This window comes from Eupeodes corollae, chromosome 2 (genome assembly GCF_945859685.1).
Source record: "Eupeodes corollae chromosome 2, idEupCoro1.1, whole genome shotgun sequence".
Taxonomy (NCBI): domain Eukaryota; kingdom Metazoa; phylum Arthropoda; class Insecta; order Diptera; family Syrphidae; genus Eupeodes; species Eupeodes corollae.
This window is the reverse complement of record NC_079148.1, coordinates 119,433,408-119,721,765: the sequence shown is the minus strand read 5'-3', so window position 1 is coordinate 119,721,765 and position 288,358 is coordinate 119,433,408. Positions and strand designations below refer to the sequence as shown.

The window sequence follows — 288,358 nt, the reverse complement described above, 5'->3', positions numbered from 1 at the left end:
ACAAAAGATTTTTGATAGGTCCGTGCTACGCTAACAATGGAATTTTCAATTTGTGTATAGGTAGATTGTATAGGTATGCATTGTCCTTTTTAATTAAGAGTTTCTACAAATGGTTCTTGATGACTATACCTAAGTATACACTACCAACAAAGTCTATAGAAGTATGATGATGACGACAACGTCTACGACTACGACTACAACTACAACGACGACGATGACCATTGTTTGAAGTTTTTATTTTAAAGAATGTAGAATCATCCCTACCTATATGCATATATATACTCGTACCCTACACTACACCGTCAAGATCATTTATTTGGTCAGAGAAGAGTTTCTTTTGAACATACCTACCTATTTTTCTTAAGAGGGAGGATTGAGGTCTGAGTCGGAATAAAAATGAATATGAATAGCTTTGCAATTGAAGCCAACCATGAATAAGACCTTAGGAAGTTACCTACCTCTAAACTTAAAAAAAAAAAACAACACAACACGATGAAATAATGACTCAACAGCAGAGGGAAGACTTGATTTTTGTGTGGGAGGGTGAGTGTTTTTTTTTATATGCGAATTGGTTTTTGTTGTTGTTCAGGGCAGCGTTAAGGAATTTCCGGTTTTCCTTGCTAAAGCTGAATGCTTCCTCTAACGGAGGACGATTCTACAAATTTTCCTTAGTCCTTCCTTGGTCGACTTTTGTTCTTCACACTCGCAGAGTCTAACATTGAAGGTGGTTGGGAAGATGTGCAGGTAGGTTAAGCAAGTAGTCTTGTTGGACAAAATCTGCCAAAGGAAGGTTTGTATATTTATATATCGTTACCAGAGCACACTACACATAGCTCGAGGGAATAATTCGTGGATAACTTTCATCTGCAGTGCTCAGAAATTCGATGCATTTGTGTTTTGTTGTTGTGCGATGTGGGTTGTGGGTGTTCATTTCGTCCTGGAATTGTGTATAGGTTGAAGGTATACCTCTTAAAATATAGATTAACGAAACCTTATTCATACATAGTATATCTATCTATATAAAAGTTTTCCAAAAAACGAAACGAAACAATGGACGAAGAGAATGAAAATCTTATATATTTTAAAACAAGGACCTTATGCTTGCTATAGGTAAATGTAAGGATAAATCTATATGAATGAAGAAAAGAAGACGAAACCAAACCATCTTCCGGTTTGGATGGTTGAGTGGGTGCAAAAAAAAAAAAATGTTGGTTCCCTAAGGTGTCTTGTCTTGTGGACTGATGTTTTAAAGCAAATTAAGTGCTAGAGATTATTTAAGAATATTAAATGAGCACATTGTGCATATCCGAAAGGTTAGGTTAAAATTAATAGTTTGAGAAAAAAAATTAACTTTGTCACAACAGAGAAGAAGCTGGAAAATAGCTCAAAGCCGGTACGGCTGTAAAGTGTTAGATACAAAAATATTATTTATCAGAACCAAATTTTCATCTTAAGACCTTGTAAATGTACGCACGCACATGAGGGTGGTCCTCGTTACCTACTTACTTACTTAAGGTCCTGTGTGAACTCACCCAACAAACTTCTCTATCTAGCTCGGTCCCTAGCTAGATGTCTCTAGTTTCGCGCCGGAGCATTGGTTTGCATGCGCTCTAAGTGACCCAGCCATCTTAGTCGTTGGACTTTTACCCTTCTGGCTAAGTCTACGTCACTTTACAGCCCGTACAGCTCGTCGTTCCATCTTCCCCCCACTCCCCTTCGATGCATACGGGACCGTAGATCACACGAATAACTTTTCTCTCGAAACGACCCAAGGTGCTTTCATCCGCTTTTGTCATAGTCCATGCTTCTGCACCGTATAGCAGGACGGGGATGATAAGGGTCTTATATAGCAACACTTTGGTACATCGAGAGAGGGCTTTGTACTCAATTATACTCAAAATTTTAGCCCAAAGAAACAGCGGTTAGCAAGAGTTGTTCTTCATTTGATCTCAGCGATGGTGCTGTTTTCTGCGTTTACAGCGCAGCCTAGGTAGACTAAGTCCTTGAGTAGCTCAAAGTTACGTCTGTCGATGGTGACGTTTTGACCAAGACGTCGGTGTTGTATGTCCTTTCTTGACGACAGCATGTACTTTGTTTTGCCCTCATTAGCCGTTAAACCGATTTTTGCCGCCTCTGCCTCAATAATCACAAAAGCCCCATTGACATCTCGCTGAGTTCTTCCGATTATGTCAATGTCATCAGCATATGCTAGTAATTGGACAGACTTTTGAAAGATAGTGCCTCTAGTGTTGACGTGTGAGCTCTGCACCATTCTTTCAAGTACGATGTTAAAAAAGTCTGATGACAGCGCATTACGTTGTATAAAACCTTTTTTGACATCGAAAGGTTCTGTTAAGTTGTTTCCAAACTTTATGGAGGAATTCTCTACGGTCTTCCGGACGAGTTTGAGTCACATGCGGCCTTGAAATCGATGAAAAGATGGTGGCTGTCGATTTGATGTTCTTGGGTTATTTTCAGGATCTGCCGTGATGTAAATATTTGATCGACTGTGGACTTTTCTGGTCTAAAACCACACTGATAAGGACCTATCAGGTTGTTGACGATGGGCTTTAGACGTTTGCATATTACGGCAGAGAAGATTTCTTAGCCGATGTTAAGTGGACTGATTCCTCTATAGTTGGTGCAGTTTTGAGGGTCTAATTTTTTCAGGATCGGGAAAACATTACTTAGGTTCTATTCATCGGGCATGCTTTCTTCCGACCATATATTATAGATAAGTTGGTGCATGCTCCTAACCAACATATCTCCAGCTGCTTTGAAGAGCTTGGCATTCAAGCCATCTGCTCCAGCCTTATTAGACTTCAGCTTAGAAATGACAATCTTTACTTTGTCTAAGTCGGGAAGACGGGATTGTTGGCTTTCATCGTCTATGTTAAAAGGATCATCCTGCCTAACAGAGGAATTCGGTTCGTCGTCGCCGTTATACAGTCTGTAAAAGTGGTCCTTCCATATCCTCAGCATTGAATGCGGTTCCACTATGATGTTTCCACTTTCGTGTTTGCAGCCTTCGGTTCTAGGTTTATGAACCTGTGAATTTCGTTTCACCTGTTCATAAAAATTTCGAACTTCATTGCTGCTTTTAAACCTCTCAAAATCTTCGACCGCACGCTTGTCATGCCCTCTCTTTTTTCTTTTGGAGAAGTCGGTGTTGCGCTCGCCTCTTCTGCTCATAGAGCTCATGAGCTTCCTTGTCCTTTTATGTAGAGCCGCATTGCGTGCCTGTTCATCCGAGGCGGCTTCTCAGATTGGCAATGTTGTCACTGGTTTTCGATACATCGTGTTGGCAGCAGAGAATTTCGAGAGAGGCTACTTATAACTTAGAGGTTACTTGTAAAAGGATTTAGCGATCTCCGTTTTAAGTTGTACCTTCTACCAGCATCTCCCTGTTTTGCCTTGGTCCTTGATACGTGCGTTGGGAAATGTTAAAATTTTCAATTTGACAAATCGGACTGATTGCAAAATTACCTTTAAAAAATAATTAATGGTGTAGTTATGATTTCTTACATGACCATTTATGTAAGTGACAGCTGTCATAGATTGATTAAATCACAAAAGGTTTTCCTTTTATCTCTGTATAATTCTTTGTTAAAATTAACAGTTTTTAACTCTGATTTCAAGCGTTCAAAGAAATTGTTAAACTATTTCAAAAATTTCATGTAGGTATATATTCAACCACTGGATTAAATAACCCGTTTTCTGAAATCAAGCAGCTAAAAAAATAAACTTTAGATGTATGTATTCATGAAGCTATATGTACTTCTCAGCTTTGTTCAATTCAATATAAAATAAATCGTATGCACATTTAAGACCCCAGTTTATAGCTGTCCCCCCAAATGACCACAAATTTGTCAACAATAATACTTGTTTTTTCTCTGAAAATATATATACCTACTTAGCTATACATCATGTCTTCCACACATACATACATTGTAGGTAGAGAAATTGGATGTGGAATTTCATACAATTGCCTATATCCCATTCCAATTCAATTTTCTGCCAATGTCACACAATCTGACTCTAAATAACACATACACGAAAAAAACACCATCCTTATTCAATGAAAGGACCACCAACAAAACACAAAAATCACTTTTATACTATACAAAAACAACCAAACTGAATGTCCGGAAATAATTTATGCAATTACCTCTGACAATCGTTACCGACAACATCCGAATTCCACATCATCACGACGAAGGAACCGCTTGGGTCCTTCTATGCTTGATCCTCGAACGTACGTCTACATTCTCCTCTTGTATTATTTGAAATAAAAAGTCTCTTGACTCTCGGCAACCGATAAACTTTCAAACCGCACATACATTTCGATTTGAGATAAATTGTTATTGCCCAGGACATTTGGTTCTATTGCTGAAATCCTTTTATTTATCGTGCGGCAGTAAAACACTTTGGTAAAAATACAAAAACAACACAACCAAAAAAAAAACTCTCCAAAAAGAGAATTATTGGCATAAATTACATGCCTCACCAATAGATTATGTAGAGAGGTACCTACCTTACCTATACCTTCGAAAAAGGGTGCAGAAGACTTATGTTCCAAACTTAATCAGAAGTTAGGTATTATATACCCAGTTCTATACCAACCACTTCTGAAATGGAAAGGTCATTGTGATAGCCGCAATAGTGTAGTCAATGTTCTGTCCATATCTACTAACTAAATTACAAACCTACTTTCACATATAAATACGGAAAAGGGAAACAAAGAGTTTCTTTTATTTTGGGGAAAATGTATTGGAAATCAATGAATCGTCCAAATTATCTGAGAAAGTGTTAATGGTGTAATTAAGTGCAGAAAAGAGGTGGCATTGGTAGAGTAATTAATTCTGATGCGAACAGCTCTAAGTGGTAGTTAGCGATACACAAAAGGAAGTCATTTGCAGTAAATATACGAAATATACTCGTATCTTGGTACTTTTGTCCTTTATCTTTTCACAATGGCATAATCCTGAATACAGATAATATGTTTCTGATATTTCCGCTATTATGAGCAACGAAGTTTTGAATTGACTTAGCTTTATCCAATCTGGAACATTTTAGCTTTTCCTTAAGGTTTATATACAGAATTTGCATTTTGACAATTCTTTGACTTTGATTTAGATTTGGGAATTATAGTTTTTCGTGGTCAATCGAATAAATGTGCGACTGTCAATTATTTTTTATGAATTATTCTATGGTTTTAGGAATGGAAGCAAACTGTTTCTAGAATTAAATTTCACATTTTTAACTTCCCATAGGAAGTTGTTGCGATGGTTCCGATTTGTCAAAAAGAAAATGTTGATATTTCTCGACGTTTCAAGGTCCCTAGAGTCGAAATAAAAGATTTTTAGAAAGATGTCTGTGCGTGCGTGTGTACGTACGTTCGTACAGATAATAACGCAGAAAGATACAGAAGGGGTTTCATGAAAATTGCTTCGGTAATTTTGTTCAACGAAAAACAACATTTTTAACATCTCAACAATTTTGAGAAAAATCGAATTCACAGTTTTTTTTACAAAAAATAAAAATCTAAACAAAAATATTAACACAAATTGGCAAAAATTGATTTTGGACTCAAATATCTTTTCAAAACTTAGAGTTTTTAGCTTGAAACTACTTTTATCTTTTAAAAAATATTGTTAGTACTTAGTAAAATTCTGAGAAAAATCTAATTGACAGTTTTTTTACAAAAAAATAAAAACCTAAGAAAAACAATACTAAAACTTGGTAAAAATTTACTTTCGACTCAAATAGCTTTTCAAAATTAGAGAGAAAATTTTGTATTAAGAATATTAATTTTGTTGTCTATTTTTCAAACGTTGTATGCCTCTTTGTGGAAGGCTTGGGATGAGAAATGCCAGGGGAGCTTGAGCATTATTTGTAAAATTTTGTTTTGAAGAATTTGCAATTTTTTAATATGCATTATAGCACAATTACCCCATGCGGGCGATCCATATAAGAGTATTGCTTGAAAAACGACTTTAAAAATAATAAGTTTATTGTGTTTGCTAAGTAATGACCTTCGGTTAATAAGCGGATATAACATTTTTATACCGACATTTATTTTATTTGCTGTCATTTGTGTGTGTTCCTTAAAGGTCAACATCTTATATAAGTAAATACATAAATACTTGACAGAGTTGACCCAAGGTATACCACAGTTATTAAAGTTAATATTACGTCTGGGTAAAAAACAATCCTTTCTTTTTCTGGTGAAAAAGATAGCTTGACTTTTACAGCATTAATTTTAATTTTCCAGTGTTTATAATACTCGAAAATAATTTTTAAGTCAGTTTTAATATTATTTATAATATTGTCAGGATCTTCATAGGATGAGAATATCGCAATGTCATCTGCATACATGCCAAATTCACAATTTTGCAAGACTGGAAAATAGGAGACAAAAATATTGAACAAAGTTGGAGATAACACTGATCCTTGAGTTTTTTCTATTAAGTGAAACTGTAAATTTTCTATCACTTAAGAAACTTTGAATAAGTTTTATTAAAAAGGTTGGACATGCATTTATAATAAGTTTGTGTATGAGTGCATTATGCTATGCCAAACAGTGTCAAAAACTGTTTTCAGCATCTAGTAAAACTAATCCTGTTGATTTTTTTTTATCTAAATTTGTCTTTTATGTGTCTACAGATTCTTAAAACCTGGAATGATATTTTTTTGTTTCAAAAAAGATTCTAGTTTGCAGCGAATTAATTTTTAAAAAATCTTACTTATACTACTCAATAGGCTTATTGGATTATAACTTAGTGGATTATTTCGGGGTTTTCCAGATTTCAGTATCGGAACTACTTTTGCCATCTTCCATTTTAGAGGAAAATATTGGCTTTTAAATCAGGCATTTATTAGAGAAGTTAAAAAAACAAATCCAATCATGGGAAGTTCTTTAAGGAATTGGTTTTGAATACCATCCATTCCAGGAGTATTCAATGTCTTCAACAGAAATTAGTTCTTCTGCAGATAAGCTTATTGAGGTTCTATTAATTTCATTGACAGACGTATCTACAATGTTCTTTAAAAGAGGATTGTTATAAAGGTTAATAGTCATATCATGATTGTTCGCAAAAGTATTTGCAAGCGTATTTGCTTTATCTTCGTTAGAAGTTGTATGGTCCACTTCAGAAAAAATAAACAAATACTTACTCCGAAAAAAACATAGAATGAAAATGATTACAGGCCTTTACTAAGTATTTCTTATTTGCGATGTTCGAAATTTCGAAAACACCCTTCTTTCGACCGATCGCAATCCCAACTTTCCTTTTTCCGGCTAATCTTTCTTTTTTATCCAACCATCGTGAAGATCAGATCACTCACTCAAGACCGCAAGATATAGTGTAGAGAAAAGTGTTTAAAACATTGATCTAAGATTAAACTAAGAAAAAAAAAAAAGAAAACTATACTAAAAGGCAGAGTTGTATTTAATCATTCAAGCTGCAAGCCAATTTTAAAAGGTAAAGACAAGAAAGTCATAAAAAGTGATATTTCCTAAATTAATGTAACTTTAATTTCTAAAACTAGTTTTTTTTTAATTTTTAATAGGCTGTGTAGTGTGTAATACACATTTACAATATATATTTAATATATGTTTTACAATACATAAAAGTACTTCTTGGCAAAGAAATTTGCAAAGCTGGTTCAATCAGTACCGGGAAAAAGTGATTAGCGATCTCTGCGTGACTGTACCTACTTGGTGTTCTGTATAGCTTTTGATACCATCGAGCTAGAGCCAAGGTGTGCAGAGATCGTGGCAACTCCATCGGGGGCTCGCACGTGCTCAGGCGATAACTCCCACGATCCTCGCCAACATCACTCAACATACCAATTAATAAATTGATTAAGCTATCTGCATATAAACACACATATATTATATTTATCGTCGTTGATCGAACACCATCCATACAATCATCATCATCATCATCCTAAAATATTCATCATATCATCATAAATCTAAATATCGCTTTACAAAAAAAAAAAAGAAAAACTTAAACGTCTATTGTTCGAGCTGACAAATTTCTATTAGTTTATGCATAACTCATCTTACATATATGTAAATAGATCACATCGGACATCAAAGCTGCTGTGCACATCAACTTTGGAGAGCCGGTAAGTTGTACTTCTTATTAAATTATTTGTGTTAACTATGTTGAAATTTGATCAGTGAACAAAAAAAGTAAAATTCAAAATAAAAGATAATAAGATATAAGATCTTATAGTTAAAATGAGAAATTCATTTTTAGAATTCTCTTAAAGAAAAACCTTGTATAAAGTTTTAAAAGCAATTTGTTTTTGATTGAGAGTGAGAGTGAGAGACAACAAACAATCAATTTAATTTTTTTTATGAAGAGAGTTTTAATTCATTCCTTTCACTCAATATAAAAAAAATGAGAGACTTAATACGAGAAAGTTTAGTGTTCTCACTCAATCTCCACAAATTATTTGTTTAATTTTTTTATAGTTATTGCCTGCAATTATCTGAATTTTTTTTTATGAGTCATATTTTTTTTAATTTGAATTTATTATATTTTTAAAATTTTGGATTTTCGTTATTTAATAAAAACTATTTAAAATGAATTATTTTATGATTATTCGTTGATCTAATTCTTGTGATGGAATGATTTTCTATTTAGTGCGAAGTGAAGTGAATTAGGGATGTTTCATTCTGACGATGTGAAGGTGATTAGGATTAGTTCTTAGGGAACTTCTTAAGCTCAAATTAGGGGTTATCGAGTAGATAATAGTGAGTGGCTCAATAACCATGGCGTTTCTTTTAGTAGAAATTGAGGGCGGGTTACACTCCGGAACCCAAATTACACCTAGGGTTACACAGAAATAAAAAAAATAAAAATTTGTTCAAATAGATTGCTTAAAAATATATCTGGTATAATCGGCATGATAGATACTGTACGGTAGTCCAGCGGCAAGTACAAGTACCCACCCCACCGACGAGCTGGTCAATGGTGAAAGCAAGCATGCCGAGTCGTACATTGTTGCCTGGACAATTTATTTAAAGTCTCTTGTTTCGCTTAGGGAATCCTGTGGTCCTGAGGAAGTCATGAGAAACGCAGGACATCGCGAATTTTTAAATAAAGACAACAAATCCGTTACACAGGTGGCGCCCAACGTGGGGCTTCGAATACTCTTTTTAAAATATGGTTTTAATTTAATTTAGTACAACAACAATTTTTATTGTGATTCAACCTTAACAATTATATTAGTTTTACATTTTCCTTTTACAAATATTAACGCTTTAGTCAGTGACCCAAGACACGGTCCGTTGATCAAGCTTTGAGAAGCAATGACTTGTGTTAAAAATTGTTTATGTATGAGTTTGTTTAGTTAGGTCAATGACCGGGAGATTTTATGTACCTGCTACAACCACTCCGTCCGTTGCATTGATCTTATTTAAATAAAGTGTTGTTTTGGTTAATGTTATTTTAGTGAATGAATTTCATGGATGACCGGGAGGTATTAGCTCTGAGAAATCATACTCCGCCAGCGGCGTTCATGTTAATTCTTACGAACATCCTAAATTATTGTTGCGAAAAAAAAAAAATAATAATAATATTCGAATCTCACTTATAATATTTTTTTTGACATTTATACTATTTATATGCTTATTTAAAACGACCTAATTAAGTATTTAAGATACATGTTTATCATATATTTAGCTGCGTTACAAACAGTTTAGAAAAACAAGTTTTTATTTTTTCAATCACATCGTCGTCGATATGAACATCACCTGTATCCTTCATAAGCACACATGATTTATTTTTACTACTCAATTTTTTTATAAACATTTGATATTTTTTTTGTTTTTGCTTACGGCAAAATATTTTGAAACATTTATTCTATTTTGTTTTCTTTTGCTGCGACTGCATTTTTTTTTATTAATAATTTGATTTTTGCGATTGCATAGCGATCACTTCAAGTATAAGTTATTACTTCGAATACTTTTCATAGACATACATTTTTTTCAATTTATTGCTATAAAAGCAACTCTTGAGCTGAGTTTCAGTAAACTTACCAAATGGCTCCACCAAGAGATAAATCAAAAGACAAATCCAAAGACAAATCTAAAGAGAAATCTTCAAAAGTTCCAACTCGTAGTTCACGACCACGACCTACAGACGCTAGTGGTTCGAATATGGCTTCTTCAACTAACAACGAAGCCGAAGATGAAGTTCAATCTGTTCAGGAGCAAGTACTTCATTTGGATGGTCAAGTTATTGATCCTCAAGATGAAGTTCCTCCAAATGTTTCCTTTAACGAAAGTTTACAACGATATATAACAAATATCGTAAATGCTACAATCGGTTTGAGTAGAGCAGAGGACTTACGTTCTAGAAAAGCTGAGTATGAGGAAGAAAGAGTCAAAATTAGAGAGGAAATTATTACTACTATTCGGGATACTTTAAGAGTACCCACTCCAGCAGTTGAGATAGGATCCCTTCATGGTATAGCACCTCCTGAAGAGAATAGTACTGTCAACCCCAACGCAAGGCCAGTTGAACCTCCTATACCATACCACCCGAGTGAAAACGCTCAAAACTTTTTGAGTCAAATGAATGCACTTGACTTAAATGCTCCCAGTCCCAACTTAAGTCGAAATGTGTCACAAGCTAGCTCTAGTAGAGCCCTGGAATTTCACAAGTGGAGTTTAAAGTTCGACAACATCAGAATGACTGTTGATGATTTTCTCACTCGTTTAAAACGACTCAAGGCAAGCTACAACGCATCTTGGGAAGATTTGTTTCTTCACTTTCATTTATTTGTCACAGGAACTGTCGAAAGTTGGTTCTGGACATTTCTTAAGACAAATCCAAACGCAAATTGGCAAACCTTAGAGTTTGCACTAATAGAACAATATAGAAGCATCGAAACCGACTCAGAACTTTCTCGTAAGATGTTCGATCGTCGGCAGGGAGTAAATGAAAGCTTCGATGATTTTTACAATGCTATTTTGGTAATGAATGCTCGTCTGCGAAACCCAAAATCGCGACGAGAACTCATTGATTTAATTAAACAGAACGTTAAGAGAAGAACTGGCGAGCTTCTCATAACATTTAATACGCAGAGCTTGGCTGAAATGGTTTATGTTTGTCGGTCCATTGAAAAACATGCCCAACAGAATGAAGCTTTAAGAACAAAACCATTCCAACAAAATAGTTTCAAAAAGCAAGTAAGTGAACTCGATAATTCATTTCAAGATGAAGATCCTTTTGATCTAAATTCATTAAATGTTTCACAAAACCAGTCAAAGTATATTTGCTGGAATTGTAAAACAAAAGGACACTCGTTTGTTCAATGTCCAAATCCTCAACGGAATTTATTCTGTTACAAATGTGGTTTGGATAATACAACCACACCAAATTGTTCAAAATGCTCGGGAAACCAAAAGCGTGGCAATCCTACGACCGGGGAGGTTTGTCATCCGAGAGAGAACCCGGAACAAAAATAAATAAAAATAAATTAAATTTTATTCAACCAGACTTTACTTCTGTATTTGAGCCTGTAAAAACACCTGAATTTGACAAAAAACCTGACTTACCTAAAACACCTGATGCGTCCCACAAACAAAATTTTCAAAACACTCCTAAGATACTTGACGAAACTTCTCAAATAAAAATCCTGCAAAGAGATAACTCCGACAGGAACAAACCTCTTTTATCTTCGAGTAAGCCAGTATCACTTCACGATCGCTTACAAAATTATTATGAAGTTCGCAACAAAATATTTGGTCAGATTCCACAACACATCCAAAAACTTAGAAATCGTTTTAAAGAAAAGAAAAAGATACATCGTGAAATAAGTTCAACAACGCTCTGTAACACAGACGATCCAAGACCCTATGCTAGCGTTTCCATTTTTGGAAAGACAATGCTTGGCTTGTTAGACAGTGGTGCAAGCATTAGTTGTCTAGGATTTGGTTGCATGCAGTTGTTACAAGACTTAGGATTATCTTATAAAAGTTTCAATTCTAAAGTGCGTACAGCTAGTGGTCAACCCCAGCAAATCGTTGGTGAAATATCTGCCAAGCTAACTTACAAAAACATTACAAAAGAAATTAAATTGTATTTAGTTCCATCTCTGGAACAATCGTTATACCTCGGTATAAACTTTTGGAAAGTTTTCCAGATAGCACCGCAAATCATCTCCGAAATTTGCCCAATTTCTCTTAGAAAAGGTGATTCAAATGCTCATGAATTGTCAGCTGAGCAAGATTTTGAAATTGAAAAGGTAATACGTTTATTTCCATCCTATGCCAAAGAAGGGCTTGGGCGGACAGTTTTAGAAGAACACACGATTAACACTGGCGATACTGAGCCCATAAAACAGCGAAGTTATCCAGTGTCACCAGTTATTCAAAAGATGATGTATGAAGAGTTAGACAGAATGCTAGCTATGGATGTCATTGAGGAGAGTGAAAGTTCCTGGAGTTCTCCGGTAGTTCTGGTGCGCAAGCCAGGAAAAAACCGCTTGTGTCTGGACTCCAGGAAACTAAATAAAGTAACCAAGAATGATGCATATCCCTTCCCCCATATAGAGAATCTATTAAGTCGCCAGTCAGAAACGCACTTCATTAGCAGTGTCGATCTGAAAGACGCGTTCTGGCAGATTCCGCTAGCAGAATCGGCAAGGGAAAAGACAGCATTCAGCGTTCCCGGTAGACCATTGTATCACTTTAAAGTCATGCCATTCGGACTCTGCAATGCAGCCCAACGTTTATGTAGACTTATGGATAAAGTTATACCAAATGAATTGAAACAAAACATTTTTGTCTACCTGGACGATCTGCTGATTGTTTCAGGAACTTTTGAGGAACATACACAGATACTTCGAACTTTAGCTTCTCTTTTGCGCAAAGCAGGCTTGACAATAAACCTTGAAAAATCAAGATTTTGTTTTAAAGAATTGAAATATTTAGGTTACATTGTTGGAGGAGGTTGTGTTAAGACAGATCCCGACAAAGTTGCTGCCATACGAGACTTTCCAACGCCAAAAACTCCTCGACAAGTTCGAAGATTTTTGGGTTTATCCGGTTGGTACAGGCGTTTTGTGCCAAACTATTCCTCTCTAGCTACACCAATTACAAATACTTTAAAGAAGAGCAAGACTTTCGTCTTTACTCCGGAAGCTCTGCAAGCTTTCGATCAGTTAAAGTTGGCTCTTACAACTGCTCCGGTTTTAATTAATCCGAATTTCGAAAAACCTTTTGTTATCTCATGCGACGCTTCTTCAACAGGAGTAGGATGTGTTCTTAGTCAGCTTGATGAAGAAGGTAGAGAAAAACCAATCTACTATTACTCATATAAATTGAACCAAGCTCAACGTAACTACAGTGTTACAGAACTAGAATGCTTAGCTGCAGTGTTAGGTGTAGAAAAGTTCCGTCCTTACGTTGAAGGTCATGAGTTTACCATAGTGACCGATCATTCGAGTCTTAAGTGGCTCATGAGCCAAAAAGACCTGAATGGGAGATTAGCTCGGTGGAGTTTAAGACTACAAAAGTATTCTTTTGTTATAGAACACCGAAAGGGTTCTCAAAATGTGGCACCCGATGCGCTATCTCGAGTGTATGCTGCAGATGAAATTGCATCCATCTGTGCATTAACCTCCTCCGAAGTTCTACAGGTTGACCTTGATGACCCGGCTTTTAAGTCGGATGAATACTTGCAATTAATAAAAACTATAGAGAACAATAAATCCCAGCTACCAGACCTACAAATTTCAGACAATTTTGTCTACAAGAAAGTCCGTCATTGTACAGGAGACCCTATAGAAGATGATTGCGTATGGAAGCTGTGGATACCTTCGGCACTGACTCAAAATCTTATACGATTGGCGCATGACCCCCCTCGAGCTTCGCATGGTGGGATCACCAAAACCTTATACCGTCTTCGAGAGAGATTTTATTGGCCCAATATGGCGGCTGAAGTAAAATCATTCATAGAAGAATGCATAATTTGTAAGTGTTCCAAAGCTCCAAATACAATTTTAAGACCTCCAATGGGACAATCATTTGTCGTTGAAAGGCCATTTCAACATGTTTTTGTTGATTTCCTGGGACCGTATCCGAGATCCAAAAAGGGAAATTCATATATTATCGTTTGTCTTGACCAATTAACTAAATTTATTCTTGCAAAAGCAATACGAAAAGCGACAGCGGAAGCTGCGATTCAATTTTTAGAAGAAGATGTGTTTTCACTTTTTGGAGTACCAGAATCTCTGCTATCAGATACTGGGAAACAATTTATAGGAAAAAGCGTTCTCAAAATTTCTTGTTTCTTATGGAACAAAACATATAAGGACAGCTTCATATGCACCACAAGCTAACGCTAGTGAACGTGCCAATCGCTCAATCTTGGCCGCTATAAGATCCTACATCGTCTTAGATCAATCGAATTGGGATAGACATTTAGTATCTATCCTTAGTGCACTAAGATCAAGCGTTCACTCAGCCATACAAATGTCACCACACGAAGCACTTTTTGGACAATGTAAGTTAGAACATGGTTCAGACTATAAGCTTCTTAAAAATCTCAATGGATTAAATAACTCGGATTTCAAAATTTTACCGAAAGCCTGTAAGATGAATATTATTCATAATCGCGTCAAAGAATCTTTGGCTAAAGCACATAAGACTTATGAAAAGACATATAATACTCGTAGCAAAACTTGCAAATTCAGAGAAGGGCAAGTTGTCTTGAAACGCAACTTTATATTAAGTGACAAGTCCAAAAAACGAAATGCTAAGTTATGCCCAAAATTCATCCAAGCAAAAATAAAGAAGATTGTTAGCAATAATCTTTATGAGTTGGAAGACCTCAATGGTAAACCTTTAGGAATTATTCACGCTAAAGACTTGCGAACATGATTACATCTCATTAAAATGAATTTTAGATCAGGTGTGTCCTTTTCCACTTTTATTTCGTGTCTTCATAGACAAGAAATTAAAATGTTGTGTATGGTCCACTTCAGAAAAAATAAACAAATACTTACTCCGAAAAAAACATAGAATGAAAATGATTACAGGCCTTTACTAAGTATTTCTTATTTGCGATGTTCGAAATTTCGAAAACACCCTTCTTTCGACCGATCGCAATCCCAACTTTCCTTTTTCCGGCTAATCTTTCTTTTTTATCCAACCATCGTGAAGATCAGATCACTCACTCAAGACCGCAAGATATAGTGTAGAGAAAAGTGTTTAAAACATTGATCTAAGATTAAACTAAGAAAAAAAAAAAAGAAAACTATACTAAAAGGCAGAGTTGTATTTAATCATTCAAGCTGCAAGCCAATTTTAAAAGGTAAAGACAAGAAAGTCATAAAAAGTGATATTTCCTAAATTAATGTAACTTTAATTTCTAAAACTAGTTTTTTTTTAATTTTTAATAGGCTGTGTAGTGTGTAATACACATTTACAATATATATTTAATATATGTTTTACAATACATAAAAGTACTTCTTGGCAAAGAAATTTGCAAAGCTGGTTCAATCAGTACCGGGAAAAAGTGATTAGCGATCTCTGCGTGACTGTACCTACTTGGTGTTCTGTATAGCTTTTGATACCATCGAGCTAGAGCCAAGGTGTGCAGAGATCGTGGCAACTCCATCGGGGGCTCGCACGTGCTCAGGCGATAACTCCCACGATCCTCGCCAACATCACTCAACATACCAATTAATAAATTGATTAAGCTATCTGCATATAAACACACATATATTATATTTATCGTCGTTGATCGAACACCATCCATACAATCATCATCATCATCATCCTAAAATATTCATCATATCATCATAAATCTAAATATCGCTTTACAAAAAAAAAAAAGAAAAACTTAAACGTCTATTGTTCGAGCTGACAAATTTCTATTAGTTTATGCATAACTCATCTTACATATATGTAAATAGATCACATCGGACATCAAAGCTGCTGTGCACATCAACTTTGGAGAGCCGGTAAGTTGTACTTCTTATTAAATTATTTGTGTTAACTATGTTGAAATTTGATCAGTGAACAAAAAAAGTAAAATTCAAAATAAAAGATAATAAGATATAAGATCTTATAGTTAAAATGAGAAATTCATTTTTAGAATTCTCTTAAAGAAAAACCTTGTATAAAGTTTTAAAAGCAATTTGTTTTTGATTGAGAGTGAGAGTGAGAGACAACAAACAATCAATTTAATTTTTTTTATGAAGAGAGTTTTAATTCATTCCTTTCACTCAATATAAAAAAAATGAGAGACTTAATACGAGAAAGTTTAGTGTTCTCACTCAATCTCCACAAATTATTTGTTTAATTTTTTTATAGTTATTGCCTGCAATTATCTGAATTTTTTTTTATGAGTCATATTTTTTTTAATTTGAATTTATTATATTTTTAAAATTTTGGATTTTCGTTATTTAATAAAAACTATTTAAAATGAATTATTTTATGATTATTCGTTGATCTAATTCTTGTGATGGAATGATTTTCTATTTAGTGCGAAGTGAAGTGAATTAGGGATGTTTCATTCTGACGATGTGAAGGTGATTAGGATTAGTTCTTAGGGAACTTCTTAAGCTCAAATTAGGGGTTATCGAGTAGATAATAGTGAGTGGCTCAATAACCATGGCGTTTCTTTTAGTAGAAATTGAGGGCGGGTTACACTCCGGAACCCAAATTACACCTAGGGTTACACAGAAATAAAAAAAATAAAAATTTGTTCAAATAGATTGCTTAAAAATATATCTGGTATAATCGGCATGATAGATACTGTACGGTAGTCCAGCGGCAAGTACAAGTACCCACCCCACCGACGAGCTGGTCAATGGTGAAAGCAAGCATGCCGAGTCGTACATTGTTGCCTGGACAATTTATTTAAAGTCTCTTGTTTCGCTTAGGGAATCCTGTGGTCCTGAGGAAGTCATGAGAAACGCAGGACATCGCGAATTTTTAAATAAAGACAACAAATCCGTTACAAAGTATGTACTGTCCCGAATGATTCAAGTGGTGGTATTTGAGTATTTTTCTTTTTAATCATTTTATGTATGTTCCAAAATGGTTTAGAACTAGGATGTAAGGAACTAAGTTTTTTGTTCCATTCTATGTTCCTGAATTTTGATATCGATTCTGTTATCAGTTTGTTTAGATGATTCATTTGTTGAAAATCGTGTTGTTGTTGATATCTCTGCCAATTCCGTCTAAACATATTTCTTGTTAACTTCCCATAGGAAGTTATTGTAATGGGTCCGATTTGTCAAATTGAAAATTTTGACATTTCTCGACGTTTCAAGGTCCCTAGAGTCGAAATAAAAGATTTTTAGAAAGATGTCTGTGCGTGCGTGTGTACGTACGTTCGTACGTCCGTACGTTCGCGACGTTTTTTTCGTCGTCCATAGCTCAAGAACCAGAAGAGATATCGACTTCAAATAAATTTTGTTATACAGATAATAAGGCAGAAAGATGCAGAAAGGGCTCTCAAGAAAATTGCGTGGGTGGTTTTTTTACCATATCAGTTTAAAAAAAAGGTGAACATTTTGGTTAACCCTTAATATCTTACGAACCAAAAACGCTAGAGACTTGAATTAAATTTTATATAATATATTGTAACGTGATACCAAACACATATATTTTTTGAAAAAAATCTATCTAACGGTTTTATTTCTAAATCAAAAAAACTGAAAAAAAAATGTATCACCTCCTAAATTTAACGACTAACATATGACTTCATCTCCAAAACAATTTTGAGCAACGGAGAATAATGTTTTAAAAATGTGATAGAATTTTGAGAAAAATCGAATTGACAGTTTTTTTTATAAAAAATAAAAATCTAAAAAAAACATTACTCAAAGTTCGTAAAAATTAAATATCGATTCAAATATCTTTTCAAAAACTTGAAATTTAGGCTTCAAGCTTATTTTATCTTATAAGAAATATTGTTTTCAACATTCAACAAAATTTTGAGAAAAATCGAATTGACAGTTTTTTTACAAAAAATAAAAACCTAAAAAAAAAATTAATAAAAGTTGGTAAAAATTGATTTTCGACTCAAATATCTTTTCAAAACTTTGAGATATTGGCTTTAATTTACTTTTATCTTTCAAAAAATATTGTTGTCAACATTCAGTAAAATTTTGAACAAAATCGAATTGATAGTTTTTTTTATAAAAAATTAAAAACCGAACAAAAATTAACAAAAGTTGGTAAAAATTGAATATGGATTCAAATATCTTTTCAAAAACTTGAAAGTTAGACTTTAAACTTATTTTATCTTATAAGAAATATAGTTTTAAGCATTCTGAAAGATGTTGAGAAAAATCGAATTGACAGTTTTTTTACAAAAAATAAAAACCTTAAAACAAAATTTATAAAAGTTGGTAAAAATTGATTTTCGACTCAAATATCTTTTCAAAAATTGTAGATATTGGCTTTTAACTACTTTTATCTTTCAAAAAATATTGTTGTTAACATTTAGTAAAATTTTGAAAAAAATCGAATTGATAGTTTTTGTACAAAAAATTAAATACCTAAAAAAAAAATTAACAAAAGTTGGTAAAAATTGATTTTCGACTCAAATATCTTTTCAAATCTATAAAATATTGGCTTCAAACTAATTTTATCTTACAGAAAATATTGTTTTCAACATTCGATAGAATTTTGAAGAAAATCGAATTGACGGTTTTTTTTACAAAAAAATAAAACTCTAAAAAAAACAATACTAAAACTTGGTAAACATTTACTTTCGACTCAAATAGCTTTTCAAAAATTCAAAATATTGGCTTCAAACTTATTTTATTTTACAGAAAATATTGTTTTCAATATTCAGTGATTTTTATATAAAAACCCAACAGTCCGTTTTTTTCATAAAATATAAAATCTATAAAAAATAGTACTCAAATTTGGTAAAATCGATACTAGTACATATAGACAAACTTTTAAGCAAGACAAATCGACAGACGGGATGGGAAGTTATCAGTGTGGGTCGCATCCCAGCCTCTTTTTTTAATTAGATCCAAAATGGTACGAGGAAGAATAGCAGCTCGTTTATTAATGGTTTTTTTTTTAGGAACTGATACCTTAATACTATCTACAATACTAAACTTACAAATTAAACTGTTTCTTTATTTGAATTTTGTTGGTTATTTTTAAGTTTGAAAGAATAATTTAACTTGCAACTTTTTTAACCCAACACGAAAACCAACAAGCTTTTAAGTAAGACAAATCGACAGAGTGGATGCGAAGTTATCAATGTAGGTCGCATTCATTTTTAACTTCCCATAGGAAGTTATTGTAATGGGTCCGATTTGTCAAATTGAAAGTTTTGACATTTCTCGACGTTTCAAGGTCCCTAGAGTCGAAATAAAAGATTTTTAGAAAGATGTCTGTGCGTGCCTGTGTACGTACGTTTGTACGTCCGTACGTCCGTACGTTCGCGACGTTTTTTCGTCGTCCATAGCTCAAGAACCAGAAGAGATATCGACTTCAAATAAATTTTGTTATACAGATAATAAGGCAGAAAGATGCAGAAAGGGCTCTCAAGAAAATTGCGTGTGTGGTTTTTTTACCATAGCAGTTTGAAAAAAAGGTGGAAATTTTGGTTAACCTTAAATATCTTACGAACCAAAAACGCTAGAGACTTGAATTAAATTTTATATAATATATTGTAACGTGATACAAAACAGGTATATTTTTTGAAAAAAATCAATATAACGGTTTCTTTATAAATCAATAAAACTGAAAAAAAAATTTGTCACCTCCAAAATTTTACGACTGAAATATGATTTCATCTCTAAAACAATTTTGTGCAACAAAGAATAATGTTTTTGACATCTGATAAAATGTTGAGAAAAATCTAATTGACAGTTTTTTTTTACAAAAAATAAAAACCTGAAAAAAAAATGTATAAAAGTTGGTAAAAATTGATTTTCGACTCAAATATCTTTTCAAAACTTTGAGGTATTGGCTTTAATTTACTTTTATCTTTCAAAACATCTTGTTGTCAACATTCAGTTAAAGTTTAAAAAAAACCGATTTGACAGTTTTTGTACAAAAAATTAAAAACCGAAAAAAAAATTATCAAAAGTTTGTAAAAAATGATTTTCGACTCAAATATCTTTTAAAAACTTTGAGATAATACTTTCTTACTAATTTTTTCTTATAAGAAATATTGTTTTCAACATTATTACAAATTTTGAGAAAAATCGAATTGACAGTTTTTTTTACAAAAAATAAAAACCTGAAAAAAATGTATAAAAGTTGGTAAAAATTGATTTTCGACTCAAATATCTCTTCAAAAATTTTAAATATTGGCTTCAAACTAATTTTATCTTATATGAAATATTGTTTTCAACATTTGGTAAAATTTTTAAAAAATTCGAATTGACAGTTTTTTTACAAAAAATAAAACTCTAAAAAAAAAACAATACCTACTAAAACTTGGTAAACATTTACTTTCGGCTCAAATAGCTTTTCAAAAATTAAAAATATTGACTTCAAACTTATTTTATTTCAGAGAAAATATTGTTTTCAATATTCAGTAATTTTTATATAAAAATCCAACAGTCCGTTTTTTTCATAAAAAATAAAATCTACAAAAAATAGTGCGCAAATTTGGTAAAAATACATATAAACAAACTTTTAAGCAAGACAAATCGACAGACGGGATGGGAAGTTATCAGTGTGGGTCGCATCCCAGCCTCTTTTTAAATATTATATTGGACTTTTTACCAAACATGTAAATGTTTCTAGTTGTTATTATCTGAACAAAATTTGTTTGAGTCCTATATCCGTTTTATCTTGAAATAAAGAGAACGGAAAAAGGTATCTTTAGACTATTGGAATTCTGGATTACAAGCAGCACTGACACCCTAAAAATAATTTAGCACAGTAAATATAAATAAAAAGCGCAGTAGTTTGCAGTTTACATCTAAATACTTTAGCAGATGTAGTTTTTTGTCATTGAAATTAAATTGTTTTTTACTTTGGTTGCATAGTTCCGAACCATAATAAATTATTCTTAAAATCGACTAAATTGTCTTCAACAAAATCATTTAAATTATGATTAATATGCTGTTAAATCTGAATGCCAAAGTTCATATCGGAAAGTTGCATATATAGGCCAGAATTTTCAAAACAACATCTACGGTTATCATATCAAGTCTTATAAAATGTTTGATGATTTTTGGAATTTTCATAATTTTAAATTATTCAGTGAATGCATTTAGAGTGAGTGAACGTGGTTGAGTATTTCAAATTTTGAATGGATAAGCTTACACCTTACTTTGGTTAGGTACTATTAAAATTTAAAAAAGGCGAAGATCCATTTTACTTCGCAGTAGATTTTTATTTATGCCAAAACGCTAAAGGAGTAAAGTGGCAGCCTTGATTACAACTACTTCCATCTGATCGAGTATCTAAATTTTCGAGCATAAGAATTTAAACCCCAATTCGGGGCGTATACTCACTTTTTATTAAATGTTAATAAAACTGCCAACATTATTGCAATTTCTTCGATAAAAAAAAACATACAAATAGTACCCCCTTTAAATTATATCGTCTTGCACATAAACTTTTGTATTAGATTTTGACGATTTCAACTCTTTTATAGCATAAGCTAACCACTAACTGAAATGTTCCTTTATTTATTGAACTGAATGTACAAATTGTTAAGATATCTGATATAAGAAAAAGAATTTAAATGTCATTCATAGTAATAAAATGGTTTTGTTATTAATTAGATGTTAATTTCTTTGAAATACCCATTTATATATTATTTACTATCTGCTGACTATTCACAATAAAGAAGTGTGTAAGGCTTTAAATGAGTTCTATAGTAAAAATAAAAGCATAAATATAGAAGATATATAGTTCTGTTTGTAAATATAACTATACCCATAAATTCAGTTTGGTCAAAACAAATATTATATAGAAATTTACTCATTGTCAATAAATTGAATTTCACTCTAAACATTGATAGGTACCCTATAAAGCCTACTCACATTACATTCCAATATTACGCCCTCCTATAAACATCCTTCCATTGTTTTAGTAACACAACAAAAAGAAGAAGAAAAAAAGACGACGAGAAAAATGATTGTTTTGCTTTAGCAATTAGTGGCATTATTGCCATCCGCTCTATCGCTTTCCATCGACGCCATTAAAATAAACGACCTCCTTGTTCCTCTTTGTATTCCCACAAAACAATTAAATCTGATGATAGTATCTTTTGAAATTCCTCTCTTCGACCTTTCTTCAACATAAGACTAGGCAAACGATAGACGAGACTTTAGTAAAGATGACTATATAGACGCGAGATGACTATGACAACAAACCAACGAAATGATGGCGGGCGCTTAGTGAGGGTTCACAAGTTAATTTGATTTTTATACGTTTGTTTTCGCTGGGTTCCGGTATCTTCGTTTTCTTCTTCTCCTTCTATATCCATCTATATATTCCAATCCCTGAGGGCAATTTAATATCTTAAATAAAAATCAAGACCCACATCCTACGATATAAATATAGTATAAAGCTGGATATCGTGCGATTGGGCTTTATTGCTGTTGCGTGTTCTTGGCGGTAGAGGGCCTGAGTATAAGTTAAGGCAAGGGCCGCCATGTATCCGGCAATCACAAGAATTGTGTCAATATCAATAAAATTCGATTACAATCGATGTCGAAGTACACCGCCACGTCGATAAATCCATTTTACCATTTCACCATTCCCGGTCCCGGTCCTGGTCTCAGTCTTATACTTCCCAACACCGGATAAAAGATTCTCTCAAATTCGAGTGGGTATATGTATATCCTTATACCAAGGACGCACCAGTTCTTTTGTCTACATCTTCAACGCGTTCGAGTCCTCGTTCTACCAATTCTTTGTTCTCTTCCTCTAACTAAAATCCACCATCACCATCTTCATCGTCATCGTCATAGTCACGGACTATTACTTTGTTGAATTTTCGTTCTTCTTCTTTTCATGGTTCATCTTTGCCAGTTTTATGGCAAAACCATTTCCTTTCTATTCATTGGCTTTTAAAGTACAGGAGCTGGCCCAAATGATGAGTCCTTGATTTTGTGTGTGCTTTTTTCAGTTCAAATAAAAAAAGGGATAGAATACGACAAAGCCCGATAGAAAGGTTTTTTGTTTTCCGGTGGGTGGTGAAGTGGGCGTATTACATGTATACGCCTTTACGTTGTTCTTTTCTATGCCATATCATCCTCATACTCGTTCTTTTATGTTGAAATCTTCAAGGCAAGGCAAGGCTGAGCTGAGAATGAACATCAATTGGATTGATGGCACCATTGTCAGGCTTTTTTGCTTGAAATCCAAACCAAAGAATAGAATATAAATAACAAAGAGCAAAAGAAGAAAAAAGAAAAAGACGTATAGAACACAATAACGGAGTCGAAGCTGTGCGTGAGATTTGCCATGAATTGAATTAGGGCAATCCTTACTAATTCACAGCTAATTTCTGTAATGGAAAAGTTTATTTACATTTACAGCTGATTGATGTTGGGTTGAAAGAAAGCCGTGGAAGGCTATTATAGGACTGAACTGAAGACCAAACGAGCTGTTTTCGGATGAATTGAGTTTCCTTACAAAAGTTAAGAGTATGATTTTCTTTTTTAATTTCCAATCGTTTTACAATGAATTTTCAATACTTATTTTGACGAGGGATAAAGTCGGTATGTTCATGTGAAAAAAATTCTAAAAATACATTATTAATAATTTTGAGAAAGTTGTTGCAGACGAATTGCTTAAATTAGATCTAGCTTTTTGAAATGGGTCAATGACAGTAGAACTGGTTCAAATACTTTTTAATTGTATTAAAAAACCGAAAAACAGTAGTCCAAGAAAATTAGATACAAAATGGCATTACTTCAAAAAATATCCCACATTTTGTACAAACTACTAACTAACTTCCAATGGAAAGTTATGGTAATCGGTCCGATTTGTCTAATTGAAAATTTTGATCTAGAGTTAAAATACAAGATTTTTATAGTGAAAATAATTGTATCTCCAAAAAAGAGGCTGGGATGCGACCTACACTGATAACTTTCCATCCCGTCTATCGATTTGTCTTGCTTTAAAGTTTGTAAGTTTTCGCATTGGGTTAAAAAAGTTGTCAGTTGAATTATTCTTAAAAAGTTTAAAATACTGTTGGTATTTTATTTTTATATAGAGAAATAGTTAAGTTTATTTTTAAATCTTGGTTTGTTAAATAGAAATTGGATGAATGAAGTTAATTTGAGAGATATCAAGATCTTGTAGATTTTATTTTTTATGAAAAAACGGACTGTTGGTTTCTTATAAAAAAAACTACTGAATATCGAAAACAATATTTTCTGTGAATTGTACTGCCTGTTGAAGATAATATTTCTTTTAAGTAAAAATTAGTTGGAAGCCATAATCTCAAATTTTGAAAAGATATTTGAGTCGAGATTCAATTTTTACCAATTTTAAGTAATATTTTTTTTAGGTTTGTATTTAAAAAAAACTGTCAATTCGATTTTCTCAAAATTTTACCAGATGTCAAAAACGTTATTCTTCGTTGCACAAAATTTTTTTAGAGATGAAATCATATTACACTCGTAAAATTTTCGAGGTGACAAATTTGTTTTTTAGTTTTTTCATTTATAAAAAAACCGTTTATTCGATTTTTTTTTTCAAAAACTATACTTGCTTGTTACAATATATTATATAAAATTTATTTCAAGTCTTGACATTTCTCGACGTTTCAAGGTCCCTAGAGTCGAAGTAAAAGATTTTTAGAAATATGTCTGTGCGTGCGTGTGTACAATCGTTCGTACGTTCGCGACGTTTTTTTCGTCGTCCATAGCTCAAGAACCAGAAGAGATATCGACTTCAAATAAATTTTGTTATACAGATAATAAGGCAGAAAGATGCAGAAAGGGCTCTCAAGAAAATTGCGTGGGTGTTTTTTTTACCATAGCAGTTTGAAATCGATCACGATCATTCGTAGTAGAAAATCTACTACGAATTTCGAAGTTCCTGAAATTTGGTATCACTCAATCCGAATGAAACGGAAATTTTCCCTCTTCTTCTACGACTAGTAATTTGTGTCGGAATCGTTGGGAAACAGTTGTGTTGTAAGTATTAACCAATTTGTTTTTCTTTTAATAATATTTGTTGCTTTAAAAGGACAAAAACAAATTATTAAATGAAAAAACGGACATATCTCAAGGATATACTAAGGCTCCAAAAGAAGATGTGACGCTTTTCTGGGACAAAGTTAAATCCTAACTGAATGCTCTTGGCCACCTTCAAAAGAAGCTTCTGTTTGGAGAAAAGTACGTGAAAGATTTTGCTATAAAAAAATATTTCTAAATCCTTATTAAAACTCTTAGGTTTGGTTAGATTGGAAATCTTACATAAAAAAGAAACTTGTCGACAACAAAAAAGAGATAAATGCAACTGGTGGCGGAGAGTGCCGGCAACATTCCTTCTCAAAGCTGGAGGAAGGAGTCATTCAGCTGGCAGTGCTATAAACTTCCACGACAGGAATAAAAAACGTGAATTCATTTGGGTTTGGAAGCTCTGCTGAGCATGGGGGGGTTTCAAAACACTCCGGAACAGAATATGTGGCTCCTGAGCTTGATGACCCACCTGTAGATGTGCTCATGTCATCCGATCGTGACACATATCGGATACTGATATCGGATAATGATACTGCGAATCTCTTAAGGAAGCAAATTGAATTGCAAAACAATTTTTATTCAAAAACATAGAAGTATTACGAGGAACAAATAAAACTAACGGAAGATATTGCTGCAAACATAAAGAGAATATACAGATTAATAGACAGATTACAATTTGAAGAAACACGAAGACACAACAAAATACAAGAAGAGCTTCTGCAAAAAAAAGTTGAATAAAACTTAAAATGCTGCAAATGGAAGAAGAGAAGCTAAATCGCGACAACCTGAATTAGTTTATGGTTTTAAAAAACGAATTTGATCCATTTTATAAAAGTTTCTATTGCCATGCTGTGAAAGCTTTAAATTAAGATTAGGTTTAAGATTCTGTGGACTGTGAAAGTAATTTTTTATTTTCAATAAATTTTCTTTTTTTAAACAAATGTGTTCCGAATGTTATTCCTCATAGCGTTTGCAACATTTTGGTAACTACTCGAATCATCAATGCCGATATTTTCCTGTGATCCTTCTTGGTCCTCAATATCAAAGTGAGGAATATTCGTGTTGTCCAAGACACGATAATGTATACAGATATTATGCAATGCACAAGCCACATTGATAATCTGTGCTGCTTTTTGTGGACTGTAATGTAGTTGACGTGCACCCAGTATGCACCGAAATCTGTTCTTCAAAACTCCTATAGTTCTTTCCACAACATTCCGTGTTTTGCTGTGTCTACTATTGTATGTGCTCTTTGCACTTCCAGCTTCAGCACAACGATATGGAGTCATTATCCATGGTTCCAATGGATAACCAGCATCACCTTAGTAGGTAATTCATAAATTAAATTTAAGCCAGATAACAAATATTTCTACCACTCTTGTACAAACCTAGAATCCAAGTATTCCTATCACCTTTCTGATATTTGGATTGGAAGTATCGTCTTGCGTTGCTTAGGTTCCATATGTGAGAATCATGGCTCGCACCAGGATAGCGGGTATCAACGCATCTTATGTGTGTTAGATCGACACACATAATGACGCCTGGGACGACTTCGAATAGAAGTCTCTTTTCGCATTCATTTTTTCCGACTCGGGATTTGTATCCCTATCCACACAGGACAGAGTCTTCTTTCCATCACATTCAACACAGTTTTGAGTGTTGAAGGAAATGTGGACTGTGCCATGCCAACCTCATATTCGTTGCTAACACCAAGTTGGTATCCACCTCCTGTCAAGAATCTTATGACAGCCACGAGCCGGCTAATGGAAGTTATTGCGCATGAAAACACTCCTAAATTAAGCTCATGTTCCAGCTCATCCAATACATATTTGAATGCTGGTTTGTTTAGTCGGAAATTTCTTTGAAATCTGTAAGATTTTGTTTTTAAAACATAAACACAATTAAATTCAATGTCACTATACATACGTTATGTAATCTAAGTCGAGTGGATTACAAGCGTCTCAAAGTAGTTTCCTCTGAATTTTCAGGTTTCTCTTTCGCATGAAGGACTCTATTCGACCAGCAATTATAGAAAAAACCACTGAATCCAGTTTTAAAGACTTTGGCGCAAAATTTTAAACAACCTATTATTAAGGCCTTAGCACGATACTAGTTAACAATTTACTATATACATAGTAATCTACTAACTTTTCACTAATTTTAAACACTTTTTATTGTTTTGCTAACTAGTATCATGCTAAAACCATTTTATTAAAAAAAAAACATGAACACATCTAAATAATGACAGATTGTGGAGCAAACAAAACAAACATACCTTAATATTTTTGCAAATGTCAAAGTGACAACATTGAATTTTTATTTTCTTTTTTCATTTTGTTTTCATAGCTCACCGTGGTTTATTTATTTATTTATATTTTTTCGTTTTTCGGAATTAACTTGCAATTTATAAAAGATTGAAATAAAATAACAAGATGTTGCGATTGGCATTAACTGTGCCTTTGAGGCTTAGACAACAAATTAAATCCAAACTTCAAAACAATGCTGGCTTTGTGAAGAAACAATTTGTCCGTGAATTCTCTCGGGATTTAAGGCGACAATTGTTCCAAATGTTGGAGTCATGAAGAGACCCACGAGATCTTGCAACGATATCTATAATTCTGCATTTATGATACGTTACAATTTGGACATTTAATGAATAATAACCTTTAAGAAATTAATAGTGTTTTGTACATGGACCAAATGATTGTTTGACTATCGATTTTTTTTAGTTAGGAATGTAATATCTACCTTTTCTATTTATGTAGTGGCCAGCCATAATAGGTCCCACAATCCTAACTGGTCGCTTGATTTGCACATGAGTGCAATCGATTGCACCTATGACTTTTGGGAACCTGGCGATATTGTAAAATCCGGATTTGATGTCATTCAACTCCGCAGGGGAAGATGGGAACTGTAAGTGTGGAAGTAGTGAAGCAATTCTTTTTGCGATGTTTTTAATTATTTTTCCCACTGTGGACTGCACCATTCCATGTAATGCTCCTAAAGTATTCGAAAAGTTGTGCATGTTTACACGTTTGTTGACTAGTAATAGAAAAGTTTATTTACCAACATCAGATTGATGGACATTTCTTCCAAAAAAGTGTAACGTAACTAGAACTTGCAAATCTGGAGAAATAGGCCCACGGTTTGTAATAGGGTCTTGGATGTCAAGATTTTCAACCAAGAACCGAACAGTTGTTTTATAAAATCTATACCTGGAGTAAAATTCACCATCGTCCAGCTCTTCAAGAGGATTTGCTCGAGTTTTAAAACTTTTAACTTTCCTACACAACACTGAATCCTTAAACATTTCAAAATCTTCTTCTTCCGAAAACATTTTAAATTAATTTACTTTTTATGATATGTATAAATAAATTTTATTTCACAATTTATCAATTTTAAAACACTGTCACATTTGAGAAAAATGACAAGAAAAATCTGTATGACATAGATTTAATACGATACTAAAAAGATAAAGTAGCCATTTGGTGATTTTAACTTTAGTAAAATGTTAAGAAGATAGTACGATACTAAACTCGTTTAAAATTATAAAAATCCTTTTTTTAACCTAGTATCATACTAAAAATGTTTTAACATCGTACTAAATCGTCTAAAATTTTGCGCATTTATATTTAATTTGTTTACACTTTAAAAAAACGTATTTAAAAAAATGGAAATTAATTCAAATTTATTTGGGTAATCTTCACAATGTTTGACACGAAACAGCTGATTTCGAAAATGAAAATGAAAGCGGCAAATGAGGCAATGCCTTTTTAAATTTCATTCGGATTTTGTGATGTACATTTTTCGTAATTCGTAGGGTAGATTTTGTTCGGAGATTTTTTGTGATAGGGCTGATTAAATTTTCTTGAACTTAAAGATTTCTAAAAATGTATAAATAAGTAGCCGCGAACTCATCGCTTGGTATTTGTAGTTCCAATAAAATGAGTTTTCCAACTTCCCAACTATTCAAAATCCCGCAATTAGGGATCAGCCTACACCTTTGGTAGCCATGTTCCTTATTTGTCCTCATTTTTTTGTAACATGTTTGGTTTGAAAATTAAGTTGAACTATAATGTCACCTATTTTTGTGTACATAATATTATAAACCTTTACAAACTAGGAAACAGGAAGTTTTTACTTTTATGCCTCACAGAGTTTCACTGTAGTCTATTCACGTATATACTTTAATAAACTTTCATTTCCCATTGATAGTATGTATGTATGTTCATAGTTTGTCTGTCGATAGAATATGTCCCTACCAAATCTAGTGATGCAACTATATAGAACTTCAATCCTGTTCTTCTTTTATTTTGGTGGTTGTTTCCCATCATAGATTTTTATAACTTAGAAGACATGCACCAACAAAAAAAACACTAAACAAAATTAAGAGGACAGAAACATGTCAGGACGACAAGGATATGAGAGTACCTAACCCTGTATCTCTATATGTAAATTTATAGTAAGTTCGGTTCGAAAAAATAGTTTTAAGTTTTTATTTTCTTATGACTGAAGGAAAAAAAATGGCGGACAAAGTTGGACGCATAACTGTCTGATGGTTCCTGAGTTTGGTATAGTTGAATAAAATTTAAACTTGTTTATGACTGTAGTTTTACTGCCAATGCTGCCACTATAGGTAGGTACTTTACCACCCTAGAAAGATTCAATGCACTTAAACACATCACTATATACATATACGAGTACTTTCCGCCATCATGCCACCCTGACCAGACCATATTACATTCCGTGCACATGCACTTTTATCAACTTTCTGTGGCAATTGCATCCGGCAACGGCACCATAAACTGGGATGGGATAGGGTCCTTGAACCATCTGGTTCTTTTCTCTACGGCAGCGGTGGCGAGTGAGAGACATCTTTTTTTTTGTTTTGTTTTATTTGAAAGTTTTTTCGTTGTTGCAATTTTTGACCTTTTTATTGTACCTACAAGTCTCAAGGACCAACGTCTGCCATGATGATGGGATTTTCGTTGTCTGGAATGGAATTTCGTCTATTCTTTCGACATTATCCTATTTGATCTAGAATGCAGAGGCAGACAATATTTTTTTTGTTTGGCTCATCCTTCAGGAAGTTTTGGGATGTTTTTGTGGTGTGAATATACTGAATATTTGAAAGCCAATGAAACGGATGTGGATATACGAGTAGTTTTATAGTCTTAAAGTTCGATATTTGTTTTGGAACTTAATCTAAAATTCAACAAGTTGCATATTGTCAAACAGCAGTGGTGTCAGATTGGCAAAAAGTGTATTTATATGTCTCCATATATTTTACAGCACATTGAAGTCTTTTAGACTTTTGTCAAGATTACAAACGACCTTTTAAAAGTCGACTTCATAAAATTCACAAGCTATAACTTCTTTAAGTTCTTGACAAACATAAGTTATTTACACAATATTGATAAAAATCCAATCCAATCCCGACGGTTTTTTGTGTTTGAAAAATAAAAAAAGCTAACAATATTGACCTAGTTTCAAGAAATACAAATATAGAATCCTTAGATTCATACCAGAGATAAGATGAACCAGTTCTAATGACCATTAACTGCGTAGTTTTCCAGATTTCAAATAAAGACTCTTAGACCACACCTAACACCATTCATCTAGATATTACCGGATGGATAGAGATTAGCTGTCCACTTCAACAAACTGATCCGTAGAATTTGCCAAGTATCAGTCATCATCATTATCGATAAGAATGATATCAGTTTCCAAACTATTGTATCGTATATAAAAGCTGGAGATTCATAACCAGCGTTAATCAGTCAATATGGCGTCTTTACTTAGTTTGGCAGCATTTTTCAAAGTGTTCAGTTTGATTTCTGCTGCACCGTTTGATGGAGAAGGTAGGATAATTGGTGGATTACTAGCTCCAGAGCATAGTTTTCCATATCTGGTGGGTTTGAGTATTACAAAATCGACTCGTAGTGAGGGAATTTATTGGTGTGGTGGTTCTCTGATTTCACCAAACTTCATTCTGACAGCTGCTCATTGTGTTTTTGGGTAAGAAAGAACGACATTCTTTTAACTGTCACAAAATACTTAACATTTTTTTTTTTACAGTGACATCTATGAAGTTCAAGTGAAGTTAGGAGTTCACAAGCGAAATAGCCTTAAACCTCATGGCAATATAATTAATATTCAACCCAAAGATATCATAATTCATGAGCATTTCAATAAAACTATAACCCAGAATGACATTGCACTCATTCGTTTACCTGTTAATGTCACTCTGACAGATGACATACAACTGATACATTTAGCTTCATCTTACATGGATCAGGAGTTTCTACAAGGTCAAGAAGTCATAGCAGCTGGTTGGGGTAAAATTGTAGATAACATGACAGGTATTTCGGAAGTCTTGCGTTATGTAGATGTCAAAATCATGAATCAAGACACTTGTGACAAGGCCTATGATGAGGGTTTGGTTACATCTACAAATATTTGCATTGATGGAAGTGAAATGAAGGGAACCTGTAAAGGAGATTCAGGTGGACCATTAGTGTACCAGGCAGCAGATGATAGTCGGTATTTGGTGGGAGTGACGTCTTTTGGTAGTGAACATGGTTGTACTAAGGGATTTCCAACTGTATTTACAAGGATAACAGCATATTTGGATTGGATAGTTGAATATACCAACATAAATATTGACAGTTAAAAAATAATTTTCGAAAGAGGTTGAATATTTTTGTGTATAAATTAAATTTAAATTTAAAAGAATTAGAAATTAATATTTTGTGGTTTTGGTCTATTAAACATGCAATTTTTCAGGTCGTAAATTATACAAAGTGGAAGCTTTAAATTCGTAAAGATATTGGGCGGTGTGAATAAAAACGAGTATGACGAGTATTTACTTACAAGTAAAGTGTAACGAGTATTTAAACTCCAAGTAAACCGATGTGAATAAAGCGTCGAGTTTACTTGTGACCGTGTACTCGTCAACCCCAGGGTTTACTAGCAAGTATTTACTCGCGAGACAACTGAATTCACAAAAAAGGCAAGTAAATACTTGTAGCGCCACACAGACTACGCATCATTTACTGTTGTGACTTGTTCTGTTTTCGCCTAACGTTCTGTTTTCGCCTAAACTGAGCCATCTTTCGTGTACAAGTACGACTGCAAGTCTGGGGTCGGGTTGACTTGCGAGTAGACGAATATTTACTTGCTACAGAAGTATTTACTTGCGTTTATTCACACCAAAATTGGCATTTTTCCGGGTTTTACTAGCCTCTCAAGTATTTACTCGCGAGTAAGAGTAAATACTTGTTTTATTCACTTCAATTTTGGCGTTTACTTGTAATTTTGATATGTTCAAGTATTTACTTGTCCTACTCGTTTTTATTCACACCGCCCATTGACTCGGATGTTTTAAATAAACATAAAATTGGTGTAGAGGGTAAAATGATAGGTTTGTAACAAGGAAAATGTCCTTGAATACGTAAGTAGGCACACCGATACCATTAGAACAACTTTTCCTAAATTTCTGTTTTGACTTAAGTATAATTTTTCTCCTGTGACTACTTTTATAAAAAAAACACTTTGACTCTTTAGAAAGTCCCTTTTAGAACGCTGTAGATGATAAACTTTCGCTGCATGTTGTATTCGTGATATTTTGTTCTTCATATTGTCTGCATTTATAAACCAAACATCAAAGCAGCTTCTTCAAAAAGTTTAACATTTCGCTTTCGTATGTTAAGTTTACATAAATCCTCTTAAATATTTCATTATACATTTCAATCCTTAAATAAAACACTTCCTTATGAAATGGTTTATGCACTCCCAGTTATTCATATCAATACTATGCGCATAATACTCTAGGAATATCCCTTGTCCTTATATCCTTGTATAGTGTTAGTTAGAAACACGATACGAATATCTGGATGTCAATAATTCCCGTTTTCTTCTTGTCATGGAGAACACGTTTTTGATGCAAATGTGCGTGACCCCGCAATATATTACATTACAAAATACCAAAGTTTGTCTTTTATTTTTTGTCGTTTTCTAAGCTCCATAGATGCTTTATGTAATGCGCTTGTTTGAAAAAGAAGGAATTTCTTATATATGTAAAATTCTAGGTATCAACATACATACATATATAACAGGAAGGAGCGACGACTACGACGACGATGTAGACGACAACGACAAAGTGGTGCGGCATTATTGAATAGTTAACATATTTTTGTCATCCTTCTCTTTTAACCCGCATCATATGATATAATATGCATATGGGGCTAAAAGGATCCTGTCAGCTGTAAAACAGCATACTTTGTATGCAAGGAATGCGATTATAAAACATAAAGGGAATCTGAGAGTTATCGATAAATGGAATTCGAACATGCCAAACCAAACCTAACCATGAAACCACACCATCCTTTTTTTTCACTCCTTTCATTCGACAAAAAGACAAAAAAAGAGAAATAAATAATCTTCATAGATATTTCTTTTCATGGAAAAAGGGACACCAGATAATAATTTATAAAAAAAAATATTCTTTATCAGGATAGGGTAGGTACCGAAGGAAAAAGAAAATCTACTTTAATTTAATTTGAAAGGATATTTTTATATGTTCCTGTCAATCGTTAGCCAAATCCTGACCTAGTTTTCAAAACCATCACATTTGTATTTACTTTTCCTCCCAGGAAGATATCAATTTACCTACAACCCATCCCCAAGAAAAAACGAACTATAGAATTCCCTAGAATGTAGGTTAGCTTGTATGCATGTCCTTCAATCTTCAACATCAGAACATGAAAACGAGAAACGTAATATGTCTGACTGTGTCTGTGTGGTGGTTGTAAGTTTCGCCTTTTTCACTTTTCACTATTCACTATATGCAGGATATATCTACTGATATTGAGTGATATCTCACAACATTCCACAGGAAGCCCATTTCTCGTTTTAGAAAATGATGTAAACACCATCAAGTAACTCCACACTCTATACACTTCTTCAGTCCACTTCACAGCACACAAACGCCACCAAGCGGTGAAGTGTTTTACTTTGTATTATTTAAGGAAAGGTACCAACCATCACATACAGAGAATTTTCGCATCCTATAGTAGTTCTAGCCTAGGTTCCTATATACTTATACATACGAGTAGGTACCATCTATCTCTAGCACTCAAGTTTCGTGCCATTCACTTCTAGTTTAGCGTGTGTAATTGTAACCAGCGGCAAAACTAGAGATGTCTTCACTGCTACTCCATTGCCATTCCTCACATTTCACATATCTATCTATCTACTGCATTAAGCACAACATAACGTGCTGCAGCAGACAGGGCAAGACAGTCGGAGACAGGAGCGGGCGCTCACTATAAACCAAATGGGGTGTTCATTGTTCAAGAGTGGAAAAAATAGATGGGGGCGTTCCATAATTATTATCTTGAGAATTATTATAGCTTACTGAAGGAGGTTTGCTAAGACGTTTTTTTTAAGAACAAAATTCAATCAAAATTATGAATTATGATCCTTTTGTTGAAGAAACTTATCGTAAAAGAGTTTGTTTGCAAATTTTCAATTATTTAGGTTAAAAATGTTATAAATTCATGAAAGATTGACATGAGTAAGGCAGGCATTCTACTCCACCTATAGCCACGGCCTATTAAAGTTTTCCAAAAATTAATGAAATTTTAAAGCTTTTTAAAACGATTGTTAATTCATTAGTTATCAATCTTAATTTTTTTTTCTATAAATGTTCAATATTGGGTGGGTATAACGCCCTGAATGAAAATATTATACATGATTATTAGTTTTCCAGCTAAACATAACATGATACAACAGTGGTAGATATATTTTTGATTATTATAAAGTTTGCACATGGCCACCTGGCCAAAGTCAGACTTCTGTTCAACTTCTCAGTTAGTTTTTAACTATTATTTCGGAGATTTATGTGTTTAGTCGTGATGTTCCAATACAAGCAGCAAATGTTTTTAACGGAGCAAGCTTGCATTTACATAAGTAAAGGTCAACTCTCTAATTTCTTCAGAATGTAAAATTTGTAATGTTCGGAAATCAACTTCGTTTGAATCATCACCACTTACCAAAACTTTTAAATTTCATTACACATTAAAAAGATTGCTCGACAATGTTTCGTTACTAGCAATAAAATGGCCTTTATATAAATCTGACTTCAAAAAATAATGTATCGCGAGAGAGTTGACTTTTTAAAATTCGAAAAACCACACATATAAGGTATTTAGGTATTTTAAGGCTACCTAAGTTTATGAAGTAGCTTTTTTAATATGAACCATATTTCAAGTAAATTGTATGCGTACAAAATTCGAACCCGAGAATTTAATCAAAAATGATATTACGATGGAAATATCAGTCGAAATAAGTGTCCCCTCGATTCCATCCGTCTGACCTCACCAATACAGCCAAAAACATTATGTTGATTGACTTAAAGTTTGGAAATTAAAGTTTTAAACCGATCCACGTTAGGTGTTTTTTTCTTCATTTTTTAATACTTAAAATAACACTTTTTTTTGTCAAAAATCGAAAATTTTAATTTTCTCAAAAACGAACCGATAGACTTTGTTGGAATTTTCCTTAACCACTTACTGCATAAGTACTGCTGTAGTACCAGTAGCATGATGGTAAGTGCATTGGACTAACATGCCAGAGGTCTTGGGATCTGCCATTTAAAGTCATTCACGGGTACTTCCTTTTTCAAAGAATTGACAAATTCTCCAAGAGTAACTCTTGTCATGAAAAAGTGCTTTCTCTAATTAGCCGTTCGGATTCAGCATACTAGTATAAACTGTAGGCACATTGAGCAGAAAAGTAACACAAAACATTTCAAGAAATGAAATCAACTATCTGTTCAAAAAATTATGTTGCATGGAATATAGTGAAACAGTTTCTCTTCTCATGCAAGCAAAGATTTACTTTGCATTGTCGACACTCCACATAAGATGGCATGGCAGTCTGGAACCTTAGACCGCTGTCTTGTGGTCCAAACAGGAAGAAGATCTAATTGATCTTAAATTAAATTAAATTGGGTGGCGAAACAGTCCGTTTGAGAACTAAGGCCTAGTGACTGACAACTCTCAACCATTCCTGTGTGCGAGTACTGTTGTCAGGAATGGAAGGGACCTACAGTTTTAAGCCGAATCCGAACGGCAAATTTGAGAAAGCACTTTTCATGACAAGAATAACTCTTGGAGAATTTGTCAATTCTTCGCAAGAGGCAGAACGCGTGAATAAAACTTTAGATGGCACAGGCAGGGATCGAACCCAAGACCTATCACATGGCGGTCCATCGCACTAACCATTATGCCATGGATACTACTAATCTAATTGATCTAATCCTTGCAATTTCTTCAAATTTAGATTATTCTCCATGACATAAGAGCGTCGTTCACGTTTGTTAGTTGTACTTAGTTTGCTGGCATGGCATAGATCTCGATAGATCACGCCTCAGAACCATCAAGCGTTCGTCTGTACAATAGCCACGCATTTACGGCGTGTGGAAGATGGCTGGGTCACGTAGAGCGCATGGAAACCAATGCTCCCGCTCGGGAAGTCTTCGAATCCACACCCACAGGACAGCGCAGTAGAGGAAGAGCACGGATCAGGTGGCGCGCACAAGTGGAAAGTGATCTCACTCAAATTGGAGCGCGAAACTGGAGACATCTAGCTAGGGACCGAGCTAGATGGAGAAGTTTGTTGGGTGAGGCCCTGTTCACACAGGACTGTAGTGCCTCCTTAAGTAAGTAAGTATAAGTATCCAAGAAGAGCATCCAACAGATCAACTTCACCCCTATGCCGATTATATGTCATGACTGCCTTTGGACATGATACAGTTTGGTAGCTCTTTTCTTTTTGTTGAAGCGTTGGATTTCAGAAGACGGTTTGCTGTCGACATATATGGAAGCAAGGTTTACCTACAATTCTTTTATCAAACCATGAATATCCAGGTTATCAATTGTCGCTAGTTTTTCCACAGTTGCAACTCTTCCTTTTTTTCTCAATTCTTTTTCGGTAGGAACTTTATAACCCGGAATCCTATTGAATTTTATCGTTCTTAGCGGTAAAATCACTTTCTTTGCCAGATAAGTCAGCGGTAAGGACGTGTACCAGTTGCCAAAGAATAATTAGTTGATTCCGTCGGAAATAGTTCTCGCCAGTCTACAACAACATCACTGGATGTACTAATTTTTGGCAAATCGGTTAGCAACTGGACATGTCCTTGGACTCCAGTATAAAGTTCAAAGTCGAAGCTGAACCCAGAGCTAAGACTGATAACAAAATTTGTATATACTCGTTTGTGTGGTTTTTTGGGTTGTATTGCCGCATGATGATCTACTTTTGGGTGGTATAATTTGTTCATCTACTGCCATATATTATTATCTAGGGACAGTAAGGAGTCTCTGTCTTCTTTGGGCCAAAAATGGTTTTATTTAATGAAGGGGATCACGTCCTGGTTGTGATTTGGGTACTGGCGTCGAGTTGGTGTTAAAATTTATGAACCTTTTTATTTCTTCAAACAGGTTACATCCCATTACAGAGTTAATTTTTAGGTAACCTAGGCTTTCATTCCAATAAAACCTAGTTGATGGTAACTGTACGATGGACATGTAAAGGCATATTCCAACAAACTAATCAAGTTCCATTGCTGTTATATGTGATCAATTTTTTCGGGACGTTTTTCACAGGAGTATCTGATTGTTTTGTGTTCTATATATTTCAACATTTCGTCTGTAAACAACTACTTGTAAAATTTTATTGCCGTATCCAAGCTCCTTATTTTCTCAGGTAATTTTGTACCACCTTTGAATTCGGTTTCATTATCGTTTCTTATTAAAATCCCATCCCACCCCATCGGTGTTTTTCAGCTCTCCCACTTCTATTTGATGGAGGACCATCTGGGAAAGAGGAATGTTATCTTCTAATTCCTAATTGGTCTCTGGAATATGTAGAGGCGGAAGATTTTTGCATCTGTTCATCTCGTGCTCATCATCTGAAAGATCTCGTCACTGCTGTTGTCGGGAAAATTTCTTATAGTAGTATGGATACCTCCGTAAATATAAATTTTTAATTTTAATTTTTAAACCGATGATGTGGGTCCATATCTGAATTCTGTAATGTTCGTATAAATAACTACGAAATCGATATTTGAAGATTTTTTTAACTCTTTACCTTACTTTTACTCAAAAAACTGCAATTTTATAAAAAATAAAAGAAAATCACTTTTATAGTCACCCATTCCTCGAAACTCGTTCTTAGATGGCGTTTATCAATAAAATTGAGAGCGTTTATATTACCTACTTATTTTACACTTTACGCAAAAACAACAGAATTTGTTGAAGACTGGAAAATATCGACAAAAATACGGTTTGGCTCATATATAAGCCACCATGCAGTAAAGGGTTAAATTGGTTGTTCTTAGTTTGGCTTCTTATAATAGAAAACAAAAATGTGTTGTATTGCTCCAGAAGGATACCCTTTATAGAACCGTTTTTTTGTGTTTAAGTTTTCTCATTTTTATTTTTCACTATAAAGTAAATACCCTTTCCGTGATTTTGTATGGGTAAAGCTGTCGTACTAGAGGTTTGGGTTTAATTTCTGATGAAAGTGTCACCTTAAAGATTTTTTTCACTGGCTATTGCAAGGAATTAAAAGATCCTTCATGAGTAATTTTCGTCGTGATAAGAGCTTTCTCAAATTAATCTTTTAGATTTTTCATAGAACTATGGGTGCCTTCCAACGCTGACATTACTCGGTCACAAAAAAGGTTAAGAGTTGTAACTTATAAGGATACACAATTCTCCACAGTACGCTATGCAATTGTCTCTTTTTTTTTAATATCCCTATTTCTATAGAAAAAATGGAGAGTTATAAAGCTCAGCATCTTTTGAGTGTTAAATATTTTTTAAAAATGTCTTACTCATTTTGTTTTTCAGGAGAAAAACCTACAAAACTCCTCTAATATGCCCTTTTACAACGCTCCTGGATAAAACGATAAAAACAGATAGTCGTTGAAGAATTATAACGGTTGTTTGGTTTATATGCGGTACTGGTGGATGGAGTATATAATTGCATGATGGAAGACACTTAACGAGAATCCTTTTAGCCCGGTTTTTGATTGAGGACCCCATATTACGTACATACTCGTATAATATAAGAGACGTCATCTGCCAACAGCAATTATACTGCTTGCAACGTTCTTCCTTTCATTTAAAGGATATATACATAAGGATGACATATGTGAAATAGATGCTGTCTCTGACTAACTGACTGAAGGACGTCTATCATATACTTTGGCAAACATAAATGTAGCTTTACGTGTGGTGTAACGCGTGTCGTTTACGTTAACGTTTTTTTTATGTATCCTGAGCAGCCGCCACACTCAATTATTTTACGAGAGCCAATAGAAAGGATACAGCTACTTCGTTAGCTTTGTTCTCATCTGCACCAAAAGAAATTATTTATCTGCCAACTAAATAGTTTAATCTCTCACACAATGATGGTGGATTTGATGCCCGAGGCACATAGATACGAACAAACGTGAGCTTTTAATTATAATTATATTCCAAGTATTTGTGTAAATGATACCTAACAACCAGAACTAGAACTATAGCACTTCCATCACTCTCAAGGACTCAGAGGACTATATTGACTACACAAACAAGAAGTCTTTTATTGTTTTCTGTTTTTCTGTTCTAAATCAATGGCTAATTAATTAATATTATTCCAATCCAATAATTAACTTGATTGGTTACGCTACTGGCTGATGGGTTGCTTACTTTTCGATTTCAACTGACTTTTCTAAGTTACAGTTACAGACTTGTGTCAGCAAAATAGTTTTTTTTCCTCCTCCGTTGAGGTTGTTATGTATAACTAAATGGAGTAGGAAAAAGGAAGAAAAGAAGAAAATTGTGCAGGAAGAGGGAAATTATTAATGAGGATTACTAATGGTTGTTATTGGATTTTGCTCATTAAATTATATTTTTATTGCTGAGGTTGAATGAATTACATAATTCTGTTGTAAGTTCTGGTGATTGAGTTTTTTTGTTTCCTTCTTTCTCTCTCTCTTTGTCGATAAAGTAGATATGAAGGAGATCCAATAAAGGATTTATTTGCTTCATTAAGATGTATAAGCTTAAGAATTAGAGAAAGAAATGAATAATTATTTCGATTCGATATGGGAATTGATATACATAAGTAAATAAGCTGATTTGGTAAATTGATACCAATTTAGAATTCAAGAAGAGGGAAAAAAGAATATTAAAAGAAGCCAAAAGTGGTTAGGGAAAATAAAGGATTTTTTTGTTAAATTAGGGATGCATTTATTTTTAAAGAGGTCATAAGGTACTGGAAAAACATACATACATATGTGTAGATACATATATAAGCATATTAAAATTCTCAAAAAGTCACCAAAAAGGGATCATTTTTGTTTCCCCGAATGGCTTATGGTTGCATTACGCAAACCTTAATTCACGCCATTTTATTCAAACCTTATCTAGACGTTTTCACTCTTGCTTTTGTGACTGAAGTATAGGTACCTATAAAATCAACTCATTATAAACGCCACCTGACCACATGCAATTTTGAATTTATTTATAAACACTATTAAGTTTAACGAGACAATTTTGTTTTTTTCTAAAGTAAAACCCGCTTATGAGATACGGATAAATTTATTAAATGCAGTCTTGCGATAAAACCAATCCCCGTAAAGTATAAAACTACGAAATTGGAGTCCATAGGATAAGTAAACAAAAAGAGGCTTGGATGCGACATAAACTGATAACTTCCAGACGTGATGTCTGGCAATTTTTCTTGCTTAAGAGTTTGTAGGTTTTCGTGTTGGATTAAAAAAGGTGTCAGTTAACTTATTCTTAACAATTTTTAAATTACCAACAATATTTTTCATATCAAAAAATATTTTAGTTTGAAAATCTAGTTTTGTTAAATAGATTTTTAGTCGAAGACAAATGTTTATCAATTCTAGTAGCATTTTTTAAATTTCTATAAATTGGATGAATGAAATTAATTTAAGAGATATCAAGAACGGAACAACAATTTTTACCAAATTTGCATAGGTACTATTTTTTGTAGATTTTATTTTTGTACGAAAAAACGGATTGTTAAAAAAACACTACTGAATATCGAAAAAAATATTTTTTGTGAAATAAAAAAAAAGCTTGAAGACTTACTTACTTACTTAAAGTGGCGCTACAGTCCTGGTGGACCTGGGCCTCAACCAACATGCGTCTCCAGGCAGCTCGGTCCCTAGCTAGTTGTCTCCAGCTGGAGCGTTGATATCCATTCGCTCTACATAACCCAGCTATCTAAGACGTTGGACTTTAATTCTGCTAACTAGGTCAGTGTCGCTGTACAGCCCGTACAGTTTGTCGTTATATCTTCTCCTCCATTCTATGCGTACGGGACCAAAAATCACCCGAAGAATTTTTCTCTCGAAGCATTCTAAGACGCTCTCATCTTTCTTTGACAGGGTCCAGGCCTCAGCGTCATAAATAAGAATCGGGATGATAAGTGTCTTATAGATGGTGATTTTAGATGCTCGAGAGAGGACTTTACTTCTCAATTGCCTTCTTAATCCAAGAGTTATTCTTTGCTTGATTTCAGGGCTGGTGTCGTTATCTGTGTTAATAGCGGTGCCTAGGTAGACAAAGTCCTTAAATACCTCAAAGTTATAGCTGTCCATGGGTGACGTTTTGTCCAAGACATTGTTGTTCAGTGTCCTTTTTTGATGACAGCATATACTTTGTCTTGCCCTTCTTCGCTTCCGTCGCAATGCTCAAAAATTCTCCACTGACATGACGCTTTGATCTTACAATTTTGTCAATATCATCTGCGTATCCGAGTAATTGGATAGACCATTGGAAGATTTCCAGAACGATGTTGAAGAAGTCACATGACAATGCATCGCCTTGTCTAAAACGTTTTTTGACATCAAATGCATCGGTAAGATCTTTTCCGACCTTTATAGCGCAGGGTGCATTCTCCATCTTCATTCTGCACAAACGGCTAAGTTTGACATGGATGCCAAAACTTGACATAGCTCTGTAGAGCTCTTCCCTATGGATGCTGTGATACGCGGCATTAAAATCGATAAAGAGATGGTGTGTATCGATTTAAAGCTTCCAGTCTTTTTGCAAGATCTGCCGTACTGTGAAAATTTGCTTGATAGTGAACTTTGTGGAAAGTGGAAAGTTTGAAGACAGTATTTATAATTTTTGAAAAGCTATTTGAGTCAAAAGTACATTTTTACCAAGTTTCAGTTTTGTTTTTTTTTAGGTTTTTATTTTTTGCAAGAAACCTGTTTTTTTTTCAAAATTGTATTGAATGTTGAAACCAATATTTTTTAAAAGATAAAAGTAGTTTAAAGCCAAAATCTCAAAGTTTTGAAAATATATTTGAGTCGAAAATCAATGTTTACCAAATTTGTATTAATTTTTTTGTTTAATTTTTTTATTTTTTGTACGAAAAAACTATAAGTTCGATTTTTCTCAAAATTTTACCGAATGTTGAAAACAATATTTTGTTAGACAATAATTTAAGTTTGAAGACATAATCTCTAGTGTTTGAAAAGATATTTGATTCGAAATTCAATTTTTACCAACTTTGAGTAATGTTTTTTTTTTTTAAAACGTCGCTTACGTACGGACGTACAAACGTACGTACACACGCACACACAGACATCTTTCTAAAAATCTTTTACTTCGACTCTAGGGACCTTGAAACGTTGAGAAATGTCAAAATATCAATTTGACAAATCGGACCCATTGCAATAACTTTCGATGGGGAGTTAAGAATCACTCCAAAAAATGTGCATTCAGTTAAGTAAAAAAAAACTACAACAGAAAGAGTACAGTTAAATAATTTGCAGAAACTATTTTTCAGATAAAGATGAACTAAAATTGTTTGATTATAACTGAAAATTAAATGTCTTTCGTATTGAAGTTTAAAACGTTCAAATTATTTTAATGAAAAAACAAAATTTGTTAAAAAGTCCATTCCATCATAAAAACAGTTTTAGAAAAAAAGGAAATTCTAAATTAAATATTTTGCATTAAAAAATAAGAAATAAAAATGAACAATGCAGCTGTTGTTATTCTGTTTCGATAGTACCGAACTCTAACATTTGTTCTTAATTGGGTCTTACTGTACTGCAGACAGACATTTCATTTTCCTTTTATTTCAATCCGAGAAGAAATTACTGAAGAAATTAAATTGGCCCTACTTTTTTAGGAGTCATAAAATTGTGTCCAATTGTTTCTTTGTTTAGTAGATACCAATTTATCAAAGTCTTGTACCATTATCAAATTGATATAATTTAATTTTTATAACTGTCAATAAATTTGTCGCGATGTGAAAAATATAAAACATAAAGCCAAATAGTAGAAATAAGAAGGCTCTAAAAGCTGACATAAAATTAACTGTTAACTGATTGCCCACTTAAATTTCAATGAATTTCAATAAAAATCTTTAACAAAACAGCCTATAATCCCAATAAAGTCGCCTATAACCATGAAAACTGTGTTGATAAAAATAAAGCTCAATCTACTTAGCGCTGCTATATCTTCAATAAGGAACAAAATAACATCCATAAGGACTTCATTACAGAACGTGTGATGTTGTGAGCTTTACAGTGGCAATGTAATATAAAATAAAACAAAGCTAAAAACAGAAAGGACATTTTATATAAAGAAAAAAGGAAAAAAAAGAAAATAAAAAAGTAAGGACTTTGCTCAAAATGAATAAATCATAAATAGAATATTTAATACTACTTTCAATGTCCTTACTACCTCCTGCTATCCATATTGTAGAGCTAGAGCGTACTGGTGTAGCACACACAAGCACCTCTGTGTTTCGTTTCGTTGCCATATTGTCGTCATTGTATGCGCTGAATGGTGTCCTTTATGTGTGCAAAACAATAAAAAATGACAAAGCGACATCCCGCTGTCACATATTGCGTGATAAAATGCTTTGTTTGCCTTCAAAGTCGAACCGCACAGTTATACCGCATAGCGCATATAGAATGCCAGGGGGGGTCCTGCCGAAGGATACCACATTCTACTTCTGCATACCAACACCACACAACACCCAATCCCACCCACAATATACAAACGGTAAACTTTAAAATCAAAAGGAGAACAAGAACTTGAAAAAAAAAACAATCTCATGCTGGGAGATAACACGATGCTCTAAGGCTGAACATCAGGAGCAAGACCAGGACCAGGACCCACTATTCGTTTTGTTATGAGTTCGAGAGAATTCACATTCCCCTTGAAACAGAACTTAAACTGGTAACGCAATAAAAAATTGTGACTTTCTAGGAGGTATGATCGAGTATTATGGGTATACAGACCCCCTTTGTTGGAGTTAGAGAAGAAATAAAAGAAAAGGGTTAACTTTATGGGAATCCATTTTTATTAAGCATTCTACATGGAAATTTATTGAAAAACTTTTAAAGAGGATGCGACACAACATGACACAAGTCCTTGCTGCTGCTGAACCAGAATCCTACAATACAAAATCACTTTAAACTAAACTCATAACATATCCTAATCAATACAAAACGATTGTGGTGGACCAAACGAACGCCACGGTCGGGTCGGTAGGTCGGTAAAGTTGTCTCAAACCATCCTCGAACTCAAGGCAACATTTTTTAGTTTGACGTTGTTAGATACACGTGACACTACTGGCATATGCTAAAAAATCCATATACGAGTAGCATGATTTCGAAGTCACATGTCCTTGAGGGTATTTGTAGGTTTTTTTATTTGAGTGGGTTGGAATTTTTGTTTTGCATGGAAATTGGGATTCATATCGTTTTCACATAACCGCATTGTCTTTTTTTTCTACTTCACGAAACAAATGCTGAACAAAAAAAAAATAGTGAGTCCTTTTGTCCCAATGTGTTTTCGTATTTATATATATATTTATGTGTGTAGCAACATTTCGAGCTCAAGTTTTATGTTTAAAACGAGATTGGTAACAATTTAGTGAAATGTGATTCTGCTCGTATACCATATCAGTGACCGCAAGCATTGTGAAATTGGAAAAATGATAAATCGTTCAACAATCGTTTAAGAGTTTTCTACCATGCTCCGTTGTGTTTGTAGCACAACCAAAAATAAATAACTTGACTTGAAACAGATACTCATGGTTAAAGTTGATTCCAAAGAGGTCAAAGTTTATGCGATATCTAAGTAACCTTTGGGGATTGTTTTGATTTCGTATACGTTGTGGTACAGAAAAGGATAGAAAATTGTCAGAAAAGTTGCTAATCTAATTATAGTATACAAAATTGAGTTTTCCTGAAGGACGATGTAATTTAACGACTAAGTCAAACAAGAAAAATCTATTTTAAACCTAAATTATCTAAGACCCTTCTCGATTGAAAAGGATAACATAATTGTTGCACTCAAATTGTAATGTTAATTTTTGAAAAATAAAGTTCTAAAATAATTAATATTAACCTCATTTCTATTTTTTGAAGGGCTTTACACGTATGTAGATTCTTCTGCAAAATTTTCCACGTTGTGGAGTAATAGAGGCACAATTTCTGCGGGCGGTTTTGACTCGATTGCTCACTTCGCACTCTACGTTGTTTCGTATCCAACAAGGTAAATATGGTGTGAAAGTTAATCACAATAGCTTGAATAACCGTCTCAGAACTTTCTTAACGCATTTTTATAACGAAATTCAATCATTCTTCGTTTGTAAGACGATTCACGGTTAAATTATAGATCAAACTAAAGATGTGACAGAAAACACGAAACGTACGTGAGCTGTCAAAACTATTGTTGTCAAAAATAAAATGGCAACAAATAACTCATTATTTTTAATCTGTTTTTGAATTACATAAAAATGTTTAAGGTTAAATAAAAAGAATTGTTTCAGACTTAAAAAATATATTAATTTTGATTTAAAAATGTCTAAAGTTAAAAATTGAGGGATCAACAAATGTTAAGGATTTTGCAATACTTTTTCATAGCCCTAAAAGCATTTTCCAATAAAAAAAATAGTAAAAAAGGCGACAGAACACGTCATTCTGAAAAAATGCATCTCATCAAGTCTCAAAAGCAGAAACTTCTAAATCTTGTATAGTCTATATTTATCTGCAAATTAAGAGATATCAGTTTGTAAATTTATATTTTAAAATTAAAAATTGTAATGAATTTCACAATTTTTTTAAAATTTAAATATTGTATTTCTCCTAGCGAAAATCTGTTAAACAAAATTTTGTAGGGCTATATTTTATCTCAATTACAGGAGACTCTCTCTAAAGTCGAACTTTTATCTAACTCGAACACATTATCTTGATTATTAACTTCCCATAGGAAGTTATTGTAATGGGTCCGATTTGTCAAATTGAAAATTTTGACATTTCTCGACGTTTCAAGGTCCCTAGAGTCGAAATAAAAGATTTTTAGAAAGATTTCTGTGCGTGCGTGTGTACGTACGTCTGTACGTCCGTACGTTCGCGACGTTTTTTTCGTCGTCCATAGCTCAAGAACCAGAAGAGATATCGACTTCAAATAAATTTTGTTATACAGATAATAAAGCAGAAAGATGCAGAAAGGGCTCTCAAGTAAATTGCGTGGTTGGTTTTTTTACCACAGCAGTTTGAAAAAAAGGTGAAAATTTTGGTTAACCCTAAATATCTTACGAACCAAAAACGCTAGAGACTTGAATTAAATTTTATATAATATATTGTAACGTGACACAAAACAGGTATATTTTTTGAAAAAAATCAATATAACGGTTTTTTTTATAAATCAATAAAGGTAAAAAAAAAGTTTTGTCACCTCCAAAATTTTAAGACTAAAATATGATTTCATCTTTAAAACAATTTTGTGCAACGAAAAATAATGTTTTTGATATCTGATAAAATTTTGAGAAAAATCTAATTGACAGTTTTTTTTACAAAAAATAAAAACCTAAAAAAAAATGTATAAAAGTTGGTAAAAATTGATTTTCGACTCAAATATCTCTTCAAAAATTGTAAATATTGGCTTCAAACTTATTTTATTTCAGAGAAAATATTGTTTTCAATATTCAGTAATTTGTATATAAAAATCCAACAGTCGGTTTTTTTCATAAAAAATAAAATAAAATAAAATATCTTTTCAAAACTTTGAGATATTCGCTTTAATTTACTCTTATCTTTCAAAACATTTTGTTGTCAACATTCAGTTAAAGTTTGAAAAAAATCGATTTGACAGTTTTTGTACAAAAAATTAAAAACCGAAAAAAAAAAATTAACAAAAGTTCGTAAAAAATGATTTTCGACTCAAATATCTCTTAAAAACTTTGAGATAAAAGGTTCTAACTAATTTTTTTTTATAAGAAATATTGTTTTCAACATAAGGACAAATTTTGAGAAAAATCTAATTTACAGTTTTTTTTACAAAAAATAAAAACCTGAAAAAAAATGTATAAAAGTTGGTAAAAATTGATTTTCGACTCAAATATCTCTTCAAAAATTGTAAATATTGGCTTCAAACTTATTTTATTTCAGAGAAAATATTGTTTTCAATATTCAGTAATTTGTATATAAAAATCCAACAGTCGGTTTTTTTCATAAAAAATAAAATCTACAAAGAATAGTGCGCAAATTCGGTAAAAATACATATAGACAAACTTTTAAGCAAGACAAATCGACAGACGGGATGGGAAGTTATCAGTGTGGGTCGCATCCCAGCCTCTTTTATTTTTTTTCTTTCTAAGTCGATTTTTTTTTTCTTTTGCCAACATTTTTTTTTTAAATTTGGTGAAAGCGCTTCTGTTGATAAAATAGACAGGGGACGACATATGTAACGTTGATTAACCGGGATTTTTGACGGCTTATAGCAGCTTTAAAGGGGATAAAATGTTCTGGAGATAAACACAGCAAAGAAAGAATGACTTGTTTTGTGGAACTGTAATTGCTAGATTAGAAATGCTTAAGTTTAAGCATAAATCCTAGATATTTCAAAAAAATGAAAGCTTTGTTCGAGGAACATGTAAAAAAGCAATAGATTTTAGAGTTCTAAATTTGGCAAAAGATATTTTTCTCCATCGATAACTTTCTGGCTGACCCAAAACAAACGCAGGAAAATTAAAATGTATAATAGATTATTTCCCTTCAATATGACTTTCATAGTCGTAAGACTAAAAAGTACACTTTAAGCTCTTATCTCACCAAAATCTTAAGGGTTCAAAGAAACCTAAAAACAGAAAAATGTAAAATTTCATTTCGATTATGTGCGCGTAATCTCAAAGGTATGGGTACGTTAATTCAACGACAGTAAAAAATTGTTTAAAAAGACTGGATTTAAGTCTGAGACGTGGGACGACGAAGATAATATTCCGCTTAATTTTCAACGAAAACACCCAAGAAATCGAGACAGTCCGTGAAAGACTAACAGAAGCTCATCATAATATTATAGTCACTGAAATATCTGATAACGAGTCAGTTTTGAAAAAAAAGCTGCTGGAACTAATGACGGAGCTGAAGATAAAGCTTAAATAATAGACCTTGAGATATAAGAAAAAAAATGAAACTGAAAATGCAATTGGTGCATTGCGATGTTCAAATGGTAGATATTTTTTTTCTCAAAACCTACCTATGTTTATCAACTCCTACTCTCACCTCCCCGTGGTGAACATCGGGTTCCTAGTACCTCAACTGGTTGGGGGTTGTGCCATCGCGGGGTGACTTCCTGACTACGTAAAAACATTATGGTTGCGAAGAACCAACAAGCCTCGGATACGGACGGAATTACTGTAAACGCAGAAAATAACTCCATCGCTGAGATCAAACGAAGAATAACTCTTGCTAACCGCTGTTTCTTTGGACTAAGAAAGCAATTGAGTGGAAAAGTCCTCTTTCTAAGAACCAAAGTGTCGGTATTTAAGACCCTTATCACCCCCGTCCTGCTATACGATGCAGAAGCATGGAATATGTCAAAAGCGGATGAAAGCACCTTGGGTCGTTTCGAGCGAAAAGTTCTTCCTGTGATCTACAACCCCGTATGCATCGTAGGGGAGTGGAGAAGAATATGGTACGACGAGCTGTAGGGACTGTACAGCGACGTAGACTTAGCCAGAAGGGTAAAAGTCCAACAACTAAGATGGCTGGGTCACGTAGAGCACACGGAAACCAATGTTCCGGCCCGGAAAGTCTTCGAATTCACACCTACAGGACAGCGCAGTGCAGGAAGACCGCGGATCAGGTGGAAAGTGACCTCACCCAACTTGCAGCGCAAAACTCGAGACATCAGGCTAGGGATCGAGCTAGGTGGAAAAGTTTGTTTGGTGAGGCCCTAGTTCACATAGGACTGTAGTAAGTAAGTAAGTAATTGGTGCATTGCAATTTGTTGAATCAATTGAAATGAAAAGCGATGTGCCAGATAAAATTAAAAATTGCTTACTTAAAATAGTTTTTATTTTAAAACGACTAATACTGATACCACGGCCGGCATGCAACTGTCTAAAATTGAAAAAAGAGCCTGGAATGTGACCCACACTGATAACTTAACATCCCGTCTGTCGATTTGTTTTGGTTAAAAGTTTGTAGGTTTTCGTGTTTTGTTAAAAATTTGTCAGTTGAATTATTATTAAATATTTAAAAATACTAATAATGTTTTACATATAATGAAATAGTTTAATTTCAAAATCTATTTTTGCTAACGATATTTTTAGTCGAAAACCAATTTTTACAAATTTTAGTTGCATTTCTTAAAAGATTTTATTTCTTATATAAACAAAAACAAATTGGATGATCGAAATTAATTTGAAGTCAATATCTTCTATTTTTTACGAGATATCGAGAACCGAACATCAATTTTTACCAAATTTGGGTCTTATTGTTTGTAGACTTTATGTTTTATCAAAAAATTGACTATTGGATTTTTATAAACAATTTATTAAATGTCGAAAACAGGTAAAATTAGTTTAAAAACTGTGAATTCGATTTTTCGCAAAATTTTACCAAATATTCGAATAAAATTCGTTTGAAGCCATAATCTCCAATTTTTGGAAATATATTTGAGTCGAAAATCAATATTCACCAACTTTAAGTAATGTTTTTTTAGGTTTGTATTTGTTATAAAAAAAAACTGACAATTTAATTTTTCTCAAAATTTACCCGATGTTTGAAACGTTTTTTGCACAAAATTGTTTTTGGGATAAAATCATTTTTTGTTCGTAAGTTTTTTAAGGTGACAAATATTTTGTTCAATTTTTTTTTGAATATATTTGTTTGGTATCACGTTACAATATATAATTTGAAATTTTATTCAAGACTCTCGCGTCTTTGGTTCGTGTGATATTTAGGCTTAACCAAAATGTTCACCTTTCTTTTAAAACTGCTATGGTAAAAAAACCAACCACGCAATTTTCTAGAGAGCCCTTTATGTATCTTTCTGTTTTATTGTCCGTATATAACAAAATTTATTCGAAGTTTTTTTGTCTCTACTCTCTCTACTGGTTCTTGAGCTATGGACGACGAAAAAAAACGTACGAACGTACGTACACACGCTGCACAGACATCTATATAAGAATCTTTTATTTCGACTCTAGTGGCTTTGAATCGTCGAGAAATGTCAAAATTTTCAATTGCATAAATCGGACCGATTACAATAAATGAAGTGTAGGGAAGTTAAAAAAGAGGATGGGATGCAATCCATACTGATGACTGCCATCCCGTCTGTTGATTCGTCTAGCTTAAAAGTTTTCTAGATTTTCGTGTTTTGTTTAGAAAGGTGTCAGTTCAATTATTTAAAACAAAATTTTAACTACCAACAATATTTTGCATATGATGAAATAGTTTGATCTCGAATTTTTTTTAGTAAACGAGATTTTTAATCTTACAAACAATAAAAATCTAAAAACTAATTAACAAAAGCTGGTAAAAATTTATTTTCGACTCAAATATCTTTTAAAAAATGTAAAATATTGGCTTCAAATTAATTTTATCTTATAAAAATATTGTCTTTGACATTCAGTGAAATTTTGAGAAAAATTAAATTAATTGTTTTCTCTACCAAAATAAAAACCTAAACAAAACATTACTAAAAGTTGCTAAGTTCGTAAAATTTGAGGCTGAAGTACTTTTCGACTAAAACATCTTGAGATTTTGACTTCAAACTTATTTTATTTTATCAGAAATATCGTTTTCAACTTTCAGTAAAATTTTAAGAACAATGGAATTGCCATTTTTGTTTTACAAAAAATAGAAACCTAAACAAAACAATACTTAAACTTGGTTAAACTTGGTCTTTTCAAAAACTATTAAAACAATTTTTTCCTCACATAAAATATTGTTTTTGCCATTTCGTAATTTTTTAATAATAAATCCAACAGTCAATTTTTTTCACAGAAATTAAAATTTACAAAAACAAAACACAAAATTATTAAAAATTTGATATCTCGTCAATAATAGAAGATATTGACTTAAAACTAATTACATTCATCTAATATTTTATTTGTTTGTGTAAGAAATACAAACTTTTAATCATATGCAGAATATTGTTGGTAATTTAATTTTTGTTTAATAATTCAACTGACACCTAACAAAACATTAAAACCTTCATACCTACCTTTCAAGCAAGACTAATTAATAGTCGGGATGGGAAGTTATCAGTATAGGTCGGATCTCAGCATCTTTTATTTTATTTGTTATTTTACTATTTATGAAATCATTTAAAAAAACCTCTCTCTAACTCAATAGTTTCTTAATAAAAAGTTCCACATAGAGGGAATCGACTGTATTTTGTTTTTAAGTAAACATTAAAGAACAGTTTACTTTAAACAAAATGTAATCAAAGAATAAATGCTATCTTAAAATATATTGGCCCTTTTTTGATGATGTGGTTTTATGGACATTGAATTCGATTAAAGATGCTTTTCTATATTTCTATACTGTTTTATGGTTTGCTATAATTCTTGTACTGGTTTGATATCTGATTTTTTTCCTACCTCGTTTCAATTTAATTAAATTCTTTTTTTTTTGTTTTGATTAATTTTATATCGACAGTAAAAAACAATGTTGATTGCAATTCAGTCATCAGCTCCACGATAAATTCATCAGGAAAATAAAATGTATTCGTTTTGAATTGTCGTATTTAGAAAAATGGACATCATAAGATTCCCATTACTTATATAGGGATAATAAAACATGTACTTTAAAAAAGTCTCATTAAATGCTTTCCTTTTAATTTTAGGAACTCAATATAGGGGCGTCCGTCGTCATCGACAGGAGAGTGAAAGTTCGACTGGTCCGTAGATTTAAGTGGAGTTAAATTATACAACCGGCTTTTATTGTATTTCCTAAATTCTCTTCACGCAACTTGAGGACAATCAAATTTGTCATTATACGCACTTAAAAACGACAAACTCATTTGGCGCACAGTGAAGTGATTTTTGACAAAAGTGAGGACATTTTTTCATCTTTACTGTGTATACGTACGACTTTTTACATCCTTCCATATTTCTCTTATTCTACATAAATTCATTTTCTTTAAAGGGAAATTTAATTAACTTTCACATACAATTCACAGTTCGTAGATTTCCTGCTTTTCAAAACTAATTTACCCTTGTTATTTGCGTTCTATGCGGAGCTCCACCATCACTCACACTTCGTCCAATTCTTGTATTAATTGTGAATTTAATATAACAAACTGTTTGTCCTACTTTCCAGTTTAACATCAGAAAAAAAAAAACAGAATGAAAATAAAGGAAAATCGCACAACGGAACTTCATTAAAAAAATTAAAAAAACAAGAAATTTCAAAGAAAAGTCAAAACCTTGCATGGCCAAGGTTAAATCCGAAATAACAAAATTCCTCCATGGTAAATACACATCCGTACCTACTCTCTCAAATAATCAGAAAAAGAAAATCCAGCTCCCTATTTTTAAGATAATAACTTTGCTAATGGAAACACGTTCCGTTTATCCACCCGGACACTAATTTTCAACCCTCATTAAGGGGGTGGTTAACGTTCAAGCTTTATAGGTAAAGATCCTACTTCCTACATTCAATCCAGGAGTTAGGTATATAGGTGCCTAGTGCCTCCAACCTTTGGCTTCGACCGACGACGACGCCAACTATCGTAAACTTTTACTGCTTCAATTTGTAGAAAACTCTAAGGCCAACTAAAATCCACAGAGAGCTTAAGAAAAATAGAGCAAGACAACAATAAAAAATTATATACAAATATATAAACCCTATACCCCAGGACGTTAAAGAACGGAAAAATTCTACACTCTTTTACGCTAAGGATTACTTCAATTAAAAAAGATTCCTGCAGAATGTTAAAAAAAAGAAGGGATAGGGCGAACAATGATGATGGCGGAAGAGCAGACATGACATGCAGCACAGAACGCGAAAAAAAATATAGAATGTAGGCGAAGGCGAAGAGTGACGAAGACTTTTCATTTTCAGTGTTCTTTATATACTTTTCAGTCTTCGTTATTATTCGCAATGAAAATTTACTGTGATGACAATTTCGGCTCATTAAGTTGCTGGGCAATTAATTTAACGTCAGAGAGGACGTGATTGCTATAAATTCGGTTCGTGCGGTTCTCGAGGCTTGCTGGGTGGTACGGTGACGGTGACGGTGGCCAAAAGGATCGTTTACAATGGTGATACACAAAATAGGTTCATGTACAGCTGTAGGTGTAGCTCACAGAATCGTAACACAAACCCTGACACGATTGTAATTAGTTTCCACGAAAAAGGTCCACAATTTAATCGAGGCCAAATGAATAGCCAAAACAGACCTTGATGCACAACCCTCCGAACCCATCTCTATTATGTATGTCATTGGGAAAATATTGTTAATATGTTTTTGGAACATAATAACCGATCCGTTGAGAGGATATACGCACACACATAGATACCTGATATCCCGAGGTTCGTAAACCGTATAACCCACAAGCTTTTGCCATCAAACTCGAAGGCAAACAAAATTGACGAAATTGGAGCAAATCATGTGAGAAGCAAGGGTTTCATGTGGCTTGGCTATTCAATTAGTGGTCTGGTTCCAAATCGATAATCAATTTTCGATTTGAGCCAGAAGTTCAAATTAATTATTGGGAGTGTGCATCAGAGGCCAAATATATTTGTAGGTAGGAATAAGAGGTACGAGCATGTCGTCCTCATCGTGTCGTTGTTAGCATCGTCAGCTTTGCATATCGCGAGTCCTGTGCCTCTGCATGTCCCTGAAACATATGCAATTATAATCAATTATTAAACTGTTGCACACGCGGGAAGCAAACGCTCACACCCATTATGATGAGATGGCTCTGACTAAGTGTATAGCCTATCCTAGAGCAGAATATATGGAGGACAACCATGGCGATGGCGATATGTTGCGATTGTGATGATAACGACGATGACGATGTTGATGACGATGAATCTCGTTCTATATTTTGACGGAAACCACACCGAGGAATATATCCGGGAAATTAATATTGCATGAATGGTTGAGTAGGTATTTCGTCTACCGCCACTGGCTCCACGGGGCAAATCATATTAGCCGTGTTTTCTATATACGGCCACGCGAATTAGATTGTGGTGATGCAACAAAGGTAGAGATGCATGGTAGAAGCCAGAAGCAGTTTTAGTTGGTAGTTGAAGCGGAGGTTTGATGCATACCTGATGGCATTACCTCAAAAACTAAACATGCACTCAACTGAACATTAGCGTCGTCGTCGGTAATGAGATACAGTGTGTTTCGCAAAGCAATAAACGGTTGTCAATATTTACAAGAAAGAGAGATATTTTTTGAGAAATCTTGAGTAATTAAAAGAAAAAAGAGGCTGGGATGCGACCCACACTGATAACTTCCCATCCCGTTTTTTGATTTGTCTTGTTTAAAAGTGTTTCTAAGTGTACTCGTATCAATTTTTACCAAATTTTGTAGATTTTATTTTTTTTGAAAGAACGGAGTGTTGGATTTTTATATAAAAATTACTGAATATCGAAAACAATATTTTCTGTGAAATAAAATAAGTTTGAAGTCAATATTTTTAATTTTTAAAAAATGTTTTGAGTCGAAAGTAAATTTTTACCAAGTCTTAGTATTGTTTTTTTTTTTTTTAGTTTTATTTCTGTCAATTCGATTTTTTTCAAAATTTTATCAAATGTTAAAAACAATATTTCTTATAAGATAAAATTAGTTTGAAGCCAATATTTCAAACTTTAAAGAAAAAAAAGGAAAGCTGTTTGAGTCGAAAATCAATTTTTACCAACTTTTGTAAACTTTTTTTAGGTTTTCAATTTTTTGTACAAAAACTGTAAATTCGATTTTTGACAAAATTTTACTGAATGTAAACAACAATATTTTTTAAAAGATAAAAGTAGTTTAAACCAATATCTTTAAGTTTTGAAAAGATACTTACTTAGTTACTTAAGGTGGCGCTACAGTCCGGGGCGGACCTGCGACTCAACCAACATGCGTCTCCAGCCAGCTCGGTCCCTAGCTAGCTGTCTCCAGTTTCACACGCCAAGTTGGTGGAGGTCTTCTCCCACCTGGGTGCGCCTCCTGAGTCGCGGTCTTTCTCTACAGAGCCGCGCCGGCCGTCTCTTGGGAATGGATTCGAAGACCTTCTGGGCTGGAGCGTTGATGTCCATCCGCTCTACATGACCTAGCCATCTAAGCCGTTGGACTTTAATTCTGGTAACTAGGTCGGTGTCGCTGTGTCCCGTACAGTTCGTCGTTATATCCTCTCCTCCATTCTCCATCTATGCGTACGGGACCAAAAATCACACAAAGAATTTTTCTCTCGAAGCATCCTAAGACGTTCTCATCTTTCTCTGACAGGGTCCAGGCCTCAGCGCCATAAATGAGAACCGGAATGATGAGTGTCTTATGCTCGAGAGAGGACTTTACTTCTCAATTGCCTTCTAAGTCCAAAGAAGCAGCGATTTACAAGAGTTATTCTTCGTTTGATTTCAGCGCTGGTGTCGTTGTCTGTATTAATAGCAGTGCCTAGGTAGACAAAGTCCTTAAATACCTCAAAGTTATAGCTGTCCATGGTGACGTTTTGTCCAAGACGTCGTCGTTCAATGTCCTTCGTTGATGACACCATAAACTTGGTCTTGCCCCCATTCTTCGCTTCCGTCACAATGCTCAAAAACGCTCCACTGACATCACTCTTTGATCTTCCAATTATGTCAATATCATCTGCGTATCCTAGTAATTGGATGGACTTTTGGAAGATTGTGCCTCTAGTGTTGACGGTTGGGTTTTGGCACAATTCTTTCCAAAACGGTATTGAAGAAGTCGCATGACAGTGCATCGCCTTGTCTAAAACCGTTTTTGACATCAAATGCATCGGTGAGATCTTTTCCGACCTTGATAGAGCAGCGTGCATTCTCCATCGTCATTCTGCACAAACGGATAAGTTTGACAGGGATGCCAAAACTAGACATTGCTCGGTAGAGCTCTTCCCTATAGATGCTTTCATACGCGGCTTTAAAATCGATAAAGAGATGGTGGGTATCGATTTGAAGCTCCTGGGTTTTTTCCAAGATCTGCCGTAGTGTGAATATTTGGTCGATAGTGGACTTTCCTGGTCTGAAGCCACACTGATAAGGACGAATCAGGTTGTTGACGAATGGCTTCAGACGTTCACATAATACGGCAGAGAGGATCTTATACGCAATGTTAAGGAGACTGATGCCTCTGTAGTTGGCGCAGTTTAGAGGGTCTCCTTTCTTATGTATCGGGCACACTATGCTGAGATTCCACTCATCGGGCATGCTTTCTTCCGACCATATTTTGCAGATGAGTTGGTGCATGCTCGGTAGCAAGTCATCGCCTGCTGCTTTGAATAGTTCGGCAGCGATGCCGTCAGCTCCAGCAGCTTTGTTTGACTTCAGTTTAGATATAGCTATCTTCACTTCGTCAAGGTCGGGTAGGCGGAATTGTTGATCTGCGTCGCCGAGGTTGAGTCGTTCTATCTCCTTTACAGCGGAATTCGGTTCTTCATCGCCGTTATTTAATTTGGAGAAGTGATCTTTCCATATTCTCAGCATCGACTGTGGTTCTACTACGATGTTCCCCTAATCGTCTTTACAGGCTTCGGTTCGTGGCTGGTACCCTTAATTTGTTTTTCATGTCGAATCTTCTCACAGTAATTCCTTGTTTTGGCTTTTATCGGGATATCCGTAGCTGTACCTAAGCTACATCGAGGTAGTGGTCCAAGTCAATGTTCGCCTCTCGGAATGTTCGGATATCCTGGATACTGGAGAAGTGTCGTGCGTCGATCGCAATGTGGTCAATCTGGTTGGCGGTTGATTGATCAAGAGATTTCCAAGTCCCCTTGTGGATATTAAGATGCGTGAACTGCATGCTACGAAGAATATGTCTTTGGTGTCTTCATCTTTCTAGTTTGTTGGGACATACGCGCATGTTAGGCTTATGTGGGCGAATTTAGCCTTGATGCGGATTGTCGTGATGCGCTCGCTCATACTGTTGAAACTCAAGACTTTTTGCCTGAGTCTAGTTCCAACAACAAATCCACACCCAAATAGACGCTGTCTTTGCTCTCGGTAGCAGTCGTCTTAGTATATATCGCAGTATTTGAGTTTGCGTTTGCCCGGTCCATCCCATCGCACTTCTTGGATGGCTGTAAAGATATTTGAGTCAAAAATCAATTTTTAATAACTTTTATACATTTTTTTTAGGTTTTTATTTTATGTAGGAAAACTGCCAACTCGATTTTACTCAAAATTTTTCTTAATGTTAAAAACAATATTTCTTATAAGTAAAAATTAGTTAGAAGCGTTTATCTCAAATTTTTGAAAAGATATTTGAGTCGAAAATAATTTTTACCAACTTTTATTAATTTTTTCCGATTTTTATTTTTTTGTACAAAAACTGTCAATTCGATTTTTCTCAACATTTTTCAGAATGTTGAACACAATATTTCTTTTAAGATAAAATTAATTTTAAGCCTGAATTTCTAGTTTTTGAAAAGTTATTTGAATCGATATTAAATTTTTACCAACTTTAAGTAGTGTTTTTTTTTAGATTTTTATTTTTTATAAAAAAACTATCAAATTGATTTTTCTCAAAATTTTACCAAATGTCAAAAACATTATTCTTCGTTGCACAAAATTGTTTTGGAGATGAAATCGTATTTTAGTCGTAAAATTTTAGAGGTGACAATTTTTTTTTCAGTGTTTTTGATTTATAAAAAAAACCTTTATATGGATTTTTTCAAAAAATATACTTCTTTGATTTTTATTTCATTTTTTTTTGATTTATAAAAAACCCTTATATCTAGTTTTTTCAAAAATATACTTCTTTGATATCACGTTACAATATATTATATAAAATTTAATTCAAGTCTCTAGCGTTTTGGGTTCGTAAGATATTTAGGGTTAACCAAAATTTCAAACTGCTATGGTAAAAAAAACTACCCACTCAATTTTCTTGAGATCCCTTTCTGCATCTTTCTGCGTTATTATCTAAAAACAAAATTTATATGAAATCGTTATCTGTTCTGGTTCTTGAGCTATGGACGACGAAAAAAACGTCGCGAACGTACGGATGTACATACGTATACACGCACGCACAGACATCTTCGTAAAGATTTTATATTTTGACTCTAGGGACCTTGAAACGTCGAGACAATAACTTCCTATGATAAGTTAATAATTTATAAGCTTATATAACCCTGGCAGAACGGATATACATGGCAACAATTTATCAATAATAAAGCTCAATAATATAACTGTCAAAGATCAAAAAAGTGTTTTTTAAAAATCGCTTGATGATTCTAAGAGTTATACTGAAGAGAATTGCTTTTATCTTATACTGGTATTCAAGCTTGTTACGCTGACTGTTGTTGTTTACCCCAAACAATTTGTCCTAATTACGGACAGGTACCGCGTACCGCATTTCAATTATTGCCACACGATGGAAATCAACAGTATTTGCGAAACCTGTGGCCGTCAACTCACTGTTGTATCGTTAAAGCAAACAATTTAGAACGCTTAATAATAATTATTCTATAGGTATGATTTTCATTTCGCATCCATTAGCAGCAGATTTCAATAAGGGCGGCAGCGGCCGGCGTGTGATTCTGGTTAATATTTCAATTTTGTGTATTTAAGTTTTAAATATTTATATAAATTTATGATTATATACATTATTGAAGATATCGTAAATTGTTAGCATTATACTTTCCTTAGTTATAAAAGTATTTTTTTAAAAGGATATTTAATTTTTTGTTGGAAAGCACCTAAACATTATATCTTGTATTTCTCTCAAAAAAAATGTCTTGCGAATAGAAAAACTTAATTTCTAACGAAATAGTCCCCATCACCATCATAGTTGATGATAATTCCCTGGAGGATCCCAAAGAAATTATTATTATCGAAATGATTTCTGTTTCCTCCTGCTCATTCTATCATCACCATCATCATCATCATTACCATCAACATCAAGGACATCGAATGGCGAAATGAATTCGAAAAGTAAATGACTATGTCCTTGAAATGAATATTCAACCAAAAAATTGTTTGAAGGCAAGAGCACAGAGGGCGTAGAGACACAGAGGAAGATTGAACATAAACTTTAGAGAGAGAGAGACCATAATAAACACTGGTATGTACTATGTACACAAATTGCTGCTTGATGGCCCCATCGTCCTGTGGCGACGCAATGGGATGGTTTGGTACGGTTGGAAACCATTAATGGTGGGCGGTGAAGTGCAACAGTGAGCACTAGATTAATTTGCTATAGCTATTCATTGATGATGAAAAGAAGACGAGACAGAAGTACAGATCTGAATTGCTATAGAATATTCCCTTTGTGGATTTGTTGCCTTTCAATTTCGAAGGATTTAATGGTTTTTATTTTTTAAAGGAATAAAATCAAAATTTGTTGGAATCATTTATTAAAGAGTTTTGTCTTTAATTTGAATGAACATGAATAAATAAAAATAAATAATTAAGTGGAATAGGAAAAACTTTCAGTCTTACAATCAAAGCTTTATTAACTTAGCTTTTTTTTTTAAGACTATTTTTGGTAAAAAAGAGAAAGGGTGGTCTTACTTACTTACTGGTCATGCTACAGTGTGAAGTAGGGCCTAACCCAACAAACTTCTTCATCTAACTCGTTAACTCGATGTCTCCAGTTTCACGCTCAGAGTTGGCTCAGGTCACTTTCTACTTGTGCGCGCCACCTGATTCGGGGTCTTCCTCTACTGTGCTGTTCTGTGCCAGCCATCTTAGTCGTTGGACTTTCACCATTCTGGCTAAGTCTACGTCGCTGTACAGCCCGTACTGTACAGCTCGTCGTTCCATCTTCTCCTCCACTCCCCTTTGATGCATACGGGACCGTAGATCACACGAAGAACTTTTCTCTCGAAACGACTCAAGGTGCTTTCATCCGCTTTTTTCATATTCCATGCTTCTGTACCGTATAGCAGGACGGGGATGATAAGGGTCTTAAATAGCGATACTTTGGTCCCTCGAGGGAGGGCTTTGCTACTCAATTGCTTTCTTAGCCCAAAGAAACAGCAATTAGCAAGAGCTGTTTTTCGTTTGATCTCAGTGCCGGTGTTGTTTTCTGCGTTTACAGCGGAGCCAAGGTAGACCAAGTCCTTGACTACCTCAAAGTTACGTTTGTCGATGGCTCTTTCTTCACGACAGCATGTACTTTGTTTTGCCCTCATTAACCGTCAAACCCATTTTTGCCGTCTCTGCCTCAATACTCACAGAAGCCCCATTGACATCACGCTGAGTTCTTGACATCGAAAGGTTTTGTTAACTTGTTTTTAACCTTTTTGAACCGCGTGAATTTTCTATGGTCATCCTGCACAAACGGACGAGTTTGGCAGGGATGCCAAAACTAGACATGGCTGTATACAGCTCGTCGCTTTAGATGCTGTCATTTGCGGCCTTGAAATCGATGTAAAGATGGTGGGTGTCGATTTGGTGTTCCTGGGGGTTTTCCAGGATCTGCCGTAATGTGAATATTTGATCGACTGTGAACTTTGCTGGTCTAAAACCACACTATTAAAGACCTATCAGTTTGTTGACGATAGGTTTAAGGCGTTCACATATTACGGCAGAGAAGATTTTATAGGCGATGTTAAGTAGACTGATTCCTCTGTAGTTGGTGCAGTTTAGAGGGTCTCCTTTTTTCAGGATCGGGCAAACAATACTGGGGTCCATATTTAACAGATAAGTTGGTGCATGCTCCTAACCAACTTATCTCCACCTGCTTTAAAGCGCTCGGCATTCACGCCATCCGCTCCAGCGTCTTTATTAAACTTCAGCTTAGATATGGCAATCTTTACTTAGTCTAAGTCGGAAGGACGGGATTGTTGGCTTTCGACGTCTATGCCTGACAGCGGAATTCAGTTCGTCGTCGCCGTTATACAGTCTGCAGAAGTGGTCCTTCCATATCCTCAGCATTGACTGCTATTCCACTATGATGTTTCCACTTTCGTCTTTGCAGCCTTCGGTTCTAGGTTTATGTACCTGTGAATTTCGTTTTACCTGTTCATAAAAATGTCAAACTTCATTTCTGCTTTAAAACTTCTCAACATCTTCGACCGCACGCTTCTCATACCCTCTCTTTTCCTTCTGAGAAGTCGGCGTTCCTGTCGCCTCTTATGCTCATAGAGCTCATGAGCAGTTCTCGTCCTTCTATGCAGCGCAGCTTTGCGTGCCTGTTGGTTGGCTGTATTTACTTGCTGACATTCCTCATCAAACCAGGGGTTCCTTGTTGGTGGCTGCTTGAAACCCAACTCATCAGAGGCGGCTTCTCTGAATGCATCTTGGCAATGTTGCCACTGGTTTTCGATACATTGTGTTGGCGACAGAGAACTTCGAGAGAGGTTGCTCGTAACTCTGTCGGAATAGGATTTGGCGATCTCGGGCGATTATAGCCGTTCGACGTTGTATCTTCTCCCAGCACCTCCCTGTTTTGCCTTGGGTCTGGAAATCCGAAGTGCTACCTTGGCTACAACAAGGTAGTGGTCCGAGTCGATGTTAGCTCCTCGGTAAGTTCGTACATCCATAATGCTGGAAGCGTGTCTGGCGTCGATCGCAATATGGTCAATCTGGTTGACGGTTGATTGATCTGGAGAAGTCCAAGTTCCTTTAAGTATGTTGAGGTGTGATAAACAAGCACTGGCTACCATGACGTTTCGCCCCGCAGCAAAATCTATGAGCCTGAATTCGTTGTCGGAAGTGTTGTCGTGCCGGTTGTTCTTCCCGATTATTCCACCAAAGATGTCTTCCCTTCCTAGCTTGGCATTAAAATCGCCCAGGACAATTTTAATATCGTAGCTAGGGCACTGCTCATATGTTTTGTCTAGGAGCTAAAACAACATATCTTTGGTATTGTCGTCTTTCTCTTCTGTGGGGGCGTGCACGCATATGGGCTGATGTTGCTAAATTTAACCTTGATGCGTATGGTCATGAGGTGCTCATTGATGCACCTATAGCTCAAGATTTTTTGCCTAAGTCTGGCTCCAATGACAAAGCTCCATCCAAATAAGCGCTGTTGGTTTTCTCGGTAGCAGTCGCACTAGTAAATGTCGCACTTTTTCATCCTCTTTTTGTCCGGCCCATCCCATGTATATCCTGAATGGCGGTGATGTCTGCTTTATAGCAGTCTAGGGCCTCCGCTTATTCTTTGGCCGCACGTGGTCTGTAAAGGGACCTAACATTCCACTTAAATATCCGAAGTTCGTTGTCTTTAATTCGTTTACGTAGGTTGTCAACAGTAAGCCCTATAAGGTGTTCACTAAGTAGTTCAACCTTACTGGAACTTTAGACGCCACCGTTGATTCCATCTCGTGAATTCACCACGGGAAGCTGAAAGTAGGAGTTGAGAGACAGAGGTGGGTTTTGAGAAAAACCTGTGGACGCTGGTGCCCTCTTGAATGCATATGTCTACCATTTGAACATTTCTCTTTTTTTACCAAAAGCAGTTTTTGAAAAAATCGATTTTTAACAGTTTTTGAAACAGTCGATTTTTAAAACTAGCTGATCAAAACAAGGTGGGCTGGAATGATTGAAAATTGAATATGTTAGTACAAAATCTTATGGTTGCAGGTGCAACAATTTTAATGCTATGCAATTAATACCACATTCTCGTTGCAAGATGTTTGTTTAACCATCAAACTTGTTAGATGCAACATGTTCGTTGCAACTTGATTGCAAAACCATCAAATATGTTTAAATTCCTTGGCAAGTAATCTTGATAAATTTCCAACATAAGTTTTTTTTCGGAATTGGGTTTCTTTTTTTACAACTGAATTTGTTAAGCGCGTATTTATTTTATCTATGGAAAACATAGGTTTGAAAATAAATGTTAATTCCTATCCATATAGCATTTAAGTACCTATGCAAACTACCTTCAATTTCATATCTCTACTACTTTCAGTACTTATACACAATTTTAATAAATTCATACAACGAAAAGTTAAAGCTTTTAATCTCCATAAATCAGACACTCTCATGCTAATGAACAACTTTACTGTAAAATCATGAGTGTATCATCATATAAGTGCACAGACTAGTACTTCAACATTCATACTTGTACGTATATAAAATGGGGTCTGCTAGCGATCCGATAAACCTTTTTTTTTTAAATCAATCCGCATAATTCTGCTTCATTGTCTCCTCTTAAATTTGCCATATAAAGGACCTATGTAGGTATGAACAACCAAAGACCGAGCAACGTTCAAAAATTTCCCAACCACTACTCAATAACTGAATTTATGAACTCTTAGCATACAAAACCCAGCCATATCGCTACTTACGATACATATACATTTTTTTGGTCCTTTTTTTATAAGAAGAGTGAAAAGTAAATTTGGCACCCAACCATATAAAACCCTCTCTTCCCCCAAACCCCCACTGCAAACTCAATCTCCGCATTTTTCTTATCCACAGCTGCATCCAATATCACTCAGCAATTTACTGATTCCTCATGCATGCATGCTTTCCACTCTTCTTGATGCCAGGACATTCACAAAAAAAATTGAAAAAAGGCTAGAAAAAAAAGCAACGATATGTACCATCAACCTCGAAAAGCAAATCCCTAAATCTGCAGCAGCATCATGGCATTCACATCGCTGACTCTGGAAAAAGCTTTTGCTTTATCTACTCTCTCGATTCTCGAATATCCCAAGCCCAAGGAAATACTATGCATCACAAACAAAAGAGGATGCTGCTGCTTCAGTATTCAAATTGGCTTGGCCCACCCGCATATACATATACGACACGACGACGACGAAGTATAGAGTAACTCGTGATACTGCTCACCTACGTTCCAACCATCCCTTCTTCCAATCCTTCCATCAAGATCCGCATGCTAAAAAAAAAAACAAAATACAAAAATTGGATAAAAAGTCCTCTTCTCTGTTTGGTAATTCATGTGAGCATGTGATAAGTCCTGTTGAATATTTTACGCCACAGTGGAATCATCAAAAACCAACCAAACAACAACAACAACAAAACGAAAACAAAAACAACAAGAACACCCTCTCACAAAAGCAACAATGTCGCCAGGATAATCATCGCAGATTGAATGAATGCACACCGCTTTTACTTCTACCTCTTCCTTCTTCACCGCCCTCTAAACCGAACACAACACGCGGCTCCTGCTTCTGTTGCCATCACTTCCCCCTTACCAATGCCACTGCTGCCGCCAACATCTAGATGTGTGATTCAAAGGAAGTGATTTATAATCCTTTTTGAAGCTGGCACTGGCACTGGTGTAGAATTCACCTCAACACCATACCGCACCACACCACCAGCACAGAACTGAGGCACACCTGCATTTAATTTGTGTGTAATTTTTTGAGAGCAACAAAAAAATAAATTCCATCACATCCTTTAAGGATTTCTTCAGCTTCTGCTGATTTTCTCTCTTACTTTCTTCAATTCTAACTCTCCCTCTCTTTTTCTCTCTCTGTGAGTAACTTTAATGTGACTTTAAGCGGCGCAATGGGGACGAAGGATGTCAGAATTGTTTCATAAATTTGCATTTTTCGCTTGTAAAAATCTTTCTTACTTTTTACTGTTTAAATTAACTTCTGTAAAATTTTCTTTTTGTTTTCCGGTTTTCTTGTTTTTCTTTATTTTTTATTTTCTTTTTTTTTTTATTTCAAGCGATTTTTTCGTTTTTTTGTTTAAACTGGTAAATACGTATCCTTTTTTCATGTTGTTATCATGTCTTGGGGTTTGGAAATCCCTCTTCCTATATCGTTCCGAGGGAGAACGGAGGGAAGTTGGTTTTAAAAAAAGCTCCAAACTAAAGGATAAAAAAAGCAATAGCTCCGCAGAAAGTTTTTATTTCGTACAGCAATACAAAAAAAAAGTGAAAAAAGAAAAATCAGCGATAGAAAAAAAGGGAAAATTTGCCGGCAATAAGGACAATGCGGAAGCGTTTTAGTTCTTTTTGATATTTTTTGTGTGTAATATTTTTTTCTTTCACTTCTACTGCTGCTGCCATCACAGGAAAGCCGAGAGAAGTCCTTTAGAAAAGACTTCTTCTTCTTCGTCGTCATCGTCTTCGAGGAGTTTAATGAATAAATTTCACATAAAAAACCGTCTAATTTAGATCTGTTTTCTAGTTTTTTTTGCTTTTCTTTGTATCCTTTCTTCGTTTATGTCTTGGAGACAACAGAAAGCAGAAGAAAGTTGCATAGCGAACGTAGAGAGACCAAAAAAAAAGGATTACTTGTGTTGCCTTGTAGGAAGGTAAGTGTGTATGTATACCTATAGACTAAGCAAAGAGAGTATAAAGTTTCTTTGTTACAAAATATTTTCAAAGACTTACGGCGGTACTTAACGGTTATTCTTATAAGTATAGCTATGTGGAGGGATAGTTTATGTTGCTTAGGAAAGGACAAGAGCAAAAAAACAAAAGTCTATTTAATAAACTTTTGCCTAATGGTTGTGAGAGGTTGTGACACTTTTACAATGTTGGTGGTATTTAGAACGACAAAATTAGAACGATTGTCTAGACTTATGGAAAAGACTTAATAAATATTTATTTGAGAATTATTGTTTGTTCTTCGTAAAGAGACCATCTTATGAAAGGCATATTTTTAGATTTCGGCTAATAATAGTGTATAACCCTAGCCACGACCTCAGCTTCACAAATCCATCCGACGCGATGGTCCGAATTTTCGATGGTGCTGAGGCATAATTGAGGTTCTATGCTCTTAATGTGCTGAATTCATTCTTTAGCTCTTGAAATGATGAGGCTAATAGTCTTAAGGCATCACGTGATATAACACGGCAATTGAATTTGTTGTGTGACAAGTGGTAACGTCCTGTTGAAAGCACATATCATCAACATGTATCTTCCAATTCGGGCATTTAAAAGTTTCACCTTGAAAGCGAGCAAATGCAAGTCCTTATGAATAATGTTCATCAACGACGAGCGTGAGAGGTGCAATGGTTGAGCACTACAACGAGTTGAGGTGGACGGCTCTTCAAACACACTATCGCAAACAGCAGGAATATTGACTTCCCATGGGAAATTGTTGTAATCGGTATGATTTGTCGAATTGGTAATTTTGACATTTCTCGACGTTTTAAAGTCTTTGCGTTCGTGTGTATGTACGTTCCCGAAGTCTATAGTTCAAGAACCAGTAGAGATATCGACTCCAAATAAATTTTGTTATACAAATGTTGGTGGTTTTTTTACCATAGAAATTAAAAAAAGGTGAACATTTTGGTTAACCCAAAATATCTCACAAGCCAATAACTAGTATATTTTTGGAAAAAAATGCAATGAACCGTTTTTTTTTATAGATCAAAACAACTGAAATAAACTATTTTACCTCGAATATTTTATGATTAATAAATGATCCTTCTCCAAAATAATTTTGTGCAACGAAAAACAACGTTTCAGAAGCGACATAAAAATAAAATAAATTGGGTAGTGCAACAATCCGTTGTGAACCAGGGCCTAGTGACTTACAACTCTCAACCATTCCTGTGTACGAGTGTTGTTATCAGGAATGGAAGGGACGTACAATTTAAGGCCAAATTCGAACGGCTAGTTTGAGGAAGCACTTTTTCATGACAAGAATTACTCCTGAAGGATTTGTCGATTCTAAACTAATATCAATATCCTTTTTTATTTTTACTTCCAAACTACTTAAAATTAGGTCCTTAAATAAAACATAAAGCTAACCTAAACTACCTATTCTACCTATAAACTACTTAAAACTTGAACAACCTCAGCAGCAAATCTAACTATCTAAAATTTTTGTTTTTCATATTTTGTTGTCTTTTTGTTTTTTTTTGTATTATTTTGTTTTTTTGTTTTTTAACTTCCCATAGAAAGTCGAAATAAAAGATTTTAAGAGAGATGTCTGTGCGTGCGTGTGTACGTACGTGTACGTCCGTACGTTCGCGACGTTTTTTTCGTCCTCCATAGCTCAAGAATCGGAAGAGATATCAACTTCAAATAAATTTTGTTATACAGATAATAAGGCAGAAAAATGCAGAAAAGGCTTTCAAGAAAATTGCGTGGGTGGTTTTTTTACCATAGCAGTTTGAAAAAAAGGTGCACATTTTGGTTAACCCTAAATATCTTACGAACCAAAAACGCTAGAGACTTGAATTAAATTTTATATGATATATTGTAACGTGATACCAAACAGGTATATTTCTTTGAAAAAAAATAAATATAACGGTTTTTTTATAAATCAATAAAACTGAAAAAAATGTGTCCCCTCCAAAATTTTACGATTTCATCTCTCAAAGAATTTTGTGCAACGAAAAATAATGTTTTTGACATCTGATAAAATGTTCAGAAAAATCTAATTGAAAGTTTTTTTTATAAGAAATAAAAATCTAAGAAAAACTTTACTAAAAGTTCGTAAACATTGAATATCGATTCAAATATCTTTTCAAAAACTTGAAATTTAGACTTCAAGCTTATTTTATCTTATAAGAAATATTGTTTTCAACTTTAGGACAAATATTGAGAAAAATCGAATAGACCGTTTTTTTACAAAAAATAAAAACCTAAATAAAAATGTATAAAAGTTGGTAAAAATTGATTTTCAACTCAAATATCTCTTCAAAATTTTTAAATATTGGCTTCAAACTAATTTTATCTTATAAAAAGTATTGTTTTCAACATTTGGTAAAATTTTTAAAAAATTGCAATTTACAGTTGTTTTTACAAAAAATAAAACTCTAAAAAAAAACTACACTAAAACTTGGTAAAAATTTACTTTCGGCTCAAATAACTTTTCAAAAATTAAAAATATTGGCTTCAAACTTATTTTATTTCACAGAAAATATTGTTTTCAATCTTCAGTAATTTTTATATAAAAATCCAACAGTCCGTTTTTTCATAAAAAATAAAATCTACAAAAAATAGTACGCAAATTTGGTAAAAATTGATACGAGTACATATAGACAAACTTTTAAGCAAGACAAATCGACAGACGGGATGGGAAGTTATCAGTGTGGGTCGCATCCAAGTCTTTTGTTGTTTGTATTTTTTTTTTCGTGCCACCATGACTATTCTACTTAAAACTAAACGCTAATACTATTAAACAAGTATGTAAGCCGGCCATCCCAACTATCCACTATCATGTGCCGATTGAAGCCACCAAAACTGGTTCTCCTGCTTCACCCTATCAGTTCGGTCCCGTTCGGACATAGCCCTACTGAACCGAAGGAGCTCTGCTCCGCCTTGTGCCATAACGTCCCGATTGTACAGGAGTCGCCTATCCACGGTTCGTCGTCTGACGTGGTAGATTAACGGAACTGCCAATCTATCCTGTATCACACAGCATCTAACTAAAATGAGGAATGCCTCTGGGGGAATGAAGCCGCTCAAGCTTGCACTCTCAAAATACTCGTCGTTCGGATAGAACGCCCCGAAAATTAAATTGTTGGTCGAAGACATAGCTCTTGCAATGTGACCTCGAACGAGTTTTATCACGAATTGTCAATTCTGTTGATTCGAGCCCCGTTGTATAGGACCTCGTTGGAATAGTAATGCACATAAGAAGATTCGGCTGTTCGATATAAGCCGGTACAGCGTCGTAAACACTGCCGCTCGAACACCCGAAACTTCTCTCTGGGAAGGGGCAACGTTGAACCACACAGGACAACCATAAACGATCATCGTCCGTATGAGGGCCATGTAGTAAATTACCTTTACTCTGGCGTCAAGTCGACTGCTAAAAAACAGCCGTTTCGTCAGAGCGAAGGCTCCTCTGGCCCTGGTCAGAGCAGCATTTATATGTCTGTCGAAATATAAATACTGATCTAACTAGATACCGTCGTACTTCACTACACTTTTGCTCTAACGTCCAACGCACTAACCATTATGTCACGGGTACTACACAGGCGACATGCAGCGATGAAAAATTTCCTTTCTGAGGTCAAACACGAAAAGCTTGACAAAATTACCAATGTCGATCATTTTGATTTTTTCAAACAGATAAGCTAGTTGACGTGTTTTCAAGATTTAAAAAAACAGTATCAATGTTCAAAGCTTCATGAAATCATTAAAAGGAATATTAAGTAGAATCTGTTGCAAACGTGAAACATGGTCGAACCTTCTTAACTCAAAGATGTATCGAATGATACTATTGAATGCGATGTTTAATTTAATTTTGCTGATGGAATCGCAGTTGTAAAAAATTTGGAATCCATGAGTGAGAACAGGTATAACTAAAGTCCTTGCTAGCATTAGTCTGTTTTTAAATTGAGTGATGTTTTGGGCAGTCCACAGCGTTCTAAGCGTTCCATAAGTTTTACCTACTAATTGGTTAATGCGGTCATTCCAGGTCAATGTTCTATTAAAGACTACAACTAGATTTTTATTGGAATTTACGAATTCTAATAGGTTCTGGTTTAAAAATATGGAAGGAAAGTATGTTAAGTCGAATTCTTTTCTTGATATAACCAGGCATTTGCATTTGCTTGCGATGAGAACCAACCCATCGCACGACGCGACGCCCAGTAGGATATCTTTTCTAGTTCTTGGTTCAGGGTGAAAGCACAGTCGTCAATTAAACCCAAAGGACAGCGTCATAAAAATGTTTTGATACTTGATTTATAATGAAACCGATTTCATTCATATATAATGAAAATAGAAGGAGGGGTAAAATTGATCCTTTGGGAACTTTTTGTTGAATCGGGAGAAAATCGGAGAGACTTTCATATAAGAAAACGGCTTGCTTTCTATCATTCAAAAAGGAAGAAAGCAGTTTAATAGGTTTTGAAGATATGTTAAATCTGTGACGCAGTTTATGCAGAAGTATCGAGTGATTCACCATGTCGGATGCTTTTGAAAAGTCTAATAGGACTCAAAAAGTTACATTAACACTATTGAGTTCAGCTATGGTGTGAACGAAAACCTGATTGAACATCGACTAAAAGGTTGTTGCGGCTGATCAAGTTGCTTTATTGTTTTTGCATTATCCTTTTACAGACCTAAGACAGAAAAAGAAGCATTGAAATTGGTCTTAATTCATTGCAAAGAGAGTTTTTGGATATAAGAATTATTTTTGCTTTTTTTATTGATGTGAAAAAATGCCAGTGGTAAGGATTGAATTTATTACATGTGTAAATAGGGTAAAATCAAAGGAAGAATACCTTTAATGAAAATAGGATTCAAATCATCAGCACCAGTGGCATTGGACTTCATACTTATGCAACATTTAACTATGTCTAAGACGTATCTTTTCAAAAATTTGAGATTCAAACTTAGCTTTGTCACAGAAAATATTGCTTTTGATATTCAGTATTTTTTTTTTAAATCCAACAGAAAATCTACAAAAATTGTACTCAAATTCCGAATAAAAATGTACACATGATAATTCCAATCCCCTAAAACAATACAGTTTGGAACTCTTTTCGACAGTGATAGTGTCTATTGTTTCGAACTCCTTCGAAAAGAGGATGTTGATGAAAACTAATGGTTTTGGTATGTACTATCATATTGATGATATTTTCTCCATTGTTTATATATATAAATTATATACATCAATTGGTTTCCCTTAAAAATATTCATTTCAATTCATTAAATATTAAAAGATTCAAGACACAGATTTTATATCCCGAAAAGGGATATCTTCGAACTTCGGTTAATTTATTTTGAAGAATTAAATTGATTATTTTTTCTTACAAACATACATACAAAAAATACACCAAATATCATTAAAAATGTATCAAAACTGTGTTCTGACTCAATTATCTGCAGAAAACCTAAAGGTATCCAATTAAAGATCATGTCATTTTATTGACATTATTATTGTTTATTTCTTTTATAAACTTAGACAAATACAAGACTCATTTTAGATGAATTCCTACTAAACCGGAAAATATTTTTCAAGAACCAGAAGAAGCTTTTAAAATTAATTTAGATACAATGTAGGTATCAAAGAAAATCTGAGGAAAAAAGTTAAATGTATAAGCCTACATATCTCCTCTAGACTGTTTTCCAACCAACTCACAGCAAGTATGACTATTTTTGTACATAAACTCCGATCATACCTTGGCTGTATTTTTGTTTTGCTTTCGAATTCGAATTTAATTAAGTAATTTATCGTTCAAGTGATGCAACACATACAACACCCCTTTTATGCTTAATGAAAACTCATTCAAACAAACAACCCTTTCATACAATGTTACTCACCCGAAAAATCAATAATGCAAATCAAGGACTCGAATAGAAGACCAAAAACCATATCAAATTTGATTCCCTTTGATCCAGAAAACAATTAGTCAGATTTCGTCAGATTATATTTATGTACTCATACTCAAACTTGTACTCATACTTATCCTCATACCGATACCGATACCAACCAGCAGTCTATGATGGAATAAAATAAATGTTGAAATGCGATCCCTGGTTGTAATATTATTCCACCCATTCGAGGCCAATTACATATATAAGGAAGGAAGATACATCCTTTTTGTGAATTCATATGCGAAAGCGGCTTTAGCCCGATTAATCTTGTCTGTAGGACGACGACGACAACAACGTATTTGTCTGTCTGGCTGCATATCAGCTGATGATAAAACTCTAGGGGTCAGGACTCAGAAGGTCTGATGGATGCTCCAGCTCATATTTCCTTGTCTTTTTCTAAATGAAATCAAATCAGAATCAAATTCAAAACTCTCATTGATTCTATTAGACGAGAAGAGAGAGGTCGTCAGAATCGTAGTCATCGTCGTCGTCGTTGTCTAGAACGATGAGAAATCCAATGCCAACTAAAAACTCCCATCAGACATCATCGTTGCTTGTTGTTTCGTCGTCTCGTCTTCCTAGTCATCGTCGTCGTCGGTTTGCTCCCAATTCGAAGAGCCTTGATGGTTGGTCGATAGTCTGCTGCACTCACGTTCAATGGAATTCGAATCAGGGAATCCTTGCAATTTCAATTAAAACGAAATTTTCAGTCGGTTCAGTTACTTTGCATTTGCACAACTGCGGGCATCAGAATATTCACCATTGCCATCGTCATCATCATCATCATAGTCGTCGTCGCAGTATCTTTTTGCTATTTTAGCGGATGCAGCTGTATCCTTCGATTCTGTTGAAACAGAGCACCATTCAACCTAACCATAACCAACATCATGGGACCGAATCAAAAATTACAAAAAAAAAAACAACCAAAATAAAAATCAAACTTTTGTCTGTGAGTCTGGAGAGGGTAGGTCCTTCCTGTGGTGGAACATGGATATTTCAATATTTCAATATTTGAATGTAAAATATAAAATTTTCCGACAACACATAATACCTGTGTAAGAGAATAATCGAGAAAATTGTTTGGTTTGATTTGGTTTTTATGAGAGGAATGAACTATAAAGGACGAACTTGAACAAAGTTATAATAGCAATCGAAGGTCTGCCAATTTATTGGATTTTCTTCTTTTCATAAAAAAAGAAAACAAAAACTAAAAAAAAACTGCAAAAAAAGAATGAACAAAACTAAAGGATGCGATGTTTCGCCGATAGTTGAGAATTGAGTTGAGTCGAGTTGGGTTGAAAGTTGGAGTGAAAAAAAGTAAGTTAGTTGAAGGACTTCTTTTCCTTCAATGTTTACAACGAGTTTTTCTTTTCAAGATGTGTTTGTAAAAGTTTGTGTCCACTTTTGCATTGCATAGCATAGCGGTAGAAGCTTCAAAGAACGATGTACTAAATATAGGGTGTTTTTTTTAAGAAATAATAATTTAACCTTTGGTAATTTTGACAGCTGTCAAGTGATTTATTTTTATTTTAGTTTGGCAGTTCAATGATTAAAGCTACAGTTTCAAGGCATAGATTCAGTACATAGGCCTAAAACATGATTGACGTTGTTCCCAATTTTCAGAAGCGAATTTTGTTTAGCGATGAATCTCTCTTTTGGTGAAATGCAAATGGCTGTATTTTGAGAGTATTTTGAGTTTAGATAATATTTATAATTGTATCCAAAAGTGCCTGTTTGTGTGCTTTATGGGTTGGTTAAATAATTGGTCCATACTTCCTGGAAAACGATGGCGATCGCTAAATAGCCATAAGAAAACTTTTAGTTATGGTATAGTTTCACGTTACAAACCTCAAAGATCGTGAGATAATAAACCCGCTTGACTATTTTCTATGGTAATAGGTGCCAGAAGATTGTCTTTCAAATGATGTAGATTTCATGTTAATTTGATAATAAAATGCACAATAGGATCGCAGGAACATGCTCCTGTATCTCAAGTATCGGTTGAAAAATAACACCTGTAATTTAAGATGTAAAAATATTCCTGCCAAAAAAAATTGTCTTTAAAAATTCAAATGCTATTTGAATTCTCAAAAAAACTTAATTTTTTAAAATTTTTATTTGAAAATCGTTAGAGCATTTTTTTGTCTATATATATATTTTTTTTTTAATTTGATTTAAAAATATTTTTGGTATGGACTAATTTAGAACTTAAAAATATACGTTTTATATTTGAATTTCATAAAAAAATAATGACGAGTTTTCAAGATATCGAATTTTGAAAAAAAATTTAAATATTTTTTATGAAAATCTAAAATAAGCAAAAATAAGTACCGGTTAATAAAATAGGAGTTTTCTCCGAGTAAATAGTTAAGTGCTGAATAAATTTCTCGATGCACTGATTGTCTCGCATTTTCTATACATCTTTGCATCATATCTTTATCAATAGCCGCAATAATATCATAGAAAATCGTTCTACATTCTTCTACGTTTGCAAAACTTAGTTCAAAAGACTTCCCACACTGAATCGCCAACTCCTTCCAAACATTAAACCACAGTTTTCCTTTTTCAAATTGCAATTTTTGTGATTCTTTTAGGCATTCGACTTACCAATTGATCTACATATATAGTCTGCATGCAGCTTCATAGTTTGTATGTACAACGGTGATAGCCCAGTCTCCAAGTGAAGAGGTAGTGTGAAAGTTCTTTTGAGGTAATATGATAAAAGTCTTTCAACAGTATCACTCTTTTTGTTTCTAGTACCCCGTAGAATAAAATTGACTTTGAGGTTGCTTCGAAAATTCTGTGTTTGACTGCGTTTGGTACTGAATCGTAACTAAAGCAATTTTTCCACGTCATGTTTATAGCTACATTAGAGTTCATGAGTTTTTTTGCAAGATGTTTCGCCAAGCTAAGTATTTGTATTCTTTTACCACTTACATACTTTTTCCACCATAATGCCAACACTCATTCCTTGCCCGCATTTCCCCTCCTTTTTTGAAGATCATGACCTTAAATTTGCCTAGGTTTACTGACAAGTTCCATAGCATACATTAAAACTTTCAAGTTCCATTCATTCAAATAAATACCACCAGGTAATATGTTCAGCAGATCATCTATGTACAGTGAAAATAGGGTGGGGCTTAGCGCGCAACCTTGTTTTAATCCAAGTTCAGTTCAGTAACAAATCTATTTTTTTTAACGGTATTTTTATTCGAAAACCAATTTTTACCAATTTTAGTAATATTTCTTAAAAACTTGTATTTCTTATATAAACAAATACAAATTGTATTAATGAAATTAATTTGCAGTCAATATCTTCTATTATTCACGAGATATCCAGATCCGAAAATAATTGTTTACCAAATTTGCGTACTAATTTTTGTAGATTTTATTTTTTTATGAAAAAATTGACTTTGGATTCTTATAAAAAAAAATTACTGAATGTCGAAAACAATATTTTCTGCGAGATAAAATTAGTTTGAAGAAAATATTTTTAATTTTTGAAAAGATATTTGAGTCGAAAGTAAATATTTACCAAATTATAGTATTGGTTTTTTAGGTCGTTATTTTTTATAAAAAAAAACTGTCGATTTGATTTTTTATCAAAATTGTACCAGATGTCAAAAACTTTATTCTTTGTTATAGATAAAATTATTTTTTGTTTGTAAAACATTCGTGGTTGAAAATATTTGTTTTTAGTTTTTTTTATTTATAAAAAAAAAACAATAATTGTATTTTTTTTTTCAAAAATATACTTTTTTAATATTTCGTTACTTTTTTTTTATTTCTTTGTAAAGAAACACGCTCAATTTTTTGAAGGGTTCTTTCTGAATCTTTCGGCATTATTATCTGTGTAACGAATTTTATTTGGAGTCGATATCTCCACTGGTTCTTGAGCTATGGACGACGAAAAAAATTCCCGAACGTACGGAAGTGCTAACGTACACAGGCAAGCAGAGACATCCCTCTAAAAATCTTATATTTCGACACTAGCGACCTTGAAACGTTGAGAAATATCAATATTTTCAATTCGATTGCAATAACTTACTATGAAAACTTAAAAATGTAAAGCAAATTCAAAAATAACTGGATGGTTTTTTTGGGAAGATTGGAATTTACTATTTTTGACCAAAAAATTTTGTATGTAGACTACTGTTATTTATAGCCTTAAAAAAGCCTAACGCGAATCGGCTAAAACATTCATTTCCAAATTTGAAGTCAATAGACCCAATGTTTTAGACAGACAGACTGATGGAATCGGAGGACCCACTTTTTTCGACTTCTCTACCATCGTTTTGTTATGTTATGTTTAATTAAAATCTCGAGTCCCAATTTGTTTACGAAAGTAAAACTTTCTACGTAGTTCCTAGATGTCGCAAGTAAAAATCATATTCTTTTTCAATTCCATTTCAAGGTTATATATGTACTTAAAAAAACACCCTTTACCAGAAGGTACACTATCTTATATTATTTGTGCGATGTCTATCCTGTGGATCGTAAGAATATTCGTAGCTACTCGTTTTGATGGGCAAATATTGTTTACTTAAGGAAATGCAAACATAAATATAGGTTGTTTGGTTTTCTTCTCAAAAGACGGTAAATACATAACTAGATGCAGCGGTAATATGGCAATATAGACATATTCTATTCTCGATAAGGATCGAAAATGTTATTGATAAGTTTTTTTGTTTTTAATTTTTGAATTTTAATCCAATACATATAACGTTCATTCAGGATAAGCTTTGAATAACCTCCTTTATTTCAGGTCCAATGTTTCGAGGCAGGTTAAACTTTGGGAAAATAGCATTTACGAAGCAAGTACGATGTTTTTAATAAAAAATAGGAATTGAATCCAGTATAAAGCTTAACACTTATGTTTTTTGGGAAAAATGTAAAACATTTATGACGAAATTCAGAAAAAGAAATTATAGAAACGGCGATATTGATGTGTCCAGGGATACCGAAGAGAATGAAGTTATCTGCAACAATGGCGGCAGATCTTTGAAAAATGGGTAGTAGTATAAATATCAAGATTTTTCCATTTCTTCAGAAAAGATCTCAGTGCTTGACAATCATCTGTCCTACTGCTCAGGTCTCGATCCGAGAGGATGGAAAACTGCATTTGTCCAGCCCATTTCCAAAAAAAGCGAATCTTCTTTACCCTCTAATTTATCGACCGATTGCACTTACGTCCCTTCTTTCCAAGGTCATGAAAACACTGATTAATTATTAGCTCAAGAAATATCTTGAAGATCTAAAGCTTTTTAATGACTGGTGCATTCGAAGCAATAGGTCCACTGGTGATGTCATGGTTCATCTCACCGAACAGTGAAACAAATCTTTACATCGCTTTGGAGAAAGAAATATTATTGCACTAGATATTTCAAAAGCATTTGATATAGGGTTTGGCATCAGGCCCTTTTATCAAAAATGCGTGCTTTCGGTTTTCATGAATCCCTGCATCATTGGATTAGTAATTACCTGTCGGATCGTTCGATGCAATTAGTATTGAATGCATTCAAGTCTGAAGTCCATAAAATAAATGCTGGTGTGCCCCAGGGTTCTGTTCTATCTCCAACACTCTTTCTCATTTTTATTAATGATCTACTGTCTGCAACTTCTTAATCAACACATTGTTTCGCTGACGGTAATATTCTTAGCTTTTCATATTCGTTTTCAGTCTCACTTCCCTCTTCTTCGGATGTGGAACTGCAACGACAAAATATGATAAGCTTATTAAATTCCGACCTAAACAGCATTGTACAATGGGGATTAAAATACCGCGTTTATTTTAATGCTTAGAAAACCCAATGCTGTCTTGTATCGTTAAAGCGAGATATACACCCCTTGCCATTATCCATGGAGGTGACTGAACATCTCGATATTCTCGGTTTGTAATATACCAACCATCTCTTGTGGAACGATCACATACGCGATGTAGCCAAAAATGCACAAGGTGTTTGGGTTTCCTTAGAAATTTTTCACACCTTCTGATCTAGCTGTTATCTACAAGAATTATAAACGTCCACGGCTTGAGTATAACTCCCATCTCTGGGCTGGTGATTCTGCAACTTACTTAAGCCTTTGGATAGTATTGAACGTAGAGCATTTAAGTTGATATAGGTGAAAATATCATCATAAGTTCATTTACTTCGCTTAAACATCATCGTAAGGTTTCTTGTCTCACCCTTTTTTAACGTTATTTTAACGGTTTATGCTCTAGTGAAATAGCAAGCTGCATCCCCTTAAACAGTTCAACCATAATACTCGCGCTACTAGGAATGCTCATCAGTATACCATCAAGGCCAACTTCGGCCGTACTGTCAAACAGAGAGATTCGTTCTTTAGCCGAATGTGGAAAAACTTACCATACTCTGCCTTTCGATATTCAATATTCGCAATATTCAGGAATTCATAACCAAGGCGCACCGACATCTCCTTTTAAACCCTTTCACTTCTTCATAGCGCTCACACTGTGCCTCTGCATAATAAGGGTAGTAAAATCTCCCTGAGTGAGTTCGTTTAAAACTTCAAATGAATTTTGCTTCATTTCTTCAATGAAACAACACCAACTGAGTTCTTTTGAAAAAAAAAATTGATTCGAAAAAAATTTAACTATAAACAAGCTATTTGTAAGTGTTTAGTACAATTTAGTATGGCTATCAATTTTATATATTTTTGGGAATTCAGTAGAAATTCTAAAATTTGAATCGCTAATTAATTATAAATAAGTTATTATTAATTTTCCTACTATTAAAATACCAATCCTCTTCTATTTAAAAAGATGCATTCGAACACGTCAAAACGGTAGGAGTTCGTGAGAAAAAAAAAACTTATAATAAGGTGGCGCTACAGTAATGTGTGAACTAGGACCTCACCCAACAAACTTCCTTCGATGCATACAGGACCGTAGATCACACGAAAAACTTTTCTCTCGAACCGACCCAAGGTGCTTTCTTACGCTTTCATCCGCTTTTGTCACAGTCCATGCTGCACCGTATAGCAGAACGGGGATGATGAGGGTCTTATATAGCGATACTTTGGCCCCTCGAGAGAAGACTTTACCATTCAATTGCTTTCTTAGCACAAAGAAACAGCGCTTAGCAAGAGTTATTCTGCGTTTGATCTCAGCGTTGGTGTTGTTTTCTGCGTTTACAGCGGAGCCTAGGTAGAAGAAGTCCTTGACTACCTCATAGTTACGTCTGTCGATGGTAACGTTTTGACTAAGATGTCGGTATTGTAGATCCTTTCTTGACGACAACATGTAAACGTTGATTTTTTAAGAGATTCAGAACTTTTTAAAAAAAAAAACGCATAAAATTTGCAAAATCTCATCGATTCTTTATTTGAAACGTTAGATTGGTCCATGACATTGACTTTTTGAAGATAATTTCATTTAAATGTTGACCGCGGCTGCGTCTTAGGTGGTCCATTCGGAAAGTCCAATTTTGGGTAACTTTTTCGAGCATTTCGGCCGGAATAGCCCGAATTTCTTCGGAAATGTTGTCTTCCAAAGCTGGAATAGTTGCTGGCTTATTTGTGTAGACTTTAGACTTGACGTAGCCCCACAAAAAATAGTCTAAAGGCGTCAAATCGCATGATCTTGGTGGCCAACTTACCGGTCCATTCCTTGAGATGAATTGTTCTCCGAAGTTTTCCCTCAAAATGGCCTGGCCATAGAATCGCGAGCTGTGTGGCATGTAGCGCCATCTTGTTGAAACCACATGTCAACCAAGTTCAGTTCTTCCATTTTTGGCAACAAAAAGTCCAACAGCATCTTTGAAAAAATAAGGTCCAATGATTCCACCAGCGTATACAAACCACACCAAACAGTGCATTTTTTGGGATGCATGGGCAGTTCTTGAACGGCTTCTGGTTGCTCTTCACTCCAAATGCGGCAATTTCGCTTATTTACGTAGCCATTCAACCAGAAATGAGCCTCATCGCTGAACAAAATTTGTCGATAAAAAAGCTGATTTTCTGCCAACTTTTCTAGGGCCCATTCACTGAAACTTCGACGTTGTGGCAGATCGTTCGGCTTCAGTTCTTGCACGAGCTGTATTTTATACGGTTTTACACCAAGATCTTTGCGTAAAATCTTCCATGTGGTCGAATAACACAAACCCAATTGCTGCGAACGGCGACGAATCGACATTTCACGGTCTTCAGCAACACTTTCAGAAACAGACGCAATATTCTCTTCTGTACGCACTGTACGCATTCGTGTGGTTGGTTTAATGTCCAATAAAGTAAACTGAGTGCGAAACTTGGTCACAATCGCATAAATTGTTTGCTCACTTGGTCGATTATGTAGACCATAAATCGGACGTAAAGCGCAAAACACATTTCGAACCGAACACTGATTTTGGTAATAAAATTCAATGATATGCAAGCGTTGCTCGTTAGTAAGTCTATTCATGATGAAATGTCAAAGCATACTGAGCATCTTTCTCTTTGACACCATGTCTGAAATCCCGCGTGATCTGTCAAATACTAATGCATGAAAATCCTAACCTCAAAAAAATCACCCTTTACTTTGTTTTGCCCTCATTAACCGTTACACCTATTTTTGACGCCTCTGCCTTAATACTCAATGAAGTCTGGGAAGTCGGTGTTCCTCTCGCCTCTTCTGCTCATAGAGCTCATGAGCAGCTCTCGTCGGCCGCTTTGCATGCCTGTTGTTTTGCTACATTTGCCTGCTGACCTTCCTCATCAAACAGACCTATTCATTTGATATGCCAGTAACTCGGAACTCATATGGATTTATCAAACTACAAAAATGTCTTATTTTCATTTTCTGATTTTTAACTTTACTTAATCGTTTAGAAGAATTGTATTTTAACTTTAAAACTTACTGGGAAGGCTTTTCGTTTTCCAAATCCCTTAAAATATTGCATTCATGTTATTAATATAAGATATTATGTTGTATTTATATGTAGACCCATCCCTTTATATCCCATTTTAGACTATTTCCTTTAGGTCCTGCAAAAATAGAAGTTCATATTTTTTCTCGGAAGTAATTTGAAAGCATGAATGACGTACTAAATGTTTACATTTTTATCTCATTTGCTAATTGATTTGACAGTTGAACAAACATCTTGTCAAAACACAAACAAAAAGAAAAATCATTCTACGAACTTCTTAAAAATCCCCCGCATTTTATGGTTATTTAATTCGTCTCTAAATTATGTGCAAAAATTTATAATTTTTAAAGATAGTAACTATAAATAGCTTACAACTTAGATCTTATAACTCATTATCTTCGAGACTACTGTTAAAGCAACAGCTAGTTTTTTTTTAAAGTATTCTTGTCAAATTTAAATATTTATTAAAATGGCCATGATAGTTAATGTTTTTGGCCTGAGATCTGTTTGTTTGATTGCAATTGCTTTTTGTGCAATTCTTCATCTGACATTTTCAGATCAAAAAATTTGTGGCAAGGCCATAAATGATGCATTAGTTCTCATGTGTGGTGGAAAAGGATACAATAATTATAAAACCAAACGAAACTTTCGTAAGTAATTAAAGATTTGTTCTTATACTCTCCGAAACTGAAAGTTTGTCTCATTTGAATATTTTTACAGCCTTCGAAGAAAACTTTGACAACGATGAAGAGGAAACTTTTGGGCTTGATCTGTACCAGCTACCATTTTGGACTAGCATGAATGCTAATAGTTTAGCTAAATTACGACGCAGACGAGAAGGAATCTATCATGAGTGTTGTTTAAAGCAGTGCTCTCATCAAGAATTGCTGTTATATTGCAATCCTTAAGAAATTGTGCGCACTTTCAAAAAATAAATGACATTTCTTTAAAAGACTTAAAATGCAACTGATATAATTTAAACTATCTAAATAAAGCTTCCTTACCGACAAAAAAAAAACAACAACTTTTTTGTATTTTTGTTTTGTTTTTCAAATCCAAGTCTTAATTTTGATTGAAGGATATGAAAAAATGTAACACATCACTCAGGAAAACGACCAAAAGTGTTTGAATCCATTAAATTCTCGTCAATCTCAACTTTTTTTTTCTTTGGGACAGCTTAACGAACTATGAGTCCGTCCAACTATAGTTCAAAGAAAAACAAAAAAGCTCAATTAAAAGTCGACTTTGTTTTCATTCTTTGAACGCAGCAACGTTTATTATGACACAAAGTCAGTCTCAGATGCAATCAAGCAAATCCTGTATGATGCTTGATGGTCGTGTCCAAGCATTTTTATTTAGTCTGACTACGTCGTCGGGCCTCGGTCAGATGAAAAAAGAAGAAGATTACCAACAAAAAATCCTAAACCAGCCAAAACATTGGAAAAAGATTTTTCCCCATGTCCAAGTGCATCCTTTGGTTTTAGGGCTTTGGCCGGCTGCTCCTTGATTTTTGTGAGAACAGAAAAAAATATGAATCAAAAAAAGCGGAAAAAAAGAACTGTAAAACTATCATCAGCCTAGTCCTAGATTCTCCTTCTGATGGTGAAATTAATTTCTTTTCTCTTTATTTACTTTTTCGTTTTATTTTCCATCATCAAAACAACCAAAACCAAACCGACAACGGCAACTGTGGTATTGGCTATACGTCAGACGACACAAGAACGATTGCATAAGTCCTTCAATGAGTCACTTTGCTTTGATACTTTTCCACACTTTTACTCTACCTACAACTCCAACCATTATAGACTATTCTATAGAAAGGACGATGCAATGCCAATGGTTGTTGAAAGGGAACAGATATTTTTTTGTGTGAAAGTCTGATGATGAGTTTGGGAGGGCGGTGCGGCGGTTGCGATGAGGAGAATGATGTTATGATAATGGCTGCGGAAGAACTTAGTGAAACTATTTTTCAGATGTCCTCTGAGGTTTCTGAATCTGAACGCGTTCGATGGCTATGGCCACGGCCATCATATAATACTGATAATGAAAATTCGGAAAAACGGAAGGTCTTAATTAATTTGCCACGTTCACAGAATGTACACCATCAGGCTATACGAACTGGTCTTTACCCGACTCGTACTCTATACGGTGATGGTTGGCTTGGTATGATTATACTCTTCTCGTATTTTTTTGTTGGGTGTGATGTTGATGAAGCTAACCATTAAGGGTTCCATTTCAAATGGTTTCAAAGAGAAAGTCAGTCTTGTTTTGGTATTTTTTTTGATTATGTTTTTTGATGTGCAATTCATAAAGAGGGATCTAAATGAAAATAAATGAAGCCAGAATTTTAGCTAATTGATTGGAAAGAACACACTCGTAATGGAAAGATATACTTATGGTGTATATGCTTTAAAAGTTGCTGGCTGGTTCAGTTAAGTTCAGTTGGTTGATTTAATACAATGTCGTTAGTTTTTATATGAGTCCAAATTTTCACAGAAATGTATGCGTTATACAAAATTTAATTTTTAAGCTAATAAACAAGTTGTTAATGTGCCATACGCTTTAGCAGTCGCATTCATAGTTTCTTTTGTTAAATAGAAAGGATCATACAAGTAAGGATTTAATGACGCAAATTGCAAACAAACAAGCTACCCTCTTTGACGCTTTTAGTGTTTGGGCTTTTGAAAATCTACTGCTGCATCCCATTAGCGACTTATATAGCAAATAACTATATGAACATTTGGTTAATTCAAATTATTTGAAAAGCTGCCATGAAACGATTTTGAAATTTTTAGGTGAAAAACCTAAAAAAAAAATCAAAGAAGAAAATAGAGAAAACTACAGTGTAAGCGTTTTAATTAATTCTAAGAATCTAGATTTTCGAATTTGTAAATTGAAGCTTAAATAAACTTATTAATAGATATTTTACTGGCCGACTAAGAATCTAAAAATTCAATCGTTTATTTTTAATTTCAAAATCCATTGAGCCGTTTGTAACATATTTACCTTTTATTAAAAAGTGCATCCGTTCGGATTACCACTCAAGAATTGCTTAAAATCATCGAAAATTTTTGTTGTTGAGTTTAGAGTACAGTATTTAAATAAATAACTCTGTTTATTTTCATAACAAATCAAAAAAAAAAAACTAAATTGTGATAAGGCGTAGGTGATGATAATACATACTGTAGTTTTTCATTCATTAAGAAATAACAGGTTACCCGAAAATAATAAAAAGCTGAAACTTTTCAATATAAATAAGTTTTTCTTTCATTGAAGTTATGCCCTTAAAAATTAAAGAGCTATATAAGTCAAATGCTCAATCTCAAATCAAATCTGCGAAAGAAATGTAGTGCTTCTTCAAGGAAAATAACTATGAAATAGAAAGTTTTTTGTTTTAATTAATTTTTTATGGTAAACTGGTTCAAATTTGACGCCAGGGCACATCTTACTTTGTGATTTTCGTTGTGAACACATTCATTAAGAAGAAAACTTGGGATGGTGTACGAAGCCTCAATTAATATAAAGAAACGTTATGAACTTCGGCAGTTTTGCTTCAACTCGTCTCCGAGTAACACTTGTTTTTGTGATTTCGGGATTTTTGATGTAATTTTTGGCTACAGGTTTGTAAGAGATTTGGGAACAAAATAAAAAAGTGTTTGTTATTGTAAAAAATATTATGATAGCATTGTTTCTAAATTATTAATATTTTATAGCCAATTTTGTTAAATCAAAACATTAATATAAAAAAAACATTACAAGTGTTATGAAAAACCTTTGGGGCACTATTGACTTTTGCAAAGATGGCACATTTGGCTGTTAGTAGGGGTACATTTGACATTTGGTAAATGTGCCCCAGCTTGATTTTTTATTTTTTATGCTAATATTTGTGTTTTATTTTGTTTTCATGTTAATTTTGAAGAAATGGTGAAAAACTACAAGAGAAAGACAAATAGGATTGCAATCGACGAAGAAAAGGTGAAAAGGGCTATTGCAGACTTACGGAAAAAACTTAAAACGCAGCTGCTGAAGAATATGGGATAAATAGAACCCTTACAAAGCTGCAAGAAAAAGAACTGGTAGAATATGTAAAAAATTCTCTTTCCACGCGTACGGCTTGTCAAAGGATTCTTCAAGAAATTTGTGTATGACTTTATTAAGGCTAACAATATTAGCTGAACACCAACTTGGAAAATTTAAAAAAAAAGCAGGAGACGATTGGCTTTACTGATTTTTAAAACGAAATACTGAACTCTCGCTACGTAAGCCAGACTAAAAGGTTTTACAAAATCAGCCGTTGATAATTTCTTTCAAAACCTTCAGCAAATGTATGCACAATATTCATTTGACCCTAAGGTTCTTGTTCTTGTGAAATTCGGTGAAAATTCTAAGAAGCCGTTTTACTATGCGGGAAATTAGAAAATTGCAGAAGTCCATAGTGATTCAACGCACACTGTTAACTATCTAAGAAAAGCATCATTGGTAGGTTGGCTTTTTACTAAACCAGCCGTTGAAGATATTTCTTTGACTTCAAGGAGTGAAATCAAATTCAAACTGCCACAAGCCACAAATCCAGTCTCAACTTCACGTTGTCGTCAAAAATATTTATTTGACGTTGACTTCGGCAATCTCTATATTAAATAAGATATTTATAAATGTTCCTATGAATAATTCTTAACGACCTATGGACTGATAGTTTTTAAAATGAAGTTTTATAACCTGTTATTTTTTTTTAAAGAAAGTGAATTTATTGATTTACGTTTTTTATATTGTTAAAATAAATCGTTAAAACAATTGTTTACTTTTCTTTCCATTCAAACACAAGGCGGAACAGATCCGCTTATCCTTTTTATGCTTACGATAATGAGATAAAACTGCAATTGTCAAATATTTCCCGCATTAAGTCAAAGGTCCCCCATGCCCGGGACACTTTTGACAAAATGACTTTTTTTTTTAAATTAAATAAAATTGATGCAATTGTTATAACAATAAAATGTATCTGTGAGTCTTATCTAAAAAATCATTGCATCTTATAAATAAAAAAGTATTGGAATTCATTTATAAGCTTCGGAAAAACAGACTTTTATAATTTAAGTGTCAAATGTGCCCCAGTTTACCCTGCATATAAATTTTTTTGTTTGAATTTATAATTATTTTTTATATGCACTTATTTAAAGACGAATATTATAAGCTCTCTATTTAAATTTCCTAAAAAAATAACAATATGTTTTCGGGATATTAAAAAAATGTTTAATATTTTTTAAAATAAAAAATAAAAAGAGGCTGGGATGCGACCCACACTGATAACTTCCATCCCGTATATTTTTTTGGTAGTGTAATTTAAAAAAAGGTGTCATTTGAATTATTCTTAAAACTTTAAAAAATAATAGTTTCATTTCGAAATCTATTTTTGTTAACGAGAAAACAAATTTTTACCAATTTAATTTTAGTATATTTTTTTAAAAATTTGTATTTCTTGTAAACAAAAAAAATGGATGAATGAAAATAATTTAAAGTCAATATTTTCTACTGTTTAGGAGATACCCAGAACCGAACATTAATTTTTGATTTGCGTAGGTATTATTTTTTTTTACTAATTTTTAGTAATGTTTTTTTTTTAGGTTTTTATTTTTTTTTACAGAAAAATGTGAATTCGATTTTTCTCAAAATTTTACTGAATGTTGAAAACAATATTTTTAGTAAAATAAAATAAGTTGGAAGTCATAATCTCAAATTTTTGAAAATATATTTGAGTCAAAATTCAAATTTTACCAACCTTGAGTTATGCTTTTTTTAGGCTTTTATTTTTTATAAAAAAAAAACTGTCAATTCGATTTTTCTCAAAAAGTTACCAGATGTTAAAAACAATATTCTTCGTTGCACAAAATTATTTTAGAGATAAAATAATTTTTTTTTGTAAAATTTTTAAGGTGACAAATATTTGTGCAGTTTTTAGAAAATATATTTGTTTGGCACCAGGTTACAATAAAAAGTTTAATATTTAATTCAAGTCTCAAGCATTATTGGTTCGTTAGATATTTAGGATTAACCAAAATATTCACCCTTTTTTTTAAATTGTTGTGGTAAAAAAACCAATCACGCAATTTTGCTTGGACTCCTTTCAGCATCATTGTGCATTATTATCTGTATAACAAAATTTATTTGTAGTTGATATATCTTCTGGTTCTTGAGCTATGTAGAACGAAAAAAACGTCGCGAACGTACGGACGTACGAACGTACGTACACACGCACGCACAGACATCTTTCTAAAAGTCTTTTATTTCGACTCTAGGGACCTTGAAACGTCGATAAATGTCAAAATTTTCAATTTGACAAATAGGACACATTACAATAAAATGGGAAGTTAAAAATGTATTTAAAGTCGATATCTATACTGATTCTTGAGGTATGGACGACGAAAAAAATGTGCCGAACGTTCGGACGTACGAACTGACGTACTCATAGAAATATCTATAAATATCTTTTATTTCGACTCTAAAGACCTTGAAACGTCGAGAAATGTCAAAATATTCAATTCGACAAATGGGAACCATTACACTGACTTTCTACGCGATGTTAAGACAATCAGGGCCTTCTAAAGCAAAAATTTTTAGTTTTTAAAGAAGTCAAACTAGAAACAAACATTTTAAAGAAAATTAAAAAAAAAATATCGGTTTGTTTATGAGAAAATTCGAAATTTTGATTTTAGACCAACAAATTTGTATGGGGGCTACTGTTAGTTTTGATCTTAAAACAAACGCCTAAAGTGAATCGACTTGAAAAATTCAGTTCATAAATCAACACAATAAACATAATGGTTTGAGATGTAGAAGAAAGGACAGATAGACATACGGAATTGCTGGTTCCAAATTTTTTAAATTCTCTACCATCGTAATGTCATGCTTGATTAAGATCTTGAGTTCGAAATTTGTACTAATGCAATACTTGCTAAATATACAGTTCCTATTATGTCGCAAGTAAAAATTGGAAGGATGGACAAATTCACAATGAGTTTCATAGAAAAGGTTTAAAGCTGTTGAATAACAATTATAATATCCTCTTCAAAAAAATACGAAACTTTCGAGTGACAATTATTTCAGATTTAGACATAAGTTAAAAGATTGTGATGTGGACTTAAAATTTTCTATGCCTATGTTACCACAAACGTCTTAGCCAGTCATTTCTAAATGACTTTTGAAGTTGGCAGATGTAGTTGCTTAAGACATCTGACATTTGTTGACAATTTTTTCATTGCCTCATGTAAAACATTTTTTCATCAGATGCAAAACCCTATAAGAAAACTGTGATAGTGAAATTTGAAGATTTTTCCATTGATCTGATTTTAAGATCTGAAATTCTTCTGTTCTTACCTGGCTTCTGCTCTTTGTCATCTCTCTTAAATTTAAATATATCTACACTACTAAAACATTGTTATTATTTTCAATGAGTTTTCAACATGTAAAGAAAAACTGAAAAATAATGCCTCTTTTCTAGTAAATACAAATATTGTATTCATAGAAGATTACATATTTTGAGTACATTGTTTAAAAGCATAATAAAGCCTTTTTTGTGAATTCGTTTAAACTTATTTGACATATATTCTTACTTTGCTCTCATCAAGATGTGTTTAATTCTACAATTTATACAAGCTTGTTAGGTAAGACTTCTTTTTGAGCTCAGGTGAAGAAAATTAAAAGAACAAATTGAGTTTAATTCTCCGAAAATCTATTTTCTTTTTAAAATTATCTTCTTTACAAATACAAATCGATTTGGAAAGTTTTTCCTCTCAATTTCACAGTATTAACATAAGCCAACCTGAAAATTGAATTTGTGTTCCCTTTGATTTCTTCCGTTGTCCTTTTTCAATTCATATATAAAAAATCAATGTACAGTATATCTTACATTCTAACCTTTCCTTTAAACTTTTACATCTTTATAGTACGAGTATATACTTTGAAATAACCCTATGAGAGGTATCAGCATCATCACATCACACACGACCCAAGAGTCTTTACTGCATCTATCTATTTTTTCCTCTCGTTCGTTATACCAGGAGATATTTTACTCTCAATCTAGATATCTTTTAATTGCTGTTCCAGATGGTACAATAAATGTGATGTGGTCGGTCGTCGTGGTATATAAAGCTAAAGTTAATCTTGTTTTTGCAGGACAATATGGTCTATAGTGTCTTCTTCTATAGGACAAACGACGAGAGATGAAGATGAAGCTCTGAGCCAGGTCCTTCCTTGCACAATGTAAACTCAAATGATATCACAACCAAAACGGATTACATGGGAAATTGAGTCATCCTTGGACTTGTTCTATATATGTGTATATATTTGCAGTTGGTGTACCTATGTATATATGTTTGGTATACCCAAAGTTGCAAAGCAAAGGCAAGAGAACAAAGTCATTGTTTGAGTTTTAGTTATAACCTCTTATATCCCTAAGGGAACACTGAGTGGATATATGTACGTATCTATAGAGAGACACACAAGGACTAAAAAAAAATGTAAAGATACATACATAAAGTATACCTTGAAAATGTATTTATACAAGTAGATTTTCAAAGCCTGGAATTGTCCCTTGGGTATTTAGTTGGAATGGCAGTGAAACTTCAAGTATAAGCTTTAGAAAACACGAAGTGCTCTTCGTATTAGGACTTATGTAATATATGAGTGTCATGTTGTGGAATGAGGCTTTTCACTTAGTCTAAATTATTTAATGAAGGTAAAGAGGTCAATTTTTCACATGAAAAATAAAAAAAAATGTATGATTTTTCTTTTTTAAGGCTTCCCAAAATTATATGATGGTATGAAAATGAGGTTCTTTTTATTTTCTCAATCATTTAGCAAGGACTTTGAAGACTTGTAATTTTGTTTACAAAAAAAATCACATAAAAGCATTAAAACGAATACACCCAAAGCTTTTATTAAGTATTTAAGATGCTTTATAATTCTGAGGTATTGTCATTTCATTTAGGGAAATAGGCCTCGAAGTAATTTTATGCATTTTTTTTTTTAATTCATTTTTATTAATTCATTCTTAACCTATCTTAACTAGACAAAAATTCATAAAACTAGCCTAATTATCCATAACTTACAACTAACTTAATGGTCCCATACGGACACTCTAAGTTAAACTATAGCACTTAAAACTAATGCCTTTCGGCATAATAATTTTATTTATTTTTGTATTTATTAGAAAATTTTGAAAAAAAAACTAATATCAATAACCTTTTTTATTTATTTTTACTTACAAACTACTTAAAATAAGGTCCTTAAATAAAACTTAAAACTAACTTAAACTACCTATTCTACCTATAAACTACTTAAAACTAGAACAACCACAGCAGCAAATCTAACTTTTTTTTGTTTTTATATTTTACTGTCTTTTTTGTGTATGTTTTTTTTTTAATTTTGTTTGTTTTTCAAATTCCATGTTTTTTTTTTGTTTTTTTTTTATTTTTTTTTTTTTGTTTTTTTTTATTTTTATTTTTTTTGTATTTTTTTTGTGCCACCATGCCTATTCTACTTAAAACTAAACCTTAAAACTATAAAACAAGTATGTAAGCCAGCCAAGGCTTAAACCCCATCCCGACGACCCGCTATCAAGTGCCGATTGAAGCCACCAAAACTGGTTCTCCTGCTTTACCCTAGCAGTTCGGTCCCGCTCGGACACAGCCCTACTGAACCGAAGGAGCTCCGCCCCACCTTGTGCCATGACGTCCCGATTGTACGGGAGTCGCCTATCCACGGTTCTTCGTCTGACGTGGTAGATTAACGGGACTGCCAATCTATCCTGTATCAGACCGCATTTGTCTAAAAAGAGGAATGCCTCTGGTGGAATAAAGCCGCTCAAGCGTGCACTTTCAAAATACTCGTCGTTCGGATAGAACGCCCCGAAAATTAAATTGTTGGTCGAAGACATAGCTCTTGCAATGTGACCTCGAACGAGTTTTATCACGAAATTGTCAATTCTGTTGATTCGAGCCCCGTTGTATAGGACCTCGTTTGAATAGTAATGCACATAAGAAGATTCGGCTGTTCGATATAAGCCGGTACAGCGTCGTAAACACTGCCGCTCGAACACCCGAAACTTCTCCATCTGGGAAGGGGCAACGTTGAACCACACAGGATAACCATAAACGATCATTGGCCGTATGAGGGCCATGTAGCAAATTACCTTCACTCTGGGGTCAAGCCGACTGCTAAAAAACAGCCGTTTCGTCAGAGCGAAGGCTACTCTGGCCCTGGTCAAAACAGCATTTATATGTCTGTTGAAATATAAATACTGATCTAACCAGATACCGAGGTACTTCACTACACTTTTGCTCTCTAATGGCTGCCCGTGAAGATCAACGATGACCATCTGGCGCCAATTCTTACACGTATCCCTCGTGGCCCTAGCCAACGGAGTCCGGAACAGAATTGTCTCCGACTTCTGGACATTTATTTACAGTTTCCAGTCGTCGCAATATCGCTGAATCTTGTCGAAATCACACTGCAAGAGAATTCTAATAACCTCAACCTTTCGGGCCGTTCTGTACGCAATTAGATCGTCGGCGTACGCAATTGCCTTTGTAAGACTACCTATCAGATCGCTGGTGTAAATGCTCAAGAGAATCGGCGAATTCACCGCTCCCTGTTGAAGACCATTTTTAATTGAGAATGTTGTGGTAGAAGTTACATTGCCACTTTTGACAACAAACTTTCTACCGTTAAGCATATCATAAAGTATATACAACAATGGCTTGCTAATGCCAAGCCTGCTCAATTTTAGGTAAAAACCCTCTAACCATACGGTGTCAAAGGCCTTTTCCAAATCAACCAGGACAGCACCTGTGTATTGTTGTTTTGATTTATTCCATTGGATATCAGAAACGAGTTTAGACGCAGCATGAATTGTGTCATGACCCGCCTTGAACCCGAACTGATTATCCGGAATTATTTTGTTGTCCGCAGCCCACTTAGTCAGAGCCCTATTAATGATTTTTTCGAAAACTTTGCTGATGCTCGGAAGAAGACTTATCGACCGAAGATTTGATTGGTGTAATTTTATGCATATGAGACAAATGAGTAAATGGTGTATCCATTAACCAAGTCCTATTTGCTATTCAATCTAATAAAGGTGTTCAGGTGTTCACCTAGTCTCCATTATCTCCCCATTTATCTGTCTTATATTTTGAAAAAATCTCCTGTGTTCGACTTATATAATCTTTTCTTCCTTAACCTTCGAATGTGGAACTTCAACGGCAACGTAAGGTGAGATCATATGAATGAACAATTACCGAATATTCGGCTTTTATGTTTCCATCGATAATGGGTAGACAAAATTGAACCCCTTCCGATCTGTGTTATATCTACAAGGCATTCATTTATCAAAAAAAGGATTTGGTCACAAACCCTTATAATTCTTCCGCAATACACGAAGTTTTAACAGTTTACCAGGAGGTTAATTTCAGATGATATAATATATGTTGTCCGGCTGCAAGTACAGCAGCGCTTTAACTCCTCCTGTAGCACAGGGCAGCTACAAGATCCTTCTACCTATCCCTATTCACCGCAACTCACCTCGACTGTGGCCACGATTGAATACCTTGAGACCGATCCTCCTTCAAAACTGATGACCTCCACGTTGTCTTTGGTCTTCCAAGGCGTCTATTACCCTGGGGATTCCATTGGACGGATTGCTTTGGTATATTGTCATCAAGTTTCCTCAGTGTATGGCCTTTCCAACGCCACTTCCGTTGCATGATCCAATTTTTTCTGTCCGGTCCTATTTCACAGGTCAGCGTAAGATATAGTTTGCGGCCGCTGGATCCTCAGAATAGAGCGCAGACAACGGAAAAACAAAAGCTTGTTGTCTGCTCGAGATGTTGGGAGATCATTTCCATGTTTCAGAAGCATATAACAGTACTTATTTAACGTTGGATTCGAAGAGTTTCAACTTGGTGCATAGCGATATTTTGCTAGAGTTCCACATATTAGAAATAATTCCAAATGCACTACTGGCTTTGCTCATTCTACTGTTAACATCCAGGTCTGTTCTGCCATCGAGAGCTATAAAACTCCCCAGATAATTAAACTGCTTGACCTCTTCTATCGTCCCCTGCCTTAGAATAACTTGTGTGCTTTGGGCCGTGATCTTTACTTTGGTCTTATTTGTGTTAATTTCTAAGCCACCCACCTCTCCATTCAATTGCAGCGAATGACACATCTGATTTAAGCCTGCCCTGTTGTTTTCCATGCTACATATATCGTCAGTATAATCTATGTGGCTAAGCTTGTCAAACAGACTCCATAGGACACCGTGTCTTTCATTTTTACTCACCGTGGCAGTCATCACATCGTCAATCGCCAGAAAAAACAGAATAGGTGACAAGACATCTCCTTGACGCACATCGAAGGAGTCGGAAAGCTGTTCATTGTGCAACACAAAACACCTAGCGTTTTTGTACGGTTCTTTAATAACAGCGACAATTTTCTCAGGGATTCCTCCATCAAACGCCTTCTCAAAATCTACAAACATAAGGTAAAGCGGTGATTGGTACTCACATGATTGTTCGAGTATGATTCGCAAGGTGTTGATGTTGTTGACGCACGATCAGCTACTGCGAAGCCCCGCTTGGTGCCTATTGAGGGAAGACTCGATCCTGGACTTAATCCCCTTGAGAATAATAGTTGCCATTAAATTCGGAAAAACGGACAGAACTGTGATACCGCGTCAGTTTTTGAGGTTTCCTTTGTTTGGTAACTTTACAATAACTCCATCCCTTCAATCCCTTGGGTAAGTTTCACTCTCCTAGACAGCCTGCATGAGATTAAGCAAAATACGGGGAGCTGACGCAAGGTCTGCTTTAAGGATTTCTTCGGGAATACCATCAAGTGCAGCTGGTTTGTTTTTCTTTAGAAGATGCGTCGCATTACTTATCTCTGCACTTGTTGGGGGATTGTTGTCAATACCCCTAGAAGATCTGCGCATGTTGTTCAATTGTGGATTCAATTCTGCATTTTGGTCATTATTTAGCAACGCACTCCTTTCATCTTTTTAGCTGATCTTCTATCGTCACTAAAAGGTTCCCGTTTAAACCTAACACGAGATGGTTAGTGTTAGTGCTACTACGCTGTCCGATTTTATACAGCTTCCTTGCGTCCCCTCTTCCTGTAGCATGTGCCGCATTTTCCACAAGTTTGTCTACCCTTGCTCTCTTGTCACGTCTCACACACCGTCTTATTAGATGCTCTATACTCGTTTCGTAGAATCAATTTCCGCTGAGCATCACTTTCTGAAGTGATGCTAATTTTAAGTGTTCTTCGATATGTGATTTTATCCCAAGTGTCTTGGTACTGTTTTTTTTCTTTTTTTTTTACTTGTTTAAAGTTTTAACAGTCGGGAAAAGAGTAAAGAGATTCTTTTTTCCCCCACACATCAAGAATGCTTTCTGCTCTACATTTTTCCCCTCCCAAATAAATACCAAAACTGACCAAGATTCGTAAATAATCTCCAATTCTTCCTTAATTTACCTTTTCTCGTGCTTCAAAGGAACAGTAAGAAAGTCTTAAAGTATCCATATTTTATAGATGTGAAAAATTCTTAGGGAGATTTTGATCATGAGAGTGCCAATTAAAAACAAATAAACATCAATACCATTAAATAAACAGGACTTCTTTTTTAAAAACTATTTATTGAACATTATGCTTTACAATTTTTGTGTTTAACCATTTCATTTTTTTTTAATTTCTTATTTTGAAGTATTTAAATTTTTGTTTGTAATAATATCACAATTTTATCCTTACTCTATTAAAAAAGAATAAATATTTTATTTTCATTTTTTTTCTTAAATAACTAGTCAACCTATAAATTTTGTGAATTATTTTTTCTTTTAACAATTTATGTACAATTTTTTTTTTTGGTGAATCCTATACATAACACCTTATCTTATTTTTGTTGGTTTTATAATCGAGTGTTGAAGAAAGTCTTGTGAAAAGCTTTCTTTCTTTTTGTGTTTATAGCTTTGTATGTTTTTTGTACATATAAATCTGAAATTGAGTTCCTTTTCGTAATTGAGGTAACATTTTTGTAGTATGTCCTGAGTTCTCTCGCATTTGGGCTTTGATCTGTGTGTCTTTTTTGAATCTGAAGCCATTTTCGCGGCGTGATGTGGCAGTATAGTGCATAGTGATGTGCAATTTGTTGCGGCGACACAGCTGCAGAGGGCGGCTGGTGGTAGCGGCGATGGCGATGGCGACGGCCTCGACGTCGGCAGTTTGAGCCTTTTAGCCTAGCTGATGTGAGTGTTTAAGTGCGTATCCTTTCGTTTGGACCTGGTGCACTTCACCATAAGTTGCCTTCATTCGTTCTCCATGTTTTTCGCACGAAGGTACTTCAGAAGCATTTGCAAGGAATCGTATGTGTCAAAGTCGTCAAGATTTCGTCGAGACGATGTCATGTTTGTAGGTCGTGGCATAGCTAAAGGAACTGGTAAGAGTTCTGGCATAACCGAGTGATGTGTGATGAGTGCTCTAAGGGAGGTGAATTCTTTTCGAAAACCCTAAATGATTGAAGAAGAAGAAAATAAAGACATGGAAAATATTTGAAAATTTTGAAACTTACTTTAATTTTGTATCCCCTTGCCGATCGAAGAATAATGTAGTTGGCAGTTTTGGGTCCAGGCGGTGATGGAACACGCAACGTCAATGCATAACATCCAGGCTTCGAACTACTTTTTCGAACTAAAAAGGCACCCGGACTCTCACTCGAGAGAATCTCCAAAGCTATATCTCTTGATATGCCAGCTTGAAACCAAGGAGCATCTTTCAGCTCAATTTCTTCAGCTGTCACTTCGGATTGATGATTGCTGTGATGGTAGGAATTTAATCTCATTCGCTGAGGGAATATTTTTGGACTTGAATTTGCTTCAGTAATAAAAGAAGAGATGATAGTATGACGGTCAACAAAACTGAGCATGAAAACATTACAACTTTCTAAGCTTACCACTGCTTGTTTCACGCAGATATCTCTTCTTCAGTGTAAACTCACTGTTGTCATTTAAATTCAATGCATCCATCATTGGTATCGCTGTTAGAGATTGTCGACATGAATCCCCAAATTTACTCGATATAAACTTTTCTGGCTCAAATGCTTCATCGTTGATATAGCCATTCGATAGCATTTGAGTACTTGTCTTGGATTTGAGGGTTGATGTTGTTGAACTGTTATTGACTAGTGGACGGCTTTCTTCGTGAGATCTAAGGAGGCCCATTGTTAGGCGTTTGACCTAAAAAATGGATAAAAAAACAATGAAATTACATTGGTGGCGGATTGTTATTCCCTAAAAATATGAAAAGTTTATAATATATTCAAAACCAAGGTGTACTGACTCCTTTAAACATGTTTAATAAAAGCAAGAGCATTAAGAAAATAGAAGGAAAAGCTTTCCACATTCTTGATGTGCGGATAAAAAGAAAATCTTTAGTCTAATTTGAACAGTATTAAGTTCGAAGATGATCTCAGGAGTTAACCGGCTGGAATTTCTGAAAATTCTAGTTTTACACCAGAATTGTTAGAGGGTCTAATGAAGCTGGATATTTTGATAGCGAAATACCCTTAAAAATTATTAATACAAAAACAAAAGACATAAAACATTGCAGCAACTTTGAATCTATGTAAAATAGTCGGTTGTAGTTCTATTGCTCATCAATTTAAAGCCTGTTCTGTTTAAAAGACTTAAGTTTGTTACAACGACTTCTGCCCAAATATATCATTTGTAATTAAGTTTAAAACTCATGAAAATTATTTGTCCTTCTTTAAGATACGGCAAACTCTCATTGATGTGTTGATGTGAAGGTAAAAAAAAAATTGATTTTAAAAATATCCCGAAAACAACGACACTCAAACTGTTTTCTTCATGGCCAGAATCGAAATATGACTCCTTTAAAGATGTTTAATTAAAGTAAGAGCATTAAGAAAATAAAAGAAAAAACGTTTCACATTCTTGATGTGCGGCTAAAAACGAACATCTAGTAGTAGATGTTCGAAAATGATCTCAAGAGTTAACTGGTGCGCCTTCCTGGAAATTCTAGGTTGACATAAGAATTGTTTTGAAAGTTTAATGAAGCAGGTTACTTTGATATCAAAATAACCTTAACAATTATTAATAAAATAACAAAAGACATGAAACATTGCGAAAACGGTGAATCGATGTAAAATTTTCGGTTGCAGTTCGATTGCTCATCAATTTGAGACTTTTTCTGGGTTTTGTCAAAGTGATTAAGTTATTTTTCGTTCTTTAAATCGACTCATTCAGAATATGAATGTAATTGACAAGAATTTGGGTTTTTGAGTGGTAATTAATAAATGTTTAGTCCAAGAATTTTGTTTGTAAAAAGAAAATTGACTTTCAAGAAGTAGAAATCAATGCTCACGAGATTTGGCTAGAATTTAACTACGCAGCTGTTAGGTATCACAATGAACATTCCGCAAGTACCATTTGAGCATTTTACAGACTCTCAGGGATTAAATGCCGTTTGTTATTTTCTGGATCTTGAAGGTAAAAAGAAATTCAATTTGAATAATATTCCGGAGCAAACGACACACAAACTTTTTTCTCCATGACCAGCGGTCCTCAATCGAAATCTGTCTGCACACAAAGAGAAGATTTTTTTAAAAATTCATACACAGAATTTTTGTTGGATACATTTTTTTAATGTGGATCTAAGAAAAATGGTAACAAATAAATTCTTCCAAAATCTTCATTGAGCTTAAATTCTATAAATAAAACGACTACAAAAATCTTCTAAAGCTAATTTTCCTAAGTCCTTTAATGTTTCCTATAATACAAAATGTCTAAAATTAAAATTAACAACACTAATAACTGTCAAATTTACAACCATCATGTGGTTGTACATTCACCATTAAAAATCCCACCCTCCAAATCCACCAAATAACCAAATACCAAACAATGTTTCAGCAGAAGTTTATACATCTATATACAGTTGCCTACATTTATGAGTGGAAATTTATCTTTCAGGGTTTTATGACTTCTTAATTATTATAGCAATAAGAAACTCATCGTCCTCGTTGGATGGTGGTTGAAGAAACCTATAGGAACCGCGAATACCATTAAAAAAAATCTTAACGACTTTGTTCATATATTAATGAGTCTTCAGAAGCTGTTTTTTTTTGTTTTATTCCTATTATTTTCCTTGCCATTAAGAAAGTCAACTTAAAATCGTTTTCAAAAATAAAATAAAAACACGCATACGCCATAGTGCACTATCATATAAGAATTACTACATGCCCTGCCTATACGCTGCTTAAACTCAAGCAAAGTGATAAATCCTTACAGAAGGATATTAGCATACTCATTCCCAGTGTGTGTCACAATCATATTAAGGAAAAAAATACCTATAAAATTATTATATCCTTAATATCCTTGAAGAGAATAGTAATCCTAGCATACAACGCACCATCACGCTGCTGCTGCTGCTGCCGATATAGACTTCACTCATAAAGCAAAAAAAAAAAAAAACAAAGTCTATCATATGAAATTTAATGACATTCAACCGCTCCCCAACGAACATTGAACATCGAACAAAGTGGCTAAAAATAAAATGAACGACACGACGACGCACGAGTATTTCTTTGCACAAGAACCTCACTCCACCCTATCATCGCCAAAAGTATACATCGTGGTGCTGGGTGATGTGTCCTTGTCGCAGCTGAACAGAAGCAAGAACAAAAAATGACAATCAGCTCCTTTAATGGCCACTATAAATCGTATCCTTATAACCTCCTCCTTATCCCTCCACCAGACTTCGCCTACCATAGAGCCACCTCGCTGTCACCCTCACCCACTCCCACTACTGCCTTCCAACTATGCTTTCCAGCTGTGTTTTGTCGATAAATCAATTTCGATAAAGTCAACGCGCGCCAGGGGGCGCTCTTGGGGTGTTGGTTGTGATGATGATGGTGCTTTGGTTGGCGGTGATGGCGGTGATTCCGCAGGAATTCAGATTCTTCAACGTGGAACGCAAATTAATTAAAAATATGCTAAACGCTTGACAGTTTTCCTAGGGAATGATTTTGTTTTGAGGGAAGAGAAACGATACCTTAAAAACCACCCACATTTTATTCCTTGATCCTGATGTGGCACACTACAATGTCATGTTGTTGTTATTATTACCCCTGAAGGGAAGCAGGTTGTCCATTTTGATACACTCTCACAAAATCTGATGTAGCTAGTTCGGGTCTGTCGTCGTCGTATGTCATCGAAAGTCACCCGTTTTGCATACAAATGGGCCTGAGATAAGGTGGCGTTTTGGCACAAAGTGGATTTAATCGTTTTGGGGGTGCTGTAGCTCCAAGAATAGGGAGAAATGAAGGGAAAGTCATGACATCTACATATATAGCCCTCAGGCACACGATGAGTTGATATTTTCATTATGAAAATATTGGTCTTCGTACATAAATCATAGCTTCCGGCAGTATATGCATAGAAGAGGAGGCGGTATGTTGGTGGCCGGAACACGGAACCGAGCAAAGCTTCATTAAATTTGGTAAATACATATACGTACGTCATACCCCTAAACACAAACACAAATACATATATTTACCCTATTTCGATACTTAAATATAAATTTTCCTACTTTTCCTGTTCTGCTTCTGTTTCTCTGTTTTTGCACTTTAAATCCAAAAATGGAAACAGATGTTTTTCTACCATTTTTTTGCTAGCTTAAATGATTTCTATTTCCCGGATGTGCGAATGTTTCATGATGGAAGAAAATGGAGCAATAAAAGACAGATGTGAAGCCTGCTCTAAACATAACCAGCTTGTTTCTAGAGTTTGTTGTACAAGGAAATGAATTTAATTTGAATTGATTGTGGGGATTCTTGGGGTAAAAAAAATGCGTGGCTTGAGGGTTTTTTTTATTTTATTTTTTAAATTCATTGAAAGGGAGAGTCAAAAGGGAATTGGGGTGGAAATGAACTCTGTATCATCAAAAGGAGGCAGACATAAACCTTATTCTATCTAATGTGATAGATTAGTATGTGCATACGAATTAGAGCTGGAAGTTGGAGCATTGGAGCAGACATCTGAAAAAGTAGAAGTAGAAGAAGAACAAGCCGGAGACGAAAGAAGAAAAAAAAGAAGATGTCACATTTGAATTAGGTTAAAAAGATGAAAAGGGCATGATTCTGTTTTTCAAATTTTATTTTTTTTGCTGTGTTGTGATGTGATGACATCAATGTGCTTTCATTGATAATAAATAAATGATAGATGGGATTATAGACTTTAAAAATTGTGTTCTTTTGAAATTTGAGATTAATTTATTCATATAATGTATTTCTTCGTTTAACTATGAGCTTTGAGGAAAGTATGCCTAATTGAGATTGAAATGTTCAAATGCGGTGGCGGAAGCGGAAGTTTACAAAAAAATAAACGAAATATTTACTTCGACAGTATGTTTGAGATTTTGTGTTGATTTTTTTTACAGAGAATAAAGCTGTATGAAATGTTTTTGACTATTTCATTTTATTTATTATTCATACATTGATTTGTCATTAGGACATTTTTTATCAGCTTTGAAGATAAAATCTAAGTTATAAGAAGTACTTTGATCTACAAAGTCTTTTAGTTGCAAGGTTATTCTTTTAGCTCTGTGAGTAAGTTATTTGGGTGAGAATGTAATAAAAAAGGAATGAAACTGCGGGATGTAAAAAACTTAAGTTTGGTTACGCTACAGGGAATAGTGATTTCAAACTTCCAACCATTCATATTCTTGTACGAGTGATATGGATAACGGACTGGAGGTGACCTTCTTTTCATGACAGTTATAGAGTTCTTGGATTTGGTAATTCCTCGAAAGAAAAAAACAAAATTAAATGGTACTAGCATTTACATATGACAATCACTAAAGAGATATTATTTCTTTATAAAGGATATCCATAAGAAATATCTGGGGGTGCAACCCAAGCTAATAAAATGTCAAATTGTCAAATAAAGCTGTTTTCTGTAAAAAAAAATTTGAGAAGTCCAACAATTTAGTATTTTTTTTAGTAAAAAACTGTTGGTTTTTTTTGTTGGAGTTTCATACGAATTTTATTAAATGATAACAATAATTTATATCTAAAGCAATATAAAGTGGTTGTCAAGCCATTCAGCTCGAAAAACAACTTTTAGGAATTTTTTCGTAACATTTCATTTAAATTTGTATCCGTTACCGGAAATGTATGTAACCCGCCGTTTTATATATAATTCCTAGGAAATGTATACAATGCCAAAAATGCCAGGAAATGTGTGAATTGCCTAGGAATTCTATACATCTCCTAAGCAGCAATAGGAATTGTATATAAATCCTAGGTTTTAAGCAGGGTTTTTCACGCTGTCATCAAGCAAACTCCTTATGAAGCCTTTTTGGATGTACAATTAAGGTAGGTCAACAGTTACCAAATGATTTCACGCAAAACATTAAAACTGAAGAAGATTTAGAGAAAATCATTGAAAATCTTCAACAGAATGGTGAAGAAGATCCCAAGGCATCAACGGCTAAACTTAATGTAAATAATATGATACAAACAATCCCAGTGTGTGGGACAAGCACAGTACCTTCAGCCAGTGCATATGATAAGGAATGCATTGTCTTTAAAAGAAACGACCGGAGCTCATACTTGTAGACAATGCGGGTGTGCACTCCACGCAATTTGTTCTGTAGCAGAAGAGGCAACGAAAGGACAGGAGTCCAAACTGCTTTTTCTATTGTGTTTAAAAAATTTAGAAGTTTAAAAAAATCGTCATTCTGCTAATCAAAATCTGCAACAACTGGCAGGAAAAATGTTAAAAACAAGTGACAAGAAGTTTCCTTCTGTGCCCATAGGAACTTCTGTAAGGGTTTCCGTACCAGACCGAGGACGTGGTGATGACTGAAATATTATAGTTGTAATCATAAAACAGATAACGTGCTTTATCATCATATTGGAACAAAGAATGGCCTCATAAAACGTTTGTATTCTAGATCTGAATTCAGTGTGGGCCCAAGAGGTATTATGGATACCAAGAAATTTCCTTTTACCAAAATTTCACTACGTTCATTTGCGAATATAATAAATAATAAAATAAGATCTTTCATTTAAAAAAAAGAGGCTGGGATACGACCCACTCTGATAACTTTCCATCCCGTCTGTCGATTGGTCTTGCTTAAAAGTTTGTCTATAGGTACTCGTATCAATTTTTACCAAATTTGCGTACTATTTCTTTAAGATTTTATTTTTTATGAAAAAAACGGACTGTTGGATTTTTATATAAAAATTACTGAATATCGTAAACAATTTTTTCAGAGAAATAAAATAAGTTTGAAGCCAATATTTTAAAAGTCGAACGTAAATTTTTACCAAGTTTAAGTATTGTTTTTTTTTTAGCGTTTTACTTTTTGTAAATAAACTGTCTATTCGATTTTATTCAAAATTGTGTCCAATGTTGAAAACAATATTACTTATAAGATAAAATTAGTTTGAAGCCAATTTTTAAAATTTTTGAAACAATATATGAGTCGAAAATCAATTTTTACCAACTTTTGTTAAATTATTTTTAGGTTTTTAATGTTTTGTACAAAAACTGTGAATTCGATTTTTTTCAAAATTTTACTGAATGTTAACAACAATATTTCTTGAAAGCTAAAAGCAGTTTAAACAAAAGATATACAATTTTTGAAAAGAAATTTGAGTAGAAAATCAATTTTTACCAACCTTATACATTTTTTTTCGGGTTTTAATTATTTGTAAGAAAACTGTCAATTCGATTTTTCTCAACATTTTTCCAAATGTTAAAAACAATATTTCTTATAAGATAGAATAAGCTTGAAGCATAAATTTCAAATTTTTGAATAAATATTTGAATCAATATTCAATTTTTACCACCTTTGAGTAAGGTTTTTTTTTAGATTTTTATTTTTTATAAAAAAAAACTGTCAACTCGATTTTTCTCAAAATTTTATCAGATTTCAAAAACATTACTTTTCGTTGCACAAAATTGTTTTGAAGATGAAATAATATTTATGTCGTAAAATTTACGAGTTGACAAATTTTTTTATCAGTTTTTTTGATTAATAAAAAAACCGTAAGTTGGATTTTTTTTCAAAAAAATATATTTCTTTGATATCAAGTTACAATATATTATATAAAATTTAATTCAAGTCTCTTGCGGATTTGGTTCGTAGGATACATTAGGTCTTCTGGTTCTTGAGCTATGGAGAACGAAAAAAACGTCGCGACCGTACGTACGTACGGACGTACAAACGTACGTACACGCACGCACAGACATCTTTCTAAAAATATTTTATTTCGACTCTAGGAACCTTGAAACGTCGAGAAATGTCAATATTTTTAATTTGACAAATCGGACCCATTACAATAACTTCCTATGGGAAGTTAAAAACAACGTTCAGTGCAATTTAAAAATTACAAAATGTTTTAAACATTTTGAAGATATTTTTTCATTCTTCGATTTTCTCAGGTTCATTAAGCTTGAAACACCACAATTTGGGGGTAAAGAGCTTTATTAACTAATCTTTGAGTTTTGACAACTATGAAGCCTAAAAATAGTCCAAAATCCTTCATCATTACTTTTGTAAGGTTTTGAGTCTTTTTTTTAATAATTAACGAACACTCAAGGGGTTATTAATACCCTTAACATGTTTAAAGTGCAAACACCGTGCGGGCTTTAGGAAAATAGGGAAGGATTAAAGAGGAGGTACCGATGCACATTGTTCTTAAAGTTTTGAATATCAAAATGATAGGGAAAAACAAGGCGTGGTAAAGTATTCCGCATTCTCGATGTGCGGTTAAAAAAAGAATTTCTATACTTAACAGTACGTCCAAAATTGAGCTCAAGGTTAAACTGTATTCTTAGAAGTACGAGTATTACGTCTAAATTGTTTGAGTATTAAGGTTTTGTGTTTTCAGCTTCTTGACATCAAGTTCGAGGGGTTTTTGAGCCAAACCGGAATTAGAAAACTAAAAGTAAGCACAAAAAGTGTCCTAAATTTCTGCATCATTAGAATTTGGAAATTCGATTGTGGTGTTTCCAGTTTTGTTCTTCAACAAATAAAATTATGAAATTGTCCACCCAATATCCAAAAATTGCATTCAGACAAGTGACATAAATAAAAATGTTCTATTTTGAATTTTTAATTTTATTATTCATAAGATTTGTTTATAATCTCAGAAAGTCCTTTCAAATTGTACTTAATTATTATTCCTGCATTTCAACTATTTTTTATTTTGAAATGCATTCTGTTATAAAATCTGTCTTCTGCCACAACAAAATATTCATGCTTTCTTCCGGATTATTCAAGGAGTTACTCCTTAGGTCTGTAGCCATACTCATTTGTAATGTAAATAGATAATGCTTAAAAAAAAATGAGAAAAGTACAACGGATTTTAGGGACTTAGTCTACAAAACAATCTCCTTCCCCCACATTATGTTTCATCAGTTTAAGTTGGTTAAATTCTTGAGACAACAAACTGTCGTCAAGACAAATCACTCGAATCGATCCCATTATTAGAGGCTTAACAATCTCCATTTTCATCTCCATTAAATTTTCGTTTTTTTTTCAAACTGAAATCTATCAATTGAACTTTTTATGAGAAAATTGAAAAACAACAAAAAAAAAACCTAAAAACAAAAATAAACAATCCCTTCCACCTGTCTACTTAGCAATTACAGTCAAGACATTTATCGAAAACAACTTCTAAGATCCATTTCAGGTAATTTGAGAATAAAAAGGAGAAGAAGAAGTTACGGGAAAAAAATAACTTCGATTTGAACAACAAAAAGTTATGTTCTTTACTGTCTCCAAAAAAAAAGAGGAGAAAACCTAAAGTATTGAAAAAAACAACAAACTTTTAAGTTCAATGAAACCATTTTCATTCCTTAAAGTGACTGCGTCTTCTTCCAGACTAGGTACCTAACCTACCTATACCTACCACCATGTCACAAGCCCTCAGCATTGTTTTTGAAAAGATGTCTATTAAGTTTAGATTCCAACGATTTTCGAACAAAAACAATCACTCAACAAAATAACAACAACAATAACAACGCTAGAAGATTGAAAGACAGGCCAAAACTTTTAGGTCTGAAGTCTGATGTGATGTGTTTTTACCGTCACCGTTACCAATAGAGAATTTGAGGTGGTGGTGGAGATATATCGAGGGAGAGGGAAATGTATACAGAGGACCCACCCACCCTTCACCTTGATGGATTGGATAATGTGACAGGACAATGAGGAAGGAACAAGCAACCATGGCATAGGTTGTATAAAGTTTTTACGTCGCCGTCGTCCTCGTTGTCTGCGTCTGCTTTTACCGTTAAGTATCATCTCCGGTGCCATTGTTATGGAGTGACATTCAACGTTGATAGGTTTCTGTTGGTTAGAGACAGATTAATTATTATTATTATTATTCTGGCTCGTTACAAAATGATATGTGGGTTGGTGGTTGGGCGTTGCGTTGGCGCTGGAACTGGCGTTGCGTCGTCGGTTTTCGGGTGCAGATGATATGGGAACTTGAAGGTTATTTGAGTGGAAAATATTGACAAACTTTATTATACGCACATGACATATTTTTTGGGTATAAAATGATAGATTACTAATGTGTATCTATGTTTTGGGTATGTGAACGAGGGTATGAAGATAATAGGTAAGACAAAGGACAACAACCCACAAGTCCTTACGCTGTATAGACTGATATAACCTATTTCATAATAGAAGAAAGTTTGGAAAATATTCTGTCCGCAGTTGAGTACCTAATCCTCTTTAAAATAATTTATTTTAACGTTGGAGAAACTTTGTTATGTTTAAGATATTGCTTGATTTTTTGGGAACTCAGACAGGATTTACAGCTATGGCCAAAATAATAAGAACGGTTACAACGTTTGAATAAAACAACAAAAATAACGCTTTCATTTTAGAGAAGTAAACAACAACTGTTGTAAAATAACTGTTATTTTTATTCTCTTTAGTTATATATATTTTGTATTAATTAAAACAAAGAACAATGCGTTCAGTTGCAATTCATTTGTTCACGGTGCTATATCTGTCTGGCCAAAAAAATAAGAACAATCAAGAAAAAAATTTAAAAGTTTTGCAATTAAGACTTCACATGAAAAAAAATATGTAAGTAACAAAGTTCTATTATTTAATTACTTATAACTAAAATAATTTTATTTTATTGAAGAACGTTATGGGAAAAAATAAGCATTGCTATTTTGGTGTTTCGTGAGCAGGGTGAGTCAATTCGGAGTATTGCCAGAATACTCAAATGCTCCTCTACAATGGTTTTTCAAGCGTTACAACCAAGAAAAACTATTGAAACTAGAGGTCGCCCATCAAAATTGTCAGAAAACGACAAAAGGGCCTTGGTAAGAAAAGCCAAGGAAAATCCTTTTATGTCGTCACGTGACCTAACTCATGAGACTGCTGTGGCAATAAGTTCCAGGACAATCCGGAGAGTTTTGCTTGAGGCAAAGTTACCAGCTCGATCACCAAGAAAGGTTCCATTTTTAAAACCAGTTCATATAAAGAAGCGCCTGGCCTTTGCCAAAATGTTCCACATGCCCTATGATCCACTGAAAGAAGTTAAACAGTGGCAAAATGTGTTGTGGAGTGACGAAACAAAAATCAACCTCTTTGGAATGGATGGAAAACAGTTTGTTCGTCGCCCAAAAGGTGAAGCGTACAATCCACGATACACCAAGCCGACTGTGAAACATGGAGGTGGAAGTCTGATGATATGGGGTTGTTTTTCTTGGTGGGGAGTAGGCCCAGTGTTTCTCATCGATGGAACAATGACCAAGGAAACTTATGTTGGGATTTTGAGAGACACAATGCTACCATGGGCAGAATAAAATATGCCCTTAAAGTGGCGATTCCAACAGGATAACGACCCCAAGCACTCAGCAAAATTAAATTAATAACTTTCGGTTGAAAATAATAAATAAATTGATAATTCCCTGTAATAACTGTTGGAATTTAAAGTTAACATAATAATCTATCCTCTCAAAATATAATATACTTATTCGACACAAAACAAACGTAACATCAAATAAAAGTAGCCAATCGTGTTGAGTGTTCTTATTATTTTGGCCATAGCTGTATATGAAAATGTATAAGAAAAACGTACAAAGAATATTAAATTTAAAATAGCGGCGAAATGCAAAAGTAGGGGGTAACTATATTTGGCTTTTTTGGTTTAAGTAAGAATGTAATCATAGGTATTTAAAATCAAAGACGTGAGTATTTTGGCTTCTTTAAATTCACTTTTATTTGTTGTGCATCACATTACACATAAGTTTCATGGTGAAATGAACGAAGTCGGTAAAATATTGTGGGAGAAAAAGACCCATTCTCAAAAGCTAAAGTAATTATTTAAATAATTTGTATGATATGTATAAATTTTTATATTTATTTGGTGAGGCACATTTAATAAATGACACCTTACTTTTTGTTTTACACTTCAGAGTTTTCAGAAAGTATTAAGCTATAGCAAGCTTCAAACTTCGATCAGAGGATCATCATAAGTGTATGTGTTTGTTGTTAGTAAGAAAGTATTACTACTAAAGCCTAACACACCCACAAAAGACAAAAACAAAATTAACATTAAACATGAATTATTACAGAACCAACAAAAAAAACGCTAGGATGCAAACCACACTGATTAATTCCCATCTCGTCTGTCAATTTGTCCTGCTTAAAAGTTTGTACGTATTCGTATTAGGTTAAAAAAGTTGTCAGTTGAATTATTATTTTGTCAAATAGATTTTTAGTCGAAAAGCAATTCTTACTAATTTTAATAAAATAAATTGGGTGGCGCAACAGTCCGTTTGAAAACTAGGGCCTAGTGACTGACAACTCTCCACCATTCCTGTTTGCGAGTACTGTTTTCAGGGATGGAACGGACCTACAATTTTAAGACGAATCCGAAGGAGAATTTGTCAATTCCTCGCAAGATTTAGTACATGTTAAAAAAAAGTTTAGGTGGCATAGGTAGGGATCAAATCCAAGACCTCTCGCATGACATTCCATTGCACTAACCATCATGCCTCGGGTAATACAATTTTAGTAGCATTTCTTAAATTTTGAAAAAAATTTGAAAAATTTGATGAATGAAATTAATTTGAGAGTTATCAAGAACCGAACATCAATATTAAGATTTAATTTTTTATAAAATAACGGACTGTTGGATTTTTATAAAAAAAAACAACTGAACATCGACAACAATATTTTCTGTGAAATAAAAAAAGTTTGAAGACAATATCTCAAATATTTCACAAGGTATTTGAGTCCAAGCAAATTTTAAAAACTTTTATTAATTTTTTTGCTTAGGTTTTTTTTTCTTGTAAAAAAAGCAGTCTCTATTTTTCCCAAAATTTTTTGAATGTTGAAAACAATATTCCTTATAAGTAAAAATTAGTTGGAAGCCATAATCTTAAATTTTTTTAAAAGATATTTTTACCAACTTTGAGTAATGTTTTTTTTAGGTTTTTATTTTTTATAAAAACAACTGTTAACTCAATTTTTCTGAAAATTTTACCAAATGTTAAAAACGTTATTTTTCGTCACAGAAAATTGTTTTGGAGATAAAATCATTTTGTATTCGTAAAATTCTCGAGGTGACAATTTTGTTTATAGTTTGTTATTTACAATTAAATTAAAGTCTCTAGCGTTTTTGATTCGTGAGATATTTTGGTTTAACCAAAATTTTCACCTATTTTTTAAAACTGCTATGGTAAAAAAACCATATACGCAATTTTGCATTATTGTCTGTATAACAAAATTTATTTGGAGTCGATATCTCTTCTGGTTCTTGAACTTTGGACGACGAAGAGAACGTTGAGACTGTACGGACGTACGAACATACGAAAGTACGTACACACGTACGTACAGATATCTTTCTAAAAATCTTTTATTTCGACTCAAAGGACGTTGAAACGCCGTGAAATGTCAAAATTTTCAATTTGACAAATCGGACCCATAACAATAACTTCCTATTGGAAGTTAAAAAGACGTTTACGGTAGTGGATCACTGGTTCTAAACAATGATTTTAATTCCAGCTTATTTAACTTAGGGCTTCATTCGGCATTAAGCTTCGTTCTTCCCACAGTTAGTTCTATGGAAGTCAATAGAATTAAATCAACGCAGGTGATCGGTAATTCAAATGTACACAAGATAGCAAATAAGGTGCATCACTTTCGCTATTAACGATTTGATTAAGAAATATTTAGTCGTTATTAACACACCTTTAATAAGGCATATCATAAGGATCAACCCAAGGGAGGCCTTTTATGGCTAAGCGAATGAATTTATGCGAATGAAATTATGTTGAATTGATTCGATACGTTTTCTATGAATTTCTTAATAGAGAGTCCATACCTGCGAAGCATATTCAAGATGATGACGAACATGACAATTGTACAAAGAAAGAGTAACATAAGGATCATCGAACTCATTTTCCCAGTGTTTTATAAAATCAAGCAAGAAACTTGCCTTACTGACAATTAATTTAATGTGATGTTTAAATTTCAAGTTAGAACAGAAATGAACACCTAAATCTTTAAACGTGGAGACACGACTGAGTTTTTGCTATGATATACAATAACCAAATACACTACCGTAATAACCGTAAAACTGTTCATGTCATCAGCAAAAATGAGAGCTTCACTTAATCATAGACATAACGAAACGTCGTTGTTAATAGACAGAGTGAACAGAAAAGGTTCAGAATGACAATTTTTAAATTTTACCTCTTTTTTTACCTGTTTCAAGGTATGAAGCTAAAAAAATACTTGAAAACGAAGAGCTTTAAGTTTAAAAAAAAATAATTCCGTGGCTAAGTTGGTCAAAAGCTTTAGAAAAGTCAGTGTGTACATACACAGTCAACTTCATAACCTTCTTCGAAGCTATTTGAACATACACTTAGTTTTGAGAATATGAGGATATTTGTAAGGGTTACCTAATCTTTTTTTTCACAAGACAATGTTACTGCTCGCAAATGAAATTTTTACTTAAAAAATGCTACACTTTCACAAGCAACTTATTCAAACAATTAAGGAATGCAAGAAAGCTTCGCAATGGGCCTGTAGTTTGTTGTATTCACATTGTTACCTCTGTTGAAATTTGGTGTTAGAAATGACTTCTTCTGAAAGTTTGAATACGACTGTAAGAAGTTCAACTAATGTTTTTACTAGACTATACTATCGGTTGAATACCATGGGGACCGGCTGAGAAGTCATCATGATCAAGGACCGTACTCTGTAGCACAGAGATGTGACTACAGCTATTTTGCGAAAAGGAGTGAAAATTATGAAAATGTACTTCATCAACAACTCACGGAAATTTGTTGCGAAAGTGTTATCGATATCAACAATTTAATCTAATGAAAGGTTCTTGTTAGTACAGTTAACTAAGAAGCCATCTGATTTTTTCTTTAATTTGTAGTTTCCAAATTTGTTCCGGATTCTCTTTCAAGGTGCTCATATAACCAGTAACATAACTAGCGTAATTAAAAAATTAGAAAGGGACTTAAATTCGTTAAAGAGTTAAAAGTTTTGAGATAAGTTTTTCATGCCTTATTCCTTTTGTTACGCATTAACCGCAATGCTTTCATGTACCAAGGGTGTCTAAAGTTTGTATTTCTTGATTTCTTTAAAGGTTCATTTTTTTTCCAAACAATAATTAAGGATCTCATAAAAATGTAAAACTTCTTCGTGAATATTAGAAAATGGGAATGTACCAGCGATTCCAGAAATAGTTAAATCTTCAGACAATAACTAGAAATTAGTTTTATTTGAAAGGTCTTCAACAGTATGGCCGCTTTTTTCAAAGTTCTGTTCAAAATAATTTTGTTATGTTTTTTTTTTTAATAAAATATTTTAAATTTTCCTTTTGAATACTCTAAGTTGTGATAAAAGGTGATATTAAATAGTAAGGATTCCGTCACTATTATTTGCAATATATTGTATTCCTGCTTCATCTGTAAAGTATCTTAATTCCTTATATATCTGTCAGACCAATCTGTAACCTCAATTTTGACAACAAAAGGGACATAAAGAAGTGGGGAAGAGAAATTAATCTAAAACCATTCACTGTCATTATCAGAATTATGGCACATTTTTGAACTGGTCTAGCCACAAGCAACAACAAACCACTCAGCATTCAACCAAAAAGATTATCTAAATCGGTAGGGCTACATTCATTCGAGCTATGTATTTCACAAACTATACATCAGAAGATAAATGTGACTTGAATCTGCTTTTTTTTTTCTTTTTTAAAGCGGCCATTCTTCTGGCATGACCAGACTTTTGTGGTCGAATAAATTGCAACGGAATTTATTACGGTAGCCCCCATAACAGACAAACAAACAAACAAAATGTAGAAAAAACAGCGAGGGAGCCTGAGAAAGGGATGTATATTCGTACTAAAATGAAACTAAAGACTTCTCGCATCAGCTACAGGGCAATGTGCATGCAACAAAAGCCAAAACTTTCCCCCACTTCTTCTTCTTTTGCACGACTATAGGAATAGGACTACTATACTGATATAGTAATCTCTGTTTGCTGAACAAGCATTGCAGGAAAAAGAAAATTAAACTCAACGTTATGTCCTTTAGAAAAGTCCTTGAAACGACGACGGACGAACGTTGATAAAACACATATATATTCTTCGTCGTAGTTATCGTTGACGGGTAGTGCGGGGAGTGGTGGATGGTGTGTTGGTGGACAGCCAGCTAACGGCGGCGTGGCGGTGATGGTGGCGAAAAAGAAATTATGGCCTTGCATTGTTTGGGGATAAAACTAGGAAAAGTATCTACTCTAAAAACTCCATCGTATCAGCATCCTTTTACTATGAAATCCCACTACCACCGTCAGCCCCTCTTTCGCCGTCCAAGTCCCAACTAAAGCCAAAGCCACCCACTCGAAGCGTTTAATGCTCTGCCGGGACGAATTGAGTGGTCGCGCAGACATAAAAAGAATCAAGACCAAACAAAATTGCACAAGGATGAAGAAAGTGAAAGAATGAATTTCATTTTCGTTGAAGATTGAAAATAAAATAAAAGAAACGTATAAAAAGAAGAAGAATAAGAAACAAATGTAATAAAAAGACGAATAATTCTTATAGCTCCCTGAGAACAGGGTCGTAGTCATTTAGAAAGAAAATCAGGGGGTAATTATTTTTTCCTGATTTAAAAAAAAAATCAACTATGCAAAACATGTTTTTCCAATTGTGATTTTTAAATGTCGGCAGATGACTACAGACATAATGTTAAAGCAACGTCCGTCCGTCAAATGTTACTTGGTATTTAAAACCTATAGTGATTTCATCGGGAAACTCAACGCTGCTGAAACATAGCGATTACGGCGACACGTTAGATTCTGTAATTTTTCACTTAACCTTTGTAAACTATAAACCATCTAACACAACCTTGCAGCTACGGCGAACATTGATAAAATTGTTCCATAATAAAGGTTTTAAGGTTTTATATAGAAAGCTGTCACTTTTAAAGTCTATTTAACTAACGCAGTATACAAATTAACACCGTTCAAGAACATGTGTCTATAAATTAATTGTGTCTTGACAGTTGATCTTCGACTCGAGAAACATTTTGAGGAATTCGTAAATTTTAAGGTTCACACTATTATTCTTTCCTGACGAATTCATGTCATCTGGATCAGTGAAAATCTCTCAAATCCTTGAGAATTACAACTTTCCCCACATCATTCACAAAACTTGGATGGATTCAAGAGTTTATGCAGAAATTATAAAAAAAAATGAAGAATTATTCAAATTTGGACCTTCCCCTTTAACTCATAGAATAATTTGCATGTATACGACCTTGTCTGAAAAGTTCATGATTTTTATGCGAGTATTATAGTGGAAGAAAAGGTTGGTATTAATTTGCAAAAGTAGAAAGAAAAAGATACTCTTACTTATTTCTTTGCCCAGAGGGGACGAAGGCAAAGCGAATGAGAAAAACACAAACTTCCCCACCCCACAAAATCCACATAGCCCACAGCCATCACAAACAGGAAGCGGAAATTAGTGATGCGAAACCGACAGAAGCGTGTGTGTCATGATGAGATTTTCTATTCACTTGGGAGAAATCACAGAGGGCGCGCAAACTAGTATTTTCTTTGTATAGTCGTAAGCTCTCTTTCTTTGGTTTCCGCTTTCATGTGCAAATCCGGACAAAGTCCGATTTCGGACATAGAAATCTGTATAGCTGTATTCGTTGGTGCTCCCCAAGGGACATTTTTGGCAGTCTACTAAATGACAAATGAAGTGTAACACGCCAATGATTTATGGATGAACCGAAAGTGTCATCTGGTATAATGTCAAGCTTTGTATCGTCTTTGCGATTGCGACTCGCAGCACGCAGCTGGATTGAAAAGACGACGAAACGAGATGGATGGAATTCGGAGTTCGATGGACAAAAATAATGTTGATGGTTTAACGGAGGAGGATGAGATGATTCTTGAATTTCACGGATGATTGGAAAAGTTATTTGCACTTAACGTCCTCTGCTCCTTCCCTCATATCTTAAGATTGTGTTTGAAGATGATACAAATTGAATTTGTACGTGATTTGGTTAAGATCGATGAAGTGATACTATCCTACCAAAACATTGCAAAGAATTTTGATAAAGTAAAATAAATGTACATAGTAAGTAAGATATGTAATTAAAAGTAAAAGTAAAAGTCTACAGATGAGAGAAAGTTGAAGGTTAAAAACTGAATGGATAGTTAATACTATAGGATTGCTTCTTGTGGTTTTTGTTTGTAATGTAGCAGCTAAGGTATCATAATTTTGTAAAATATTGTAATTTTGTCTTATACCTTAATGTATGCGGTCAAAAATGATAACTTCTCATTGAGTAAATTCTTGTACATTATTTTTTTTATGTGCTAAGGCAAGTTCGAAAAGTATGTGAGACAAATTTAGCAGTTTTTTTGTAGCTTTTCTATTGTTATAGTTTTTTGACGTAGGCAAAAAGGACCTAAAACATAAACTGGTCACGCAGATGATACACAGACTCAATAAACTTAATAAAATTACGAATTTTTCTGTCTTAAATAAAAACATAAAAAAGGCCTTTACACCAAATCAACAACCTATGATGCAATTTTTTGACTTAAGACCTAAAGTCAAAGAATTAACTTTCATAAAGTTAAAATTTTATGAAGAAGGGGCCGAGCTAGATGTAGAAATTCGTTGGGTGAGACCCTAGTACTGTAGTGCCAATTTACGTAAGTGAGTAAAGCCAATGTTCTTGTTCAGTTAAAATGTGCCCGAAGAGAAAACTATTTATAAAAAGAGGCTGAGATGCGAACCACACCGATAACTTTTTGTAGATTTTATTTTTTATGAAAAAAACGGACTGTTGGATTTTTATATAAAAATTACTGAATATCGAAAACAATATTTTATGTGAAATGAAATAAGTTTGAAGCCAATATTTTTAAGTTTTGAAAAGCTATTTGAGTCGAAAGTAAATTTTTTCGAAGTTTTAGTATTGTTTTTTTTTAGAGTTTTATTTGTTGTAAAAAAACTGTCAATTCGATTTTTTAAAAATTTTACCAAATGTTGAAAACAATATTTCTTATGAGATAAAATTACTTTGAAGCCAATATCTCAAAGTTTTAAAAAGATATTTGAGTCCAAAATCAATTTTTACCAACTTTTATAAATTTTTTGTTAGGTTTTTATTTTTTCTCAATTCGATTTTACTCAACATTTTTCAAAATGTTGAAAACAATATTTCTTAGAAAATAAAATAAGCTTGAAGCCTAAATTTCAAGTTTTTGAAAAAATATTTGAATCGATATTCAATTTTTCGAACTTTGAGTAATGTTTGTTTTTTTAGATTTTTATTTTTTATAAAAAAAACTATCAATTAGATTTTTCTCAAAATTTTATCAGATGTCAAAAACATTATTCTTCGTTGCACAAAATTGTTTTGGAGATGAAATCATATTTCAGTCGTAAAATTTTGGAAGTGACAAATTTTTTTTTTCAGTTTTATTGATTTAAAAAAAAACCGTTACATTGATTTTTTTTTCAAAAATATACCTGTTTGGTATTACGTTACAGTCTATTATATAAAATTTAATTCAAGTGTCTAGCGTTTTTGGTTCGTAAGATATTTAGGGTTAACCAAAATTTTCACCTTTTTTTCAAACTGCTATGGTAAAAAAAACCACCCACGCAATTTTCTTGAGAGCCTTTTCTGCATCTTTCTGCCTTATTATCTTATTATCTATATAACAAAATTTATTTGAAGTCGATATCTCTTCTGGTTCTTGAGCTATGGACGACGAAAAAAACGTCGCGAACGTACGGACGTACAAACGTACGTACACACGCACGCACAGACATCTTTCTAAAAATCTTTTATTTTGACTCTAGGGATCTTGAAACGTCGAGAAATGTCAAAATTTTCAATTTGACAAATCGGACCCATTACAATAACTTCCTATGGGAAGTTAAAAACAGGCTGAGATGCGAACCACACCGATAACTTTCCATCCCTTCTGTCGATTTGTCATGATTAAAAGGTTTGTAGTTTTATGTGTTTTGTTTAAAAAGGTGTCAAAAAAAGATGGTTTCAAAATCTACTTTAGTCAACGAGGTTTTTACTCAAAAACCAATTTGAGTAGCATTTCTTAAATTTGTTTATTTCTTATATAAACAAATACGAATTGAATGAATTAATTTATTCTTAAAAGTTTTGAGTAGGTACTATTTTTATGAAAAAACTAAATGTTGGATTTTTATAAGAAAAATTGCTGAATGATGAATTTTTCTGTGACATGAAATGACAAAAAATTAAATTTTTAATTATTTTTAGTATTGTTTTTTTTTTTTAAGTTTTCGATTTTCTCAAAAATTTACCAGATGTTAAAAACTTTATTCTACATTGTACAAAACTATTTTGGAAATAAAAATGTTTTCTTCGTAAGATACTCGAGTTTGGTGTCACGTTTCAATATATTCAATTTTTTTAAATTGCTATTGAATAAAAAACCACCCACTCAATTTTTTGAGAGTCCTTTCTGAATTTTTCTGCATTATTAACTTCGTAACAAAATTTATTTGAAGTCAATATCTCTTCTGGTTCTTGACCTAAAAACGACGAAAAAAAGTTTGCGAACATAAGGACAAACAGTAGTGTGCAAAACGTTTGCAATTATCACTACCAATCAAGAAATATATCATTCCAGTATATTAAAGTTGTATCAATCAAACTTTTTGTATTGCTCAAGACTTTTTTATGTTTCACTTTATTGTTGATAATCTTAAAGCACTGATCCACTAGCAAATTCTACAAATGAACTGATTTTACAAAAAAAAAATAATATCAGCTGTTCAAAACATTTGCAACTAGTGGCCAATTCTTAATCTGATTTATTTTGAGGTTGGTAAGTTTAGCTTGAATTTTGTAGTAGTTTGAATTTTTTAGTTAGTTTTAGTTGGAACTTTAATCGATAAAACGGGTTTTTAAGATAAAAAAAGAATTTTGAGTGCTTTGCAAAAAGGAGCATCACAAAAAGAAATTTCAAAGAAATATTAAATTCAAGAATAGACTATTTGTAGAATCATCAAAAGTGGAAAAGTGTTATAGAGGAGGAATGCCTCGAAGCACCACAGCAAAAGATGATTGAAAAATAACAAATTTCTTCCAAGGAAAACCCACAGAATCATCCAGGGAAGCAAAAATTGAACTAAAGTTACCCATTGAACCATCAACTGTCAGACGCCGCACATTGCAGGCCGTATTGCGTTGTTTTAAAATATCAAAAAAGCCATTTATTTGAAAAAAATGTGAAATCTCGTTTGGCTTTTCCAAAAACTCATCTTAATTGAAGTCCCAAAAACTAGGAAACGGTATTGTTTTCTGACGAATCGAAGTTAAAAATGCACGGATCAGGTAGAAAACAACATGTCAAAAAGCCAAGAGGTGAGAGGCTAAATCCAAAATGCACTAAAAGGACGGCCAAACATGGAAGTGTTTCAATATTGGTATTGGGCTGCTCTTTTGGCCAAGGAATCTGAATAATTCGACAAGTAGAGGGCATAATGAAGTCTATGTAGACATACTTTGTAACACCATGCTGCCTTATGTCTATTGGGAAAAGGACGTTCCAACACGACAATGTGGATTGAAGGAAAAAAGATTGAGGTTTTACCTTGGCCAGCCCAATCCCCATACCTAAACCCAATAGAGAACCTTTGGGAAATTGTGAAGAAAAGAATTGGGAGAAACATTTTAAAACACAAAAGTGACCTATTCGCTGAATTGCAGAGGCAGTGAAATGACATTCCAAAACAATTATTAATAACCACATAGCTTCAATGCACAGACGATCTACAGCAAGGAAATATTATTATTTCCTTGAAGTGAAGCAGAAAAATAATTTCAAATTTAGTTGTCAGATCTAAGTTGCAAATGTTTTGCACAGCAATTTTACCAACTATGAAAGTATTTAGTTATTCATTATTTGTTCAAGTGAAGAGTGTTAATTTGTTTCCAACAATTATAACGTAATATTAAAAGATTTTATAAAACTAAAGAAAGAATTTTGCTATATGATTTTTTAAACAACTTTTTCTTAATGAAAAATGTTGGAGGTTTTAATTGCAAATGTTTTTTTTTAATAGTACTGTACGTACACACGCACGCATGGATATCTAGGGACCATGAAAGGTCGAGAAATGTCAAAATTTTCAATTAGACAAATCTTCCTATGGGAAGTTGAAAATATTAAGTGTTTTTTTTTAGTCTAAGGGGTTAATTTGTTTGGTTTAGTCAATTATTAACAGCGGAATTGATGAAGTTTGATGTATAAACAAAACTAAACTAAAAAAAATGTTAACAGTGGAATGGTGTATAAATTATAATAAATTCAGGAAAATGTTACTAATTTTGTAAAGGTGTCTTAAAAAAAAAACTTGACAGGTTTGTATTTCCACAAACAACGTTACACCGTATTTTTCATGAAGGCCAAAAGAATTTAAGCTAGACACTTTATAGCTTTATCAAAATACATCTTCATTGTGATACATATTTTTTGAAAAGCTTTTGTATCCTCAAAATGTTATTGTTTGGTTTTAAGACTGGCTGTATGACTGACCGTATACTTCTTGGAAAATAAAGCAGATATGACTATTAATGTGATCAAGAGATAGCGATACCGAGCTATTTTTAATGATTTGTTAAGGCTTGGATTAGATGATATTGATGTGAATAAAGATGGATTCTACAAGAAAAGATTCCTAATCGTGTTATTTATCAAAGAAGTAATTTTCCACCAAAATTTCGTAAACTTTTTAAGGAAATACATATTGGCCATGAATTATTTCATGGAAAAGATATGGTTCTGCAACTTTAATGGGAAAACCATTTGGTTAGATTATTCTGTTTATAACATACTTTCGCTTTAACATGAAATGAACAACTATCAATTTAATATCAAAATTAAACCTTTAATTGGAAAACCACTAGTTACAGTTAACACTAGCTGTAAACGGTTGATAGCTTGGCTGACATGTTTCTCAACTAAATATAGGCCAAAGTTCTACGAGTATCTTCACTGAACATTTAAAAACTATTTCAAAACGAGTGTATCGTTTGATGTTGTTTTAAATAACGGTTGTTTTGTTTTTCTTGTGAATGTCTCAATATTCCAAAATTTAAATAAATACATTAAAAAATATTGTTTCTATTTTTAGATTTCTTTTACTTACCAAAGGCGGTTTGTCCCCCAATCGCTTGCAGTTATTCAACTCTGTTGGTGAATTATCCTCGTCTGAGCTAGGAGTCTGTACAACTTTCTCGTTATCATTGCAGCTGCATATTTTAAAATTGTGTTCGTTGAGAAAATTTCCAAATTGAATTTATTTCCATGTTATAAGCGCATCAATAAAAATGAGAAAATAGTAGAAAATAAAGAAAGGCATTATAAGAAAATTGTTATTTTTTGTTCCCTTAAACAAAAATAAGAAAATAGTGATTGACAACACATACACTGTCATGTTAGTGTGTCTGTGTATATAATAGAACCCCATCAGCCAGTACAGCAACACACAAACATACAACAATAAAACGACAAATAAAAAACATGCTACATCAATATTTAATCACATTAAAAGGATCAGAAAAGTTTTTCTTTTATACGAGTTTGTAATTGAATAGACGTAGTACGTATGTATATATCAAATCCAAGTGCAAATAAAATCAAAGAAACCTAAAAGATTGATCTCTCGCACACATATACACTGATACATCACTCACTAACATTCAATAAAGAGGACATTTTTCTTTTGTCAGGACAGTTTGTTCCTTTTTTTTTCAAAGGACATGTCTAAGGGTGGTGCATAAGTTTCTTTTTTTTATACTGTTTAAATCCCCATGATGTCCTCCCCAATTATATAGGACTTGTTGTTGTTGTTGTTGTTTACAGTTTACTCACTTTAAATTTTGGTGGGCTTGTGTGAAGAGATGAATGGGTCGTCTGCGAGCCCCAGGAGATGATGTCGTGGTAGTTGTTGTTGTTGCATTGTCTGTAATTGAATTCAAATCCACCCTCATGCTGCGCCCACTCCCACCGCCCAATCCAACACCCATTCCGCTGACATTGAAACGATTAATGTTATGGTTATCGTTGCTGTTCTTTTCATATCCCAAATTGTTGTTTATCATCTTTAAAAAAGTTCACTGCACCCGCCATCGTCGTCGACACCAAAGTCAAAACCGACACGAATACATATATGCAACATTTCACGGAAGCCAAACAGACAGGCATAATTATATAGCGGAACACCCAAAGCGATTTTAGCAGTTTATTATTATTATTTTATATTTTTTTGTTTGGTTATGGTTGCAGGCAAAAAAGCACATTTTTTGAAGGTTTTTTTGGGGTTGTTGAGAAAGGGATGTTGTGATTTTTTTTGTTTTTTTTTCAGTTCAATGAGAATGACATTTATATTTATAAAATTTTGGGGTTGGCAGGGTAGGGTTGGATGGAAATATATCAAACCATACCGCCAGTTTTGTATTTTGTATTTCATATCATCGTTTTTTTTGTTTTGTTGATTGCCAATATAATCGAATGTGTAATTCCGATGCATGAAAATAAACGAAGAGAAAAAAAGGGATAAATGGATGAAAATTAATTTTTGAAGGGGGATGAAAGGAATGATTTTTTGTTGTTTGGTTTTGTGGTTATATATGCATAAAGCTCTGATATTTACAACAATAATAGATATTCAATGTAAATAGATGTATATAAATAAATTTACTATAAAAGTACAAACTTACATGGACATAGATGTTGGTGTTGTAATCATGTATGAGTTTTTTGCTGTTGTTTTTAAATAGTTTGTATAAATAAGTTAGATGAGCCTTCCAGGGGTTGGTATATTAAAGCATTATGATACAGGTGAAAAATGTTTATTCCTGAAACAAAAGGAAAAATAATTAATTAGGAATTTACGTACTTTGTGTATATAAAATAAAGCATTCAAAACAATAACGAACATCATTATAAATAAACAAAGGGATAAAGGCAATTTTAATTTTCCAGCAAAATTGTGTGGTATTTTTTAGTTCAGTTTTTGTAAGCTACAAGTCTATATTCCAATGAACCAATCATTGTTGGGTATTATAGGATGAATTTGGGCTATGCTAGAAATTATTAATATTTATATACATGACTAAACTGGTCGTATCTGGCAGGGATGTACCATTAAATGTGACTTTGCTGCAGCTGAAGTTCTACTTTGAAAAATCATCTAATCTTTAATAACTAATACGTATGGAATAATTCTCCACGTTATCTCACATCTTTAAGGGAAAAGATTAAATAAAGTGAAAAAACTAGGTCTAAACTTAGGTGTATACGTACTTTTTTTTAAAGAATTTTTTGATTTCTACAATTGATTTACCTATAACTGTTTGAAATTTAAAAAAAAACGACAGATTTGCTTAAGATTTGTTTGTTTGAAAATACTCTGGGACCAACATTGATAACTTCCCATCCTGTCTGCCGATTTGACTTGCTTAAAAGGTTTGTAGTTGTTGGTGTTCTGTAAAAAAGTTGTCAGTTGAATTATTCGCAAGAAAATAAAAATTTGCATGTATGTATGTAGTTTGATTTCAAAATCAGTTTTTCTTAACGTCGAAAACCAATTTGTAAAAATTTTAGTAGAATATTTTTTGTAGATTTTAATTTTTTAAGAGAAAACTGACAGTTGGATTTTTTTTTTAAATTTTCTGAATGTCGAAAACAAATAATTTTTTGTGAAATAAAATTAATTTAACGCCAATATCTTTAACTTCCAATAGGAAGTTACTGTAATTTGTCCGATTTGTCAAATTGAAATATTTGACATTTCTCGAAGTTTCAAGGTTCCTAGAGTAGAAATAAAAGTTTTTTAGAAAAATGTCTGTGCGTGCAAGGTTTTTTTCGTCATCCATAGCTCAAGTAGAGATATCGACTTAAAATAAATTTTTTTATACAGATAATAAGGCAGAAATAGGCAATACAGGCTTTCAAGAAAATGCGTGGGTGGTTATTTTACCATAGCAGTTCAAAAAAGAGGTGACAATTTTGGCTAACACCAAATATATTACGAACCCAAAACGCTAGAGACTTGAACTAAATTTTATATAATAAACTGAAACGTGATATCAAAGAAGTATATTTTTTGAAAAAAATCCATTTAACGGTTTTTTTATAAATCAAAAAAACTAAAAAAAAAATGTTCACCTTCACTAAAAATTGTTCTATGAGCAAAGATCAGAAAGCAAAATGTGTGAACTGCAAGGGTAATCACCCGGCAAGCTATAGAGGCTGCCCAGTTGCCAAAAAATTTCAAGAGTTCAGAAGCAAAAATACATCTGCTAGAGACAAACCCAGAAACACAGTAAATACCGATTTAACTGCTGAAAACAATACTAAGAATTAACCGCCTAAAAAGGTTGTTCAAAGTAAAGGCGATGAAAAGAAAGCTTATTCTCAGATTGTTAAAAATGTGCGGAAGAATGAAGAGACTTCCATAAAAGAAATGCTACAACTTATTCTTAAAAGAATTGATAAACAGGATTTGAATATCAAACTGCTAAGCAAAAAAGTCGATCTTAAAAAACAATGATAGACAGAACACTTAAAATCGCTACATGGAATGGAAACGGTCTTATACAACATTCATCCGAATTAAAAATCTTTTAAGATCTAGAACATATCGATATTTGCCTGGTGTCCGAAACTCATTTCTCCAATGGGCAAAGTCTAGATAATGTAATAGAAAACTATTCATGTTACGTGGTAACATCCAGCTGAGAAAGCAAGAGGTGGATCAGCGATTCTTATAAAAGAAAGCTTAAAACATTATAAAGTAGCCAAGTTTACTAGTGAAAATATGCAAGTAACAGCTATTAGTATTGGTATGAAAAAGAAAGAGTTTAAGATAGCAGCTATATACTGCCCACCAAGGCGCTCCCCGAAAGAAGATGACTATACAGACCTATTTAATCTTCTTGGGCATAACTTTCTTGTTGGCGGAGACTTCAATGCGAAACACACCCATTGGGGTTCAAGACTTAAATCAACAAAAGGGAAAAGACTTTTCCAAGCAGGCCGTAAATACAATTGCGAATTCTATTTCTCCAGGTCGCCAACTTACTGGCCTTCCGATATTAACAAAATACCAGACGCTATTGACTTTTTCGAAGCTACAGGAATCAAACGAAATCACATTAAGGTCAAAGGCAATTATGACCTATCATCAGATCATACTCCAGTGATTCTATCACTAAGTGAATCGGAAGTACTAGAAAAAAGTAATCCAAAGCTTGTAGATAAGAAAACAAACTGGAATAATTTTAGAGAAAGGCTTTTAAGTTTTATAAATTTAAGATCTCCCATGGATACAATCGAGCAAATTGACCATGAAGTGGAACAGTTTATTGCTGATGTGCAACAAGCCGCTGAAGAAAGTACTCCAACATTTTCTAATAGAAGGCAAAATGAAATAAAATATCCTTTAGAGAGAAGAGAGTTGATAATAGAGAAAAGAAGAGCTCGAAGAAAATGGCAAAATACTTGATTTTCAGATGATAAAACAACGTTTAACCGTATAAGCAATCTTAAAAAACAAATTTACAAATTCTGATGCTTCAACCGGTTTTTTGCTATATAAAGCAGAAGAGCGCCTGAAAAGACCGCACTTACAGAACTTGCCCTTGAAATCTCAAGATGGGAAATGGATCGGTAATCCGAAACGAAAAAGCTAACCTTTTCGTTGTACATCTTACGAATGTTTTTGAGTCATACTCATCAAACGCGGCTGAAAATAACTTACAGTTTGTTGATATGGTGAAATACCAATTGTAAGACTTAAAGAAATAAAAAGTATTTGTTTACATCAAGTACCAAATAAAAATACCACAACGCAACAATCTAATTACTTCTCAGGTTATGAAAGAAATGCCATTGAAAGCCTTCATAAAACTCCAATATATATTAAATGCATGCCTTAAGCAACGGTATGTCCCGCACCATTGGAAATTTGATAAAGTAATTGTCATACCAAAGCAAGGTAAACCACCTACAGAAGTGATGGCTTACAGACCAATAGCGCTTATACCAATTATGACAAAAGTTTTTGAAAAACTGCTTCTGAAGAGACTTAGCAAAATCATAGAAGAAAGTAGGTTAATCCCAAACCATCAGTTTGGCTTTAGAAATAAACATTCCACTATGGACCCAGTTCATACAATATCGGATGTAATAGAAAAAGCATTAGAAGAAAAACAAGTATGTTCAGCTATTTTCTTAGATGTTGCTCAAGCTTTTAACAAGGTTTCGCATGAGGGACTTGAGTACAAACTGCAAAGGGATCTTCCCAGGCAGTACTTTGAAATATTAAAATCGTATATCTCAAACCGATTGTTTAGAGTAAGGTACGATCAAGAATACTCGGAATTGAAGAAAATAGAAGCCAGTGTACCACAAGGAAGTGTCCTAGGTCCTACGCTGTATTTACTATACACAAGGGATATTCCAGTTGGTAATCACACCATAATGGCTACTTTTCCAGATGATACCGCAATTTTGGTACCCGACAAATGTGTCTCTAAGTAAAACTACAAAATGCCGTCGACACAGTAAGAGCTTGGGCCGAAAAATGGCGTATCAAACTCAATGAAACAAAATCTTCACATATAAACTTTACAAATAAAAAGATAAACTATATTCCAATATTCATTAATAATCAAGCTGTACCTTACACCAAATACCTTGGAATAACTTTGGATGCAAAGCTTAAGTGGAAAGAGCACATCAAAAAGAAAAGTGAACTAAACTTGAAATATAGAAAAATGTACTGGTTACTTGGTAACAACTCTGATTTATCAATCCAAAACAAAATAATGATGTATAATGAAGCCTGTTTTTTTTAAATTTTTAATCGAAAGTAAATTTTTACCAAGTTTAAGTTTTTTTTGAAACAATTTTATAATTTGTAAAAAAAATGTCAATTCGCTATTTTCTCACATTTAACCAAATTTTGAAATCCAATATTTCTCATAAATCTTAAACTTTTGAAAAGATATTTGAGTGATTTTTTTTTGGTAATTATTTTTTTGTACGAAAACTGTTAAACGTTATTTTTTTTCATAAAATTTTCGAGGTGACAATTATTTATTTTTTATTTTTTTTTTGATTTAAAAAAAAACCGTTTATTGGATTTTTTTTCAAACATATATTTGTTTTGTATCGCGTAACAATATATAATATTAAATTTAATTCAAGTCGATAGCGGTATCTTATCGTGAGATATTTTGGGTTAACCAAACTGCTATGGTAAAAAAACCACCCACTGAATTTTTTAGAGAGTCTTCATCTTTCTCCATTATTATTTTTACAACAAATTGTATTTAAAGTCGATATCTCTTCTAGTTCTTGAGCTATGGACAACGAAAAAAAGATCGGGAACGTACTGACGTACAAACGTAAGTACAAACGCACGCACAGACATCGTTCTAAAAATCTTTTATTTCAACTCTAGAGACCTTGAACCGTGGAGAGATGTCAACATATGAAATCGAAAAATCGAACCGATTAAATCACTTCCTATGAGAAGTTAAAAGGAAGATAAGTCCAAATGTAAAATTGTAGGATATTCGAAAACATAATGAAGCATAAATTTGTGCTTTTATGCTTGAATTTAGCTGTGGAGAGAATATAATTTCAAAAAAATGTTTTATTTGGGTTCACTTCTTGTTATCCTTGATTGAAAGAAGTTGTTTGTAAGCAAGAACCATTCTTCATGGAACTGCTTTTATGAAACGACGAAATTTGTCTGTCCAATTTGAAAAAGTATATACAAAATGTTTTTGTTGGGTTATTCATATCTTTTATATTATTTTACGTCTGCACTGTTGGTTAAAGGACTTAATATTAAAAGCAAACAAAATAAATAAAATATATTAAAAAAATACTTGATTTTTAAACTTTATTTACTCATAGATTTAATATTTAAAGCTTGAATCCCTAAATTTACCCAATGCCTAGTCATAAATTTATGTTGGGATGCAAATAAAATTGTCCTGGAATGTTGCAATGGAGTGCTTAAAAAAAGTAGACAAACTAAGCCAAGCAAATGCACCACATAATTATGAAAAATACATTTTATTTATGTTAAATCCATATAAAGCATTTGTACAAGTTCATAATGTGTATGAACTTATGGACATCAGAGTCGTTTTCCTGGCAATCATGTTTATTTTCTCTTAAGCAAATATGAAATAAGCTCTTGCTCATGTGAAGCATGATTCTTCTTGTTGTTGAAAGGACAATATTTGAGTATATTTTAATATTTATTTGAAGCGGAAGTATAAACAACATTCAGACACATATCGCACTCATGTCCTCATGCTCACACTCACAAACAAAAAGAGAGAAACAAATAAAATAAAATGTTCCATCAACAAGAAGTCATTTTAGAATTAAATTGCAAAAACAAAAATTAAGTGAAAAAAAGTCCTGACAAAATCTCGAATCTCTGATGTTCTCTATTTCAAGCCTATTTAAACAAACAATCACTTTTACAATAAACAAAAATGTTCTAAATGTGAAGGTATACATAGATATAGGTACACATCTAAGGACAGAGAGTCCTGAAGGAAGGAAAAAATAAACTGCCTCCGAAGAAGAATTCTGAGCTCAAAGGCCCAGAAATTCTCAGATGTGGTAAATGTCGTCCTCTTGTTGCAAGGATATAAAATGATTTCAATTACCAGTTTGTCAACAGAGACGACACAAAATTGAACAACTCAAATTCTGGGCATCCTGACAAAAATGACAACAAAAACGAAACAAAACACAAAAAGGATATATAGGACATAACATCTCCGGAGGATGAATCCAGAAGAAGAATGGTTGATAAAACAGACGCACTTAATCCAACGACTGGCCAAATTCATTGTGTAACACTTCTAAATTGGTCCTAGGTTCATGGCAGATCCTAGATGAATAGAGAGAGAACTGTTTAGGAGTGGGTGAGAGTGAGGAGGAAGCATAAGACTCCGTACTCCGATAACGAGCAATGATGTTTGAGGAGGCGGTGTGTGAACTTTCAGTATGTCACTTCTGCCGCACAATCCAACCGAAACCGAGAAACTCTGTAAGTTGGGCGAGAAGTGAATATCCCCGTCTCCAATTCTTCCTGCTGTACACGTCCAGCAAACAAAGTGGACAAGTTGAATCCTTTACTGATACCTACTCTTCTGAATAACGACATAAAGGATTCGTTTGGACATTCAGACCGTCGTTGGTATAGCTGGACCATTTTAGTCAGGGTGGATCATCATCATCATCATTATCATCATCATCGTCGTCGTTGCTCGTTGCGGCCATTTGGTGCATTAGTCCTTTTTGTCCAAAAGAACTCAACTCAACTCAACTCTCAATATCTGTTCAATTCAGCATCAGGACTATACGATGATGATGATGGCTATTGGCATAGCCCGAACCCACCACCATAAAGGATGAATAAATCCGACAAAAGCTTTCCATAGAACTACATGCAGAGGTACAGAGATGGTACTGCCCATATCAAGCTACTCTATGGCTACCTATGCTGAGGTTGCAGATGCAGATGTAGACAAAGGAGAAATTGCATAGATTTTCATGCATATGACTTGGCAAGGTTTTCTACACATAAGTTCTCTGATGCATATACAAAAGGTTAGAGGGATAGATAGATACCTATTGAACGTTCCATCCATGTCTATACACATTCTCTACATATTCATTAAACAGAAAGGCTATCCTGACACTTTGCGCGACTTGAAGGCTGAGAGAGAGTTCAGACGGGATTGTACTTTTATGTCCAAAGGAAATGCACACAAAGTTCCTGTTCCGATAGATTTCATTGAGCAATCATTCAACGGGTGTGTTTTTCCAATTCGCTTAACAACAATCACTTGCAGAAGTGAGTTTAGGCACAGAAGACCGTTTATTGCTTGGTTTGTTTTTGATTTGAACACAAGAATTAAAAAACTGACCGGACGAACGACCATTGTTCGACTCATAAAAGAAAACAAGAGGTTAAGGTTTTTTGTCGAAATAATTCAGACTATGAAATAACAGTAAAAATTTTCTTAGCCAGAGGTAACATCGAGAAGGAAATCAATAAACTGTTTCAAAAAGGATAAAAATACACTAAAAAGGAAGCCAGAAAAGGAACAAATTGTCGAATTTTTTGTTTTGTTAGCTTAAATTTCCTAATACAGTCAAAGTTACTTACTAAAAAGCGTTTTATGAATTAATATTGTAAAATTAATGTCATATTTTGAACTCTTTTTTTTACAAAAAATTGTATGAATTCTGGGTCCTTTTTTGATTTTGTTCCTATTTATTATTCATTCTAGAAAAATTACTATTTTAACTTTAATACCAAGTTTCCATTTAAAATTTTTAGTATGACACTTGTTTATAATGTAAATAAAAATAAAGAGACTAGGATGCGACCCACACCGATAACTTCCCATCCCGTCTGTCGATTTGTCTTTCTTAAAAGTTTGTCTATATGTACTCGTATCAATTTTTACCAAATTTGAGTACTATTTTTTGTAGACTTTGTTTTTTATGAAAAACGGACTGTTGGATTTTTATATACAAATTACTGAATATTGAAAACAATATTTTCTGTGAAATAAAATAAGTTTAAAGCCAATATTTTTAATTTTTGAAAAGCTATTTGAGTCGAAAGTACATTTTTACCAAATTTGGTAATTTTTTTTTAGGTTTTTAATTTTTTGTACAAAAACTGTCAATTCGATTTTTTTCAAAATTTTACCGAATGTTGAAAACAATATTTTTTTTTGAAATCTAAAAGTAGTTTAAAGCCAATATCTTCAATTTTTTAAAATTTATTTGAGTCGAAAATCAATTTTTACCAACTTTTGTTAATTTTTTTTTCGTTTTTTTTTTTTTGTAAAAAAACTGTCAATTCAATTTTTCTCAACATTTTTCACAATGTTCAAAACAATATTTCTTATAAGATAGAATAAGTTGAAAGCCATGATCTCAAATTTTTGGGGAGATATTTAAGTCGAAATTTTATTTTTACGAACTTTGAGTAAAGTTTTTATTTTTTATAAAAAAAGTGTCGACTCGATTTGTCTCAAAATTTTACCAAATGTTAAAAACAATATTTTTCGTTGGACACATTTTTTTGGAGCTGAAGTCGTTTTTTACTCACAAAATTGCAAAATTTGAAAAGTTATACATTTTTTTCAGTTTCTTTTATTTATAAATAAAACCGTTAGTTGGATTTTTCCAAAATTTTGATTTTTTGGTATTAATTTGTATTTTATATATAATATTTAAGTCCCTAGAGTTACTGCTTCGTGAGATATTAAAGGTTAACCCAAATTTTCACCTTTTTTTAAACTACTATCGTAAAAATCCAATCACTCAATTTTCTAGAGATATCTCTTCTGGTTCTTGAGTTATGGACGACGAAAAAAACGTCGTGAACGTACATACGTGCACACGCACGCACAGACATCTTTCTAAAAGCTTTTATTTCGACTCTAGGGAACTTGAAACGTCGAGAAATGTCAAAATTTTCAATCTAACAAATCGAACCCATTACAAAAATTTCCTATGGAAAGTTAAAAAAAGGTTCGCCTTAGATTAATTTTATCTTATACAAATTCACTAATATTTAATAAGAAAGGAGACTAAACTGCACCAACTACAGAGGCATCAGTCTCTTTAACATTGCATATTAGATCCTCTCTACCGTATTATGTGAACGTCTGAAGCCGTTCCTCAACAACCTGATAGGTCCTTATCAGTGTGGCTTCAGACCAGGAAAGTCCAATATCGACCAAATATTCACACTACGGCAGATCTTGGAAAAAAACCCAGGAACTTTAAAGTCGCATTTGACAGCATATATAGGGAAGAACTCTACAGATCAATGTCTAGTTTTGGTATCCCAGTTTAACTTATCCAATTGTGCAGAATGTCGATAGAGAATGCACGCTGCTCTATCAAGGTCGGAAAAGATCTCACCGATGTATTTGATGTCAAAAAGGTTTAAGACAAGGCGATGCACTGTCATGCGACTTCTTTAACATCGTTCTGGAAAAAATGGTGCAAAATTCAACCGTCAACACTAGAGGCACAATCCAATTACTCGGATACGCAAATGATATTGACATAATTGGAAGATCAAAGCGTGATGTCAGTGGAGCGTTTTTGAGCATTTCGACCGAAGCGAAGAAGATGGGTTTAGTGGTCAATGAGGGCAGGACCAAATATATGCTGTCATCAAAAAAGGACATGGAACAACGACGTCTTATACAAAACGTCACCATGGACAGCTATAACTTTAAGGTAGTTAAGGACTTTGTCTACCTAGGCACCGCTATTAACTCAGACAACGACACCAGCGATGAAATCAAACGAAGAATAACTCTTGCAAATTGCTGCTTCTTTGGACTTAGAAGGCAATTAAGAAGTAAAGTCCTCTCTCGAGCATCTAAAATCACCATCTATAAGACACTCATCATCCCGGTTGTCATTTATGGCAGGTCTAGACCCTGTCAAAGAAAGAAAAAATTCTTCGGGTGATTTTTGGTCCCATACGCATAGATAGAGAATGGAGCATAAGATATAACGACGAACTGTACGGGCTGTACAGCGACACTGACCTAGTTAGGAGAATTAATGTCCAACGGCTTATATGGCTTATAGGTCATGTAGAGCGGATGAACATCAACGCTCCAGCACGGAAGGTCTTCGAATCCAATCCCGAGGGACGGCGCAGTAGAGGAAGACCGCGACTCAGGTGGCGCACCCAGGTGGGAGAGGACTTAAACCAACTTGGCGTGCGAAACTGGAGACAGCTAGCTAGGGACCGAGCTGGCTCGAGACGCATGTTGGTTGAGGCTCAGGTCCGCCCCGGACTATAGCGCCACCTTAAGTAAGTAAATAAGTAAGTAATATTTTGAGACAAATTAAATGAACAGTTTTTTACAAAAAAAAAAAGCTTAAAAAAAAAACAATATTAAAACTTGGTTAAAATTAACTTTCGACTCAAGTATCTTTTCAAGATTTCAAAACAAATTGCCAGACGTAATGGAAAGATATCAGTGTAGGTAGCATTCCAGCAACTTTTCGTTTTTAATGGTTTCTTTTATTTAAAAAACTTTGAAAATACAAAGTCTGGGAAATGTTTAAAAATATATAACTAGTTTTGAATCAGCAAATGAGGAATAAAATACAAATTGTATTTTAAGGTCCATTTTAAATGCGTTAAAAATAGCCTGCTTATGATTCTGAATTCTATGTTTTTTTTAACTTCTCAATCTGTAAATATAAAATAGTGTAATTTTATCAAAATCTGTATGATTAAAGACTGTATTTATAATTTCTATTTTCCAAAGCTAAGCCTCTTTGACAATTTTGAGTAAAATGAGTTTGAAATTTACATTTTAATTTTGGATCTTTAATCGAAATTTCAAAACAAATTTATTACAAGAAATTAAAATGAGGGCACTAGTTTTATAGATAATTGGCTTAATTGTGATTACTATTCAGTTCTTTTTGTGTTCCTGCATTAAGATTGACCTTAATAAATAACAATACAATTCTGGTTTCGAAAATGCTTTTGTAACAAAAGATTCACTAATACAAAACTTTTCAAAAATTTTCAATTAATATTTAAAACTCAAAATTGACGAAAAAACATACACGCATCTTTAATTTTAAAAATCTTAGGTTCAATAGACGTATTTATAGAACAATGTAATACTTTGTGTAAAAAAAACTCAAATTACTTTGTATTTGGTTAGAAATTAATTCTTAATTGTTAAGACCATAGATCCTGTATTATCATCTGCACATCTTTACACACACATGATTTGAAACGATATATCTTTAAAACCGAAATATAAACGTTTCATCAATAAAAATTCCTTTCAAATTCTACAAATAAAATAATCATTCATTTAAAAAGGAGCAACAAAAACCTCATATTTCATTCATGTCCCTATTTCTTAAACATTCTCTACATCATCTCTCCTCGTTCCCCAACCAATAAAATCGATTTTCTCTTAACAAAAAAAGAAAGAAGCCCCAGAACAAATTAAAGCTAAAATAAAAAAGAAACTATAAAGAAATAGAAATCAATAAATTGCAGACTTTGAAACCATCAAAATCAGAAGATTACTCAGCAGCCTAGAATCGTAAAAAAAACTTCCCAATTGGCAATCTTATTATATGAGGAAGAGAAGAAGAAAATAAAATGGATATCCTTTTATTGAATGTCGACAGGATTCTATTTTTTGTGTTGATAAAATTCGAGCTAAACATGCAAAAAAAAAAATACAAACAAAAATTTAAACGACCTTCCAAACAAATGGCCGAAGACCAGAGAGTTTTGCATTTTGTCTTGATTTCGAAATGTTATATATTATTTGGCATTAAACTCTGCAGTCTCATTTTGTCTTTAATGGATAGACATAAATTTCAACACTAAAGGATAATGTCCGAAATCGCACCGAAAGAGTGCGAAAAAGAAGAACCTCGTTTGGACAGCACGAGGAAAACATATAGGGATGATGGTGTGGCGTTTATGTGCTTTGAAAAAGTTAACCAAAAGGATGACAATCAGTCGATAACAGGGATTTTGTTTTGTGTTTTTGTTTCAATGAAAGGACGAGCAAAGAAAAAAACACAACAAAACTTAACTATAAACACTCATCGTCCTGAAGAAGGAGCTTGCTTCACTTCAGCTAGATTATTGTAGGACGATAAGAAAAATTGTTTGCTTTCTTCTTTTTCCTGTTCATTGTGTTCGATAGAAAGACTGCTATACGCACAGCACAAACAAATTAAACCAATACACCAACAAAAAGAAAACAAACTCAAGTATAATTGAGGGAAAATGTACATCAAGAGAAGAACACTGAGTGTCTATAAATACACACATAGACACTTCTTCTTGATAGGAGAAAAGCTATATTGTCCTGCAGTAGGTTCACACGCTTAAGTCCGCAAAAGCCCCCCGACAGTAATATGAAGGACCGAACATCAACCAAAGCTGAGAGGCGATTCCTTCGATTGACGATTGCTGAAAGCAATAAAAAGAATTTATTAGTTTTCGTCCTTTTTCCATTCCTATTGCATATGAGTATTTCTCTCCCTCTGCTTCCTGTGTGGCTCTATTTCTTCATCACATACATATATCTAGACGCTGATGATGAAATCCTGATGTAAATGTTTGGTAGTTTGGTGAAGATGATGGCTTGAAAACACTAGAACGCAATAATCTTCATTGTATTATTCGTTTTTGTTTTTACTTTTCTGTATTAGACTCAAGGACGAATGTGGGAATTATTTATTCGCTTCTGACCCAATTCTCATCAAGTGCCTCACTTTCTTCCATTTTGCTCGTATATTCAATGACTGTGAAAGAACTTCATGCTAAGGATATACTCATACCTTTCGCAGGATGTTAGTCTTGAGTGTAAACAAGAAACAAGTACCTATAGGTATCTAAGATGGTTATAAATATACATATCTACATAATTTCTAAGAAATTTCTGCCCACCATAAAATTCACCCTATTCGTACAAAACTCTTACCTATGTTTATAGGGAGGTGATTTGTCTTCCAAGTGGAAGCAGACTATATACTTCCGAACAGAGTTTGGGTCTTGCTTTTTTTTGTTTCTGCTTCAAGCTGATGTTGAAAGGAAGGAAGAACAATTTACTTGTCTTTCGAAGCGCAAATTTTTGGCAATAAACGATATAATTATGCAGAGGATATCTTCAGTCAGGAATATAAAAGTGTATACTTAAGAGAAGCTTTAGAGTAAAATGAAGCTAGTTAAATGTAAGGATGAGAAATATTTACACGGTTGTTGTTGAAAGCAGACACGATAAGGAGTTTTGAAGTTGAGCTTAGATGAAATGAACAAATAGGTTCTTTTATGAAGTCTTTTATTTAAAAGCTATCTTTTCATTAAGAAATATCCTTCCTAAGAGAAAAAAATTAAAGTTTGGACATCTAAAGGGTGAAAAAAGCTTAGTTTAAGCATAGATCGAAATCTTCATATGTTCTAAAAACTCATAATCCCGCCTAAAAGATCAACAATAAATCGAAGAGAGTTTAAATATGCTCTCTGCTACTTTTTTCTCTTTTTTAATATTCAAATTCAATCTGAGTCATTAAAATTCAGATTAATAAAGCTTAATCATCATCTTTCATATTTATAAACAACATCTTATCAGAGCGCCTTCAGTAAGTCGACGTCGAAACTGACATCAACTAATTAAAATGCGCATACATTAAACTATACGAAATATTAGTCTCGATTCCGCGGCCCAACTACCAACATGTTGGCTCTTATCGCTTTCTTAAAGATCGCGTTGTTTTTGCCTCCGTTTTTTGTCAAAGTTCAATCGGTTTCATTTTCGTCAGCTGATGTTTTTGATCATGATTCTAACATCACATCAAAATCACACATACGTTTGCCAAGCGCATTAATACCCACTAAATACTATGTGCACATCAATACCCGTATTCACGAAAACATTCGTCCATTCAACGGAAATGTCACTATCGAACTTAGGGTAATTGAACCTACCGATGAGATTGTTTTGCATGCAAAATATCTTTATGATTTTGAAGTTTCACTGAGAAATCTTAAAACTGGTGAAGAACTTGAAGGATTGCGATTTGTTCATGAGCATAAATTGAATTTCTTGAGAATATTTGGAGTTAGAAAAGAACTTAACCTAAAGCCAGGAGAACTATATCGTTTGGAGATTTTGTTTGGAGGCACACATCAAGATGCAAACTATGGATTCTACATGGACTCTTATTTGGATGACAAAGGGCAGGAGATGTGAGTATAATGGCATTATTTTTTAAGTTGGAGCTAGTGGTGCTGAGTGTGAAATCATGAAAGTGTAAATTACCGAGAAATGAGACATAAGATAACAAACACAACAATAGTGATTCAGCGGAATTCGTTATCATGTTGAAAAATAAGAAAACTCATCTTGCACTATTTTTTTCCTCTGCAATCTTTTTTGAATCGTCATAAGGTTCAATTGTTTATAGCATTTTTGTATCATTTCAGAGTATTATCATTTAAATGAGACCTTTTGACCTTTAAAGTGTTTTTTAGTTGTGGCCCTAGTGTTTCTATAAAAGTTACAACTTGATTCGTCCAGTCTAAAACTAGGCACTGGGGATCTGATACTCATTCCTAACAAACACTTAACTAGTTCTCGAACTCACTTAAGTAAACGGTACTAGCAACAAAGTGAATCCGAACTCCTATCGATTTTAGATTTCATAGTTCTGCATGCAAAATATACAATCTTCAAAAGTGGTTTCGTTGCAAAATTATTTAGTTTTGCTTTGAAAAAAAAAGAATAATCATCTTCTTGGAAGAGGTCAAAGTTGTATAATATACAATAAAGTATGCTCGAATTACTAGCGCAGTCAGACATTAAATAACAATTATTATGATAGCTAATACGTACATATATACAAAAAATAATAATAATAAAAAGTGAAACAAATCGTTATCAAATAAAAAAATAAATAAAAAAAAACGGAAGAAGTAGCAGATAGCCATATGCGCTGTCTGCGAACTGATTTGAGTCTGTCATTCATTATCATAAACTTTCCTATTTTTTTAATGTATTTTTTTATTATGTGTAAAATTAATTCAATTAAATGTTATTATCTTAGCAGAGTAGCTTCATGTTTGAATCAATTATTGGTTAAACAGGCACGTACCCTAAAAGTTTGTAGAGAGGTCATTTTACTTGAAAATTACCTCAGTTTACTTATAATCAGAGGTTAAGAAACCTCCCACTTTCTGCATTGGCCTTGACAAACAAAATTGAAGAGGTGTTTTAATAAGGCCCAATAAATGTCGCGATTTTTAAATATTTATTTTTGTTTTATTTTGTAATTATTTGTTATGTTTTTATTTTTGAAAAATTGTGAAAAACATCATAAACTAGAACTGAGACTTAATTCAAAAAATAGTTACAAACCCAATTTTCCGATTCTGAAAAAAGCAGGCCCTCTAAACTGACCCAACAGTAGAGGGATCAGTCTACTTAACATTGCTTACAAAATCTTTTCTGCCGTTATATGTAAATATCTAAAGCCCATCGTAAATAACCTAATAGGACCTTATCAGTGTAGTTTTATCCCAGGAAAGTCAACAGTGAAAAAAATATTCAAATTACTGCATGATTCTGAACCTCCAGGCTGGGGGTTGTGCCGTTGGGGTGACGTCCGGTCCTGGCCACGTAAAAACCTCAAAGTTGCGAAGCACGAACAAGCCTCAGATATGGATAAATTTACTATTGACAACCTACACAAACGAATTAAGGACGAAAAACTTCGGATATGCACGTGGAATGTTAGGTCCGTTAACAGACCACGTGTGGCGAGAATGAAAAACTGCGTCATTGGAGTCAGATTTAGGCAAGATGCCTTGAGCTACAGGTGCATCAATGAACGCCTCATGGCCATACGCATCAAGGCTTAATTCGTCAACATTAGCCTTATATGCGCACACGCCACCACAGCGGAGAAAGACGACAACAGCAAAGATATGTTCTTCGAGGTCTTAGATAAAACATATTAGCAGTGTCCTAGCTACGATATTAAAATAGTCCTGGGCGATTTGAATGCCAAGCTAGGAAGGAAAGACATCTTTGGTGGAATAATCGGGAAGAACAGCCTGCACGACAACACTTTTGACAACACATTCAGGCTCATAGATTTTGCTGCGGGGCGAAACATTATGGTAGCCAGTACGCGTTTTCCACAACACAACATCCACAAAGGAACTTGGACTTCTCCAGATCAATCTACCGTCAACCAGATTGACCATATTGCGATCGACGCCAGACACGCTTCCAGCATCATGGATGTCAAAACTTTCCGAGGAGCTAACATCGAATCGGACGCTACCTCGTTGTAGCCAAGGTAGCACTTCGGATTTTCAGACCCAACGCAAAACAGGGATGTGCTGGGAGAATGTACAACGTCGAACGGCTACAAGCGCAAGAGATCGCCAAATCTTTTTCCAACCGAGTTACAAGTAACCTCTCTCAAAGTTCTCTGCCGCCAACACAATGTATCGAACATCAGTGGCAACATTGATAAGATCCAATCAGAGAAGCCGCTTCTGATGGTGGGTTTCAAGCAGCCACCAACAAGAAACCCTTGGTTTGATCAGGAATTTCGGCAGGAAAATGCAGCCAAGCAACAGGCATACAAAGCAGCGCTGCATAAAAGGTCGAGAATTGCTTATTAGCTCTATAAGAAGAAGAAGCGAGAGGAACACCAACTTCTCAGAAGGAAAAAAAGAGGGCATGAGAAGCGTCCGGTCAAAGATATTGAGAGGTTTAAAAGCAGGAATGAAGTTCAAAAGTTTTATGAACAGGTGAAAAGAAATTCACTTGTACATAAACCTAGAACCGAAGGCTGCAAAGACGAAAGTGGAAACATCATAGTGGAACCGCAGTCAATGTTGAGGATATGGAAGGACCACTTCTGAAGACTGTATAACGGCGACGACGAACCGAATTCTGCTGTCAGGCAGGATGATCCAATCAACATAGACGACGAAAGCCAACAATCCTGTCCTCCCGACTTGGACGAAGTAAAGATTGTCATATCTGCTGGAGCAGATGGCTTGAATGCAGAGCTCTTTAAAGCAGCTGGACAAAGGCTGGTTAGGAGCATGCAATTACTTATCTGTATGATATGGTCGGAAGAAAGAATGCCCGATGAATGGAACCTCAGTATTGTTTTCCCGATCCTGAAAAAAGGAGACCCTCTAAACTGCACCAACAATAGAGGAATCAGTCTACTTAACATCGCCTATAAAATCGTCTCTGCCGTAATATGTGAACGTGTTAAGCCTATTATCAACAACCTGATAGGTCCTTTTCAGTGTTGTTTTAGACCAGAAAAGCCCACAGTTGATCAAATATTCACATTACGACAGATCCTGGAAAAAACCCAAGAACACCAAATTGACACCCACCATCTTTACATCGATTTCAACGCCGCATATGACAGCATCTACAGGGACGAACTGTATAGAGCCATGTCTAGTTTTGGCATCCCTGCCAAACTCGTCCGTTTGTGCAAATGACCATGGAGAATTCACGCTGCTCCATAAAGGTTGGAAACAACTTAAAAGAACCTTTCGATGCCAAAATATACTTTTGATACGGTTTCATGCGATTTTTTTAACATCGTATTTGTAAGAATAGTGCAGAGCTCATATGTCAATACTAGAGGCTCTATTTTTCAAAAGTCTGTCGAATTACTAGTATAGGCTGATGACATTGACATGATCGGAAGAACTCAGCGTGATGTCAATCGGGCTATTGTGAGTATTAAAGGCAGATTCGGAAAAAATGGGTTTAACCGTTAAACAACACCAGTGCTGAAATCAAATGAAGAATAACTTTTGCTAACCGCTGTTTTTTTTTAAGCTAAGTAGCAATTAAGTAGCAAAGCCCTCTCTCAAAGGAGCAAAATGCCGAAGCATGGACTGTAAAGCCTTTGAATCCACATCCGCTGATAAGGTGACTGCGCAGGTGGAAAGTGACCTAACACAACATGGGGACTGAAAATATCTAGCTAAGACCGAGCTAGATCGAGAAGTTTGTTCGTTGAGGCCCTAGTTTATACAGGACTGTAGTGCTTCCTTAAGTTTCTAAGTAATAAAACCATTTTTGACAATATTTCTGGTAAAAATTTGTCAAGTGGTGCAAATTTTGGGTAAAGATTTTCAAATGAGATCGAATCGGCTCTCATAAAACAAACCTTGCCTATGTACTAGCTTATAGGAATTTCTCAAAAACTGTTTATTGTTTAGTAAATATAAGGCACTAGTTTAAGATTCTTTCAAATCCTAGAATTCAAAATTGTAAATGCAACTCTAAGTAGAAAATTTAACACTAAATTTTATGAAAAATATTTTAAATCAACAATTTTTTTTCTTAAATTTTAGTCCTCTAGCAATAACGCAATTTGAACCTACAAATGCTCGAATGACATTTCCATGCTTCGATGAACCACACCTCAAGTCTCGATTCATAATCACAGTAACACATGGAAGCAACTATACAGCCTTGTCAAATATGCCAGTGGATGGAGTTCCGATTCAAAAGTATGTGGAAAATTAGTTTTTGAAAATTTAAAATTTGACTAGTTCCACTTTTATATAAATTTCAGTGCTGACACGAAAATGACCACTACAACTTTTCTTAAAACTCCTAAAATGTCAACTTATCTTGTTGCCTTTGCAGTCACTAATTACCACCATATCAGTGAAATTGTCAATAACCGCGAACATCGAGTATTTTTCCCACCAAATTCCAAAGACAATGGAAGTCATGCTCTGAAAAATGGTATCTCAAGCCTAAGTGCCCTTGAAAACTACTTCGGAATTGAATATCCATTGCCAAAGCTCGATCATATTAGAGTTGAAAAAACTTATGGCATTGCTATGGAAAATTGGGGTCTTCTAACTTACAATAACAAAAATTTCGTCACAAACATTCGTAATAATTCATTGGAAGAAGTTCATAAGATCATATCACAAAATCATGAAATCGCTCATCAATGGTTTGGAAATTTAGTTTCACCGAAGTGGTGGACTTATGTTTGGCTTAAGGAAGGCTTTGCAGTGTATTTTAGCTATGTTGCAACGCAGTTGGTAAGATACAAAAATCTATCTTTAAAAAATAATGTGTATAATTTATTATTTGAATTCTTAGATCTTTCCCGAAAAGAACATGGACAAATATTTACTTTCGAGAGAAATGCGTGAGGCTTTTAAGCATAGCTATCACCATCCAATGACAAGCTACGTTGAAGAAGAATTTGACATTAGGAAAGCTTACAATATGGTCTCCTATAGATTCGGTAAAATGGATTTAAATTCTAGTAAAAATTCTCTTTATGTTGAGTGTTTTTGTTTAATAGGTGGCTGTTTCGTACGAATGTTCCATCACGCTATTGGTCATAAGACTTTCATCAAAGGTGTTGCTCTTTATCTAACAAGATTGTAAGGACATGAAATAAAAATTATTTCAATATTAAAACCATTAGAATATATTTTACAGCCAATACTCCGTTGCTGATGAAAATGATCTCTTTAAAGCTCTCCAAGAAGCTGTTGATGAGGATGGGGTCGAACTGTTTCAAAATAACCGAACAGCGACTATTATGCGCTCCTGGACACATAACATTGGAATACCAATCGTAATGGTCACAAGGAACTTCGACAATGGAACGATAACAATTCGACAAAAATCCAAAAAGGACTCATCCAAAGACAAGTGGTGGATTCCCTTGAGTTTTGCCACTGCTTCACGACCCGATTTTGAGAAAACTACTGCTGATTACATATTGCCCCCAGAAGAAGAAGTGACTATAAGCCTTCTAGAAGATCTTAGTCTAAACGTTACAAACTCTGATTGGCTAATTGTTGACAAGCAGCAAACTGGACTCTATCATGTAGTCTACGATGATCAAAGCATGCGTCTTATAGCTGAATCCCTGAATAAGGACCATAAGCAGATTCATCTTTTCAATCGTGCCAAATTTCTTCGGGACCTTGTCGATTTAGAGGATAGAAATGCCTTCTCTGTGGACACTTTGCTCGATGTCATTCAGTACCTCAAATACGAAGAAGACCTTCTGGCGTGGGAATATGCAGCTGACTTAATTTTACTATTCTACCATCAGCTACATGGCAGCCGGTCCCATGAAATGTTCAAGTCCTTCATTCGTGATTTGGTTGGAGATGTTTTCAAAAAAATCTACAGTCGTTCAAAAGATGATCTCTCCTTATCCGTGTCACTTAAGGACAAGATCCTTAAAATTGCTTGTGAAGTCGATTTGACGGATTGCCTTCATTATACTCAAAAGCTTACCAGTGATTATTTTCTAAACGAACTAAATGATGAACATTTAAAATCGGACTTCACCCTATGTCAAGGCCTCAAAACAGCTGCTTTTGAGGAATTCAAGAAGTTGGTCACAAAAATTACTACTCCCGATGGGAGTATTGTGAAATTCTATGAGTTTTTATTCTCATTGAAATGTGTGAGATCATTGGAAAATATTCGATATTTTCTCGATATCATGTCCATGGATATTCCAACCGATACATCACAACGTCGGAGTAAATATGCAAGGACACAAGCTCTGTCAATGTTGTATTTATTAAATCATGAGGCGAGACCAATGATTTTTGAATTTCTAGTGCAAAAGGATAAACAAACTGCTGTATGTTTCTTTTTTTCAATTTTTGTTTGGTGAAAAAATCGATAGAGTTAATTTATGATTTTTCAATATTTTTTTGCAGATGGCGATTCGTGACGGAGCAACTAATATGGAAGGAAAAAATGAGAACGAAATGTCAGCAAGAAAGATATTCCAGAGAAAATATGAGGAAAATATCATAAAATGGCTTGAGAAATACAATGCAAAGAGAGAATTAGCACGGACGAGTGACAGTAGTACTTACAAAAGTATAGCATAGGAAAAGTATACAACTAAAACATTTAAGGATATTAAAATTGAAATAATTTAATTTTTAAAATGTGTGTTTCAGAATATTTAAAGATTTAATTAAAATTAAGAAATAACTCTATGGATTATTTCCGCAGTCCCTTTGGCCATGAAATAGCACCAAATATCTCTTTTTAGGATTTATCACCTTTTAGGTCGAATCGATTCCGAGCAAAAGTGCTAATTACGACTGCAAACTTCTCATCATTTTTGTAGTGAATTTTATCAATTAAGGTGCGTGAATTATTTCATACTTAGTAATGTTATAGTTTTTCTTGTGAAATGTCAAAAAATTACAACTTTGAAAGTGACAGCTGCCTAAATAGCGGGCTTTTAAAAATGAAACCTCCTATTCGGAAACCCTAATTAAAATGCGCCGAAACTATATTAAATCAAATTTCATGAACCGTGGAAAAAACTTAAAGCTTATCTTTCACCCTTGATATAAATCTAAGTGAAATTGGTGAAAAACCAGATGGAACACTTAGGCGTATACGCATTATTTTTGTATTGATTTTTGAATTTGGTCATGAAAACAACATTATCTCATTTAATTTTAAAGATGAAAACCTTAAATGAAAAACCTTGTAATATCCCATAATTTTCAAGAATTCTACTTCTGTGAAACCATTAAGTTTAGGTAAAACCTGTCAATTTTAAACAGCTCAATGCATTTTTAACACAACGTTAAGTACAAATCTTAAAAAAAATATAATTCTTTGAAAGCTTCCCTTTTAAATTCTTCGTACAAAAAAATATAATTCTTCATACAAAAAAATTACATTTTCACCTAAGTGCCTAATCCTGTTTTATTGGAAAAATATTATGAAACTTCAGTAGGTTCATATTTTTGTTTTTTAAATTCCCTTTCTTCTGCTATGATGCTCTCAAAATTAAGTAGACTCCAAATAAATACGTGTACAAACAAAAACATTGTAAGAATCCCCGGTGCCAACATAGAAAATTCTGTCGATACTTATTACCACCCGGCTCACTGAATATTATATCCTTTTCATTTTTGTCCAATGTATATTTAGGTATATACAGAAAAGGAGACTTTAAAAAAAGGAAGACATTCATCCAAATTACAGCAGAGTATTTTTTTGACATCACCCTCACCACCATTCGTTCTTTTACCAAAACGTTTAGATTTCCAGAGCTTTATAAATAAAACAAAAATGGAACGTTTAAAGGTGAAACTTGAATATACGTATAAATGTCAGAGGTTTCACCAGAAGGCATTCGAAAGCGAAGCGAGAAAAGAAAAAAGTCCTTCTGTGCAAAAGTGGCTTATATCCTTTTTTGCTTTGACTGTGGTTCTATGGAAAATGAAATGTTTATTTTTTGTTTACAATTTTGTGCCTTGACGCTTTCTCTCTGTTTTGTAAGTGATTATCATCTTCTCTCTCTCGCTGGTTGAATTGTGATGTTGTTTGGTTTATGGTTTGCTTATCGTATACAAAAGGCCTCAAAGTAAACACACTAACGAAACGGCAGAGGCAGACTATGATGGTTGAGTTTTCTTTCAAAAGGACTAAATATCCTCTCTCCCCTTCACAAAGCTGGAAACCAAAAGTGTTGGTAAGTGTAATTTTCGCGCTGGAGCTGTGCTGTTGGTGATTACTGATTACAAACGACACCAAGATGCCAAAGATGTATAGACGAAGATGATGATGATTCTGATGCTGATGCTGATGCAGATACAAAGCTTAATGAACCCCGAAGCAGTATAAGGCTGGAGCAAAGTGACGGTGGTGGTGGCGAGCAGTGGCGGTGGATGAAAAGAGAAAAACGATATCTTTCAACCATGAATCTCTCCGTAACCATACTAAATTCATAGCAGAAGAAAACATCAGTAGCACCAGCACCTTCTACCGCTAAGTTTTGATCACAATTTCATTAGCGAGTGTTGTGTGCGTTAAGATGAAAACTTTACTATACAAGAATCCTTCTTTGGTTTTTTTTGTAGCTCTTGAAAGTCTTGTGTCTAAAATGCGATGACTTGACTACGATGAAATAACTTTCCATGGAACCATCATGCAGAAGAGATTCTGATGCGATGATAAAATTCCATACACAAATCTTATATCTAACCTGTATAGAACTATAGAACAAGAGCTCATTTCATTTATATGTACAATAAAGCACATACCTATGTACATAAATACATACATATGTATATGAACTCAGGAATCCTTCTCCAGTGTCTTTGGATTCAAACTAAAAGGATTTGTCTATGCAAATTGAATAAATGAATTTTCAGGATAATTTCAAATGAAATTGAATCCTACAAATTGATGAATAAATGAAAATAGAGCTGTGTAATATTTGATATATGTAAGTGAGACAAGACGGGGTGGACCGAGAAAACTAAGCGCCTTGATGCAAGGGCGGATCCAGACTTCTCATCAGGGGGGTTCAGACACTTATATGAGTTTTTACTCCCCGTAAGAAATTGTTTTGAAACGTAGCTTTTTTCCAAAAATAAAATATACGTTTCTCGTATCCATTTCTATTTGTGCTAGGAACGCTAAAAAATTCAAAAATCCAGAAAGTGAGAGAGGATCTGATATGAAGAAGTGTCGGGCTTTTTTGAAGAAGTTTTTTCGAACTCTATTACTATTGCTATCAGTCTGCTTACTCGTATTTTGATTTTAAAGGAGTCAAGAAAACTTAGCCATTAGTTTAACAAAAGTGTCACTTTTGCTGTTTTTGGGACATTTATATTATGGAAATTCGTGTTTAATTATTAGTTCTAGAGAATCCAAAGCAAATTCACTTCAAAAGTAGATTTATTTACTTTTTTAAAATCTTTTAAGATCTTTTGCATTCAACAGAAAACCGATTTTGAAAAAAATAAAATGTACGACTAGAACTTGCTAATTTCTTCCAAAAAGTCTGTTTAAAAATATTTCCTATATTTGAAGATTTAAAAATGTACCTGCAAAATAAGTTTTTCTCAAAAATTTAAATGCCATTTTATTTCTCATTAAATTTATTTAATTTACTTTTTTTTCGAAAGACATTTTAAATTTTGTCTTTAAAATATTTTTGCAAGCACTAAATAAAGAGCTTATAAATACATTTACAGTACATTTTACATTTAAATTTAGTCAAGCAAAATTACGATTTTCTTTAAATAAAACAAAAATACAATTTTGATCATAAAAAATCGTTTTTTAATAAAAATGATTTAAAATCATGAAAATGAAAATAAAAATAAACCAGTGTTCATATATGCGTTTCGCCCCGATGTAATGGTTGGACTCATCAGATTACACCTTGTCTCGACGCATATTTTCTCGAATAAATCCAGACTTCATATAATTCGAGCTACATAGAGGTACCGTGAATTATATAGTTGCTACAAGTCTTCAAAGAAGATAAATTGTAGCTATTTTTATTGCCTTGCTATGGGACTTTTGAAGATAAAATAATATTTGACTGCTAACAGTGGAATTGTTTTTTCCTGAACATCTTCTGATGAGCCCAACCATTACACATGTTGCTTTATTTTTATTTTCATTTTCATGATATTAAATAAAAATTTTATTGTCATGATTTTAAATCATACTTATTAAAAATAATTGGTGTTCAGGAAAAAACAATTCGACTGTTAACAGTCAAATATTTCATAAAAAATCATCATCAAATTTAATCATTTGATCATCAAAAAGAGCTTGCACAAATCACAAGTTTTAACCAAAAAAATTATATGGGTACCTTAGGCTATTTGGCTGAAAAATTTAATTTCAATCAACACAATTGTTTGGACTGTAGGAGCCAAGAAAGACAGACAGACGGACGGAATCGTGTTACCCACTTTTTCCTACTTCTCTACTGTCGTAATGTCATATTTGATTAAAAGCTCTAGTTCGAAATTGTTTACTAATACAAAACATACCATATGGTTCCTATATGTCGCAAGTAAAAATCACTTTAATGTTCACTATTTATGTGTGTCAAAAAAAAGTAATAATAAAATTGAAGGCTAGCTTAAGGAATTTAAAAGCAACTTAATATAAAATTGATGATCTCTTATTAATGGTTTCTTTTTAAGAACCTGAATGTTTGCTGTCTTACTTAGAAGAAATTTTCATGAAAATAATTTAGAGCATTACTAAAGTTTTTTTCAAATTTTAAATTGAGTGAAAACAAAAATTTTATATGTTTTTGACAGCAAACCACTTTTTCGGCTCCCCTGCATCGTCAGTTGGTCAAAAGTTGATGAATTTGTGCTGCGTTTTTGGAAAAGGCTGAATTTCCGAATCATATTATGTTCTTGGTCCAGTCCTCAGTAGAACTTTTAGTAACAAAGTTTAGGGAAGTAATACAAATGTTGTTTTGATATACAAAAATAAATAATTTATAATATAATGGGGGTCACATCCATTAACGCAATACCATTAGATTTGAATTGAAGGGAATTCCTATGAAAAAGCATACAAATTATCTCCCAGGGGGAATGTCATGACCAAATTTACCAAAATAAAATGCACGACTGGATCGCGCGAACTTGGTCCCTTATGCAAAGTGTCTGTTTGATAAGATTTAAAAATGTACCTGTAAAATAAAAATGTCTTCAAAGATATAAATGCCATTTGATTTATCAAAAAACCTCCACTTTTTAATTTTTTTTTGAAAATCATTAGACCAGTTCTATTTAAATTAATTTTCTCATATACAAAATTTCCATTTTTTCTTAAAAATATTTTTGTCGTGCAGTTGCTCAATGATTTAATAGAAATTTAGCCTGGACGGGTCATCATTATATATTTTATTTCATTAGCATGTGTCTCTTTTATGGCTCTCATACGGATATGATACGAGACAAAGAAAATTTTCCGCAGGCTATGCGAATTATATTTTATTGAATAATCACCCCTATCACAGAGTCCCTCGTAGCGAGTCCCCGAAAATTGTGTTACGCTACGAATACGAATACATTTACATCATAAGCCCCGAACGAATTCAAGAAAGCATTGGCACACAGCAATACTAATTTCGGAGTTTTAAAATCAGCTGATATGCGTCAAAATAAGAAAATTAAATAAAAGTTCGTTTTTCATCTTTCGATTTGTTCTTGTTTTTATTTGTTTTTGTCTTTAAAAATTGATAGTATTGTCGTTGCAATCTTTGCAATAAATGAAGAAAATACCGAAGACTGGATGAATCATATAATTGACGCGAAGTGGTTGGAAGACGCCGTGGAACATTTCTCACATCAACTACGTCTGATGACATCGAAAAATCGGCAAGTTAGTTCTCTTCACAAGGTTCATTTGATTCTAAAGGCTCGGAGGAATTTTCGAATCCAAAAGATCGTGGATCTTTTATTCCGCTGGTCAAAGTTCATTCATTCTTATAACACCTTCTTCGAGGCTGCTAAAAAATGCATTCTATTTGCTCCGCCACCTGTAGCTTTGCATTCTTTTTTGTTCTCAACCATTTTCCTCTTGATTTATACCTTTCAATCTAAGAACATTTAAGAATTAAATTAAATTATAAAAAAGTTTGGACTAATGTATTCAATTTACTTTTTTCCAGCTAGAGGTGTCCTTAGAAGGTGGGTCTTTAACTATTTAACTCTATTTTTACTGCCTCCCAAAAAGGAATTCACTTACTCCTTAGGGATTTTTGAAAATCCTTGGGCCATTTCAAGTTTTTCTTGAAGACTTTTCATAAAGCCTTTCGAATTGAATTTTATTTGTGATAACTTTTTTTTGCCCTTCAAAAAAAAAAAAAACATAGGTACACACATTCACATTAAAACAATAGTAAAACTTACATGATTCTTTTCATATATTTTGTTTTTATTTAATTTATCTTCGAAATTTTAATTTTTTGTTCGTTTTAAAAACTCCGATCAAAATAATTGTTCGTAGAAAAAACTGCCAAACTTCCTATTCATTCGGGGCTAGTGATACCAATTTTCACGAACTCCGAATTTCGTAGCAAATTTTTTTAGTACGACGGGATCAATGATACAATTATTCGGGGTTCGTACTACGAATCTATTACGACGGGGCCTGTGATAAGGCTGAATAATTTATATTTTGTTGAAAAAAACTTAACTTTTTATTATAATCAAAATATAAAATACTCGAAAAATATTTTGTTAATGGATATGGTTTGTGTATTTGATTGAACTTATCGAATACACACCCTTTTTGGGCGGTAAGCTAGTTTCAAGGTTTCATCCCAAGACAAAACTCATCCTAGCACAACTCATCCCAGAAATAAAAATTTTTTTGTAAGCATACATAACGAAAACAATTGTTTGTGTATTCAACTAGTTCTTTTAAAGCTTTTTCCTTTGGATAACTTTATTTTAATTTTATATAAGAAGAAACAGGACGGAAAATATATTATCTGAAGATAAGAAAGAGGAAGAACATGTGTGTTTAAATTGTAAAGCGATCGCCTATTGGTTGTGTAATTAGAGACAGGTGTCTAAAACAGATAAAGAATAGTTCATTGGCGTGCTAAGCTTTATGCAGATAGATAGAAAAAGACATGTTTATGATGATAATGAAGGAATGTTATTAGTAGGTAGAGAGTACTACAATCTTATCACATTCCTTCTTTAATACAAGTTTCCGCACAAACGTACAGCTAATTTTTTGAGTTAAGGTTATTAAAAAAATCAAGCCTACGAACAGGTGCAAGAAATTGCTATTCATGTTTTGTTTACAGTCAGGCTCTTTTGCGTTTTGAATTTTAGTTACGAAGTGACAAGTAAGCAGTAGTTGAAGAGGTTGTACGTAATACCTATATAGGTATAATGTGCATACGTTGAAAAAGTAATTCTTATTAAAAATACATACAGTCCCTGGCCATATTATTAGACGCACAGCAAAATTGTTATAATTATCAGATTATTCGCAATATTTTTAACGTTCAAGAATGCTTACATTTTTATGCAAGATGGAGCTCCATGCCACAGAGCCCGGTCGATAAAAACTTATTTGGGGGAGAAAACATCCCTCGGTTGGACTGGCCTGTAAACAGACCTGATATGAACCCAATTGAAAACGTGTGGAAGCTAATGAAGAGGGAAGTAGCTAATGATGCGGTCACTTATTAAAAGAGTAATTCACGTGTGGAATCACCACCCACAAATGCAGGAAACATTGAAATCATGCATTGAAAGTATTATTTATTTATTATTATTTTATTTAAATGCCATTTTTTTCCGGAGCAATAGAAAAACATGTTTTTCTTACTAATACATAGAAGCCAAGTTACAAAAATAAAATTTTAGGGAAAATTAAAAAAAATCTATCGGTTTGTAATTGTAATTTTATTTATTAGCGTAAATTTATCGTTTTTTTTACAAAATGGCAATTGCACAATTTACATAGATATGGTTTCAATACCTTACTGATGTCAATAATATGTTTTGGAAAAAAATTTAAAAGAACGTGATCAAATATAATTGGAAGGAAAAGCTAATGTAAAAACCTTCATCAATGATTACATAGTAAATATGTTTAAATTAAGGTGGGAACGAGAGTAGAGATGGTAGTTTTTCTAAACAAATTATTTGCAAGATACATTTATTTTACAGTTTGTGTAACAAAATAAATAATTAAAATAAATAGAAATAATGCTAACAATTGTATATAAATATCACAGTACAATACTATTTTTATTAATAGTTAAATCAGTCTTTTCATTTTGATAGAAGTAATTAAATAAAGGAATAAATAAATAAATAAATAAATAAATAATAAAAATAAATAAATAAATAAATTAATTAATAAATAAATGAATAAATAAATAAATAAATACATTTATATATAAATAAATAAAAATAAATATGTAATTAAATAAATAAATAAATAATTAAATAAATAATTAAATAAATAAATAAATTGATTAAATTCGAATTTTCGTTTTATGACCAAAATATTTTTAGTTTTAATCTTTAAAAAAAGATGAAGAAAATGCCTAAAGCGAATCTGCTCAAAACCTTAACTTCCAAGTTTGATCTTATTCGACCCAATGGTTTAGGCTGTAGGAGCGTGGACAGAAAGACAGGACTGACGGACGGAATGGCGGGACCCACTTTTTTCGACTTCTCTACCATCGTAATATAAGATTTGATTAAAATCTCGAGTTCAAAATGTTTGCATGAATGCAAAACTTGCAAGTAACAATAAATGTTTGATTAAGTTTACGTGACGAAGACGTCTTTGATAAAATTGCAAGCATAATGTCAGCCAAAAATGTTTACCAGAGCCCTCACCAATAATACAAATCAATGTTTTTATCTTTTAAAAGAGCCATCCCTGCTTACGATAACTTCTATGGAGATGCGCTAACGTTTTTTACTAATCTAAGGATTGATCCTTTTGTTTTGATAGAATAAATATTTTCCAAATGATTATACCGCAATAGTGTGTGTTAACAGATAGAAGCAATCAATCACCTGGTTTAAACCTCACTCGGCTGAATGCCACTCTCACTCCTTATCCAGGTATACGAGACTGTGGTGTGTATACTGTTACGTATAGACAGATCGACCTAACCTAATTCAATTAACTTGCACAGCAGACGGAAGTTGAAAAGGATATGGATTTAGATTGAATTAAGTTGGGAAAAATCTGTTTTCCCGTCTCGACCCCCACAATCCTTCCTTCAACAACCTCCGCTCTATGATCAATATAATATTGAATGAACGAATATTGACCTCTCTCCTGCTGTGCTTGATATACATAAATGTATATTCGCCTGCTCCTGGAATATAATGTTCTTCACCAAACATACACGCCAACATATCAATTTGTGTGAATAGAATAGACTTGTACTATATATTCTCGATGTTAGCTTGAACATTTTTGGGTTGGGGGAACGCAAGCCAAAGCCGATGAATCCAATAACAGTGGGTTCATGGGTTGGGTATAGGAACTCTAATGCTTCGTCCTCCCTTAAACCAGAGTAACCAGCAAATCGATGTTCTCAGAGATTCTGTTGTTTTATTGACACAATGTCTGTGATGTCGTCGTATCATGTGCGGGATATCCTTTTTATTTTTATTGGTTTTTATTGTTTTCAATGTGTGTGGTGACTGACTGTATATACAGGAGTGAGTGATGCCAGTCTGAGCTCCAGGAAGTTGGTGCGGGTGAGTTGTGAGTGAATGAATCCCTTTTTGGGGTAAAATTGATTCGCATCCTTCGCATATATGTATATTTTGATTGGAAGTGGTGTGGAGTCTCCTTTTTTTTGTTTTTGGCTCGTTTTTTGAGAATGCCAATCTATGTACACCCATAGCTGGTATCAATCCAAATTGACATTTCGAAAGGGTGGCGGGGTTTGAGACCCGGGATATGTGTTGCAAATTAAATTTAAATCGCAAATTGCACGAGTGAATTTGATTTTTATGCAAATCTAGTCAAAGTGATGTGATTGCTATCCACACATTGCGTTGTCGTCGTCGTCGGTCTCCGGTCGCCATCGAAGCAATCAGTTGATAGAATCCTATATGTGTATTTTAATGCAATAGCTTTAAATGAACTATGGGATAACTGTGATAATGTTCAATCCTGGCTTAAAGCAATTAAAGTAACAGAAAACAAATTTAGCCTTAACCACAAAATATAAACATAAATGGTATTCGGTTTGAAATTAATGTTTAAATTTGAATTTATTTGAATTAGATTTCGAATTCTGGGCTGTATTATAGTAGTCATAGACAAAAGAACTGTATATATGGGTATTTAAAACAGTTTGATATCCTATTTATCATATATTTAGGTGATATGAGTTGTTTAAGCATTAAATAGTCTGAAATGAATATTAAAAGGAGTACTTAAACAAAAATTTAATGATTTACATGTTTCTCAAATTATCCACTCCGTTTTATAAACTCAATATCGTAATATTGAACAAGAGTTGTTTAAATATGTTTTGGGTTTTATTCATATAATTATGAAGAGAGATATAAAATTTAAATGTATGATACAATTCTTTTTGTTTTAAATAATAACATGAAGAAAAAAATTTAAAAAATTGCAGACTTTCGAATTTTGTTAGATTTTGAAAACAAAATATTAACAACTGGTGACCCGAATCACACTGATAACTTTTCATTGGGCTGCTTAAAAACATACACCCGATAAATATTTGTTTGTTAACAAAATTTTCATTTGAAGTCTTCAAAATGAAACCTTTTTTTTTCTGCCAGAATATTCGAGACATTACATAAAATTAACAATATTTTTGGAGCTTTTAATTTGCTTGCAACTGACTGATTTTTTTAATTTACCAAATATCAATAACTCTTTTTTTTGTAGTATGACAATTATTTCTTCTCTTGAGACATTTTCGAGTTAAAAATAAATGTTTTCATTCATTCATTCAGCCATCACCTTGTAACAATTTTGCAATATATTTTTTGAAGATTCTTGTTTTTTATAAAAAAAAATGGCGGATTTTTATAAAAAAATTATATTTGTATATAAATAAAATTTGTCTGAAGGCAATGGACCATATTCATAATTCTTTGATAAGTTCTAAATTTGTCTTTACTAAACTGACCTCCAGTTTGCGTTATTCATAGACAAATTAAAGCAATTTTAGAACGATAGGCTCGATTTTAAAAATAAAAAGAGGCTGGGATGCGACCCACACTGATAACTTCCCATCCCGTCTGTCGATTTGTCTTGCTTAAAATTTTGTCAATATGTACTCGTATAAATTTTTACCAAATTTGCGTACTATTTTTTGTAGATTTTATTTTTTATGAAAAAACGGACTGTTGAATTTTTATATAAAAGTTACTGAATATCGAAAACAATATTTTCTGTGTCTTGAAAGCCCTTTCTGCATCTTTCTGCCTTATTATCTGTATAACAAAATTTATTTGAAATCGATATATCTTCTGGTTCTTGAGCTATGGAGGACGAAAAAAATGTCGCGAACGTGCGGACGTACGAACGTACGTACACACGGACGCACAGACATCTTTTTAAAAATCATTTATTTCGACTCTAGGGACCTTGAAACGTCGAGAAATGTCAAAATTTTCAATTTGACAAATCGGACCCATTACAATAACTTCCTATGGGAAGTTAATAAAATCTACAAAAAGTAGTACGCGAATTTTTAAAAAAATTGATGTTAGGTTCTCGATATCTCGTAAACAATAGAAGACATTGACTTCAAAAATCCATATACTCCCACTGAACCTGTTTTGGTACAGAAAATCAGAAAACATCAAGTTTTTATGTATTATTACCATAGCTAATTAATCACATAGTTAGCTGTACTCACTTAGGTACAATGTGGAAAATGTGTAAAAGGTTCGAAAATCTTCCAAATGCTTGAAATGTAGTCGAAGAAGATGAACGTAATGCAGTGTTTGACATTACAATTAGACGCCAGATGCAGATTTCAATACTGACCAAGAAGGCATAGACACGGAAAGTTTGGACAGTAATCATGTTCCCATTGATATTAGGTATTGTCGAAGTGTTCATTAGAGATGATGATTTTGAGAGTGAGGACGAAGTTCCTTTGTCTAAGATTAAGGGCCTCCATACGTAGGTAATCCCAAACTCATCCACCATGGTCCGAAAGTTGTGTCGACAAGAACAATATACTATTCCAACTTTTTTGAGCTAAAGACGAAAAATATGAAAGCTGTTTTGGAAAACAAATTTCCAGTGGAAATTTTTTAAACTCTTTTCGATAATAATGTCATGGAACTAGTTTTGGATCAGGGCCGTCTTTACGCTTTACAACATCATGATCACACCTTCAATTTCATTAAAGAAGACCTCGAAATCTTTATTGGTGTTCTGTTTTATAGTGGTTAGTACTCAATGCCAAGAGAATCTATGCATTGGGAGTTGGATGAAGATACGAGAACGGCATTAGTAGCCAACAACATGTAGCGAAATCGGTTTTTTTAAATAAAAAACTTATTCATTTTGCGAATAACTCTCATTTGGATTCGCAAGATAAAATGGCAAAGATATTGAGCAAAAAATACCAGCATTGCGGTTTTATGCAGGAAAAGCTATCCATTGATAAGGCCATGATAAGTAATTTTGGTCACCACTCGTCGAAACAGTTTATAAGAGGTAAGCCTTTTCGTTTTGGATTAAAAAATTGGATGCTTGCAAGCAGTTGTGGCTACCTGTATAGATTTGACAAGTATTGTGTTGCAAAAATTGTGAAAGCAGAAATAAGTCACATGCCACTGGGAACGAGAGTTGTACTTAAGCTATTAGAAGCAATCTCATACCCTTTTCATCATGTAATTTATTTTGATAACTTCTTTACATGTCATGAGCTCTTGCGGTTTTTGATAGATTAGAAATAAGAACTACTGGCACAGCAAGGGAAACCAGAAAAAAAAATGACCAATGAAGTAAAAAAAAAAACAGTTCAAAAAAGAAAAACGTGCTCATTGTGAACATATTGACGATGCCAACAATAAAGTGCTTTTCGTCAAGTTGACACCATTCAGCCAATACATTTTGTCAAACGATGGTCATCGGCTGAGAAAAAAAGGTTTTTATTCAACAACCAAATCTTATTGCTAATTTTTACTTCAATGCTGAGTCCTACTTTGGTGAATTCTTGGAAACTGTATAAAGTCGAAGCTGATTCCAAAGATGATTTGCTTTCTTTCAAAAGAAATATTGCAAGGCATTACCTAAGAAGGTATACAATTTGCCAACCGACAACATCAAAACGCTCTATCGCTTCCAGCGTGGCATATAGTGGAGACCACCATTTTCCAAAAAAAAATGAAAAGCCTCTTAGGTGCAGAGCACCCAACATGTGAGTCAGGTAGACCTGTGGCTTATGCGCCATAGCTCTGTGCATCGAAAGAGAATGTTTCAAAAAATTTCATGATAGTTAAATATTTGAATCCATATCTTCCCATTCTATCTGTTTGGGTACAGCCCTTAAAACATTGTTCAACCTTAAAAAAAAATATTTTTGTATTGTTTTAACCATATTTAATAAAGTTATATCAAAAAAAGTAAAAATTGTTCTGTTTTTAATTATTTGGTAACAAATGGGTTTCATTCATGCAATTTGTGTTTGTTTATAAGAAATAAAACATTTTAACGCGTGCTACTTAAAATCTCGTTAACAAAAATAGATTTTGAAATCAAAGCAAGTATTTCGTTATACACAAAATATTGTTGATAATTTTTAAGAATAATTCAACTGATAACTTTTTAAACAAAAAACGAAAACCTACAAACTTTTAAAAAAGACAAATCAAATCGACAGACTGGATGGGAAGTTATCAGTGTGGGTCGCATCCCATCCTTTTTTTTCTTCCTTGTTTTCAAATCTGTACCAATTTGGTATCACATCACTAGGTTAGGTTAGGATATAGTGGCTTTCCAAGATTGAAACGGACACACTTAGGCCAGTTTAATGGCCCATTGTGTTACCACATGAATCTTGAGGCTCTCTCCTAAGCTCAATGGAACCAGTTTGAGTCCTCTACGAAACGTGAGAGGCTGATTATACTGATATGATTAGGTCGAAGAATTCTCCTAGGTAATTCTTGCGTTTTCGAGCCAGAGCAGGGCATGTGCAGAGAAGATGAAGAACTGTTTCTTCCTCGTCCATACAGCTTCTGCAAGTTCATTTCAGAATACGCCTAGTCTCGTGGCGTGCTTTCCTATTAGACAATGTCTGGTTATAACACCTATTATCGAGCTTATTTGCGATCTGCTTAAAGATAGCAAGCACGTTGAACGTTTTAAATCCAGTGTTGGCTAGATGTTTTTTGTGACCTGACACGTGGTGATGTTGTTCCACCTAATGTTTGCCTTCTTGATAGCGTCTTGCATGAGCAACAGCTTACAAGTAGCGATTGGTATACCAGCATTTGCCAAGCGTGGTAGAATGGGTAGTACTGTACCGTTCCTGGCGAGTTCATCTGCTTTACAGTTACCTGGAATGTCTCTAAGGCGTAAGGTGTCCAGTGCCGCAAATCAGGTCAAGCGAAGCGATCGGCTTATACATAGGCAAGCTGAACGTTGGACTTTATTTAATTTATCCCTGTTTATACCTTTCTCTTAAGCAGTCCACCATACTGCCACACCGTACATTAAAATCGGTCTGATTACCTCTGGTTTGTAAGCCCCATTTATTACCAATAGCTCTTTTGCAAGAAAAGAGAGCTACAGTAGCTTTTTTTGTTAACTCTTTCTTGTACGTTGCGTTTCCAATTTGGTTTTTTATCTAAGACAAGACCCATTTATTTAGCCTCGTCTGAGAATTTTAATTCGATTCCCTTAATATAGGGACGGTTGATAAATGGAATTTTGTATCTCCTCGAAAATAAGACCAAATCGGTTTAGTGGTGGTTAACACCCAGTCCACACCGATAAACCCAGAGAGGGGATAAAACACCACCTTGCAGTGTCCCTTTACTAACGAGTTTTGAGTTAATTATTCTGCTTGTAAGCATTAAATGAATTAACTCCCGAAGTCCCGAAGCGAACTCTCTACATTTAGAGATGTTAGTGCAGATGTAATTGCAAATGTATCCACGTTGTTAAAGGCACCTTCGATGTCAAGGAAAGCAACCATAGTTAACTCTTTATGATGGACGGAATATTCGACGGTGCGTACTTAAGTGGGTAACGCTGCTTCCACCGATTTACCTTTACAGTAGGCATGTTGAGACGAAGACAGAAGTCTTGTATCAATTATGCCCTTAAACGGATATTAATCAATCTTTCCAAGGTCTTAAGAAGGAATGATGATAGACTTATAGGTCGTAGGTCTTAAGTATTGCCTTGAGAGCATTTACCTGCTTTGGGTTTAAAAACAACTTTAACTTCTCTTTATGCTGAGGGAACATGAACCAGGTGAAGACAGATGGTAAAAATTGCCTCAAGGATTGGTGCAATTATGTCAGAAGCCTTTTTTAACTCGGCTGTAACTATCCCATCTGGATTTAAATGGTTTTAAGCTGTTGAGAGCCCATTGTAGCTTGTCTCTTGTGATCATACCTTGTGGATATGTGGTATTGGAACTTGAACGTTTATAATTGTTGCAAGTTTCGGTAAGAGAACTGCCAGGAAAGTGAGTGTCCAATAGTAAGTTGAGCGGTTTATTACTCGAATTTGTTCTGGAGCCGTCTGTATTTTTCAAGTTGCTAGGCATCGCTGGACTAGTTGAAAAAATTTCCTTAACCTAGATCACATCACTAAGTATAATGTAAAAATAAATTAGAAAGCGTTATTGGCTCGATATTTGAAGCAAACAAGTTTGTCACTTATTTTAAACATTGATATTACAAAAAAAGCACTGAATGAAGTTGTTTAAAACACCATTTAAATCCATCTTGATATTACTATCTGTCAGACAAAATGTCATATGAAGTCGGCATGTGCACCAATTCTTGAGATAAGAATACAACATAAGTATTCCAAACGTACAGACGTGAGGACTAACGGAAGTGCAGAAGTATAAACGTACGTTCACATTTACACACAAGCATCTATCTAAAAAAACATAATTTACATTCTAGAGAGCTTAAAACATTGATAAATGCCCAAATTCATAATTCGAAGGAACGATTACAGTACGAGTAACTTCCTATGGGATTAACTTGTGGCAAGACAAATTATTTTCAAATAAAAACATTAGAAATTAACAAAATTAGGTTTTCGTAAGATATGGCTGACGACGACGAGACCCGTTACTGTCGTTGGGTCCCTTCGTATTCTCGTCAGAATTGAAAAATGTGTCTCTTTAGAAAAAATTAAAAACAAAATATTCATTGGAACTATATTTGAGTTTCCATTTGTTTTCAACGTGTTTTTAAACAATATACATAACTAACTTAATTTAGAAAATTTAATCTCAAAGCTTTTATAAAAAAACAATACAAAAAATCATAGCTGCTATTTAAGTTTTTAGACCAAAATCTAGACTTAACAATCTTTATGAAAACATTCTGTTCCATATTCGTTTGAATTTGTTAAAATCAAAAAAAAAATCTTTAAAGACAGATTTCATAGAATTTAAACAAATAATTTAACATCAATTCATAACAGAGACAGCTGTAACATAATTATAACTTTTACATTTTCCCTTTTCAAACACGACGAAGGACGATAGCAAAACAAATCTGTTTCCGTTTTTTGATCAAGTTATTTCGTTTAATTTTTTTCCATTACAATCTAATTATCTTACCTATCTACCATATTTTTTCTTCTTCCAACAAATACAAAGAAAAATCTCGTTATACCTTATGACGATGGTTTCTACTCTTATAACCTAATTCATCTTTTGATCTCTTTAATTAATTCTCCATTAGAAGAAGTTATGTATAGCTGAGCTGTTGTAGCTTTATGACTTCTCCATTCGAGCAAGTGTATCCAATAGCAATAATTCCCATGGCACAAGAAAGTTATTATTATTACTTTTTTTCCTAATCTGTCCTCTTTCATCATAATCGATATCAAAAGAAATGAAGCCCCATCAAGGTATAGGTAAGTTGTAGGTAATAAGAATCAGCTTACACCATAGAAACACGAACTTATACAGGCTGCTGATGCTCCTGCTTCTAGTCTCATTCATCATTTTGCATTGAATCAAACATACCCACCGACGACCGACGTACATAATACTCGTACATAGCTTTAGGGTGCAGAAGTTGGTAGAAAAAGATGTACCTAACATCCTCCCCTTGACACCAACCAATATTTTCGATATCTTTTATCTTCCCATTCCTAGATATCGAAATAGGTCGATCCTTAACAAATTATAAACAAATCTAGCTCACGGCAAAGAGCTTGCTATTCACCACGACATAAGCACCTTTGGGATCGACTCATTTTGATTCTGGGTGTGCTCATTTTTAGCTCCTGAATCGAGAAGTGTATATTGTTGTATATTACATACATACGTACTCCCCTCGTCCGCCCTTCACCCCCTCACCGAAGGGATAATGTCGAAAGCAGAAATCATAAAAATTTATGTTTGCAGCAATAATCGGCAGGATATCAGAATATCTCAGTTACTATGTTAAGTTTGATGATGAGGACGAAAGAATCCTGACGGTTGAGAGAGGAAATGTATACGAGTTGTAGGGGTTGGGAAAGCCTCCTTGGATTATAGGGGTGGCAAGGCCATGCCCACAAAGTGAATTCCAATACGTTCAATTCGCTCAACTCTCTTGCATGGCATAAAACTCAAACCCAAAGCAGCTTAATGTTCTCGGTTCTCGCCAGAGAAGAAGTCAGGCATAAAGGTGGCATCAACAGAGGCAGCAGGGATAAATTTAAAAAACACTTCAAGGAAGGATTTTTACTTTTTTATTTGTTTGGATTTTCTGAATCCTCAGAAGCGTTTATCCCCTTAGATTGCGTGTGGCGGTAGATATACACATATACAATATACATCCTACAACACAGAGGAGATATCACACAACCTTAACATATATACAGAGGTCTCCACGTCCTAAGGGTTCAGCTTAGTGCAAAAAGGGTTTCTGGTTATGGATTCGATAAGTCTTTGGAATTATTTAATATAATTCTGAACAAAATTTACGAAAATATTATTTGTAGCCCGATGGCTCTGTGTATAAAGTATTTGATGGGGTTAGGGGGTTATTCTGTTTCCATCAGTTTATAGGGAGTGTCAGTGTGTGTTTGTTTGTGAATCAAGAGACAAGGGTCAAATATTGAAGAATTATTTGCAGCCAAGGGTGTTTTATATATCCATAGACGTTCTTTGGTGTGACTATAAACAGACATAGACACTTTGCCCCATAAACATAGAGGTTAAGTTCTTTATGATGGGGTTTTTGGCAAGGCTGATGATGATGGTGTATAATATAAGACTGTTGTGTTTTAGAGGTCTTGAGGTATAAGTATATGACTTCCTTTAAAATTGCTATTAAATTGAATGTCTTTTTTGAAAAGGTTCAAATTGTTCGACAATTTGTCAACTTTTAACGACAAGACAATTTGTGTAGGGGACACAATGCAAAAGAGAGGAGCTGTGGTTCTCTTTATGCATGGTATGGCCTTAGATACGTATACATTTTATAACCTTTATCTTTTATTTTTGTTATTTGATTGGAGCTTTATGAGAAGATCTTTCATAAGATAAGTGGGATCCCGTATGAATATGTTAAAGTTTATTTAATTACTTTTTAATCATGTCGAGACCCAAGAGATGAGCTATATAAAATTTAACATATTTTCTTTATATGAAGTTGTAAACGATAAGGGAAAGTTGGATTAAATTATGTTTAATACGAAAACTATTAAAAGTTGTAATATAGTTTTTACTTTACAAAAAAAGGAGACTTCGGAAGATTTTTGTTATAAAATACTCCTTAGTTATCCATCTACGAGCAGTAAAAGATTTTCATGAAATTGAAGCATTAGGTATAAAAGTGGATGAATTGCTTAAACATTTTCTTTAGTGGCTATCATGAAAATTACACAAATATTTGTTACTATAAAAACTTCGTTAAAGTACAACATTTGACGTGAAGAGAATGATTTTTCGCAGTTTTTATTACTTACTTAAGGTGGCGCTACAGTCCTGTGTGAACTAGGGCCTGTTTTTATTATAAGTAAGAAAAAATCTAACATCTCACAGCGGAACCTTTTGTATGCTAGAGGGAAAAGTACATACAAATCTAATCACTTAACAGATTTAGACAAACTTTTCGGAAAATAGTTACTGCTATCAATTTCTGTTCCAGACTTGCTCAAAAAAATCATTAAGTCCGATTAAAATCCAAGAAACGTTAAAGATCCAATTTTTGTGTTCCTTAAAAAAAAGTTAACCATTAAAATTTTTTCACAAAAGGGGTTTTCAACTTTTGTTTACGAGTTTTGTGCGGGTGCTATCTAAGCGCATAACATTTTTTCAAGCATGATGAAATGTAGTTTAAGAAATGACAACAACGTGTTCCCCGTTGGGCAAAATCTATCAAACCCAAGGACAACTCATGGTTTGATTCGAGCTGTAAAAGGATCAAAGATGTAAGTTTCTCGTCCACAATGACGCTCCCTATGTGAGCTCGATTGATAAAACGAATTTGTTTTCAGCACAGTTTGCTGTTAATTTGACGCTACCAGAGAGCGACATGAGTCCTCCTGTTCTTGAGAACGTAAACGATTTTTTGGGACGAATCTTTTTTGCACTATAGTGCAGTTGCAAGAGTACTAAAAGACCTTGACATACACAAATCCCCTAGCTCAGAGAGTATCCCCAGTATTGTTCTGAAGAGGTATTCTTCAACGCTAACAAAACCACTGCGTAAACTTTTATACTCTATAGGTCCCTTGCCGAGTGGATGAAAGAAAGCATTTGTCCAGTCTGTCCATAAAAAGTCGAGTCCTCTTCCTCCTCTAACTATCGTCCAATACCACTCACGTTAGTTTTTTCCAAGGTTATGGAAACGATGATTAATTATCAGCTTAGGAAATTTCTCGAAGAATGGAAGCTTTTTAATGATCGGCAGTATTGTTTTTTGTAGCAAAAGATCCACTGGCGATCTTATAGTTTATCTCACAGAACAGTTGAACAAATCTTAACATCGTTTTGGAGAAAGTCAGATTATTGAACTTGATATTTTAAAGGCATTTGATATGATAGAGTTTGGCATTAAGCTCTCTTATCGAAAATGCGTACTTTTGATATTGATAATTTTCTTCATCTTTGTATAAGAAACTACCTTATGAACAGTTTAATACAAGTTGTATATAGGATGGTTGCATAAAAGGACGAGAGCTGCTCATGAGCTCTATAAACAGAGGAGGCGAGAGGAACATCGACTTCTCAGAAGGAAAAAGAGAGGGCATGAGAAGCGTGCGGTCAAAGATGTTGAGAGGTTTAAAAGCAGCAATGAAGTTCGAAAGTTTTATGAACCGGTGAAACGAAATTCACAGGTACATAAACCTAGAACCGAAGGCTGCAAAGATGAAAGTGGAAACATCATAGGATGTTTCATTCAGCATAGACGACAAAAGCCAACAATCCCATCCTCCCGACTTAGACGAAGTGAAGATTGGAATATCTAAGCTGAAGTTTAATAAAGCCACTGGATCGGATGGCTTAATGCCGAACCTTTTAAAGCAGATGGAGATATGTTGGTTACGAACTTGCACCAACTTATCTGTAAGATATGGTCGGAAGAAAGCATGCCCGATGAATGGAACCTCAGTATTGTTTGCCCGATCCTGAAAAAAGGATACTCTCTAAACTGCACAAACTATAGAGGAATCAGTCCACTTTACATCGCCTTCAAAATCTTCTCTGTCTTAATATGTGAACGTCTAAAGCCCATCGTCAACAATCTGATAGGTCCTTATCAGTGTGGTTTTAGATCAGGAAAGTCCACAGTTGATCAAATATTCACATTACGGCAGATCCTAGAAAAAAACCCAAGAACGTTAAATCAACAACAACTATCTTTTCATCGATTTCAAGGCCGCATATGACATCATATACGAGCTGTATAGAGCCATGTCTTTGGCATCCCTGCCAAACTCGTCCGTTTGTGCAGGATGACCATGGAGAATTCACGCTGTCCATAAAGGTTGGAAACAACTTAACAGAACCTTTCGATGTCAAAAAAGGTTTTAGACAAGGTGATGCGCTGTCATGTGATTTTTTTAACATCGTGCTTGAAAAAATGGTGCAGAGCTCACACGTCAACACTAGAGGCACTATCTTTCAAAAGTCTGTCCAATTACTGGCATATGCTGATGACGTTGACATGATCGGAAGAACTCAGAGTGATGTCAATGGGGCTTTTGTGAGTATTGAGGAAGAGGCGGCAAAAATGGGTTTAACGGTTAAAGAGGGCAAAACAAAGTTCATGCTGTCGTCGAGAAAGGACATACAACACCGACGTCTTGGTCAAAACGTCACCATTGACAGACGTAACTTTGAGGTACTCAAGGACTTCATCTACCTATGCTCCGACGTAAACGCAGAAAACAACACCAGCGCTGAGATAAAACGCAGAATAACTCTTGCTAACGGTTGTTTCTTTGTGCTAAGAAAGCAATTGAGAGGTAAAGTCCTCTCTGGAGGGACCAAAGTGTCGCTATATAAGACCCTGCTATACGGTGCAGAAGCATGGACTATGACAAAAGCGGATGAAAGCACCTTGGGTCGGTTAGAAAGAAAAGTTCTTCGTGTGATCTACGGTCCCGTATGCATCAAAGGGAAGTTAAGGAGAAGATAGAACGACGAGCTGTACGGGCTGTAGAGCGACTTATACTTAGCCAGAAGGGTGAAAGTCCAACGACTAAGATGGCTGGGTCACGTACAGCGCATGAAAACTAATGATCCGTCCCGTAAAGTCTTCGAATTCACACCCACAGGACAGCGCAGTAGAGGAAGACCGCGGATCAGGTGGCGCGCACAAGTGAAAAGTGACCTCACCCAACTTGGAGAGTGAAACTGGAGACATCTAGATAGGGTCCGAGCTAGATGGAGAAGTTTGTTGGGTGAGGCCCTAGTTCGCACAGGACTGTAGCGCCACCTTAAGTAAGTAAGTAAGTGAAGTATATAAGATGGTTTCAAGTCTCCGTTTTGTCTAGAACTCTCTTCCTTATATTCATAAACGATCTCTTGTCTGTCACTTCTAAGCCAATAAACTGTTTCGCTGACAACAGTACCCTTAGCTTTTCATATTTGTTTTTAGATTCACATCCTTGTCCTTCGGATTTGGACTACCAAAGACAGCGAATGATAAGCTCAATAAATTCTGATCTCGACAGCATTGTACAATAGGGAATTAAAAACCGTGTAGAATTTAATGCTTCAAAAACTCAATGCTGTCTCCTGTCGTTAAAGAAGCGTAACAAACAACCTATGCTGCTATCCATGAGCAGCACTAGCATTTAGTAAGCTTATCAACTTTAAGTACTCGGGATGTGTATCACAGTTCACCTATTATGGAATGACCACATAGGTTTGACCACTTAGGATTTCTCCGACGGTGCAAGAAATGTGTCACCAATTCTGGATCTGGCTATACTTTACAAAGTCTTCATTCGTCCAAAGCTTGAATACATTTCACATATGTGGTGCAGGTTTACCTAAAACAAGAATAAAGGCTCTTAGATAGGATCCAAAAAAGAGCTTTGAAAATGGTAGGCCATAGAAGCATAACCGAAACATTAACATCACTCGAACAACGCCGCAATTTTTCATGCCTTTCGATGTTTTACAGATATTTTTAGAAATAATGTTCTGTCGAATTATCCAGTTGCAACCCCCCCTTAAACGATTTAGCCGTAATACTCGCACTTTCAGGAATGCTCATCAGTTTACCCTGGAGTTTAATCTTTGGTGTACTGTTAAGTATATAGAGATTCTTTTTTCAACCACTCATGGAGAATGTTGAATGCTTTACCCAACTCTGTTTTTCCTTCCCATTCCAATATACAAAATTTTAAGAGCGGCATCTCCTCTTAAACCCTTTCCTATTATGCTAACACTTGCACTGTGTTTGGAAGTAAACCTCTTAAGGGTATTGTTATCCTCTTAAGTGCCTGTGCATTATAACAAAAGTACACAAAAGGTATCAATTCCAACCTTGGTAAATTGATTTTTTAGTTCTTAAAAACATCGAATCATTATGTTTTTTTTTTAAGTTCCTACATTCCTTGTTTTTAAGATTCAAAATTTAACATCTTAATATAAATCTCTATGAAATTTAAATAATTTGACTTTGTAGGACTATTTAATTTTCAAACATAGGTTAAATTTTTTGTTTATTTACGTCGAAAAACATAAATCACAGTCAGCACTTTCTGAAATTCTAATCTTTTCCGCCTCTGTCATGGTCATTGAGTTATCTTTTAGCCAATGTACCTTTCATGGATTTAAGTGATAAAAGATCTCTTCTGATTCTGAAAAGGTCCATTTAATGCTGTATCTCTTTGTTTGTTTTATGTATGTAAGATGAAGTTAGCATCTATACAAGTTCAATAATATTTTCCACAAAATATTGTGTCTTTTTCCTAAATCCAGTTCGTATAATTTAAGATACGACCTTTTCTAGTTTATAAGTATCTAAAGTTCTAAAAATGATATTATTGTTCATCATAAAAGTTTGTTTATTCACACCGCATAGTGTCTTCGTACATCCTAGTAATTCTTCGAACTTTTATCAAAATGGTTTTCCATCCGATTTCATTTCACAAACAAACCTCAGTTCCTGTCATATACCAACCTACATCCTACTTATTTATATTTATAACTTCTCTGCTAAGATACTATATATAAACAAGACGACACAGAAAAAAGGACTCTGCATTCCACCTATTAGATATCACCTCATTAAGCGCCTAATCAAGTGTCAACTGAGTATACAAAAATAGACTTTAATAGCGATGATTTAACCATAGCATCCCTTCAGCTTTGTGTAAGGACGAGGTCTGAGAGTTGGCTGTGATGTGATGTGATGAGGTAAAGGAAATTCAGCAAATAATGTCGTGTACATAAAAACCAAACGAAGCAGATGAGAATAGAGATTAAAAAAAAAATAAATAAAGGAAGGAAGGAAACTGCACCCTACACATCCTCTTTTCCGAAATAATTCTACCCAAACACCACCACTGCTCTTCCTCCTCATTTGCAAAGCGGAAAATTTTAACTTTAATTACAACTAAAAGGAGCATTTTTGTGTACTTCATTTGTTGGATTTATTTTCGTCTTTTATACACTCCAACATAGTCGTCCTTTTTTTGTTGGTGCTGTCTTCCTGTCGCATCTCCCTGGGAAACCATTTAATTAATTTGTTTGATTAAGCTTCACTCTTCTTTTCACTTGTGTTCTGTATTCCCAAAAAAAGGCATTAGCACGTGTCTTGATTTAATTTTTTGACTACGAGTAACTGTATCGCATTAAGTCTATGGTGGGCGGGCGCTGGCGGTCGTAGTGTGTGGAAAACCCTTTTCTTTTTAATGTTCATGGTTTGTTTGGTTGTGTGTGTTTGGGTACAGTTAGGTGAATAGGTGAGTGTGTTTGTTGGAAAAGGAAGGATCTTCTAAACACTTTCGAATGCTTCATAATTCACATCCTTTTAAAACATCCAATCTATTTATCCTTTCTGTCATTTTCAGCCCAATTGCGCCCAATCTCTCCACCGCCATCAGCCCATCACATCAAATAGAATAGAGTGGGTAAGAAGTTGCACCTAACAACCATATAAAGGAGCCAAGGACTCAAACTCAAGCAAGCAAGCAAAAGCAACACCATCATCATCGACCTTCCAGTTGTGATGCTCTTGAAAACCGAACACAAAAAAGTCGTTTGTTCGTTCGTTTTTTTTTTTTTTTTTAAGAACCCAACTCATCTTAAAAAGCACTGACTATGAACTCAAACTCATATAATACACACCTATGTATACCTACCTACCTACTTTTTTCAAATCTTCCAAGTTTCCCCTCCCCCAGGGCTTTTCATAAGGATACAAAATTTATGAGATACTTTTTAAGATGTTTAACAGGAGTTTTTTTTGTATTTTTTGTTGTCCTGTACCATGCTTCGTTTAGGTGGGGTTGAAGAGGTGGAATGGGGGTGGGGGTAAAATGGGTGAAACAACTTGTACATCTGTTTCCACTGCGTAAACTCGTACCAGGTTTAACGACAAACTCATTAAAGTCCTCAACCTTGTCGCTGTCAGTAAAGAAGCTTCATAAGTGAAGAGGATAAAGCTGGGGTTGTTCTTGTTAGTTATGTTGTTGGTCTTGCTATAGGTGAACGTACATACTCGTAGGTAGGTATAGGGAGGGTGAGTTATTCAATAATAAAGAAAGGGGCATGTATGTTGGGGTTGGTGGGTTGGGGTTTTGAAGAATATGGCGTGCTCCAGTGTTGTTGAGAGAACAGAAGAAGAAACAAGAAATAATTATATTTTTCGTGCGACGCAAACATAATTCACCGCCCGAAAATATTATTTAACAAAACCAAAAGTGTTTTCTGTTGTTCCACTGCTCGTGATTTTGTATGATGCAGAGGTAGAAGTAGAGGTGAGGTAATATACCTATGTGTTATAATGTTTTTGGTTCAAAAGTTGTTATTTTTTTTTGGTGTGGTTTAAGGCAGGTATTAAAAAAAAGTGAGGAGGACGACGACGGAGACCAAAAGACATACATACGTTTGCCTACAAGCTCTGGCCCCCAAGCACCAATTAGGGCATTAGTCTGATATCTACATAAAGCTTCGTTTATTTATGGTATGCAGCAGATCTTCCAGCAAGATTTAAGATTAAACCAAACGGAGTTGAGAAATGTTAGGAATATTTTTAACTTACTTTTTTATAGTTTTTTCGTTTTCTACATTATACTTTATATTTTAACATTTTTAAGAAAACTATTTTGTTTGAATTTATGACTATCACGCTTGTCTTTAGGAATTTGCCATCTTTCAGAAATCAGACTTTTTATTTGATAAAATTTTAAGATGGCTTTTATAGAAAAGAACGTTTGGCATTAAAATTAAGTTTTTGTCATTTTTAATTAGCAATTTTTTTGGGTTGGATCACCCACTGGCACACCCCCATTTACTGATCATTTATCTATTAAAAAGGATTTTATTATCAAAAAAGTAAAAATTAGTTAAAAAAATAAAAGTTATGAGTAAAAAGCAGAATACGGAGTAAACCGGATAGGTTGGTCATAATATTAGAAATCTACTGAACTTCTTTAGGAAGTTTGTTTTCCAATGAAATTTGTCTTGTTCTATAGTTTCACATTTGTATAAATTTAGCTCATTGTCCAGAATTCGTTTTTGGAGCTTAAACTACAAAACCCTAAGATACTAAGATACTATTGGTTGAGAGTCTCGTCAGCTACGAGACTGGTTTCGTCCAGTGCGAGGACGTCTCGACTGTAAGGGAGTCGCCTATCTACAGTTTTACGGCTGACGTGGTAGATTAGTGGAACCACCTCCCTATCCTGTATCAGCCCTCCATTGTCTAAATAGAGCAAAGCTTCGGGCGGAATTTTACCACTAAAACATGCACTTTCGTAGTACTCATTGTTGGGGTAGTAAGCCCCAAAAATTAAGCTGTTAGTCAACGACATCGCTCTCACAATTTGACCCCTACCAAGCTTCAGCAAGAAATCATCTATTCTGTTTGTGTTGGCTCTGTTGTATAGAACCTGGTTGGAATAGTAATGTTTTCCCGACTCTGGTGTTTTGTGTAGGCAAAGACAACATAGCAAACATTGGTTCTTAAACACCCGAATCTTTTCCATTTGAGATGGGGCAACGCTGAATCATACCAGACACCCATGGGCTATCATCAGCAGGATAAGGGCCATGAAGCAAATCACCTTCACCCTGCTGTTGAAATGGCTGCTGAAAAACAACTGTTTTGTCAGGGCAAAGACTATCCTAGCTCTTGCCAGAGCAGCACTCATATGTCAAGATACTTTACTACACTTTTATTCACCAGTGACTGTCAATTTGGTCCAACGATCACTTGATTTTTCCAGTTCATTCTCTTGAGGCTCCATACAGCGGAATCCTGAACAGAATAGTTCGGTATTTCTGAAAGTTGATTTTCAACTTCCAGTCATCGCAATATTGTGGAATCTTGTTGAAGTCACCCTGCGAAAGTGTCTTGATAATCTCAACTTTTGGGGCGATATTAGGTCGTCGGCTTACGCTATTGCCTGAGTCAGACTTGCTATCAGATCACTGGTGTAAATGCTATATAAGATCGTCAAGTTAACCGCTGCCTGTTGAAGAGCATTTTTAATATCAAAGATTTTGGTAGATGTTACATTGACAATTTTGACAATAAGCCGTCCACCATTAAGCATGTCATATATAATATACAACAATGGTTTACTTTACAATGGTTTGCAAAGTTTGTTTCACTTTAGATACAGACATCTAACCATACGATGTCGAAGACCTTCTCCAAGTCAAATAGACAATCGCCTATACATTGTCTTTTAGATTTGTTCCACTGGATATCAGAAACAAGCTTAGACACAGCATGAATATTGTCATGTCCCGCCTAAAAGCCGAACTGATTATCCGGAATTATTTTGTTATTCTCAGCCCACTTGGACAGAGCTCTATTTATAACCTTCTCGAAAACCTTACTGATACTCGGAAGAAGACTTATAGACCGGAGATTTGCCGGATCGGAGTTATCCTTTCTCTTTTTGGGAGAGGATGTACCATAGCTGTTTTGCAACGGACCAGATAATACGAGTATGCATTATTCAGAACGTTGTTAAACACGACGTATTCGTTTTGACAGAAACGTGGCTTAATTCAAGCTTTTCCGACACAGAACTTTTTAGTCAAGAGTTTGAAGTTTACAGAAACGATCGTCATGTTGGTAATGCAAAGGATTTAGGTGGAGGTGTTCTCATAGCAGTAAAAAATACATATTTCTCTTCTTCTGTATCTTTTCCATTTGTATTATCAATTGAACTGGTATGTGCAAAGATAATGGTACAGACTAAGATTTTTTTCGTTTTAAACGTTTACATTCCTCCAAAAAGTATGGAGTCTGTTTATAACGATCTCTCCTTGGCATTAGACTATCTTCTAAATTTGTCCATCTCTGACACCAATATCTTACTTCTAGGTGATTTTACTTTACCACACATTGACTGGATTCCATCTGAAGACGAATCCTGCCTCGAAGCCTCTCCTTCTTCTTCAAAAATGGAACTATCTCTTCTCGATAAAGTCCTTTTTACTGACTTACAGCAAACAAGCTTTATTAAAAACTCAAAAAAACGAATTCTCAATTTAGTCTTTTCTTCAGACGCTATTAGTGCTCATGTTCTAGAATCTAGATCAGGAATTACTTATATTGATAAATATCCCCATCCTTTTGATTTTTTTTTTACTTAAGTAAACAATTTACTGAACACAGTAATTCCTTTGATTGATTTCCAGCAGTTGTCTGAAGATTTAACCATTTCTGGAATTGCTGATACATTAGCATTTTCTTAAATTGACGAAGCAGTTTCAACTTTTTATAAGATCCTTAATTATTGTTTTGAAAAAATGTGTCCTTAAAGAAATCAAGAAATACAAACTTTAGCCATCCTTGGTACACGCAAAAATTGCGTTTATTGCGTAACAAAAGAAATATGGCATGGAAAACGTATTTCAAAACTCTGTCTCCAATCAACTTCTCTTTTTATGTTGAACTCTTTCACCATAATTTAAGTCTCTTTCTAATTTTGTATATGCTTGTTATACATATTACTGATATGGGAACCTCTTTGAAAGAGAATTCTAAAAAAATTTGGAATTTTGTAAACTCAAAGAAAAAATCAGTTAACTTCACTTACTTATTCGGAGCCCAGGCCTATAAGGAGCGGTTCATCCGGCTCCCCTTCCTTGGAGTTATACTAAGGATCTGGCCCTCCAGGTTGGGGGTTGTGCCGTCGGGGTGACTTCCTGGCCACGTAAAAACATCATAGTCTCGAAGCAACAACAAGCCTCGGATACGGACGGATTCACTGTTGACAACCCACGCAAACGAAATAAGGACAACGAACTTCGGATATGTACGTGGAATGTTAGGTCCCTTAACAGACCACGTGCAGCCGAACAATTAGCGGAAGCCCTAAACTGCTGCAAGGCAGATATTACAGCCATCCAAGAAGTGCGATGGGATGGACCGGGTAAACGCAAACTAAAAGACTGCGATATCTACTACGGCGACTGCTACCGAGAACAAAGACAGCGTCTATTTGGGTGTGGATTTGTTGTTGGAACTAGGCTCAGGCAAAAAGTCTTGAGTTTCAACAGTGTGAGCGAGCGCATCACGACAATCCGCATCAAGGCTAAATTCGCCAACATAAGCCTAATATGCGCGCATGCCCCAACAGAGGAGAAAGATGAAGACACCAAAGATATGTTCTTCGAGCTCTTGGACAAGACATATGAGCAGTGCCCTGGCTATGACATTAAAATTGTCTTAGGAGATTTTAATGCCAAGCTAGGAAGAGAAGACATCTTTGGTGGCATAATCGGGAGATACAGCCTGCACGACACTACCTCCGACAACGGATTCAGGCTGGTCGATTTCGCTGCGGGGCGAGACGTTCTGGTAGCTAGTACGCAGTTCACGCATCTTAATATCCACAAGGGGACATGGAAATCTCCTGATCAATCAACCGTCAACCAGATTGACCACATTGCGATCGACGCACGACACTTCTCCAGTATCCAGGATATCCGAACATTCCGAGAGGCCAACATTGACTCGGACCACTACCTCGTTGTAGCCAAGGTACGGCTACGGATATCCCGATCCAAGCCAAAACAAGGAAGTACTGTGAGAAGATTCGACGTTAGACGGCTACAATCGCAAGAGACTGCCATGTCCTTTTCCGATCGAGTCTCTAGTAACCTCCTAAGGAGTCCTATGCTTCCTGCATTAAGCATTGAAAACCAGTGGCAACATTGCCTTGCAGCCATCAGAGATGCCGCCTCTGAAGTGCTAGGTTTCACACGGCCACCACAGCGAAACCCCTGGTTTGACGACGAATGCCAGCAAGCTCACGCAGCGAAACAAGAGGCATACAAAACGGCGCTGCACAAAAGGACGAGAGCTGCTCGCGAGCTCTACGAGCAGAAGAGGAGAGAGGAACACCGGCTTCTTAGACGGAAAAAAAGGGAGCATGAGAAGCGCGCGATCGAGGAGATAGAGGGATGTCACAACAGGAATGAGGTTCGTAAATTTTACCAAAAGGTAAAAAAAACCTCCCAAGGGTACCAGCCACGAACCGAAGCCTGTAAAGACGATCAAGGGAACATCGTAGTAGAACCACAGTCGATGCTGAGAATATGGAAAGATCACTTCTCCAAATTATATAACGGCGATGACGAACCGAATTCCGCTGTTAGGGAGATAGAACCACTCAACCTCGGCGACGCAGATCAACAATTCCGCCTACCCGACCTTGACGAAGTGAAGATAGCTATATCTAAACTTAAGTCAAACAAAGCTGCTGGAGCTGACGGCATCGCTGCCGAACTATTCAAAGCAGCAGGCGATGACTTGGTACGGAGCATGCACCAACTCATCTGCAAAATTTGGTCGGAAGAAAGCATGCCCGATGAGTGGAATCTCAGCATAGTGTGCCCGATACATAAGAAAGGAGACCCTCTAAACTGCGCCAACTACAGAGGCATCAGTCTTCTTAACATTGCGTATAAGATCCTCTCTGCCGTATTATGTGAACGTCTGAAGCCATTCGTCAACAACCTGATTGGTCCTTATCAGTGTGGCTTCAGACCAGGAAAGTCCACTATCGACCAAATATTCACACTACGGCAGATCTTGGAAAAAACCCAGGAGCTTCAAATCGATACCCACCATCTCTTTATCGATTTTAAAGCCGCGTATGACAGCATCTATAGGGAAGAGCTCTACCGAGCAATGTCTAGTTTTGGCATCCCTGTCAAACTTATCCGTTTGTGCAGAATGACGATGGAGAATGCACGCTGCTCTATCAAGGTCGGAAAAGATCTTACCGATGCATTTGATGTCAAAAAAGGTTTTAGACAAGGCGATGCATTGTCATGCGACTTCTTCAACATCGTTCTGGAAAGAATTGTGCAAAACTCAACCGTCAACACAAGAGGCACAATCTTCCAAAGATCCATCCAATTACTCGGATACGCAGATGATATTGACATAATTGGAAGATCAAAGCGTGATGTCAGTGGAGCGTTTTTGAGCATTGCGACGGAAGCGAAGAAGATGGGTTTAGTGGTCAATGAGGGCAAGACCAAGTATATGCTGTCATCAAAAAAGGACACTGAACAACGACGTCTTGGACAAAACGTCACCATGGACAGCTATAACTTTGAGGTAGTTAAGGACTTTGTCTACCTAGGTACCGCTATTAATGCAGACAACGACACCAGCGCTGAAATCAAACGAAGAATAACTCTTGCAAATCGCTGCTTCTTTGGACTTAGAAGGCAATTGAGAAGTAAAGTCCTCTCTCGAGCATGTAAAATCACCATCTATAAGACACTCATCATCCCGGTTCTCATTTATGGCGCTGAGGCCTGGACCCTGTCAAAGAAAGATGAGAGCGTCTTAGGATGCTTTGAGAGAAAAATTCTTCGGGCGATTTTTGGTCCCGTACGCATAGATGGAGAATGGAGGAGAAGATATAACGACGAGCTGTACGGGCTGTACAGCGACACTGACCTAGTTAGCAGAATCAAAGTCCAACGGCTTAGATGGCTAGGTCATGTAGAGCGGATGGACATCAACGCTCCAGCCCGGAAGGTCTTCGAATCCAATCCCGAGGGACGGCGCAGTAGAGGAAGACCGCGACTCAGGTGGCGCACCCAGGTGGGAGAGGACCTCAACCAACTTGGCGTGCGAAACTGGAGACAGCTAGCTAGGGACCGAGCTGGCTGGAGACGCTTGTTGGTTGAGGCCCAGGTCCGCCCCGGACTGTAGCGCCACCTTAAGTAAGTAAGTAAGTAAGTAACTTCACTTACAAGAACCTTTCGTTAGATAAAACTTTTGATATCTGTAACGCTTTCGCAACAAATTTCCGGAAGTCTTTTGTTAATAGCCCTGAAGAAGTTGATGAATTATTTTTTCATAATCTTCACTCCTTTTCGCAAACTAGCTGTACAGAGTACGGTCCTTGATCTTTTATTCGCGTTGAATGATGACTGCTCAGCCGGTCCCGATGGTATTCCCCCGATAGTACTAAAAAAGTGTAGTAATGCTTTAGTTGAACCCCTTACGTTCTTATTTAAACTTTCTCTAAAAACAGGCAAATTTCCAATCACATGGAAGAAGTCATTTCTAACACCAATTTTCAAGAAAGTTAACAAGTCGGATAAAAGCAACTACAGGCCCATTGCTAAGCTTTCGTGCATTCCTAAAGTTTTTGAACTAGTTGTTTGTGAAAGTGTAGCATATTTTAGTAAAAATATTATTTGCGAACAACAACATGGTTTTGTGAAAAAAAGATCAATCGTTACTATTCTCCTCCCATTCTCAAACATATGTTCAAACGCTTAAGAACAAGGTTATGAAGTTGACTGTGTATACACTGACTTTTCTAAAGCTTTTGATCAACTTAGCCACGGAAGTATTTTATTTAAACTTAAGGCTCTTGGTCATACCTTGAAAACAGGTAAAATTTAGAAATTGTCATTCTGAACCTTTTGTTGCTCAATCTGGTGTTCCACAGGGAAGCCATCTTGGCTCTTTTCCGTTCATCCTATCTATTAACGATGTATTGTCATGTCTACGCTCGAGTGAACTTCCCATTTTCGCTGATGATATGAAAATTTTCAAAATAATAAAGTCCGCCCATGATTGTATTCTTTACAAGTCGAAAATAGGCTTTCATTTAACCCTTTAAAATGTCAGACGATAATTTTAATTAAAAAACTAATCAGTAACGTATTGGACTACTGTATATCACAGCAAAAACTCTGTCGTGTCTCCACATTTAAAGATTTACATTTTTGTTCCAACTTAGAGTTTACACATCACATTAATTTTATTCTTAATAAGGCAAGTTCTATGCTTGGTTTTATAAAACGCTGGGTAAAGGAGTTCAATGATCCCTATGTTACCCTTTCATGGTATAATTGCCATGTTTGTCCTCATCTTGAATATGCTTCGCAGGTATGGACTCCCTATTACGAAATTCATAGAAAACGTATTGAATCAATTCAACATTATTTCATTCGCTTTGCCCTAAAAGGTTTTCCTTGGGAAGATTCCTATGATCTGCCTCCCTATGAATATCGTATTCTACATTTGAATTACCGAGGCGGAACTCATCACCTGCGCACATTTGATTTTATACATATTGACTTCCATAGAACTAACTATGGCAAGAATGAAGCTTTAAGTCGAATGAGCATTTTATAGAACTTAAACTGTTCATCGATAGATTTAAATTTAAATAAGGTGGGATTTAAATCATTGTTTAGAACCAGTGCTCCACTATCGTAAACGTTCTCATTTTATGTTTTGTTCTGTAATAGTTAAATGTTAATTTTTTTTTGTATTTTGTGCGTGTGTTAGGCTATATTTGTATTATTTTGCACTAAAAAATAACACATGCATTTATGATGAGCCTCTGATCGTAGTTTAACGCTTGCTATAAGCTAACTAGTTTCTGAAATTCTGAAATGTAGAAACAAAATAAATGTCCACAGCTTCCTGAGGTAAATGTCGTAGTACAATGTTGGATATACCATGGACCCCTGCTAGCTTCTTTTTCTTTAATGAATCGAAGATTATCTGGAGCTCTATCTTCGTGACTAACAGGGTATTAGCCTAGTTGTGCTCGGCGATGATGGCATTTGCCAAGTTTTCGTCACTAAACCTGGTAAAACCGAGGTTCTCGGATAGCCACTACATTATGTCGTTACGCAGGTAGAAGTAGTGCTGCAGGGCTCTATTCTCCAAGTCGTGATTAGGGTGAATGCTAGAATTTTCTTAGAAACTGTTTCAATCAAACAATCTTCATAAATTCATAGTGTTAAGTGCAATTTGTATTTTAGTATAATTCGTTGAGTGCTAAGCCCACTTTTTATAGATTTTCTGCACGATGAGCTTAAAAGTTTAGAAGTCATTTTGTTTTAACAAATATTAAAGAAATTGAGTTAGATAATAGAAGCCAATGTTTTGTGGATGATGGAAGGAGGTTAAGCAAAGTGAAAGTTACATTCATATATAAGCTCATCATCAACTATTATTTTCACTCTAAAAATCTCAGGACTCAAAAAGCATTTTTCATAATAATTGTTAGCAAAAATGGTGTCAAATCTCACTTTTCAACAAAATATTATTCAAAAAAGTATTCATTGTTTGCTAAAGAAGAAAAAAAATACTCTTCCGCTTGCATCAGCTATAATATCTCCAGCATCAACAACACATCAACTTTCGAACTCAACTACTTGGAAAAATGTGCTAAGAGAGCAATAATGCACATTGCATCACATTTACTCGTTCATCACATATACATACATGCTATGCACAAGCTTAACACCATCATCATCACCAAGTCTTCGAATCCCACAACCACACCACAACCGCATCAAGGACGACTCTGACCCGACATAAGTTAATACTTTTCTATACCTATGAATTTTATATTCATATAGAGATATCTACACATATACGATTTTCACTTCGTACTGTAGAAACATTGCCAAGCTTGATGATGGAAGCGTGACTGAACAATGAACACAAAAACTATAAGTTAACACACATATGCACATAAGTATATGTAATGTTTCTACTTTTGTTGCATGTACTTTAGAATACAAAACATCCTTTCCCTTAAGGATTTTATAGCTATATACCTAAGTGGCGCCCGGGTATAACACCATCTCATCAACCAACAAAAGACGAATAGCAGCTACTCCTTATGTTCAAATTCCCAAAACTTCTTGAGATGCATTAATGCTTTGCTATCGTTTTAGTTTTTCTTTTTTGTATGGGTCCTTTTAACTTTAAGATCCAGAAATAGGATGTGGCATTTTGGGTCACAATATTTAAAGTAGTTCGTTTAGGTGTTGGTGAAAATAGAGAAAAGCATTTCTGTAGAGTTTGTTCAAACTGCACCGGAAGGCCTTTTTTGTACTATTTCGAGGTCGAAAAACGAAAAACTTATCAACAGGTCTCCATTGGTGGATAGGTTTATAGAAATGGCCATCATAAAAGTTAAAAGTTAAAGTTTCAACTTTCAAAACTAGTTTTTCACACATAAACTATTTTCTATACTTAGAAACCTCAAAAGCATTAGGTTATAATATTATTGAAACATGAAGGAAAAAACTTCAAAATATCCTGTCATTGTCAAGCTACCACCTCTGCCCGTCATGTGTTATTTATAAATTTGTGTTTTTGTAAAAAATTAAATCAGTCCATTTTTTCTAGCAATGCTTTTCGTGTTTTTGATTGTATATGTATGTATGTGTTTTAATTTAATTTTTAGGTGACACCTTTTGGTAGCCTTTTTCCTGCTGCTGGTTTTTAATTTTTCCGAGTTGAAAAACACCTAGTTTTTGCCTTTTACCTGCTTGTAAATTTCTTTTTTTATGAAAGTTTATTGCTGAATTTACTGTTATGGTAAATTAGAAATGAAACCATTGTGGTGCCTGAAAGTATGCAAACATATAACAATTTCCTTTTTAAAGGTATTGGGGCCTCGAAAAACTTTTTTCTATTTGTGATATTTTAATTAACCGCAAGAGGGCAGCGTTATTGTCTTTGGAAGTGAGTTTGGTTTTCTGTTTCTACATAAATACATTTTTGGTGTTTATTATTGCTGTGCAGGTGATTGAATGAGCCTATAAATATGCAAATAAGTTTTTGTTTTTTTTGCATAGAATAATGTGGTTTGTGGATTCGTGTTTTTGATTATTTCTGTATAATTTCCTTGGGATTTTTTCATAAAAATTATGAAAATCAAGGTTTAGGAAATTGTAGCTATTGTTATTTCATTTTTTTCAATGGCTTTATTGGTTGGGCTTTGGGGAGAAAGAGAACCATAATCAGAACTTATAACCCTATTAACAATAACTACAAACACTAGAAAATTCTGAAAAAATATTGGACTTCGTTATAACGCCAAGTCCTTGGTTCTATTTTTATTCGTGTAAAATCCTGAATGGGAGGTTTGATTTAATTAAAATTTAGTTAAGTTTTTGTTTGTGATTTTATAGAAATTGATTAAGAGTTTTTGTTTTTTATAAAAAATAAGTTTTTAAAATGAAATTAATTAAATAAAACTTAACACAAACGTAGAAAAAAGATGAAATATTTTACTAAAAGTCAAATGGATGCAGATGCTTGTTACGTTGAAAAGTCGAGAAATGCCAATTGAAGAATCTGACGAATTATAAAAAATGTAACTTAAAGTTAATAAAACAAATATGTAATAATTTAATTAGAACACGTATACGCCTAGGTGAGCAAAAAACCTCTCCCCTATAAAAGGAATAAGCATATAGGTATATGAAAATTAAAGCCTTCAGTTGAAAACCTTTTACTATACAATTTGTAAAAACCGCATTCATATCGAGGCCATTAAACCCAACACCTATATTTTCGCACCTACATAAAATGCTCCAAGTTAAAACTCAACGATTTAGGGTGATCATATAGCTATTACAAACTATAATAACAAAGTTGGGGTGTAGTAAGTGATGGTGAACACACTCAGTTGAACTTTTTCCTGAAGTACCCATGTCATGAATTATGAAAGAATTGAGGAAAAATCCCAAAGGGCTCTTTTGGTCAGGCGAATGTTATACCCTCATTTATTTAAAGGTGAAGGACTCTCTACCAAAATATATGTTAAACGGGGAATCATTTTAAAAAAAATAAAAAAGGGCAAACATTTCAAGAACTTCTCTTTCAGTTCGTTTAAGAACCTACAGTGACAGCAATCAACACCTTTTCGTTGGGTTATAATTTCCATATTTATTCAATTATATTTGTTCCTGGAAAAACTGTGATAATGAAGGCATTAAACCATGTTTGGAAAATTATATCTCAAATATAAAGCAGGTTACAATTTCACAAATTAAAAGGACACTAAACAACTCTCACATTATCACATTACAGCAAGGACTAAATTTAAAAGGAACAAAAAAGGACAACCACCATTTTTAATTAAATGACTGAATTTTAAAAAAAATTGTTATAAAGATATTTAGAGCATCCTACGACCGACCAACAACGCACCTAGGAAACGAAATTAAGGAAAATTGGATATTTTACCATAAATCCCAAGCACATAATTTTTGGAAACACAACCAGCAAAAAAAAAAAAAGTTGCCATCATAAAACTACATTTCCATAGAAATTCCTTTACTTATTCTCCTTTGTCTTTGTCTAGCTGTAGCTGTTCGGTTCTACCCATGTTTGTGTCCAACGTCCAATGATGCCCGTGTCCCTGTCCATGTCCAGGTGTTTGCTGTTCCTCCATTCGAATATATCCCAAAGGATGTGCCCAAAATTTCGAAATTGTATAATCTGTACTCGTAAATCTTTTCATAATTATTCAGGATATCAGAATATCCTTTTTTGCGGCGCACGATGTACCCGGTCCGATGTCAGAACCAACCGGAGCGCTATAGAGAAAACAGCACGTGCAGTAATTTGACGGTAAATATATCTTATATCCCTTGACGCATGTATAGCTATCTCTTATATCCTTTTATTGGCACATTTTTGTCCTTCCTTTCTCCCTACGTCCCTCCTTCCCTATTCTTAACCCATCACACCGAAACCTTGAGAGTTGTGGGATTTCAGATTTTGGGATGTTGTTGGGCAGCCAAATGTGGGAAGGTATATAATAATTATTCGAGTTGACGCCTCACGCGCTCTTCAGTCTTTACCATTGAGACTTACCACAAAAAGGAAAATACGAGAGTATAATCATCATCATCAACAGAACAACAAGAACAACAACAAAAAAACAAAAACACAAATAAGAATGACGACATTCAAAAAATACGAAACTTTGGAAACTTTTCGTCCTTTTACTCTTTTAAAAAAAAAGGAATGTTGATACAAAAAAAAAACATATTGTTGTATATCCTGTCGTATTAAATCACACAAATGCGCTTAAGGAGTTAGTAGTGCCTCCAGGCTTGATGTGGATGAAGGTATGGTTGTTGAATATGGGTGTGGGTGGCATCTGGTGGTAGCCACACACACGAATCAACTACACCATCCTCGACTCTGGCATCAGTTTTGAATATAAATGTCGCTCAAACAATACCAACTCATTGGGTATGCATAAAATATGAAACAAATCCTGAAATCCCTACGAGTTCCTTCTGTTTTTTGTTATCCTTTTTTTGTTTTTTTTTTTTTTACTGAATGTTTTTGGGTTATTGTGATGTGCACTGATAGTGTTTATGTCAACTTTTAGACTCTATGTGTTTGTAATTTTTTCTGAAATGTTTTTATTTTTGTCCAGAAATGACACGAAAACCTTGTCCTCGAACATGCATTTGAAGGACTTATAACTATCACCCTAGGACCGGGTTATACCTACGAAAAAAGAAAGAACATTTGTGGGTGGTATTTATCTCCTAATGGTGACAGTTTGACGAATAAACTCTTCTAGGACAAAATATGACTTCAAACCTTCCTATTTCTAGTCAAGTCTGTGAACGGTCGTTCTTTTTGTTGTCCTTTGCATAATAGTTGTAGTTTTGTCACTGTCACTGTCACCATTTACGACAATCGCATGTCTACTCTATTATATAGTTACCTAGTTGTGTATTTAATTTATATTTAGTGAAAATAATGAAGTATCTAACGGTATTTAAGAGGATTAAAAACACCAGCTTGTTCGTTCATCCATATTGTCCTTATTGTCGTCGTTGTTGGTGATGGCAGTGATAGTTAAGCAGAGTAGTGGGCTGTGATTGTGATGTACCTCTATATATATACTTGTTAGTAAAGTGAATGGTGAGTCGGGCGTGAGAAGGGATGTTTTGTTTTTGTTTTTGTTTTTCTAGGGAGTAGGACAGAATATATCCTCTACAACAATATAAAGGGATACTTAGGTCTTTGCTATATGAAACGTATTACGTATAACTGACATGATATGCTCTGAAAAGGCTTTGCTATTTTCATCTGGATGGCTTGAGATGGAGTACGACTATAATATACTATATATACTAGATGGGTATACTTTTTACTTGTCAAGGGGAAAGCTTGGTTCTATTTAAAGCCATCAGGGATAATGAAACAAAAACGAACGAAAAGGATTTCGGAATGAGTTGGAGTATGACATTTCACAAGCCATTTGGTAATTTTCCGCACGTAAGGATGCTTCTACGCTTTGTTAGTTTTTCCGCTTTTTCCAACACATTTTTCTTCTTATACAGTGTAGTGACTATTTTGTGTTTTGAGTGCAGTGATATAAACAAAATTGGATGAACATATGGGACAGATAGAAAAATATCTAAATATCAAAAGACTAGATAATTATTCCTTTTTTATTTAATACTTCAACTAAGAAGAGTGACAACTTGCTTGGCTATAACTTAATTAGTCTTATGAGTAATTAAAGGCTTGGCTAAGTAAGTAATTAGGTATTTTAATTATGCATTTCCATTGATCTATGATTATGCTTTGATATAATTTCTGTATTCACTAGAAAAAGGACGATTTGGGGGGAAATAGGAATAATAAGAGACAGTTTGAGGGAAATTATTGATATAAGCAAAAGTGATGAATTTTATTATTTAAGAAGGTGATATTTAAAAAAAAAGGTTTTATGTTTTTTGTTAAATATTTTGCTTTGAGATGATGTTCATGAAAAGGTTATTAACTTCATATAGGAAATTGTTGTAAACATTTCTCGACGTTTCAAGGACCCTAGAGTCGAAATTAAAAGATTTTTAGAAAGATGTCTGTGCGTGCGTGTGTACGTACGTTTGTACGTCCGTACGTTCGCGACGTTTTTTTCGTCGTCAATAGCTCAAGAAAAAGAAGAAATATCGACTTCAAATAAATTTTGTTATACAGATAATAAGGCAGAAAGATGCAGAAAGGGATCTCAAGAAAATTGCGTGGTTGGTTTTTTTAGCAGCGGTTTAAAAAAAGGTGAACATTTGGGTTAACCCTAAATACCTTACGAACCAAAAACTCAAGAGACTTGAATTAAATTTTTTATAATATATTGTAACGTGATATCAAAGAAGTATATTTTTTGAAAAAATTCCAATTAACGGTTTTTTTATAAATCAAAAAAAATTGAATAAAAAATTTGTCACCTCCAAAATTTTACGACCAAAATATGATTTCACCTCCAAAACAATTTTGTGCAACGAAGAATAATGTTTTTGACATCTGATAAAATTTTGAGAAAAATCTAATTGACAGCTTTTTTTTATAAAAAATAAAAATCCAAAAAAAAGATTGGTAAAAATTGAATATCGATTCAATTATATTTTCAAAAACTCGAAGTTTGGGCTTCAATCTCATTGAATCTTATAAAAAATATTTTTTTCCACATTCTGAAAAATGTAGAGAAAAAACGAATTTACAGTTTTTTTTACAAAAAAAAAACTCTAAAACAAAAACAATACTAAAACTTGGTAAAAATTTACTTTCAACTCAAATAGCTTTTCAAAGATTGAAAATATTGGCTTCAAACTTATTTTATTTCACAGAAAATATTGTTTTCGATATTCAGTAATTTTTATATAAAAATCCAACAGTCCGTTTTTTACATAAAAAATAAAATCTACAAAAAATAGTGCGCAAATTTGGTAAAAATTGATACCAGTACAATATATAGACAAACTTTTAATCAAGACAAATCGACAGACGGGATGTGAAGTTATCAGTGTGGGTCGCAACCGAGCCTCTTTTTATTGTTTTGAATTATGATGTCTTTTAATTTCAATTAAATTTAGCTCTAATCTGGGCACAATGTTTATGGTTAACCTGTTTTTCGCTAACACAAAAAGGTTCGACGGTTTTCCCGTCAACATGCAACATACAGCTGCTCATGAGAAAAACATGGGTTTTTCAAATCTAAACCACAAATAGACATTGTTTGGCCTTCAGGTAAAAGCTAAACGAATTAAAAATTGTAACTTTCTGTAAACTGGAAATGTAGTACCCGTGGCATGACTGTGCCACCTAAAGTGGTTATTCTCGCGAGGAATTGACAAATTCTTCAAGAGTAATTCTTGGCATGAAAAAGTGCTTTCTCAAATTAGCCATTCGGATTTGGCTTAAAGAAACTAAAGGTCCCCTCCATCCCTGCAATTACTCGCACACAGGACCGTTGTAAGCTACTTAACCCTGGTTCTTTACGAACTGTTGCATTATCTTATTTATTATAACTTTCTAAAAGGAATGGTAGTCGATATCATTGGAATACGTTGCAACATTACCACTTTTCCTTAAATTGAAATGGTTGCTTCAAGAAAATTTCTGGTGATCTTTTTGATGACGAAACGTGAACCTTTGCGTATTGAAGGTGGATTCAAATCACGCAGCAGAATAATAGGTGATCCAAACTCTAATCGAAAATAATGTGGTGGCATTCCAAGTATGTGTACTCTGTATACATATTAACAACAGTATCATTTGATTTAAAAGTCATCAGATCGCCTGGTGACAGCTGTTATACCTGGATGTTAATTTCGAAAACATCAACATTTTTGGCTGCTAAAATAGCCCGATGGCTGAGCCTTGTTCTTGAATATCCGGAAATATACTTTAAATCAATACATTTTTTTTTTCTAAAGAACGGTGCAGAAACTGACTGGCAGTTCAATTCATTGCGAATATATGCAGTTCTATTTTACCACTTCCAATATGTGGTAATTGTTCGAAAATTGCTAACACCAACAATTGAAAAAGTAAAATTAATTGTATTTCATTGACTACAAAATAAAAGTAACCTATACTTTAAGCCTAGTACATACTTGTGAACCATCTCCTGAACCCATACAAATTTCAGTTTTTGGTTCACCCGTGAACTTGCTGAGTGGAGAACAAAGTGGACAGTTTTCGTTCACGGGCAATTCACGTGCAAAATGTACGGGAACTGTTGGTGAAGCTGAAGTCAAATGTTCACAACGTGTACTCACAAGTGTGTACCAGTGAGCAATGTCAAAAGTTCACTTTCTCCACTGGCGAACGTTCACTTCACGAGGAAGTATGTACTAGGCTTTAGCCTCAACAACATGTGGTGAATGTGCTATTAGATTGTAGCTTATATGAAACGTTTTGAAGTTTGACATAGCGCCATCTATTGAACACTCAATCCAGTCCACAGACGTCAAAATCCGGTAGAATCATTTGAAGCTAATAGATAATTGTAACTGTCAAATAAAAGACAAATAATTTGCACAAAATTATAATAAGCTTTCTTATATCTTCCAAGATGGATGAAACGGTGTACAAATTTGATTAAAATCGGTTATAGAGTTTTGCAGTACGTCTTCGACAAACATCGTGACACGTAATTTATATACATATAATAAGACAAATTTAATTAAGCCTGTGGTGAAACACTTTATATTGACTTTAATAACTCCAACAACTTAAAGGAACAGCTGTACCGTATAATTAGAAAGAATGAGGACTTGACTCGAGAAAAAATTTGTTCTAAATAGTCGTGAATCCGACAGTAAATTGTTATACTCTCAGCTTAACTAAAATCTTGAGAAGAGAATCTACTTTAAAGATACCTTAACATACCGAGAGATTTCTTTCATTTTTAAAGTGAGATGTGAACTTCTCAGCCTAAACGGATGCCCTTATAATGGGATCTTGATCAGTTCTGTTCAATATCCAACCTTAAGTTAAAAGAGGACTGCTTCCATTTTATAAGTATATGCCCAATATTTAAGCCACACCGACGTTTCTTCTTTGGTAAAAATACTCTTTTAATGCAAGACACCCTTAAAATACTATACAAGTGCGACTGAAAAACACTCCGTACATTTTTAGAAGATAACTTCAAATATAGAATGCTCTTAGTTAGCGAATATATTTAATTTGTAAATTTATCTATATAATTCTTGTCAACCAGCTGACGGCTTAGCCATAGCTTTAAAATTCATGTGTAAATTTAAATTTAAACAATTATTGAATTGATAAATGAATTTGTTACTTTACTTTAGTTTACTATTAAGACAAAGGAATATTTTATTTCAAGACAAAATTATTATTACCTTTAGTAAAATTCTTTGCCATGAATTGAAAAAAGTGTCCACCTTTGGTCATATATCGAAACAGCGTTGACATTAATTTTTGACGATTACATACTTCCGTTGTTATTTTAATAATGTTTTCAAATATTTCAAAAAAAAAATATGGTGCAAGTTTTAAGGGTACCAATGGGAAGTTAACATCATGAACTGCAAACTTTTTTGCACATTAAATTTTCATTTAATTTAATATTTGTTTCGTAAGATATTTTTATAACTGCCTACCTTTGGTAGTAACTCTACCTATGATTTGAAGTCTTCAAGTTCTTTTCAAAAAAATTGGCGGTAATTTTTTTTATAATTTTATTTTTGTAGGATTAAATTGTACTGAAGACAAAGGTACAAAAGTGAAAAATGATTTAGGAAAACAATTACATAGATAATAAATTAGTCAAAATTGAGTTTTTGAAAAATGTTAACATTTAAATTTCAGAATACTATGTGTCTTTATATTTAACTTAAGTTAAAAAAACACAAACTGGTGAATTTCGTAATTTGCTTAGCCAATACAACTTCTAAGTTCTTACAATAAAATGAATAAGGAAATTATCTTGCTTGATTTATTTTTTCAAGAGTTGTTATTATTTGACTCAAATCGATCGTTTTTAATAAAGAAAAAATTAAGTTAACAAAACAATAAAAACCTCATTACTTTTTTTGATTATCTACAAAAAATAAAAATTTATAATGAAGTTATATCTAATCCATTTGATATCGCTAATAATTTAAATTGATACTTTACTTCTATCGCATCAAATTTAAAACCTTGTCATAATTTTAATAATAATTGTTACTGCGATATGTATCCAGATTTGGTAGAAGACCAATTCCAAACCAATAGTTTTGAATTTGTTCCATTTACATCTCACGAAATGTATACAAAAATAATGTCTAAAAAATGCTCCAATACATCTGATGATATAACCAATTGCCTGCTTAGGCGAATTGCCTTCTATAGTTGACGTGATTTGCTTCATATATTTAATAGTAGAGTATGACCTCTGGAATTTTTCCATCGTCTTTGAAAAAAGCTGAAGTCATTCCTTTGTTTAAAAAAAAGTAGTCGTAGTGGTATGAGTCAATACCGGCCAATCTACATGTCACCAACGTTCACTAAACTGTTTGAAAAACTTATAAAGGATTGTATGGTAATTTTTTTTCAGACAAAAATAAAATTTTAGCAACGACCAATTTGATTTTCGTAAAGGTAGGAGTACTGACCATGCCATATTAAAGTTTTCAAGTGAGTTGAGTGAATGTTTTAATAACAATAAAAATATTCTAGCGTTGTTTATTGATCCGACTAAATCATTTGATTTTGTCAATCATCAGATCCTTTTAGGAAAAATTTATAAAGCTTTACTTCGAGGTCCGGGTTTTGATTGGTTTGCTTCCTATTTATCCGCAAGACATCAACGAGTTAGAATCGATGGAATATTAAGCGATGTTTAAGAACTTACTACCGGTGTTCCTCAAGGATCTGTGCTAGGTCCAATATTGTTTTTGATATACTTAAACTCTGTCTTCAAACAATCATCTACTAGCAAAATAACAGCGTTCGCTGATGGCTCTGACATATGATAGCAATTTGCTATTTGAATTGATCCCTATGTTACCAATAGATCGATGAGCTCATTTTAAAACCAAAATAGTGGTCTGCAATTTAAAACAACAAGCTTCGATCTTGGACTGAAATGATATCTTCCATTCAGGGACATGTAGGAAACTTAGCTTTGCTACACATTCTTGTGAAAAATATAGCTTTGGACATTTGACACCTTGTTCCAATGATTGTTTTGAAATCGAATTCGTTAAGAGTTTTAAATATTTAAATTGGGAACAACATACTATGGAATTAAACAAATATTTAATGTCCGTAACACTTAAAAAAACGAACTTGTACACAAAATCTATTTACAACAATATACTTGGGGCTCGTTCATTCTAAGCTACAGTATGGAATAACTAGTTGAGGAGGTGCTTGATCCCATAATTACATCGCAGAAACATATTGTCTGAATCATTTGTAAGAAATCAAGGTTAACAAGTAGTTAGTTGGCCATAATTTCAAGATCGTCGTATCTTGCGGTTGAAACACCTTTATGTATATAAAGTTCTAACAATTTATTTCATGAGAAGTGGATGCAGTCAGGTACTTAAAAACTTAAATGCAAAAAGCTTAACAATTAATACTCCATTTTTAGTTAATATTCCAATGAGTAATAGAAGTCAATTCTCAAATTTTACACTGCAAAAGCACCTAAACTTTTTAATCGATTGCCTTTTCAAACAAATAACTTCAATATCCTAATTTATTTTTGAAATCAGTAAAAAGACGCTACTTTGAAAGGATCAATTCGATGGTCAAAAATCTGTTTTTAAGTAAAGCATAACTTTTAAGCTTTGTATTTACTATTCTTACTTTTTAATATTTGTTTTAATTTTACTTTTACAATTTTAACAAAGTTTTTAGAAACCAAATAAATTTTCTGTAATAAAATTGAAAATATATCCACAAAGGTAATTTTATTTCAAAAAGATGACTCTGTATGTGTTTGAGTATTTCTTTGAAAATTGCTCTTCCCGCCTAAACGAGGGAGGATAAATTCCTAATTCGATACAATTTGTATCTTGTCTTGACTCAACCTACTTGCTTAAGCCTTTTGGTGTACCTCATACCAAAAACCTATCCTATACTTTAAAAAAAAAGTAAACACTTTGGGTTAGTCATACTAGAACGCTGAGAACTAGGGCCTTGTGGCTTACAACTCTAAACCATTCCTGTGTGCGAGTACTGCTGTGTAAGAGATGGAGGGGACCTACAGTTTTAAGCCGAATCTTAATTTCAGAATGCACTTTTCATGACAAGAATTACTTTGGAGAATTTGGCAATTCTTCGCAAGACGCAGTGCCCCTGAAAAAAACTGGTACATATTGGTATTGAACCCAAGACTTCTGGCATGACAGTAAAACGTACTAAATATCATGGCACGGGTACATCATTCCACGGGACTACGTGCTAGTCCTATGCGAATGATACAAATCCTACAAATTGTGATCCTTATCTTTCACTGGAGTTGATTTAATGCCCCTTTTAATATATCAATACGATATAAGTCCCAAGACAAGGCCACTGAAGTTACTTTGAATTTTTGAATTTAAAAACGGCAATTGTTTGGTATTGAAAAAACTAAATTTTATTAAATAAAAGTTAGTTACTGTGTTTTTAAAGGGCTTTGGCATTCAGTGAATTTTGAAGAAATCCTTACATTTCAAGTAATGAGAATTCTAACATTATTGCCAGTTTAGTCAAAACTTAAAATTCTTAAAACTATAATTTACTTTTAACGGTGATTGGGTGCACACAATTCTTCTTAATATTAAAGTAATGCAATATACATATATTCATATGTAAATACATTTTGTTAAATCTCACTATTAATTTGTACTCACATCAAACTGAACCTTTTATAAGTCATACAAAATTATCCTAGATCCACTTTTTCACTTATATTTTGTTTTGTTTTAAAAACAATTTTACTTCAAAACTCTTTCAATTTGTTTGATTTATTAAATTTTTTAAAACACTTTGTTATCATTCGTATTACGAAAGCAATTATAAAAACGATTATTGAAACACTAAACCGTTATCTTCTCAAAAGCACGTGTTATCAATTCGTAATCACAACACAGACTGTCGACATTTGTGGCCACTTGGATTGTTTCAACTCACGATAAAGCTGCCGAAAATTTATGTAGAATATCTCAAGGATACAAGATTCGAAAATATTATTAAACTTTCCGTTATAACGTTCGTGTAAGATACCGTCACGAAAGGAACTGAATCCTGATTGTAAACAAACCCACACTTACCCATCAAAAGAGCCCCAAGTTTATGGTCCAGTTGAAACTTGGTTTTTCATATGCCAATGGTGGGGAAAAAATTCTCAGAGTAAATTAGAGAGCGAGAGAGCATTTTAAATACTACATTAAACAAGATCCACAAAAAAGGACATGCGCTAAAAATGTCTCTCAAAAAAACCCTCAGTCCCACAAAAAACACCCCCAGCTGGAAGGAAAGGATAGGACTCATCACACATAAGAGCAACTGGTGGCCGCTGCCATGCAACACGATTACCAATATAAACATCACCAGCCATCAACACCCTCTACTCTCAATCCACCCACATTACATGCAGTCAATGCACCCTTTTAAAGCTGAAGGGAGATGAACATGAACACCTTAAGGCTATTTAACATTCCAGTTGGATTTTCACGAAGCATATGTCTGTGAAATTTTTATCGAAAGGATCCCAATAGGGGATCGTAGATTGAACACAGGAATAAAAAAAGTGCCTAAGTAGATATCAATAGAAATCTCAAAAGGTTTACTTTTTTTCAATTGGATTTGATTTAATCAAGTTTTTAGTTATTTAACGGAAAGGAATTGAAAAACCCTTGGGTGTGACCTATTTTAATACCCTTAGGGCAGGCGACAGGGTTATACCTAGTTGGGAAATATCACATTTAATATGAATTGAACTGGGAATACAATGCAGAGAGGGCTACACAGATGATGATGATGATGACGAGGACTATGAGGACGATAAGGTGGGAGAAAAATGTTTTTGAAACATATGCTGATGGGATAATGCAATTTAATATGTGACTCACCTAGATTTTAAATGAAATGATATAAAATCTAATGAAGGTCTTTTGGGAATCGGGTTAATTAGATGTGAAAATATACATTATTTAAAAAGGTAGATCTTTTAGAGATGTCTAAAGAGGTGTACATCTAGAATGAAATTATGTTGAACCATGAAAGGTAAAACAAAAGCTTTAAGGAGATATGCAATTTTGTAATAGTAATGTCAACCCTTAGGATTTAAGGTTCGTAAAATGTTTTCCTTTAAAAAAGTCTGAACGTTTCTATTGTAAGGCATTCTACATGACTGTCATGGAACTTCTTCAACATCGTTCTGGGAAGAATAGTGCAAAACTTAATCGTCAACACTAGAAGAACAATCTTCCAAAGGTCCATTCAATTACTCGGATACGCCGATGATATTGACATAATTGGAAGATCAAAGCGTGATGTCAGTGGAGCGTTTTTGAGTATTGCGACGGAAGCAATGCTCAAAAAGGTAATTGAACAACGACAAAACGTCAACATGGACAGCTATAACTTTGAGGTAGTTGAGGACTTTGTCTACCTAGGCACCGCTATAAACTCCGACAACTACACCAGAGCTGAAATCAAACGAAGAATAACTCTTGCAAATCGCTGATTCCTTAGACTTAGAAGGTAATTGAATCGTAAAGTTTTTTTCTCGAGCGTTTTAAACCACCATCTATAAGACACTCATCATCTCTGTTCTCAATTATGGTGCTGAGGACTGGACCTTGTCAAAGAATGATGAGAGTGTTTTAGGATTTTTAACTTCCCATAGGAAGTTATTGTAATGGGTCCGATTTGTCAAAATGAAAATTTTGATATTTCTCGACGTTTCAAGGTCCCTAGAGTCGAAATAAAAGATTTTTAGAAAGATGTCTGTGCGTGCGTGTGTACGTACGTTCGTACGTCCGCACGTTCGCTACGTTTTTTTCGTCCTCCATAGCTCAAGAACCAGAAGAGATATCGATTTCAAATAAATTTTGTTATACAGACAATAAGGCAGAAAGATGCAGAAAGGGCTCTCAAGAAAATTGCGTGGATGGTTTTTTTACCATAGCACTTTGAAAAAAAGGTGAACATTTTGGTTAACCCTAAAATATCTTACGAACCAAAAACGCTAGAGACTTGAATTAAATTGCACATATTTAATTGTAACGTGATTTCAAAGAATTATATTTTTTGAAAAAAAAATCAATATAACGGTTTTTTTTATAAATCAATAAAACTGAAAAAAAAAATTGTCACCTCCAAAATTTTACGACTGAAATATGATTTCATCTCTAAAACAATTTTGTGCAACGAAGAATAATGTTTTTGATATCTGATAAAATTTTGAGAAAAATCTAATTGACAGTTTTTTTTACAAAAAAAAAAACTAAAAAAATGTATAAAAGTTTGTAAAAATTGATTTTCGACTCAAATATCTCTCCAAAAATTTGAAATATGGCTTCAAACTAATTTTATCTTATTACAAATATTGTTTTCAACATTTGGTAAAATTTTTAAAAAATTCGAATTGACAGTTTTTTTTACAGAAAATAAAACTCTAAAAGAAAAACAATACTAAAACTTGGTAAAAATTTACTTTCGGCTCAAATAGCTTTTCAAAAATTAAAAATATTGGCTTCAAAATTATTTTATTTCACAGAAAATATTGTTTTCGATATTCAGTAATTTTTATATAAAAATCCAACAGTCCGTTTTTTCATAAAAAATAAAATCTACAAAAAATAGTACGCAAATTTGGTAAAAATTGATACGAGTACATATAGACAAACTTTTAAGCAAGACAAATCGACAGACGCGATGGGCAGTTACAAGTGTGGGTCGCATCCCAGCCTCTTTTTATTAACTTATCATAGGAAGTTATTGTAATGTTTCCGATTTGTCAAATTGAAAATTTTGACATTTCTCGACGTTTCAAGGTCCCTAGAGTCGAAATAAAAGATTTTTAGAAAGATGTCTGTGCGTGCGTGTGTACGTACGTTCGTACGTCCGTACGTCCGTACGTCCGTACGTTCGCGACGTTTTTTTCGTTGTCCATAGCTCGAGAACCAGAAGAGATATCGACTCCAAATAAATTTTGTTATACAGATAATAAGGCAGAAAAATGCAGAAAGGGCTCTCAAGAAAATTGCGTGGGTGGTTTTAAAAAGGTGGCAGTTTAAAAAAAAGGTGAAAATTTTGGTTAACCCGAAATATCTCTAACCAAAAACGTTAGAGACTTGAATTAAAATTTATATAATAAATAGTAACGTGATCTCAAAGAAGTATATTTGTTGAAAAAAATCTATTTAACGGTTTTTTTTATAAATCAAAAAAACTGAAAAAAAAAATTTGTCACCTCCAAAATTTAACGACTAAAATAAAATTTCATCTCCAAAACAATTTTGAGCAACGGAGAACAATGTTTTTGAAATCTGATAAAATTTTGAGAAAAATCGAATTGACAGTTTTTTTTATAAAAAATAAAAATCTAAAAAAAACATTACTCAAAGTTGGTAAAAATTGAATATCGATTCAAATATCTTTCCAACAACTTGAAATTTAGGCTTAAAACTTATTTTATCTTATAAAAAATATTGTTTTCAACATTCAGTAAAATTTTGAAAAAAATCAAATTGACAGTTTTTTTACAAAAAATAAAACCTAAAAAAAATAATAAAAGTTGTTAAAAATTCATTTTCAACTCAAATCTTTTTAAAACTTTGAGATATTGGCAGATTCACTTTTATCTTTCAAAAAATATTGTTGTTCACATTCAGTAAAATTTTGAATAAAATCGAATTGACAGTTTTTTTACAAAAAATTAAAGACCTAAAAAAATTTAACAAAAGCTGGTAAAAATTGATTTTCGACTCAAATATCTTTTAAAAAATTTTAGATATTGGCTTCAAACTTATTTATTTTACAGAAAATATTGTTTTCAATATTCAATGATTTTTATATAAAAATCCAACAGTCCGTTTTTTCATAAAAAATAAAATCTACAAAAAATAGTACGCAAATTTGGTAAAATTAATACTAGTAAATATAGACAAACTTTTAAGCAAGACAAATCGACAGACGGGATGGGAAGTTATCAGTGTGGGTCACATCCCAGCCTCTTTTTTAAGTATTCAGGTTGATGTGGTTATATGGTATTGTAAAGCATGGTTAAAGTTCTTACTTTAAAGAGATTATCGAGTGAAATGCCATAGATTGACTAAAAAAAACTTGAGATGTGGTCATATCTCCTAAGACCATAAACATAACGCGTGATACTGTTGAATGTAACTTTGAGTTTTCGCTTGTGTTCGAAGTCACAATTACTAAACACCTCACAACAGAAATGCATAAGGGGTACTAGTAACGTTTTGACCAATATTTAGCGTGTTGTCAAAGGCGTTATGTGATGAGACGCCCAGAGCAGTCAAAGACCTCCATATACCTTACCTAGGGTTAGATTAATATGAGTGTTCCAACTTAGTGTTTTATTAAATGTAAGCCCGAGATTTTTGGCAGAATCGACAAACTCGATAGCACAGTTATTTAAATATATCTCTGGAAAATATGAGGTATCCGTTATAGTTCTAGAGTTGACTAAGCATTTAGTTTTTTTCGGATTTAAACAAAGATCGTGTTTGCGGGACCACATAACAATTGTATTCAAATCCTCGTTGACTTCTTGGACACCATTCTTAAGCATGCCAAGTTGAAAACTGTTGTATAAATGAACGTCGTCTGCGTACATGTACACAGAAGAGTTCAGTGGACATGACGGAAGATCAGTGATATACATCGAGAAAAGGGCCCAAATTAGAGCCCTGAGGGACACCTCTCTGCAGAGGAAGGAATGTAAAAATAAGATTGTTAGCAAAAACTGCTGAGATCTACCGGTTAAGTAGGAGAGGATGAGCTTAACAGATGCAAAAGAGAAATGAAATTGGCCTTTAAGTTTTTCACAAAGTATAAAATGGTTGACGGTATGAAATGCCTTTGAAAAGTCAAGAAGCGTTAATATAGTCACTTTATCATTATCTAATTCATTTCTGATATTTTCAACGACGTCTATTAAAGCTGTAGTACAGCTGTGCTTAGGGCGAAAGCCTGATTGATTGATACACATCAATTTATTACTTGTAAGAAAGTTCTTATTTGGTTATTTATCAGTTTCTCAAAAACCTTCGAAAGAAAAGGTAATATAGCTTTAGGTCGATAATCATCTCCATCACGATTTTTGGGAATTGGTATAATCTTCGCCTGCTTCCAAATAGATGGGAAAGTACTAGTCATAAATATATTATTAAAAATGTAGATTGTAGGCTATGTATTTGACTATATACGGAAGAATGGTTTTAAGAAAAACCGGATGGATGCCATCAGTTCCAATAGAGTTAGATTTAACACCTAGAACACTATTCAGAACATCGTAGTCATTAAGAGGCAAGAAGCAAAAATTAGTCAAAGATTAACCATCATTTATCATATCTGTCAACTCATAAGTTCGGGTTTCAACACCTGACGAGTTCAAGGTAGCAAATTTTTTATTGAGCTCGTTACAATCGACAGAGATATTCTTTTTTCTTATTTGCTTGCCTACACCTATTTCCTTCAAATTCTTCCACAGTTTGTCTGTTGCTAAAGAAGCATTAAGTTTTGGAGCATAAAACTGTTGCTTTGCTTCCCGAATAAGACATATTACTTTATTTCTTAAAATTTTGTATTCATTATGCAATGCTTCAAGCCGAAAGATTTTCCATCTCTTATATGCAAAATTTCGTTCTCTTATTTGATCCTTAATGTAGTTGCTAAACCACGGCTATTCTTTCTTACTAGCTTGCTTAGTAACAAGTGGAACATGGAGGTTGAAGAGATAATCAATATTATTTTGAAGAAATAGCATTTGGTCATCAACAGAAGCCATACTATATATTTGGTACCACTCAATATGATTTAAATCAGTTTCTAGTTGCCGCCTGTTAACATTTTAAAATCTCTATAACAGTAAGTTGAAGAAGAAACCATAGGTGAACATTCAAATGTAAGGTAAATTAAATCATGATTAGAGAAGCATGAAGCATGAAGCAGTGTGGCTTACAAAAAACATATCAAGTAAAGTACTACCGTGTCTGGTGAAATGTGTTGGAGCAGCCATATTTATAGGCACTAAATTCAATGAGCCCATTCTATCCACAAGTTCCGAGCTCCTTAGCACATCATGGTTGAAATCTCCCGCAACAATTATGAATGGAGATACAAAAGTTAAGTCGTCTAATATTGAAAACAATGGTGTTAGTTCAGTATTTCGATTTGGACGATATACCGATCCCAGCAATACTTTATTGTTATTACACTTAATCTCAATGAATAAGTATTCGACATCACTACCTGGTGAAGACTTGCGAATTATTTTGCAGTTTATACCTCTGCGTGTAAAGATTGCTAACTCCAAACTTTTTACAATCCAAGCTATGGAATATGAATTTAGGGGAGAAAAGAAAAAATAGGATTCATTTAACAACATGAGCTTAGTTTTATCACTTATGACAAGCTTATACATACGAAACCAATGCCTAAGAACCTCTAAATCGTAATTATTATCAGCTATTAAGTCTACAATGGGATTATTCGAATATGTACATTGTACAACCAATATCATCAGCGAAACCTGTTACAGAACCCTTTAAGTCGAGGTAGAAGAGAGACTTTATATATTATATCAAGAATAAAATGTGACCTAGAACGGAACCTTGGGGAACACCAATATCTATATCTAATGGTCCACTGAACGAATCTATTATTTTAACTCTTTGTCTTCTACCCTTAAGATATGAACAAAACTATTTGATAATGAATCCTCTAAGCCCAAGTTTTGAAGTTTCATGATTCACAGTATCAAATGCCTAGGTAATATCAATAAAGCTGTGAATTTTCTACTGTTAAGACTGGTATAGATCTGGCTGCAAAAATGAAGAAGTGCGTCTTCCGTTGATCTGCCCGATCTGAACCCAAACTGATTTCTACTAGAAAAGTTAACTTTATCCAAATACGAATCAATTCTGACTTTCCTCACTTTTTTAAAAAGTTTAGAAAAAAAGAGGATGGAGAGATATTTTCTTATAATTATTAAGATTTTTAGAATCACGTTTCTTAAGAATTTGTATAACCTCATTTATAAGCTGTTTGGAAAAATTCCACTATAAACACAATTATTAAATATATGGGCCAATACATCAGCGACATTAAAAGCGATACTTTTCAAAAAATTGTTAGAAAAACTGTTTTGTTTTGCAGAATTTGAGCTATCCAGGGAATTAATAATTTTATATAGCTCATAATAATCGATAGGCTGAAATAAAAAGCTTTCGCTTAAGGTTGTAAAGCCAGCAGTCTTAACGTATCGAGGGCAACCCGTGTGAAAAAATTGGGTAATATGTTAGACATCTCTAAAGAAGAGTGAATTTCTTGGTCAATATATAGTTAATAATATTGGATGAATCAAAAGAAACATTTCTTGAAAATATTCATTAATGATGCCCCACTCTTTTTTGAGATCGCCTTTAGTTCAAATTTTTGAGAATAGTAGGTTCTTTACACAAGGTTACCTAAGCGCAACTTCTTTTGCTAACTTTGAATATTTGTTCTGCAGACAAAGATTATTAGGCTGTTTTCTACCTTTATAGTGCAACTTGTTCTTCCTGTGTATTTTATCTAATAAATTATGTGACATCCATGGTTTCAATTTATGCAGTCTCCGAACTTTTTCTGTATTTGATTTAATTCATATTTTAACATGATCATCTAAAACCGTAGAAAACAAATACAAGAGAAGGATCATTTGGTCCCTAAATTTCAGACCAATTTTCATAAATTAATCGAATTTTTAAAGAACCGAAATCAATTTTTGGTGATGTTTGAGTATTAAGGCTTCGAATATTTGTTTTCGGTTCCACAGATTTAAGCTGAAATAAAAGACTTGTCATACAATGATCAGTTATTTTAATGTCTTATATAGAACTTGTGATAGCAAAAACTGATTTTCTATCCAAACGAACAAAAATATGATCTAAAGCAGTTTTTTGATGTTTCGAGAGAAAAATTCTCCGGGTGAGTTTTGGTCTCGTTTGCACAGATGGAGAATGGAGGAGAAGATACAACCGCGAACTGTACGAGTTTAGCAGCGACACTGGGCTCGTTAACAGAATTAAAATCAAACGACTTAGATGGCTGGGTCATGTAGAGCAAATGGACGTCAACGCTCTAGCATGGAAGGTCTTCGAATCCAGTTTCGAGGAACGCGGAGTAGAGAAAGACCGCGACTCAGATGACACACGTAGATGGTTGAAGACCCCAACCAACTTGGTGTGCGAAACTGGAGACACTTAGCTAGGACCGAGCTTGCTGGATACGCATGTTCGTTGAGGCCCAAGTCCCTCCAGGACTGTAGCGCCACACTTAAGTAAGTTAGTAATTGGTGAAAAGTTGTTCGCCTAAAAAGTTAATAGTATTCAAATACAAATTTCGATTATTTAAAAGCAAAGATCCGACAAAATATTGACGCAATAACACGGAGTATATTAAAAAAAAGTGTCACGAAGTTAAATGGACAGGATGGCTGGGATGGCATTTAGGAAGCACGATAACGGAGGCCATGTGGTTTAAATTACTCGTAAGTATTAAAACACATACAATTTTTGAGGTAATAAAGCCAACAAATCTTTAAATTTCTTAGAAAAAGTGGTATTTTATTTCCATAAAAAAGTTCCTCTCTTGGAAAAATTTTTTGAATCTCTTTTTTAATCTTTTTGTTTGGCATACGCTTAATTGCTTTGTTTTGAAGACAGTGGCGCAAAATTTTAAACAACCTATTATTAAGGCCTTAGCACGATACTAGTTAACAATTTACTATATACATAGTAATCTACTAACTTTTCACTGATTTTAAACACTTTTTATTGTTTTGCTAACTAGTATCATGCTAAAACCATTTTATTAAAAAAAAAACATGAACACATCTAAATAATGACAGATTGTGGAGCAAACAAAACAAACATACCTTAATATTTTTGTAAATGTCAAAGTGACAACATTGAATTTGTATTTTCTTTTTTCATTTTGTTTTCATAGCTCGCCTTCTTGCTTCTTTAACTCTCTTGTTTATTTTAGATCCCTATCAATTTATGTGGACACACTTAACATATTTATTCGAATTGCATCCATTTTGGCTGGAGGCGGTCAACGACGGAAGTAAACTCAAATTTCCGAGTAAATGATCGAATGGTCGCAGTGCAAGGCTGTGTTGTGTGATATTTTATAATTGAATCGATAAATCGAAATTAAAATTGAATGAAATGTAGAAGCATAGAAAAAATATAAAACCAAAAATAAATTATTTGTTCATTGTTCGATGCTTTACGTTTGTGGTTTTAAGTTGTGTTGCAGTACCACGAAAGAAGATAATAGAAAGGGAAGGAAGGGAAACAGTGCAGGTTGCACAAAATATTGAACTACCTTATGAAAGTTGTATAGAACTAATTAGAATGTAATTGCTTAAATAAGGAATTTATTCATCTTGTGGCTTCGCGATGGCGTGATGTATTTATTTTTAAAATGATGTGGAAGACAGAATGACCCCCGCCAAGTCAAGTTTCAAGTAATAGAAAAGTTTATTTACCAACATCAGATTGATGGACATTTCTTCCAAAAAAGTGTAACGTAACTAGAACTTGCAAATCTGGAGAAATAGGTAGCAGACGGTTTGTAATAGGGTCTTGGATGTCAAGATTTTCAACCAAGAACCGAACAGTTGTTTTATCAAATCTATACCTGGAGTAAAATTCACCATCGTCCAGCTCTTCAAGAGGATTTGCTCGAGTTTTAAAACTTTTAACTTTCCTACACAACACTGAATCCTTAAACATTTCAAAATCTTCTTCTTCCGAAAACATTTTAAATTAATTTACTTTTTATGATATGTATAAATAAATTTTATTTCACAATTTATCAATTTTAAAACACTGTCACATTTGAGAAAAATGACAAGAAAAATCTGTATGACATAGATTTAATACGATACTAAAAAGATAAAGTAGCCATTTGGTGATTTTAACTTTAGTAAAATGTTAAGAAGATAGTACGATACTAAACTCGTTTAAAATTATCAAAATCCTTTTTTTAACCTAGTATCATACTAAAAATGATTTAACATCGTACTAAATCGTCTAAAATTTTGCGCCAGTGTTTTTTTTATAAAACTATCGCTTAGTCATCCGCGTAAGTATACATTTAGTCCATCGAAAAAACACTCTGCGTCTGTTTAATATCACCGGAAACGTGACAACCTGGTAAACCTTCGTCAAACACCTTTTCAACATAAAGGTGCCATCACTATCTTTGAGCATTAATTGGAGTACATAAATTAAACTCACACTGACAAATTAAATAGAATCATCCGTCCACACAGAAAACACTTTCACCTTTATATGCATAACATATAGTATATAGCCGATCTGATAATGGAGACGAACTTTCCACACAAATATTTAGAGCCTCTTGACATATCCTTATCACAATCTACCTATACAATGTGATGTGCGCCCCTAACTTTGTTTTGAAGGACTTCACATCACAATGTCGGACGCAATGCCAGTCGAATCGAAGTACTCCGCAGACCAGACCTCTGGCACTCTCTCTCTGTCTCTGTAATGGTAATCCCTTTTTATCATTTTGTTTGTCCCTATAAAATTCCAAATATGTAGCTTATCTTCTCGAAAAATCCACAATTCAGGTATCACATATTGGAGAGGGATTTTGTTAAAGGACTTGAAAGGCCATCTGAGATGAAGATAAAATCGTTGCGAGAGTGTCCCCTAGTGAACCATAATGTCATCATTGTTTTGTTTTTTTTTGTTTTTGTTGGTGTTTGTGCACTTAGCCCCAGAGTAAGACAATAATCCTTGCTACATATAGATCTAGAGCATACATGGCAAGGCACTATATGGCAGTAGTGGCAACGTAGTGCATTATCAGACAGAAAAGCCAGCAGCGTCAGCAGGCGGTGTAGATGAAAATGCTTCTGGAATTCGCCATATAATGGAGGTGCCCTCGAAAATCCTCTTAGAAGTTCCATTGTGTCAATTGTGAGTGCTACAATGGCAAACAATGCATATAAACAAGGATTCACCGCATTTTAAATAATGGCACAAACATAACGTATTCAAGGATTAGACATTGGTATTGTTTTGGTTGTATATGGGTTTTGGATTTTAGGAACTATTACATTTGGAGAAGTGCAAATCGGGAAATGCAAAAAGTGAGGGTAGGTGTAATGTAAATGTCCTCAATGATCAGAGGACACCGCCGAACTGTATAATGCACCGACCAAAAGGAGGGTTTCAGATTATCTGATTTAAAGTAAGTCTCTTAAGTTGGTGTCAGTGTTGCGTGTAATACAGAAAAAGGAGGAGAGAAGGTTACATTTTTTGTTTTGGGTAGATCAACAAGAGATTTTATTTGCAGATAGAAGTGAAATTTGATTGGCATATTTTAGGCGTTATCTTAGTCTTGGAATCTTTTGCGAAATGGATACTTTTGGGAAAGATAATATCAAATTGAATACGTTAGAAGCAAACGAAAATAGATTTTGGTATAAGGTAAATAACAAAAAATGCGATTTCAATCAATACATATTTCTGTCAGTATGGTTAGGTTATGTAATATAATGAGTTGAGGTACCTAAGTTGTTTAAAAACTTGGCTTCAATAAATTAAAAAAAAAATATATTTTAAGCCATATTCAAATTTCAAACCAAGCATTACGAATAAGTAATACATTTTCAAAAAGGTTTTTTTGTTCATCTTTGAATCTCACGCTTGCTTTATATCCAACGCTACGCCAGCGAGTATTTTATTTTATTTAGCTTAATACAAGCTATCATAACTTAACTTAACTTAACTTAACACTAGCTTAACATTTTTTTTTTTTATTTGCAGTTCTTGTTATCAGTTTTCAACATTAATTCATGTGGGCCATAAGGCTCAAAAGCTCTTTAATGTACAAGAACTAACAATTTTGACTTTAATTGACTTAAAATTACAAGGGACGGGGAATTCGGTTTCAAAAAGAGAAAAAGTAAAGGGTATCTTTCAGATGGGATTTGGAAATGTTGAAATCGAAGACTACCATAGCAGCGTTGCATTGACGAAAAATTGTGGACAAAGGTTCAAAGTGCCCGTAATTAGTGCGGTGATGAGGGATATAGAAAAGGGAAACAGATCGCAGATTTCGAGGGTTAGTGTTGAGATGAATATCACTCAGGAGTGCCGGGGAATCTATATTGCCCATTAACAATTGGTGAGCAAATAATATATCAGCGTTTTTGCGTCTAATATATAAGGGCTGCAAACCTATCAGTTTTAGTCGATCGGCATAAGGAGGCAAGTTGGATGTATCATCCCAGGGGAGGCCACGTAAGGCAAATCGAACGAAACGTCTTTGAACATTTTCAATTCTGAGTGAATGGTTTTCATAAAAGGGAGACCATACTTGGCATGCATATTCAAGATGAGGAGGGACTAGAGAAATGTAAAGCGCTTTAGATAGGGGTTGGAAAATTCTTTTGACCATCTCTTAATAAAACCGAGAGATCTACTAGCTTTATTAATAATTTGGTCAAAATGGGAATGGAAATTCAGGTGTTTGTCACACATAAGATCTTTAATAGAATCGACTATGTTGACGGCGTCATTAAGGAAGTAGTTTACTCTATGAGATGGGATTTGTTTGCGCGAAAAGGTCATTTGTTTACATTTACCTACATTTAACTCAAGGAAATTATGCATGCACCAAACAAAAAAGATATCAGAAAGAAATCAGACGGAGTAGAGATAATCTTAAAAATTTTCTTATCATTTCCAAACATTAGGATGTCTGAGTTTTTTTAATTTAAGACAGACATCGTTAACAAATAAGACATATGAGACGAAGAGAAGGGGACCAGGGTGACTACCTTGTGGGACTCCAGAAGTTGCATGTATAGGACTGGAGACTGAGTTACGGAAAAGGACTCTATAAGTTCTATTTGAGATTATATAATTTATAAATATAGATGGAAAGCCTAGGGCTCTTAGTTTCAGATAAATTATCTTATGGGACATTTTATCAAAGGCTTTGCTGTAATCAGTGTATACAACATCAACTTCTTTGCCATTCTTAAGGGCTGACAAAACTTTGGATATAAATTCAATTAATTTAGTCGTACTGGATCTATCTTTAAGAAAACCTTGTTGAGCGGGGGATAATAAGGGCTTGCACTGGAAATACGCGAAATTATAAACTAAGCTTTCAAAAAGTTTTGGAATGCATGAAAGTTTAGCAACAGGTCTATAATTGTTAATTTCAGTTTTATTGCCTTGTTTAGGAATGGGAAATATAAATGAATCTTTCCATATATGAGGAAACACGCCTTGGGAAAGAGAGAGTTCAAAGAGTGCAGTTAGAGGCTTTGACACAGAATGCATATATTTTTTTCGAACAACTGATGGGACGCCATCAGGTCCAGGGCTACAGTTTCTTTGAGACTTACGATTTTGACAAGTACCATTTCTTCAGTTATTGTAAACGATGAAAGGGAGGATTGAGTGCAACCATCTAAATAACTAAAGTAGTGTGGATCAGGATCATGCAGATATTCAGTATACGATTTGCTAAAGTAATTAGCTAATAGATTTGATATAGTTGTTGGATCAGAGGAGATTATGTTGGAGAAACTCATTGAAGGTGGAAACCCATCAGATTTTCGTTTGACATTTATAAACTTGAAAAATGTCCTTGCATCAGAAAGAAGGTTATTTTCCATTTGGTTAAGGTATTGGTTATAAAGGGATTCCCTTAATTCAGAGAAAGAATTATAGGCGAGAAGATAGTTGTTGTGATCAGTATCAGATTTTGACTGTAAAAAGATCTTCCAAAGCTTGTTACGGGTATTTCTTAGGCTACGGAGCTCTCTGTTGTACCAAGGGGGAGCAGAAGTGAAATCAGTACGAAAGAATCAAATAAAACCAATTTGTAAGGGACTCAACTGTTAAGTGGAGGGATCTTAACTCAAAATCGGCTGAGCTAAGAAGATTGTTAAGTTTGGAGAAATCAGCCCTACGAAAATCATAACAGTAATTTTCCATTACAAAAAAGTTGTTTTCAAATTCAATGGGATTAAGGGGTGGATGATAGCGATCCAAGGTTGAGAGAAGGTGAGGGCAGGAATATCATGGTTCTTCGGACGCAATTAAATAAAATGCACGACTTGGTTTCATGAACTTGCTTATTTATCAAAAGAGTGTGTTTAAAAATAAGTCCTGTATTTTAAAATTTCGAATATTTTAAAATTTCGAATGTACCTGCAAAAAAGTTTGTTTTCAAAAATTTAAATGCCATCTGATTTCTCAAAAAAATCTTGGGACTACTATCTATCTCTCGAAACTCATTTCCGATTCTACTTTCAAATCGTACTAAGTATAAAAGTTGAATCGAATGCCAGACATGACTACTCACAGAAGACAAAATGCTGTTCCGATTATCATTAAGTTATCAGCAGCATTGAAGTTTTTGGCATAAGGAGGTTGCCAAAACTAAATCGGTGGTGACAAGAACGCTGGAATTACACAGCAAACCGTTTTAAAAATACTTTCCTAAGTTTTGACTTCAATCGAAAGAGTCATGCCCAAACACCATTTATGTCAACAAAAAAAACATGAATTCCCGGTGTAATTGCGTGGTAGATGACAAAAAAAACTTCGCTCGCAAACATATTTGATGTAGAGTGGTTATTTTCGGTTTTGCATTGGTTTGAATTTTACTTTCGATTAACGTAGTTCCTCGTTTATTCGAAAGTTCATAGGAATATAGTTGGCACTACTAGAACTATTCGATTCCCGTTGTTTCGAAAGTAGTCAAATAGATAGTAGTACCAATTTTTAGAATTCGAGCAATTTCATTGTAGGATCGAGTTACATAGTAGGGCCCCTTTTTTTATATAATTAGTGTCATCAAGCCAACGCTTTTTTAACATCAATTTACTTTTTTACTGTATTTCAAAAACACTTTGCTTAATTTTTTCAATCATTTTTCCTTGCTTAAATTTCATTGTTTTTTCTAAATTTTTTGATACAATATTTTCATTTGTTCATCAACTGTTTTCAACAATCAAACAATATTTCAATTTCTGTTTGTTTCGCCCTTTATAAAATACCAATTTGTAAGTTTTATTTATGTACGTATTTTACTTTTATTAATTTAAGTATTTATTCTGTTTAGAAAATAAAATTGGACAATTCCAAGAATATTTCTTATTTTGCGTTTTGAATTTGGAAGATTTAATCTTGGCCCGATATTTATTGTTTGGAAATCCAATCGGCGAAGAAACATCATTTTATTTTAAATTGAAAACAAATTGCAACAATGCCGATATCGAAGAAATGTTGCAGTTCTCCAACTTGTCAAAAATTAGATGATGATTTTATGGTAAGTTGTGATAAATGTTTTTGATGGTGGCACTATTCTTGCCATGGTTTTGATCCTGATCGCTATGACACTAATACCCCTTGGTACTGTGGGGAAAGTGATAGTGTTGCTAAAAAAGCCACATCAGGAAATCCCGAACAAGAAGAAGAACAAAGCCCTCATTTGTCAGATTCTTTGAAACAGTTGGACATGTTTATGGAAGCTGCCATTGTTGCTCAATCTGCAGCTTCTCGAAAAGACAAAGAAATTGAAGCTTTGCGTATAGAACTTGAAGAAATGAAGGTGAAACTTTCTGCATATGTACCACCACCATGTGTATCTCCAGCTAATGTTCAAAAGGACAATGATAGGTTGGAAATCTTAAAAAAGATTCAGCAAAATCATCAGGCCTTGTTAAACGATGTTAATAAAGTTCCTATTTTCAAAGTTCCACAATCCACACCGCTATTTTCTCCTCCTAATCCTGTCATAGAGAATTTCTCTTTTCCTTCAACTTCCATTCAAGGTCAGGAAATGGCTACGCTGCTCACTATCCTGAATCGGAATAATGTTCAAGAGCTTCCGACATTTTCTGGCGAAAATAGGCGTGAATGGCCTCATTTTGAAGAGGTGTTCAAGTCTACGACTATTGAAGGAAAATTCAGCGACAAAGAAAACGTTTCTCGACTGCGAAAGGCCTTAAAAGGAGAAGCGTACCAATTGGTATGTGATCGTTTAAAGTATTCATCGGACGCCGACGCAATTATGAATTCCCTTCGTGCCATTTTTGGACGATGTGATGTCCTGGTTCACGATCTAACCACGGATTTATTGAATCTTCCCAAGTTAGCTTCGAAGAGTGATCCGAAAATTCGTCTGTGGGCAGTGAAGGTGAATGGTTACGTCGCGGATGTCAGGTCCATGAATAGAGAAGAAGACCTCACCAATGGGTACGTGATGACCAATTTAGCCTGTAAGCTAGGTGCAGGTTTATACCAAGAGTGGCAAAAGAAGAAAGCTGGTTTCTTCAATGCGAATTTCGTTCAATTTGCCGAATTTTTAAATGAAAAGGTTATCGATTTGCCACCTGATTTAATGAAGCCAATAACTAGTGCAAATTTTGAAACCAAGAAAAACCAAGGTTCAGCGAAATCTTCAAAACAAGTTTTAACTCATCAAGCACAATCTTCAGTTTCTGCCGTTCAAATCTTGTGTAAGAAATGTACAAAAAAACAACATCCACTCCACGAATGTGTCAGTTTTAAGGACTCATCAGAATCGGAGAGACTCGCCTTTGTTAAAGAGAATTTTATTTGTTTTACTTGTTTGGATTCTACAAAGCACAATTGGAAGGTTTGCGCCAAGAAGAGAACTTGTGGTTTAAATGGTTGCTCTGATCGTCATCACCCTTTATTGCATCAATCCAAAGAAATCAATTCTCTCAATACATCTGCTGCGGCGTTTTGTCCACAGCCACACATTCATTCATCTCATGCTCGCTCGAATACTTCAGTACTGTTCAAGATTGCACCAATTCGACTTCATGGTAGAGACAACCGTTTTGTGGATACCTTCGCTTTTCTCGATGATGGTTCATCCTTAACGATGCTTGAAAAGGATCTCTTTGATGATTTGCATCTTGACGGTGTTTCAGAAGACCTAACTCTCCAATGGACGAAAGGTGTAACACGTAAGGAAAAATCTTTGAGAACAAGCTTAGAAGTATCTGATGTCAAAAATCCGAAACGCCATATTTTGAAGAATGTGTTCACTGTCAAAGATTTAGACTTGCCATGCCAATCGATAGATGTTAATTATCTTAAAAGCAAGTATCCTCATCTACGTGGACTTCCTTTGGGGGATTTAGTTGATGCCAAGCCTAAGATTTTGATTGGCCTCGATCAAGCAAAGTTCCTTTTGGGTCAACGTCAACGTCACGGAAACGACCAAGAACCCTGTGCGCTGAAAACGCGGCTCGGATGGATCGTTTTTGGCAGTGGTTATGTCTCGCATCCACACGTTTCTTGTGTTCACAATGTTCCTCGACCAAAAATGAAATTCTATTTTCACGATGCAATCAAACCTGAAGAGAGCTTACACGATCTAGTGAAACAGCATTTTTCAACGGAAGAGTTCGGAGTGAAGCCACCAAAGGGAGATTTTGTGAGTCGTGAAGAAAAAAGAGCTATAGACATAATGGAATCTTCCATCAAGCTAGTGGATGGTCAGTATGAAATCGGCCTCTTATGGAACTCTGACAATGTAAAATTACCAGATAGTTATCCGATGGCTTTCAGAAGACTTGTCAGTTTCGAAAAGTCCTTGAAAAGGAAACCACACTTACTAGAATGGCAAAACAATCACATGCGAACATTGTTAGAAAAGGGTTACGCCAGAATCGCTTCGGAGCAAGAGTTATCAATAAAGTGGCCTCGAGTTTGGTACACGCCCACTTTTATTGTAGAAAATCCCAATAAACTCCCAATAAAACCAAGATGTGTATGTGACGTGGCTGCTAAGGTTGATGGGGTTTCACTCAACACTTTTCTCCTAAAAGGACCTGACAACCTTGTGCCTCTCCATGCTGGTCTATTTAAATTCCGTGAGCGTAAAGTTGCTGTTAATGCTGATGTCAAAGAAATGTTCCACCAAATTAAGATTAAAAAGGAAGACCAGCAATGTCAAAGAATACTTTGGAGAGATGGTGACATTTCAAGAAAGCCATTGGTTTACATAATGCAAGTTATGATGTTCGGCCCTCGATGTTCACCCACATGTGCACAGTTCGTCAAAAACCATCATGCTAACCTTTTTAAAGAAGAATGTCCGGAAGCTGTGGATGGTTTGACAAAAAGAACATATGTTGATGATTATTTTGACAGCCACAACACAGTTGAAGAAGCAGTCTCAGTGACCAGAGATGCCATACGAATTTGCAAATCCATGCATTTTGATCTAGTTTCTATACAATCTAATAGCTTTGAACTTCTCTCTCAGATGCCAGAAACTCAAGTCAAAACTAAATTAGTCAGCATCGATCCAAACGAATGCGAGGGTTATATCGCAAAGGTCTTAGGAATGTTTTGGCAACCTTCTTCCGATTGTTTTCTTTACAGACTTGCCGAAGATGACGATTTAAAGGAGATGGTCTTATCATCCAATGCCATCACAAAAAGGCGTATTCTTCGTGCGATTATGCGAGTGTTCGATCCGTTGGGCCTTATTTCAATCTACATCATTAGAGGTAGAATCATTCTTCAAGAGGTTTGGCGAGAGGGTTTTGACTGGGACGAGCCAATCTCATCCGAATTGCAAACCAAATGGTTATTTTTATCAATGAGCTGAAGAACATTGAAAGACTCCGAATTCCACGTCGATACATCTCTTTGAATCCTGACGATTGCAAGGTAAGCCTTATTACTTTTGTCGATGCATCAGAAAAGGCTTTTGCTACTGTAGCCTATTTTCGCTTTGAATGTAATGAAAAGGTAGAAGTATCGCAAGTTATGGCTAAGGCTAAAGTTGCACCTGTAAAGCAATTGACTATTCCAAGGTTAGAGTTACAAGCTGCTGTCCTTGAAGTCCGTTTGGTATCTACAATAAAGCAATCGCATACGATAAAAATTGATGAAGAGTTGTTTTTATCAGATTCGACTACAGTTCTCTCTTGGATACATTCAACAACATTCAAATTTCCTACCTTTGTTGCATCTCGTGTAGGAGAGATCCTTGATTCTTCATCTCCACGACAGTGGTATCATGTCCGTTCAAATGACAATGTTGCTGATGATGGAACAAAATGGTTTGATGAATCCATGGGAGATCAACTTACAAGGTGGTTTGTTGGTCCAGATTTTCTTAAGAAAGAATTTTCGGAATGGCCTATTAAACCTTACACTCAACAAGAACAAGAATCAGCAGAAATCGTTTCGGTGCACACTAGACCTGAATTGCCTTCGTTTGATGTCTACAACAGCCTGAGTGCAAGATTGAAAGCAAAATGGTCTTCCTCTGTTCGAGTTATCGCTTTTTTGCTCAGATTCAAAGATGTCATTAAGAAAATTCCGTTCGAAAAACAAGTCTTCATACCGCCAACTGAATACACCCGTGCTGAAAATTGGCTTTTTCGAAAAATACAATGTGAAGCCTTTCCCGAAGACTTATTATCTCTTCAAAAGAATGGAAGGGTATTTTCAAGAAGCTCCATCCTTAGTTTGTCACCGTTTTTAGACGAAGAAGGAACAATTCGAATGCGTTCGCGAGCCCAAAAAGCCAATTGTTCGTATGCTTCAAGAAATCCAGCCATTCTTCCGAATAATCATCCATTGGTAGATGTACTCATACAACATCATCACGACCTTAATTTTAACATGGGAACAGCAACAACTATATCAGACATCCGAGATCGTGCATGGATTATATTCATTCGAAAAGCAATCGATAGGGTGAGATCTAAGCAGCGTTACCACTTCTCAAAAAAAAGTGGAAGTAGATTTTGGGAAAAAAGTGAAGTAGATTGAGAAAAATGGAAGTAGATTTCAAAAATTAACTTTTTCATATTATTCTACATATTTTTAAATTATATTATTTCAATAAAAAAGTAGAAAAAAAAATGTAATTATTTAAGGCTTCATTACATATACTTCAATATGTTAATGTAACATTTCTTAATTTAAATCTTGGTTGTTAGCAACGAAAAAGCAAAGGTTGGGCTCGTGTTGGTTATATCAAATGACCTTAGGATGTTTTTATTGCAAAGGACGAGTTCTTCAAGAAATAGTTATTGTAATCGTAATACAATTTTAGTACATGAACAAACCTTTTATCTTTGTTTTTGGACAACTTGAAAATATCTTTTCATATTGAAAACAAACAATCAAATCCAAAATAAAACTACGGCCCAACTTAAAACATTAACAAACAGAACGACTAGTTCGCATGAACTCAATTAATTCAAAAATGTCTGGGTAAAACTCTTTCCTGTATTGAATTAAAATGTACCTGCAAAAAAGTTTGTTTTCAAAAATGCAAATGGCATTTGATTTCTCAAGAAAAAATAATTTTTTTTTAAATTTGCGTTTGAAAATCGTTTTCGAATTTTAGTTTAATAATATTTTTGGTATATAATTTGGAACTTATTATTAGACGACTGGCATTTCAATTTTGTAAAAAATGATAACACATTTTCAAGAAATCAAATTTCGAAAAAAATAATATTTGTTTTTAAATTAAAAATAAAAACAATGATATTTTTGGAAAAAAAAATAAATTAGTTCTTGAGAAAACTTAAAAACAAAATAATGGTTCTAACTGGGATGGGATAGCCTTTATATATTTTTATATTGAAAGAAGCTAAACTAAGAACATACATTTTAGCAAGAATTTAAAAAAATCTATTGAAAAATTTGTATTGAAACTACTGTTATTTTTAGTTTGAAAACATCGGGGGACCACTTTTTTCGTCTTCTCTACCATCGTAATGTCATGTTTGATTAAAATCTCGAATTCGAATTTGTTTACGAATGCAAAACTTGCCTTACAGGCCCTATATGTATGATAGATAAAGATATTTACAAAATAAAACTATGTATGTAAATTTGTTATTGAAAGATCGATAAGCTTTGAAAACGTCATTAAGGAATGTTTAAAAACGAAAAAAAAAATCAATAAATAATTTTCGTCTATTGAAATGTGAAACGATGAGAATTAAGGCATTATTTTCTAAAATCAAGTCGTTGTTATTGAAATACGGACTAGACATTTTCAACAGCCCTTTTGACTAGAAATTATGATTAAGGTCCTTCTAGGCCCTTTCATGTACATCGAAAATGACAAAAGGGTTACACTAGAATACATTAACTTCACTGCAAATGCAAATACTCAAGCGATTTTTAATTCTCTAGAAAGTTTTAAGACTACATACAAGAGTTGGAGAAAAAAGGAGTAGATTCAGTCTATTTTTATTAAAATTGAAGTTGGTAAAAAACCAGGTATTGAAAATGAAGTAGATTTCAATATTTTGATGATGGTGCGAAGTAGGAAGTAGATTTTATATTTATTTGGAAAAAAGAAGTAGTTCTACTTCAATTGAAGCAAAGTGGTAACGCTGGATCTAAGTGCTTTGAATGCAAGCGGCTCAAAGCCAAACCTGTCGTGCCACTTATGGGACAACTACCAGAAGCTCGTTTGGCGTTTGACTCAAGACCTTTTACTCACGTTGGAGTCGATTGTTTTGGCCCCTTATTGGTTAAGTTCGGACGTGGCACAGTGAAAAGATACGGTATGATTTTTACGTGTCTTACTTACAGAGCTGTGCAAATTGAGCTTCTTAACGATCTCAGTTTAGACCAATGTATAATGGCTGTCCGTCGTTTTGTCATCAACCGAGTGGTAACTCGATTTTTGTACAGTGACAATGGTCTTAATTTCGTTGGGGCTAAAAACATGACGGCCAAGGATGTCAAAGCGATGCAGTATAAACTAGGCGAATATTCTGCGAACTATGAAAACGTTCTTTGGCGTTTTATCCCAGCTTATTCTCCGTGGATGGGAGGTTCATGGGAGCGGCTAATTCAGTCAATTAAGAAGAGTGTCAATTATATTTTAAAATCTACAATACCACGTGAAGATGTTTTAAGAAATGCACTTATGGAAGCCCAATCCCAGATAAATCGACGCCCCTTAACTCATTTGCCTGTAGACCCTGAAGATCCGAAACCATTAACCCCAAATATGATGCTTTTCGGTGAAGAAGATAAAGATGTGACCGCCCCTGGTGTTTTCACTGAAAATTATGCTTGTAGCAGACTTTATAGCAGAAGAGCTCAGCATTTGACGTCATCACTTGTCAAGCGTTGGTACAAAGAATATCTACCTGACATTATAAGAAGAAAGAAGTGGTACAAAAATACCAAAGATGTGGAAGTAGATGACCTAGTCATTTTGGTTGAACCAGATGAATCTCGATTACTTTGGAAACTAGGTCGTGTAATGAAAGTTTACCCAGGTCCAGATACTATTGTACGAGTTGTAGATGTCAAATTATCGAATGGTTCAATTAAATCAAAGAGATCCGTAGGAAGGCTTGCTGTTTTGGACTTAAAGTCTTCAACGTAGATTTCAGACGGCCCCCGGAATGTCATCAAGCCAACGCTTTTTTAACATCAATTTACTTTTTTACTGTATTTCAAAAACACTTTGCTTAATTTTTTCAATCATTTTTCCTTGCTTAAATTTCATTGTTTTTTCTAAATTTTTTGATACAATATTTTCATTTGTTCATGAACTGTTTTCAACAATCAAACAATATTTCAATTCCTGTTTGTTTCGCCCTTTATAAAATATCAATTTGTAAGTTTTATTTATGTACGTATTTTACTTTTATTAATTTAAGTATTTATTCTGTTTAGAAAATAAAATTGGACAATTCCAAGAATATTTCTTATTTTGCGTTTTGAATTTGGAAGATTTAATCTTGGCCCGATATTTATTGTTTGGAAATCCAATCGGCGAAGAAACAATTAGCGAAAACTAAAAGGGTTTTGTATACCTTTAATATTCCAAAGACACAGTGTGAGCATTAGAAAAAGAGGGAAGGGTTGGATAGGAGGTGTCGGTGTACATTGGTTTTAAATTTCTGAACATTGCAATGACAGGAAAAGATGGAGCATGGCAAAGCGTTTCACATTCGCGTAGTACGGCTAAAAAAAGAATCTCTGTACTTCATAGTACGGCCGAAGTTGGACTCAAGGGTAAACTGATGTGCATTCCTAGAAGCGCGGGTATTACGGTTAAATTGTTTAAGGGGAGGAATGCAATTGGATATTTCACTAGAGCATAGTCCGTTAAAATAACGGTAAAAAAGGGTGAGGCAAGAAACCTGGCGTCGATGTTCAAGTGATGTAAACGAGTTGATGATGTTCATGTCACCAATCATTTTAAAAGCTCTTTTTTGAATACTGTCCAAGGGGCTTGAATAAGTTACCAGCTCAGAGATGAGAGTTTTATTCAAGTTTCGAACGTATATAGGTTTTGCAGCATTTTTGGCAACATCGCGTATGTGATCACTCCACAAAAGGTGGTTGCTGATGCACATTCCAAGGATGTCAAGATTTTCCGTTTCGTTCATGCAAGTGCAGCTCATAGATAGTGCAAAGAGGGTTTATCTCACTTTAACGGTGCAAGACAGCATTGCGTTTTTGAAGCATTAAATTCCACATGATTTTTTATTTTCCCTTGTACAACGCTGTGAAGGTCGGAATTTAATGAGCTAATCACATTTTGCCGTTGCAGTTCCACATCCGAAGAGCAGGGTTTTGAGTCTGGAAACGAATCAATGTATTGGGTTAGAAGTAGCAGACATCAGATCATTTATAAAAATGAGAAAGAGCGTCGGAGACAAAACGGAGCCCTGTAGCACACCATCGTTTATTTTATGAGTTTCGGACTTGAATCCGTCCAAAACAACTTGTATTGAACGGTTCGAAAGAATATTTCTAATCCAACGAAGAAGAGATTCGTCAATACCGAAAGCACGCATTTTTTGATAAGAGAGCAGGAAGCCAGACTTTATCAAATGGCTTTGAAATATCAAGTGCAATAATCTTACGTTCTCCAAAACGATGTAAAGATTTGTTCCACTGTTCGGTGAGATGAACCATGAGATCACCAGTGGACCTATTGCTATGAAAGCCGTTTTGCCGGTCATTAAGAAGCTTCCGTTCCTCAAGATATTTCTTAAGCTGATAATTAATCAGCGTTTCCATGACCTTAGAAAGAAGGGACGTTAGTGCTATCGGTCGGTGATTTGTGGGAGAAGAAGATTGCCCTTTTTTGGAATTGGCTTAACAAATGCAGCTTTCCAACTACTCGGAACCAGCCCAGAAGAATAGGATAGATGGAAAAGATTACGCAGTGGTTTTGCTAGAGTGGAAGAATACTTCTTCAGAATAATAGCGGGGACACAATCTGGGCCAGCGGATTTATGAATGTTGAGATCTTTAAGAACAGTTCGAGTAAGAAAAAAGATTGGTCCCATAGAATCATTTACGCGTTCTAGAACTTTATTATCCAATAGTTAGATTTGGGATGGGAAGTTATCGGTTGGGTTGCATCCCATCCTCTTTTTAATTCGACAAATTGAATCGAATACAATAGTTTTCTATTGGTAATTAAGAATGATATAATTGGTCGTATACGCATTTTTTTATTTAATTCAATTAATTAATTAATTATTTAATTTAATTAATTAAAAGTATTCTCCCTAAATAATTGAAAATACATTTTTCTGATATTTATCACCTTGCATGCTTATTACCACCACCACTCTCACTTAATACACAAATTTAAGCTTTTTTTGGTCATCTCATTTTTTGCTTATCTCATTGACAAAAAAACCATTATCTCAAATGTCAAATGCAAAAAAATAATTCCAACCTTATGCCTGACCAAATACAATTCCAATGCATATCGAAATGGACCATTATGTAGCTCATATAGCTCGCCCAACGCCCTTATTTTCACACCATCACCATTCAAGATCCCTTAATTATACCTTTCAACAGATGTAAAGTATTTGGTCATTCGACACCTCAAACGATTAACAATCATCAGAAACCCCTAATAATACATTCATTAGCATGCCTAGCTAGATATATTTATGGGCATAATATAATGTAAGTAGGTACAACTAATGTCAACAATCGTGTTGCATCAGAACCCTCGTCCACTTGAAGCCTTGAACGTTGTTTTGTTGCATTTGACACCCCATATGCGGACGACATTTTAGATATTTGGTTGTGGCACTCTGTCTCTGGGAATCACACACATGAAATGCATATGATGTGTCCGTTTGGCCATACCTTCACATTCACTGCTGTACTTTACCCCCTGTAGCCGTAGGGTTTCACAGATTTATCCTTGTGCGCATTTAATTTGCCAGCAGAAGAGCCTCTAAAATGTTGGTTCGTGGAATCAAATAAAGAGGGACTGCAATGCAATGCATCCAGCAGGCAGTCGTATGTTGACCAGACCTCTTTTGTTCTGTTCAAACGAAAAACTGTCACACGCAGCATGCGGTTGAGGACACAATGTCTGGTCGAATTCGCATTTTAGGAAGAGCTAAAGGACGGGCGTCAGAGCGAAATCCTTGAATTCCTCGGAAAAAATGCGAGTAACTCATGAATATTTACTTCACTTTATCCCATCCTTCTCTCTTCCTATCCCTACCAAAACTATTTGTGGCTCACTGCGCGGAAATGGTTTAGAAATTAATCGCATGCAATGCGATTCCAACATACTTCGTCTAAATGGTTATTTCTAGGCAAATTATCCTGTCCGTTGGTCCTGGGCTCCATACTGATTCACTATACAATGGGACCCATATTCTTGCGTAATTATTTGGAAGAACTGGAGTTTACGATTTCACGGTCACGTCGTTAAAAAACAATACCTATAACAATCCTCATTGTACAACTATTTTCCATGCAATGTCAGCACAGTAAAGAGTTCGGTCGGGTCCTATTTCGATTTCAAAAACACTGAAATCCCAGAAGTTTTTTACGGTCCTCTGTTTTATTGCTTCATGGCTGTTCTGACAGTGCGGCGTGGTGGCGGCGTGGAGTGGCGGTGTGACGAAAAGGCCCTCAATCCAACACACATGTGTATGTGTCATGTGTTTTGTGCGCGGTAAAGTGCATTTATGGGGAAACGCGGTGTCAGTCTCATTACAAAGCCTTTTAGTGGGTGACTTTGTTTATTCGGCGATTTGGTATGCACGTCACTTTGACGGAAGAGTGGGCTCCCCAACCATTTGAAGTCCATTGCCATTCCATCATCACGTCGTCGGCGGCGTTGGTCTTATTTCAACTTGGGTTGGGTTCGTTATAGTAAATATATTGATGTGGTTGTTTGGGAAATTTTGTTTATCGGAAATGTCTTTCGATCTTTTTTTTTATTCTTCCTTCATTTTATGAAATGGCCCATTATGGTGCCTTATGACGGATCTATTAATGCTAGCTGACGGAAATGTAATTGAGTTGCATGATTGGTGGTGGACTGGTCTAGGTATACACTTATTGGAGGGTTGGCTGTTCTTCCTTCCTTCATTCAACCGTACATAATCATAACATTAAAGTAATGCTTATGCGTTAAGTCTGGCGACGTTTGGTTATAAAATAAAACTTAAGCAAGCGAAGACTGATACCAAACGAGTTCAATGAGCGGAGAAATATAGAGATATAGAAATTATATGGTAATTAGTTGGTATGGTGAGTGAAAGTTTAATGACAGAGTGTATAGTTCTTATGGAGTCTAGAGGAGTGGAAAGATGACTCCACATACACTTTGTACATAATTAAAAGAAAAACGAATGCTGATTCATTGAAACAGAACACAAAGCACAGACAGAAAATTACAGTGTTTACGTCACATTTGTTTCGTCAATGTTATTGAAATATTTACGTTTATTTATGAGAAAATTAAAACGAAGTTAAATATGCTTGGGTTAAACGCATTGAATATTTTGCTGAATGAAATGAAAATACAGGGTGAGCCATTTTAACCTTCGAAACAAATTGTGATCGTCCTTTTGAATCCTACATTGTTTAGTATCGAAACAAAAAAATTAATTATATCGGTGCAATTGACGAATATGTCAGATCCGATAAACGGGTAAATGATCATTTTTACAGCTGATTGTCTTACAAGGATTTATTTACTTAAATACTCAAGGTGGATCTTCCAATTATGTCAATATCATCTCCGTATCCGAGTAGTTGGGTGGACCTTTAAAAGATTGTGCCTCTAGTGATCACGGTTGAGTTTTGCACAATTCTTTCCAGAACGATATTGAAGAAGTCACATGACAGTACATCGCATTGCCTAAAACCTTTTTTGACATCAAAAGTATCGGTGAGATCTTTTCCGACCTTAATAGCACATCAGCGTGCATTCTCCCTCGTCCTTCTGCACAAACGGTTAAGTTTGACAGGGATGCCAAAACTAGACATTGCTCTGTAGAGCTCGATTTGAAGCTAATATGTTTTTTCCAAGATCTGCCGTAGTGTGAATATTTGGTCAATAGTGGAATTTCCTGGTCTAAAGCCCACACTTATAAAGACCTATCAGGTTTTTGACGAACTGCTTCAGACTTTCACATAATACGGCAGAAAGGATCTTGTATGCAATGTTAAGGAGACTGATGCCTCTGTAGCTGGCGCAACTTTGGAATTGATTCTAAGTACCTTAGAACTAAGGAGTGGCCAATGTTGTTGTTAGTCCACTGAGACGAAGCTTTGAGGCGAATAGCAGAGCTTGCAGCTATTTGTTTGCTTAATATGTCAAGAGGTGTAAGGTAGAGTAAGGTGTCCAGTGCAGCAGACGGGGTCGTGCGAAGCGGTCCGCTTATACATGGGCAAACTGAACGTTGGACTTTATTTAGCTTATCCCTGTTTCTACCTTTCTCTATATATGTATAGCCAATGCGTAATTCTGGGTTGTAAACCCCATTTATTACCAACAGCCAACAGATTTTTTGCAAGAAAAGAGAGCTACAGTAGCTTTTTTGACTCTTTCCTGTACGTTGCGTATCCAATTTAGTTTTTTGTCTAAGACAAGGCCGAGGTATTTAGCCTCGTCTGAGAATTTTAATTGGATTCCTTTAATATAGGGAGGGTTGACAAATGGAATTTTGTATCTCCTCGAAAATAAGTCCAGACCGATCAGTCCAAAGTAAACGTCTGTCTAAGGGATTTTGTAAGAGTTCTTTTAGGATGTTAAGATGCTTTCCTGAAACTGCAATAGCAAAGTCGGTCGTTCGCATAGGCTATCACTCTGAAACCCTCCGCATCCAGACTAGTTAGGATTTCGTTCACCACTAGGTTCCAGAGAAGAGGGGATAGAACACCACCTTGCGGTGTCCCTCTACTAATGAATCGTCTACTAGAAGAGTTGCCCAGTTTTGAGTTAATTATTCTGCTAGTAAGCATTAAATGAATTCACCCCCGAAACTATCTCTCTACATTTAGAGATGTTAGTGCAGATGTGGTTGCAGATGTGTCCAATTTGTTAAATGCACCTTCGATGTCAAGGAAAGCAATCTTAGTGAACTCTTTATGATGGAGGGAATATTCGATGGTGCGTACTAAAGTGTGTAACGCTTTTTCCACCGATTTACCTTTACAGTAGGAATGTTGAGACGAAGACAGAAGTCTTGTATCGATACGTGCCATTAAATGGATATCAATCAATCTTTCCAGGATCTTAAGAAGGAATTATGATAGACTTATAGGTCGTAGATGTTTAAGATTGACTTGGGAGCATTTACCTGCTTTGGGTATAAAAACAACTTTAACTTCTCTCCATGCCGAGGGAACATGGACCAGTTGAAGACAGCTTGTAAAAATTGCTTCAAGGATTGGTGCAATTATATCAGAAGTTTTTTGTTTTTCGGCTGGTATTACCTAACATTTGCAAATAATTTTGAAAAATTTTTCAAATCTGGTTATTAAGTTTCGAATAACAATAATGCTTTCTCTTTAGCACCATCTAATGATACGGTAAACATTGGTCAGTTAAGTTTTAACATAACTGAGGAGAAAGTTTTATAGAGCATGATTATCGATTAGAATGCCGGTCCAGACGAAATTCCTCCCATAATTTTAAGGAATTGTGGGCCTTCCCTGTCTACAATACCTACTATGTTTTATTTTTAATAGGTCACTTGAGAAAGGTGTGTTTCTTTAAGAATGGAAAACATCTTTTATAACTCCTAATCATAAAAGTGGTCCAAAACAGGAATGGAAAACATCTTTTATAACTCCTAATCATAAAAGTGATCAGGTTGACTGTGTGCTTCTTCAAGAAGATCTTAAAGCTTATCAACATATTGTAAAATCAACAAATTCTCTTCACTTTTCACTTGTGCGCGCCACCTGATCCGCGGTCTTCCTCTACTGCGCTGTTCTGTCGGTGTGACTTCGAAGACTTTCCGGGCCGGAGCATTAGTTTCCATGAGCTCTACGTGACCCAGCCATCTAAGTCGTTGGACTTTTACCCTTCTGGTGTACAGCCCGTACAGCTAGTCGGTCCATTTTCTCCTCCACTCCCCTTCGAAGCATACGAGACCGTAGATCACACGAAGAACTTTTCTCTCGAAGCGACCCAAGGTGCTTTCATCCGCTTTTGTCATAGTCCATGCTTCTGCACCGTATAGCAGGACGTGGATGCTAAGGGTCTCATATAGCAACACTTTGGTCCCTCGAGAGAGGACTTTAGGACTCAATTGCTTTCTTAGTCCAAAGAAACAGCGGTTAGCAAGAACTATTCTGCTTTTGATCTCTGCGCTGGTGTTGTTTTCTGCGTTTACAGCGTAGCCTAGGTAGACGAAGACCTTGACTACCTAAAAGTTATGTCTGTCAATGGTGACGTTTTGACCAAGACGTCAGTGTTGTATGTTCTTTCTTGAAGACCAATACTCACAAAATCCCCATTGACATCACTCTGAATTCTTCCGATTATGTCAATGTTATCAGCATACGCTAGTAATGGGACTGACTTTTGAAAGATAGTTCCTTTAGTGTTGACGTGTGAGCTCTACACTATTCTTTCAAGCACGATGTTAAAAAATAGCATGACAGCGCATCACCTTGTCCAAAAACCTTTTTTGACATCGAAAGTTTCTGTTAAGTTGTTTCCAACCTTTATGGAGCAGCGTGAGTTCTCCACAACACACTGATAAGGACCTATCAGGTTGTTGACGATGGGCTTTAGACATTCACATATTATGGAAGAGAAGATTTTATAGGCGATGTTAAGTAGACTGATTCCTCTATAGTTGGTGCTGTTTAGAGGGTCTCCTTTTTTCAGGATCGGGCAAGCAATACTGAGGTTCCATTCATCGCGTATGATTTCTTCCGACCTTATCGTACAGATAAGTTGGTACATGCTCCTAACTAACTTATCTCCAGCTGCTTCAAAAAGCTCGGCATTAAATGCATCTGTTCCAGCGGCTTTATTAGACTTCAGCTTAGATATGGCAATCTTTACTTCTACTAAATCGGAGGACGGGATTGTTGGCTTTCGTCATCTACGTTGAAAGGATCATCCTGCCTGACAGCGGAATTCAGTTCGTCGTTGCCGTTATACAGTCTGCAGAAGTGGTCCTTTCATATCCTCAGCATTGACTGCGGTTCCACTAAGTTGTTTTCACTTTCGTCTTTGCAGCCATCGGTTCTAGGTTTACGTACCTGTGAATTTCTTTTCACCTGCTTACAAAACTTTCGAACTTCATTCCTACTTTTAAACTTGTCAACATCTGGGAGTCATTCAAAGAAATTTTAAAAGAATAGTTATGTATAAACTTAGATAAACCGTTGATGTTATGCCACCTTCAAAACTTAGAAAACATCCGAAAAATATTTTCCATAAGTTTTATTAAAGATAGATAATCACATTTAAAGTTTGAACTTGAATTTTTGCCCATAACTTGTTGTAAACTTAGTCTTATTCAAAGACTAAAGGGTACAGCAATGGAAAGGCAATGATTCCTAGATCACAATTCTGAAATTTCAGCCCTTTAGGTGGTCTAGATCGAGAAATAGTGGAGTTTAAATATTGACCTATAGGTGCCGACTTTTGCCACCTAGGTCGCATATTAAGCGAGATAATGGCATTGAAAGTTCGAACTTGAATTTTTTATCATATCGTATTGACTGTCCGTTTTTACTGTCTCTTATAAATTTACATGCTCTAACACGAGTGCTTGAAAATCGTTATTCATTCCATGAGGTACTTCATAGAGTAAATTATGCTGTTAACGAGCCAATATCTCGCTGTGTCAGAGAAATTAACAAAGATCTGATTTTATTGGTTTTAATTTTCAATATGTACATTTAAAAATATACTCAGCCTATTCTTTCTGGTTAATTAACTAAAATGTATGTATATATATGTTAAGACAAATTTTGTATTTCGCTAGTCTATAAGAGTAACTATAATCTCTAATAATAACGTTAATCTCAGAGAATTTAAAAATCCATTGAAAATGGTGGAGATATTGATGAATTAACAACCTTCTGATTTTCAGAACTAAAAATTTGCGACTAAAAATGATAATAATATAGATTTTAAATCAAGTTTTTCATTCCCAAGAAAAGTTCGACACCAAGATGAACGTGGTTTAATATGTTGAAGAATAAAAAATTTTTTTTTTGATTTTAATGAAACCTAGATGGGATGAAGTTATTTTAAGTCAATCTTAATTAGTTTCAATACATTTGAGTTTTAATTTTTTTTTAAACTCTTGAAGTGGCCATGAAACTGACCTTTAAATTATTATAGAAAATATATGAGAGCAGTTTAACTCTGTTTGCCAAGCAAGCTCTATAAAACCATCCCTAAGTATCATCTTTTGAATATTTAAATCCCATTATCACAATTTATACAATAAGCATAAAAATGCTATGCAAAATCTACTTTCAAAACTTTTAAAGCCCTAAGTCTTTTGGTTTTTGATTGATGTGTTTCAATTAGAGTATTTTATACGCTATTGTGTTGTTTCTTTTTAAACATATTCAAAAAATGCCATGACAATCACAAACATTCTCTCTGCTGCCTATTGATCGATCATTATTGCTTAAATGATAAAACTTTGTTCTGTTACTCCACCCAAAACTTCTTCCCTTATATCTGTCAATCTTACTCATCCGTACACCACCCGCCAACTCATTTTGGAGAATTTATCACATTTTAATTTCCTGCGTTTTCTCCTCTATATATGTCGTAGTCAGTCGTCGACGTCGTCTTCGTCGGCGTTACGTTGATGATTGTTCGAAATTTCATCTAAAGTACACATATACGCCCATTCACACTCATCAACTCACGTGACAACCAACATTACAATTCAATCTTCTCTTCTCGTCGTTGCCGTAGAGTCCTTTTTGAATGATACCGATACGTTTAGCAGAGATATGTTCAACTTCTGGTTGCTTCCCATTTGTATGACAGTTCCATATAACATAGATTTCATCCAGAAGGAACATCACATCACTCTAGTGAACATATTATACTGAACTGGAGAAGAGCTGAAGGAAGTCCTGATGTGGAAAAAGGATCCCAAGTTCCCAGCCAAACGAGTATGTCTCACTCAATTGTCAGGGACAGAACTCAGCCTTCATCAAGCAACCTAACAACAGCATCAGCAGCACCAGCAGCAGCAGAAGAAGAAGAGAGAGCAGAAGGAACAGTGACATTGCCTCAGTTATAAAAAGATACTTTCTCGAACAAACACTCATGTTAATGGCCTTTTAAAAAATTCAAGCTCACATCAGTTTTTACCACCCGGAGGGCAAGTTGAAATGGTGTTAAGAGTGTTCTGGCTGGTTGTACACCACTCTCATCCTCATCCCTTCCTGATGCCATTGTCAGGGAGTGGTAAGTGTTTCAAAGGACATTTTTTAACGCACTACATTGTCATACACGTGACAGACAAACTATCATGACCAGAAATGAGGAGAAGGAGTGAAAGAGCTTTGTTGCAGGATATGAAGTCGCAATTTATCCTTCGATGCCAGTGCCACATAAAACCTTCCCAATCTAGATGCATCAGCAAAATACTGTCAATCTCTCTGTCTCTCTGACAATTCAAGAAAAAGAAAGGATGGTTGTGTAAATGTGCCCTATTCTGTTCCAGATGGGCATGCATGATGGGGGTAACATTAACGGTGTGTGTCATGAGTTGCCATTTAGTTTGATGTTGTCTTCGTCTTCATCTCCATCTCCAGGATGTTGTTGGTTAAAGCAAAAATAGAAAATCAATTCCAGAATATTGGAGGTGTCATTTGCAGTGAGCTGTCATTCAACGATCTCCGATGTTTTGTTTGTTTGGTAGAAATGACAGATAAATGGATTCTCGGGGATGGTTTACTGTATGCAGTAACATGAGACAGCAGACAGGACAAGCCCATATGGAGTGAATGTGTTGATGAAATTCAAGGCGGTATATTACAGTTAAGCTAACTTAACAACTCCTGGCGCTTAATGGATTTACTTTGGCTCTGAAGAGGATGCAGTTTTTTTTGTGGATTTTTCTGACGTGTGTGTTTTTTCTTAAAAATACATTCGTGGGCAAAAGTACCTTATGCTGCGGTATGACTGTGACTGATGTGGTTATGAAAACATTTACGTTGAATGCACTTTTATAGTTACGGTTGTTGTTTGTTCTCATGTGCGGCTACATAGTAAGGGGAAGTAAATATTTGCATTACGTCAGATGATCTTGGCATCGTGTTTCCTACCCTTATACGGAGGACAAAAACATACGTTGAAAGTGTTTGTTTTATCATTAGTTTCTCTCATTTTTATAATGTCTTATCAAATGATATACTTACTTTAAGTTAGTGAATGTTTGATATAATAATTTACACCTGAGCAAACTGAAGTTCTTGATTTTGAGGATGTATAATCACGCATATCAGTGTGTTTAGTTTTGTAGTGAAAGTAGATTATTATACTTATTTGTTTTGAACGGTTTTGTTAGTACTTTTTAATGAACAACTGACTGTAAAATACTTATGAAAATCCAATTCCTTATAATGATGCATCAGCTGAATAAATGAATTGTGAATTCAACAGCTCGTTTTAATTTCATGTCCTCTTGTTAACGGCGGAAATTTACGTATGTTCGGGAAATTTTTGTTCGTCGTCCATAGCTCAAGAACCAGTAGAAATATCGACTTTAAATAAATTCTATTTTACAGATAATAATGCAGAAAGGACTCTCAAAAAATGTAGGTAGTTGTTTTTTTTACAATAGCAATTAAAAAAAAAAACGGTGAACATTTTGGTTTACCCAAAAAACCTAAAAATAATTTTCACCTCGAATAATTTTATGTAACGAAGAATAATGCTTTTGACATTTGATGAAATTTTGAAAAAAAATTGAATTGACAAATGAAAATTGTCAAGAATTGATTTTCGAATAAATATCTTTTCAAAAAATTGAGATAATGGCTTCAAAGAAATTTTGCCTCAGAGAAAATATTGTTTTCGACATTCAGTGATTTTTTTATAAAATCCAACTTTCAGTTTTTTATCTTCATAAAATGGGTCCGAGTCGAAATAAAAGATTTTTAGAAAGATGTCTGTGCGTGCGTGTGTACGTACGTTTGTACGTCCGTACGTTCGCGACGTTTTTTTCGTCGTCCATAGCTCAAGAACCAGAAGAGATATCGATTTCAAATAAATTTTTTTATACAGATAATAAGACAGAAAGTTGCAGAAAGGGCTTTTAAGAAAATTGCGTGGGTGGTTTTTTTACCATAGCAGTTTGAAAAAAAGGTGAAAATTTTTTTTAACCTTAAATATCTTACGAACCAAAAACGCTATAGACTTAAATTAAATTTTATATAATATATTATAACGTGATACCAAACAGATATATTTTTTGAAAAAAAAACAATATAACGGTTTTTTTTATAAATCAATAAAACCGAAAAAAAAATTTTGTCACCTCCAAAATTTTACGACTGAAATATGATTTTATCTCTAAAACAATTTTGTGCAACGAAGAATAATGTTTTTGGCATCTGATAAAATTTTGAGAAAAATCTAATTGACAGTTTTTTTTACAAAAAATAAAAACCTAAAAAAAAATGTTTAAAAGTTGGTAAAAATTGATTTTCGACTCAAATATCTTTTCAAAACTTTGAGATATTGGCTTTAATTTACTTTTATCTTTCAAAACATTTTGTTGTCAACATTCAGTTAAAGTTTGAAAAAAATCGATTTGACAGTTTTTGTAAAAAAAATTAAAAACCGAAAAAAAAATTAACAAAAGTTCGTAAAAAATGATTTTCGACTCAAATATCTTTTAAAAAGTTTGAGATAATAGGTTCTAACTAATTTTTTCTTATAAGAAATATTGTTTTCAACATTAAGACAAGTTTTGAGAAAAATCGAATTGACAGTTTTATTACAAAAAATAAAAACCTGAAAACAAATGTATAAAACTTGGTAAAAATTTACTTTCGACTCAAATAGCTTTTCAAAAATTAAAAATATTGGCTTCAAACTTATTTTATTTCAGAGAAAATATTGTTTTCAATATTCAGTAATTTTTATATAAAAATCCAACAGTCCGTTTTCTTCATAAAAAATAAAATCTACAAAAAATAGTGCACAAATTTGGTAAAAATACATATAGACAAACTTTTAAGCAAGACAAATCGACAGACGGGATGGGAAGTTATCAGTGTGGGTCGCATCCCAGCCTCTTTTTTTTTATTTTTTTTATAATAAGCGCACACTCAAAGGGATATATTACCCTTATTGTATAGACACAGTGTGAGCACTAGGAAAGGGAGAGAGGGTTTGAAAGGAGTTGTCGGTGCACATTGGTTTTGAATTCCTGAATATTGCAATAGCTGGGAAAGACAGAGTGTGGCAAGGCATTCCACATTCGCACAGTACGGCTAAAGAACGAATCTCTGTACTTGACAGTACGACCGAAGTGTATATTGATGAGCATTCCTAGAAGCGCGAGTATTACGGTTGAACTGTTTAAGGGGAGGAATGCAGCTGGCTATTTCTCTAGAGCATAAACCATTAAAATAACGGTAAAAGAGGGTGAGACAAGAAACATTTCGACGATGTTCAAGTGACGTAAATGATCTTATGATGGTTATATCACCAATCAGTCTAAATGCTCTACGTTCAATACTGTCCAAGAGACTTAAGTAAGTTGCAGGAGCACCAGCCCAGATATGGGAGTTATACTCAAGCTTTGGACGTATATAAGTCTTGTAAATAACTGCCAGATCAGAGGGGGAGAAAAACTTCTTGCATCGCCTTAAAAAACCCAAACATCTTGCGGCATTTTTGGCGACATCGCGTATGTGATCGCTCCACAAAAGGTGGTTGGTGATGCACATACCGAGAATATCGAGATGTTCAGTTTCCTCGATGCAAGTGCCATTTATGGATAATGGCAGGGGGGTATATTTCGCTTTAACGATACAAGACAGCATTGCGTTTTCGAAGCATTAAATTCTACGCGGTTTCTTATTCCCCATTGCACAATGCTGTTTAGGTCGGAATTTAATGAGCTTATCATATTTTGTCGTTGTAGTTCCACATCCGAAGAAGAGGGGTGTGAATCTGAAAAGGAATATGAAAAGCTAAAAGTAGTATCGTCAGCGAAACAATGTATTGGATTAGATGTTGCAGACAGGAGATCATTAATAAAAATGACAAAGAGTGTTGGAGATAGAACAGAGCCATGGGGCACACGAGCATTTATTTTGTGGTTTTCAGACTTGAATCCATCCAATACACCTCGTATTGAACGATTCGAAAGGTAATTATTAATCCAATGAAGGAGGGATTCATGCAAACCGCAAGCACGCATTTTCGATAAGAGAGCCTGATGAAAAAACCCTGTCAAATGCTTTTGAAATAGCTAGTGCAATAATCCTACTTTCTAGAAAACTGTAAAGATTTGTTCCACTGTTCGGTGGGATGAACCATGAAATCACCAGCGGACCTATTGCTACGAAAGCCATACTGTCGGTCAAGAAGCTTCCGTTCTTCAAGATATTTCTTGAACTGATAATTAATCAGCGTTTCCATGACCTTGGAAAGAAGGGACGTAAGTGCAATCGGTCGATAATTAGACGGTGAGGAAGATTCGCCTTTTTTGGGAATAGGCTGGACAAATGCGGTTTCCTATCCGCTCGGAACGAGACCTGAGGAGTAGGACAGATGAAAAAACTTACGCAGTGGTTTTGCCAGCGATGAAGAACACCTCTTCAGAACAATAGCGGGGATACCATCCGGACCAGCAGATTTGTGTATGTTAAGATCTTTTAGGACTCTCGCTACAGTACGAGTGCGAAAAAAGATTTGCCCCATAGAATCATTAACTCGCTCAAGTACAGGCGGAGTCATAACACTCACTGGCAGAGTTGAATTGGCGGCGTACTGCCTAGGAAAGAGATTTGCTTTCTCTAAAGAGCTAACAAATGGAGTGTCATTCACAACGAGCGTAGGAACCGAGGAAGAGGAAGAATTCCTCATATTTTTTTACAAATGACCAAAAATTTGTACTGCCTTTGGGACATTGCAGTATTTTTTGCCGTAATTTTTGGTCATGTAAAAATTTGGTCCGTCGAATATGGGCGTTGCAGGCCTTCCTGGCTTGCTTGAACTTATTCCGGTTTTCCTCAGTTCTATTGGCTTTAAAACAACGGAAACTTACCTTCTTGACCCTAATAACCTCTTTACAGCTCACATCGAACCATGCCTTTTCCTTAGGTCTGATGCTTTTAACCCTATTCGGGATAAAAGTTCTCATTCAAAAGAGAATCAAACTTGTGATCATATCAGCGCTGGCATCGACGTCACTAAAAGATCCTAAAATAATTATTGAGACCGTCCCAGTTGGCTTTCTCGTATTGCCAAACGGTTCTCTTACACGAGAAATTTGCTGATATGACACAATGGTCAGATGTGCCTAGAGGAGATAGAACACTAATAGTGTACTTACCAGGGTCAGAAGTAAAAAACAAGTCAAGAGTGTTTTCTGCTCGACCTACCACGTCCGATATTCGAGTGGGCTCGTTGACCAGCTGAGTTAGGTGGTTTAACTCAGCGAAGATCTCAGCACACACTCCTTCTGGTGTTGACTGGCCCGAATGTTGAAGCCATGAAGAATTGTGTACATTGAAATCGCCCGTAACAACGATTTCAGTGCGAGAATAGGACCAAACAATTCTTTGGATGGAAATCAGACAAAGAATCAAATTCACGTGAAGTATGCAAAATTGGTAAAAATGTACTATCAGATCTTAATATCTCATGAATAGTATATAGATATTCATCCAATTTGTATTTTTACTTGCGACATATAGGAACTATATGGCAAGTTTTGCATTCGTGCAAAATTTCGAACTCGAGATTTTAATCAAAAATGATATTACGATGGTAGACAAGTCGAAAAAAGTGGGTCCCGCGATTCCGTCCGGTCGGTTTTGTCTGTCTGTCCACGCTCCTACAGCCTAAACCATTGGGTCGATTCAGTTCAAACTTATAAGTTAAGGTTTTGAGCAGATTCGCGTTAGGCGTTTTTTTCATTTTTTTTTTAAGATCAAAACTAACAGTGGCCACCATACAATTTTTTTGGTCAAAAAACGAAAATTCGAATTTTCTCAAAAACAAACCGATAGATTTTCTTTAAATTTTCTCTAAAATTTTATTTTTTAATTTGGCTTCTTTTAATAAGAAAAACAAATTTTTGTATTGCTCAGGAAAGGTACCGCTCATAGAACCGTTATTTTGTTTTTTAATTTTCTCAGCAATTTATACACCGATTTCAATAATTTTTTTTCTGAATAAGCTCTTATATTGCTTTAACAATATTTGATTATCAAAAGTGCAATTTTTTATTGTTTGGATTTTTAAAAAAATATTGAATTTTATTTTTTCAAAATTTGATATCTCAAAAACGGGTCAACATTTTTTTACGAAATTCAAATGTATAGCGTATATTAACAATCTCTAAACAACTGCGTATCAAAAATATTTTTAGAACAAAATTGAAAAATTTTATATATAAAAAATTAATTTAAAAAAAAACCGCTCTAACGATTTTCATAAAAAAAAATTGAAAAATAAAATGTTTTTTTAATTATATAATGGCATTTAAATTTTTGAAGACAAAGTTATTTTTCGGGCGAAATTTTGAATCTTAAAATAGTTTTTTTCTTAAGATTTTAACTGCATGAGCGCATTATTTTGACAAAATTGCAATTACATTCCTAGCTTTTATCTAAATTAGTGCATTTGGTACATATTTATGTATTTTCATAACTAAAATTATTGTAAATACCAACGATATGGCCGCCCATGTAGCGCAACTGTATCGGGTATGATATATTTAATCAAAAATCTATTTTAAAGTGTATATCAAGAAGTATTATCTTGGTGCCTTTGTATATGTGATTTTAAAATATTATTATTTACGAATAATGTTGTTTCACACATGATTTACTTGCCTTCGCCTATATAAAAGAATAAATACTTAGTACAAGTTAATGAAACGGGCCAGAAAGAGTATATGTAATTTCTATTAGAATCGCTTTTTCAGCGTATACACATTATAACTACTTATAAGTTCTACAACTACTGCTTACGTTTCACTTCATAACTAAAATCCAAAACGCTCAAAAGCCTGGCTGTAAACAACACATGAATAGCAATTTCTTGTACCTTCTTGTTCGTATGCTGGTTATTTTTTTTAAACTTTAACAAAATAAATAAACTGAACGTACAAATTCCATGTTTGCCCTGAAAACTTGTAGTAAATAAGGAATGTAGTATATACCTTTTAGCTACCAATAACATTCCTTCATTATCATCACGAACATGTCCTTATCTATCTATCTGCATAAAGCTAAACACGCCAAGTGAACTATTCTATGGTCGTTTTAGACATCTACCTGTTACCTAACTACACAACCAATAGGCGATCGCCTTACAATTTAAACTTTCATGGTCTGCCTCTTTCTTATCTTATTTATTTTCCATCCTGGTTCTTCTTATATGAAATTACAATAAAGCTATCTAAAGGAAAAAAGCTTTCGAGGAACAAGTTGAATTTATATGAATCGCATCGTAGCTTTATACATAACAGAAACCATTTTTCATATACAAAGATCGTACCCAAGTAAAAGCAGACTTATCAATGTAAATAAAAACAAATATCGGTAAAAGATCCTAAACAGCTGACGTAAGCATACAAAAGTTTGTTTCATCCCCTTATTAGATGCAATATTAAGCCATTTTGTTTTTTATATAAAGTGCAGTGATATAAATAAAACAAGAACAAATTCATCAACCTTCATATGGAAGCTCTTTATGTGAAAATATACACAAGAATAGACTCAAATATAATGAAGGAAATTGTGTAGACTTTTTGGGTCGAAAATTAATTATCTCCCTTATTCTGCTGTCTGCTTATGGGAATGGAAATAATATTTTTCTCTCGCTCCCGCTGAATTTCTCCACTTTCGATACTAACGCCACGCCAACGACTCTGCATCTGGTCGCCCTAAAAGTTTCTGCTCATGAGAGTACTATGGTTTTCATTATGTACAATTGTACATATTGGCATTTATATCTTTGAAGACAAACTTATTTTACAGGTATATTTTTAAATCTTATATAAAAAGTACTTTTTTAAACATACTCTTAGCATACAGGAGCAAGTTCGTGCGACCCAGTCGTGCATTTTATTTATATAGGATTTTTAAATTGGAGCGTGTTGATTTTGGCGCCTGTTGCGTCCATTTTGTTTTGGTGATATATGTCAAATCTTTTGTTTATTATTCATCAAGGCAGTTCTTAAAAATGGCAAGGCCACTGGATCGAATGCTTCACCAGACATTTGGTGCAAGATGATAACAAGCTTAACGAATTTCAAAGTGGTTTTGTTAAATTATATTCCACAGTGGATAATATCTTTGTGCTTCGTTCACTTGCGCAGTGAAAACTCCAACAAACTTAAAAACTGTATGCCTTTTTATCGATTTTAAAGCAGCTTTTGATTCTATCGCAATAGATACGCTTTATTACAAGCTATTTAACCTAGGAGTGTCGACTAATTTTGTCAACATTATTGCAAACCTGTACCAAAATACCATAGCATACATTTATAATGGAAAAGAAAAATCAGAGTGGATTGAAGTGAACCAAGGAGTGAGACAAGGCCGTTATCTAAGCCTTTTGTTATTTGCACTCTTTTTAGATGATTCGGTTGAGTAACTTAATTGTGGAGTGGAGTTTGCTAACAAACGGATCAAAGTGATCATGTATACCGATGACATTGTCATTCTTGCTGAGTCACCGACTGCTCTACAGTTGATGATCAATAAACTGGAAGAATATTGCCAAGTGTGGAATCTTGAAGGTAATGCGGAAAAATAAAAAATCCTAGTTGTTAAGAATGAATCTGGCAGAAAGGCGAGAGACGAGCAATGGAAGTATGTCGAAAAAACTTTAGACGTAGTTAAGTCTTATTTATTTAGGAACGGAGTTCACTTTCAATTTAAAATTATAAAAACATCTTAAAAGAAAATTGAATAGGGCTAAATCGGCAATATATGTAAATTGAAAAAGAATCTATAATAACATGCTAATAGCGACTGACTTAAAATACCCACGGTTTCCGGCGTTATGGTGCACAGGTATTGGGAGTACAGAAGAACGCTTTTTCTTAAGGTAAATATTCTTTCTGTCTATAATTGCTGCAAAATATATGTATTATTTGGAAACTAGTCTTCCGTCACTGTTTATTTCAACACTTAAATTGAATGTTGACTATATTGTGAGAGTACTAAATATAGAGGAGCATAGGCTACCGTCCGTATCCGAGGCTTGTTGGTGCTTCGAAACTTAAGGTATTTTTACGTGGCCAGGAAGTCACCCCGACGGCACAACCCCCAACCTGGAGGGCCAGATCCTTAGTATAACTTCAAGGAAGGGGAGCCGGATAAACCGCTCCTTACAGGCCTGGGCTCCGAATATGTCGAAGAAGCCCTATAAGGTGTTCACTAAGTAGTTCAACCTTACTTACCGTTAATTCTATCTCGAGAATTCGTCCGCTGCCGCCTGGATAAGGAGAGGTGCCTTAGTGGAAACACCTCTCCCCCCCCCCTCTCGTTTGCTGCCCCTAACAACTTTCCACTGGGGTTGGAACCCACTCTCCAGTTGAGGTACTAGGCACCCGATGTTCACCGAGGGGAGGTGAGAGTAGGAGTTGGTAGACAGAGGTGGGTTTTGAGAAAAACCTGTAGACGCTTGTGCCCTCTTGAATGCACATGTCTACCATTTGAACTACCGAGAAAGATAATGGAGTATGCGATTAAAACAAAAAAAGCTAGTTGTAAAAGATTGAAACTTGTAAGCTACGGACGGTGGATTGACCCTAAATTGGAGCATAAATGCGGTTCAATTGAAGAAGATGCTTTACCAAGTGATAACCGTCACTGATGAGAAAAAAAAGTATGTGCATACTGAAAAAGCTGACTCATCATTGGAAAGGCAATATTATTCAAAGTACGTGTTTAATTTCAACGACAGAAACTGTTTCACCAGCGAATATAACAATACTATCATTGGATCCATATTTAAGAGAAGAGGAGAACTGATTAGATTAAACTTTAGTCCCCATCGTAATGAGGTTATCGATCCTTGCACCTTCTGTAATCAGCATGAGAGAGAGGATGTATTACACTTCTTTGGTGTTTGCCCAATGCTGATGGAGATAAGGCGTGTTCACTATGAAAAAAGCTTTCTGCAAGTTGAAGATTTTATGAACTATCTGAATGGTGCGAACTGGATGCGCCTTTATGAATTATACAAAGAAGCGATAAAATACAGAGCCCGATTCATCGATGAATATCGACTAATCTAAAAGTCCTTTAAATTTTTTAACTATATTGAAAATCCTAAAAACTTTTCTTCTAATTTTGAAAAAATTCAATGGAATTCAATAAAATTACGTTATTACTTAGAGTTAACTAATCTAAAAGTCCTAAAAATTTGTTTTGACTAAACTAAAAATTCCTTAAATAAAAAAAATTAAAAATAATTTGTTTGTTTTATTTAACAAATCTAAAAGTCCTTTTTCCATTACAATTTGTTTCTTATAGTCATCTTCTTATATATAAAAATGAATAGCAAAATGTGTTGGTTACCGCATAACTCAACAACGAGTGGACCAATTTGATTTGTTTTTTTTTTAAATGTTCGTTGAAATTCAAGGATGGGATTTACTGCGAGAAAAAATCCAATAATTGCCAGAAACCATAAAAACAGCCATTTTATTTTTCGCATACAAATGTTTTATAATTAAAACGTAGTCGGCTTAAAGAATTTGACTTCAAGTCATATCAAATTAAAAAAAAAGAAAAACAAGTTTTGATGTCGATTTGCTGTTGTTTTTCTTGGATTTTCTGTTATCTAATCTACTGAGTTTGCTTTTGTCAACTGATAAACGGCTGAAACAAATCCGTATACAGTGTTTTAAGCAGAGTGTTAGTGTTTGTTTAGTTACTGTTTAGCGAAAAAGTACTTTATGTTTGATATGCCTCTTTATGATGAAGCAATTTATGTAGAAGAACCCGAACTGCTACGAAACAAGCTAATTACCGATCTAATCGTACTGCACAAGAACGTGAAGACCTAATTGAACGTGAAAGAATTCGAATAACACAAACGAGTGAAGCGCGAGCGCGACATTTAACTAAGGATGGCTCAAGTTTGAATCGAGCTGTTTTCAGTTACGATGTGTAAATTGACTACAGTAACTACCAATATGTTGTTATTGGTTCAATGAACTCGGTTTGCTCACACTGTAACGCATGGACTCATACAAAAACGAAGCTAATGGATTTTATTGTGCAAATGGTAAAGAGAAATTGATATTATTGGATCCACCACCAGAGCCATTGTACTCATTGGTTTCAGGAAGAGGAACAGATTCCATACAGTTTTTGACACATATCCAACAATATAACAATTGCTTTTAAATGAGTTCATTTGGGTCATCAAATGTAGTTCGGGAAAATTTCATGCCAACTTTCAAGGTATGTATTATAGCAGTTATTCATAATTATTTTAGCGAACAAAATTTTCTATCACCTAACTTAAGATGTTTATTGATAGATATTAGTTATAACTAAATACATAATTTTTAAGATCAAATATTATTTAAGTTTGATCACTGACAATCCATTAATGTATACCCCATTACTTATTTATTTTATTTTTAATTTTGGTAGAAAAATAATTTTTTTTGTGTAGAATAGGAAATGCAAATATACAACGATGTAAATTGATTGATTGGGATGAACGTGCGATGGTACATACAAAATCTTTGGCCTTAAACAGAACCTTAAAAGATCTCTGAAGCAATAATATCACATTTGGTGGTACAATGATTCATTAGCAGGAAATTTTCGTCAAACATTGCCAGTGATTTCACCATCAACGCCAGCTGATGAAATCAATGCATGTATAAAGTCCTCCGGTTTGTGGAAACATGTCAAAGTGCTTCATCTAAGCAGGAATATGCGTGTCGAGTTGCAAAATGAACAATCTGGAAACATATTCTCTAAGCAACTCATTGACATAGGTAATGGCAAATTTCTTATAGACAAGTTAACTGGGTGCATTATCTTTCCTCAAAGTTTTTGTCAGTTAACGCAATCAAAAGACGAACTTATTCAAAAGGTGTTTCCAGATGTTTCTCAAAATTACAGAAAGCATGATTGGTTGATCAGGCCCTAGTTCACACAGGACTGTAGCGCCACCTTAAGTACGAGTAAGTATGATTGGTTAAATTGAATTTTATATTTAAATCAGTTGATTCGGCTACTAACCAAGATGATGTAGTCAATTATCCTCCGGAATTTTTTAACTCGCAGGATTTTCCAGGATTGCCTTCTCACAATCTTCAATTAAAGATTGGATCAATAGTTATAATATTGCAAAATATCAACCAACCGCGTCTTTGCAATGGTACATGGTAAGCGATAAAAAAAAACTTTACTCAAAGGAAAGTATAAAGGAGAAGATGTTCTTATACCGCGCATCCCAATATTTACAACTGATGTGCCATTTAAGTTTAAAAGACTACAGTTTCCAGTGCGGCTTGCCAAGGGACAATCATTAAGTGTTTGTGGTATTAACTTAGAAAACCCATGTTTCTCGCATGGTCAATTGTATGTTGCCTGTTCCCTTGTTGGAAAACCATCAGATTTGTTTGACTTTGCGCCAAGTAATCAAACAAAAAACATCGTATATCAAAAAGCACTATGATAATTAAACTGATTTCGGTTAGTTATTATTATTCACATGATTAACAATAAACCGATTACTTACTTTTAAATCGTTATAGATATATGTTTCATTTAATTAATTTTTATTCGCAACGACCTATCACCAGGGTGACGGTTCTGTTCAGGCGAATGTTAAGCCACGACTATAAAATACGTAGAAACGAAAACTGCAACTTTACAAATCTTTATGACAGGAGTAAGTCTGTCGGGTCCGATAGTTAAAAATAATATTTCTTACATGTTAAAATTTAATATTTTTAAGTCAAAAGTCAATTTTTAAAACCTTTTAGTAATGTTTTTTATAGGTTTTTATTTTTTATAAAAAAAATTTCAATTTTCTTCAAAATTTTATCAGATGTTAAAAACATTATTCTTCGTTGCACAAAATTATTTTGGAGATAAAATCGTTTTTTGTTCGTAAATTTTTCGGAGTAAATAATATATTTTTTTTTCAGTTCATTAGTTTTATAAAAAGAACCGTTAATTAGAATTTTTTTCAAAAATATGTTTGTTTGCAACTACGTTACAATATACTATATAAAATTTAATTCAAGTCTCTAGTGTCATTGGTTCGTAAGATATTTAGGGTTAACGAAAATGTTCAGCTTTTTTTAAAACTGCTATGGTAAAAAAACCTTGCAATTTTCTTGAGAGCCCTTTCTGCATCTTTTTGACTTATTATCTGTACAACAAAATTTATTTGAAGTCGATATCTCTTCTGGTTCTTGAGCGTAGCGAATGTACGGACGAACGAACGTACGAACATAAAAAAATCTTTTATTTCGACTCTAGGGAACTTGAAACGTCGAGAAATGTCAAAATTTTCAATTTGTCAAAGCGGCCCCATTACAATAACTTCCTATGGAAAGTTAATAATATATTATACAAAAATAAGTTTTAAACTAATATTAAAAAAAAAATTGTTTTATTATTTTGTCATGAATATTAAAGTATTTTTCACAGCATTTAGTACTACTATCTAATCTTTAATAGGAAGTACTAAATCATCAGTACCACTTCATCTTTTTTATGTTCCGTAAGAATTAATTTAATTTGTAGGTATGCAGGTTTTCAGCCAAAGCAATATAAATACACCTGCTTGCCTTTTGGGTAATTATTATTTATTACTATTTGATATCATTAAATATCTATAATTTCTCCTTCTTCCAATAAAATTGCTGACATCAGTCCTATATTTAATCTTCTTCACCTGCGTACCTAGATTCTTATTTTTTTAATTGCATCAGTGTTGCTTTTCGATTTAATGTAAGGCCATAAATTATCTTCACATGTACCTACCTCCAGCCACGACCATCCTCAAATAAAATATGATGAATATTATTATAAGGACCCTACATTTCAAGGAAGAATAAATATAAATAAAAATTATTACTTTTTCCTCCTCCAACATAACTTGATTTGAATTTTAAATATAATCCCGCCTTTATTTACTTTCCTCTTTATTGTATATTTAAATGCCACATTTCACTGGATTTTCTGTATAGGAACCTAACCTAGGTACCTGACTTCCTTCCGATTTCTCTATAAACCAGGTGCTAAAGCTGAATCCTGTTTCTCACAATGTTTTCTTACGTTCTTCTTGGGAATAATAAAATCAACAAAATCAAGAATTAGAATTATTGTGTTTTGTTATTTCACAAAATAGAAAATACCTATCTTCATAATGAATTTTATACATTTTTTTAATTAAATTCAAATTATTTTCATATCCTCAAGCCTGGATGATGTGTTTATCTTTAAATCCAATATTTCTTGTGGTCTTAAGTTTTGACTATATAAGAATACTTCATTAGTTTTGTTGTTCATTCTTTCTTTGTAAATCCTTTTGTATTGCAAAAAGTCATCTATTATCTTCCTTTTCTCGTTTGGATCTTCATCAAAATGTCATCAAATGAAAATCCAAAAATCTTTTAATATTTCGAGTATTAAAGACCAAAAGAGGTCTTTTGTGCTATGATTCAAAGACCTAGTGTTCCTGTTGCGGAACACAAAAAAGATGACTTTATTGAAGTACCACAGTCCTTTGGTACCTTAGCCTAACCAAAACAATGCCCTAACGCAATTTCATTTTCCATTTACAATCATGGAGTCCTTTAACACACACAACCAACAAAATAATAATAATAGAAATGCGAAATCAACCAAAAAAAAAACTCGAAACAAGCATGTGTCGTGTATATCAAGAAGGACGAATAAAAAATGAAACAACAAAAATAAAGTTAACAAAGGATCTTTTTCTAAGGATGCACATGAGTACCTACTTCAAGCTGGACCACCACTGCATGATATCTATTCGCATATTTTCAAGTATCCCACTAGACATCCTGGCGGGTGCGACGACGAAGACTACGACGACGTGCAAGTTGCATAGCTGAATCTTGAGTATGCGAAAACTCTCTCTATGCTGCGGAGCAAGCAGATGTTGAAAAAGGAACATTCATAAATATCAATGCCGACCAAAAGTGAATGCAATGGTCATTAATAGAAAATGCCAAATGAAAAACGACAAAGGAATGCGAAAAGAATAATATTAAAAAAGGATTTTGTCCCTTTATCTCGGCAACAATGAGAAGAACTACGACCGACCGAGGGATGATGACAATGGGACGAGAAAAATTGCTCACAATTTTCACCAATTTTCAAAACCGCATGTTAGATTGGGAGGTACCTTACCTAAATGGGTACCTATATACATATCTTTATAGTGAATGGTTTATAGACGGTAAGCGCGACAACGAGCAAACTTATCTTAGTTTAGGTGAAACTAAAGTCCCTTTAAATGCAGCTGAGTAAAAGAGAATTTATTGCTTTCTAGCATGAGTACCTATGTATGGCTAAAGTTGTATAGTACCTGTTTTTGTGATATCGGTTTGGGATAATAGATCGCTTTTAGAATCCACTTTAGGACAAAAGAATTGGAATTTAATGCGATTTTCATTGTTTGGCAGAAACAACATGGTTAACAATGATGCAGTGGTATGTTATGTTATCGGTTTGTAAACTCAGTTTAAAGAATTCAATAAAAGAATTGAAAAGTAATGGGATTTTAAATAATTAAAACACATATATTATTTAGAAAAATATTAAATCAAATGCCTAAACTGTAAACACTCACACAAGGTAAAAAAGTGTCAAATTGGAATTTGTTTCCCTAAAAAATTAAAAAAAAAATTATTTTTTTTTAAATAAACCAAACTATTATTTCAAGAACTAAGGTTTTAAAAACTGTTACCAAATTTCAAAACCACCGTAATGCGAAATCATTCAAGGCAAAAAATATATTCTTCTTTCCAATAGGAACGGGGTTCATTTTGACAGATTGTGGTTGTTTCCTTTACTTTCTGTCAAAATATAAGCCTTTAATCAGTCAATAAAGACATAATATCATGGCAAATTACAGCTTCGAGCTATTACTAAAACTTTTGGATTTTGAAGCAGTTGGAAGTTGATCTTACTTTTATTCGAAAAATCATCTTAAGCAATTCTTCGGTGGATGGATAGGTGAATACAAAATATAATTTATATAACCCGTGGCGTGATGGCACGAGGTCTTGGGTTTAATTCCTGCCTGCGTCATCACTTGCGAGGAATTGAATGTTTGTTTATATTGTGCGCACACTATAAACGAGTTATGAATACCCTTATACAACAAAGTGTGACCAATTAGAAAAGGAGGATAGGAGAAAGGAGAAACCAATGCACGTTGGTTTAAATGTCTGCACGTTGTACTGAGTGGGAGAAGCATTCCACATTCGCGTAGTGCGGCTAAGGAAAGAATCTCTGTACTTATCAGTACGTCCGAAATTAATTTCATGGGTAAAATAATGAGCATTTCTAGCAGTACGGGTATTACGGTTGAATTGTTTAAGGGGAAGAATGCAACTGGCTATTTGAATAGAGCATGTAATGATCTGATGTCTGTGAGTGCCTGTGTAGGTACATTTGTACGTCCGTACGACATTTTTTCGTCGTCGACTTCAAATAAATTTTGTTATACAGATATTTAGGCAGAAAGATGCAGAAAGGGTTCTCAAGAAAATTGCGAATGTCGTTTTTTTTAGTATAGAAGTTTAAAAAAAAGGTGAACATTTTGGTTAACATTAAATATCTTACGAACAAAAAACGCTAGAGACTTGAATTACATTTTATATAATATATTGTAACGTGATATTAAAAAAGCATATTTTTTTAAATAAAATCCGTTTAAAGTTTTCCGTTTTTTATAAATCAAAAAAACTGAAAAAAAATTTGTCATCTAAAATATGAATTCATCTCCAAAACAATTTTGTGCAAAGAAAAATAATGTTTTTGATATGTGAAATCAAAAACCGAAAAAAAAATTAACAAAAGTTGATAAAAAATGATTTTCGACTCAAATATCTTTTCAAAAATTGTAGGTTTTGGCTTTAAACTACTTTTTTCTTTCAAAAAATATTGTTGTTAACATTCAGTAAAATTTTTGAAAAAAATCGAATTGACAGTTTTTTTACAAAAAATAAAACTCTAAAAAAAACAATACTAAAACTTGGTAAAAATTTACTTTTGACTCACAGAAAATATTGTTATCGATATTCAGTAATTTTTATATAAAAATGCAACAGTCCGTTTTTTCATAAAAAATAAAATCTAGACAAACTTTTAAGCAAGACAAATCGACAGACGGGATGGGAAGTTATCGGTGTGGGTCGCATCTCAGCCTCTTTTTTGTTTTGTAGTACCCGTGGAATGATGGTCAGTGCGTTGGACTGCCATGTAAGGGGTCTTGGGTGGCACCTGCAGGTACCACCTTAATTAAAAAAGAAAAAGAGGCTGGGATGCGACCCACACTGATAACTTCCCATCCCGTCAGTCGATTTGTCTTGCTTAAAAGTTTGTCTATATGTACTCATATCAATTTTTACAAAATTTGCTTATTATTTTTTGTAGATTTTATTTTTTATGAAAAACCGGACTATTAGATTTTTATATAAAAATCTGAATCTCGAAAACAATATTTTCTGTGAAATAAAATAAGTTTGAAGCCAATATTTTTAATTTTTGAAAAGCTATTTGAGTCGTAAGTAAATTTTTACCAAGTTTTAGTATTGGTTTTATTTTTTAATTTTATATTTTGTAAAAAAAACTGTCAATTCTAATTTTTTGAAAATTTAACCAAATGTTAAAAACAATATTTCTTATAATATTAAATTATTTAAAATTTTTGAAGAGATATTTGAGTCGAAAATTAATTTTTACCAACTTTTATAAATTTTGTTTTTAGGTTTTTATTATTTGTAAAAATACTGTCAATTTGATTTTCTCAAAATTTGTCCTAATATTGTAACAATATTCCTTATAAGAAAAAATTAATTACAAGCTATTATCTCAAAGTTTTTAAAAGATATTTGAGTCGAAATCATTTTGTACCAACTTTTGTTATTTTTTTTTAGGTTTTTTATTTTTTGTAAAAAAACTGTCAATTCGAATTTTTTCAAAATTTTTCAAAATGTTAAAAACAATATTTTTTATAAGATAAATAAGATTGAAGCCCAATTTTCAAGTTTTTGAAAAGATATTTGAATCGATATTCAATTTTTACGAACTTTAAGTAATGTTTTTTTAGATTTTTATTTTTTATAAAAAAAACTGTCAATTAGGAGTTTCTCGAAATTTTATCAGATGTCTAAAACATTATTCTTCGTTGCACAAAATTGTTTTAGAGATGGAATCACATTTTAGTCGTTAAATTAAGTAAGATATTTAGGGGTTAACCAAATGTTCACCTTTTTTTCAAACTGCTATGGTAAAAAAACCACCCACGCAATTTTCTTGAAAGCCCTTTCTGCATCTTTCTGACTTATTATCTGTATAACAAAATTTATTTGAAGTCGATATCTCTTCTGGTTCTTGAGCTATGGAGGACGAAAAAAACGTCGCGAACGTACGGACGTACAAACGTACGTACACACGCACGCACAGACATCTTTCTAAAAATCTTTTATTTCGACCCTAGGGACCTTGAAACGTCGAGAAATGTCAACATTTTTAATTACATTACATTACATATCTTCCTATGGGAATTGACAAATCCTTCAAGAGTAATTCTTGAATCAGAAGGGCTAGAAAATCCTTGAATAAACACTTACCATAATTTTTGGCGATGTCAAATATGTGATCACTCTTGTAATGCACATACCTAGGACTGACATTTGTTCAGTCTCCTCGATGCAAGTACCACCATGGAAAGCGGCATTGGGAGAGGGTTACGCTTTTGCGCCAATAGACAAAATTGAGTTTTCGAAGCATTTAGCCCTACATGGTTTTTGAATCCCCATTGTGCCATAACGCCTGTCATTTAAAAGCTTTCTGGTATTGCTAAAGCTGAAAACAAATTTTAAGTACTGTATCGTCAAATTTAGTCTAAAAGTTTGTGCCTAAATTTTTTCAGAAGTTAGAAAGATATAAAAAATGAGCTGAACAAATTAGATAAGTTCGAATAAGAATGTCCAACGTTTATATAAAACCCATATATTAATTTTTTCCTATAATAACTATTAAACGTGGAATATAAGCTATGACGTTTGAACAAATTTCGAATTGTTGATAACTGCCTTAAATAAGAATCCTAATAAAAGATCTAAATTACTCACCCAATACATGTTCAAGCAAACCAAACATGAACCTGCATGTATTTAATTGATATATTTGATGATATTCGTAAAATCCCTCTTTTATTGGTTTTGTTAAATTATTTCAATTAAGATTATCCTCGATTTTAATTATTATTATAAACGAAGAATTTTTAAATTCCTACTTAGAAATACTATACCAACTCTTCAAAATGTTGAAAATAAGATTATATTTCAAGAATTAAGATAAAATGATTGTTGACCCTTGGTCATTTAATTCTACTTAAATAGGAAGCAAATACAAAAATAATTATTGTTATTCAAAATGATAAAAAGAAGAATTAAAATAGAGATATTCAGAGAGAGTTCAACGCCTACAATTTGTATAAATTCATCAGAGAACAAAGATCAATCAAATGATCATTTGTGATCTGCCACTCATAGGTCTGGATGAGATAAATACTTGTGTCCATGTCAGTATATGCATAGAAGATAGGTACTTGTCCATCATCAACAACAAGAACAACAAAATAAAATAAACATCCATATACAACTTATTATCAATCAATTTCAAAGAAGACACACGCGACAGCGACGCTACGGAATAATGAACTCACTTTCAATTGATTCAGTTGGACACCACACAGGGGCTTCATCCGTTCGACATAACCAACTGCAACCATAAAGGCAGACGAACAGAGCTGGATTTGAAAGCAGAAGGCCATATAATCAGTTAGCTAATATTGAGCTTAGTAACAAAGCGGAAGATGGAGTGACTAAAAATCAAGTGGTAATCTGTTTTATTGTGGGGTTGTGGCCCAATATAGGCAGATATGGAAGATCTTGAAGTTGGGGTATTTTCACTACCAGATGGTCTTGGAGATACAATTGCTGAAGTGCTCGGTGTAACCGTGGATTCCATCAAATTATCAATTTCCATAAGATGTGTTCCGGACAAAATTTCATGGGTTTTACGCGAATTTTCTTGTTGCGGAGTATTTGTCGTTACAGGCTCGGGTTCAATTGTGCTTAAGCTATCCGCTTCTGAAGTTTCTTTCTGTAGAATACCCTCTACATTGAGATCCTGAAGCATTATTGAGGGATGGAATATCTAAAGGTTGGTCTTCATCTGACAGGAACGTGAGCAATTAAAAAGTTTTCAGTGTTGTTTTTAACACATTTTGTGAAGTCAACTGCTTGCGGATTTAATGGAAATATTCCACATTTTCAAAACCCGTTTTTAATGTTTTTATTCCTCATTTTTGCTTCATTTAAAAGAGGACAGAAGTTTTGTTTGGTGAGTTGTTGTCCTAAATTTTTTGACTGCCAATCGCAGACTGTTATTTTTCAGTCTGATTTTAGTAGTTTAAAGACACTTACGTCGGCTGGTTGCATGATGTGTGTGGTGTTGGGTGGTAACGCATACAAAATTATTCCATTCTGGCTGCAGAACTCACTGAGCTCTAAAGTCAAATGCGATTTGTGCCCATCTACAAACAATACAACGGGTAACTCGATGCTGCTGGCAAATAATCGTTTGTGGACACAGTTGGCAACATATTCAAAAAAGGTTTCGCTCCTCATCCATCCACTCTCGCTTCTTCCTAAAAACCAAGATTCTAGCATACTTTTTGTAATGGAAAAAGGACTTTTAGATTTGTTAAATAAAACAAACAAATTATTTTTAATTTTTTTTATTTAAGGAATTTTTAGTTTAGTCAAAACAAATTTTTAGGACTTTTAGATTAGTTAACTCTAAGTAATAACGTAATTTTATTGAATTCCATTGAATTTTTTCAAAATTAGAAGAAAAGTTTTTAGGATTTTCAATATAGTTAAAAAATTTAAAGGACTTTTAGATTAGTCGATATTCATCGATGAATCGGGCTCTGTATTTTATCGCTTCTTTGTATAATTCATAAAGGCGCATCCAGTTCGCACCATTCAGATAGTTCATAAAATCTTCAACTTGCAGAAAGCTTTTTTCATAGTGAACACGCCTTATCTCCATCAGCATTGGGCAAACACCAAAGAAGTGTAATACATCCTCTCTCTCATGCTGATTACAGAAGGTGCAAGGATCGATAACCTCATTACGATGGGGACTAAAGTTTAATCTAATCAGTTCTCCTCTTCTCTTAAATATGGATCCAATGATAGTATTGTTATATTCGCTGGTGAAACAGTTTCTGTCGTTGAAATTAAACACGTACTTTGAATAATATTGCCTTTCCAATGATGAGTCAGCTTTTTCAGTATGCACATACTTTTTTTTCTCATCAGTGACGGTTATCACTTGGTAAAGCATCTTCTTCAATTGAACCGCATTTATGCTCCAATTTAGGGTCAATCCACCGTCCGTAGCTTACAAGTTTCAATCTTTTACAACTAGCTTTTTTTGTTTTAATCGCATACTCCATTATCTTTCTCGGTAGTTCAAATGGTAGACATGTGCATTCAAGAGGGCACAAGCGTCTACAGGTTTTTCTCAAAACCCACCTCTGTCTACCAACTCCTACTCTCACCTCCCCTCGGTGAACATCGGGTGCCTAGTACCTCAACTGGAGAGTGGGTTCCAACCCCAGTGGAAAGTTGTTAGGGGCAGCAAACGAGAGGGGGGGGGGGGAGAGGTGTTTCCACTAAGGCACCTCTCCTTATCCAGGCGGCAGCGGACGAATTCTCGAGATAGAATTAACGGTAAGTAAGGTTGAACTACTTAGTGAACACCTTATAGGGCTTCTTCGACATATTCGGAGCCCAGGCCTGTAAGGAGCGGTTTATCCGGCTCCCCTTCCTTGAAGTTATACTAAGGATCTGGCCCTCCAGGTTGGGGGTTGTGCCGTCGGGGTGACTTCCTGGCCACGTAAAAATACCTTAAGTTTCGAAGCACCAACAAGCCTCGGATACGGACGGTAGCCTATGCTCCTCTATATTTAGTACTCTCACAATATAGTCAACATTCAATTTAAGTGTTGAAATAAACAGTGACGGAAGACTAGTTTCCAAATAATACATATATTTTGCAGCAATTATAGACAGAAAGAATATTTACCTTAAGAAAAAGCGTTCTTCTGTACTCCCAATACCTGTGCACCATAACGCCGGAAACCGTGGGTATTTTAAGTCAGTCGCTATTAGCATGTTATTATAGATTCTTTTTCAATTTACATATATTGCCGATTTAGCCCTATTCAATTTTCTTTTAAGATGTTTTTATAATTTTAAATTGAAAGTGAACTCCGTTCCTAAATAAATAAGACTTAACTACGTCTAAAGTTTTTTCGACATACTTCCATTGCTCGTCTCTCGCCTTTCTGCCAGATTCATTCTTAACAACTAGGATTTTTTATTTTTCCGCATTACCTTCAAGATTCCACACTTGGCAATATTCTTCCAGTTTATTGATCATCAACTGTAGAGCAGTCGGTGACTCAGCAAGAATGACAATGTCATCGGTATACATGATCACTTTGATCCGTTTGTTAGCAAACTCCACTCCACAATTAAGTTACTCAACCGAATCATCTAAAAAGAGTGCAAATAACAAAAGGCTTAGATAACGGCCTTGTCTCACTCCTTGGTTCACTTCAATCCACTCTGATTTTTCTTTTCCATTATAAATGTATGCTATGGTATTTTGGTACAGGTTTGCAATAATGTTGACAAAATTAGTCGACACTCCTAGGTTAAATAGCTTGTAATAAAGCGTATCTATTGCGATAGAATCAAAAGCTGCTTTAAAATCGATAAAAAGGCATACAGTTTTTAAGTTTGTTGGAGTTTTCACTGCGCAAGTGAACGAAGCACAAAGATATTATCCACTGTGGAATATAATTTAACAAAACCACTTTGAAATTCGTTAAGCTTGTTATCATCTTGCACCAAATGTCTGGTGAAGCATTCGATCCAGTGGCCTTGCCATTTGAAATTCGTTAAGCTTGTTATCATCTTGCACCAAATGTCTGGTGAAGCATTCGATCCAGTGGCCTTGCCATTTTTAAGAACTGCCTTGATGAATAATAAACAAAAGATTTGACATATATCACCAAAACAAAATGGACGCAACAGGCGCCAAAATCAACACGCTCCAATTTAAAAATCCTATATAAATAAAATGCACGACTGGGTCGCACGAACTTGCTCCTGTATGCTAAGAGTATGTTTAAAAAAGTACTTTTTTATATAAGATTTAAAAATATACCTGTAAAATAAGTTTGTCTTCAAAGATATAAATGCCAATATGTACAATTGTACATAATGAAAACCATAGTACTCTCATGAGCAGAAACTTTTAGGGCGACCAGATGCAGAGTCGTTGGCGTGGCGTTAGTATCGAAAGTGGAGAAATTCAGCGGGAGCGAGAGAAAAATATTATTTCCATTCCCATAAGCAGACAGCAGAATAAGGGAGATAATTAATTTTCGACCCAAAAAGTCTACACAATTTCCTTCATTATATTTGAGTCTATCCTTGTGTATATTTTCACATAAAGAGCTTCCATATGAAGGTTGATGAATTTGTTCTTGTTTTATTTATATCACTGCACTTTATATAAAAAACAAAATGGCTTAATATTGCATCTAATAAGGGGATGAAACAAACTTTTGTATGCTTACGTCAGCTGTTTAGGATCTTTTACCGATATTTGTTTTTATTTACATTGATAAGTCTGCTTTTACTTGGGTACGATCTTTGTATATGAAAAATGGTTTCTGTTATGTATAAAGCTACGATGCGATTCATATAAATTCAACTTGTTCCTCGAAAGCTTTTTTCCTTTAGATAGCTTTATTGTAATTTCATATAAGAAGAACCAGGATGGAAAATAAATAAGATAAGAAAGAGGCAGACCATGAAAGTTTAAATTGTAAGGCGATCGCCTATTGGTTGTGTAGTTAGGTAACAGGTAGATGTCTAAAACGACCATAGAATAGTTCACTTGGCGTGTTTAGCTTTATGCAGATAGATAGATAAGGACATGTTCGTGATGATAATGAAGGAATGTTATTGGTAGCTAAAAGGTATATACTACATTCCTTATTTACTACAAGTTTTCAGGGCAAACATGGAATTTGTACGTTCAGTTTATTTATTTTGTTAAAGTTTAAAAAAAATAACCAGCATACGAACAAGAAGGTACAAGAAATTGCTATTCATGTGTTGTTTACAGCCAGGCTTTTGAGCGTTTTGGATTTTAGTTATGAAGTGAAACGTAAGCAGTAGTTGTAGAACTTATAAGTAGTTATAATGTGTATACGCTGAAAAAGCGATTCTAATAGAAATTACATATACTCTTTCTGGCCCGTTTCATTAACTTGTACTAAGTATTTATTCTTTTATATAGGCGAAGGCAAGTAAATCATGTGTGAAACAACATTATTCGTAAATAATAATATTTTAAAATCACATATACAAAGGCACCAAGATAATACTTCTTGATATACACTTTAAAATAGATTTTTGATTAAATATATCATACCCGATACAGTTGCGCTACATGGGCGGCCATATCGTTGGTATTTACAATAATTTTAGTTATGAAAATACATAAATATGTACCAAATGCACTAATTTAGATAAAAGCTAGGAATGTAATTGCAATTTTGTCAAAATAATGCGCTCATGCAGTTAAAATCTTAAGAAAAAAACTATTTTAAGATTCAAAATTTCGCCCGAAAAATAACTTTGTCTTCAAAAATTTAAATGCCATTATATAATTAAAAAAACATTTTATTTTTCAATTTTTTTTTATGAAAATCGTTAGAGCGGTTTTTTTTTAAATTAATTTTTTATATATAAAATTTTTCAATTTTGTTCTAAAAATATTTTTGATACGCAGTTGTTTAGAGATTGTTAATATACGCTATACATTTGAATTTCGTAAAAAAATGTTGACCCGTTTTTGAGATATCAAATTTTGAAAAAATAAAATTCAATATTTTTTTAAAAATCCAAACAATAAAAAATTGCACTTTTGATAATCAAATATTGTTAAAGCAATATAAGAGCTTATTCAGAAAAAAAATTATTGAAATCGGTGTATAAATTGCTGAGAAAATTAAAAAACAAAATAACGGTTCTATGAGCGGTACCTTTCCTGAGCAATACAAAAATTTGTTTTTCTTATTAAAAGAAGCCAAATTAAAAAATAAAATTTTAGAGAAAATTTAAAGAAAATCTATCGGTTTGTTTTTGAGAAAATTCGAATTTTCGTTTTTTGACCAAAAAAATTGTATGGTGGCCACTGTTAGTTTTGATCTTAAAAAAAAAATGAAAAAAACGCCTAACGCGAATCTGCTCAAAACCTTAACTTATAAGTTTGAACTCAATCGACCCAATGGTTTAGGCTGTAGGAGCGTGGACAGACAGACAAAACCGACCGGACGGAATCGCGGGACCCACTTTTTTCGACTTGTCTACCATCGTAATATCATTTTTGATTAAAATCTCGAGTTCGAAATTTTGCACGAATGCAAAACTTGCCATATAGTTCCTATATGTCGCAAGTAAATATAGGATTTTTAAATTGGAGCGTGTTGATTTTGGCGCCTGTTGCGTCCATTTTGTTTTGGTGATATATGTCAAATCTTTTGTTTATTATTCATCAAGGCAGTTCTTAAAAATGGCAAGGCCACTGGATCGAATGCTTCACCAGACATTTGGTGCAAGATGATAACAAGCTTAACGAATTTCAAAGTGGTTTTGTTAAATTATATTCCACAGTGGATAATATCTTTGTGCTTCGTTCACTTGCGCAGTGAAAACTCCAACAAACTTAAAAACTGTATGCCTTTTTATCGATTTTAAAGCAGCTTTTGATTCTATCGCAATAGATACGCTTTATTACAAGCTATTTAACCTAGGAGTGTCGACTAATTTTGTCAACATTATTGCAAACCTGTACCAAAATACCATAGCATACATTTATAATGGAAAAGAAAAATCAGAGTGGATTGAAGTGAACCAAGGAGTGAGACAAGGCCGTTATCTAAGCCTTTTGTTATTTGCACTCTTTTTAGATGATTCGGTTGAGTAACTTAATTGTGGAGTGGAGTTTGCTAACAAACGGATCAAAGTGATCATGTATACCGATGACATTGTCATTCTTGCTGAGTCACCGACTGCTCTACAGTTGATGATCAATAAACTGGAAGAATATTGCCAAGTGTGGAATCTTGAAGGTAATGCGGAAAAATAAAAAATCCTAGTTGTTAAGAATGAATCTGGCAGAAAGGCGAGAGACGAGCAATGGAAGTATGTCGAAAAAACTTTAGACGTAGTTAAGTCTTATTTATTTAGGAACGGAGTTCACTTTCAATTTAAAATTATAAAAACATCTTAAAAGAAAATTGAATAGGGCTAAATCGGCAATATATGTAAATTGAAAAAGAATCTATAATAACATGCTAATAGCGACTGACTTAAAATACCCACGGTTTCCGGCGTTATGGTGCACAGGTATTGGGAGTACAGAAGAACGCTTTTTCTTAAGGTAAATATTCTTTCTGTCTATAATTGCTGCAAAATATATGTATTATTTGGAAACTAGTCTTCCGTCACTGTTTATTTCAACACTTAAATTGAATGTTGACTATATTGTGAGAGTACTAAATATAGAGGAGCATAGGCTACCGTCCGTATCCGAGGCTTGTTGGTGCTTCGAAACTTAAGGTATTTTTACGTGGCCAGGAAGTCACCCCGACGGCACAACCCCCAACCTGGAGGGCCAGATCCTTAGTATAACTTCAAGGAAGGGGAGCCGGATAAACCGCTCCTTACAGGCCTGGGCTCCGAATATGTCGAAGAAGCCCTATAAGGTGTTCACTAAGTAGTTCAACCTTACTTACCGTTAATTCTATCTCGAGAATTCGTCCGCTGCCGCCTGGATAAGGAGAGGTGCCTTAGTGGAAACACCTCTCCCCCCCCCCTCTCGTTTGCTGCCCCTAACAACTTTCCACTGGGGTTGGAACCCACTCTCCAGTTGAGGTACTAGGCACCCGATGTTCACCGAGGGGAGGTGAGAGTAGGAGTTGGTAGACAGAGGTGGGTTTTGAGAAAAACCTGTAGACGCTTGTGCCCTCTTGAATGCACATGTCTACCATTTGAACTACCGAGAAAGATAATGGAGTATGCGATTAAAACAAAAAAAGCTAGTTGTAAAAGATTGAAACTTGTAAGCTACGGACGGTGGATTGACCCTAAATTGGAGCATAAATGCGGTTCAATTGAAGAAGATGCTTTACCAAGTGATAACCGTCACTGATGAGAAAAATAAGTATGTGCATACTGAAAAAGCTGACTCATCATTGGAAAGGCAATATTATTCAAAGTACGTGTTTAATTTCAACGACAGAAACTGTTTCACCAGCGAATATAACAATACTATCATTGGATCCATATTTAAGAGAAGAGGAGAACTGATTAGATTAAACTTTAGTCCCCATCGTAATGAGGTTATCGATCCTTGCACCTTCTGTAATCAGCATGAGAGAGAGGATGTATTACACTTCTTTGGTGTTTGCCCAATGCTGATGGAGATAAGGCGTGTTCACTATGAAAAAAGCTTTCTGCAAGTTGAAGATTTTATGAACTATCTGAATGGTGCGAACTGGATGCGCCTTTATGAATTATACAAAGAAGCGATAAAATACAGAGCCCGATTCATCGATGAATATCGACTAATCTAAAAGTCCTTTAAATTTTTTAACTATATTGAAAATCCTAAAAACTTTTCTTCTAATTTTGAAAAAATTCAATGGAATTCAATAAAATTACGTTATTACTTAGAGTTAACTAATCTAAAAGTCCTAAAAATTTGTTTTGACTAAACTAAAAATTCCTTAAATAAAAAAAATTAAAAATAATTTGTTTGTTTTATTTAACAAATCTAAAAGTCCTTTTTCCATTACAATTTGTTTCTTATAGTCATCTTCTTATATATAAAAATGAATAGCAAAATGTGTTGGTTACCGCATAACTCAACAACGAGTGGACCAATTTGATTTGTTTTTTTTTTAAATGTTCGTTGAAATTCAAGGATGGGATTTACTGCGAGAAAAAATCCAATAATTGCCAGAAACCATAAAAACAGCCATTTTATTTTTCGCATACAAATGTTTTATAATTAAAACGTAGTCGGCTTAAAGAATTTGACTTCAAGTCATATCAAATTAAAAAAAAAGAAAAACAAGTTTTGATGTCGATTTGCTGTTGTTTTTCTTGGATTTTCTGTTATCTAATCTACTGAGTTTGCTTTTGTCAACTGATAAACGGCTGAAACAAATCCGTATACAGTGTTTTAAGCAGAGTGTTAGTGTTTGTTTAGTTACTGTTTAGCGAAAAAGTACTTTATGTTTGATATGCCTCTTTATGATGAAGCAATTTATGTAGAAGAACCCGAACTGCTACGAAACAAGCTAATTACCGATCTAATCGTACTGCACAAGAACGTGAAGACCTAATTGAACGTGAAAGAATTCGAATAACACAAACGAGTGAAGCGCGAGCGCGACATTTAACTAAGGATGGCTCAAGTTTGAATCGAGCTGTTTTCAGTTACGATGTGTAAATTGACTACAGTAACTACCAATATGTTGTTATTGGTTCAATGAACTCGGTTTGCTCACACTGTAACGCATGGACTCATACAAAAACGAAGCTAATGGATTTTATTGTGCAAATGGTAAAGAGAAATTGATATTATTGGATCCACCACCAGAGCCATTGTACTCATTGGTTTCAGGAAGAGGAACAGATTCCATACAGTTTTTGACACATATCCAACAATATAACAATTGCTTTTAAATGAGTTCATTTGGGTCATCAAATGTAGTTCGGGAAAATTTCATGCCAACTTTCAAGGTATGTATTATAGCAGTTATTCATAATTATTTTAGCGAACAAAATTTTCTATCACCTAACTTAAGATGTTTATTGATAGATATTAGTTATAACTAAATACATAATTTTTAAGATCAAATATTATTTAAGTTTGATCACTGACAATCCATTAATGTATACCCCATTACTTATTTATTTTATTTTTAATTTTGGTAGAAAAATAATTTTTTTTGTGTAGAATAGGAAATGCAAATATACAACGATGTAAATTGATTGATTGGGATGAACGTGCGATGGTACATACAAAATCTTTGGCCTTAAACAGAACCTTAAAAGATCTCTGAAGCAATAATATCACATTTGGTGGTACAATGATTCATTAGCAGGAAATTTTCGTCAAACATTGCCAGTGATTTCACCATCAACGCCAGCTGATGAAATCAATGCATGTATAAAGTCCTCCGGTTTGTGGAAACATGTCAAAGTGCTTCATCTAAGCAGGAATATGCGTGTCGAGTTGCAAAATGAACAATCTGGAAACATATTCTCTAAGCAACTCATTGACATAGGTAATGGCAAATTTCTTATAGACAAGTTAACTGGGTGCATTATCTTTCCTCAAAGTTTTTGTCAGTTAACGCAATCAAAAGACGAACTTATTCAAAAGGTGTTTCCAGATGTTTCTCAAAATTACAGAAAGCATGATTGGTTGATCAGGCCCTAGTTCACACAGGACTGTAGCGCCACCTTAAGTACGAGTAAGTATGATTGGTTAAATTGAATTTTATATTTAAATCAGTTGATTCGGCTACTAACCAAGATGATGTAGTCAATTATCCTCCGGAATTTTTTAACTCGCAGGATTTTCCAGGATTGCCTTCTCACAATCTTCAATTAAAGATTGGATCAATAGTTATAATATTGCAAAATATCAACCAACCGCGTCTTTGCAATGGTACATGGTAAGCGATAAAAAAAAACTTTACTCAAAGGAAAGTATAAAGGAGAAGATGTTCTTATACCGCGCATCCCAATATTTACAACTGATGTGCCATTTAAGTTTAAAAGACTACAGTTTCCAGTGCGGCTTGCCAAGGGACAATCATTAAGTGTTTGTGGTATTAACTTAGAAAACCCATGTTTCTCGCATGGTCAATTGTATGTTGCCTGTTCCCTTGTTGGAAAACCATCAGATTTGTTTGACTTTGCGCCAAGTAATCAAACAAAAAACATCGTATATCAAAAAGCACTATGATAATTAAACTGATTTCGGTTAGTTATTATTATTCACATGATTAACAATAAACCGATTACTTACTTTTAAATCGTTATAGATATATGTTTCATTTAATTAATTTTTATTCGCAACGACCTATCACCAGGGTGACGGTTCTGTTCAGGCGAATGTTAAGCCACGACTATAAAATACGTAGAAACGAAAACTGCAACTTTACAAATCTTTATGACAGGAGTAAGTCTGTCGGGTCCGATAGTTAAAAATAATATTTCTTACATGTTAAAATTTAATATTTTTAAGTCAAAAGTCAATTTTTAAAACCTTTTAGTAATGTTTTTTATAGGTTTTTATTTTTTATAAAAAAAATTTCAATTTTCTTCAAAATTTTATCAGATGTTAAAAACATTATTCTTCGTTGCACAAAATTATTTTGGAGATAAAATCGTTTTTTGTTCGTAAATTTTTCGGAGTAAATAATATATTTTTTTTTCAGTTCATTAGTTTTATAAAAAGAACCGTTAATTAGAATTTTTTTCAAAAATATGTTTGTTTGCAACTACGTTACAATATACTATATAAAATTTAATTCAAGTCTCTAGTGTCATTGGTTCGTAAGATATTTAGGGTTAACGAAAATGTTCAGCTTTTTTTAAAACTGCTATGGTAAAAAAACCTTGCAATTTTCTTGAGAGCCCTTTCTGCATCTTTTTGACTTATTATCTGTACAACAAAATTTATTTGAAGTCGATATCTCTTCTGGTTCTTGAGCGTAGCGAATGTACGGACGAACGAACGTACGAACATAAAAAAATCTTTTATTTCGACTCTAGGGAACTTGAAACGTCGAGAAATGTCAAAATTTTCAATTTGTCAAAGCGGCCCCATTACAATAACTTCCTATGGAAAGTTAATAATATATTATACAAAAATAAGTTTTAAACTAATATTAAAAAAAAAATTGTTTTATTATTTTGTCATGAATATTAAAGTATTTTTCACAGCATTTAGTACTACTATCTAATCTTTAATAGGAAGTACTAAATCATCAGTACCACTTCATCTTTTTTATGTTCCGTAAGAATTAATTTAATTTGTAGGTATGCAGGTTTTCAGCCAAAGCAATATAAATACACCTGCTTGCCTTTTGGGTAATTATTATTTATTACTATTTGATATCATTAAATATCTATAATTTCTCCTTCTTCCAATAAAATTGCTGACATCAGTCCTATATTTAATCTTCTTCACCTGCGTACCTAGATTCTTATTTTTTTAATTGCATCAGTGTTGCTTTTCGATTTAATGTAAGGCCATAAATTATCTTCACATGTACCTACCTCCAGCCACGACCATCCTCAAATAAAATATGATGAATATTATTATAAGGACCCTACATTTCAAGGAAGAATAAATATAAATAAAAATTATTACTTTTTCCTCCTCCAACATAACTTGATTTGAATTTTAAATATAATCCCGCCTTTATTTACTTTCCTCTTTATTGTATATTTAAATGCCACATTTCACTGGATTTTCTGTATAGGAACCTAACCTAGGTACCTGACTTCCTTCCGATTTCTCTATAAACCAGGTGCTAAAGCTGAATCCTGTTTCTCACAATGTTTTCTTACGTTCTTCTTGGGAATAATAAAATCAACAAAATCAAGAATTAGAATTATTGTGTTTTGTTATTTCACAAAATAGAAAATACCTATCTTCATAATGAATTTTATACATTTTTTTAATTAAATTCAAATTATTTTCATATCCTCAAGCCTGGATGATGTGTTTATCTTTAAATCCAATATTTCTTGTGGTCTTAAGTTTTGACTATATAAGAATACTTCATTAGTTTTGTTGTTCATTCTTTCTTTGTAAATCCTTTTGTATTGCAAAAAGTCATCTATTATCTTCCTTTTCTCGTTTGGATCTTCATCAAAATGTCATCAAATGAAAATCCAAAAATCTTTTAATATTTCGAGTATTAAAGACCAAAAGAGGTCTTTTGTGCTATGATTCAAAGACCTAGTGTTCCTGTTGCGGAACACAAAAAAGATGACTTTATTGAAGTACCACAGTCCTTTGGTACCTTAGCCTAACCAAAACAATGCCCTAACGCAATTTCATTTTCCATTTACAATCATGGAGTCCTTTAACACACACAACCAACAAAATAATAATAATAGAAATGCGAAATCAACCAAAAAAAAAACTCGAAACAAGCATGTGTCGTGTATATCAAGAAGGACGAATAAAAAATGAAACAACAAAAATAAAGTTAACAAAGGATCTTTTTCTAAGGATGCACATGAGTACCTACTTCAAGCTGGACCACCACTGCATGATATCTATTCGCATATTTTCAAGTATCCCACTAGACATCCTGGCGGGTGCGACGACGAAGACTACGACGACGTGCAAGTTGCATAGCTGAATCTTGAGTATGCGAAAACTCTCTCTATGCTGCGGAGCAAGCAGATGTTGAAAAAGGAACATTCATAAATATCAATGCCGACCAAAAGTGAATGCAATGGTCATTAATAGAAAATGCCAAATGAAAAACGACAAAGGAATGCGAAAAGAATAATATTAAAAAAGGATTTTGTCCCTTTATCTCGGCAACAATGAGAAGAACTACGACCGACCGAGGGATGATGACAATGGGACGAGAAAAATTGCTCACAATTTTCACCAATTTTCAAAACCGCATGTTAGATTGGGAGGTACCTTACCTAAATGGGTACCTATATACATATCTTTATAGTGAATGGTTTATAGACGGTAAGCGCGACAACGAGCAAACTTATCTTAGTTTAGGTGAAACTAAAGTCCCTTTAAATGCAGCTGAGTAAAAGAGAATTTATTGCTTTCTAGCATGAGTACCTATGTATGGCTAAAGTTGTATAGTACCTGTTTTTGTGATATCGGTTTGGGATAATAGATCGCTTTTAGAATCCACTTTAGGACAAAAGAATTGGAATTTAATGCGATTTTCATTGTTTGGCAGAAACAACATGGTTAACAATGATGCAGTGGTATGTTATGTTATCGGTTTGTAAACTCAGTTTAAAGAATTCAATAAAAGAATTGAAAAGTAATGGGATTTTAAATAATTAAAACACATATATTATTTAGAAAAATATTAAATCAAATGCCTAAACTGTAAACACTCACACAAGGTAAAAAAGTGTCAAATTGGAATTTGTTTCCCTAAAAAATTAAAAAAAAAATTATTTTTTTTTAAATAAACCAAACTATTATTTCAAGAACTAAGGTTTTAAAAACTGTTACCAAATTTCAAAACCACCGTAATGCGAAATCATTCAAGGCAAAAAATATATTCTTCTTTCCAATAGGAACGGGGTTCATTTTGACAGATTGTGGTTGTTTCCTTTACTTTCTGTCAAAATATAAGCCTTTAATCAGTCAATAAAGACATAATATCATGGCAAATTACAGCTTCGAGCTATTACTAAAACTTTTGGATTTTGAAGCAGTTGGAAGTTGATCTTACTTTTATTCGAAAAATCATCTTAAGCAATTCTTCGGTGGATGGATAGGTGAATACAAAATATAATTTATATAACCCGTGGCGTGATGGCACGAGGTCTTGGGTTTAATTCCTGCCTGCGTCATCACTTGCGAGGAATTGAATGTTTGTTTATATTGTGCGCACACTATAAACGAGTTATGAATACCCTTATACAACAAAGTGTGACCAATTAGAAAAGGAGGATAGGAGAAAGGAGAAACCAATGCACGTTGGTTTAAATGTCTGCACGTTGTACTGAGTGGGAGAAGCATTCCACATTCGCGTAGTGCGGCTAAGGAAAGAATCTCTGTACTTATCAGTACGTCCGAAATTAATTTCATGGGTAAAATAATGAGCATTTCTAGCAGTACGGGTATTACGGTTGAATTGTTTAAGGGGAAGAATGCAACTGGCTATTTGAATAGAGCATGTAATGATCTGATGTCTGTGAGTGCCTGTGTAGGTACATTTGTACGTCCGTACGACATTTTTTCGTCGTCGACTTCAAATAAATTTTGTTATACAGATATTTAGGCAGAAAGATGCAGAAAGGGTTCTCAAGAAAATTGCGAATGTCGTTTTTTTTAGTATAGAAGTTTAAAAAAAAGGTGAACATTTTGGTTAACATTAAATATCTTACGAACAAAAAACGCTAGAGACTTGAATTACATTTTATATAATATATTGTAACGTGATATTAAAAAAGCATATTTTTTTAAATAAAATCCGTTTAAAGTTTTCCGTTTTTTATAAATCAAAAAAACTGAAAAAAAATTTGTCATCTAAAATATGAATTCATCTCCAAAACAATTTTGTGCAAAGAAAAATAATGTTTTTGATATGTGAAATCAAAAACCGAAAAAAAAATTAACAAAAGTTGATAAAAAATGATTTTCGACTCAAATATCTTTTCAAAAATTGTAGGTTTTGGCTTTAAACTACTTTTTTCTTTCAAAAAATATTGTTGTTAACATTCAGTAAAATTTTTGAAAAAAATCGAATTGACAGTTTTTTTACAAAAAATAAAACTCTAAAAAAAACAATACTAAAACTTGGTAAAAATTTACTTTTGACTCACAGAAAATATTGTTATCGATATTCAGTAATTTTTATATAAAAATGCAACAGTCCGTTTTTTCATAAAAAATAAAATCTAGACAAACTTTTAAGCAAGACAAATCGACAGACGGGATGGGAAGTTATCGGTGTGGGTCGCATCTCAGCCTCTTTTTTGTTTTGTAGTACCCGTGGAATGATGGTCAGTGCGTTGGACTGCCATGTAAGGGGTCTTGGGTGGCACCTGCAGGTGCCACCTTAATTAAAAAAGAAAAAGAGGCTGGGATGCGACCCACACTGATAACTTCCCATCCCGTCAGTCGATTTGTCTTGCTTAAAAGTTTGTCTATATGTACTCATATCAATTTTTACAAAATTTGCTTATTATTTTTTGTAGATTTTATTTTTTATGAAAAACCGGACTATTAGATTTTTATATAAAAATCTGAATCTCGAAAACAATATTTTCTGTGAAATAAAATAAGTTTGAAGCCAATATTTTTAATTTTTGAAAAGCTATTTGAGTCGTAAGTAAATTTTTACCAAGTTTTAGTATTGGTTTTATTTTTTAATTTTATATTTTGTAAAAAAAACTGTCAATTCTAATTTTTTGAAAATTTAACCAAATGTTAAAAACAATATTTCTTATAATATTAAATTATTTAAAATTTTTGAAGAGATATTTGAGTCGAAAATTAATTTTTACCAACTTTTATAAATTTTGTTTTTAGGTTTTTATTATTTGTAAAAATACTGTCAATTTGATTTTCTCAAAATTTGTCCTAATATTGTAACAATATTCCTTATAAGAAAAAATTAATTACAAGCTATTATCTCAAAGTTTTTAAAAGATATTTGAGTCGAAATCATTTTGTACCAACTTTTGTTATTTTTTTTTAGGTTTTTTATTTTTTGTAAAAAAACTGTCAATTCGAATTTTTTCAAAATTTTTCAAAATGTTAAAAACAATATTTTTTATAAGATAAATAAGATTGAAGCCCAATTTTCAAGTTTTTGAAAAGATATTTGAATCGATATTCAATTTTTACGAACTTTAAGTAATGTTTTTTTAGATTTTTATTTTTTATAAAAAAAACTGTCAATTAGATTTTTCTCGAAATTTTATCAGATGTCTAAAACATTATTCTTCGTTGCACAAAATTGTTTTAGAGATGGAATCACATTTTAGTCGTTAAATTAAGTAAGATATTTAGGGTTAACCAAAATGTTCACCTTTTTTTCAAACTGCTATGGTAAAAAAACCACCCACGCAATTTTCTTGAAAGCCCTTTCTGCATCTTTCTGACTTATTATCTGTATAACAAAATTTATTTGAAGTCGATATCTCTTCTGGTTCTTGAGCTATGGAGGACGAAAAAAACGTCGCGAACGTACGGACGTACAAACGTACGTACACACGCACGCACAGACATCTTTCTAAAAATCTTTTATTTCGACCCTAGGGACCTTGAAACGTCGAGAAATGTCAACATTTTTAATTACATTACATTACATATCTTCCTATGGGAATTGACAAATCCTTCAAGAGTAATTCTTGAATCAGAAGGGCTAGAAAATCCTTGAATAAACACTTACCATAATTTTTGGCGATGTCAAATATGTGATCACTCTTGTAATGCACATACCTAGGACTGACATTTGTTCAGTCTCCTCGATGCAAGTACCACCATGGAAAGCGGCATTGGGAGAGGGTTACGCTTTTGCGCCAATAGACAAAATTGAGTTTTCGAAGCATTTAGCCCTACATGGTTTTTGAATCCCCATTGTGCCATAACGCCTGTCATTTAAAAGCTTTCTGGTATTGCTAAAGCTGAAAACAAATTTTAAGTACTGTATCGTCAAATTTAGTCTAAAAGTTTGTGCCTAAATTTTTTCAGAAGTTAGAAAGATATAAAAAATGAGCTGAACAAATTAGATAAGTTCGAATAAGAATGTCCAACGTTTATATAAAACCCATATATTAATTTTTTCCTATAATAACTATTAAACGTGGAATATAAGCTATGACGTTTGAACAAATTTCGAATTGTTGATAACTGCCTTAAATAAGAATCCTAATAAAAGATCTAAATTACTCACCCAATACATGTTCAAGCAAACCAAACATTAACCTGCATGTATTTAATTGATATATTTGATGATATTCGTAAAATCCCTCTTTTATTGGTTTTGTTAAATTATTTCAATTAAGATTATCCTCGATTTTAATTATTATTATAAACGAAGAATTTTTAAATTCCTACTTAGAAATACTATACCAACTCTTCAAAATGTTGAAAATAAGATTATATTTCAAGAATTAAGATAAAATGATTGTTGACCCTTGGTCATTTAATTCTACTTAAATAGGAAGCAAACACAAAAATAATTATTGTTATTCAAAATGATAAAAAGAAGAATTAAAATAGAGATATTCAGAGAGAGTTCAACGCCTACAATTTGTATAAATTCATCAGAGAACAAAGATCAATCAAATGATCATTTGTGATCTGCCACTCATAGGTCTGGATGAGATAAATACTTGTGTCCATGTCAGTATATGCATAGAAGATAGGTACTTGTCCATCATCAACAACAAGAACAACAAAATAAAATAAACATCCATATACAACTTATTATCAATCAATTTCAAAGAAGACACACGCGACAGCGACGCTACGGAATAATGAACTCACTTTCAATTGATTCAGTTGGACACCACACAGGGGCTTCATCCGTTCGACATAACCAACTGCAACCATAAAGGCAGACGAACAGAGCTGGATTTGAAAGCAGAAGGCCATATAATCAGTTAGCTAATATTGAGCTTAGTAACAAAGCGGAAGATGGAGTGACTAAAAATCAAGTGGTAATCTGTTTTATTGTGGGGTTGTGGCCCAATATAGGCAGATATGGAAGATCTTGAAGTTGGGGTATTTTCACTACCAGATGGTCTTGGAGATACAATTGCTGAAGTGCTCGGTGTAACCGTGGATTCCATCAAATTATCAATTTCCATAAGATGTGTTCCGGACAAAATTTCATGGGTTTTACGCGAATTTTCTTGTTGCGGAGTATTTGTCGTTACAGGCTCGGGTTCAATTGTGCTTAAGCTATCCGCTTCTGAAGTTTCTTTCTGTAGAATACCCTCTACATTGAGATCCTGAAGCATTATTGAGGGATGGAATATCTAAAGGTTGGTCTTCATCTGACAGGAACGTGAGCAATTAAAAAGTTTTCAGTGTTGTTTTTAACACATTTTGTGAAGTCAACTGCTTGCGGATTTAATGGAAATATTCCACATTTTCAAAACCCGTTTTTAATGTTTTTATTCCTCATTTTTGCTTCATTTAAAAGAGGACAGAAGTTTTGTTTGGTGAGTTGTTGTCCTAAATTTTTTGACTGCCAATCGCAGACTGTTATTTTTCAGTCTGATTTTAGTAGTTTAAAGACACTTACGTCGGCTGGTTGCATGATGTGTGTGGTGTTGGGTGGTAACGCATACAAAATTATTCCATTCTGGCTGCAGAACTCACTGAGCTCTAAAGTCAAATGCGATTTGTGCCCATCTACAAACAATACAACGGGTAACTCGATGCTGCTGGCAAATAATCGTTTGTGGACACAGTTGGCAACATATTCAAAAAAGGTTTCGCTCCTCATCCATCCACTCTCGCTTCTTCCTAAAAACCAAGATTCTAGCATACTTTCGACGATATCTTTCGGTGGGCGCAAATATGGAAACACGACCACGGGCTCAAAAAGGGTTCCATCAGCAGAAAAAACGATCAGCACAGTCAGCGTTTCTTATTCTTTTCCATCTGAAATTTGGTATATATTTTTAAAGCCTTTTGGAGCAAAAACTTTGCCAGTTTTTGGACAGAGGCAAAAGCTACTCTCATCTCCATTTAAAATTCTTCTTGGCTCTTCCATAATTTGTGCTTGCCCAATGCTTTCCAGGAAATCTTCAAATTTTCTGAACCATTTTAAAATAGCCTCTTTGGTAACTACGGCTCTACCCTTACTGATGGTCTCCGTTTCTCGCAAAGATAAAGAGGGGTTACTTTTAATAAAGGCTCGCATCCATGCCTTTCCTGGACGATCGTTTTTGAACGGAGTCTCTTCGAGTCTTTTATAATTTTCTGGACCGTGTTCAATAAATCATCCATTTTTAAGGGAAAGCCACACATGCAAAAATCTGCGAGTTGAGCTATTTTTTCCTCTTCATCGGCTTTCAAATATGGTTCTGGGCCAATTTTTGTAGCCCTTTCGCCGATTAGCCTCTTTCCCTTTAATCGGTCGTGCAAAGTTGAGCGGCATATTCCCTACTTGATCGCTGCTTGCCTTATGCGTTGTTCGTCCTTATATTATTTAAGGCTTGGGCTAAATTGTTTGCATTCATTATATAAAAAAATAAGGCTGGTAGGTTAGCTACTTAAATGAATAAAAATACCTCTAACTTCATATGAAGTAAGCTGTCCGGACACTGAGACTATTTTTTCAGTTCCCGGACAAATATACTCTTCCCGAGTTAACCCTGTCCGAATACTGAAAATCTGTATGAAAATGACATTTCTATTTCTTTGTATTATAAAAAATATAGCAAACTACCACATAAAAGCATAAAAGAGAGGATTTGCGTTTTTTCTCATTTTTGGTTCTTCAATTTTGGTTCCAGTATCCGGACACTGAAAACAGCGGCAAAAAATAAGTAAATTTATTTTTTTTTTTCTTTGATATTGAAGTTTATTCAATTTTAATAAAAGCTAAGTAATTTGTATAACAATAAAATAATAAATTAAATTACTTACGTTTTGCAAATGCTGTCACTATTTTTTTTTACACAAATCTAAAACACAAACGCACTTGCAGACCGTCGACACTGATTTGACTTGTAACTCTTTCAGTATCCCGCCGATCGACTTTAAACTTTGGTAGTATGTGTGAGACATATAACGGGTCATAATTTCGATGGTATTCTCGAAAAAATGAATGTGTGTCCGGAAACTAAGACTGTCCGGATACTGGTACCTTTACCCTAGCTTTTTAAAGAAAAAAGAAGTCTAAAACCGTTTAAATATAAAAAATTCTCTGTTCGAAATCCGCCCCTGAAAACCGTTATTCAAAAAGGATGTCAGTCATTCAATGTATCAAACTCAATTCTTTTTATTTTTCTTCGAGTTTTTCCATCCAACAACAACGTGCTACTCCACTTCACTTGAGACAAATTGAATATTTGCTTAGCGATATGGTGAATAGCGACGGGATGGAAATTGCTATACAACAAAGAAACAAAACGAAAGAAGATGTCTATCATATCTATGAAAACCGCCAGGGCACGAATGTGGCAAAACTTCAATGATGGTTCGCTTCTTCTTCTCTTACAAAACACGATTTATCTTTTTGTCCATAACAACGCGAATAAAAATAATGATAAATTGGTTTTGAATAAACTTGTAGAAAATATTATAAGAAGCAGAAGCCACTCACACAATTTAGAAAGCATCCGAACTTTACTCCGCAACCAATAGATATTGTATATTTCTTTCGTTCGACCAAAATAAATAAGTGTGACGAATTTTGTTTCTTTAGTGTTTTGGCAGGAAAATCTAAAAAAAAAACACAAAAACGCAGAACAGAAAAAAAGAAGGAAAATACTCGGTGTGAGATGGGAAAAATGAACCGAAAAATAAAATGAAAAATCGTTCAGTCGCGACATCATCTATTTTGCCAAAGCAATAACGACTTTTGTTTTTCCTTTTTTTCTCACTTTTAAAGATACCCACAGTGGGGTTGACAAGAAAAAGTGTCACAGAATGAATATGGTTCTGTAAAAAGTGAATCGAAAATTCTTTTTTACTTTCACTCTTGCAATAAATTTAACAATATTTTAAGAGTCCCTTTGTTCTTTAAAAGTGTTTTTCAAATTATTGAAAAATGAAATCGATTATGGTGCAGAACAATCAAACTAAAGCCTATTATTTTGTCCATATCATTGTCATTTTGTCTTGCATACACTTCGTGTTACATGGAATGGGACTAGCTTCTTTCGCTTTTTTAATTTGAGGATATTTCTTAAACCCTTCGCTTTTCTGGGAAAACCCAAATGTGGAAGCAAACATTTTTGGATTAAGTTAATACAAGTTTTATGAAATTTTTTGCAAAGAAGGTCAAAAAAACACCTGTTTTTTTTGTCACATGGATTGTTGATAAGATATAAATTTACCTGTAGGACCATTTAAAGTAAATAAAATAATGAAAAGTCTTATGGGTCTAGGCAAATACTGGTTTTATTAAATGTGCTGCCTCCTGATTTCAACATTAACATGAAATAACCTGTGGTGTATGGATTCATGGAGTGCTGGCGAAATTTGGGCCCAGATCCGTTTTATGGTTTACATTATCTCTTTGGTTTTTTGGTATAGTCGTCCTCCTTTGTAGACTTTTCTTGAAAGCCATCCCCACTGAATATGAGGTCCTTGGTTATAAGGTCACATTTTGTCCCTGAATTCAGGCTTTTGTTGTCCGTGCCGTATATATTGGTGCATTATCTTGTTGGAAATTCCATCTATGTCTACCAAATAATTCAGAAAAGTGCGGAAAAGCTCATTCCAGAATCGATTTTTAAGTGATTGTCATCATTTTAGAGCTTAGAAAATCCAGCTCCACTGTCCCGTAATAGGTGATTGCTCCCCTTCCCATTATACCATCTAATTTGCTTACCGTTTTTCAAGATAGTTTTCTTCCTTTCTTAAATAATTAAAATAGCAGTTACATCCATTAAGTCCGTCCAAATTAATTTTTGTTTTCATCGAGATAGACGACGGTATGATGAGCTCGATTCCACCAACGGTGATTTGTAGCAAAGTTAAGGCTCTTACGTGCAGACTTCTATGGTGTTTTTTTCTTCATTTGCTGGTGTCGTATATGGTCTACCTTCTGTATCACTGACCAAAAGTCGATTTACTAGCATTTAAACCAGCTTCTGTCTTGAATTTACTTATTTAAAGCCTTGAAATTGAAGAAACTCTCACTATCGCCCGCTTTTTTTTTGAAATTATGTGGATTACTTGTATCTTTATTTGTGCTTTTTCTACTTTGAGGTAGTTTTATACAGCATTTGAACTTCTTCTAATTTTGATAGCTATAAAACCGATGGTTTTGCCAAGATACCAGTGAGCTCGAATGTGGTCTATTTCTTGCTTCGTAACCTCTTCTTATACTTTTTGATTCTATCAAATTCATATTCGTACTAAGCTCCCAAACAATCATAGTATCCTTTTATCTGATTTAAAACACGCTAATAGGTAAATTTAGAACTTGTCCCTATCCAAGTGACCCAAAAAAACAAGTACTTTTAATGACCTTCTTTGGAAGAACCGTCATAAAACATTTTTGGGTTTAAGAATTTTAAAATAAAAACGAAAGAAGCTTGTCCATATCCGTGTTACACGAATTGTATTGTATTGTTACACAAAATAGAATACTTGTAAAAATTAAGGTTTTGATTTTCCCAGAATCAGGGTACTCCCATAGAACTTTTATTTATTTAATTTTTGTCGAGAATTAAAGAACAGTTTTGAATCATTGTTAAAAAAGTTGTAAGTTGAATTATTTTTCAAAATTTAAAAATTACCAACAATATTTTGCATATGATGAAATAGTTTGGTTTGAAAATCTATTTTTGGTAACGAGATTTTTAGTCGAAAGCAAATTTTTACCAATTGCAGTAGCATTTATTATCTTTTTACAAATTGGATGAATGAAAATAATTTGAGAGATATCAAGAACCGAACATCAATTTTTACAAAATTCGCTTACTATTTTTTTGTAGATTTTATTTTTGTATGAAAAAACGTAATGTTGGATTGAAAAAAAACTGCTGAATATCGAAAACAATATTTTCTGCGAAATAAAAAAGTGTCGAAAATTATTGTTTACCAACTTTTATTAGCTACTAGCTGACCCGGCAGACTTCGTACTGCCTCAATCAATAAATAAAAGACCTATACTTTTGTATAAATTAATTTCAAAGCAAACAAAACGTATTGAATAAGGAAGCATTTTTTTTAATGAAGCTTGAAGTTTTATTATTATTTTCGACACAGTATGTTGCTTGCTTTAAAATCAGAGTTTTCCTGAAATACTGGCTATTTTTAAGGTTAAAATTGTTATTAACAGACACACACTGTTATGATACGGTTTGTTAATCAATTTAAAGCTTTCTTGCGAAGATAAACAAAGCACACGTTTTTCCGGCGCGTGAACACGTGACGTATTATTGTAAAAATTGAAACAGAGAAACTCCAAATTGATTCCGCAAACTTCTAAAGACTGTCCTTAAGATTTATTTATTGTTATCTCAAAGGCCAGACGTACAGGAAATTGTAAGCGTTTAAAGTCTAATGGTAAATCCGTTGCAATCATCGGTATTCGCGGGATCAAGACAGCCTCTCCTTGGTATTGTTGCCTCAATTACGTTATTCATCAGCTTTTTCACAGCCAGTCTTGTTCCATTGCATAGTTGAGGTTGGTTAATGTTACTCAGAGTGATGACAACTGATCCTACTTTTAACTGCAAATTATGAGGTGGTAATTCAGGAAATTCCAGTGAATTTTAAAACTAAGTGGGATAGTTGACTACGTCATCCTGGTTCATAACGGAGTCGACTGATTTGAAGGAAACCAACTGTCCTGGAAGAAAATTCTGAATGGTCGCATTAAGATCCTCGACATCTTTATTTTTCGCTGCCAATATTCCTCGTTCACCCAGCCAATTTTGGTTATTGAACTTTTGAGCTATATCTGAAAAACATGCTCCTCTCTTGAATCTGTGATGTGACAGAAATCTGTGGGTAATATGATGAATCCGGTCGAGGTGTCCATTGCAACATTATTATTTCCAATATCTTACAACTGCTTCGCAAACACATTTGCCATTGCGCCATTTTTGGCGATGTTGCAAATTGGTGTTTCGGTGATTTGCATGTTTAATTTGTAATTTCAAGGCAGAATGCGCAGCTCACCCGCCTTCTAGCAGAGTCGCAGCTATTCCAGACGAAGCCAACGCTAGAGCAACATCTTTCACGATCTGATCCTCGTCAAAAGCAATCAAGTTAAAAACCCTTTTTCGGTTCCTCCGGGAGCATCAAGGAAACATTAGATCCTTTAAAGCGCACGCGATGACTATTTGTATAGATATGATTCAATTTGAACTTTATGCATCTCTAATAAATTGCAAATTGACTCTTTGACTTTAGGAACAGACCTTAATTGTTTAGACAACAGTGTGTGATTATAATTTAATATGAACTTAATTGAATAGCAACAAAGTTCGAATTGACTCTAGAAAACGTTTTTGTGTAGGAAATAGAAAAGGGCTGCTTTTAGGGTTTTACCGGAAATTAATCGATTTTTTCTCCCCTTCAAATCTTCCCTAGACCTCCGCGAACATTTCAAGACTAAGATAAGATAAATCCGTTCAGCCGGTCTCGAGTTTTAGTGAAATTAACGAACAGCATTTCATTTTTATATATATATAGATAGATAGAATGTTGAAAACAGTATTTCCTATAAGCAAAAATTGAAATCGATAATATCAAGTTTTTGAAAAGATATTGGAGTCAAAATTAATTTTTTACCAACTTTGAGTAATATTGTTTTAGTTTTTTATCTTTTATAAAAAAACTGCCAATTCAATTTTTCTCAAAATTTTACCAGATCTTAATAACGTTATTTTTCGTTGAAAATTGTTTTGGAGATGAAATCATTTTTTATTCATAAAATTTTCGAGGTGACAAATTTTCAGTTTTTTTTTTTTTATAGAAAAAACTATTAATTATATTTTTCCAAAAATTTACAATATATATCTAATATAACATTTAATTCAAGTCTCTAGCGTTATTGGTTCGAGAGATATTTAGAGTTAACTAGATTTAAGATGCTATTGTAAAAAAAGAAACCACCCACTCAATTTGTTTGAGAGCCCTTTCTGCATCTTTCTGCCTTATTATCTGTATAACAAAATTTATTTAAAGTCGATATCTCTTCTGGTTCTTGAGCTATGGACCACGAAAAAGCATCACTCACGTACAGTGATGAAATCTCTAAAAATCTTGTATTTCGACTCTAGGAACCTTGAAACATCGAAAAATGTCAAAATTTTCAATTTGACAAATCGGGCTGATTACAATAACTTACTATTCAGAAAAATAACTTTCATCTTAAACAGTAAGATGCAGTTTGAGTATTTGTAATTTTGGACATTTTTAGGTAAGGAAGCTTAATTAAAAAAAATACAAGGAGCATCGCATCTGTAGTGATTCATTTTTTCGTAGTTCCTTTCGTCTTTAGGAATGTTCCAATATGATTTACATATTTCGATGTCTAAAACTTAAAGCTTAATACCGATTTTTAGTTCTCTTGACCTTTCTTGTATGACATACTTTCAAAAACCATATGGTTATTTAAAAATAATACACAACCACTGTGGTCTTCTCAATGTAGGGTATACTTACTGTATTCCCTTTGCCTTTGGTCACACTTAATTTTAACCTCTCTTGAAATTCGATTTCCATTATCCGTTGCGATTTCACGCCCGCCAGCACAAATTTACCCAAACGAACAACTGAATGGATAAAATAGAAACAGTATAGCGAGAAATTATTATTATACGTATAAAAATAGGTCAGGAGGCTACAAGGGGAAGTACTATGCTATATGCAAAGAGAACGAGAATCCCTTTTAATTAATTTGTTGATGTTCAATGGAGATAGTACAAAAGTGCGACAAAATATTCATTGTCATGAAGTGAATTAATATTTTCCATAATTTTTCTTTTTTCAAAAAATCCATGGGGTTCAAAAATATATACTGAAAAGAAGAACGCCCACATTGATGAGTGATAAGCTAAGGGTGACACGACTGACATGCCAATGACTAGCGCACTCCTGCCTTCGAACATACCCGTTTTTTGAATTTCAATTTCACTTTTTTTTCAACTTTCGATTTCAATAAAAATGAATGTGAATGAATATTAAAATAATTTTTTGTTAGAGACCCCATTCCAGATTGATTCATCCCAAAGGAGCGCTGCTGATGTCGTTGTCATAGAAGAAATAACAAACATGCTCTCACTTCCCACACGTTTGGCGATGACGACGACGTCTTTGGTGGCAGTGGCGGAGGCAATAGAGACGCGCGGTAGAAGCTACCTACCTATAGCTACCATCATTGTACAAATTGGTTTCCTTGTTTCTAAGCGATGATAAGGCACGTGGCCTCATTTATCATGAGTCCTTGCATCACCATCATCCAGCCAAACCATCAGGGAAACATCGGAAACGTCCTCCCATAACATTCCTGGCTGTCTGTCTTTTGAGTCTTAACTATGAATACATATTTGCTCTGAATTGTGTTTGAGTTTTAGTTTTTTTTTTGGTTTTTTCAATTCCTATATTTTGAAGGGAATATAAATGATATGAAATGAAATTCTGGAATATTTCTGATTATGACAGGATAATAGTTCTTGTTTCTCAAAGGGAAACACAAAAAAAAACACAACTCTAGACAAGTCGACAAAGTGAGTGAGTATGCTCGTAGCTCGTGTACATTTGAAAGGAAAAGATTGAAAGATAATAGAAATCATAAATGTGACACTTTTCCTCACAGCCCAGGAAAACATGGCATGGTTGAGTGATGCAGTTTTTGAGGACTCAATTTATGCATTTTTTTAAGGGTCTTCTATTCTTTCCTTCTTGGAAAATTAAATTATTATGGAATAAAAGGAGGGTGTTGAATAATGTAATATTTATACGGAGTTTATTTGAAGTAATTCGTACTCCATTAAGCCGAGTATGATGTATGAAGTTAAAATAATGTTAAATAATTGTTCGATTATGATTGCAGTCATACAAAAGTCATTGAATTATGTGGGAAACATTGTGACGAGGGTACAATAGTAAGTCTAAATATATGATTTATTGGCGATAGCAAACAAAGAGGGTCTCAATTTTGGATGTAATTATTTAATAAACAATTTCTATACTCCCACAGTAAAGCAATGATGGCAATAAATTTAAATTAACTTAAGTCAGATTAAAGCTTTATCAAAAGTCATTAAAATTTTCCAAATAACAAAAACTAAAAAAACAAAGGATTTTCATTACCAATATTAGATAGTTTCGACAGGTCTTTTTATTTGTAACTTCCCATAGGAAGTTATTGTAATCAGTCCGATTTGTCATAAAGTAAGATCAATCTTGGGCATAGCTGTTAAAATTGAACCACTCCAAAAATCTAAAGTTTTTCCACATCCAGCTGACAAGGCAAGAGGTGGATCGGCGATTCTCATAAAAGAAAGCTTAAAACATTATGAAGTAGCCAAGTTTACTAGTGAAAATATGCAAGTAACAACTATTAGTATTGGTATGAAAAAGAAAGAGTTTAAGATAGCACCTATATACTGCCCACCAAGGTGCTCCCCGATAGAAGATGACTATACAGATCTATTTAATCTTCTTGGGCATAACTTTCTTTTTGGAGGAGACTTCAATGCGAAACACACCCATGGGGTTCAAGACTTATATCAACAAAGGTTAGGTTATAGTGTCTGTCCAAGATGGAAACGGACACACTTAAGCCAGTTTAATGGCCCATTGTGATACCACATGAATCTTGAGGCTTCCTCCTAAGCTCAATGGAAGCAGCTAGAGTCCCTTACGAAACGTGAGAGGCTGATTATACCGATATGATTTAGATCGTTTAGATCGTTAAAGAAGAATTCTCCTAGGTAATTATTGCGTTTTCGAGCTAGAGCAGGGCATGTGCAGAGAAGATGAAGAACCGTTTCTTCCTCTTTCTCGTCCATACAGCTTCTGCAAAAGTCATTTGAGATTACGCCTAGTCTCGTGGCGTGCTTTCCTATTAGACAGTGTCCGGTTATGACACCTATTATCGAGCTTATATGCGATCTGCTTAGAGAGAGCAAGCACCTTGAACGTTTTAAATCCAGTGTTGGCCAGAGGTTTTTTGTGACTTGACGTGCTGATGTTGTTCCACCTGGTGCCTGCCCTCCTCACAGCGTCTTGCATTAGCAACAGTTTACAAGTAGCGATTGGTATGCCAACACGTGACAAACGTGGTAGAGTTCATCTGACTTAAAGTCACCTGGAATGTCTCTATGACCCGGCACCCAGCAAAGTTGAATATTGAACTGTTGTGCCATCTCCATTAGAGATGATCGACTGTTATGGACTGTTATAAAGTTTGTAGGGACTGAGCCCAAAGATTTGATAGCGGCCTGGCTATCTGAGAAAATACGGATATCAGATGTTGATATCATATTTTCTTTAAGCCAGGACAAGACTTCCTTTATCGCCAAAAGTTCCACATTGAACACGCTACAATGATGGGGAAGGCGGAATGAGAGACTTAATTTCTGTCGTTCAGAGTACACACCTCTACCAACCCCTTCTTTTGTTTTTGACCCATCTGTGTAAAATTGGATTGACTCATACTCCAAGAATGTCCTATCCTCTTTAAAAAATCTGGGAGGTATAGAAATCTGGAAATTCCTGTCGAAATTGCAGTTGGGGGATGGTGTAGTCGGTGTGCTTTGAAATTGATTCTAAATACCTAAGAATTACGGAGTTGCCAATGTTGTTGTTAGTTCATTGCGACGATGCTTTGAGGCCAATAGCAGAGCTTGCAGCTATTTATTTGCTAAATATGTCAAGAAGTGTTAGCTAGAGTAATTTGTCCAGTGCCGCAGACGGCGTGGCGTCGTGCGAAGCGATCCGCTTATACATATGCAAGCTTATACCTTTCTCTAAAGCAGTCCACCATACTGCCACGCAGTACATTAAAATCCGTCTGATTACCGATGTGTATAGCCAACGAGTTATTCTGAGTTGTAAACCTCATTTATTACCAATAGCTTTTTTGCAAGAAAAGAGATCTACAGTAGCTTTTTTTGACTCTTTCTTGTACGTTGCGTTTCCAATTTGGTTTTTATCTAAGACTAGACTCAAGTATTTAGCCTTGTCTGAGAATTTGAACTGGATTCCCTTAATAAAGGGAGGGATGACAAATGGAATTTTGTATCTCCTCGAAAATAAGACCAAATCAGTTTAGTGTGGGTTAACACCAAGTCCACACCGATTAGTCCAAAGTATTAGTCTGCCCAAGGCATTTTGAAAAGTTCTTTTAGGGTGTTAAGATGCTTTCCTGAAACTGATATAGCAACGTCGTCCGCATAGGCTATCACTCTGAAGCCCTCTGCATTTAGACTAGGTAGGATTTCATTCACCACAAGGTTTCAGAGGAGAGGGTATAGAACACCACCTTGCGGTGTCCCTCTACTAATGAATCGTCTACCAGAAGAGTTGCCTTGTTTTAAGTAAATTATTCTGCTAGTAAGCATTGAATGAATTAAATCCCAAAGCGAACTCTCATCATCTAGAGATGTTATTGCAGATGTGATTGCAGATGTGTCCACATAGTTAAAGGCACCTTCGATGTCAAGGAAGGTAACCATAGTGAACTCTTTATGATAGAGGGAATATTCGACGGTGCGTACTAAAGTGTGTAACGCTGTTCCCACCGATTTACCTTTACGTTAGGCATGTTAAGACGAAGACAGAAGTCTTGTATTAATACTTGCCCTTAAATAGATATAAATCAATCTTTCCAAGGTCTTAAGAAGGAATGATGATAGACTTATAGGTCGAAGGTCTTAAGTATAGGTCATAGGTCTTAAGTATTTGTCTTCTCGAGTATTTTACGAACAAAAAACGATTTTATCTCCAAAATAATTTTGTACAATAAAACATAAGGTTTTTGACATCTAATTAAGTTAGATTAAATAGATTTTTAGTCAAAAACATTTCTTCATGCCCTGTAACCATTTTAAAGGGTAAAAAGAAACCTAATTGGTGGCATAAAGAACTTAAACCATTCAGAAAGAGCTGTCGCAAACTCATCAATAGATCTAAGTACACTATAGATCTCCTTCTGACTGGGACTTATACAAACAAGCTCTAAAGCAATATAAAAAAAATTAGGGAAGAGTAAGAGGTCTTCTTGGAAAAACTTTTATGGTAAAATAGGAAATACTTCAGAAGCCATAAGACTCAGGAAAATTCTCTTAAAGAGTCCAACAATACCCAGTGCTTTAAAGACAGAAGCGGGCACGTGGACAATCACAGATAAAGAATCTCTTGATATTAGCGATTTAGTTGATCTAATAACGGGGCGGAAACTGCAATGGGCCATAGAAATCATTCTGACAAGCTGTTAAAGGTTGATATATATTTCCAAAGCCTGGAGAATGGCAAAAGTAGTCTTCATTCCTAAAGCAGCGAAACCCTCCCACTTTAACCCTAAATATCTACGACCAATCAGCCTATCCTCCTTCCTTCTTAAAAACTTGGAAAGATTGATTGAAATTTACATCGGACATAACTTAAAACCATGTGTCTTTTCCACAGCCCAACATGCTTACTCTAAGGGAAAATCAGTAGAATCAGCACTTAATTCGCTGGTACGTACTGTTGTATAAGTTAGTAGCGTTCCTAGATATAGTAGTTAGTAGCGTTCCTAGATATTGAAGGAGCTTTCAACAACGTCAGTTACCAGGCGATCACATCAGCAATGGATAAGCTGAAATTAGAGAAATCACTCATAGATCTTATAAGTCTCATGCTCAAAAGCAGGACAATAACTTATAGCATGAGGTCACCAGATCGGTGAATCGAATCACCCCCAAGGTGGGGTTCTTTCGCCTCTTTTATGGAACATGGTAGTAAACTACCTACTTACATCATTGGAAGCAGAGGTTTTCAGGGTGATTGACTATGCTGACAACGTTGCAATATCTGTACCTGGGAAGAACCCCCAAGTTCTCTCGGAACTCCAACAAAAAGCCTTAAATAGGTTAACAAAATGGGTTAAGCAATGTGGCTTAAAACACATAAAACAGAATTAATAATTTATATCGAGAAGATATAAAATTCCTCAGATTAGCCCACCCAAGATTAAAAGAATACCATTAAGCTTTTTCGACCAAGCTAAATATTATTATAAGGCAAATATTGATGAAAGAGTAAAAAAGGCTACTGTAGCGCTTTTTACTTGTAAAAAGGCCATAGGCCAAAAATAACCCACTGGCTATACACTTCCGTAATCAGACCGATACTCATTTATGGAGTTGTCGTATGGTGGACCGCACTGTACAAGATGCTAAATCTAAATAAGCTCATCAAAGTCCAGTGGTCAGCAGGTATGTGCATGACAGGAGCACTTCGCTCAACACCAACCGCAGCACTGGAAATGCTTTTAAACCTAACACCTCTTGATGCGGTATACTTCTATACAGACGGTTCAAAGACCGATCACGGAGTTGGAAGTGGTATCTAATCGGAACAACTGAATCTTAGTCTATCCTATAGACTTCCCAATCAATGAAGTGTATTTCAGGCCGAAGTAATGGCGATTAAAGAAGCACTATCCTGGCTCAAAGAAAACGTTATATCTTGTAAGGATATACGAATCTTCTCAGACGGCCAAGCCGCTCTTAAATCTCTCTCGTCTGTCTCCACAAACTCTCAAATAGTCCACGATTGTCGATCATCTCTGAATGAGATGACGGAACAGTTTAACATTCACCTCATTTGGGTGCCGGGCCACAGATACATTCCGGGAAATTGCAGAGCCGATGAGCTCGCCAAAAACGGAACACTTCTGCCTCATGTAAGACAAAAACATAACATAGGAACACCACTTGCTACATGCAAATATCTTCTCAAACAATGTGCTTTAGAATCAACAAATGCTAGATGGTCACAATGTACCACCTGCCTAGCAACCAAGCAAATATGGCCAAGCATAGACTTAAAACGGTCAAAAGGCTTGATGTCCCTGAGCAGATAAAGTATAAGCTCTACAATTGGAGTAATAACAGGACACTGCCTCATAGGAAGACATGTTCTATGTACATGTCCAGCACGCTCCATTAGAAGGAATAACTTTCTCGGTAATTCCTCCTTCGATAATACCAGTGAACTAGGAACGATTGACACAAAATGTATCTCTAACTTCATTAAAAGTACAAAATGGTTTGTTTAAGTTCATTACTCTCCCATGAGTAACCTCATTAGTGGTACCACAATGGACCCTTGAGGTCTAGGTGAGTCAATGACATCTGGACAGCCACTCCAACCTAACCTAAGAACAGAACATCAATTTTTACCAAATTTGCTTACTATTTTTTGTAGATTTTATTTTTTAGGAAAAAATTGACTGTTGGATTTTTATAAAAGAAAAAACAACTGAATATCGAAAACCATATACATATTCTGAGAAATAAAAAAAGTTTGAAGACAATATTTTTAATTTTTGAAAGCTATAGATTTCGAAATCAAACTATTTCATCAAATGCAGGAAATTTTTCTTGTTAATCAAATTTTTTTTTTAAATAATCCTCACATCTTTTTTTCAAAAAAAAGAAAATCAGTGTGGGTCCAAGCCACTTTTATAATTTAAATTTAGTTTCAAAATTTGTTCTTTGAACACTTTTAGTTATTTTTATTTTTAAAAAATTTAATCGCTTTTTTCCATTATCAAATCAAACAAAATATTGTTAACAAATTTTAAATTTTCACTCATTGCTGTCGTTCAAAAGTCTTTTAAGAATTTCTAATATTTGGTTGAGTTAACGCTGCAGCATAATTTTCTTTAAAAATCATCTGGAATTTACGTGATGCTTAAAGGTGATTTATTTACTCTTTTTATTGATGTAAACTCAGAAAATGATCCTCGAAAAAATTAACAAAATGCTTAAATTTAAATATAATAAGTTATGTTTTATTTGTTTGCTGTGTAATTAGTTTTATAAAAAGTATTTATTTAATTTTGTAAACATTTTTCAATAACGTGCTTCAGTATTTTGAATTTCAGCGGAAACAAATTTAATAATATAAAGTTCACCAAAAAACACCAACCCCGCCATTGTCAACCCAATGACATAGAACGTCCAAGCAAATTTGAAATGCTTCAAATTCAAAGAAACGTTTTGCGGGCCATACTCAGGCCTATTGTATATTTTCTCTTTGAAACCGTGTCTTAGAATTTCAAGTACAAGATCCGTATCCCATTTATAAGTCAAACCTGTCTCCAGACAATTTATAATAAATTCATCCAAAATATCCTTAAACGGTGAATGCGGATGCAAAAAATAACAAATAAAGTAGAAATTCAATGTCTCTCTAGCTGTCCGGAGGACAGGTTTAATCATCCAAGACGCTCGTATGTTCATCAAAAAATCCCGTTTATCATCCCCAACAATATAAGCAAAGCTTGCGTTATTCAATGACAGCAGCGCTTTACCATACAATTTTCGATCCACTGGAACCATTAGCTCCAAAAAACTTTTCGAATATGCTTTTACTTCGGTTAAATGGTTCTTATCAAAATCTGTGGTCAATATTTTGACATTGTTGTCAATTAAATCCTGCATAGTGTCGAACTGCTTGATTGGAATGGACACTATCATAAAGGACGTAAAGTAGATAACGTAGATGTTGCTAATAAGGAAGGTGAAGAAAAAAACCTGCGAATGTAAACGGAGTTTGTCTGTGATGCATCTTTCTGGAGATATTAACAACAACGCTGTAAATGTCTGACTAAAGCTTTGCCAGTAATCAGGGCTCTTCTGCAGGAATTTATTCAATGAGACCTTCCACATTGTGACATAGAAAACAAATATCAGTATAAAAATCCACACCCAAGATTTAAAGGGTCGAATAAAGTACTCCTGTGTATCGACAAAGCCATTCACTGGAACCATCATAAGACAAGTGACAACTTTGATCGGATAACTATAACCACAGGATGGTTGTGGCGAATAAGCATTCATGCTGATGTCAATTTCATTTGCAATTGTTGCTTTTACGACATCGGTCATTGTAATCGAGGAATTTCGCCTTGAGTTCGAAAGTTGTTGATAAGTTGCATTGTGCTTACGAAGAAAACCGATGAATATGTTAGCACTTGATCCAGTTATGTGTAGTCGACTTTTTTTGTCCTTGAAAGAAAACATCCTTGGAAAGTCGTGCATGATTGTTGTACGAAAACTGAAACCGTTTAAGTCGCTTAAGGGCTGAGAAAGTGGTCCATGTGGAGAAATTTGTTGGACTTTATTGTCTGCGTAGGGAAAATATCCATACAAAATTCTGTCATCATCAGTTGCTAATCCAACGATACGTGTGAACTTCTTTTCCGACAAATATGAGAAATATTCCTCAAGCTTGACAAGACTATCTGCTGAAACTATGACATCTCTTCTTAGTTCAAGGTTTTCAATAAGTCTTTCCAAAAGGGTATCATTGTGAACGGTTTCCTCTTCAAGAGCTTGTACCACAAGGATGGCGTTGCTGAATTCAAATGAAGGAATACTAGCATCATTCCAAATTGAGACTGGAATTGGTGGATTAGACCGAAAGAATACAGCCAAAAAATCGTTATCAAAATTAATAAAGTGACAAGTTGCCGTATCTCTTTCTTTGTGTACTCTTTTGATGAGTTCTATAAAGCTGTCATTTTGGGCGTATGCTTGAAAAACAAGCAAAAATACAAGAAGCACTATTTTTGAGACCATAATTAAGTCGATTTTCAAAAGTTAGGAACTTAACTCTAGTCACAATAAAATACAAAATACAACTGCAGACTTTTTTCTCAATAAACAATTATTATGGTATACTTCATTTGGCTTTATACACTCAAAGGAAAACTTGTGTAAAATTAACCAGAGTAAGAGTTTAAGCATCTAAACGGCCTGAACTAAATTTTAAGTTTTGGTTAGTTTTGTAAGGTAACTTACATTAAACCTTTTAAGTACGTTAAAATATGCTTCTTTATATAAACTTATTGACTACTTTAATTTTCCAATAGAATGTCAACGCAATTTGTTTGTTGTGCTTAGGCCACTGTAACTGTATTAATTAAATTTGTTTAAAAAAACAAGACTTTTGATTGAAGCAATATTGCCTAAACCTTTTTTTTTCAACGTGTACCTTCACTTTTTAAAAACTGGTCAAGTGTACCCAAGTGACTTAAGTCCCAGTCATTATTTAGAAGTTCAAGTATGGAATTAAAAAAGCCCCTGCGAACTTCGTGCGGAACTTATATTGTAGCCTTAATTTATAGGCGGGTAAGTCAGGTATAAAATAAGTTGATGTATTATTCAAATCAATGAGCAATAATAAAGTTATTATACAAAAATTAAAGTGTAGGATTTTGCTACTATTCGTGACTTTCTTGGATTTTTTAAATGGAATGAACATATATTTTGAGTTATTAAAAAAATATGTTCAAGTGTTGAAATATCAGCGATAGACTCCTTCAAAAGAATGAAGTATTGCATGACTTTATTTTAAATGCTATGAAATAATTTAATACATTGTCAATGTCATTAAATTTTTTGGTTTCGTAGGTAAGGCTTAATAAAACATCTAACATTAAAAGGAGTATGTAATAAGTATACGGGCATTATTTTGTATCCACTTTTTCATACATTTCAGGCCGTACCTCCACCATATATCGTATGCATGTACATTGAGTAATGGTGGTTTTTAATATTTCTATAGGTTGTCAAATCACATAGTCTTGGTGACCAATTGACGTCACCAAGCATGATAGTATGTAACCATGGAAACTTCTCATGCAGAAATCCATAAGTTCTGTATTCGAAATACCTTTAATCAATGCGAACGGCCGGCGCACAATGGCCCGTTTATGTAAAACTGATTGCAATATTCATTTTTCGAGTGGTTCTACAATGCAAAACTTTTTAGTTCACTGGATTCACAGACATTTGAAGCATGAGTAATCGAAAAAATTATTCAATTTGGGTTATTGGTGTGCCTTAAAGTCGAAGATTTTTTGTGATGAGAATTTTTTTTAAATTTTGTTCTTAACTTTGAATGTAAAAACTAAAAAGAGGGCTTCGAAATGCTTTTTGTTTTTGTTTTCTTAATATGCTTTGTCATTATTTAGATCGACAATTAAAAAACAAATATTGTTTAATTGTTTAATTTAATGTTTTTGGAAACACTACTTTTTGCACACTTTTTCGACTTCAAATTGTATAGAAAAAAAATCAAAGAGTTAACATCTCAACTGATTCAGAATTCTTTTATATTTCTTAACATAAAACCAAACGATCAACTGGGTCATTTTGAATCGAACTCAACTGGAAGACTTGAATTGATGAAGTCAGTCATTTTTTCTAATCTTTTTTCTTGGAAAATTCTTTGGAAGTACTAATTCTCTGTTTTATTGTGTGGGGGTTGTAAAAAACATGATTTTATTTCTTACTTTAAATACTTTAGTTGACGCTACAGCGCATTGTGCTCCTGGGCCTGAAGTTATTACTTTTGCAGGCTTACTCGATCTCTAGCTTGCTGCCTCCAGCTCGAATACCAAGTTGACGTGCGTGTCGGCCTCAACTTGATCACTCCCCCAGAGATGAGGCCTGTCTTTGCTTCTTGTTCTCTCAGGCTTGGCGTTGAATACGTTACGGGCTGGAGTTTCGATGTTCATTCACTCGACATGCCCTAGCCATCTTAAGTGTTGAACATGTAGTTTTTTGACCGGACCATAGATCGTACGTAGAACCTTCCTCTCGAAGATACCAAGAGATCCTTTATCCGCCTGGGAGAGGGTCCATGCTTCTGCATTATACAGCAAGACTGGGATGATTAAAGTCTTGTACAGTGTCTCTCTGGTACTTCGTGATAGGGCCTTATTCCTCAACTGCAAGGGTAATTCTATATTTGATCTCCGCGCTGATGTCATTTGCAGAAACAACAGGAGTGCCCAGTTAATCAAATTCGTTTACCACCTCGAAGTTGTACCTGTCAATCGTCACATTTTGACCAAGTCGAAGGTGTGAATCGACTCTATTTGACGAAAGTAAATACTTCGTTTTGATCTCGTTAATGTCAAGACCCATTTCCTTCGCCTCAGACTCGATATTAGAGAAGTCACCCGTCACTGCTCGTTTTGTTCTTCCCATAATGTCAATGTCATCGCATATCAAAGATATTGTGTGGATTTTTGAAAGATGGTGCCACTTGTATTTGCGACATTGGCGTTGGTGTTGCGCACCACTCTTTCAAGAACAATATTGAAGCAGCTACATGAGAGCGCATCGCCTTGTCGAAGTGGTGGTTTCGAAGGCCTCGGTCGAGCTTCTTCCAATTTTGACGCAGCAACGAGCATTTTCAATTTTTCATCCTGATAAGTCGTATCAGTTAGTGACACCAAAACTCAACAAAGCACGGTATAGTTCATTCCTGTCTACACTGTCATAAACTGCTTTAAAATCGATGAAAAGATGGTGTGTTTCGATGTTATGTTCATGGGTCTTTTCCAGGATTTGGCGTAGAGCAAATATTTGGTCGATGGTAGATTTTCCAGGCCTGAAGCCACACTTGTTCGACTTCAGCCTGGTGATGGCTAGTTTGATTTCATTCTGGTCGGATGGGTGAAACTCTAGATCGTCAGCCAAAAGGATTTGATCACATGATTTTATTTAAAAAAGGTTAATCATTTTTAATTTACATATGTTTATTAGCTAAGATTTTCAAGAGCTTTAGAGCTAATTTTTTTAATTCTGTAATAAAATTTTAAATAGTCTACGAGGTCATGTCCGATGTGCAAAAGGACACAAAAGAACTTCAATAAAGATGGATCAATTGAGGACAAACATAATTACGAATATGAAATCTCTCCACCGCATGATAGAATCAGATGCACGAAATTTATTTTGAAGCTTGTGTATACTCCTCGACAAGAAGGAGAAGGTACTGGTGAATCGATTGAGACTAAAGAGGTGTAAAAAGGAAGCAAACAGGAGATCCAAAGGCGTTTTTTCGATGGAAGGCTCGAATAATGGGGCTTAAAATAATACTGAATGTTTTGAAAAAGTAGTAAATGCAGTTAAATTTAGGGAGTATACTAAGAAAATGGCAGAACTTTTAAAACAAAAGTATCCTGACGATTGCATATTAAAATACCGTTCTGTTTATCACCTTTGTCAAAACTTCTTATTTCAACACAAATTCTGAAACAACCTATAAAAAGTTTTTTTTTTTGAAAGTCACAATTTTTATAGCCGTGGAAATTTTCTTCAAGGTAAAAAATTAAGCAATATCTTTATTCGTATAGGAGATATGATTTTTTCAACCAAAAAAGTCAAAACGGGCCACTGATTAGATAGATTAGATTACATTTTTATTTTTCAATAATAAAGTTTACAAAATTTACAATTAAAATTTTAATAAATAAAAAGTTATGGGTGTGGCATTGTAATTTGTCTGCCCGATTGATTCGTTAAACATTTTGTAAGCATGTATTAAAACAGTAAATTTAAAGTAAGTTAAATGAAAATTAAAACTTCTAATTCAGAATTTTGTAATTAAACAAAAGAGAGAAAAAACAAGAGAAAATTACAATTACAAAAATTTAACATCGTGATGAAAAGTACCTGTCGCAAGCACATGATGTAACTACTAAGTAAATTCAGTATTTATGAAGTGTCTATATTTGAGTGAATCTTTTAGATAACTGTTGTGGGCTACCCAATTAGAACCATTTAATATGGTTTTAGTTTGTTCCATTGTCAAAGTCAACTCACCGAAGTAATTGCATCTTAAGTCTCTGTACGTAGGGCATATCGCTAAGAGGTGAAAAGTGTCTTCTTTTGCTCTCATATTGCATATGCATATTCGTATTGCAAGTTTATGTTGAATCCACATTTATCAGACAGAGTTTTCCATTCCTTCGCCCATTCCACGTTCCTGTTTATTACAAACTTCGTAAGATTATTGGGTATTCTATGCATTGGTGATCCAGAGATTTTAGGATATAATCAAAATGTAGCTTGAAAGTATAGTGGTATAATGAAGGTAAACCTGTTTCTAGCTTAAGAACGTAATTTGGCGTATTCATCGGCAGTTTTTTTTTTAAATATCGTAGCAGTTTTTCAACTTCTTTATATGAACGGTAACCCCAAGTTTAGCAACTATAGTACATGACAGAGCGCACAATTAATTCAAAGACCTTGAATTTTGCGGAGGTCTTAATTTCATTTTTCCCGATTATATCTTTTCAGGAGGAATTTATAAGCTTTTTAGCGGAATCCAGTTTTTTCTCAAGGTGAAGAGAAAACTTCATGTTTGATAGCCTTGCTTCACTCCTGATGTTGTGTTTAACCATTCTGACATACTTTTGCCATCTCACACCGATTGTCGAGTATTTTTGTATATATTTCTGAGGACTTTTAACAGCTTCGTAGACAATCCTTCCTGTGACAGTTTGTAGAACAATGTATTGCGATTAATAGAGTCAAAAGCTGCTTTAAAGTCGACAAAAAAAAATGTACAATTTTGTATTTTGTTTCAAAAAATGTTGGGCAATGTCAACACAGTGAAAATGTTGTCTATCGTTCAATACGAAACCTGCTTAATACTCGCTTAATACTTCGTTTTCTATCCATTCGTTTATTCGATTAAGCAGAATTGCAGAAAAAATATTTGCTGTTGAGTTCATGAACGATATACCCCTGTAGTTACATGCCAAATTAACATCACCCTTTTTATAAATCGGGTACACTGCAGTATCTTTAAATTCCATACCGGTTCTGAAGATGAAATTGAAGGCGTCAAGCATGTGCGTTAGAAACTCGATAGGAGCATTTTTGTAAAATTCCCTAGGGATTTGATCAGGACCATTTGCTTTTCTGTTCTTAGAGCTATACAGGCTCAATTGTAGCTCATTTAGAGTTATTTCCCTATCAAGTAGATCATCTTCGACCAGTGGTTCTGTGTTCGGCCAGTTTTCCAGCCATTAAGTGTATCCCACAAACAAAATCTAGGCCTTTTAGTGACTTTATTTTTGGCCAAAAACCTTTGGTATCTCTTCTACAGGAGAGCTCTATAGCTATTGCATTGTAGTAATGTTTGCCTTTATAAAGGCATAATTCTTTATAATTTTTATTTGCGGTGATATATTTTCCTCTTAGGTTTTCTTTATTTTCAATGGTGTCCCTTAATTTTCTAAGCAGATGAAATGATAGTTTTCTTGCGGTGAAGCATTTTGGGTCGAACCATTTTTGACGTCAGTTATAAGATTTTGATGGGGTTGAATTTATGTGTACGACTTCCTTTATAGATTTGATTAAAAAACGTAATTTTTCCTCGTTTCGTAGTTCCAATGTAGTTAAAAAGGTTATGTTGATCCGGTTCAGTAACTGTTCTGCGTACATTTCTTTTGAACTATCTTTCCAGACGAATTTTAGGGGTAGCGCTATTTCGTAGTGATATGAGCGGTTGTTTAGGCTGAGTTCTACTAAAAGAGGCATATGGTCAGAGAATGTTTTTACTCCTACTTCGAAGGACGATGTGATTTTCATCCATTCAATTGAAATTGCGGGTGGCGGCGCATGGGCATTATGTTGACTCACAGGCCCCACGTCACGACATCAATTATTTTCCTGATTTCGTTAGTAGCAAGTTTTAATTATTTAAAACAAACTGTTCGAAAGCTAAGTAATTCATTATCGTAAATGAAAAATATTCAACTAATATTTTGACACTTTAGTTTGACAAGTGTCAAATACCAACGTATCAACTTGAAACCACAAAATGAATGGCCTTTTATCCAATTTACCAATTACTTTCTTCTTCTCTTTATATCCTTTGGCGTGTTAGTAACAATAACCGTTTGAAATGTATGTTTTGCCTAATTTTCTGTCAAAATATTGACATGACTATATAAACGACTTTCATATGACGTACGGTCATTTACAGTCTGTCACTTATCGGGCCACCGTATGAATTTTGTGTTTATTGTCACTTTGACGCTCTTATTATTTAAATCGTTTGTTACCAATTTTTTTCCAAAAATAAATGTAATTTTAACATCTTGATTTATTGAAAATTCAAATCATTGCCAAAAAAATTGAAATACATTTCCTTCCTTAAGGACGACACACTTAATGTTTAAGCCGATTTTTGTGAATTTGAATTGATATTTATCCATTAACACAAGCACAACGTTAATAAACCCATACCCTTTTGTATAGGAACTTATTTTAAAGCCTTGTCAATAATAAATGCCAACTCCCACTTAGTTTCCGGCATCCTATAATTAATGGCCACTTATTATTCATTTTGTTCCGTTAACAATATTCTTGAGAAGTTTTTTTTTTTTAATTCAAAACACTCCTCCTTCTGTCAAAATCTTTTTCGTTTTTTGTGTGTTAAGTAAAATATGCCCATTAAATTCCTCTTAGACCTGAAACCATTAACAGATAGGACCTACACACAGGCCTCCCTTCCCTAGAGGTCCTATGAGAATTATAACAGAATTCCCTCTAGAAGATACGCAAAGCAAAGAAAAAAAAAGAAACCTCTCAATTTAATAACAAATTTACGCAAATATATTTAAGTTCTTGGTTTACGTTAAGTTTTTTTTTTTCTTCATTGTATATGCTTCCTCCTTCAACTCCCAGTGATGACAACAATTCAAGGGTTCTTATGGAAAGAGGGTGTGGTTGCTCCAGTTTTCCACCAGTCTCATATTTTTTAAATATTTTTTTTTTATTCTGAAAAAATGTTTTGTGTCTTTTTTTAAAATCGTCCTGCATAAATTTGTGATGAAAAATAAAAAATGAAATATTACCATTCCAGAGAACTTGGTAGAAAAAATGTTCTCAATTTTTACCCCCAAGTATAGAGCAGCCATGGGTATAGAAGGCTTGGGGAATAATCTTGAAAAAAAGAAGAAAAATTAAACATCTAAATTAAATGACCGTCTGTATTTTTGTGTACGAGACTTGAATCTTATAAAAAAAAATTACATATAAATAAAACTTGTTGAAACTTCAGTATTTCGAAAGTGATTTTTTTGTAACAAATATTGCACTTATTTTAAATGTCAGTTTTGGCTGATGACAGTTTTACTTATAAAAATATTTTGTCAAAATTATCAAACAACTAAACAAAGGAATGACAAAAAATATCGTTTAAGACTTACAGCCGGTCAAAACTGTCAGTTATCATTGTCAGTAAGGTTGGATATATGGCGGTTTTCTCTCTCAGAAACCCCTTATTTTATCCGCCACTGCAAATCGTACTCACCTGCCTCCACACCAGCGGTCTTAAACGACGTACGTTAGACTAAATTGTATATCATAAAATTTTGATTTCTTTTTTTTTTTTGTTGACTCCCAAAGTGTTCTTGAAATTATTTATTTATTTACATTTTTGTTTCCTTGTCCTGATCCTGAGTCTGTTTCTGTTTAATGTCAACCATACTTTGGGCTTTGGGTGTGAAAGGCAAAATGATATTTAAATAAAAATTTTGTTTTATTTTACAATTTTTTTTTACAGTCTGAGTTGGCCTCCACACTCTGCTATTTTCAAGCTCATTCAGGGAAGTGATTTTCTTATTTATGTACAAACATCATCTACCTGGCTATGGTGTGTTTCACAGGTGAACCATTATCAGCCCCCTCAACCATTTGGTATGAATTTTTTTGAATAATTTAGTGATGGAAATTTGTGTGAAGTAATTATTTTTATGGCTTTCCCAAACCCAACCAACCTTTGAAGGTACTTATGATGGTAGGGAATGTGGTTGCAAAACGTTTTATTATAGGTAATCATTTTTGTATGTTTTATTTATCTTCAATTGATAATGTTGTTGTTTTTTTTCTTAAATGAGAAGGGAGCAAAAAAAATAGAATTTGTCTTTTTGCGTCAACTTATCATAGGACAATACCGTACCTAGAGGAAAATATATTTAAGGGGGAATAACAAGATATTCCGAATATCAGAAATATTCGAACGGATACAAAATTGGCTTAATTTGATAAAATCCAGTCAAAGCTGAAATTTTGAGTAGATCTTCATTCATACGTCTTCAATATGTTCCTTAATTAACTTCATAGAAAGTTATTGTAATGGGTCCGATTTGTCAAATTGAAAAAAATTTGACATTTCTCGACGTTTCAAGGTCCCTAGAGTCGAAATAAAAGATTTTTAGAAAGATGTCTGTGCGTGCGTGTGTACGTCCGTACGTTTGCGACGTTTTTTCGTCGTCCATAGCTCAAGAACCAGAAGAGATATCGATTCAAACAAATTTTCTTATACAAATAATAAGGCTGAAAGATGCAGAAAGGGCCCTCAAAAGAATTGCGTTTGTGTTTTTTTTACCATAGCAGTTTGAATAAAAGGTGAACATTTTGGTTAACCCTTAATATCTTACGGATGTTCAAATGGTAGAAATGTGCATTCAAGAGGACACAAGCGTCCACAGGTTTTTCTTAAAACCTACCTCTGTCTATCAACTCCTACTCTCACTTCCCCATTGGGTTCCTAGTACCTCAACTGGAGATTGGGTTCCAACCCCAGTGAAAAGTTGTTGAGGGCAGCAAACGAGAGAGGGAGGAGAGGTGTTTCCACTAAGGCACCTCTCCTTATCCAGGCGGCAGCGGATGAATTCTCGAGATGGAATCAACGGTGGCGTCTACAGTTCCAGTAAGGCTGAATTACTTAGTGAACACCTTATAGGGCTTCTTCGACATATTCGGAGCCCAAGCCTGTAAGGAGCGGTTTATCCGGCTCCCCTTCCTTGGAGTTATACTAAGGATCTGTCCTTCCAGGTGGAGGGTTGTGCCGTCGGGGTGACTTCCTGGCCACGTAAAAAATACCTTAAGTTTCGAAGCACTAACAAGCCTCGGATACGGACGGATTCACTGTTGACAACCCACGCAAACGAAATAAGGACAACTAACTTCGGATATGTACGTGGAATGTTAGGTCCCTTAACAAACCACGTGCAGCCGAACAATTAGCGGAAGCCCTAAACTGCTGCAAGGCAGGTAGTACAGCCATCCACGAAGTGCGATGGGATGGACCGGGCAAACGCAAACTAAAAGACTGCGATATCTACTACGGCGACTGCTACCGAGAACAAAGACAGCGTCTATCTGAAGTGCTAGGTTTCACACGGCCACCACAGCGAAAACCCTGGTTTGACGACGAATGCCGGCAAGCGCACGCAGCGAAAGAAGATGCATACAAAACGGCGCTAGAGCTGCTCGCGGGCTCTACGAGCAGTAGAGGAGAGAGGAACACCGGAACACGGAAAAAAAGAGAGCATGAGAAGCGCGTGATCAATGAGATAGAGGGATGTCACAACAGGAATGAGGTTCGTAAATTGTACCAAAAGGTAAAAAAACCTCCCGAGGGTACAAGCCACGAACCGAAGCCTGTAAAGACGATCAGGGGAACATCGTATTAAAACCGCAGTCGATGCTGAGAATATGGAAAGATCACTTCTCCAAATTATATAACGGCGATGACGAACCGAATTGCGCTGTAAGGCAGATAGAACCACTCAACTTCGGCGACGCAGATTAACAATTCCGCCTACCCGACCTTGACGAAGTGAAGATAGCTAAATCTAAACTTAAGTCAAACAAAGCTGCTGGAGCTGACGGCATCTCCGCCGAACTATTCAAAGCAGCAGGCGATGACTTTATAGAAAGCATGCACCAACTCATCTGCAAAATATGGTCGGAAGAAAGCATGCCCGATGAGTGGAATCTCAGCATAGTGTGCCCGATACATAAGAAAGGAGACCCTCTAAACTGCGCCAACTACAGAGGCATCAGTCTCCTTAACATTGCGTATAAGATCCTCTCTGCCGTATTATGTGAACGTCTGAAGCCATTCGTCAACAACCTGATTTGTCCTTATCAGTGTGGCTTCAGACCAGGAAAGTCCACTATTGACCACACTACGGCAGATCTTGGAAAAAACCCAGGAACTTCAAATCGATACCCACCATCTCTTTATCGATTTTAAAGCCGCGTATGACAGCATCTGTAGGGAAGAGTTCTACAAAGCAATGTCTAGTTTTGGCATCCCTGTCGAACTTATCCGTTTGTGCAGAATGTCGATGGGGAATGCACGCTGCTCTATCAAGGTCGAAAATGATCTTACCAATTCATTTGATGTCAAAAAAGGATTTAGACAAGGAAGCCCTAGACAAGATGCACTGTCAAGCGACTTCTTCAACATCGTTCTGGAAAGAATTGTGCAAAACTCAACCGTCAACACTAGCGACACAATCTTCCAAAGGTCCATCCAATTACTCGGATACACTGTTTGATATTGACATAATTGGAAGATCAAAGTGTGATGTCAGTGGATCGTTTTTGGGCATTGCGACGGAAGCGAAGAAGATGGGTTTAGTGGTCAATGAGGGCAAGACCAAGTATATGCTGTCATCAAAAAAGGACACTGAACGACGACGTCTTGGACAAAACGGCACCATGGACAGCTATAACTTTAGGTAGTTAAGGAATTTGTGTACCTAGACACCGCTATTCACACAGACAATGACACCAGAGCTGAAATCAAACGAAGAATAACTCTTGCAAATCGCTGCTTCTTTGGACTTAGAAAGCAGTTGAGAAGTAAAGTCCTCTCTCGAGCATGTAAAATCACCATCTATAAGACACTTATCATCCCGGTTCTCATTTATGGCGATGGACCCTGTCAAAGAAAGATGAAATCGTCTTAGGATGCTTCGAGAGAAAAATTCTTTGGTTGATTTTTGATCCCGTACGCATAGATGGAGAATGGAGGAGAAGATATAACGACGAACAGTACGGGCTGTACAGCAACGCTGACCCAGTTAGCAGTTAGTTAGTTAGTCCAACGGCTTGGATGGCTAGGTCATGTAGAGCGGATGGACATCAACGCTCCAGCGCGGAAGGTCTTTGAATCCAATCCCGAGGGACGGCGCAATGGAGGAAGACCGCGACTCAGGTGGCGCACCCCGGTGGCAGAGGACCTAAACCAACTTGGCGTGTGAAACTGGAGACCGAGCTGGCTGGTGACGCATGTTGGTTGAGGCCCAGGTCCGCCCGGACTGTAGCGCCACCTTAAATAAGTAAGTAAGTAAGTTGGTGAAGGCATTCGTGTCAATCAACCAAAGGTATCTAGGGTTGTACAGCAAGTCGAACCAAAAATTGCAAGCCGTGCAACTGATTGGATCATATTCCCACCACTTCTGAAGAGATAGAAGAAGCGAAAAGGTTACGGAGTAGTAAGTATGAACTTCCTTCCGCCATTGGTGCTCTGGATTGTACACATGTGCGTATAAGGAAACCACTCTATCACTACGAGAAGTACGTCAACAGCAAAGGATACTACTCAAAGACTGTACAGGCTACGTGCAACGCAGATGAAAAATTTTACAAGCATCAAAATAAGCACTTCTTTTTCCCAGACCCTAAGAATTATTTTCTTATTTCGAAATTTTTTTAAATCTCAATCAAGTGCGTACAAAGAGCTTTGAGATCGTTCTCATTTCACTGTAGAGAGTGAAATAGTTTTGTTTGCATATGAAACTGAGTCCAAGTCTGAGTCTGCTCGATCGATCTCACATGTGAGTTCAAGCTCGTCAGCTATGACTCTGAGAACTTTCTCATCTTTTAGCATGTGACCCTTGGTTTGAAAAAAATAGTGTTTTATTTTAAAATCAACTTTCTGAGTATTTTGTGTATATATCTTAAGAGCCTTATACCATGAATGAAGAAACTGGTTATCCTTTTTTCGGCTTTAAAAGTATCGAGCTGCAATTTGACATCTGTCAAACTAAGTTTTTAAACCAATTTGTATTTGTCAGTCAAAGTCTGACATTTGCTTTAAGAGTAGATTATGGTTAACATAATCGTCCAACTACGCAAACAATTCCCAAAATTGTGAAGAAATTTCAAAAGTCTGGATTGTGTACAGATATTGTAAGGCCTGAGCATCATCGTTTCGCTCGTGCCACTGAAAATATCGCTGTTATATGTGTAAGTGTTGCCGAAGACCTGAATGTATTAGGACTGTTTTACGGCACATTATGGCGTAATTTGGATTTGAAGCCGTAGATACCTCGAATGGGTATGGCTTGAAGAACAGTCGGTGGACGGCGATTTTTTTCAACGACAGAGCATATTTCTCACTCGGTTATATTAATAAACAAAATTGTAGTTTTTGGGGTTCTGAGAATCTTCAAGTAGTGTGCTCTTTTGTCTGAAAGTGTGATTGGGCTTTACCTCTTCGAAAACGACGACGGTACGACTGTCAGCGTCAATTCGGAATGTTATGGTCATATGATAACTTTGTTTTTTGCCAGCTGTCGAAGAAAATGACTTGGTGAATATGTGATTTTAACAAGAAGGTGCCACAGGCTACTCTCAACTCGAGTGTGTATGGAGTTATTGCAAGATACACTTGAAATAAAGTTTTATACTTTTGAAACCGAAAAATTAATAACCCTGTATTGTGCTTAGGCTTGGGCCGAAGGTCCATACATTAGTTTTTAATGTAGAGATTGTTTCTAATAGATGACGGACTGGTTTGGAAGTCAAGTTGGTATACACGTTCTTATTGATAGACAAATAGATAGGTAATTGATTTAAATATTATTTTACAATTATTGCATAAATATTATATTACAAAAATCATAATAGCATGGCATTTGCCGTCTGCTAGATTGACAACTTTAATAAATAAAATTACTGCTGTACTCAACAAAAAAAAAAACAAAAACAAATAAAAAAAAAAAAAAAAAACATTTTATAAAGACCAATTTAAAAAAACACAGACAAAATATTACTAGCAAATTAAAACCGTCAGAAGTCTTCTTCATTCATAATTCTGGATCTATATCTTAACCCAACTTTACAAGAGTTATAGAGCTTGGAGACAGCCATCTCATTCAGCATACTAAGAACTTGTTCGTCTGATAAAAAGTCACTTCCAAGAATATTTCTTCTAGTTTCCCTTAAAGTTGGACACGTTCCGAAGAAATGTATGACGTTCTCTCTTTCTGCTAAATTACAAATAGTACACTGCAGTGGTAAATCGGGTCTGTGCGGCATGAAGTTCAGGTTGAGTTGTTCGCTTCTTAACTTGGCTATTGTAGCAATGACATTTACCTTATTTGCATAATGGAAGTAGTTCCTTTCTGCGAGATTATTGTTGAGCCTACTGTAAGTTGTTCTGAACAAGGACACAACTGCTTCAGCTGCACATTCTGCTCTACACTTCTCATCTACCACTGCTATTACCTTATACATACATAAGGGCTTTACTGTGCGATACATCTTCCACATTCTTCTGCGAGACTCAACCACTCACTGTACCAGTGATTTTGGTCTTCTACAGCTTTCAGTACTAGTTTTCATACTAGTCGGTATTCGTTCA

General features: G+C 34.2%; 7 protein-coding genes across 8 annotated transcripts; 4 read left to right on the top strand and 3 right to left on the bottom strand.

Moving 5' to 3' along the window:
- Nucleotides 1-26,073: 26,073 nt before the first annotated feature.
- On the bottom strand, nt 26,074-26,739 carry LOC129948474 (putative nuclease HARBI1). Its single transcript, XM_056059482.1, has 2 exons — nt 26,562-26,739; nt 26,074-26,494 (listed from the first exon to the last, which is right to left on the bottom strand). The coding sequence occupies exons 1-2, from the start codon at nt 26,704-26,706 to the stop codon at nt 26,106-26,108; spliced, it is 534 nt and encodes a 177-aa protein (XP_055915457.1). The 5' UTR covers nt 26,707-26,739; the 3' UTR covers nt 26,074-26,105.
- Nucleotides 26,740-30,958: 4,219 nt separating this feature from the next.
- Nucleotides 30,959-31,859, top strand: LOC129945213 (brachyurin-like). The gene is made up of 2 exons (XM_056054873.1): nt 30,959-31,191; nt 31,252-31,859. The coding sequence occupies exons 1-2, from the start codon at nt 30,959-30,961 to the stop codon at nt 31,844-31,846; spliced, it is 828 nt and encodes a 275-aa protein (XP_055910848.1). The 3' UTR covers nt 31,847-31,859.
- A 49,280-nt stretch (nt 31,860-81,139) lies between these two features.
- On the top strand, nt 81,140-81,737 carry LOC129948475 (probable insulin-like peptide 1). Its single transcript, XM_056059483.1, has 2 exons — nt 81,140-81,384; nt 81,455-81,737. The coding sequence occupies exons 1-2, from the start codon at nt 81,204-81,206 to the stop codon at nt 81,640-81,642; spliced, it is 369 nt and encodes a 122-aa protein (XP_055915458.1). The 5' UTR covers nt 81,140-81,203; the 3' UTR covers nt 81,643-81,737.
- A 13,034-nt stretch (nt 81,738-94,771) lies between these two features.
- On the bottom strand, nt 94,772-187,495 carry LOC129948468 (EGFR adapter protein). 2 transcript variants are annotated; one of them, XM_056059476.1, is made up of 7 exons: nt 187,133-187,495; nt 120,103-120,240; nt 119,255-119,499; nt 118,530-118,632; nt 95,730-96,012; nt 95,349-95,650; nt 94,772-95,286 (listed from the first exon to the last, which is right to left on the bottom strand). In XM_056059476.1, exons 3-7 carry the CDS (start codon nt 119,482-119,484, stop codon nt 95,086-95,088), a joined length of 1,119 nt encoding a protein of 372 aa, XP_055915451.1. In that variant the 5' UTR covers nt 119,485-119,499; nt 120,103-120,240; nt 187,133-187,495; the 3' UTR covers nt 94,772-95,085. The 2 variants fall into 2 exon arrangements, with proteins under 2 accessions (XP_055915451.1, XP_055915452.1); XM_056059477.1 differs by lacking the exon at nt 119,255-119,499.
- On the top strand, nt 133,627-140,975 carry LOC129948467 (aminopeptidase N-like). The gene is made up of 7 exons (XM_056059475.1): nt 133,627-134,216; nt 138,375-138,533; nt 138,599-139,082; nt 139,144-139,291; nt 139,352-139,433; nt 139,492-140,659; nt 140,739-140,975. Exons 1-7 carry the CDS (start codon nt 133,705-133,707, stop codon nt 140,913-140,915), a joined length of 2,730 nt encoding a protein of 909 aa, XP_055915450.1. The 5' UTR covers nt 133,627-133,704; the 3' UTR covers nt 140,916-140,975.
- Nucleotides 187,496-203,045: 15,550 nt separating the features above from the next.
- Nucleotides 203,046-206,180, top strand: LOC129945212 (uncharacterized). Its single transcript, XM_056054872.1, has one exon. The coding sequence runs from the start codon at nt 203,046-203,048 to the stop codon at nt 206,178-206,180; it is 3,135 nt and encodes a 1,044-aa protein (XP_055910847.1).
- Nucleotides 206,181-272,863: 66,683 nt separating this feature from the next.
- LOC129946072 (uncharacterized) lies at nt 272,864-274,722 on the bottom strand. The gene has a single exon (XM_056056099.1). The coding sequence runs from the start codon at nt 274,675-274,677 to the stop codon at nt 272,947-272,949; it is 1,731 nt and encodes a 576-aa protein (XP_055912074.1). The 5' UTR covers nt 274,678-274,722; the 3' UTR covers nt 272,864-272,946.
- Between the last annotated feature and the right edge of the window lie 13,636 nt (nt 274,723-288,358).

Bases quoted from the DNA above. Each gene is read 5' to 3' on its own strand.
- LOC129948474 (XM_056059482.1), bottom strand. From the start codon at position 26,706: ATGTGTGTCGATCTAACACACATAAGATGCGTTGATACCCGCTATCCT. The intron at 26,495-26,561 runs GTTTGTACAAGA...TTACCTACTAAG, and splicing joins TAGGAATACTTGGATTCTAG to GTGATGCTGGTTATCCATTG.
- LOC129945213 (XM_056054873.1), top strand. From the start codon at position 30,959: ATGGCGTCTTTACTTAGTTTGGCAGCATTTTTCAAAGTGTTCAGTTTG. The intron at 31,192-31,251 runs GTAAGAAAGAAC...TTTTTTTTACAG, and splicing joins GCTGCTCATTGTGTTTTTGG to TGACATCTATGAAGTTCAAG.
- LOC129948475 (XM_056059483.1), top strand. From the start codon at position 81,204: ATGGCCATGATAGTTAATGTTTTTGGCCTGAGATCTGTTTGTTTGATT. The intron at 81,385-81,454 runs GTAAGTAATTAA...ATATTTTTACAG, and splicing joins TAAAACCAAACGAAACTTTC to CCTTCGAAGAAAACTTTGAC.
- LOC129948468 (XM_056059476.1), bottom strand. From the start codon at position 119,484: ATGATAAACAACAATTTGGGATATGAAAAGAACAGCAACGATAACCAT. The intron at 95,651-95,729 runs GTAAGCTTAGAA...TTATTACTGAAG, and splicing joins TCTGCGTGAAACAAGCAGTG to CAAATTCAAGTCCAAAAATA. The intron at 95,287-95,348 runs GTAAGTTTCAAA...TCAATCATTTAG, and splicing joins CAAGGGGATACAAAATTAAA to GGTTTTCGAAAAGAATTCAC.
- LOC129948467 (XM_056059475.1), top strand. From the start codon at position 133,705: ATGTTGGCTCTTATCGCTTTCTTAAAGATCGCGTTGTTTTTGCCTCCG. The intron at 139,434-139,491 runs GTAAGGACATGA...TATATTTTACAG, and splicing joins GCTCTTTATCTAACAAGATT to CCAATACTCCGTTGCTGATG. The intron at 140,660-140,738 runs GTATGTTTCTTT...ATTTTTTTGCAG, and splicing joins AAAAGGATAAACAAACTGCT to ATGGCGATTCGTGACGGAGC.
- LOC129945212 (XM_056054872.1), top strand. From the start codon at position 203,046: ATGTTTATGGAAGCTGCCATTGTTGCTCAATCTGCAGCTTCTCGAAAA.
- LOC129946072 (XM_056056099.1), bottom strand. From the start codon at position 274,677: ATGGTCTCAAAAATAGTGCTTCTTGTATTTTTGCTTGTTTTTCAAGCA.